Source organism: Pollachius pollachius (genome assembly GCF_949987615.1).
Source record: "Pollachius pollachius genome assembly, chromosome: 7".
Classification (NCBI taxonomy): domain Eukaryota; kingdom Metazoa; phylum Chordata; class Actinopteri; order Gadiformes; family Gadidae; genus Pollachius; species Pollachius pollachius.
In genome coordinates, this window is record NC_136940.1 from 19,784,754 (window position 1) to 20,037,253 (window position 252,500).

At 44.3% G+C, this 252,500-nt stretch overlaps 14 protein-coding genes across 15 annotated transcripts in view; 6 read left to right on the top strand and 8 right to left on the bottom strand.

The window, feature by feature from the left end:
• Positions 1–8,866: 8,866 nt before the first annotated feature.
• dohh (deoxyhypusine hydroxylase/monooxygenase) lies at positions 8,867–12,444 on the bottom strand. Its single transcript, XM_079739114.1, has 6 exons — positions 12,336–12,444; positions 11,773–11,879; positions 11,245–11,412; positions 11,004–11,080; positions 10,176–10,425; positions 8,867–9,801 (listed from the first exon to the last, which is right to left on the bottom strand). Exons 2-6 carry the CDS (start codon positions 11,876–11,878, stop codon positions 9,491–9,493), a joined length of 912 nt encoding a protein of 303 aa, XP_079595240.1. The 5' UTR covers position 11,879; positions 12,336–12,444; the 3' UTR covers positions 8,867–9,490.
• Positions 12,445–12,703: 259 nt separating this feature from the next.
• Positions 12,704–22,167, top strand: lrrc40 (leucine rich repeat containing 40). The gene is made up of 15 exons (XM_079740618.1): positions 12,704–12,931; positions 15,682–15,863; positions 15,994–16,067; positions 16,155–16,284; positions 17,119–17,242; positions 17,330–17,469; positions 17,793–17,965; positions 18,515–18,605; positions 19,007–19,052; positions 19,470–19,572; positions 19,762–19,869; positions 20,035–20,145; positions 20,822–20,899; positions 21,384–21,569; positions 21,784–22,167. The coding sequence occupies exons 1-15, from the start codon at positions 12,787–12,789 to the stop codon at positions 21,887–21,889; spliced, it is 1,797 nt and encodes a 598-aa protein (XP_079596744.1). The 5' UTR covers positions 12,704–12,786; the 3' UTR covers positions 21,890–22,167.
• A 3,209-nt stretch (positions 22,168–25,376) lies between these two features.
• On the bottom strand, positions 25,377–50,014 carry arhgap39 (Rho GTPase activating protein 39; the record flags this gene model as incomplete). Its single annotated transcript, XM_079740041.1, has 11 exons — positions 25,377–25,571; positions 26,815–26,984; positions 27,379–27,470; positions 27,992–28,191; positions 30,292–30,365; positions 31,302–31,515; positions 32,246–32,431; positions 33,490–33,654; positions 34,929–36,396; positions 42,194–42,643; positions 49,980–50,014. 11 exons carry the CDS (start codon positions 50,012–50,014, stop codon positions 25,377–25,379), a joined length of 3,249 nt encoding a protein of 1,082 aa, XP_079596167.1.
• A 19,799-nt stretch (positions 50,015–69,813) lies between these two features.
• mcm3l (MCM3 minichromosome maintenance deficient 3, like) lies at positions 69,814–77,255 on the top strand (the record flags this gene model as incomplete). The annotated part of the gene is made up of 17 exons (XM_079739513.1): positions 69,814–69,891; positions 69,978–70,090; positions 70,437–70,645; positions 70,935–71,065; positions 71,190–71,428; positions 72,240–72,348; positions 72,781–72,934; positions 73,026–73,157; positions 73,543–73,751; positions 74,315–74,489; positions 74,941–75,064; positions 75,232–75,382; positions 75,557–75,697; positions 75,823–75,941; positions 76,219–76,304; positions 76,538–76,604; positions 77,045–77,255. 17 exons carry the CDS (start codon positions 69,814–69,816, stop codon positions 77,253–77,255), a joined length of 2,448 nt encoding a protein of 815 aa, XP_079595639.1.
• A 145-nt stretch (positions 77,256–77,400) lies between these two features.
• On the bottom strand, positions 77,401–87,115 carry LOC307078524 (meprin A subunit beta-like). Its single transcript, XM_079740387.1, has 16 exons — positions 87,042–87,115; positions 86,456–86,687; positions 85,976–86,003; positions 85,761–85,811; positions 85,617–85,654; positions 85,176–85,254; positions 84,795–84,912; positions 84,223–84,401; positions 83,624–83,842; positions 81,894–82,040; positions 81,030–81,245; positions 80,255–80,511; positions 79,629–79,833; positions 78,912–79,085; positions 78,095–78,347; positions 77,401–77,754 (listed from the first exon to the last, which is right to left on the bottom strand). Exons 2-16 carry the CDS (start codon positions 86,501–86,503, stop codon positions 77,745–77,747), a joined length of 2,022 nt encoding a protein of 673 aa, XP_079596513.1. The 5' UTR covers positions 86,504–86,687; positions 87,042–87,115; the 3' UTR covers positions 77,401–77,744.
• A 6,425-nt stretch (positions 87,116–93,540) lies between these two features.
• LOC307078720 (meprin A subunit beta-like) lies at positions 93,541–102,061 on the bottom strand (the record flags this gene model as incomplete). The annotated part of the gene is made up of 15 exons (XM_079740665.1): positions 93,541–93,869; positions 94,213–94,467; positions 95,055–95,228; positions 95,796–96,000; positions 96,608–96,864; positions 97,108–97,323; positions 97,957–98,103; positions 98,880–99,098; positions 99,809–99,987; positions 100,367–100,484; positions 100,667–100,745; positions 101,137–101,174; positions 101,280–101,330; positions 101,503–101,530; positions 102,014–102,061. Coding segments are annotated over 15 exons (2,016 nt in total). The 3' UTR covers positions 93,541–93,867.
• An 880-nt stretch (positions 102,062–102,941) lies between these two features.
• On the top strand, positions 102,942–133,424 carry trappc8 (trafficking protein particle complex subunit 8). The gene is given in 31 exon segments (XM_079739163.1): positions 102,942–103,261; positions 105,220–105,429; positions 106,926–107,009; positions 108,918–109,007; positions 109,211–109,385; positions 109,519–109,672; positions 110,042–110,150; positions 110,565–110,818; positions 111,313–111,428; positions 111,670–111,820; positions 112,655–112,755; positions 113,359–113,464; positions 114,131–114,262; positions 114,856–115,080; positions 116,469–116,574; positions 117,066–117,260; positions 117,690–117,853; positions 118,589–118,663; positions 118,910–119,015; positions 119,912–120,069; positions 120,647–121,137; positions 122,440–122,614; positions 124,305–124,401; positions 125,516–125,584; positions 126,149–126,207; positions 126,787–126,854; positions 126,856–126,991; positions 127,597–127,698; positions 130,700–130,842; positions 131,819–131,908; positions 132,452–133,424. Coding segments are annotated over 31 exon segments (4,560 nt in total). The 5' UTR covers positions 102,942–103,104; the 3' UTR covers positions 132,714–133,424.
• Positions 133,425–134,044: 620 nt separating this feature from the next.
• opn7a (opsin 7, group member a) lies at positions 134,045–141,584 on the top strand (the record flags this gene model as incomplete). The annotated part of the gene is made up of 7 exons (XM_079740042.1): positions 134,045–134,057; positions 135,759–135,812; positions 136,665–136,805; positions 137,417–137,579; positions 138,040–138,167; positions 140,000–140,340; positions 140,955–141,584. 7 exons carry the CDS (start codon positions 134,045–134,047, stop codon positions 141,582–141,584), a joined length of 1,470 nt encoding a protein of 489 aa, XP_079596168.1.
• A 5,708-nt stretch (positions 141,585–147,292) lies between these two features.
• On the bottom strand, positions 147,293–157,533 carry b4galt6 (UDP-Gal:betaGlcNAc beta 1,4- galactosyltransferase, polypeptide 6). The gene is made up of 9 exons (XM_079740578.1): positions 156,860–157,533; positions 155,032–155,148; positions 153,214–153,327; positions 152,870–152,994; positions 152,182–152,298; positions 151,794–151,981; positions 149,733–149,855; positions 149,042–149,143; positions 147,293–147,922 (listed from the first exon to the last, which is right to left on the bottom strand). Exons 1-9 carry the CDS (start codon positions 156,972–156,974, stop codon positions 147,775–147,777), a joined length of 1,149 nt encoding a protein of 382 aa, XP_079596704.1. The 5' UTR covers positions 156,975–157,533; the 3' UTR covers positions 147,293–147,774.
• A 575-nt stretch (positions 157,534–158,108) lies between these two features.
• On the top strand, positions 158,109–167,385 carry LOC307078300 (transcription initiation factor TFIID subunit 4-like; the record flags this gene model as incomplete). Its single annotated transcript, XM_079740043.1, is given in 18 exon segments — positions 158,109–158,119; positions 158,842–158,912; positions 158,915–158,944; positions 159,290–159,769; positions 159,977–160,119; positions 160,322–160,438; positions 161,191–161,325; positions 161,588–161,710; positions 162,101–162,190; positions 162,780–162,959; positions 163,349–163,481; positions 163,710–163,788; positions 164,325–164,494; positions 164,863–164,993; positions 165,161–165,286; positions 165,687–165,743; positions 166,734–166,841; positions 167,266–167,385. Coding segments are annotated over 18 exon segments (2,304 nt in total).
• A 4,220-nt stretch (positions 167,386–171,605) lies between these two features.
• LOC307077960 (BTB/POZ domain-containing protein KCTD1-like) lies at positions 171,606–174,636 on the bottom strand (the record flags this gene model as incomplete). Its single annotated transcript, XM_079739480.1, has 4 exons — positions 171,606–171,752; positions 172,775–173,080; positions 173,465–173,609; positions 174,485–174,636. The coding sequence occupies 4 exons, from the start codon at positions 174,634–174,636 to the stop codon at positions 171,606–171,608; spliced, it is 750 nt and encodes a 249-aa protein (XP_079595606.1).
• Positions 174,637–180,281: 5,645 nt separating this feature from the next.
• LOC307078342 (aquaporin-4-like) lies at positions 180,282–182,743 on the bottom strand (the record flags this gene model as incomplete). Its single annotated transcript, XM_079740088.1, has 5 exons — positions 180,282–180,566; positions 180,901–180,981; positions 181,365–181,529; positions 181,673–182,129; positions 182,709–182,743. The coding sequence occupies 5 exons, from the start codon at positions 182,741–182,743 to the stop codon at positions 180,282–180,284; spliced, it is 1,023 nt and encodes a 340-aa protein (XP_079596214.1).
• A 1,504-nt stretch (positions 182,744–184,247) lies between these two features.
• LOC307078698 (uncharacterized protein) lies at positions 184,248–185,950 on the bottom strand (the record flags this gene model as incomplete). Its single annotated transcript, XM_079740641.1, has 3 exons — positions 184,248–184,604; positions 185,343–185,530; positions 185,851–185,950. 3 exons carry the CDS (start codon positions 185,948–185,950, stop codon positions 184,248–184,250), a joined length of 645 nt encoding a protein of 214 aa, XP_079596767.1.
• Positions 185,951–200,918: 14,968 nt separating this feature from the next.
• Positions 200,919–252,500, top strand: part of pde4ba (phosphodiesterase 4B, cAMP-specific a) — a 133,020-nt gene continuing 81,438 nt past the window's right edge. Inside the window, exons 1-3 of one of the 2 annotated variants that reach the window (XM_079739509.1) lie at positions 200,919–201,095; positions 217,441–217,537; positions 233,588–233,832. In XM_079739509.1, the coding sequence (XP_079595635.1) occupies positions 201,070–201,095; positions 217,441–217,537; positions 233,588–233,832 (368 nt within the window). In that variant the 5' untranslated portion in view covers positions 200,919–201,069. Of the gene's footprint in view, positions 201,096–217,440; positions 217,538–233,587; positions 233,833–239,224; positions 240,109–252,500 lie in introns of those variants that run through there. The other variant, XM_079739510.1, reaches the window with a different exon arrangement.

The window sequence follows — 252,500 nt, forward strand, 5'->3', positions numbered from 1 at the left end:
GTGGCAGTCTGGAGCAATGACTGGAGTTAGACATAGGAAATTACAGAGCATATGTACACTGTAGGGTTGAGCATGCACACTTGTACACACACACACACACACACACACACACACACACACACACACACACACACACACACACACACACACACACACACACACACACACACACACACAAACATTGCAGAAGACCCCCCAGCATACAGGAGGCAAATCACCCACCCATCACGCAAATGAAACGGTACAGCCAAGTAGGTTTCATTTGATTTATAAAAGGGAATACCAATCATGCATATACTGGTCAGACCTTCTCAGTGGCCACTGGGATCAAAGGCCACCTGTCAAACCCTGAAAGATTCAAGGTGGTTCACCTCAGTCTTTGTTTGTCCTCAAGGCTTTAAACAGACAGACTACCCTTTGGAACACATGAATAGAATACATTTGAGGATTTGATGCTAAGTTTTGCTTTCTTAAAGGATTTGCGGTTTTACTAAACTCAAGGTTAAAAAAAAGGTCAAACGATTGCATTCTTCTGGTTGGTTTTAGTGGGAAGTCTGACTAAAGCTCAACAATGCTTGTGTATATGTCCATGAGCTTTTTCAAATTCACAAAATATTGACATATCACATGCATTGGAACTATTAACCAATTAACTGTATGGAGATGGAATAATCAATACTGGCATGTATGTTTTAATATAACAGATTGGTGTTGTGGCTTCCTCTAGTGGTCAAATAAAGCAAAACAAGGTTGCAAGACAGGCCACTTTGTAAATTGATCATTGAACTATTATCATCACCTGGTGATTATCATCACCAGGTTATATCTCTATCCTTGCTGAGTACCCGTTCATCCGCTAACGTAATAACATCAACAACATTGACACAGTTCTGGTTATATAGTGAGAGATTTAGTTTGGTAGCTTGGGACGGCATTCACTGAGAGAAATCCAGATGATGTTTTCCCTCTGCTGTGAGCCTAAAAGCTGGTTTGTTTTTTGTCTTCATCCATGACTTCTTCAACCACTTCATGGATTTCTTCCTTCTCCTCTTCATCCTCTCCCCTGAGAAAAAGAGAGAACAACGTAGCAGTTGAGCGAGGTTTTACAAGCTGGAATACTGAAGATTAACATGAACGTCTCTGCTATGCAGGGACGATTTGGATTATAGTTAGTCATTGTATTTGAGTTGTATGTTGCATGTGACCCTTAGTTAGCCTATCCAATTGAAACCGCAAGTGGATGTTAATAATTATTAACCAAATGTATCTTGCCACTGCACTAGAACCCTATCTGATATTATTGCCCACTTATTAACACACACACACACACACACACACACACACACACACACACACACACACACACACAAGCATACACACCCATGTTTGCACGCACGCAAAGTGTGTTTGTGTGTGTGTGTGTGTGTGTGTGTGTGTGTGTGTGTGTGTGTGTGTGTGTGTTTGTGCGTGTGTGAGAACACTGACCTGTTTTTCTTCATCAGTCTTTTAGCGATAAGCATGATGAATACAATGAAGAGGAAGCCAGCCACTGCTGCCAGACCAACTAGCCAGGGTTGGAGAGTTCTAGTCTGTGACACAGGGGCTCTGGCACCTTAAAGAGTTGTTATATAATTACTAACTACATGGACTACATGGACCTGGGTCAGGGGCGTAGGAATGAGTTTAACATTGGGGGGGGACACATATCGGAAACCTGACAGATCCGTTAATGGTTTGAACAGAAATATGTCATAAATTAACTACACTGAAAAAATTCACAAATATATTTTATTCTACTAAAAAGATACATTTGTAAATGTAAAGGAAAACACATTTTGAATGGCAGTAATGAACTGATATCAAATAAATTCTTTAATTGCACGCTCAATCATCCAGTTTTTAAGAATAAGAAGTGGTGACAAGACGCTGTGTTGCGCTTTCAAAATAAAATAAAATATTTTTCTTCCCCCGGTATAATTTTTAGGTGGGAAAAATGTGCCTGTCTCCAATATTGGGGACAGGCACCGTCCCCCCCGGTTCTTACGCCATTGACCCGGGTTAAAAAAAACTAAACCAAACCAAATTGAACTAAATGCAACAGATCAGAAAAGAACACAAAGAGAACCGACAATAATACAATAGGAAAAAATACCATGAGAAACAATACCTTTATTAGCTGAGCAGCTGGCAACTGACAGTAGCAGACCGATAATTACTCCTGAAACATACATCCTTAATGTTGTCTCCCAGGCAGCCGACACTATAACCATAGATGACTGCACAAACACAAACACTAGGACCTTTGGCGACAACTTCTCAAACACAAACACTACAAAGGACCTGACTCCTCGCCAGCAGATATGGACAGGGCTGGACCTTTGCTCTCTACCTTAAGAAGCGTCAAGTCAGTCCTTCTTGTCCTTGACACATATTAACAAGCTATTAAATTAGTGTGCGTGTGTGTGTGTATGTGTCCTATAATTGAGATCAAAGTTTACCGTCCAGAGGGAGTGTATGCGGCTTTATGACTTAGGGTGTGTGTGTGTGTGTGTGGGTGGGTGGGTGGGTGTGTGTGTGTGTGTGCGCGTGTGTGTGTTGACATCCATTTCGTATATTGTTATCATGTCATCTCTCCGATAAGTGTATTAGTATTGATTGTTTGCAACATTATATTTGTAATCACTCTTTAACTCACACACATGCATGAAAAAAGGAAAATCTACTTTACTTGGTTTTCTCCCAAGCTATCAAAGGGGTTAAGATAAGGCCTGGGTTAATATCAGTTCTTCAGGCTGCTTCCCATGATCATGCTCCATTAAATCAAATAAATTGTTGTCAAGAAGTGTCCCGCAATGAATGACTTTTTGTCATATACTGTGAAGATATCGACTACAATTCCAGACATAGACGTGGAGTCAATATTAGCCATCAATAGAGTGAAAGCTTTAGGCAGCGTTGCCTGCTGTACCATCATGTTGGTAGAGTGAGGGGAGGGAGGCTTGGCCGGGGATATTAAGTATTGGTTTGAGCAGTTGGAACGGTCTTTCCCAAATTAAAATGATCAGAGATTCTGGCTCAGCGAACATAACCCAGCTTTGTGATTCTTCTGAAAATTATGGTCTGACTTTGTCTGGGAATGAGCTGCGAGCTCATGTTTGATTTGCTCTGGCATATGATGATACGCATTTGCGAAATGGGTCAGGAAAAATCAAGCTTCTTACTCACACAATTATTGAATGGCTCTGCCCATATTTTAAAAAAATATGAGCATAGCCAATTCAGCCATTTATTCCCATGCAAATTTGTACGCAACACCACTAATTTTGTCTTTGTAAACAGAATCAAAATAGTCTACCTCTGCCAAAGTGAGGTGGTTTTTGGAATCCCCAATAATGCCTGTAAAACAGAAAGGAAATAAAAACGCTCCATAATGTATAATTATTACATTTAATAAATGGAGAAAGATATCAAATCATACCTTTTCTGAGAAACTCAGATTTTCTCTGATCAGACAATCCCTCAGGAACCTTTGAGAAGTTAGACATGTCATTATTTTGCATGTTCTTGAACGCACACTGGTAAGCGATCTTCTCCATAACCTCTGAATCCTCAGCCCAAAATATTTTTTTTAAATCTCAGTGTTCGAGAAGAAATACTAATTAGTATTTTGTGAAATACTAATTATTTCACAAAAACACACAATGCAAAACTGAGACCCAGACCTGAAATCCTCATTGTGCATAGATATCTATGAATCACATGATTTTATATGAAAACCACAAAAATAACAATAATAAAAAGAGAGAAACTGAAACACATTAAAAGTTAAAAAGGAAAATTGTGAAAGGTGGAAGCGTGAAAAATACAGATGAGCTTATGGCAGTAAACCCTATTAAACTGGAAACAATTTAAAGTTATTTTTATTTGGGCATGTCATATTTCCCCTAAGCTCATCATGTTTAAAACCAGGTTCAACACAAACCAGTTCGGACACGGCTCTCCATTCATTATCATTATAGCCTAATAATAACTTCCTAATGCATTAAACCATCCAATGTTTATTTCAAGTTGGCTTGACCTACTTTCCTCTGACCCTAAATAGCCTTAATGACAGATCGATCTGACTGTACACCAGCCTAGCCGACTAACTAAATATAAACGTCCGGATTGAGCACACTGCTCTTCTAGGGTAGGCTATTTTATCAATATACCTACCTTATTTTATTTATTTTATATTTATTTTATATTTATTTTATGGCATATAACATTACAAAAACAGTAAACGCCATCCAGAAACACTCTGGTTTGTTATCATGGCTGATCACAAACTTTGTTATCAGCCATGAAGTTTAGGGCTTCTCAATGACTCTGTAGATGGCTCTGGTTCTATAGAACAATGATGTGAGTTGTTTTACTCAGATGGTTGAAAGGATCTTTGATGATATCTATTTGCAACATTCTATGGGAGACTTGTGTAGAACTACGCAAGTCTCCCATAGAATGTTGCAAATAAATACAGCAGGCCTATCTGTCCTCTGGAAGTACCTTACTGCTAAAACAGGGAATATGGTTAATGCCAATATTCAGGTTTGAGTCTGATACGTGACTGATAAGATCTACAATTTGGGCAGCTCAAGTGACTGATAACCGTGACCCTGTTTAAAGAAGCTTGATTTCTTGGTTAGCAGGATATGCAAAGTCAGAATTCAGGGAAAGAATTGTGGGTTCCATAAACAAAACATCCAGTAATTTCAGTTCAGTAACCATTATTCACAAAAGGGAATTGTCAAGCATTAACTTCGATATGTTATATTGACAATAAATTATAAGGCTACGTTTAATTATTCCAGTGATGTTTTTAATGTTGAAGGGCAAGGCCATTCGTTTCATTGTAATTATACAAAACACACAACAAACAAAAACGATTCCCCAGATGATATTCTTTCCGAGCTCTAGGGTTTAGTGAAAGTTTATAGGTCAAGCTTATTTGCAATTTTTTTATACTCATGCTGGTGACGATGACTCTGACAATGACTCATCAAATGTTGATTATATTAATGATATTTTTGGAGGGAGGGATTGTTACAATAGGGAACCTAGTTTAGCTTTAACATTAGCATCACCTATTAATGTCTCTTAAACAAGTGCCAAAGTATTACTACAACAAACACAATTTCAGCTTTGAAAACACAATATATATTTTTATTTTGTAACACACTGCATTTCCAACTATGTATGTTCTTTATAATATTATATGTGTCATACATCTTATATCTATATCATATCATATGAATGAAACCTAATTACAGTCATCTGTCTATCAATGGGGATGATTTTTCTGATATTAAAACATATCTATGGAGGATTGGAGGGGGTACTTGGACGATTTCAAAAGAGGTATATTTGTTGTTTAAAATTGGTTACGAAAGATTGCAGATTGCAACCAACTGAAAACTTATGAATATTATATTCCATTTTGGACAAGTCTGTTCTGCTGAATGCCCCTAAATTCTACACACTGTACCTTTTATAAAATGTGTTGGATCTGAAGAGCACACCTCACCTCAACTTCAAATGTTTTGTGCTGTTGAAAGGAGTACTAAGATGAAAAGATACCTGAAAGGGAGACATTTAGCGGAAAATTTAGTTCGCTCCAATTTTGCCTTGATTCTTTCATCTTTGTATACAAACCAACAAACTAGATGAACAACAACTGAACCGCGCTTCAAAACCATGAATGTAGGAACTATGAAAGTGTTCTGGAAATGATCCTCCCCTCTCTTCTCCACCTCTCTGCTCTATCTTGCTGTGGTTGGGTCCTTTTGACTTGAAGCAAGCCCCCTTCTGGAAGGAGCCATGTATGTGTACTGCAAAAAAAACAAAAACACAAATACAGTGTGTGAATTGATAGTGTGTGTGTATATGGAGGAAAGGATTCCTCATGGACAAGGAGGACCTTAGGCCACTATGTATTGTATTCATATATCTTTCATCACAGATAATCTATCTTCATCTATCTATCATCACATGTATGATGATAGATCGTCTATAATCATATATAATCTAAGGCCTTGCTGAAGAATGCTGGATGTTCAATGCATTAGGTTTTACTTCTAATGGCAAATGTGCTGGCTGTAAGGTGGCAAAAACGTAATGGAACATAATATTATAAATTTATTGATTAATATAATCTGATAACGGGGCCCCGTGGCGGAAACAACAGCCACCTTACAGATAGAAGCACAAAAGGTACGCACTGCAAATTAAAATAGTCTGTCAATTGAAAGTGTGCGTATGTGTGTGTGTGTGTTTGTGGTGGTAAATCCCAGGGTAAGCCGTCAAAGCGGGACTGGTGTGTAGAGGTTAAAGCGAGCCACAGGAGCTTGGGTTTTTCTAAAAAGCGTAAGCTGATTAAGGACAATAGCGCTAACATAGCGTTGTTGCACAGACTGCACCATGCTGTGGGACGCCATGCTGGTAAGCCTCGATGGAAAGCAGGCTTGGACATAAGATGATTCTTATTGGTGGCAGGATCCTAGGAACAGCATGGCCGACCCTAAGCATGACTTATATACTTATAAGGAAATAAATATCATTACTATTTCTATAATATGATACTACTGTTCAGTCATAGTCAAAGTACCTTATTCATGCTGTGATGGGGACCGCGGGTTCCGGGTCATCTTCCACTTTCTTGCAAAAGGCCTGCCGAAACAGGAAGTTCCACAGGAACAACGTCAAAGAGGTGTTGACAGTCAGTATCCAAGCCGACAGCGGATGCATATTACTGGATGGCTGGTAGAGGTGGAAAGACTGCTTAGTTCTGTTGAAGGTATGGTATGAAAGTGAGCTGGCTGCTGAGATTCCTTGCTTGTGCTGGACAGCTGTTCAGTTGAAAGGTTTGTTCTCCAGATTGCTAGTCAGTTGAAAGGCAGTTATGTTGGCGCAGGTAGATGAACACCTGCGGGTCTTATAGTCTGTGGGTCAATCACACAGCTTTGATGACATAACTCAAATGACTGGAGCTGCTCCAGTTGGTTAATCTCATCGTCTGGTTTTTTTCGGAGCAGGGTAGTTAGTCGGTATGGGTTGGCAGGTCAGTTGTGTTGCTCGTATCGTTGGAAGGATTCAACATTCCTATGTTGATTTTCTAATTGGACTGTCAGTGTAGCTCAGATTCAAAGAGGTTGTATAGTTGTTATTTTGCCAGCACACTGAATGACAGCTCTGTTCACCAATGACAACGGCCAGTTTAATTTACCCTGCGTATGTAGGGATTAGAATAATCTGTGACATGGCCTCTCTTTGTCCTTCACGAACCGACACACGCAGGACACCTGGATAATCCATTCACACCCAAGGTTAATGAATCTCTATAATTTGCAATGGACATTCCCGCACGGCATCGATCACTATGTGACATACATTTTTGATTTGCAGTTTTTGTTGCTCGTTGTACAATCCCTAGCACAACAAAATGTGTTTATGTTAGCTATTAGTTTATAATTCAAGTATTGTCACTTAGCTTAGTTCTAATTAGGTGGCAAAAATCTCCCTGAATATAGTCAATAGTGGTAGCAATGCACGGACATTTAATCTACAATTTGCAGCCAGCCACTTATCTCAGTTTTAAGGAGGACTCTATTGGAAGGTTATGATGGTCAAGAGACTACAGCAAGAACCCTAGAAACTGTAGAGAAAACGCATTCAACAATAAACACATCTGTATATTTTTCTAAAGACTAAAATGAAAGACTATCGCTAAACAAGATTAAAAGACAAAGATTGCAAAATACAACGTTTTGATCTACCTAATATAATCTGACCAACAATACAATTTTTCTTAGAAAAGGTTGTGCTATGTTCTTAAGGAAATGTGGGTAAATAGGTGTCATTCAGGCGGGTCAATGATCTTAAATCAAGATCCTACTGGACTTGACTAGCACTTTTTTCAGAAAAATGCATCTAGATTTCTAGTCATACGGGGCAGGCAGGGAACTACCGTCAATCCCATGTCCTCGTCACCTTAAAAAAATACAACCTCTACATCAAAAATATTAAAAGCCCATACAACATGCTACATAAAGTACCTTTTATGCAGGCTGTTGGTCCTCCGCTTTCCTCCCCTGGAAGGCCTCAGTCAGGATGAACAGCCAGTAGAAGACGGTGATGGACACGTTGAGGACCAGCACGAACACAGCCAGGGGATGGAGCATGGTGTCGCAGCGTCCCACTCTCTCCGTCAGCCCGTTGGGTAATGAAGGAAACTCGAAAGAACCACTCAGAGCCTCTCCAATCTTCTGTGGCACCCCCTGCTGCTACACGTTGCTTAAACCTCAGGTCCAGAAACCCCTTAGTCCTACTCATGAAGGCTGACTAGTTCCCCAATAACGAACGATGCTCATGTTTAGTACTGATATATAATGAACACATTATTGCAAACATCCCCCCTTTTTCAAACCAGACTGCAGGAACTGTCACAGTATTTAAAATATGGAATAGAATATATTGAGGAAATATAGTGGGGTACTTTTCATTTAGCCATCATTATCATTAAGCCAGATTATTCTAATAGATGGTATTAACATATTTTTGGAATGCAGTCTGATATGTTACATGAATACTCAATCTTGACCAGAGGTTTACAGATTAGAAAATAAACTATTTAAAAGCAGTACCTTGATAACAAACTTAAAGTATGCATAATCTATTAGTTTAAGTGTCACAGATCACGGACACTCAACAATTGGCTGATAAAAATTACATTATAAATAAACATGTATAATAAAGATCACTTTTTTTTGATAAGATTTAAAAAATGGTCTCGCTTGCATGTAGTTATGATATGAAGATATTGGGGCTTGGAAGAACGTTTATTGTGTTTTTGTTAGATGACAGATAGTTGTGTTGATAGATTGATTTAAATACAAGCCAAGGCTACGATCCATAATGTCAAACAAACCATAGCAATAACTAAAGACATCATCTCAGTGATGAAACCAGTTTAACAAATAATATAATAAGGGGAAAAAAAAAAACACAATCAGTACAACACAATTTAAAGCGGTCATTGAAGCTCATTAGTTGTATAAATTAAGTTTTATAATAAACCCTTCAAGGCACAACACATAAACCTCTCATTCCCCATCCTGGTCACACATATGCTACTCGTGGCTCTGTTGGACACAGTACACACCCCTTGTAAGCCCCATCTGCAGAACCATGGGCAGCCGGACTCTTGGCTGTGCTTCATCGAACAACCAACTCCACCAGTCCAGTGCCATCGTTTATGACGTACAACTCTGTTGACCTTTACGTTGACAGTTAAGCTCAGATTCTGTCCTTAGGATATCTTTCCTCGGCGATGAAGTACTTTCCGCCTCCCCCATCAGCAACTAAACATCCGTGAAAAATTCCCCGCCAAAATTCGGGGAGTGTAGTGACCCAACCCCACGTCTGTCCGTCCGTCCGTCCGTCCGTCCTTCCTGCGTCAACACTGCAGCCGGACCAGGCCGTCTGCGTACTGGAACTGCCCGCTGCTCTCGTACTCCAGCATGTCCAGCGCCACCTCGCAGCTCTCCTTCACCACGCGCTCGCCGTCGCTGCGGTGACGCTGCAGCACCTCCAGGCACTCCTCCTGGCCGATGGAGCCCAGGGCCTCGGCCGCCTCGTGCCGCACCATGGGGCTCTCGCCGCTGCGCTCCAGGGCGGCGCGCAGGGCCGGCACGGAGGCCGGGTGCTGCATCTGTCCCAGGACGTAGCCGATCTCGTGGCGGAACAGGGCGCTGGAGCACTGCAGGCCTGGTGGAGGGAGGGGGGACAGAGAGGGGGTCAATGGAGGCGGGTTCGTCGTCGTCAATGTCTTTACATTGTCATTCTTGATTGAGCTGTCTGCTCTTTATGTGGTCAAATAAAAGTAATGAAATCAATAAAAATCAACGAGTAACGCCTTATTTTATTAATCTACCAATAGCTTCATTACATTGTAGTAGAACCTCAGCACAAAGAAAGGTATCAACACTGACAGAAAGCAAAAAGCTATATGCGCTTTGAGTCTGCCTCGTGTATGAAGAGATATATATGAATAAAGTTGCCATGCCTAATAAAAAATTTGGATTGCCATGGCAAATGGCTTGACAGGACCCACACACATACACACACACACACAAACACACCATCTCCTAGTGCCAGCACAGCCTCTTCGCTGCCGTTGTTGCGGAGGGCAAACATGGCCCTGTAGCGCTCGAACAGCGGCAGGGCCTCGTCCAGTAGGCTGGTGCGCAGCTCCGGGATGCTTTTCTTGGCCGCGGGTGGGGCGGGGTCCACGGAGGAGTAGGGGTTTTTGTCCGCCGCGCCGTCCTCAGCGTTTCCCCCGCTCTGCAGCCACTCCAGCCGGTGCAGCGCCAGCTGGCACGTCTCTGCCACCTACAGGAGAGACAGGGAAACAGCGCTTTATGCCACCTCTTGGGGCTCCATGGATTGGCGTTTCCCCCGCCGCAGTGTGCTACAGCACACACAGTAACCCTCTGACCCATGTGTTGTGTTTCAAAGCAGAGTGCTGACACTAGCTTGGGCCCATGAAGGGTTAACCCAAGAACAAGTGGAACATGGACTATTTCAGTAATACTTTTTGTTTTATTAACGTGAAATGTTTCAGTGGTGGAGTCTGATCTACTGAATGTGAAGACAGTGGAAAATTGCGATAAGTACTGAGAGGACTGCTAATAAAGACTTGCTTGACAAAAGCAATGAGTTAACAAGTTAAAATATTGATAAAGGTAAATTCTTCTAATATATTTATTTTGCATCGTAATTCAAATTCATATTACTAAATATTTTTTAAAGAAATATTCAGTAACATTGTTTAAAGTAAGGAAAAACGACATTGATAACATAAATGTCCATAACTATCCAACAAATTATATTGGTATTGTTATCGTTGCAGATTGTACTTGCCGATTGAAAAATACTGATGTATAATAGATTAAAAAATTAATAATAACCTCAATGACAGGGTCCTTTGAATACTCTTCAAGTATTGGTAGAACTTCTGGGTCACCAATCGCACCTAAAGCCTCACCTAGAGATGCAAAATACGGACAGACGTCGCAGGACTTTTTCAGAACAATACATCAGTATTCGACCATGCAGCAACAAGAATGACAACATATACAAATGGGATTATGTATGGAGGTTGAAAGCGTTAAACAAGTTTATGTCTCTTAACATCTCTCCTTCCTCTACCTGCTTCGTGACGGACCATGGGGTCTTGCTTGGTGTCTTTCAGGACAGCTGTTAGTGTGGGTATAGCTTGTCTGTCCTGCATCTGTCCCAGGCAATAGGCAAGCTCGTGCTTCAGCAAGGCAGACTCATCAACAAACGTCTTGCTAATCCACTCTATGGCTTCTGAACCTAAATGTTTGGAGAGTATCGACATGCAGTTACAATACATGTACGTTAGATGTATAGAGGACAAGGTATAGATGAAACAAAAGCTTAGTTTTAAACTACCACTATTATTCATTACATTTTGAAGATGATATGAGAATACTTTATTTATCTGAGGAGTAGTAAAAAAAAACATATAACTGAAATGTATAAACACAATGACAGTAGTAGAAATGAAAATGCAAAAATAAATAGGAACATTATCAACATTGGAGGTGGACATTATTGGCAGTATTGCTGTATATGCTACATCATTGCAACTATACATTATTGACCATGATACACGAGTGGCCAAGAGACTCAAGGGTCCAGTAGGTGCATTACCTCCCAGGTTCCTTAGCGTGAACAGCGCCCTGAAGCGCTGGGACAGGTCCTTACTGGGATCCACCAGGACGCTGCCAATGGCCCTGATCTGATCGGGACTGGCCATACTGGTGAGGTGGGGAACAAGCAAATACGTGTAGTCAAGACAAGATAGTTGGTCATTGAAGCAGGGTCATCAAAGATAGTAATTATATTGCTGACTTATCTTGACCAATGTAGAACGTTTGTATGACAAATATAGTCTCAAGATAGAAAATATATAATATGTGTTTCAGGGGGTTGGGGGTAAATATTAAATATTTTTCTGAATAACTTTGCAAAACTTTAATAGTTAGCCCTAATACCCATCCAACAGAACACATCCTTAAACTGACAACAGTAATACTATAGTTATTATGGAACCATTCAAGCAAGCATGTCTATGACGCTGTGCTTATGAAAGCAAGTAGACGTGGTGGTAAGTATCAGCTTGGCCACATTTTGGATTGGTTACATTTGATACAGTCCTCATAGTGGACCGTCAAATGACAGGCAAATAGAAATCCATACTATAATATACTCACTTAATAAGACTTCCAAAGTCAGCTGTTTGGGTTAGTTGCTAGCCTGCTCTATTGCTTTTACGCAAGCGGTACACTGTCGCATGGGCCAAGCTCTGCTGAACTACTTCCGGATATGTGACAGTACTCGCTACCAAATAAAAGTACTCACCAGGCGAGTGAGGGCACAGTAGTACAGATCTAATGCAGACTTTGCTATCTGTATCCAAAACGTGGGTATGGGAATGTATCCTGAAGTCAAATTCAAACCGTGAAACAATTCCTTTGCGGAATGCCCTTTGAAGAGTATTTTGCTCCCGAAAACGCTGAGCGTGGCCTTAATTTGAAAGCGCTATGTAACCCGGAAGCTGTTATGAGGGCGTGGCAGCGCAGTAAAGATAAACACGCACTCGTTATGCCCATTACAGAAGTTAAAGGTGTGTATGCATGTATGTAGTTGAATACATTCTAAACAATGTCTCGTTTCAAAAGAGGAGGTAGAGTGGACTCCCTGGTCGGGTTTCAGACGGACAAGGCAGAACCAGCCGTTCCCAACGGACTGCTGAACGCTGCGAGAAAGAGCGGCCAGCTCAACTTATCGGGTCGTGGGCTAACTGAAGGTAACGCTGTACCCAAGCATACAGTAATGGGTACCTACCTGTTATAGTTATAACGGTAATAGGTACCTGTTATAGTAAATAACAGGTACCTGGTACCATCACGTCTTGTAGACAACCCAACCTAGTGTTTGAGTTATAAAGGATTGTTTGTTTTTAATATGTATACCAAGGAGGGCGGATAGAATATTGTTTTGAATCAATGCTGACTTGAGATCGGATCGATTAAAGCAAGCAAGTACAAAGTTGGAGACTAGTTTCACCTTATTATATATTTATACAATTGTGTGTCAAGTTGTCGTCATTGTCGTTGTCTATTGATATTCACATTTTGGATTATGTAATCAGGTAGTATTATTTTTTCATGTATGAGACAGTAGTTTATGAAATGCTGATCACCTTTTATTTTGGTCTCTTGACGTGACCTGAAACCTCGTGTTGGAGACCATCATGTCTTTGCGGAACTTGGTTCCTTACTGACAGGTCAGCGAAGGGTCAAAGTCTGAACTAATTAAGAGGATATTTTATTGTTGTTCTCCTTCATTACTGGTGTAGACGATAGTTCTTCCTTTAGCATAGGCCTGCTTATAATCAGACTACAGAATAGCAGGAGTTGTTAGGATTTAGCTGTCTTGCCCAAATCAAATCTGTTCCACAATATTATATAGAATAATATAATATTTTGTGTAGTTGAGAAACGTTGTGAAACAAAGCCAAGACCAGCAACCAGCAATGTTGGACATCATTGAGATACTCTATTATAAAGTCGTAGGTAACTAAACTTAGCACAACAAGTAAGGAAATTTGTGTTTGGTAGATTATTTCTCTGTGGTAAATAATAAATCTTATACCGTTGGAAAGCCTGTATAGTTTCCTTTTAAATGGTTTCCATTTATAAGGAACATGCCCTTGTGGGATGAGCAGCAGAGCTGTGTATGTGGGTTGCGCCCATGAAAAATTTGCCAAATCTTCTCTGCCAATGCCAAACAGCTTATTCTGCCATTGACTCGTTTGGTGTTTGGTGGATTGGATGATTGAAGTTTGAAGAAACAAGACATTGGCAATTTAACAATTTACTAATTTCACAAACAGGAGCCTCAGTAGCGTGTGGAAGAACCATACACAGCCACAACAGCCTGGCAACTCCTCCTCATGCTGGTCACCAGCCTGGTCACACACTGCTGTGGGATGGCATCCCATTCTTCAACCAGCATTTGTCGCAAGTCACTCCGGCATGAACAGCACGCCCAACTGGTCACTCTGGCATGAACAGCACGCCCAAGCTGATCCGACAAGCGTTCAATGGGGTTGAGGTCAGGACTGCTAGCAGGCCACTCCATCCTCTACACTCCCACATTCTGGAGGTAGTCTCTGATAAACCCCGCCCTGTTGGGGCGAGCGTTGTCATCTTGGAGGATAGAGTTCGGTTCCAGACTGTGAAGATATGGGATTGCCACTGATTGCAGAATCTCATCTCTATATCTCTCTGCATTGAGATTGCCTCCAATGATGACAAGCCTCGTTTTTGCAGTGAGGGAGATGCCGCCCCACAGCATCACACTGCCTCCACCAAAAGATGTTATTCTATTGGTGCAGCAATCAGCCTAGCGTTCTCCGCGTCTCCTCCACACTTTGACCCTATGATCCAACTGCCGTAGGCAAAATCTGGACTCATCACTGAACATAACGTTCCTCCACATGTTCAGGTTACAGTGTACGTGTTGCCGACACCAGGGCAAACGGGCCTGACGGTGAAGGGCAGTCATGGCAGGACTCCTGGCAGCCCTATGAGACCGGAGATTGGCTGCATGTAGTCTGTTACAGATTGTCTGGGCAGAGAGCCGTCGACCATATCGTCCTGCAAACCTTGACTGCAAATCTGTGGAAGACAGCCTACAGCACCAAAGTGCTGATAGGGTGATGAAATGGTCTTCTTGAGGTGTCGTCTCCTTGGATGCCCACTTCGCGGCCTGTCTTTTACATCCCCCGTTATATGGAACTTGGCCTTCAGTTTAGAGAGGCTACTTCGGCTCACTCCAAATAATGCCGCAACTTGGTTTTGCGGAACACCAGCTTGAAGTTGCCCTATCGCAAGGGCCCTATCCAGATCAGTCAAACGCGGCATGCAGATTCTTGGAGCAGACACTTACTGACTGTGGCTATACTTACACTAGTAGGGCCCATGCTCACTGGTGCTGCCAATCAGGTGCCAATCAGGCACCTGATTGGCAGCACCTGGGGGTACCAGAAGCTCAAAACAAGTGTCAATAGCAATAGCAAAATAACCTGTTTGGCAATGGCAGAAAAGATTTGGCAAATTTTTCATGGGCGCAACCCACATACTCAGCGCTGCTGCTCATCCCACAAATGCATGTTCCTTATAAATGGGGCACCATTTGAAAGGGAACTAAACAGGCTTTCCAACAGTATAAGATTTATTGCCAAAAAGCATTGTTACCACAGAGAAATAATCTACCAAACACAAATTTCCTTACTTTTTGTGCTAAGTTTAGTTGCATGGCATAAGAGCAATCAGCATTAAGGACACTGTTGCAGTGTCCTTGCAGATTTTTTTCAAAAGCCACACAACCCAAGACCTTACAAATGGAATCCTGCTGTGTTGTGTGCGTATTTATTATATGTGTATACCCCATTGTAGTGATCATCACACACCGGTCAAAGTGCCAATACACACATCTGGTCGCTAAACTAACAGTTACCAGTAATACTAACCACAGTGACGTCTGTTTCAGTCCCCCAGAATGTGTACCGCCTTAATGTGGACACGCCAGAGGAAGCCAATAAGAATCTGTCATTTGGGGCAGATGACCGCTGGTGGGAACAGACAGACCTCATCAAACTGCTGCTCTCGTCCAATCAGCTCACGACACTCTCAGATGACATCAGACTCCTCCCAGGGCTTACCACGCTGGACGTAAGTGAGGATAGAGTTAGTAATTAGTAACTGTATAAAGCCAGTGTAAATAATAATAAACTAATTAATTGCATCAAGCATAACAAAAAGTTATATTTATTCCTGCTTTGCGTACTGTTTTGATGGTCAGCTCCATGACAACAAGCTGACCAGTTTACCCGGTGCTCTGGGAGAATTGGAACAGTTACAGCAGCTCCGACTCAGGTATACACACACGCACTCGCACACATTTTCTGACCACTAGAGATGATTCAACAGCCAAATGAAGTGTGTGTTTCGTGTGTCCACCAGTAACAACCAGCTGAGCACCTTGCCCGTGGAAATGTGCAGATTGCACAACCTGCACAGCTTGACCCTCCAGAAGAACCTTCTAGAAATGCTGCCCGAAGAGCTTGGACAACTACACAATCTAACTGAGCTGGTAAGATAACCGATGCTAACTTAAAGAGTTTTGGACTACACACTGCTTTGCGTAGTACAGTACTACACAAAGCGGTGTTTAGTTTATTTACAGTTGATAAACATCAATACTTCATCACACAGTACCCCACCTACACTGAATTGACTGAAATTGGGTCACTCTACGTGTAGTTATTTTGTAATTAAATAAAGATGCTGATGTCTGACTCATTCTGATTTGGCACTCTTGTCAGTCTTATCAAACTATTATTTTATATATTGGATACTGCACTCTAGTACACTAATTCCCAACCTTTTACTTAATGTACTAAAGCACTTGAAGACACTTAATTGCCTTCAAGACCTTTCGTGCACCACCTCATAAGCAAACAGGATAAGTAGATAAATATCGATATAGTGGCTATGCAAAGTGCGCAAGTGCCCCATTTGTACACAACTATTACTGCAAGTCTATGGCCAGTAGGAAACAGTAGAAGAATAAGTCTGCAACGCTGCTTATGCTCCCATTGTGTTTACTTGGCAACTAAATAAATACATCAATCGATAACATAACAATGGAAAACATTGCAGTGAAATGTAAAAAAAGCTATTCTTTAAATAAAAACAAGCCATAATATATTTTCTGAACTATATTGATGATATATTGAATTTTTTATTGTTTATTTTAAAGTCTCTATACTTTTTTCTATCATTGAAAATTTGTCTATTTGAAGAAATGATTTCCCTTACCACCTGCAGTACCCTCGCATACCACCAGTGGTACCCACACCACAGGTTGGAAGCACTACTTTTTTCTTTACCTGGTTGACTAGGTGTTGCTTTCGCTTGTTTCTAGGTCCTTTCCAGCAACCGCTTAAAGTCCCTCCCCTCCGGTCTGGGGCATCTAGCCTGTCTCCAGAAACTAGACCTGTCCCACAACCTGCTCACCTCCTTGCCTGACAGTCTGGCCAAACTAGCAAGTGAGAACCCTTTTATGTGTCTAACCTCATGTGAGACGCGTTCTGTCTCTAGAGGGAACGTACTCAGACCTTGTTGTGCGTTTACAGGTCTGAAGCTGCTTGACTGCAGCAATAACCAGTTGACCTGCGTTCCTGCCAGCCTATCGGAAATGACCTGTCTGGAGCAGCTTTACCTCAGGCACAACAAGCTCCGCCTCCTGCCGCAACTTCCTGCCACCCATCTGAAGGTAACCGTGGTTATAAAATCTAGTCGTGGACTCTGTAGACGTTGGCCTTCAAAAGGAATCCTTTTTTGTGTTTAGACATCCCAAGGCTTAGACTAACTGGCCCATTCACATTATTGTTATTCCTATTGGGTATCATAGTGGTCCATCTTTTTCATTTATTTAGTATTTTCTTGTGGATATTTGGATACGGGCATGGAATTGCACTTTATTTCATTTTTTCTCCCGATCAATATCATTATGCCGCCAACATGAAATTCAGGCCGTAGCACGGTCAATGCAATCATATCACTTTTAGGTCTGTCTGCCTGCCTGTCTGTCTGTAGGAGCTGTACCTGGGCAACAACCAGATCGAGCGGCTGGAGGCGGAGCAGCTGGCGAGCCTGGCGGCCATCTCCCTCCTGGAGCTCCGGGACAACAAGATCCAGAGCGTCCCTGAGGAGGTCACCCTGCTGGGCACGCTCACACGCCTGGACCTCACCAACAACGACGTCGCCACGTAGGTCCCCGTCCGCCTGACGCCCGGCACGGCGCCTAGTGTATAGAAGTAGTGAGGTGACCTACGGGGAGAGCTGTCACACCTCATAGGGGTTTGACGGTCTGAGGCTGTTACCGCACAGGGCTCCTGATGGGCAGCTCCTAGAGGCCCCCTAGTGCACGGACCGGATTACAAACAAGGACTGTTGTGGGTTCTCTTCAAGGACGAGCCTTCAGTTGGTTTTACCGTTTAAAGTACCGTTCAAGTGAGATGGAAAGAACAGTCTGGCAAGCGGCGACAGTAGGTCTAAGTATGTGCACAGGGAGATTCGGGGGCAACGCTGGGTCGTTATCAGCCTGTGGCCGTGATGTGTGGTGCGCAGTTTCATAATCTATCAGGCCCGTTGTCTAAGGTTACGCTAACTCTGTGAGTGCAACTAGAGATGTGTGTGGCTAGTATGGTAGCAGGTATAATGTAGTGTGTGTGTGTGTGTGTGTGTGTGTGTGTGTGTGTGTGTGTGTGTGTGTGTGTGTGTGTGTGTGTGTGTGTGTGTGTGTGTCCATCCATTAGTCTTCCAGCCTCTCTCAGCCTGCTTCCCAATCTGAAGGTCTTAATGTTGGAAGGCAACCCGCTGAGAGGAATCCGAAGAGAACTGCTATCTGTAGGTCACACACACAGCTACATACACAGCTGCACGCACACAGACAGACATCAAACATCTCTTGCAATCAGAAAATCCTCCATCAAGCCCACTTTGATCATCTTCATAACAGATCCCTCCCTTGTGTCTTAAGGGCTTGTGGCATTTGTACCGACTGCTAGTTAATTAACCACTGTCTCAGTTGGCTCCATTCCCATTTTAAATCCCATGTCATTGTGAAAGAGTTTAGTGGTGGTTAAATACGCTGATACCGTAATTATCATTAATACACATATTAATGATTGGGATTAAAAAATGGTAGATACAACAATGGTCAGAATTTAGTTATTTCTGCTGTGGAGGTCTGTATTAGTGATCAGTCAAAACGCCATAATGATATTTATTCTGCTTCCTTCTGCCAGAAAGGAACCACTGAGCTGCTGAAATATTTACGGGGGAGAATTAAAGGTGATATAACGTGGTGTGACTGAATCATTTTTATTATCTACTTCTGTCTATTCAGCCCACTTGAATTACTACTATGACTTAGAAGAACACAGCATATATTTTAGCTGCTTGATGAGGGGTCCAAACACATTTTGGAAGTACGCCAGTGGTTTATGGGACTGCTTTAGGACGGTGCACATCCGGATTTATAGGGGAGACCTGGCAATTGAATTGCAAATATTTGTTTTAAAAGAATGAGTAGACCTTACTTGTTGCTTGCTCTTCTAATTATTTGTAATGCTACCCACAAGCTAGTAAATGCTAGTCAGCCAAGTACTGTACTAATGAATCATCCTTAATAACCCCCTGGCAACACACATTGATTAATATCATACTCGGTGTATGAGTGTTTGAGTTTGTGGTTGTTGTCGTTTTTAGAGGAGCCAGGTAAAGTCGATGAGACTCCCACTGCCATGACTCTACCCAGCCAGGCCAGGGTAAACATCCACAACCTCCAGACACTCAAGATCCTGGACTACAGGTACAAAGAGCCACAGAACCCCACCTGTCTGAGAATCAGACCCGCGGACATTGTTGTCCGTATATTCTAATTTGTGTTTCATTTGTGTATGTGCGATGAATTTGAAAGCTGCGTTCTTGGTGAGAAATGTAATGATCATTTCAATAAAACAGGAACCTAAGGTTAAGTCTGTCTGTGTGTGTGTGCCAGTGAAAAGCAATCAGAAAACATTCCAGATGAAGTGTTTGACGCTGCAGCAGGACAGATCGTGACCACCATGAACTTCAGCAAGAACCAGCTGACCGCACTGCCCCCTAGGTACACACACACACACACACACAGACACACACACACACACACACACACACACACACTCAGTGTGCTGCATGCATGCATAAAACAACACCATGACCATCCCTCTGGCTGGAGAGGTTCTGACATGGTGCTCATGTTAATTCCACTCCTATCCCCGTCATCCCCCAGGCTAGCAGAGTTCCAGGGGTCATTGACGGAGCTGAACCTGGGCTTCAACAAACTGCCCTGCCTCTCTCCTGCAGTCTCCACCCTGGTGCAGCTCACACACCTGGACCTCAGGTAGAGATGATGCATCATGGGACTTCTACTGTCCGAACCCCAGCATCGTCCACCACCAGATCCTAAGCAGTGTTAGAATGACAGCCGGTTGAGTTGCAGGCTCCTTCCCTTGAGGGTGAGCTTGAGCGCAGCAGACCTTTAGGTGGTCAGGTCGTCTTTCGTCACAGGATCTTCTTGGCTCTTGCTACAAAGTGCTTGCGGCTTTAGTCCTTTGGTGACCGCTCACCATTAAGTATGGGACAGGCCTTATGGGATGTTGGGAAATATCCAATCGTTCACCAATTTCCTTAGGAACATCCTGTTGCTCAGTTTTAGTGGTGGGGTCACACACGCTATGAGGGATTTTATGTTACAATTACACAGATGGTTCATGGTTGTCGATATCTTGAATTTCATTTCACCAAGAGCTGAGGATTGAAAGTTAAAGCTGCTATCATCAAGTATGGCTCCCCCATTTGTCGTGGTGAAATTGTGTTTTGATTGAGTCCCATGGTTCTCATGCATTCGGATCTTTGCTTGCTTTAAATACACAAGATTTCTGTTTGATAATGGTAACTTTTCACTTCTTAACCATATTGAAACTTCAAATAAGTCTGCAGGTGGCATCATACTTATCCCCAATGGCTCCGGCCTTACCAGGGTTTAGATTGTATCTGTTTGATTTGTATTTTGCCAGGAACAACCAGCTGAGCGACCTGCCCTCTGACCTTGGATCCTTGAAGAAGCTGCGCTCTGTGATTCTGAATTATAACAAGTGAGTGGCAGACGCGCTCACATCACCCTGCAAAGCTACTGCTACTTAGGTTAAGGTTGATGCTGCAGTTCCAGACCTGCCGTGTCGTTTCATGGCATCTAGTCCAACACATACAGGCCCTCAAGCTAGCATAATCGTCTTAAGCAGGGGAAAAGGTGAGGAGCTAGACTGTAAAGAGTTACTAAGTTATATAATATAATATACATTTGAATGTATTCAGTTGTACAAGTGTTTATAAAACGTAGTGTTTATACAATGCAGTTACAAGTTATTACCTTTTTTTATATTACTTAATGAATATTCCCCTAAAGCATTTATTGTGCAGTTTGATTCCAACCTCACACGATTCTTGAAAGACAGAGCGTACCGGATATACAGTGATGTCCTGGCTTGGGCTGATAGCCAGCGCAGTTGGCAGGTCATGCAACACCCGGAGAGTTACAATACATTTCTCTCCTGCCATCCCTTCCTTTTCCGGTAAAAGGTTCAAACGCTTTCCTGATGTCCTCTACGAGATTGTTTCCTTGGAGACTGTGTTGCTAGGCAACAACCAAGTGGGTGGCCTGGACGCAGAGCGTCTAAAGGCGCTGGTGGCTCTGTCTACTCTGGACCTGTCCAACAACGACTTGCTCAACGTAGCACCTGAACTGGGGCTCTGCACGTCGCTCAGGTAGGCCACGACGTGCACACACACTCAGATTGGTCAAATAAAACGTGACACACGCAACCCGATTTGCTAGTTCAGTTCAGGAAAATCTATGTTTGAACAAGGCAACTTCTGAACCCGATTTAACTTTGGTCCTCATTTCTATTTGAATGTGTTTTTAAATTAAATGTAAACGTAGATCACTCATGGTAGTCTCTCTCTCTCTCTCTCTCTCTAGGTGTCTCAGTTTGGACGGCAACCCCTTCAGGACACCAAGGGCAGCCATCGTTGCCAAGGGGACGGATGCAGTGATGGAGTATCTCCGCAGTCGCATCCCCACATAAATGCTTTCCTTTCAGGCTACACCCTGCTCTCTGCCCCCACCCACAAGATCATTGCTTAGCAGCGACCTCACTGCCCATTGGCCCGAGGTAAAATTCCCTACAGAAGCATGGGGCTGTTGGTCATGATAAACGTACAATCCATGAATTCTTTAAACACATCTTTACTATATCCAATGAGAAGCACTTATACATTCAATAAAGCGTTTACATTGTGGCTTCACAATCATGATTGCTTGGTGTGTGTGTATTGCAGGCATGATAAAGAAGATGCCATTTCACGGTCCGTAGTCTTGTCTTCACTGCCTACTACATAAGTGCTGCAGTTCATTATGCTATTGGTTAATTGAAGCACAACCATGAAGTGTGTAGTCTACTCATCATGAGTCAGGAGATGAGGTCTTTGTAGAAGCTCAGCAGTGTGGCTTATTAGGTTGTGACTCATGTCAATATGGTGGGATGTTTTGGGGGTGGGGGGGGGGGGGGGGGTGGGGGTTGCAATTTATCCCAAACTGCTGTATTTCCAACAAAGATTAAGAAGCAAAACTTATTTTGTTAAGAACATTTGAATCATTTATTTAAAACATCCATTTTTACTTCCAGAGTCGTCTCTCTTGAAAAGAATGTGGATGATGAAGGTGGACATTAGAAACCCAACATTTTGACAAAGGCGAGCGAGCAGATGGGCGCGAAGCAGAGCAGCAGTGAGCAACATGGTAGCTTCAGATCCCCATCCCTTGCAACATCGTCTTTAGAACATGAATCCTCTTAAAAGTCATAACAGACTCGGAACCATTGACATCCAACAAACAAAAATCGTAGTGAATTTACTTTAAAGCTTAATGTAGCAATACTGTCTTTTTAAATCTATTTTGAGTGTAAAAAATGGTATGCCTTTTATGCGTGAATGAACAGAACTTTTTTTCTGCATGCTGACTGGTTCATTTGCTGGATCGGCTCAATACACAACATTGCTACACGTTCTATTCTATCTAAAACCTTCTCTTGCATGGACACTCACTCACATATGCACACACACACATCCCCAACCCACAACTTAAGTCACACTCCAATCATTATGTATGTTTCACAACACGTGTTCTGTTTTACAGATCCTCACTTGAGAAGTGAGTGGTCACAGGGGCACAAATAAACAGTTCATCCCTTGTCAAGTCATAATGTCGTCCCCCCCCCCCCCCCTTCCATTGGCAGTATACCATAGCTATGTAAAAAGAAAGACCCTTACACACAGGGGGCGGAGCCTATTGTAGTGAACGATTAAAGTGGTGGTTAGAGAGGGGAGGGGTAAAGTGATAAACGTCACATTTAAGTTTAGTTACAAAAGTGTCAGCGCAGAGCTTCAAACCTTCCTCCCCTTCCCACAGACCTGTTACGGTATAAATGACAGCCGAGGGGCTGGGGTTTAGAGGTATGGGTTAAACGAGACAAAACAGAAAGAAACACCATCTGGTAGCTTTGCAGCTGGTTGGCAGGAGCCCTGCATGGTCTTCACGCTCTTACTTTGAAAGGGCGGAATGAAGGATAAAAATGGCGGCAAACTCACCTTCAGACATAGGAAACTCATTGGCTCCGCAGCTGTGGTCCCACCGACGCGTTTCACGCTTCACAATAGTTTGTAGGCCTATTTACTAGTTACTTTTTTACACAGTCTGTACATTGGTTTAATGTACATGATATATATATATATTTATATATGTATATTTGTGTGGTGGTGAGGGGGATAGGAATTCTGTGTGTGAGGGGAAGATGTAAGAACAACTACAGTCAAATACTAGTTTTTCTTTTTCAGTTGTGTGTGTGTGTGTGTGTGTGTGTGTGTGTGTGTGTGTGTGTGTGTGTGTGTGTGTGTGTGTGTGTGTGTGTGTGTGTGTGTGTGTGTGTTTCTGTGACTGAACACAGAAACGTATTCAAAACAAATGACAAAGTTCATCCCTTTTGCGTTAAGTAGATTGACAACAGTGCATCTGTACAGGCCGCAACATTCACACATACCCACATGTACATTAAAAGGGCCACACCTCAACATGTGTATAAACGTGTCATTTTGAAGAAAAAAAAAGTATAGCCACACAAACCTTTTTACTAGAAAGTGACAAATGGAGAGGAGCAATTATACATCTTTCAAAAAAGGCATTAAAATACAAATAAAATAAATAAAAATAAATTACTTTCGTAGAGCTCAGGTTAAAAACCAAAGGAACACCCCCGAAAAACCCTTAAACTCTAGACCATCGAGGACGGGCTGCTGTGAGGCAGATGTGTCGTGTAAACAATAGGATGGACATACGGCTTCTTTAAAACAGCTGGACGGACAAACCACACAGGACGGACACATTCGTAAATCAATCTTTGAGAGGAATGGGGGGGGGGTTAGAGGTTGTTGGGGGCATCAATGGTCCGGTACACTGAAGGCTGGGGGGGAGGTCAATGTCAATCACTCAATACTTACAATAGCCATTCCTTCATCCATGTAAATACCATTGTGTGTGTGGACATCGTTTACTCCTCTCCTTAGCTTCTTATTCGCGGTTCTGCAGTACTCCGACCCTCCTCAATCGTTGTATTGACTGTGTGCGTCAGTGTGTGTGTGTGTGTGTGTGTGTGTGTGTGTGTGCCAGTGAGAGGCAATCAGAAAACATTCCAGATGAAGTGTTTGACGCTGCAGCAGGACAGATCGTGACCACCATGAACTTCAGCAAGAACCGGGTGTGTGTGTGTGTGTGTGTGTGTGTCTGTGTCTGTGTCTGTCGGCCAGGACATTGCCTCGGCACCTTCATACTTGGGTGCCCTCGGGATACAGAGCCGAGGGCCCCGTCCCACTGGGCCCACCATACATCACCACCCTCCTCCTCCTGGCTCTGGTCCCAGCCCAGTTCACTTCACACTGGTTTGAAGTTCTTTTTTTTGTGTTCCTCCTGGGTGGGTTAAAAAAATGTGGTCAAAAGCACACCGGTGTTTTGTTGAAGAAGGCAGTGTGTTTGGTGGTCCAGACGGCTGTGTGTGTGTGTGTCTCTGTGAGTGTGTTAATGCGACCAGGGGGCATGCATGCGCTCGCGGATGTGTGTGTGTGTGTGTGTGTGTGTGTGTGTGTGCGCGCAATCATAAGGTGGTTAGTGGAGGTTATTGAGCTTTCAAAAAAAAATACAAACAAATCGGCAAAAGGCAAATGTTTCTTTTTACCCCCAGGTCATAACATTTGATGTTGTGAGCGCGTTGCTTATGTTTTTATATTTTTATATTTTTTATTTTTTCTAATCGTGACATCCCTGCCAATATATGTGTGTGTGTGTGCCGGTCTGTGTATCCTGTGACTTAATGGTGCACGCATAACGCATGGTGCACCACAGCGTCCCTGTACTAGGGGGGTAGGTGGTGGGGGCGGTGTTAGCGTTAGCGTTAGCGCGGGGCCATCATCAGGTAGCACAGGTTGAGTGTTTGTCCGGTACACTGTCGGTCACGGGTGGGGGGGCTATAGGATCCCGTCCATGAAGCTGGTGTCCAGCCGTTGGATGAGCACGCGCAGGAAGGACATCTCCTTGCGCGTGTTCTCGAAGATGATGCGCGGGTCGTCCGACTGGCACCGCAGGCAGTTGGGCGCCATCACCATGGCCAGGTTGTTGACGTCCATCTTGGTGTAGGACACGTTGGCCGCCTGGGCGAACACCTGCCGCGGCGACACACACGCACACAAGGACACGTTATGCGTTATGACGGCCTGCTCTATTTGTGTTGCCGTCCTTTGGGTTCCCTGTTACATCGATTGATTTGGTGAGTTGGGTCTTTGTGTGCGATTGGCCAGATGTGTGGGTGTCGTCCCTGCTGATTGGTGGGCCAGGTGGCCAGTTTGAAGTAGCAGCAGTGACACACACACAGAGACACACACACACACACACACAGATACACACACACCTCCATTTCAGCGGTGTTGTGCGTCTTTAGTTTAGTTGTCTTTGTCGACAGCTAAACTAAGAATTAAAAATATATATTATATTGTCAGTCTAATTTCCTTTTAATGGGCATTTGTTCGTTCTTCAAAGCTGAGGTGTAAGTGGCCACTATAAGAGGGCACTTTAAGGAATCCATGGAGATCCATCGACTTGGTTCCTGTTTGAATCTTTTCAGTTTTCATGGTGCAGAAAAGTACAATTTATTCATAGTAACCCTGCCGGACTCAAAATAAAACGACGGGGCCAGAACCCAAAACAGGACTCTTGCCAAACATGCCCTTTCTTGTTTCCATGTTGTTCAAGTTTGTAACTTCACCGAATGAAACGGCACTTAACATTCTAACCTGAAATGGTTCCTGCTCTCGCTGGATTTTAAGTGTTTGGTTACTGCTTTATTTTACTGCTTTATTTTGATTTTATTTTGTTATTTTGATGTTGTCATGGAAATATTAATCATAACTATAACATACAATTACAGATATTACATTAACTTTGATTATATAATTACTGGTCAATCTAAAAGGAACTGTTTACATTCTCCTTGGAACTAGATACCTCCCTTCGTCTCTCTAACTGAGAGATGTTAAGATAGTTGCATTCCCACTGTAGCCACGAGGTCTGATACCTTGCCAATCGGCTTCCTTTAACTGTGTTGCAGCCTTGCTTGCAGTCTTGCAGACATTTCCACTTCCCCAATAGTGTATTGCAGTTGAACTTAACAGCCTCTCCTGCCGATCCTAAACTCTCCACGATGGTCACTCCTACTCACCTTTGTGACCTCTGTTTTCACTACCCACAATGCAAACGTTTCCCTATAAGAATCTTGTTCACCCATTGTCTCACTGAATGTATCCGTGGTAACTGTGCTCCTTTCCCACGATCATGCTTTAAAATTAAATCAATGCAACGCAGCGCAGCACCGGCCGTGTGTGTGTGTGCGTGCGCCCGTGTGTGCGTTACCTGTAGGAAGCGGATGAGGTAGCAGAGCACCAGCTTGTTGATGTGTGGCAGGCCCAGCACCACGTTCACCGCCGCCTCGGGGTTGTCGTAGTGCGTAATGCAGTCCTCATAGAACTCATGAGGGATCAGCGGCTCCTCCAGCTCCCGGTACCACAGCTTCAGCAGAGAGGCTAGTGAGAGAGAGAGAGAGAGAGAGGGAGAATGAATAACAGATGTTATCAAATAAGAGATACTTCTGCTTAATCTGATTGATAATCACTTTTTCCACAGCATGTTTTTCTTTATTACCTTGTCTTTTTTAAATCATCTTAGTTATTTCCCGTTATTGCTTTGGCAATTTGTTCAAGTAGCTCAAATGCCAATAAAGCATTTTTATTTCAAATTCACGTTTGAGCGAGATGGAGACTGAGCGTGGGGAGAGCAGATACTCAACATAGCCGTGAATCACGGGGGTACTCGATGAGGAAAGAACACACTAACAACCACAGCAATGACCAAGGAACACCCGAGTAAATCCAACACCATGTGCTCCGGGCCACCTCTGGTCTCCAGAGAGCGACGTACCAGGGATGTGGGGGTCTTCCAGGCCCGTGGGGATCTTCCACTGGTCCACCTGCAGCTTCAGGGCGTTCACCTCGTCGATGTCCCCTGGAACCCTGGGGACGGGACACGGAGGACGGGTTAGGCTGAGGGGAGGCCTCCCACTACAGCAGGCCTGATACAGAGGAGCCTTACCGCAGACCTGTGTGCCCCCGACCATGGGAACACACATGGTCTGATGGAGGAGGAACATGGTTACACGGAACATGGAACGCATTGCATTCTTCCGCTGCAAATGGACATTTAAAGCATTAAAATGGGAAGCCTGCATAACTACTATGCTAATCATCACGTATACAAAAATTGTTGTTGTATGCAAAAATAATAATTGTTGCGCAGATGTATGATAGGACTATAGAAAACCCTAACCCTAAGCCATAGGACACACATTTTCAATAACAAATAATTGAAGGAATAAAAGTCGAATTATTTAGGAATCTCTCAATAAATTGGACACATTTATACCTCGACTATTTGGCACCAATTCATAAATGAATCAAGGATTCTGTCCGGTTTGGGGCGCCAGTTAAAACAGCCCCTGGAAGGAGGCTGGAGTATCCCCCGGTGGGCAGCGTACCTGAAGATGCCCTCTGTCTGGTCCCCGTTCAGCCCAAGCACCTCCTCAGAGAGCCGCGTCTGGACCCAGGGCAGCTGGCGCTCGGGGTAGCGCTCCGTCTGCAGCACCATCACCTCCTCCAGCGACGAGCCGAACATGGAGGGGCTGAAGATGGCGTTCTGCGCGTGCTTGATCTCCTCCAGACACGGCTTCTGCACGCCCTGCGGGCCGTCATGGAAAACAGGGAAATAGGTGGTGTGAGCAGCTGGGGCTCTGGGGGGGAAGGTCGGGTTTCAGGGTGGGCAATCGGGGCATCTTTCCTGTGATTGGTCTGGGGATTTCATCTGACCTGTCAATCAGAGGTGTGGGAAATGCAACACTTCTCAATGGCGGAGAAACGTAGGAAGAGAGGAGGCAGAGAGGGGGGAGTCTTTATTTTGGTTGTTTATTTTCAAAATGGTGCTCTCTCTCAAACTCTAATTTTCCACAATTTCCATTTCTTCACCTGAAAAGTTATTTTGGGCCAATGACAAGTTGATGGGAGCCCCTTGGCCCAGAATGCAACAGGGTGCTTCCTCCCCTGACAATAATTCAATGCGCAAAGCCACAGTTTCCCTGGTCACATGACAACCACACATCGACTATCGACCCGTTGGTGAGGCGAAGCATGTAACCCACTAACTAAGTAGCGCAGGAGATTGGCAGGTCAAACCCACGAGGAGCTACGGAACATTCGAGGAGGGAACGGGGGGAGAGAAAAGAGCCCACTTCTCCATTCCCCCCCATGGCCAGAAGGGGAGCTATATTTAGAGAAGGAGGTCGATGAGATAAGAGGAGCCATGGGCCCTCCTCCTCCCCAAGTCTGTCTTGGAGAGACCCCACTGACAGCACATTCGTCTGCTGTGAAAGGTTAGCAGGTTAATAGCAGTCAGACACCCGGAGCCCGTCAGGGACTGGGTTGGTGTTAGTGTGTTACTGTGTGTGGGTGTATGTAAAACCGCTGTGTGACAACCTGCCTCTATTAATACCCTGTGGGGACTGCTGGCACAGGCTGGGTAGACACTGTGCCAAAGCACCCCAGCACTGTTATCACTGCAGCTACATCCGTGATGCATCCATTAGCCATGCCACGCTTAGGCACACACGCACACACACTATTTTTGGATTGCATTCCCTTTGTATGATGTTGTCATGTTTGACAAGCGTTCTATTCCCCCTGGTGGAGCATTTGTATACTACACATACAACCTTGACAACTATTGTTGCAGGTGTTCATTGTGCATCACACATTGTGTAATTAAACTAATAAGTAATAATAAACACTTGACAGAAATCTGCTTGATTGTCCTGAAGTGCAGTGCTTTGCTGCAGGTCTTCCTATCATGTGGAATAGTAAGAGAGCACCGGAGGAAGGGGTGTCTCATGGGTTTGGTTCAGGGTCAGCTGCCCTCACATGAGCTGGGTCTTTAATCTACAAATGACAAACCTTGGATTGCACATTTAATCCCAAATGTTGAAGCCAGTGCCACAATCTTAAAGCGTGTCTCGCTGAAGGCTTTGCGTTGGCGTTTCCCCAACAACGCATCCCAGATGTGCCGATCGCCCTTAAGCCGCGGTGGATAGAACGAGCCTTTAAACCTCGGAGTCAGATGAATCGACTCATTACCATGCGAGACGGGTGCCCCGTGTGAGAGGGCATGTATCCACTAACAAGCCTTGTCACAACACATCACAGCGGGACAAAGACAACTTGATTAGGCTGCCCTCCGCACTTCATCAACCACACATGACCGGAATTGGCCCCGTTCTCGTGGTCCTCTGTCCAACAAGTTTCGGCGCTAGTCTCAGATCACTCATGAGACTTTATTTTAATACCTTCAATTGTGAAGACAGAGAAGCTCAATTCTATGCAAATGGGGCATTTCACTTTGTTTTGCATCATATTTTCTCTCAACCAATTATGCTAATTGAGGCCGGGCTCTGTGAGTGCATGGTTGGCTAACAGATTTCACCAACTCAGCCAGTAAACTATTCCCCGTGGGAAGACGAGCTACAACATCCTGTCCTGACTCCACCGTTCTGAGACAATGTGTCGGTAAAAGGAACCTCCTTCTGAATGCGTCATCCACTTGCTTGAATGAGTATCACCTCAACAGAATATCTGAGTCAAGAAACAGGAAACGAGGTGTAACTCTGCCCCTTTCAGATCTTGGTTTTGGGAACAAGCTCTGTGCCCTCTCCCCCCAGGAGTTCAGGTAACGTAATAGGACTGCTGAAGAGGATGCTGGTAATTTTGGAAACGCGTCATAGATCGTACTTACCTTCTTGGCCCCGGTTAGAGCAGCCTTGGTGAGTTTACGGTAGCAGTATTTGGCGTAACTGCTGATGGCCACTCCTGCAACAAAAGAAAAAACACATTTTAAAAGCCAACTCCTTGCTACCTCATTGATGAAGAAAGTCAGGATGATTAGAGAGGGAGGTTTTACAGTAAAAACCCTCCAGTAAATTAAGCCAGGAACGCTGGAGTCTGTAGTTCAAATATTTTAGGATTTACCCGCTCGTGTTTCTCTTCATAAATCCACATTAAATCATTGATTTGATTGATTAAATACGTAAAAAAAAAAATAATTATGCTGCCCCATGTTTTCAATGTGCTGGAAAATTAATCTATTCTGCAAGCTGTGCGACCCACACTTTTCTTTGCTGTGTAAAGGAGGTGACCCTTCTTTATCTTCGTTTCTTTCCTGATGGTCATGTGGCTGCAGTGACCCAGGCAGAATAGGATGAGAGAAACAGGGGATGAGGAGGGAGACAGAGACTCAAAGCCTATTGGCAGAGAGAACCAACTGTTGTTTTCCTTTGAGTGTGTGTCCTTTTGTTTGAAAGCCCTACAAACACCAGTACTCTGTCGGAGGAGCCAGTCAGTCAAGTTTGTGGAGCGTGGGCACGACAATGATACTAGTCCATACATAGTATTTTTTCCCTGCTCTCATACTCTCAGATATGCATTAACTTCATGGATGCCTGCGTGTGCGTGTGGTGAAAGGCTTCTCACTCAACGTTCTCCACAGTAGGGAGGCTTAAATTAAAGCCTCGTCTCTCTATCTAGGCAAGGCAACGCAATTTTATTTCTACAGCACTGTTCATACACGAACCAGACTCGAAATCATACAATAAAATGAAATAATAAAATAAAATGGATACGTAAAATAAATAAAGGCAAAGTAAAAAAAATGCATTGTAGATAGTGCAATGTATTTAGAGAGCAAAAGCAATCATAAAAGTCTTCAGTCTTGTTTTAAAATCTGTCCGTCGGTCCACACACACCCACCCTTGGTGTCGTTGAGGGGGTCCGTGTGGCGGCAGATGTAGCCCTCCAGGTAGGCGTGGAAGCGGGGCGTGGGGGGGAAGAAGGCCAGGCAGATGGCCATGAGCTCCCAGCCCCGCTCCAGGCTGTCGTAGCGGAAGTTCTCCGTGGTCTGGCGACACAGCTGGATGTAGAGCTCGTCGCGCAGGCCCTGGCTGCTCCAGCCGCGCACCACCACCTGGGCAGAGCCCCAGAGTTAAGGGTTACTCATCCAGGAAGCTCTCAGCGAGGCCCTCATCGGTGCACCGCGTGTCATTCATTACGCAACCGTGTGCATCATGGCAAGTGGTGGACGGGCTGTTACTGCAGCAGCACGGCGTAAGGATGTTTTAGGAGGATGTGTTTCAGAGCAATAGTTAAAGGTGACATATTGTACCACCAGGTGTGAGTGTGATTAGCCGTCACAAGCCGTTTTGAAAATCGGCCTCTTCTGAGACAGGTGGGAGTGTCCGCCTAGATGTGTGCTGGATAGATCAGACTACCAGCCTACCCAGTGGACTGTAGCAGAAGGTGCTCGTCTATCCGTCATACATCTCGGTGGACACGCCCACTTGTGATGTCAGAAGAGGCCGATTTTCAGAATGGCTTGTAACGGCTAATCACACTCACACCTGGTGGTATACTATGTTACCTTTAAAAATAAATCGTTTTTTTATAATTTAGCCTTAAAACCGTTGAACCTTGCTGGGAAATGATGCTTCCACAAGAAAACATGTGCTCCGCTATAAACAACAGGATTCCATTTTTTTGTAAGGAAGCTTAAATTTGCGCTTTGTGCTCTGGGCATCACCGAATTGTGCACACGATGCAGGATGGCCGGCCTGTCAGCTTTATACATGACGTCGGCAGTACTGCCTTCAGACTACACTCATCAAAAACACATCCAAAACGCCACGTCGACCACTGACCTCCAGTGCCACGACGAGGGGCTCGGTCTTGGAGCGGCGGTCCCCCATGAAGGTCTGGATGAGCTTGAAGATGTCCACCGCCTCCCGCTTCACGTTGCGGTCCGACGTGACGATCATGGGCTTCTTGATGGGCTCGCTGCTCCACGCCAGCATGTTGGCGATGGACACCTTCCTCCGGAACAGACCCTGGGAGGGGGGGAGGGGCCGAGAGGGAGGGACCAAGAGGGAGGGCCGAGAGGAAGGGCCGAGAGGAAGGGCCGAGAGGAAGGGCCGAGAGGAAGGGCCGAGAGGAAGGGCCGAGAGGAAGGGCCGAGAGGAAGGGACCAAGATGGAGGGCAGAGAGGGAGGTGCAGAGAGGGAGGAGCAGAGAGGGAGGGGCCGAGAGGGAGGGCCGAGAGGGAGGGGCCGAGAGGGAGGAGCAGAGAGGGAGGGGCCGAGAGGGAGGGCAGAGAGGGAGGAGCAGAGAGGGAGGAGCAGAGATGGAGGGGCCAAGGGGCAGGGGCCGAGAGGGAGGGATCAAGAGGGAGGGCCGAGAGGGAGGAGCAGAGAGGGAGGGGCCGAGAGGGAGGGGCCAAGAGGGAGGAGCAGAGAGGGAGGGGCCGAGAGGGAGGGCAGAGAGGGAGGAGCAGAGAGGGAGGAGCAGAGAGGGAGGGGCCGAGAGGGAGGGGCAGAGAGGGAGGGGCCGAGAGGGAGGGGCCAGAGAGGGAGGGGCCGAGAGGGAGGGGCCGAGAGGGAGGGGCCAGAGAGGGAGGGGCCGAGAGGGAGGGGCCGAGAGGGAGGGGCAGAGAGGGAGGAGCAGAGAGGGAGGGGCCGAGAGGGACATAACAGAGGTTAAGACAGCCGGATGTGTTGGCCTTATTCACCAAGCAGCCATCACGGTTTAAAAAGCTAGCATGTCGAACCAGGAGAACCACTCGGGTAAGAAGCCTATAGGGCAGAGGCATGTGTAGGCAGCGGAGAGGGAAGTGAGAGGGGAAAGACGTGGTCGTAGAGTATCGTGCTCGACAGGTAAAAAAGGATGATGCATTAAAAAGTGACGACATTCATTTTTATGATATCATTTTCTTTTAAGAATGAAAAATGTTCAATGATGTATGCAAGAAAACCATATGAAACCAATGTATGCAAGCATGAGAGGAAACATAAAGAGGATGTACACATTATACAGGCATGCACATAAGAAGGTGAGTGAGTGAGTGAGTCAGATTGTGCGGGTGAGTGAGTGAGTGAGTTCTCTGGAGCACCTGTGTGTGTTTGTTAAAGTGCTTGGAGGCCCAGTTCTCGATGTCCGTCTCGGAGGACGGCTTCCTCAGGGTGAACTCTGGGAAGACGCCACAGCTGGCACTGGGCATCATGTTGCGGGCGTTTCTGCTGGCCTCAAACTGGGCACACGCCCCCAGGTCCTCAGACTGGGGCGAGAGACAGAGAGGTACACAGCGAGGCAGAGATAGAGATGCAGAGAGAGAGTGGGGGAGAGGGAAAACAGATTATAAAACCAATTATTGCAGATCTACTGTTGTTCAGCATTTAAAAGCCAAATCTTGGTGTGCAGAAGCATACCAAGAAACATATCAATTCATGTATCAAAACAAACATTTACAAAAGGGCTTAATGGTGGAAAGGAAAATGGACGTCTGTTTAAGTTTTCCAAAGTATTTGTAAAAGTTATTCCTGAACTAGAGCTACTAGTACTAATTAATCAACTGCTGTGTTGCTCCCTGAAATCAATGGAGTCTTATCGCAGCCAATGTCCTGCTACTTCAGCATTTATGTGGACCAGTCTACGGCAATTACCCAGAAACCACCAGCACAGCAGGCCTGTGGGTGGTCGTGTGTGTGTGTGTCTTTGCGTGTGCGTGTGTTCGTATGTGTGTGTTTGTGTGCACGTGAATAACCATCATTAATTTGTCAATTCAAAAAATGTCTTAAAAGTAAGGACGCACAACCGCCTCAATGCATTTCTGCATTGTCAACATTTGCTAGAAATATACTGCTGCACAAAGGGTCACTTTCAAATCCCATTGCTGCATTGTGTTTTGAAAAATAAATAATAATAAATAACTAAAAATGACAAAGAACTGAGATACTACAGTGTTAAGGCCCCTTAGCTGATTGACAGTGGCTTTCACCGTTATATCAGCAAGTCAGTGTTCATCAAATATGGATGACATTCTAACGACAGGGTGTCGCTGTAGCTGTTTTATGAGCAGAGCCCCCACTTTGTGATGGATCCTGTCGCCATGTGAGGAGGAACAACGCATGAATTCACACCCGCCGGCCCACCCGCAAGCCTGTAGAGGGTGTTACCTGGGAGGGGTGGAGGACGGCTGGAGGACGGGTGGAGGAAGGGTGTTAGCTGTGAGGGGTGGAGGAAGGGTGGAGGAAGGGTGGAGGAAGGGTGTTAGCTGTGAGGGGTGGAGGAAGGGTGGAGGAAGGGTGGAGGAAGGGTGTTAGCTGTGAGGGGTGGAGGAAGGGTGGAGGAAGGGTGTTAGCTGTGAGGGGTGGAGGAGGGCTGGAGGAAGGGTGGAGGAAGGGTGGAGGAAGGGTGTTAGCTGTGAGGGGTGGAGGAGGGCTGGAGGAAGGCTGGAGGAAGGGTGGAGGAAGAGTGAAGGAAGGGTGGAGGAAGGGTGAAGGAAGGGTGTTAGCTGTGAGGGCTGGAGGAGGGCTGGAGGAAGGCTGTTACCTGTGAGGGGTGGAGGAAGGGCTCCGGGGAGGCCAGGCTGGTCTGCACCGACAGGCTCTTCTCCAGCAGCGCCTGGGGGAAGCCGAGGCGGTCGAAGGTGCTGCGCTTCCAGTGGTGGTGGTGGTGGTGGTGCAGGTGGCCGTCGCTCTGGGCCAGCGCCTCGTCCTCGCTCAGCGCCCGCACCACCGGCCCGGGCAGCGGGCCCGGCAGCGCGCCGTCGCTCTCGTAGCCGTCGCCCTTGCAGCCGCCCAGCGCCACGGTGGCGGCCGAGCCCCCCACCCCGGGGCCGGAGTCCCAGCTGCTGCGCTGCTTCAGCACCCGCTGCGCCTCCCAGGCCAGCCGCGCCTGGGCCAGCATGGCCTCCGACAGCGTGCCCGCCGTGCCGCGCTCCGCCTCCCCGCCGCAGCGCCCCAGCTCCTGGGGCAGCGACGGCTTGCGGCTCTTGCGCTTGCGGTTGCTGCCCGGCGAGAAGGGGCCTCCGCCACCTCCCCCTCCACCCGCCCCGGCCCCCGTGGAGGAGGAGGAGGAGGTGGTCATGGAGTGGTTGTGCGCCGAGGACGACCAGGAGATGGAGTCCTCGTAGAGCAGCCGGCCGCCGTCCCCCTCCCCGCCGTAGTCCAGCAGCAGCCGGGGGTCCCGGATGAGGGACTGGCTGTGCTGCAGCGTGTAGGACCCCCCGTAGGAGGAGCTGCTGTAGCCCCCGGGGACCGCACCGCCGCCGCCGCCGCCGCCGCCACCGCCGCCGGTGGTGCCGTAGCGCAGCAGGCGGTCGGCGGTGCGGAAGCGGGGGCTGCAGGAGGACTGCTCCACGTACACCAGCTGCTTGACGTACTCCTTGCCCGCCGGGCTGTACTCCAGGCTCTGGCTCTTCTCGGGACACTTCTGCCGGGTCAGCACCAGCTGGCCGTACGGCGAGGCGCCCTGCTTGGGCGAGTGGTACAGCGGGGACGGGGACTTGCGGGCGGGTGAGCGGCCCGCGGCGGTGCCGTAGTAGGCCGAGCCGGGGTCCGACGCCAGGTGCATGATGTCGGAGGGGGGCTCCTCGTAGATGGGCGGGGCCCCGTAGTCGGAGGGGGGCTCCTCGTAGAGCGGGGGGTCGTAGGCGTAGCGCGGCGACGCCGGCTGCGAGTCGGAGCCCGAGGGGCGGCGGTAGGTCCCGCCGCCGCCCAGCTCCGCCCGCTTGAGGAAGGGCGACTGCTGGCGCCGCTCGCCGTAGGGCGTGGGCGAGCCGGCGTCCGGGTCGCAGGAGGGGGTGGCATTGGCCGGGGGGTTGCCGCCGCCGGAGGAGCGGCGAGTGCGGGGGCCTGTCCCGCAGCCTCCGCCGCCTGCAGGGGCGTCGATGGGGTTAGGCGGGGGGTCGCAGGGGGAGTATCCGTTGCCCTGATGGGACAGGAAGCTGGGCTCGCGGTCCGTCACCTTGATCAGCATGCGCTCTTTGGTGCCGGTGTTCCATCGGAAGGGAGACGTCCTGCAGGAGAGGAGAGAAGGGAGAGGAGGGAGGAAGAGAGGAGAGAGGAGAGAGGGAGGAGAGAGAGAGAAGGGAGAGGAGAGAGAAGGGAGAGGAGAGAGAAGGGAGAGGAGAGAGGAGAGAAGGGAGAGGAGAGAGGAAGAGAGGAGAGAGGAGAGAGGGAGGAGAGAGAGAAAAGGGAGAGGAGAGAGAAGGGAGAGGAGAGAGAAGGGAGAGGAGAGAGGGGAGAAGGGAGAGGAGAAAGGGAGGGGAGAGGAAAGGAGAGAGAAGGGAGAGGAGAGGAGAGAGGAAGAGAGGAGAGAGGGAGGAGAGAGAGAGAAGGGAGAGGAGAGAGAAGGGAGAGGAGAGAGAAGGGAGAGGAGAGAGGAGAGAAGGGAGAGGAGAGAGGAAGAGAGGAGAGAGGCAGGAGAGAAGGGAGAGGAGAGAGGAGAAAAGGGGGAGGAGAGAGGAGAGGAGAGGAGAGAGGAGAGAAGGGAGAGGAGAGGAGAGAGGAAGAGTGGAGAGAGGGAGGGGAGAGAGAAGAGAGGAGAGGAGAGAGGAGAGAGGAGAGGGGGAGGAGAGGAGAGAGAGGAGAGGAGGAGTAAGGAGAGAGGACAAGAAGAATAAAAAGGAGAGGAGACAGAGACAAAGCAATTTAATTAATTAGATTCTCTACAAGACACAAAAAAACAAAAGACAAAGAGCTTTCCTGTCAAGATCGATAGTGCGGCAGCAGCTTTTATCTCTACAGGCGTGCCTTTGGGGAGATAGTGAGACCCAGTGATACCCAGGGACATACAGAGTGTTACAACTTAAAGCAGAGGAAAAAATACTGTATAAATCAACACGCCGATAATCTAGGAATAAGATGAACGCGACTCAATGTGCTTTCCGGATGCTGGTGCCGACTGCTTGGTGTGAACTCAATTTATAAATGGACTCAATAATGAAGAGCCGTCGGAAAAATAATGAACCCACCGCAATGAACTTAATGACAACTACAAAGCGAGAGTAGCGTGGAGTTGCATAGCAAGTAGCCACGTACATCCAGCATTAAAGAGGGCTGGTAATCGGCACTTCAAGGGAATGAGGTAACTGTAACACTGTGTCCACAAAACAAAAAGGGCTTTGAGGATGTATTATTCAGGTTAAAAGGTCATCCTCAATCAATCCTAAGGTGGGAATGTAACTACAGGTACAGTGATTGATAATGTTCCACGCTCAGTCCTTAAAATCTGGTGTAGTAGCAATTTGAAAAGCAACAGGGGATACAAAGCACTTCCTTAAACTTAAAACAATGGAGTGGCAGAGGCTTCATTCTTCCAAATAGATTCTCACGAGGAAGCCAGAATAAATTGTTTACCCAAAGAGTGAAGCCAATTCATTTCCCAAACGCTCTGTTCTCTGTCCATTGCAGTGAGATCTACGTTTTTTTAAATCACAGTTTGAGGTCAAACTATTGAATCGACAATGAAGGCGATCGGCATTCCAAAGTATCAGACAACCGCCAGGGATTACTGCAATTACTTAATCAACTCAAAGCCCTACATTCAGGAGGTAGTACTGCATGCTAGCCTGTTCCTGGAGAGAGTAATGTGTAAACAGCCTGAAACAATACAATGAATAGAGGTGGTCGGGTCTCCAAGCCCCAGTATTTCTGCTGACAGTGCCTGGCCCCTGGCAGAGGAGCCTGTTTAAAACCCTTGGCTCAGCTGCAGCCTTCACCAATAATATAGCCTCCAGTCTCGCTCTGCGCCTCACCACACAACCCCTTTTTGTACTCTTTAAATCCTTCCTCTTGGTGACACCAGGAGAAGAATAGGTGAGGAAGAGAGCCAGGGATGTAAAGGGCATTAGGAGAGGAAGAGGAGAAGAAAAGAAAAAAGAGGATGGAAGGTGTGAAATTGATTTCCAGATCCCCTGCGTTCCCCCGCTTTCTTAAAATGGTTTCACTGTTGGGCCCGGTGGTCTGAAGAGCTGTTCTCAACAGTGGGAAGAGAGAGCTAATGTCTGAGGGACAGAATGTGAAGTGTGCGTTTCAATTTCTCTCTCTCTCTCTAATCTTTCTCTCTCACACACACACACACACACACACACACACACACACACACACACACACACACACACACACACACACACACACACACACACACACACTTTAAAAAGGCACCCTGGCATGCACAGCACAATATGCCACAGATCCACCAGGCTGAGAGACATTTTTATATCTGCTCTTCACTTTCCATTTCCCTTTATTTTGAATTTCTCTCCCTCTGCATCTCCATTCCTTCCCTTTCATCAGGTCAGGATGAATTTATCGTTTAGTTTTGCCCTTCAAATGTACAATGTTTACTCTCTGACATCTACCTCCATCCATCACCTTCCTCCATTTTCTATTCGACTTCCACTGCTCACCTACACCATGTAACGATGTAGCTTGTGTCTCCCCTGCACACTCTCTCTCCGTCACTCTCTCTGACTCCCTACTCAATCAGTACTACTCAATCAGTACAATCCCAACCATTTACAGGCAAAGTGGACGTAGTGCGTGATCCAACGTGAATCTGTCTGTTCGGTAAACCCTTGGTTCAGTAAGCAAACCAGTGTGGGTGACATGATGCGCCTCCCGAACGTGACAGGAGGGATTGGGTGTGTGGGTGCATTAGAGGTTAGAATATAGGACAGTCATATGGAAATGTATGCAATAGCCCAGTCGGAAGTGACAGAGAACAGACATGAAGTTGTAGACCCAGCGAATGGCCTGCTTGAATGCAAATAGGGGTTGAAGCAGCATTCGGTATCCCTGGTGAGACAACCAAAAAGACGTCTGAACACGCATATACGATACACGGTTTGTTTTGACGGAGGCACGAGCAATGGGCAGTCTCTAAGAATCAGTGGTAAATGTTAACACCATGTTAATATCATATGTGGTGTTATGATGTATCGCATCGTATATTCTTCGTCTGCATCCAGCAGGTCTGACCTCTCGCGACCCGTCGGTCCTTCTGCAATAGATTCAATTATCCTTCCCCATCATTGAGAGCTCAAACTTGTTTATTCGCTCCCTTCCCGCGCCATAACTCCCCCACGATTAAACAGGATCCTCTGCGTGCGTGTTGTGACTATTTTGAGGAATCCAGAGATCAACTTGCTATCCGTGAGCAAGGGCCTGACAAACTGCCTGATAAACTGCCTGAACACACACACACATTAATAAAATGTGTGTTAATAAAAATAACCTTTAACAATTTATTATTGACAAGTGACATTAGTTTGTGCTTGTATTCATAATGCATATGGGATGTACCCTTGCATGTGACAGATGCATAATTAAGTGTTTAGGATGGTAAACAAATGCTGTTTGAGCCATCTCCATCACCCATAACAATGTTTGTAATAAGAGATTTAAAAACGTCTTGGCAGTGCCTTGATCGTAGAAAACATAAATCACATTTAAGCTGGTATTACTTGTTCATTTCTTACCCGACAAACCGTTATTCAGTGTGATTGGTGCTAAAGACGTGCAACGATGGGTTTCATTGAATTCCACACACTTGCATAACATGTTGCAGAGTGCCCTGCACAAAGCACCACAGGAGTGACTGTTTATCGAGTGTTTAATGTGTGTGGCGGGTCGGTGCGGGGGTGTGTACACGGCGTACAGGACACTGTGACCCCAGCCAGAGGTACCCACCAATCACTGCAGAATTACTGCGGCAGATTTCAGCAAAAAACGAGTTTGACGGTAGAGGGAGAGGGCGAGAGAGAGAGATGGAGAGGGAGATGGAGTGAGGGGGGGGGAGAGATGGAGATGGAGAGGGAGGGGGAGAGAGCTGTAGATGGAGAGGAAGAGGGAGGGGGAGAGAGGGAGACAGGAAGAGGGAGATCAGGAGAGGGGGGGAGAGAGAGAGGGGGAGGGGGGGGAGCAAGACGGGAAGCAGAGAAGAGACAAGAGACGAGAGGTGCCAATCAATACGAGACACATGGATAAAGTGGACAGAGTGATAAAGAGTGAGAGTGATTAAAGTGATAAGGAGAAATGGAGGATAGAACGCGATGAAAGAGCCCCCCCCCCCCCCCCACACACACACACACACACACACACACACACACAGTTCTTTATTTACCATGTTATTCTCACAATGTTTTATGTGAATTGATTTTATAATTATATGTGCCCTGCGGCAATGACTATCAAGCCTGCTGAGAGAGACGGAGAGTGAGCGAGATAACGAGAAGGAAAACGGGATAAAAGAGGGAATTGACTGGCATAGTGATAATGAAAATCCCACTTTGATGCTCACTCAGGACAGTAGGAAGAGAAGGGGAGGGGAAACAGGCAGTGTGCCGTTTCCTCCTTGTTTAGCACGCCAGAAAGACTGGCTCTTTGACTAGGAGACACGAACATGAACGCATTCATCAAATCATCCTTCGAGGAACGTTGAAAGGCCCATAGCGTTCCTTCGTGGCGCTAGCTGCCATCCTAGCCGTCCCCGGGAACCTCTCTCCGGTGAATTAAGTCGGGTTAGAAGCCTGTGACGATAAGGCAGCAGACGATGGAGGCTACGTTGAACCAATTAGGTGCAGCGCTTGAAGAGAACATTGCAGGCTCCGCCACGACCTTGCCGTTAAACAACGCCCTTGCGAAGCCAGCCGAGGATAGAGACAGAAATCAAAAGGTGGAGCGTGAGTCACGTTCAGCCCTGGCTTTTCCCCCGTTGTCTCTGCAGTGTCCTGTGTGACGAGACTGAACAGGGGGGAAATAAACCCTGTTTCATGCAGCCTTCACCCTAGGGCGGCAGTAGCTCAGGAGGTAGAGCGGGGTGGCTGGTAGAGGGTTGCTAGTTCGATCGCCAGCACTGTCGAGTTGTCCCTATGCAAAGCACCTGTGAATGTGTGTGTGTGAATGGGTGAATGCTAGGCAATAATGCAAAGCGCTTTGGGTGGCCACTGGTTACAAAAAGAGCTATATAAATGCAGTACATCCTTGGCCCCAGGTTGTACTTGATACGAGTAGTATTGTGCTTTATGGCAATTTGCAATTTTTCACACGCTATCAGTGATGCTTCTTCCTGATCCGCTGTGGCTACATTACCCAGAATAACTTCCCTCACATCTCACGTCTTTCTGAGCTGCCAGGGTGTTGGCGGATTTATCTCAGTACTGATTAAACTCTTTTTTATTATCCACCATTGCAGCGATTCACAGATCATAATCAAGTGATAAACTCTCTGCGTGGGCGATCTGCAGAACAACATTTTAAAGGATGAACCGATCACATGACATTAGCAAATGTATGAGTAAAAATAAAAACCTGGAACAGGTGAGCTTAGCTTAGCATATCACTGGGCAGCGAACACGTAGGCTCCCTACACAATCAATGGCCCACCAGCACTTCACTACACCATCAACCATCTGGTTGCCCTTTAAAATCGTTTTTTGAAAAGGGCATCCCCTTGGTGATTGGAAGAAACAACGTCGATCACCATCCATCACGTAGATCCTCACCGGACGCTGATGTGTCCGGGCTACAAGCGCACAACTTGCACATAATGATATTCTTCTTAATTTTGCACAATTTAGAATTTATTTATTGTAAATATTACTTATTTTAATTTGACCAAATCTTTTCTTTTCCCTTATTGGAGACAATCGCAATTTCGATTCCTGAGTTTGTCTGGAAGATATTTTGGAATTGAAAATAAAGCGGCCTTCGAGTTTCAACTTCAAGCCAGTCAGGATTGGATTCTCGCGTGATCCTGCTCTTGCATGCCCAGCAGCACAACGCAGCACTAGGAGAAAGACCCCCACTTACTTCTCCGGCTCATCGCCCCGGCTGCCCTGCTTGTCGGCCTCCTGATCCAGGGACGAGGAGGTGCTGCCTTCGCGGCTCACCCCGCTGTTGCGCCCGGGGCTGTTGTCTCCGGATGTCCTTCCCCCTCCGCTGCCACCACCTCCACCTCCTCCGCCGCTGGTGGGACGGGAGACGCATGTGGCGCCGGCGTCGGCGTGCTGCTTGAGCGTCTGCAGCTTGGCCAGCGGGATGATGTCGCAGGAGTGCGGCCGGTGCCACACGGTGCGCTGCGTGGCCGCGTTGTAGTAGTAGAAGCGCGAGGTGTTGGGGTCGTACAGCTCCCACCACTGGTTGTCGCCTGTGCGCTTGATGCGCACGCCGGCCGGCGGGTCCCACACGCACTCGCCCGTCAGCAGGTTGGCGTACATGCGCTCCCGCGTGCGCGGCTCAATGATCTCCACCCACTCCAGCCTGTATGGGGGAGAAGAGGGGGGGGGGGGGGGGGGGGTTACTGGTTTAGAGGTGGGTCAGGAAGTGGATGTGTAAAGACCCAGCAGGGATAAACGGATGCAGAGAGATGGAGGGGAACGAGAAGATGAGGCTTGGAGGAGTTAGTTAATCAGGGGGTTGGCCCACCAGCAAGCAGCAGTAATAACAGCGGCAGAAACCGTTGCTTTGGGCTAGATCTGATATCTATCAATATCTCTCTGCATATATACGTATATCTATGTCTACCAAAACATGACTCCCGTTCTCCCCCCAGCACTACGAACAACAACATCATCAAGAGGACGTTTTTTGGAATATCGAAAACATGTCATCTCCGTATTTTTTTAATTGGAGACGCTGCAGCGGCTTTGTCTGAAGAATTTACTGCAAGACCAGAATGCTCCAGAACGGTTTTCCCGTCCTCTCTCGCCGATACTGGCTCAATGGAGGCAGGTCGGGAGATTGTCCCATCATGAGAACCTCATCAGAACACCTGGAATGGGACTGGGTGATCTTTACTTTTAAATACAATGACAGATAGAGTGTGCCTTTTTTGGGGTTATGTTGACCTTGTATGAGGCCCTTGAAGCTGCTGTAGACAAGATCTGAGAGTGGCAAAGAGAGCAGAAAAGAGCAAGATTTTGAAAACATACAACCCAAAATGAACACGCCCTCCCTCTCAACTCCCTCTGCATGTTTCTCTGGCATTGAGAAGTTTTGTGGAGCTATGATAACGCTGTGTGTGTACATATTGACAGGCAAGATGAATTGCACACAAACCTATCAGGGAAGAGAGGACCTGATTGGTCAGAAATGGGCCGGGAGCTGTGTAAAATCGAAATAGTCTCATACAGAGGCAGGCGTAGTCAACCAGGTTAGATATTACTCACTGTATTTCACTCACTGTAGCTGACGAATGGTATTTCTAATAAACTGCACTCAAATTATAGTTCTTAAATCTTACCAACAGCACCTTTAAAGCCCTCAAGCCTAAGTAAATAAATAAGTAGCAATGGTTGCAAATGGGCTAAACATCTAAACATTTCTCTGGCGTGTGTGAGGGGTAAGCTTTGGAGGAGCGCCAGTTCCCATGATTCATTAGTCCTGCTGGGAGCTGCAGGGCTGGGTCACACAGCTCAACGCCATCACACACACACACACACACACACACACACACACACACACACACACACACACACACACACACACACACACCAAATGAGACTACATTCTCATGCATGTGCTACTAATAGAACACAGCAGTTTTGCGTGATTTAACACAATACAATCTGTGATGTTAATGCAGAGTAACACAACAGAAGCACTCCGACAACAATCTCATTGAGGTTCACAGCAAGAGCCATGTTAAAAATGATTTTCATCAAAACAAAGCTCTGCACCAAGATCATGCTCAACCTCAAAATACAATCGTTACAATAATACGTTCAATCCAAAGCGTACACTGTCTAATTAGGATTCTACTGGACAGGTGATTTTTGAATAAGAGAAGATGAATGAAATTAAGGATTTAAATTGCTTCAATAAGCACTCGAATGAATGAGGTAATAATTTATTAGGTCATTTCAGATAACAGCATGCATTTCTGCTGGTTGGAAATGACTCAGCCAAAGGTAATGCGGTAGGTCAAAGAACAGAATGTGTGTGTGTGTGTGTGTGTGTGTGTGTGTGTGTGTGTGTGTGTGTGTGTGTGTGTGTGTGTGTGTGTGTGTGTGTGTGTGTGTGTGTGTGTGTGTGTGTGTGTGTGTGTGGTAACGTTCAGCAGGTTGGTTTGATTAACTGGCCATCTGTCTCCCGCTCTCTCACCCCCTGTGAAAAGCTGGTTTTATGGTGTGTTTGTGTGTCCATTGTGTGGGGGGCTTAACGGAGCCTCGATCTCAGCCCTGCCAGTGATCCTACCATAACACTCTTAAGTGGCTGATTGAGTCTTAACAGGAGCGGATGGGATGGTTTGGACCCCTGAGCCTTCAGCACTGTTCCTGATGAGCACTGCAGCAGAGGAACACTAACACTGACTAATCAGACTCCAATTAGAACTGTGAATCTTACCCACAGCGCCTTCAAGAAAATATGGTAAAAAAGTGAATTGCAGATTTCTGTTGTATAATATTACGTGAATTATAGGTTTAAGAATATTGTAGCTCTCTTATTTATGATTATTTCTCTCCACTGGACATCGGATGATGTGCACTGTCTAAATATGCCGGTGAGTTTGTGAGCAGGCAAGTAGTTTTGTGTATGAGACAGTGGACTGTGTTGGGAGTGTGCGCATTCGGTTATGTCAACACATTATGATCAATGCACGAGGGCACATGTTGTATGAAGTCATCACACACACACACACACACACACACACACACACACACACACCTTTTAGCATATGAGGGAACACTTAAAACGTGTACTTCAATAGGTCTGCATTTATGTATATAGATCTGGATTCGACATACTGCTCATTTTGACTTTATTACTTTTGGCACATTGTGGCTACATGACTTGAGCCATAACTCATATATATAGTGAACAAGCTAATTTCCATACATTATAACATTATAGCCCTGCAAAAGAATACTCTTCTTCAATTTAAAAAGCAGAAGGCTGGTGGAAAATAGACTAGCAGCAGCAAGTACCCATCCTGGCCTAGCCTAAGGTTTGCAGAATGTGCCTTTTTACAGTAGACAGGGGATTTGTATTGGAGTACAGTAGCTCAACCAGTGTTGAACCTTAATTAATTATAAATGAGGCCATTAAAATATTAGCATTACAGATTGTTCATTGAAAAACAAAATGTACGACCAGCCCTACTTCAGCATCTTGTATGCAGGATGGGGAGCACATGTACTGCAGATTCAGATTAATAATAATAAGTCAAGTATTCTCATTGCATCTCACGACAAGAGCACACGGGTGGGCTCATTGTTGCCTTTCAGTGACATTTTCTGTTTATATTGCTTGATGAGCACAGTTGGAATCCCCAATTGCTTCATTGTATGATGTTAAAACAAGCTTGATTAATACTGACATGGTGATATTCCACCCAGCCCAGCAGGGTCCCCAATTCTGCCTTCAAGTATGGGGAAATGTGTCCTCATTACCGATTGGATTTACTTGCAATTCTCAATTGAAGTTATCAATTAATGAGGAACAAACTCTGTGTTAGTATTCATATCAGGATAAAGTTGTTTCAAAATCACATTCGATGATAATGCAACTGAAGAAACAGTATCTTTCACGATTTGGAAATTGCACTCCCTCATGTTGTGATAGTGATATGAAATCAATACAGTTTCCAGCCCTAGACGGCTCCAGAAGCAGACATCGCATGACATCACCTGGCACCATCTTAGGCCAATCACAGAGCATTGAAAACCAACCATCAACACATTGGAGCCAATGTCCATGAGGTTAAAATGCGCTATCTAATAATATAACTAGCATGATGAGAAGGAGAAAAGAGAAGTTATTAAGCAGGGTTGGATTGTACATTATCTAGTCTGGGAAATGTTGTCCTCTGTCTGGCAGAGTGCTGGGCGCATAAGGGTAGGGCCAGCCCCCTGTGGGGTACAGGGAGAGTGCAGGGAAGATTGGGTTTGGTTCGGGGGGGGCTTGGGATGTGTGTGTGTGTGTGTGTGTGTGTGTGTGTGTGTGTGTGTGTGTGTGTGTGTGTGTGTGTGTGTGTGTGTGTTCACTCCCTGTGGCTGGGAATACAAGGAGGAGGAGAAGGATGGAGGGGCGATTGGTGGTACACACCGCATTCCCTACTATGTGAGAGTGAGTGCCTGAAAGCAAACGGATGAAGACATGATTCCATTACATCCGCATAGTACAGTAAAGGTGGTGGACATGTGTTTATTATGCACTATACTACACAGGCCCCCGTCTGTCTATACAATAACAACACTCACAAGCTTAGGACTCATGCCTAGCGTACACTTCAAACATAGGCAGGTTTTTTCATTTGTGGATACAACGGATACATCTTGAGCATCTCTTGTCCAAAGTGCTAGAGCCAATTAGTGCCAAGCCTGTTTGTGTTCCCCGGGGTTCTTGGGGAGTAAGCAGATGGTTAAAGCTTTGTGCTTCAACATGGCTAATTAGAATGGTAAACTTACTTCCTAAGTGAACGGAAAAAACTAAAACCCTCAGGGTTGTTTGTTGGTAGATCTGTAGAAAATGCCTGAAGGGGTATTTTTAGACGGACAAAAATCATAAAACCCTCATTTTCGAGTGGCAAGGAAATGTAGGCTTGGATGAAATTGGTGAAATCATCCCCCCCTGTCAGCACCCTGGCCCGAGTCTTACCAACCCACTAATTAGTGGTAAACATGCAGTTATACCAACTGCACAAAAGGTTATCTTACGTGTTTGTTTCATTGTTATTGTCACTAACTTTATCCCTTTAACTACATTAAATACTTGGATTGGATTCATGTCCAAAAAAAACTAAATTTCGACTCTTTTTATACACAGTCAGACGATCAACCCATAATCAATTAGCGGTTTAAAATATGTGGTTGTGCCACACACAGCTGCAGGCCAGGCAGGGTGTGGGATCGTCCAGGGGAGAGGCGGATCAATCAGCAGCAGATGTCCCTACATTTGTTTCTGCGTTCTTCCTCTGAGCCCAACACCACCAGCGAATTCTTTCATCGGTTTGAAGAACAAACTGAATGAAGAACAAACTGTTCTTCATCTGGATAACTGCCTCACAGAGAGAGCCTCGCTGGGCTCCGCTCCTTTCTCGTTACACAGGGGTGTAAAAGAATAATAATGAAGAAATGCCAACACGTCGTCTCACAAAGCCTCTCCTGACATAACTGGTACAGCTGAGGCTAATCGCCGTCAGCATCAAGAGCCAACTCTGTGCTCTTCTTTTGGCAGAGCCGTGTGTGGGATAAGGGGGGGGGGGACAGACACACACACACACACACACACACACACACACACACACACACACACACACACACACACACACACACACACACACACACACACACACACAGTGTTTGGGCTTTACACAAGCCACCAAGGTAACTCCCATAAGAAAATCAAATGTTCCATAGGCTTCATTTCTGGGCCTTATGCTTTAGGGGCTGCAGTAGTAGAATGTACATCTGCAGACCTGGTATTGACATGCGTCAAAATAAAGTGCTGGGGCTGGTGGAACAACTGCTGTTCCTGGGTACTGCGATGGAACAACTGCTGTTCCTGGGTACTGCGTCCCAGGACGGCCGCTCACGGAAGACAAGCATTCCACTCAGATGACAGCTGCCTCCAGTCTGTCAAGAGGCCGTTGACAGAACTGTATTAAAGAAAAACCAAACCCTAAAACAGCGTACTTTTGATGAATAGTGGGATGGTGGATAACATGGAAGCAATATGGATAGAGCCTGGTCCAAATCCAGAGTTAAACCCACAAAAGGTTTTAAAAACATTGGACAAGATTTAAATAGACTCAAACTGCCTTTAATAGTAACTGGCAGTTTTGGGTTAGCAGGTAACGTTAATCAAACGTTAAGTGAAAAAAATGTGTCTGCCGGTCATGTCACAAAAACAGGCTTCTTTTTACCTTTGTGGATAGTGTGCAGGCCTAGCTTAAACAACGGTATTTCGTTTTCCTTTCACAGATTTCAGCCAGCCAAGCCAAATGATGGCAAGCCCCCATGTAGCGATGGTTAAGATTGTGCAGCAAAACAAAAGGCATTTAGTTAATGACAGACATTAATCAGTAGGCCGACAGATATCAATGTTGTTATCCTTTGTGTATAATGGCCCTTATGTCCATTTTTAGGGTTAGGCCTAATGGATGCACCCGCATGCATACTATAAAAGCTGAATCAATGATTTGACATTATAAATTATAGAAAATATAATACATCTATTACTGTAAGTGTTCTGTAGTGCTAATGTTAGATAGCCAACCAACTTAAATGCGTTTGTCAATCTTCATTTTGGTGGCGTTAGACACACAAGCAGCTTTTTATCCTGTGTAAGTCAATGCTGGTAGTAGTATTAATCAATCAAGCAACCATAATTAAGCCACCTTAATAAAGTATGTATCACAGGCCCTAGTCCTTCTAAGACACTTGAGATGTGTGAAATAGCAACTGCATAAACCTACAGAAGAAAAAAAAAACATTTTTACTTTGCCGTTAAGCTTTAATTTTAACAAAATGTGTTTGAAAAAAAAATTAATTACCATTAACACAAACATGAACTAATTTTTTTATGAAGCCTTTTTGTAGCGCGATACCCATCAAATGCACAATTGAATAAGCAGTTTCCCAACAGTGTGGGTGAGATAATCTTTTCTAAAATAATTTTCAATTCCCCATGCAGGCTGGCTGGCAGACTCATGCCCAGGCCTGGAGACAAGGTCTGATTACCGCAGCCCACAGCGTCCCTATCTCCGGGCTGGCTTTTTATTTGGAGTACTGGAGGTGGTTCTGGATCCTTGACCCGAGTGTACGAGTCCGGAGCAGAACTAGTCAACACTTCAGGTGTTTTGAATTCTCGAATCTCTTACAATTTGATTGGACAATTTTTAGAGATGCACTTATCAGGAGCAGTGTGCCTTCAAAGCATATTTAGAATTTCATAATAACAAAGGATTTGTGTGCCCAGGGTAGCAAAGAGGAGATAAATCCCCTCTTAAAACACAAATTCCCTAATAGAATTAGGGGGATTTTTACAATTTAAGCATAGGGTTAATATCAACATTTAAATCTAGATTGTGCATCATGTTCTGTTCAAAGCATCCAAATTGAAGGGGAACTGGGAATAGCTGCAACAAAATTTTATTTGGAGGATGGGTCATAAGGAATACATGTTCAAAATGTATGTTTTAATTGGGCACATTGAATTGGGCTTTTGGGGGTCAATGTTCAACAATCGATTACTGATATTGGTTGTTTCGAGTTCACTGTAGTGCAGATATTTATGAGATGAGGGGTTTGTTCTACTAATTAAAGTAGAATTGCCTACTTATCGAGAGCAAACAGACACAGGGCAGGTAGGTAGGCTTAGGTTCAGAAAGACAAGACACCTGTTCAAGTAGGTTAGTCTGATCACAACCTTTGAGAGACGTGTTGGACAGAATCTGGACAAAAGGATGGGCAAGCTGGACACACTTGTCTAGATAAGGGATGGGCATTTAAATTCATTTCTATATGAATTTGTGAGTACTCCATTCAATTATTATCAACCAAGAACTCCCCAAATACATCAAACAATGACAATAGGGTCCAACATGAATAGCGAAGCGAAGACGGGGGAAGGCGTTGGGGTACGCCCACCTTACTGTGCCTCACAGCACACCGTGCTTTCCTCATACATCTTCATCACCACAGCGGTTCTTGCTCGTCACCATAATCTTCTTCTAAGCAAACGGCCTCCGCCAACGGAAGCCGTCTCCTTACACAAAGCTTAGCGGGAGCCTATCTCCAGTCACCGTTTTCGTGATGAGCTTGCTAATCTTCTCTGAACTAGTGGAATTACAACGGCTTGTTTCTCACGCTGCTAGAAAATGAGGTGATGCAAGACTGCCCGTTATCTGTTTCCACCGTTTTCTCTTTTTGCTTAATGCGCAAATGGTTAAGCACCTAACTAGGGGTTCTATGCTAAGTTTACCATTGCATACTAGCTTGGCACATTCAGTTAGTTTATTTTGTTGTGATACTTTCATACATCACTCTTATGCCTGGGTGCCATTCTGCATGTAACCTTAGATTAAGTGATGTTTGACAGTTACAACACTGCAATTACTGATTTCCAAATCAAGGACTCATTCCTAGGACTCAGGGACCCCTAGTCTTGATTAGGACAAGGATGTATGAACTGCCTACGGAATTCTTGAAAGATTGGATTCTGTCACTGCATGCAATAATAATTGAAGCTTGTGAACTCGCGCCCGGTCGACCACTGCTAGGTTGGACGATGAAATGCAGGTGGCAGATCCTCTAAGGGCCGAACAAGTCTCTCAACTCTAGGGAGGCATTTGGAAACGACCACCCCATCAACATTCATTTCGGAATATGAAACTTTGGTAGCCCCTTCACTACATCTCCAACTTTTTCTGCTCCTCTAACCAACACGTTCTCTGATGAATGAATTTATGGTTGTGTGTGTATGATCTAGGAGAGGAGGTTTTCAGAAAGCGAGAGAAAGAGATGAGGCAAGGCAGATGAGATCGACGGAAGGCAGAGGTGACCAGTGATGCATGCGTCATTAGGTCAGGACAACAATGGGTCACGGTGAATATCGAGTGTACACTTACTGGTAAACGTTTTCTTTACAATGTGTAAGTGTTCTGAGCCACAGGGTTCTCTACTCAGGATGGGCTATTACCCTATAGCTTCAAATGATATACTGGGCTGTGGAACTGAGCTCCCTTGTGATACTTTAATGACGCTCATTAGCTTAGATAGCCCATACTGAGCAGGTAGCTCGGTTCGTCTGAACACTGTCATTAAATTATGTGACCTGCAATGTAGCCTTCTATTTCCAAAACCTGCGTGTGTCAACGACTACCATATAATATAATCTATCTAGAGGGATTTTTCATACAGAAGGGTCAATCACGCCATAGCTAGAATGAAAGGTCCTTCCGCAATAACATTGTCCTAAAATGTTGACAACCGGATGTGCATCATGTTCCAGTATGTTGTTCCCTATGGTGAGAATACTTCTGAGTACGCGTTTCCATAACTAAGGCCATGACATTACTTTTTTTATAGATTGATTTCTTATTCATATGCAACAATGAAATTCTGCGATGAAGTTAAAAAACAAAAAAAACATCCCATTGTTGTTATAAAACAATGGGATGCTGGTGAAACACACACACGTGAGGTTAATGCATATCTGGGAGTAAGACAGATGATACATGCTTAGTATTGTATATATCTAATGTGTATGTGATATCTCATTCTCATGCACACTCCACAGTGTACACAGAGAGGCTCATCCAACCCAGTACCGGCATTTGTAGGGCTTACAAACAAAAGGACACGCACTCAAAGGAAAAACAACAGGTGGCTCTCTCTGCCAATAGGCTTTGAGTCTCTGTCATCCCCCGTTTCTCTCATCATAGTCCTCATGGGTCACTGCAGCCACATGACCATTGGGAAAAAAAGAAAAAGTTAACGTGTGTGTGTGTGTGTGTGTGTGTGTGTGTGTGTGTGTGTGTGTGTGTGTGTGTGTGTGTGTGTGTGTGTGTGTGTGTGTGTGTGTGTGTGTGTGTGTGTGTGTGTGTCAAACAGAAAGAGAGATTAGCCATTGTTGAAAAAAGCAAGGAGATATGTCAGACTCCTAAGATATCACATAGAATACAAGTCAAAACTTGCAATCAATCGACTCAAAACATAGGTTCTGTGTGTTCTGCTCATTACGGGTTATAGTTGGATCAGGTCAGCGCCCTTTATGCATTGACCCGTACCAACTAAACAGATTAAAATACATACAAATATATTTTGCAAATGTATGCCACATACTGCGGCAGATTTTAATGAGGGGAAGTAAAGGATGGCAGAGGACGGGAAGCGCCATGCTACTACTTTGGCCAACAACAATACGAGCCCACTGGGCTGAGCTGGCGAGGAAACAGATCCTTGACGAGACGTCAGGCCCTCCTCAATCAAAGCTTTTTACAAGGCAGCCGGCTGGCCTGGACATCTGGTGCCCTATCATGTGTCCGTCCCCCATCCCCCAACGCCGACACCACACCCCTTGCTCTCTCCATCCCCCGGTCTGTCCGTGTCCCCTCTTTTTGGCTCTATACAGGATCCCACTCTGCTAGAAGCTTCTCTTTTCAACCAGGGAGGTTTTCTACATCAGTCTTTTTCTCCATAACTCCTCTGCACGCACACACACACACACACACACACACACACACACACCCCTTTCAATGTGTGTGTGTGTGGAGGATGAAGAGGCTGAAGCAGTAGGGTGTGGGGGTAGGGTGTGAGTAGGAGAAACAGGGGAGGGAATGCTATTCATCTAGTGGTGAAGGGAGCACCTGCACCCCTTAAAAAACACTGTCCGCCCCCTTCTGCACGGCCATAATAAACTCCATCAGTAAACCCGTTGCAGTGGATCCCACACGGCAGCCATTTCATGCCAGTCCATTGATTGGGAATAGGTGCTCTTTGTATGCCACAAGCTGAAGCTTTTTGGACACCAATAAGGTGCCACAACCACCAAGCCACCACAAAACCCACAAAAGTCAACAGACGTCAAGAAAGACATTTCCTACTAACTCACAGTAGGCGTTTTAATAGCTTTTTATTTTTTGCATTTTATGGCATTCTGTGATGCACACATTTTATTTAAACCTTTTGGAGGCAAAGGATCTAGGTCAACACAATGCCATCATAGAACTAATCCCATTCCTCCATCCCTATTTCAGGAAAGCAAGCAGAGGACATCCAGAGGAATTGAATGCACCAAGCAAACACAGCAAAGCACCCTCACCATCACCCACAAACCTCCTTGTGATTTGACCCCCAGCTCCCTGTCAAACAGCCATTATATCCCGGAACAAAAGATTGGTTTAACGCAGAGGTTTTTTCATGGCACTATTGATCCTAGAGACTAGCATACACATCGAACCAGCTATATTTGTCAACCAAGTGGTAAAGAATCACGTGTATTAATTTCTCATGACTCAATACCTGGTCTCTCTTATCAATATGAAATTATAGATTTTCACCAACTGATTATCAGTATTTGTAAAGATGGGGGGCTTGACATGGTCTAATCATGGAACATTACCTTCAGACCATGCAGCAGAAATGGTGCCAGTAGTCTTTCGTCTACTGGCACCATTCCTACTGCCAGGGGGAAATACTTTAAGTTTAAAGTACACTTCAGAAGATAAATGTTTGCTTTATTGCCATCTATTGTTTTTATGAAGTAGCTGTTCACCACCACCACTAAAAATAAAATATAATTTTATAATGGCACGGTGAAATTGCACACTGCAGACATGTTGGTCGATATTCATATTCATCAGCAGATCACAATTCCTATGGCGTTACATTATTTTACTGGAAGAGGGAAATCCACACTGCTCTGACTTGTTTCAGGCTATTTCAGTGACAGACATCAACAATGAATATAAAAGCAATTACACTTTAATCTTGACCGATTTTGTTAAGAGCAATGCTCTTTTCCAGAAGTAATCGCTTAAAGCTACAGCTGTGGATTATAAAAAGGCAGCAACAACAATAGCAAGTACTGGGCAGCAAAAATGGTCAGACTATTTAAATTCTTCCTTTCTCTTTTGACACATTCAGTCATAGAAATGAGTATAATGCACTTTGGTGGACCATTACAGTGCAGCAGCCTGCAGAGGGCTGGGCGTTATGCTCTGTATGACGGGTGGTACCTATGGGCCTACATTTCTCCTGCTCCCCTTAGTACTGGTCCCCTCTGCGCCGCCCCTCTCATTGCCTCCTTTCTCTCCATGCACTTGTGACCCTAACCAGATTCTAATAGGGGGGAAATTATTCCTTCTTGGCTGAGCAGCCCCAGTACAATGTAGGCCCTTTCCTTTCCTCCTTTCACCCACCATTCTGCTTTGTTTTGGAGGCCCATCTCTACTTAATTAGCTCTAATCGGCAAGGCTAGGGAAGCCCAACTCTGGCGGGAAGATGAGAAGGCGAAAGCAAGAGAGAAAGAAAGCAAGAGGAGAGGAGGAGGATGGCTGTCTGGCTGATCGGTACGTTGGCGTCGGTTAAGCGTGGCTAGTTGAGTGTAACACCGACGGATCTGCTTCCGGACAGAATGCCTAGGAGGCCCAAGATACCAACAATTTATTCAATTCTTTCAAAGTCTGTTTTGTTGGTGACCTTCCAAGTAGCGGTTGAAAATATTAGTTACACAGGCCTCTTACTTACCGGTAGGGTTTTGATTGCAATCATACTGATTCACTAATAGTTATTTCTCTCTCTCAAATATATGCTAGGGGAGGCAATTTGGAGAAACCAGCCAGAGTTAGATAGATTTTTAACCACAAGCAATCCCATCTCTCCAGGCCTCTCTCCAAAACCACTCCCCCCCCCAAAACAGGTGAGACGCTCGCTAGCTTTAGCAATAGTTCTGCCTAGCGCAGAGGAAGACTCCGGTCATGCCCGTTGAGTTCACAGGCAGGGCTCGTGGGTAGACAGGCAAGCCATCCAACCTTTAAATTTAGGGCGAATGAAAAGATTGGACAGGATTATTACAGGCTTGACAGCTACAGATACCAGATGTTTTCCCTTTTTTGACAGAGCTTTAGATTTATCAATTGCTGTCGGGATGTATACAGAATTTCATCAAATATGACACAAATAGGGGAAACATCTGGCATCTTAAAAAAAAATGGCCTACTCTAGTTTTAATAAATGAACAGATTAGGTTATATTTGCATTGTATAATAAATATTGCTTTTCATCAGTATTTGATCTCCACTGCTGATTTCTGAAGCTTTACCTTTGTTTCTCACCTCCCCTTGGAGATTGTAACCCTGCTAAACTGCCTCCGGAGTTTGACATGAGGTTTTCCCCTACCTGCTGTTCAAAATGCAGCACACTTGTTTGGCTAGAATCCAAACAATCACTGTATTACCTCATCTACACTGATGGTCCATTGTACAATTGATTTTAATATATTGTGTGTTACGACACGGGCTATCCCACATCATCTATCCCCTATGAAGTCATGGCCTTCCATCCCCTGGCAGGGCTCGGATTTCCCTCTGCCGTGGACTTAACACTAATGGAGACATTAGAGTCTTTTTTGTCAGGGCTCCAACCCTCTGGAGCAGTCCCCTAGTGGAGGCAAGGCTCATTCATTTTAATCACACATGAATGAAAGAAAATATCATTTTATAATGGCACCGTAAAAAATGCATTTCAACACTATAAAAATAGTAAGTAATCATCAGTAATCATTCAAACTCTCCATTGATTATCATTCACGATACCTTATACAGTATTATTTGATTAAATTGATCTCTATATCGATATCCTGTAAAAAAAAAAACATTCCTGTTAAACACCATCCTGCCCTGCCCTACTTCTAAAATAGCCCTAGGCCCATTAAGGCCAGCACAAAAACACGAACAAAACACATGGCATTGTTATAAAAATACATGGTCCCAAATGACCAGCACGCTGACCTTTAGCAGAGCAGAGGTTTTCCGATGGTTGGCAGGGGGCGAGGCAAAGCCTGTACCTCGGCATGTGCACTGCACGGGTTTGAAAAGACCCCGTTTCCAAGCAAGGACGTTCTGATTGACCTTAATACATGGCCCCCTATTAATTCAAACTGATGGGAAATTGATTCTGAATCTGGTATGCATTCATCTGCATTTACTGAGTGACTTGGATACCTTGGTTTTGTCCAAGCGGTTTCCTTGAGCTGCAGTCAACCAGTGTTTTTCTCTTGGGTTTGGGCCAGGACCGCAGTACCCACGTTGTCCACCGTAGCCAGTAGGTAACAAACACTCCCCTTGGACCTCGGGGCATGGTCCTTAGTCATGCAACCATACCAGACATTCCACCCATGCATTGTTCCCACCATACTTCACTAGCTGGAATCGTAGGAATCTACCCATTGAATCCCATTTGGTTCCCAGCTTGGGCTAGGGCATTATCCACCCCCACCCCACCATTATCCCCACACCACCCACACACACAACCCCCGACCTCCACAACCTCTTCCTTCTGCTCTTCCCCCTCTGCCCCCCTCCAAAACTGACCCAGTCACAAGCTACCAAGACATTCCCAAATAGCAAAATCCAAACATACTGCATTCAAGACATACTTAATCTATAAACACCATTCCGGGTTAGGGTTAAGTTGACGACATATTGTCGTCAACTGTTTAACATTTTTGTTAAAATAACTATATAGAAACTATATATAGCCTAGGCCTGAATTTATAAATAATTGAATCTTTCCTACTTTGGCCAATACAAAAGTTTGTTGCAGATTCATATGCAACAAATCAACAGTAAATGTAAGGTTCTTCGGCATCGCACACTATAGTAATAACTCAATTAGTGTGTTAAAATGGATGGATTTCTTGCCAAAAACAACAAGGTTGAAACAAGGTTAATTTTACTTGCGTTGTAAAACTGTATAGGGCTGGCCAGAAGACGTCACTAACACACACTCGGATAAAAACGAATTTAAGGATATTTTTTCCTAAAAAGAACCTGAGCATTTGAATACTGAATTTAGATTTGAATACATACCTAACGATCGAATGTCTGAAAATTCAGGCTCCGCACTAACTAAAAGTATTTGAATACAGATCCTTTTACAAACTCACACACACACACACGTCATCTGTGCAAGTGCTGGGAAAAAATGCTTCCATGTGCTAGCTGCAGATTTAAGACGCACAGCCAAGCCGTTATACAACACACCCTCTATAAAGAGATAGCCCTAGATAATAACAAGGCACCATTAGATGACACACACACACACACACACACACCAGATTCCCACTCACCACAGAACATCATGTGATAACCTCCATTGAGCTTAGAATTCATCAGTCTATACATCCACAAATATACAAAAGTGTAGAAATGGGATTAAAAGAAAGTTAAATAGGACAGGAAACTGGGGGGAGTGATCACATGAAACGTTGCTATGATGTGGTGAACTCCATTGTTCGTTATGCCTTAGTACCCATGGAACAACGCTGAATCAGCAGCCATCAACTACATTGATGCATTGTGTACCCCTCTCTCATTCTCCCTCTGATATACTAATAAACCCATGCATGATTCATTGTTGCTTTGTTTGACCTCAAGCAACCTCATAGCTATTCTAGCTTATTCACACCCCCACTCCCACCCAAACAAATAAACACCCCTCCTTCAATACTGACAGTGTTTGAACTCCCCTGTGTAAATTAATATTGACCGAAGAACTCACCGTTGAGTCCAGGGGAAGTACTTCAGCTCAGCACGGCTTTCGTGACGCATGCCATCTATCTGGGCTGGTGCCTAAGGAAAGGTTGCTGCCAGCAAGTCTTGTGATACATAATGTAGTGCGGGTTCTCACTAAAAATAGCCTTATAAACTATTCTCCTGGTGCACCAAGAGTCAAACGAAAGTAAGTTAACAAGTACCTGTTCAAGTACTTCAAGTGTGTTTAAGTGTTCAAGGCTTTGACTTAAATGGACCCAAAGGTAGTGCGATCGATCTCAAAGAATCCACGTATGGGAGATTTAGATGTGTTGTGATTTGAAAACACCGGCCTAGTTTCCAAATGACAAAAAACAGTTCTGCCTTTTAATTCCTTCCATAATATGAAGAGGTAGTACTCACGGAATCTTTTTTTTTTGTTGTTGTTCCGAATGTCATCAACATCTCAGCATTGATCTTTTCAAATCCCACACCTGTACTTCCGATTCACAGGTGGTGGTTGCGGGCTCCCTGGGAAGCTTTGGGAATGTGGTGGGATGATCTGGACCCATCTCAACACCCACAGACTATAAATAACAGTAGTAGCTGCAGCAGCCACAGCCCGCGGCAGTACCACAAGTAGCAAGGAGAACTGAAGCTACTGAATACATTTATTTGTATACATCGTATTTGGTGATGACTATTAGAGGCTGTTACAATTTCAATTAATACAATAATGAGTTTCTAATTATTTATTTGTTATCACCATTTAATTACAATCATCTACTTGGCTATCCGTCAATCTTCCACACAAACACAGGTTATTCTCAACGATGGGCTACTAAACCCAAAGCCATCTGACTGAAGGTCAGCCAAGGACTGAAGGTGCCTCTGTAGAACTCTCTGACTGTATGACAACATAATAAAAATACTGCATTGATGGAGCACCCCATTATAATTGCTGTGGCGCACAGCCCTCTTTCAGCTACACTAACAGCTGTCCGGTCTTCCTCTGCATATAAACATAAATATGCTCATCTTCTGTGTGGGTGTGTGGTGCATTTGAATGACATGTGTGGTGGTGGTGGTGAAGGGATTAGCTGCTCCCCTGAGGGACGATAGTCCTTGGCTCGGCTTTTACTTAAAACAAATTTTGGTGTATGCTCATTGCAATCGTTCCCCCCCGAAATAACCAAATGTGAGCCAAACCATTAGTCAAATGGCCTCCCCGAGACAAACATTTGGCTGAGGCTGCAACTCGGGATGATTTGAATAGTCCTTTAATAGTTTTGTCCATGCAATCACAAGTTATAATCGCCTAAAGTGACATTGGAAATGTGCTTGCTATGATGAGAAGTATTTATTTTATGATATTGAGGTCATCTTATAAATTCTTTGGTTTTCTTCCTGACCAACATCAACTCAAGTAACCAACTAGCCTTTTGGGTTTTATTTTCATGAGCTATAGGGACAAACTGTTGGTTCAAAGACATGAATTGAAGGCTGAAGGGAGAGAGCGTCTGTGTGTGCGCAGTCTGCGTTTGTGCAGATGATACAGGGCGGTAAATGATGGGGGATGAGATGTGGGTGAGATTGTCTCCTAGCAACAGTGTCCTGCTGCAAATTGTGTGACCCCTGGGGGCAGCACATCTGTGACGTGTCTGGAAAACCAAATACCTGCAGCAGACAAACAGCCACAACCAATGAGTTCAAATAGCATTACACAACAACAACGATATCCGCTACACGTCAACATTAAATTAGATCTATAAATGCAAGCAGGATCAATATGTCATTGCTTGGTGATACAGATAGATTTTTTTGTTCATTATGTCCTGACCTCATCATCAGTTGTAATTACCACGTGTAAAATCTGCCATTTTAAATTAAAGTGTTATTCATATCGGCCATTTTCCCGGAATCCCTTGATACCGATAGAAGAGGTACCTGATGACTATGGGTCACTGAGCCGCTCTCACCAGTGCGGTTATTCTCTTAAAAAAGTATTAATTATATAATTCAGTCAGGCAGACATTTAGTAGGAAGTCTGATTACTAGCCACTCTATATTTGACTATTTACTGCATTTGCCCGACAACCATATTGATTATGGGAAGAAGCGCTCAGTGTGTGTGTGTGTGTGTGTGTGTGTGTGTGTGTGTGTGTGTGTGTGTGTGTGTGTGTGTGTGTGTGTGTGTGTGTGTGTGTGTGTGTACCCTGTGACCTCCCTGCCTCAGGGACATTTTTGACAGTAAAGCGATAGAGGAGGAACAGCACACTACATCCTCCAGGGTAGCTCCCTCTCTCTGCCTCCATTTGCTGCCATCCTTGAACATGCCAGACCAATCAGGAAGAGGAGCATAAGAATGATGGATCCCTTGTGTTATGAAACAAAAATTATTAAATCTTCTGGGGCATGATATATTTTCAGCCACCAATTCAGAGTGCCAAGTGCAGCGGAAAGCGACGTGCTGCGTTGATAATAATCTCGGCTTCAGCAATACTATTGTGTTAGAACTGATGGCATAGTAAGTTGGATTTCATAGAGCATATATTAAACAGTTATATATATTCTCAGCTATATACATGGAGGCCAGCAGGCACAGATGGTGATAGACGTAAGAAATAAGAAAATAAGAAAAAAGCCTCCCAATTATTACTTTAATTATTAATATATACAATAACATTTGGAATAATAATAAAAAATGAAAGGTTACCACATTTCACCTGCCGTGATTGCTGTGGCTTGAAAGCTTGATATGTGCCTTTAGAATGACAGATATCACAGGACCATGAGGACCAATCAATGGTGGACAATGAGTGGAGGAGAGCTCAGTTCAGTGTCCGCATTGTCATATAAACGACTTCATTTCTGCAGCTGGCTTGCCCTTCCAAAAAGGTTCTCCCATCTCAAGCCACAAATCAAAGCCCCAAAGATTACTTTCAGCCATTACTGCTATCCTTTAATAGTTTATGTTTGACAAGCTGTTTTATATCCACGCAGTGTGAAGCTATGATAGCATTTCATCTTGGAACTAAGAGAAAGCTACAATTATTTAGCAAGGATGTCAACATTTACATTATGAAAACGTAAAGACTTTATTTAACAATAGAATATGTATTAGTGACCCATATTAGGATTGGCCCCTCCTTATACACAATCAACAGCCAATGGCAAGGAATTGCAGCATTTTAGCTGGTCAGAATGGTGCTGAACACATTCATGACTGCGACAGTTGCATTGTTCTGATACTGCAGATGCATGTTGGAATTGTCAAGTAGTGACAGAGCTCTCTAGGGATTCAAGTGATACTAGGCCGGTCCTGACATTATTCCTCGTAAATATAGGCCTATTGGATTGAATAATAGTGAAACATTTTGACAGCCACCTACTGATCATAAAGGCTGCATTGCAGTGAATCTATGCTATTCTGGCATTCAATTACATAACCGACTTATGTTCGACCTTCAGAACAAAACAATTGATATGTTGTAAGTCACATTGGTTTTAAAAAGAGAAGCCATCTTTCTAACACTGTACAAAGGGACATTATACGCCTCTTCCAATAACAATAATTTTCCTCAATCAACGCACTTCTATTCAGCAACATGAAAAAAGGAGGAAAGATATATATTCTAAATATCTTCCGCCAATGAATCTACCAACATCTTCCATTTAAAACCTGGCCCTACCCGTGCACTGGATGCACATTAATGAGAAGGTGACTTGCTGAGCCCATGAGGGAGGAGGCTACCCAAGTGGTAAAGGGAGGGAACAGGCTCAGCCGACTGCCACTAGCGTGGGGGATACATCTTGGCAGCGGGTCAGTCTGCAGGGGACGCAGCAGAGAGGACTGACACTGTTTACATTTCAGTTTTGTGCCTTAATAAGATAGGCACGTAGATGAAACACCTACGCCTGGCAACGTTTTGTTCCGCATAGTTGTGCCATGATGTGAAGTGACGGAACACATTAAATCACAAACCAAAGCCAGCCACAGCAGACGACGGTGAATCATGATGTTCCAGGGAGACTCAAGGCCTATTAATACTTTATTTTTTGCTTTATTTTAAAAGTACACACAGAGATCAAGGTTGGGCTTTGTTGCCCTTCCACCCACATGTCCACCGATCTGAAAACGAGACCAGAGGACTTTCAATGGAGTGGTTCTGAATGACTTGACCCACCCGGCCGACCTCAAGCCTGCACTGGCCATGAGGGGCCCCAGTGATGTCAGCCGCAAAGCAAAAGCACTTTGCTCCTCTTGCCTCTCCAAGCCTTCCACCGTCGCCACAGCTCCTTCCTCCACCAGCCCCCTTTTGTCCCTCTGCGGCTAGTAACCTTATGTCTCTTTTATTGTGGCAGAGGGTGAGCCCCATAGCTGCCAACTGTGAGCACACTTTAGAGTGCCTCATGACATCCCCCATGAGCAGCCAAAAACATGCCCTCATACACCGGAAATGCCCAGCTTTAGATATCAATCATTCACAGAGTCACAAAGCAACAGGAAAGCATGCAAAAGGCCACCAAAGACGGAAGATACTCAACAAGGCGAATCGAGCAACATCAGGAATCTTTCAAAACATCTTAACCACTACTATTTAAAAAAGATATCCATTGCTTTGTTCTAAATCTGTTCTTAAATCCTATGTATCTTTTAGCATGTTGACCAGGGATTTCTCCAACTCACACATAATAATTACCTGAAATGATTAAGTTGGTGTAATCAGTAGATCAGTTGGGTAGGCAGAGAAGAGTGCATTTACATTATTTGGGTGTTGACCTCCCTTTTCTGATCTGAAAGAACATGCGTGTAAGCAACAGGCTGGGGCCTGTACCTCACCCATTTATTGATGAAAAGTATATTGAAAATCAACAATTCCCATCAACAAAGCCACGTTTGTCACTTTCTTCAGAACAATTTTGCAATTTTTGACCCAAAATAATCTATAATGTGAGACAACATTTTCAGAATAGGATCATCAAAATGACTTATTATGTAATATAATGTCATGAAATCAATATTGTATTGATATACTACTCAGCTTCAGGAAAACAAGCGATCAGTGTGCTCTAGAGGACAAAGCCCTTCCAATTTCGCCTGCTGAGATAGTTCTGGCATTCGCCAGAATCACAGCTTGTCTGATGACAACGCAGACTCCAAAAAACGTGTAATTTTTCTTAATTTGAGTTTGTGTGTGAAAGAGCAATCCACTTATTACTTCAGCCATGTGGCTAATTAAAGCTGCATCCGAGAAGTCCCCTACAGCTTGTTATCAATTCCACCTACTTTCACCCCCAGCCTCCAAAGCGTGCTTTCGACAAAATAAATTCAACTAGCATCCTACGCAAATCCCCTCCAATTTCAGGCCTTGCTGAATGATGCCTGATTCAACCTGCTAAAAGGCTATAGGGCAGTCCATGAGTTTTTGTATACATATACAGAAGCAATCGTGAAGAAGTCAACGGCCAGTCTGCAGTACTCAAATACACACTGGACTGGTGGGGGATGCAACAATAAGTTGATATTTTGATAATCATTTAAAATCTGAATCAAGTCATTTATAAAGTATAAATTGTAAAATTGCCGTTAAATGTTGCAGTTTATTCAAATATTTGGTTCATGGAACCAAATAATGAATACATGAAAATAAAACTATTATTCTATGTTTTTCGGGCTGCTTATTATTTATGACATTTTAAAGACTAAATTATAAAAAATATATAATAGACTCATCGTCTGAAAACAATTGTTAGTTGCAGCGGTAGGAGTTGGTGTTACGCCAAAGGAACCATTGATGAAGATGTTGAGGTTAAAAAGGAGTGAAAGAGGAGGCAGTGAGGAGCAGAGGGTGGCTTGTCAGTTGGTTTGCGGTCAAACAAAAGGTGTTCTGGGGGCCTCTCACTGAAAGCTCATCAACGCGCGACACCGTCGACCATCAATCAATAGTGCAGAAATGACCTGTTTCAGCCCACGACAGCAGACAGCCGACTGATGAAAGAAATAAAGAAGGTAGGACCTGCCAACTGCCATCTCCCCACTTGGGGAAGTAGTTCAGTTATGGGAGCAGAGGGAATTAATTGTAAATTACCTGCAAGATCAATGCAATGCCATTTAAATGTATCAATACTCTTCTTGCTTTGATATGGAATCATATTTTCATAAAGACAGATGTATAAAAATTATCTTGCACATAGGACTATTAAATAAATGGTTCTGGGTGATTGGACCGTCAGTAACCCTAAATATCGTTGTTGAATGAGTCGGCTCCACAGGAAGAATAAGCAGCAGGAATATTTCTGGAGAGACTCAGGCTCATGACTCAGGCTTATGACGCTATATAACGCTATACTGCTATGCCATGTTTTGGATAATTATTTTAACTTGACAAATAAATGGTGGCTTGATCACACTTGATAAATATATCTAGTTATTATTTCAACAGCATTCAGTGGCAAAAGGTAAGGTATATGTTCTTAATTCAGATTTAAACAAATGTTGGTTTCCAGATCGTTTGAAAGCAATGTTTTGAACATGCAGTGCAATGTACTGCAGTGGTTATTGTTCTTTGGGTTGGTTTTGGTAGTTATTTCTATAAGTCCCATCAGCAAGCATTCAGCGTGCCTCCCAACATCCACCATCTGCCATGTACCTCTCAGTTCTTGCCCACTGCCGGTATTTACTCACCGGTAAAAACGCAGCATCAGCGAAAATTCATGATCCGCTTTTCATGTTTCGGATGATCCGCATGGAGCTAGCATATGCTGCGCGAGCACAAATGACGTGTTTGAAATGACAAACGTGTTTTAACAGGTTAATTGGCTTCACAGAGCCGGCATGGAATACTATAGCGTAGTTTATTTTTTCCTCTTGTTTTCTTCCTACTCCTCCTTTGCTTTGCTGGACAGGGTTGTTAGGTGGTGAACGGGACAGGCAGCCAGAGAGCTCAGACTGTGGGCAGCGGGTATTAGGTAAGCAGGCCAAGGGGATCATGAGAGATGGGGTGTGGAGTGATGGGGGTGGGGGGCGTAGGAGCTGGAATACATTTCAAGAACGATGCAAAATGGAATACACCTACTGCCCTTTGGCCTTCCTTATGGATGTGCTTTCAACCTCTACATTGCTTTAACACAACCATTTTCTAGACCTATTTTACTTTGGTATAGGCAAACAGATCAGATTTAAACAACTAAACCACACACACACACACACACACACACACACACACACACACACACACACACACACACACACACACACACACACACACACACACACACACACACAGCTTCTTCCAAGCCAGATGGATCCCAGGGCGTGAAGCTTATGAGGCAGCAACGAAACACGGAGCGAACCTGACAGATAGCGTGTAGCTGGAGCCAGCTCTCATCTTGCTCACAGGCAGTGTTGTACAAACTACCTTTGGACCCTAATGAGTACTATTTTCTATGTCAACAATAAAAGCACTATATACTGAGTTGAATTGCAACCATTTGATGAGGTTTACCGGTAACAATTTCATTGAGTGAGCAATGGAGGGTAGTGATAATTTTCAGTGATTTTACAGGCCCTCCTTTACATTTTCTCTTCATATTCCCTTCTCCCCTTTGGACGAGAAGGGACAAAAAATCTAAAATACATTACAAACACACAGAGTTGTAATCAGTTATTTCTTCATGTTCTATCTATCATTTTGATGAACTATGGCACTACAGTATTTGTCCTTTTTTAATTGATCAGTGATTATAGCCTCGGCAGACATCTGCAAGTCATATGTAGGCAATTTGTCAAATTAGATCAAAACCCTGAAATTAGGCATGCTTTCTATAAAAAAATAAAAACCTGAATCCAATATTTAGAATTTCATATTTGTCACATTTTCAGAAATGAAGCTAAACAAGTCGTATCATTTTAATGCATCACCACATGAAAGCATTGTATCTGATCTATTTGTCAACGTGACTAAAGAAGAATAACTTGGTAGACTAAATAAGTTGACTTAAAGGCCATATGGCTGTGCAGGAAGACAGATGAAAGTGTTGGCACATGAAAGGAAGCTATAAACCAGATAGGCCTGAATGTTGATAGATGATGGATGAAGGCGCAAAGGGGAGAGGACGAGGGAGTGAAACACGCAAGCAAAGGCGTGCATACCAGAAGCTTGATGTGTGTCCATTTATGCATACCCCCACAACCCAGGAATAATTGGGACCACCATGGTCAAGATTGAGAGCAAAACAAATTCAATCAATATAGTGTGCTACTACTACACTGTGCCTCGCCTTCCCGCTCTCCCTTACTCAACATCAAGCCCATTAATAAATAGATTCAGTCGCACAAACGTGCTGATGGAGTAATTTGCTAATTTCATGGAAAAAAATAAGAAGAAAATACCACACACTCTCAAAGAGTTTGAGCCTCTGGGGGAAGCCTTTCGGACCAACACATTTACACAGTAATCCTATTAGCAGCAGAGAGTACCACCCCACCCCCCTCCCCCCCCCACCAATCACACTTCATCTCTCCCTCCCAACCACTGTCCATGCCGGTCAATACTCAAACGCTGCTCGCTTTTTTAATTCAAAACGACTGCTGCAGGCGTGATAGGCTGATGGAACCCGGGTGCACTCAACAGCATCACATGGTGCCCGGGTCTATGCCCCGGCTACAAATAAATACCAAGAAACGCTAAACGCCTGTCCTCTCAGAACTGGTCTCTCCGCCCTGGCCGGGCATCATCATAAGGGTTGACAGTGGTCAGTTTACAGTCGCACTGGGAGAACGAAATCCGTCTGACACGTGATGCTAAAAGCACAGACACCGTCAACGTTGGCATCCTTCCGCTCAATGGATCCGGGCTAAAATGGAGCACAGATGTGTGGATGCAGGAGATATGGACAGAATCGACTGAATATCCCCATTGGTCGATTACACTGCTGTTGGAAACCATCACAGGACAATGCGTCATAGCAGCAGATGCACGATAATTATTCAGTGACATAATCACCTGTGTGATTTCAAACCACTGCGACTGACGTAACATCCAGTTGAGGAAAATGCTGTACGTTAAAAGAAAAGACGAAGACTAGTAAACATCTCAACCTCCCCTCTCATGAGGCTAATCATTGAACTTGCCACACACACACGACAATGGCGGCTATGGGTCACCAAAGCATGCAGTGCATCTGCACGTGTCGCACAGGAAGAGAGCATGTGTGACGGATACGGCAGGATCTGGAGCAGTCGCAACGTGGCCATATGTATATACGTTGTTGGGCCCACATGTGTCAGCGGGATCGTACCAGCTGACTCCCTCTCCCCGCCCAGCCGAGCTGCTATGATCGGATGTCAGCCAAGGCTTTGCTACTATGCGAGGCATGTGTTGTGGACAGAAGCCCTGAAAATATAGGCTCGGGCTCTGGGCCCAACTTGCCATTGCAGATCTGCCCACTTGTATATTAGCAAAGACCTGGCTACTTAACATAAGCCCCATGCAGTTTGAATACAATGAATGACATATAATGGGAGTTTATATGCAAAGCCTATTTGAAAGACGATTTGATGCAGGCTACATAGCCAGTAGTCATTCCAAATTGTTACATTAGGTATTTGGTTATATTGACTGCATTACCTTGAAAATGGTATATCGATTGTGGATGTTATGCTGGAGAATACATCGGATATGGTTAGGAATCAAGACAAACGAAATCTAGTAAAAAAATTGGCTTTTGGTAGGGGAAATACCAGTTTCACTGTAAGCTATATTGTTGCAAGAAAGCTAGTAATACCAGCGTTGGTCACTTAAGATTTCCAAGTTGCTAAAAAAAGGCATTCCAAAACCATGTTTAGCCCGAGTGGAACAAGTCAGACACCTTTCGAGAAATGCTTGAACAGAATGAGCAGCTCAGGGAAGCTCAGATGAAAGCTGTTGTCATATAGGCTGACCATTTTACAAAAGGTCATACAGACAGTGTGTTCAGCCAGGATCCCGATAAATCAAGCTATGAAGGGCATTTAATTTCAGTGCCCCAATAATCATGAGGTCACTGCATACTTCGTTTCTGAGCAAGCAAACCATGCATCTTCAGGAACAATCACGAATGCAGTGAATTGTTTGACGGATTTTTGTCAAACCTGCTATAACGTACATAACACTTTGTGTGCGTGTGTGTTACATACGTTCGAATGACCCCCAAGCAAAGCAAATTTAATCGGCATCAATTATTTACTCGTCCCTACTGAGTTTGCTGAACTGAAGTGGCGTTGTTCACGCACTGTGTCGAGGATCATGTCGCCATTGACAAGATAAATAATGGACTGAGCGAAGGAAGAAACATGTAGATAGGAGATATGCCTATATAGAGTATAACTAAGTAAAGCGGTAGTTTTGAGTGATAAGCGTACAGGCAGACTAGCCTTTTCCCGAAGGTTGCGATCGCGTAACCGCTGCTGGCGTGAGCGCGCAGCAGCATCATTGAAACAGGGATGCTGCGATGGAGAAGCTGAGGGACCAAGAGGCAGCCAAGCGTTTATGACACGTAGAGGACTACATGATAATGATACCAATGGTCCTAATCACTTCAAAATATGCTGTCCTAATCGCTGTCGTTCCAGCGGATCCCCGTCACAGGTGCACATCACCGGATGCAACAGCATCTTCCAGAGAACCCACACACGCAGCCTCCTGCCTGCACCCTAGTCCCTGGCCACCTTGATAAACGTCCTTTAAAATTCCGAAATAAAAAGAGCCGACGGCTAGGTTAGTGACGGAACTCCGCCAGAGACACATCTTCATTCAGCAAAACGTTGAGCGTTTTAAAAGGAAGGGCGAGGAGCTAGCCTTAGCCGAACCACAGCCGTCCATCGCTCACGTTAGCTCCGTGGCCGAGCTCGCCACCCTTTTAACCGGGATGAAGCCGTGAATAAAACTGCACCAGCCTCGGCTATAGGCTACATATCGTGAACTAGGGAAAATGCAGATGTACATTACCTCTCGGCCATTTTTCCAAAGCGGTTCTTTGTTAGTATCCGTAAATAATAATCCCCAGGACGTGATCCATGCTGCCGAAATCGCCGCCGTCGCCGCCGCAGTCCAGGAGACACTCCTTCCCGGCTCCTCCCGCGTGCTTTGAGAACTGAGGTCTTGCTACGCGCACTCCTGTCTGCTCGCGCTGCCTCCTCGTGCACGCAGTCACAAGCCAACTGTCGTCACCTCCCTGACGTCACTCCGTCCGCGAGCGTCATTTTTCTCTTGTGGAATTGATAGAAGGGATCATGTTTTGTAGTTCACTAAAACGTCCATGGAAAACGTTTATTGAGCGATTCACATTCACCGTCGCCAATTTCGAAATGAACAAGCTTAGTAACCAGAATTTTAATCAAGCAATGTAACCCACGGGTATATAAATCAATAAACATACTTTAAAAAGCCTTTTATTTCATTGAAATTATGATTTAACCCGGGCAAGTTGACTTTAGGTAGCCCCCCAACAGTTTAGGTTTCGTTGTGCGTTGCGGGATACACGTGTGCGTGCTTGACCCGTGTTCAGTTGATAGTGTGTCAACCATTCTCGGCATACCGGGGCGTTGCACCTGCTGCTGCATTGCGTAATCAATCACCATACTCTTTAAAACCTTTTAATTTATCAAAATGAGGTTTTCATAAAAGGGCAAATTGTACTAAGACAACCCCTTTTGTGTTAAGATAACAGTTTGGCTCATTGTGCGTGGCTGAACACACAGGGCATGCTTCGCCCGGGTTAATTGATAGGGTCAAACATTCTGGGCAAACCTGGGCGTCGCACCTGCTGCTTCGTTGCGTGTGACTAATTATAAACGTGGGGGTGATGCGCCCTCAAGTGGATTTTTGTTTCATTCGAGTCTTTTTAGCTTTCCCTAAAATAGGCTTACCACCAAAATGTCGGCTTCACATATCCATAAATAGGAGATATTCAAAGGATAATGAACTACGACTTGGACTATTACATTGCTGAACGTTTGGACTGTGCGAAGTAAGGTTGACAAATACACATTGACTAACGTAGCCTACGTCTCTCTAGTAGACCGGTATTGTCTTCATTTGTGTATCTATCACTAGCTGAAATGTCAAATGAAAAAAGCCCAACAACAGGCTATTATTGCCTGAGTTTCACCCGTGTGCACGTGGTAAGCTGATTGGCGCAGCTGTAAGCTGATAAGACGTCGCACCTGCCTGGTCCTCGGAGAGGAGCGATGGACGGGAGTGGAGGACTCGAGGACCTCGAGCTCAGAGAGGCGCAGAGGGAGTACCTGGACTTCCTAGACGATGACGTGAGCTAATTTAAAGTTGTGCATTATACATTTTCAAAATTAACTCAATATTTTAATCAATTGTGTTATTCTCATTTTCATTCAAGCAAGACCAGGGTGTCTACCATGAGAAGGTCAGGAATATGGTGTCTGATAACGCTTGTCGGCTCATCGTGAACATCAATGATTTGCGAAGGAGGAACGAAAAGAGAGCGAAGGCGTGAGTTGTGTTGCTAACATTTGGTGATTTGTATTAGGTGTCTGCTTAGATCAATTACCTTGCCCTAATGATGGCTTTTAAGATCTGTAGCCTTAGATAAGTCAATAGAGGTGGAAACAACCCTAATAATACATAGACCTCAACGAACTGTAAATTAGAAATGGTCAAGTCATTGTTCTTCAACAGGCCTATTATTTGTATTCTGAATTTTATTTAGAACCAGCAGTTTGTAAACAACATGACACCAGCTGAGTATTCAGGAATTATATATTAATATAAAATAAATTACTTTTGATTATTGCAGCGATGTGTTTCTGGATCTCTTGTTTATATTCTCCTTTTGCAGTATGCTGAAGGATTCGTTCGGTGAACTGATTGCGTTCCAGAAGGCCCTGAAAGATCTGGTGGCCTCCATTGATGCCACCTTTGCCAAACAGTTTGAGGACTTCCACGTTGGTTTCGAGGGCAGCTTCGGGACCAACCACGTCAGCCCCAGGACCCTCACTGCCCGCCACCTTGGAAGCCTGGTCTGTGTGGAAGGCATTGTTACCAAGTGTAGGTAGACGGCTTCTTCAAGAACCACACCATTTTGTCACATAATGTGATGATTGATGAAGTAGTCACTTGATGCTTGTGATCTAAAAATGTATTGCCTGCACATAAGTTGAGACCTTTTTAATGGAAAAACATTTTTTTAACATAAAAACGGATTTAATTAACTCTGTAAAATCTTCAATCTAACATTTACGGACCTGGGGAAAGTGTGAATGTGTTTGTGCGAGTTTGTCGCTGTGACGCACTGCATTGAGGTTGTCCCAGCCTTTCTATTCTTTTGACCTCTAAGGTTCTCTTGTGAGGCCAAAGATCATGCGGAGTGTACACTACTGCCCTGCTACCAAGAAGACCCTGGAGCGGAGGTACACAGACCTCACCTCTCTGGACGCCTTCCCCTCCAGTGCTGTATACCCTACCAAGGTTGGTACAGCCGTGCATTGGGGTTGATGATTGGTTGTTCCTGCAGCAATTTGTCTCCTCTCTACATGACCCTTCAATTCCAAGCTGCTCTGGTTTCTGATTGGCTGCCTGTGTGTGGTGCCAGGATGAGGAGAACAACCCTCTGGAGACGGAGTACGGGCTGTGCGCCTACCAGGACCACCAGACCCTGACCATCCAGGAGATGCCAGAGAAGGCTCCCGCCGGCCAGCTGCCCCGGTCGGTGGACATCATCACGGACGCTGACCTGGTGGACCAGGCAAAACCCGGGGACCGTGTGCAGTTGGTTGGCGTGTACCGCTGCCTGCCTGCTAAACAGGGGGGCTTCACCTCGGGCACCTTCAGGTCAGTGGGAGGGGAGGGGGGGGCATACTGGTGTTGAAGAGCATTGAGCACGAGTGCTACTGTTTTTGTTCATGGTGCGTTCGTGTATTGGTAAGGGATGTTTCAGTGAACTGAGATGAATTGATCACCCGGAGAGATGTGGTCCTTATATATTTTTTTTTATATGCTGTAAGGCTTTATCTGACGAGGTACATTAAAGCTGCCGGAGATTCCCTGATTTGTCAGAAATGAGTGGGGAGTGGTCTAAATCTATTTGAGGGAAATGGCTGAGGGATGGCATTCATAATGGAGTATTCAAATTATGGCTCTTAGATTTTGCATACAGCATCTCTATGTACGAAAGGGAATATGATCAAAGAGGAAATATAATTTGTGTTTCCTGGCATGTGTGCCAGCCGGAGGCAGCTGCATGTTGGATTGGCCTATTTGAGTTTCAGGTGGCTGCAAAGAATGACCTTGTGCAATGTGTAGTTTATGTGGCAGCCTGTAACAGATTGAATGGGCAAAGAGGGCTTTTGTCGGGTAAGGCTATTTAGATAAATGTGAGCCAGGTGGACATCTAAAGATAGCTATTTAATCGTAGAGTAGAGATGGCAGGGTAGTTTGCAATTGATACAAAGGACATTGGTAATGAAGATGTATTAAGGAGATCATAAGGCGTTCAGGCCTGCAAGGGCCAACGTGGGAGCAGTATGATAGATTGTGAGTGTATAGGGTTCCACTGAAGGGTGATCCGGGGAAGTTGAGACATTGCTTGTGTTGTCTTTCTGATGAAGCCAGTCTATTTATGTATTTAATTTTATCTCTGCAGGACAACGCTTCTGGTCAATAATGTCAAACTCATGAGCAAGGAAATTGTACCGACCTTCTCTGCTGATGATGTGCACAAGATCAAGAAGTTCTGCAAAGCCCACCCAAAAGTATGCTTGTTTGATGCCATTGCATACATTTTTTTGGGTGGTTATTTTCTTGGCAAACCTACAAACAATTTTAGCCATTGACTACTGTATTGTTTGAATTTGGAGGGAAGTTACTTGAAGACAATATTATAAGGGACACTAAAATGAATTTAAGAGCTTCTTTTTATTCGAAGGATCTCGATTAACATACGCCTTCATGACCGGCTAGCCTAACCCCTTCTGGGGTCAAAACATTAGATAATATATGTACAGTAAGTATCCAAACAATAATGGACATAAGGTATGACAAGACACAAATAAGACGTGATGTACGAAGCATCGAGAGGACAGAAAATTAGGAATAAAACATTGAAAGCAGAATAATGAGTGTTGGCGAAGGGCTAATTTAAGCCCATTTTTTTTTTAAAACGTGCCATTCCTTTTCCAATGCAGGATGTGTTTGAACACCTGGGCCGCTCGCTCGCCCCCAGTATCCACGGCCACTGCTACATAAAGAAGGCCATCCTTTGCCTGTTGCTGGGAGGGAATGAGACCATCCTGGAGAATGGCTCCCGCATCCGTGGGGACATCAACATACTCCTGATAGGTCGGTGGTTCTGAAGCGGTATGAATGGGTCCACCTCAAACCGAGGGTAATGATGCGGATCATGGTCGATCTGGTCCTCGTTGCTATGCAGGTGACCCCTCGGTGGCCAAGTCCCAGCTGCTGCGCTACGTGCTCTACACGGCCCCCCGGGCCATACCCACCACGGGGAGGGGCTCTACCGGCGTCGGCCTGACGGCGGCCGTTACCATGGATACGGAGACTGGTACGGTCACCTTCTTCCACACGCAGATTTTTTCGGGTCAACGTCTCCGTTGTCTGTATACGATGACAAATCCAATGTTGATGTCTTAACAAATCTGACGTTTGATTTGATCCCTGAATTATGTTTTCAAGTTGCATTTTATGTATGCAGATCTTTTAATTATGTTTTAAAAAAGAATTATGTGTGATTCTCAAGTTAAATATCGACGCTGTCTGACTTTAGTCTCTATATAACTAGGACATGCACTGTTTTCTCACAAATTAAACATTTTTAGTTTTCTTTGGGATGCTGATATGCATTGTATTACAGCATATTGTAGATGTTGGGTGACATGGTTAAGGGCTGTTTCTCCCTGCCTATTCGGTGATGTTTGTTTGGTGATCAGGCGAGAGGATCCTGGAGGCCGGAGCCATGGTGTTGGCCGACAGGGGGGTGGTGTGCATCGACGAGTTTGACAAGATGTCCGACATGGACCGAACGGCCATCCACGAGGTGATGGAGCAGGGCCGCGTCACCATCGCCAAGGCTGGCATCCAGGCCCGGCTCAACGCTCGCTGCAGCGTCCTGGCTGCCGCTAACCCCGTGTATGGCAGGGTGAGGGAAGCTTTTTGATATGTCACACATTCATTTTTCGACCAATTGCGACAGCGTTAAAGGCGACATATTATACCACCAGGTGTGAGTGGATTAGCTGTTACAATCTGTTTTTTCTAAATCTGCCTCTTCTGACATCACAAGTGGGCGTGTCCACCTAGATATGTTCTGGATAGATCAGTCTACCGATTTCCGCGGCTTTTAACGGCTAATCACACTCTCATCTGGTGGTATAATATGTCACCTTTTAGCAATGTGTTACAATCGTTTCCTTGTATGTTTCTGCTGGGTTATACTTTCATGAACGAGTGTGATGGTTGGTGGAAATAACGTTGCTCAAAAGGTGGCAACTACAGACTCGGGTGGCAACGGCCAGACCCGTCTGTCTTGGGCTACTATCCGTCTGTGCTAGACAGACTTCAAGGATTTCCCAAACGTATGTTGGTGAATGCATGTTGAGCCTGCACCTCAGGAGACATAGGTGTCTGTTAAGGTCGACCGTTTCTCTCCCCCCGGTACGACCAGGACAAGACCCCCGTCATCTTGTTTCTCTTCCCCCCCAGTATGACCAGTACAAGACCCCCATGGAGAACATCGGCCTGCAGGACTCCCTGCTGTCCCGCTTCGACCTCCTCTTCATCGTGCTGGACAACATGGACCCGGAGAGCGACCTGCAGATCTCTGAGCACGTGCTGCGCATGCACCGCTACCGGACCCCCGGGGAGCAGGAGGGGACGGGTGAGGAGAGGGACCCGGGGCTCACGGGGGGGGGGGGTCTTGTCACACCATGTGGGTGGGTGGTCAGACCACGATCAACCTCAAACCCGTTTTGAAGTGGGTCAAACCCATTCTGAGTACCCGATACATGGTTTAATAGACACACTGATGTATCCCATAAAATATCTTGCTCTACTCCCCCAGAAGGTGATTTGGCCCGAACCAGATTGTGGAAAGGATTTAGCATTGGAGGTGTTTGTCATCCTACCAATTTTCAACTCTTGGGTAGAGATTGGAAGAGGTGTGAAATGGCCCAATAAAACTGTGATGGTTGCAGTTAATGCCTTTTTAGTCACAAAACCTCAAATGCAAGGGGAATAGTGGTATTGGCAGGAGAACACTCTCCAAAATGACTGCTAAAATGAATCACTTGCTGAGTGCAGTAAATCATGGTGATTTTGTATTTATAAAGCGATGCCTCTCGGAAGCAATGTGGACATCTTTGCCACAGAGGACCCAAACATCACAGACACAGCAGAGCAGGAGCTCCAAATATACGAAAAGGACAGCATCCTACACAGCCACCGTAACAAGAAGTAAGCTTTCATCTCCGCAACTGAGGTTTCAAAGTCTTTGCGTAAAGTTTTTGAAACCAGTACAATACAAAATGTATGCATTCCTGTGCTTGACTCTACGATCTGTAAAAGATAGATGGACAGCTCAAAATACCGGCCAGCATAATGTTTTCTGCTCCTTTTTCTAGGGAGAAGTTGGTTACGATGGAGTTCATCAGAAAGTACATCCATGTGGCCAAGCTAGTGAAGCCCGTGCTCACCCAGGAGGCATCGGACTACATCTCAGAAGAGTACTCCAAGCTCCGCAGCCATGACCAGTTCAACTCCGAGTCCGCCAGGGTCTGTATTGCCCCATTTACCACCTTCACAGACTCTGCTCCTTGCAGAAGCTCCTGCCTGACTAAATAGATTTTGCATTGCAAGTCATTGTAATATTGATGAATGAATATGGATTTTGTGCACAAAATGTAAAGTAATTTGCAACCAAAAAAGATTGTTATTCTTTTGCCTCAGACTATCCCGGTAACTGCCCGTGCCCTGGAGACCATGATTCGATTGGGCACAGCGCACGCCAAAGCCCGAATGAGTAAAACAATTGACATGGAAGACGCAGAGGCTGCCCTTGAACTGATGCAGTTTGCCTACTTCAAAAAGGTCATTGCCAAAGCCATAAGATAAAAGGATAACATAGAAGTATTTCAAGCAGTTTTGATGCACAAGTTGTATTTTGGATTTCATTTATTTGAGTTGACTAATGAGCTCAGAATTTTGCACACTAGATACTGGAGAAGGAGAAGAAGCGTAAAGCTCCAGATGAAGACATGGACCTGAGCCAGTCCCAATCCCAGACGCAGTCCCAGTCTGAAAGTCATAGCCAGGATCCCAAGAGAAGTACCAGGTCCTCTTCTTTTTAACTCATCCCCTCTTTGTTGTTGTTGGTGAACACATTATTACTAGGTCAAGGTTTCCTCCAATTGATGCCACTAACTAAACTTACTATTTTTATCACCATATCTGGAGCAAACGTCCTTCAAACTTCAATGGTAATCTAAAGGTCACTAGATCTGTATCAAAGCTTTTTTTGTTTGATCACCAACTTGAATTAACCTGCTAGGCAAATCGATAGCTCGTAACTGAAGCCTAGAAACGATTTGCCTTCTTCTTTCTGGAACTAGGAAACGCACCCTGGCTACAAAAGGTGACCTGAACAAGATGGCAGGCTCCGAGGCTGAGCCTTGTGACTTTGCTGGGGAGGAGAATGGTATGATGCCCAACACTTGGCTCGTTTATAGTTTGGCCCAGAAAGCAGAATTTAACTTTTACTCTTACTTTACATTTTATCGATGCTCCCAATTAACATTGTTAACTTTTACTTCAATGTTAGTGTCAAGAAAGGGTAAGTGAAAGTTGCGTTAAATGTCAATACCCTTAAAAGTTGTCCAACATTTAAGTTTAAATGTAAATAATAGATGTTATGATTTTATTTTACTTCAGCCCAACCCAATCTAAGACCCAAGCCTTTATCGCAGACTCTACGGAAGAAGGAGATAAGTCAGGACAGGTATGGAGCACCTCCCAAAATAAGTGTCAAACACTGTCCTAGGCTATGCCACTATCAAAACTTGAACTATGCAAGATGATGCCCCATTTCTCTCCAAGGCACAGGGCACATGAATGGTCTCTATGCTTCACTAGCATGTGTATCCATGGTCTTGACTTAATGGCACATTCATGTACCCACATAGAACATTTGCTAATAAATGTTTTACCAAATGGTCATTGCAGTAGTAGGTTGCAACAAATAACCCAGTGTGCCCCATTATGAGTGCACAAAAACGTAAGCAGCAATTGGTTATATAAATGAAGCGTACAAAAATGGAAAGTGGGCCTTGGTAGTGGATGAGGTGGGACTATTCCTCCCCATGTGAAGCACTTTCAGTGCTTTGAAGAGGGGCTGTATAATTAAATTATTTTTTTTAATTGTTCCACTGTGTCCTCCAGACTCAAGGCGTTCAAGGGGGCTCTGCTGCAGGCCTTCAAGACCAAGCGCTCCCAGTCGGTGGCGGTGGGCGAGCTGCTGGGCCTGGTCAACAAGGACCCCACTCTGGCCCAGGGCGAAGGCTTCCAGGAGGGGGAGGTAGAGCAGCTGCTGGGCCGCATGCAGGACGACAACCAGGTCATGGTGTCGGAGGGCGTGGTCTTCCTCATCTGATGGCAGGCTCTTCCTCCTTCTGCCTCACAACGCTATCACTGAAGTCAAACTCCGCCAATCCCCCCCCCCAACCCCACCAAAAAAAAAATCATTTTCTAATTGATTTTTGATTAACAAAAATAAATTGTTTGAGCAGGGAGACTGGTGGGTTTTTATTAAAACATTTTTATTTATGCATTTTAATTGAGCGATTTCAGCATTGCAATAGCGTGGCACATGTATTATCCTCCCTTGTATTTTGACGTGGCGACTAGGGGAATGAAGGCAACACGAGTTATGTTATACTTTCATCTTTCAGGTCTTGCTTTAACAAAACCATGTTGTGGTTAATGTATCGGGTGAAATTATTAACCCACAGCTTCAATGGATTTATTCACCCTGCTTTAATTGTGATTTGCAGACATTTTAGCTTATTTTATGCATAGTAATTCAGTGGGCAGTCTTCTGGGTGTCCCACGGCTGGGTGATCAAAGACGGGTGGTGAATTCTTTAGGCCTTCCTGTTATGACAGATGCAAAGCATTGTTAATCCTTCCAACATTAAAGAGCCAAGGGAGAGGAGTCAATCATTAAATATGGCATATTTGGATTATACTTGGATTAAATTTATGGTTTAACTACTAATGTACTGCTGGCAAACAAGTCAATATGTATAACCCCTGTATTTCATTATTTAAATTTTTTAATTTAAAGTGATTCCTTTATTTTTTACAGTCTTGTTTTGCATTAGTAATTCAAAAGCGTTATATAATTACAAGGCATTGAGGAAGTGAAATAGTGTTGTTGCAGTGTCCCCTAGTGGTGGCTTCACATAACAAACGTCTCGGTGGTTAAACTCACTGTTCCAGAAATCCAGGCATGCCCTCTAAGAGGACCGCTTTGTCAATCTGCTGCCACTGTGTTCTCCTCCGCACGTACATGATGGTAACCAAGGCAACCAACAGCAGCGACGCTGACACCGTCAGCGTGAGCGCCATCACTAGGGTATTTTGGGCTTTGTTGGCCCCCAGGGGTACGTCTGGGGCCAGGGCCCTCTCCTTGGGGTGGGGTGCAGTGGGGGGTAGGGGCTGAGGGAGCAGCAACTGAGAAATATCTGAAGGAATAGTTTACGGGTATAAATCAGACTTGGATAATGCATTAAAAGTCTGATAGACAAGCTCACATCTGGGGTTAACGGGCCGTTTTGCGTTAAATTTTTTAAATATTTTTTTATATCAAGTTGCTGGAGATGTTTTGTGCCAAAACCGATACATTATTCATAGTGGGAAGACAAGCTTCAAAATGCTGTCGGCACTAACATTCTAAGAAAAAGTGTCTTAAGGTTTCAAATTAACATTGTTAATTTTGGCCACTTTAGAAATACATGTTAAAAGGTAAACATGAAAACTTCATCCACTCATGCAAATGAGTGGATGGACAATATAAAGTGGACAATATAAAGGTGAAATTGTCCTCCACAGAGGCAGGTATCGTCAACCAATCAAAAACATATTTTTAGAGCATTTCACTCCCAATGGCTTGGCCCTTTCTAACCAATGACAATCAAATTCTAGCTCTTAAATCTTAACTGCAGCATGAACAGCATACACTAAATTAAGAAATAACCCAATGTCCTAATAACTCTGTCACTATCACATTCAACAGTAATGTCCCACACCTTGCAGACTCAGGAGGAAGTAGGCGTCGTCTCCTTTAATGTACTTCCTGTTGTGCAGTCGGCTGTGGGTGAGGAATCTGCTTGTCCCAGTGCCAGGGCCACGGTAGTAGCTCCCATCAGGGCCGCTCACCAGGGACCCAACCTTACTGGGCCGGTCCCAGAAGAACTTGAGACCTGTCAGAGGAAGGAAAGGAGACCTTACTTTCTTTCACTCTCCTTTATTCTCTTCTGCTCACTACCCAACTGCTGCCTTTCCAGAGCCCTAGTGATTGGTTGTTTTTAGGACGTTGTTCATTGCTTCTGGGTCAATGTAGATACCGTTATCTGCTCTGCACACTCTCTCCTCTCTCTTGTTGCTGCATGCATATGCAGACACTCGATTTTGTGCTCAAATTTAAATAGTTTGCTTTGGAGGGCTAAATGATTGAACCTAAGGGAAACTGGACAACCGGAGTGGGATGAAAGGCATAGATGCACACACATAACTGAACCTAAATGGAACTAAACTACTGGAATGGGACAGTCACAAACACACACACACACAAACAAAGTAAAGTAAGGTGACATAACCTTATAGCAATATAAAATGATATGGATCTGCCCTGAACTTTGATACACCAAGTTAGGTTCTGTGACAAGAAGGTTTTCCACAAAGCACTGCAAACAGTGTTGACCTGTTCCAACAGCGACCTCCCAGGGCTCGGCCGCCGGGCTTACCTTCCATCTTGTTTGGGTCAGTGGTGACCATGCGCTGCATATTCATACGGGTCCTGACGTCCGACTGCTGGTCCATCAGAGACATGGTGGCCTGGTGCCAGGGACAAGGCCACTTCAGGCTGTCGTCGTTGGGGCCGGAGGTCAGGTGCAGGTAGAGCGCCATGGTGTCAGGACGGGTGTCGATTCCATTGAGATACAAACTTACCTGCACAGCAGGGCAACACGCAGGATGAAACTACCACCCTCCTTTGTGGAGAACGTTTGCCCTAATAACCTGGAACTTTAACACCTGGTTGTTGACGTGGATATTTTAATGAATTATAAGTAGATTGATAACCTATGGCCATTAAAGGGTTATGTTAATTGTGTATTTGCCATTTTTTTTGTCTCATGTATCCACATAGCTCAAACAGTATGGATCAACTTTTGTAAATGTATATTGTTATAATTTAGCGTCATGATTCATATTGTAGTGGCTGAGGCGTTTAACAAGAAAGCAGTTGAGGCATACTTCTTTCTGTCCATGGTCTATGAATGGAGGTGTTCAAAGCCTGAAAATGAATATCAGTGTGCGGTTTATTCACTGGGGAGTGGAAATCAAGAGCAAGGTGTTGGTTAGGACTCACCTGGAAAGAATAGCCAGTCGGTGACAGGAAAGAGGGACTGAACACCTTGGTGCCTACTGGCGTGGTTTCCAGGAGACGGGTGATGTTGCGTATTTTCCACACATGCTGGGGGCATTGGCCGGACCAAATGTTGACGTCATCGAGCGAGAGACCCCCCAACGTGGCAGACGCACCTCCCTTCACCCCCTCGAACACCACTCTGGACTTTTTGGTGATGCAGAGTGTCACGTGATGCAGCTCCCATGATCCGCTTGAACCTTTGATATATTTGAGAGATAAACGGACATGGTCAACACGAACAACAATCAAAGATATTTCTTTGTTCTTTTCACAAATAACACACAGATGGCAGCGAGACACATTCATTATTAATTTATTTATTGCATTTTAAAGCGCTCTTTCTAGGTTCCCAAAGTGCTCGCCATAGTAAGTGTGTGTGTGTGTGTGTGTGTGTGTGTGTGTGTGTGTGTGTGTGTGTGTGTGTGTGTGTGTGTGTGGGGGGGGGGGGGGGGGGGGGGGGGGGTACACCTCATCAACTACCAGTGTGAAGCACCCACTTGGGGAATTCACAGTGGACAGGTGTGGAATGAGGAAACGATCCAATCAGAGACTGGGAGATCACTTTGTGGCCATGGTGATATAATAATCCAGATTAGGAATTGGGCCAGGATAGGAGGAGGCACAGGGAGCCAGGCCCTCGGTTTAGCGTCTCATCCGAAAGACGCTGATCTTAGTGTTGATTTTAACAGTGACCTTAGTGTTGATTTGAACACACCTGTTATGGTCTCAAAAAGTTTCATTCGCCGTTTAGGGTTGAGTTCGTCATACTCCCGCACCCAAATTTTGAGGGAATCGTTAGCGCCCCCGCTGCTGTAGAGGAAGAACTGCAGGCACTGGACCCCAGGCTTAGGATACAGGAACCGGCTCTCAAGAAATCCACTGTCCCCAGCGGACCCAGATGCAGTGCTGAAATGCATGAAGTAGCCCTTTCCTGTGGGCAACAGTGTCCATTACTGCACATTAAAAGTATAAAGCCACAATACATTATGTAGTTTACAGTATTTCTATTTCCATTCAAATGTTCAATACATTCAGTTGCAATATGTAAAACGTTTGTTTTAGAAAAAAATAACGATAAAGTTAAATTCAATAGTAGTGTTTTGACTTATTGTACAGGCCTGACATTAGTGTAATCAGTATTGACCTGTCCTACTTCAGAGGAAGTATTTGCAACTGCAAATACTTCCTCTTTATACTTGAACCGACGAATACTTTTAGCAGTGGGTTTTTGGGGATTATCCTGTACTTTGTTCTGGCTTCGGGTTGGTTTTTGACAACTTTCAAAACAAAAACACTTAGGCCTATGACCCAATACCTTTATAGCCAGATAAGGTGATGAGCTGTGATAGGAATCTACTGTATTTTATAGAACCAGGTGGTTGCATAACTAACAAATACAAAACAAAATATATTGTGCATTCCAGAATTTTTAAAGCCAAACTATATCGAAATAATTAAATAAAACATATTTTATTCCTATATTGAATGCAGTGTATATCTGAAAGTAAAACCAATATAATAAAATGACTAGAATGACATAGTTATGAATAACAAGTATAGGTATACAAGTTATCGCTACCTTTGCATTGTCCCATTGAGGTGAAGTCTGTTTGAGGTCCTGCACTCACAGCCATACGCTGTTCCCACTTGTTGTTCCGACCCTGGATCATCCCACAGATGTTCAGCTCCTCAAAGTCGCAGCTTTCCACAAAGGTGGAAGAGGTGGCTGGGGAAGGGATTCGTGTGATGGGTAAGTAATGGTGGATGCTGTTCTGCTAAAAAGACAGATAAGTGCCACATGCAAAAACAGAGTCTGTTTCTAAAGGGAAGCTTTTTTTTAATCTAATTCAGGGGGAAGGTTCTCATACAAAACACATTTGGTATGAACTTACCTTTGACTTATTGCCTAGGAAGGTGTATTTATCAGTTAAGTAAACAACTATTAAACATTAATATAATAAAAAATAAAATAATAAAAAATCTAGAACAACAATCAATAACTCAATTGATAACAATTGAGAGCGAACAGCTGCAAATGCTGTTTGGACTTTGACAATTTTAATATCTGCTGGGTTAAGCCTTTATAATGCAAAAAATCACACAGGGGAATTAATTTATTGCAATGGATTACACATTATGTGAAGATAGCAGATATAAGTATCATTTGGTATTCTACTGTATTCGGCTTTTAGAACAACAAATACATGATACATCATATCATTGAACTATTTGAATAAATCGGTACTCAGTGGCCCAATCCCAAAGTGAGCCCTAATGACTGAGGACTAAGGATTCATGGACTTTATTGATCTGAGGTGCTAAGTGAGCCAGTGTGTGAGGCCACATGGGCTCAGATAGTTATATATGGGATTGGGACAGCACTTCACGAGAGCACATGTTACCTTGGCAACGTTTAATGACAAAGATGCTGCTGACACTTGCCAGTTTGGGAATTCTCTTTTTTTTTCTTTTTCTTTTTTTGTAAATGCAATGAAAACAATTCATTCATTCTACAACAATTTATAGATATTAGAAAATATAATTTTTACTTTTGAATACTTCAGTATAAAGGTTGTATTGCACTAGGTGATTATTGGCCTACACACACTAATCATAAGTCAGATCGGGCTACATTTGGCTGAATTATAAAAGGTATAATTAGTAATATGAAGAGCAGTTTGGGAGCCAAAAGAGCCGGCTCTTGTTGGTGAGCTGATCCGAATGATCCGGCTCACTAAAAAAAGGCCGAAATTCCCATCTGGTCGCGCATTGATAGAAGCGTCATCTTGTTGTGCCTTCCTAATTTCCGGATTTCCCTATGGTCTCCGTGGTAAATGTCACAACGCTTTGAACTGTGGTTAATTACCTTAGGTGAAGTCTGCACTGATGCAGACTCACGGAAAGGGCTAGGTAAGTTTGGACTCAAACCCTCACGCCCTTTGGAATTCGACATTGTGACAGCCCTAAAGCCTTAATTATTTTGCGAGAACGCGCACCAAAGTCCGTGAGTCTATGAGTCCGGACATTGGGATTGGGCCACTTACGTCAAGTTTTACACTCGTTTGAGCCCATCATTCATAATGCAGCATGCAATCACCACTGTTTAATGGTTTCCAGTTGTTTCATTTACAGTATGTGTGTCAAAGCACCAGCAGTGGTCAGCAATGTGTTATCTCCATTAGGCCATTCTACCACCCTTGCCCTGGTATAAAACAAGCAGACCCATGATTAGCGTCATGATGAGCGACACCTGTGTGTGCTCTGATGACGCCTCTGTACATAGGGGTCTATTGGTATAACTTAACTCACTGCAGTTGTAGAGGCGGTTCAGCTTGAGGAGGTCGCTGTCGCTGAACTCCATCCGTTGGCCGACCACGTCCATGAACTCTGGGATCTTGGTGACGATGGTCGGCTTCGAGGCGATGCTGAACGACGTCTTGCTGTAGTGCATCACTGAGCCGTAGTCATAGGGCACGCCTAGGGAGCTGGACACCTTGTCGTCGTACTTTTTGAAGTTGTGATCCTTGCCTGTGTTTGAACACGTAGAGTTTGCATGTTGGGGATGGAGAAGTTAGAATATAATACAATAGAATACAACAGAACATGTCTTTATTTGCTCCAAGGGGGATTTGCCCTTCACATGCAGAGGGGCGGCAAAACAAAAACTATTTCCTTTACAACTCAAACCTCATACACCCATCATACATAATACCTGAATGCATACAGTATACCTATCACCACCAGGTACTACAACAAATACACCATTTATGCATTATAATGCAGAAATATATTAAATATTTAAATACTGTGTGTAAATACTGACTATATAATGTATGGGTCAGGTTGTTAGAGAATTAGTTTGTAAGAGAGAGACATTGGCCCTCTTCACCACTGACATGACACCATACCCGGCTCAATCTGATCCCACATGATGTTGACGTAGTCGTCGCGGTCCGCCCGGGACTGCTCGTGCCAGAAGCCCAGCGCGTGCAGGAACTCGTGCTCCACGGTGCCCAGGCGGTCGCAGTTCCTTCCAATGGACAGCCTCTGCTTCCCCTCGCGCCGGTTCCCCACGGAGGAAGAGCAACTGTCCACAGACCACAGACAGAGAGGAAAAGTTTCTTCACGCTGACTGGGTCCTCAATGTCCTTGTCAGAACTACGTTTCATGTCATTGCACCTGTTCATCGTTCATTTGTGATCTTGGCTATTGATTATGATGAAAAGCTATGATGTAATTATTACTAATAATTAACCGAAAATGATGTTGAAGCATAATTGTATGCACCTCAGTTGGATTTTTTTCGTTGTGGATTATTAAGTTATTAACAGATATAGTGATGTATTTGAAAACAGGCTATAGAATATTCAATGAAATCATGATCATTCCAGTTTTGAACTTTGAGGCCAGCATCAAGCCTGTCATGTATATGAACGTATAAAGCAAGATAGAGCTGCATAATGTGCAGATTTTTTCTCACCCGCTGCCCTTGAACACAGAGATGTAGTTCTCCTCCCCTTTCCATGGTGCGAAGTCAATGCATGTCTTCAGTCTGTACTGCTCAAAGGCCTTCAGAATCACCCCTTTGGCATTCATCTCTACAGGTACCAAGGATAGGAATGTACCAGGACACATACCGACCCACATACAAACACACACACACACACACAAACACACACACACACACACACACGTGCGCACATACACACACACCCCCACCCCCCCCCCCCCCCACCCCCCCCCCCCCCCCCCCCCCCCCCACACACACACACACACACAAATTTGGTCCATTTGGTGTATGCACTTTCAATATTTCAATATTCTGATGCTTTTGAGGTTCCATATGAGAGCATCAACTCACCAACGCTTTCTTCTATATAGTAAGGAATGGTTTTCGGCCAACGGTATTGGTCTCCGATGATGGAGTTTCTCTCGTCAATCTTATTGTAATGAAGAATGGGACAGGTTAACATTTAGAGAGCCATGATACCTTTGAGGACCTGTATTCAATGTTGGTTTGCTGCTAGTTCCTAACTGGCTTTACAATTCAACAATGTTTTCTAAAAAAACTGGCACAGGTTGTTTCTGATTTACAATCAAAAAATTACTGCATTAGATGTTAGCGTGTGGATTTTGATGTGAGGTCTCATCATCACAAATTTACAATCATCTGAATCACAGATTCAGTATAATCACAATCAAGAAGGCTCTTCATATTATGACTAGTGAAACTGCGACGGCAGCTTGGAGGATGAAACTTCCACTTAATCAGGTAAAGGTATCTCAGGAAACACTGACTCACCTCGACATTTTCGATATCACCCTCCAGCAAGTCAAGTCCTGCCATAAAAATGTGTTGGTTTTTTTTTACATCCATGAGGAGGTATATTCAGAATAATGATATCAATGTATAGTCAGAGCATAGAAACCAGAGAAATATACAAACCCTTATTGACATCCAAGATATCCCAGTCCTGGCCCTCATCCACATCAATTTCTACGGAATAGAATAGATGTATGTTTACTAAAATTCACAAGTGGAAATAGCAGAGCAATTTGAGAGACTTTTAGAAACACGTATTCACTCATACTAATAATTACTTGAGTTCAAGTAATCTTTCAGTGAAACTCTTGAAAGTAATGGCATAGTGAATCACTTACCTGTTTCTCCCGACAGTTTGGCCACCGTCTGTAGAAAAATGTTATTAGAATGCATTTATGCCAGTAGCACTCTTCTCACGCCTTGCACGACTTAGGCTGACCAAGCTTGCCAGGCTATTCTATTGACTCCCTTTTCATTTATGCACAAGGGATATGGTTGTTTTCACTGGCTCACTTTTGCAGAGTAGAATAAAGAACTTGTACCATTGACTGATGAATAAAATAGTGTGTTTGATTTTTGGTTTGGAAGAATGCCTTAACCTACATATGCACAATTATGATAACTTATCAGTTTGGCATTCGTCGGTTCATTGTTTTATAATACGAATAGTGCAATTTAAATGACACTCTCATGGTGTATATTTTCCTACCCAAAGTTATAACGCAGTAATTTACTTTGTACCAACTAAACAACTAAAACAACATATTTTTTAAATTAATTAGAAAATCCATGTCACAAAAATGAATGCATATACTCACTCGGTACCAGGTCAGTGCAACGACCAGGATTAGCCTTCTGGAAAGCATTGCTCAAATCAAACTAGCCAGAGCGAGAGAGCAAACACTATCACTCCATCCTCTGAGTGACTGCTTGCGCCAGAAGCCCAGCAGGTGCAGGAACTTATGCTCCACGGTGCACAGGAAGTTGCAGCTACTGCCGATGGACAGCCTCTTCTTCCCCTCGCGCCGGTTACCCACGGAGGAGAAGCAACTGTCCACAGACCACAGACAAAGAGGAAACGTTTCTTCAAACTGTCAATGTCCTCATCAGAACTATGTTTCATCATGTCATTGCACATTTGGGGTCTTGGCTATTGATTATCACGAAAAGCTATGATGTAATTGTTACTAATAATTATCCGAAATGATGTCAAAGCATAATGTAAACCGACTCAGTTCGATTTTTTTCGTTGTGGATTATTAAGTTAACAGATATAGTGATGTATTTGAAAACAGGCTATAGAATATTCAATGAAATCATGATCATTCCAGTTTTGAACTTTGAGTCATGTATATGAACATATAGAGCAAGTTAGAGGTGCATAATGTGCAGATTTTTTCTCACCCGCTGCCCTTGAACACAGAGATGTAGTTCTCCTCCCCTTTCCATGGTGTGAAGTCAATGCATGTCTTCAGTCTGTACTGCTCAAAGGCCTTCAGAATCACCCCTTTGGCATTCATCTCTACAGCTCCCATGGATATGTATGTACCAGGGCACGTACAGGCCCACACAAACACGCACACACACACACACACACAGACACGCACACGCACACAACACAAATTTGGTCCATTTTGTGTATGCAGTTTCAATATTTCAAAGTGTAAGTTACAAAGATATCCTTGAATAGGACACGTGGCAGAGGACCCAAACTATCAATCAAAGCGGTACCTTTCATTTATTTTTCTTATTTTCATCAACTAGAAAAGTAGGGTACGTAGGCTAATAGATCGGACAACATTTAAAAATTCCACATCTGCAATTTCTCTGCAAAGTATGATAGAAGATATTACAATGTGGAGAAATTCTATGAAAGGCAACACACTTTTGGGATATTGGCAAAACATAATGTTTGATCCAACCCAGTGATTAAAGGAGTCTAAAAAAAAGCATCCCACTTTATTGATGTTCCTAATAGAAAACAATGAATACTATTCCGGTAAAAATGTATGTTATAAAAACGTATGTTGCGTACAAGCATTAAAAAAAAACAACTTCCACGTCCCATCCAGTGAGGTTCTGCACGGTGGCATCACACCGGCATCACGTGACTCTCTTCTGGTCGCACTCAGGAAGCAGCGCAGAAGATCAGCAGGCTACGGGAGGATCCAACATGGCTGCTGTCTACTGACAGAAGGGGAGTTGTTTTCAACTCACAAGTGGACAGTTCAATTGATCAACCTGAATAAAGAGAATTCAAGGATGCTTTAATTGTCATTTAACATTTACATGAAAAACAAAATACAGTACTCAGGTCTCAGTGTGCTACCTAAAACCCTAGAATTTGTTTAAACTTAAAATAAACTATTAATATAAATAAAGACATACTAAGATACAAAAATAAATATTAAAAGAAGATATTTAAAGAAGGTTAGCAGCGTATTAATGAGTACAAGTGCAGCAGTAGGTTCCTTGTAAGTAAGTTGATAAAGTCAAAGTGCAAATGCAAATCAGGTCAGCAGTCGGGGTCCTAGACATTAAAGTGCATAAGTGCAGTTAATCAGTGCATAATCAGGAGGTGTTTAGCAGTTCAACAGTCTTATAGCATCCAGGTAGAAGGTGTTCCTCAGCCTAGTTGTCCTTTCCCGGATAATACGCAACCCCCTGCCTGAGGGAAGGAGGGTAAACAGTCCATGTGCTGGATGGGTGGAGTCCTTCATGATGGAGGCTGCTCTGTCCTTGAATCTGGTGATGTAGATGGTTGACAGAGATGGCAAACTGCAGCCGATGATTCGCTGGGTGGAGTTGACCACCCGCTGTAGTGCCTGCTTCTCTGCCACTGTGCAGCTTCAATACCACACAGTGATACAGGAAGTGAGGATCCTCTCCACCACACACCTATAGAAGGATTCGAGTATGGCTGTGGACATGCCTGCCCCCTTCAACTTCCTTAGGAAGTAGAGCCGTTGATGGGCCTTCTTAATGGTGTGCATGGTGTTCTCCCGCCAGGTGAGCGTGTTGGTAAGGTGCAGGCCAAGGTATTTGAATGTGTGAACCCTCTCCACAGCTGCGTTGTCAATTATTGTAGAGGGGGGGAGGGATAGGGCCCTTCCTGCGGAAGTCCACAATCAACTCCTTCGTCTTCTTTGTGTTCAGGATCAGGTTGTTTTCCCCGCACGACAGTTCCAGTCCCCTCACTTCCTGCCTGTAAGCCGTCTCATCCCCATTGCTGATAAGTCCTATCACGGCTGTGTCATCTGCAAACTTAACTATGACATTACTGTCGAGTGTGCTCTGCAGTCGTGAGTAAGCAGCGTGTACAGTAGAGGGATGAGCACACAGCCCTGAGGACTGCCAGTGTTGAGGATGGTGGTTGAGGATGTGAGGTTATTAATCCTTACAGACTGAGGTCTGTGGGTCAGGAAATCCAGTATCCAATTGCAGAGTGATGGAGCTAGACCGAGTGCTGACCGCTTGTTGACCAGTGTCTGTGGGATGATTGTATTGAAAGCAGAACTAAAATCAAGAAAAAGTAGTCGAACATAGGAATTGCTAGTCTCCAGATGTGTGAAGGCTGAGAGTTGGCATGCACAGTACTTTAGGAAACGACCCGGAATACCGTCAGGTCCAGCTGCTTTGCGTGGATTTATTTCCTGTAGCAGGAGTGCAACCTCCCTCTCTGATACACTCAGTGTGTAGTACCCGGGCGAGGATATAAGCTTGGTGGTAGGGGAGTTATTGGAGGCCTCGAAACAGGCATAAAAGTGGTTCAGAGCACCAGGCAAGGAGTGGTCGGTGGGGCATTGTGCATTCTTCTTGTTGTAATTGGTAACACGCTTAATGCCCTTCCACATGCTACGTGGGTCATTAGAGATTAAATGCTCTTGTATCTTAAAAGCAAAGTCAGATTTTGCTGTCTTTATGCCGGTTGTCAGGCTTCGCCGTGCATCCCTGAGTGCGACCGAGTCCCCGGACCTGAACGCTGTGTCTCGTGCTCTCAGCAGCGAATGCACCTCGGCATTCAGCCAGGGTTTTTGGTTAGGGATAATCCTGAGGGTTTTCCTGAAGGTGACGTCATCCATACACTTATTAATGTATGCCAGGACTGATGTTGTATATTCTTCCAGGTTCACATCATCATCCACCATTTCTGCCTCTTTAAACATCTGTTTAAACGTCTGTTCTTTCAAAACAGTCCTGGAGCATAGAGACCGCTCCACTTGGCCACACTGTGATGTCTTTCTCAGTGGCTTTCTTGCTCTTCAGCACAGGGTAGTATGCAGGGACCAGCATGATTGAGATGTGATCTGAAGAGCCAAGATTGGGGCGGGGGAAAGCCTGGTAAGTCCCACGTCTGTTGGTATACACTTTGTTGAGTGTATTGTTACCTCGGGTGGCGATGTTGACATGGTGTTGTAACGTTGGGAGTGTTTCCCTCAGACATACGTGATTGAAATCCCCTGCAACCACATACAACGCCTCAGGGTATTTGTTCTGCAGAGTTTTAATTGTGTCGTGCAGCTCTTCTAGAGCAGCATTGGCATTTGCGTGTGGCAGGACGTAGACGGCGATTATGAAAACAGCGGTGAATTCGCGAAGCAAGTAGTGTGGGCGGCATTTAATAACTAAATGTTCAACTGCTTCAGAGCAGTGGCTGCTAACTATTGAACAGTTTGTGCACCAACCTTTGTTTACGTAGATGCCAATTCCCCCTCCTCTCATCTTCCCTGACAGATTGCTTCTGTCGGAACGGAAGAAAATCCTCTCATCCAGCTGGAAAGTGGAGTCCGGCATGTTATCCTTTAGCCACGTTTCCACCAGCACCATAACACAGCAGTTCCTCAATTCCTCCTGGCCCAGACGCAGTCGCAACAGGTCCATCTTATTGTCCAGTGCACAAACATTTGACAGTAAGAGGGAAGGAATTGGTGGTCTGCGTGCTCCAGCTTTCATCATCAGACCAGCCCTCTTGCCCCGCACGCCACTTCCTCTTGCCTCCGCAGCCGTGCGATCCGTATTTCCATGCCGTTGTCCTTAGTATTTGCAGTCTCCCAAGTTCCGATTTTAGTTTTGGTGTAAGTGAAAGCGAAGCTGCTGCCTTCTTAAGTGCTAAAAGTTTGCCGTTACAATATCTAAGATTCTCACTGAGAGCTAGAGAAGCCGCTGCACTGACGGGCACCGCCATCATCATCATCCTGTCTCACTTTGGTGCCTTTGCAGCAAAGTTTAGTCTACCTGCAGCAATTTGTTTGCCGTTCAAATCATAGTGTCAAGAAAGGTACGTTCCACACGATGCGTCTGATGTGAATGAAGACATTGCCCTGCTGTGCCTCCATGTCTCGCCGACTGGGGACTCACATGTACATGTATTTGTCAAGCTTGGCGGCAAAGTGACGCGGCATCTGCCCGCAGCCGTAGTAGTTGCGGTCGTTCTCGGGGATGTGGTCCACGTCGTGGAACACCAGGCAGTCCCAGGCCAGGTCCTTCATGGCTTCCAGGAAGCTCACGTTGAACAGCATGGCCCGGTTGAAGGGATGGCTCCCCGTCTGGATGGGACACACACAGGGTGGTGGGTTCACGGAGCACCACCAGCAGGCTACGAGAGGATCCAACATGGCTGCTGTCTACTGACAGAAGGGGAGTTGTTTTCAACTCACAAGTGGACAGTTCAATAGATCAATTCCCCATTCCATTCCGTCACGTTATCACCAAGACCATGAACGCGCCTTTAAGCACTGTTCACGTTGCTTCCGAGCTTGTGAGTTGAGTTCTATATAAAGTGTAAGCTACACAAAGCCAGATGAGGATTCACGCCAAGCTGATGGCTTGAGTGTGTACAGTTAGTGCTGGGCGATAAATAGATTTTTAATCGCAATTCAAATGTATGGCTTAGGACGATGTTTACATATGGAAATCGATTTTAATCGAGTATTTACGTCAGAGCCACCACTTCCACTCCTCTGAGGTCCCGTAGTCATAGTAACGCCCCCTTCTCTTCAAAAAAATTAAATATCAACATGACAACAAAAAAGTGACGGATTCGTTGCCATAAAAAGCAACAAAACCCTGTCTCCTCATTCTTGAGAACTGTCTTCTCAGTCTTGTAGAAGTGGTTCGGGTTAAGAGATTGCCTAAAGTCTTTGGCAAACCAATTGCAACATCATAAACTGAGGCACCCAGCCGAAAAAGATTTATAGTCCTTTATAGTCTGCTTTAAAGAGGAAAGAGAACATCAGTTTCCTCTTAAAAGAGGAAACTGATATTATATTTTTGGGCCAAATAGGCGTAGCACAGCCTTATGCACAGTGCAGCGTTGTAATACGTCATCTGCACCTGCAGAGTTGGCCTCACTGAGGTTTAACACGGCAACCGAACAGCGTTCCGACCTACCTGTTCCACAGGTCGTCGTCCTTTCCTCCCCAACCTCTAGAATGCAATGGAGAAGCCAGTGACCTTGCGAAACTGCTCCACCGTGAGTCCACTTACGCCACCGAAGAACTCGCTATAAGGGATTCTGTGAAACAAAGCACACACAAAACGCAAAAAAAAATAATAATAAAATAAACAGAGTCAGAAAATACCTGGCTACTCTTTTTTTACCGTGGAGCTTGCAAATTTAACCTGAATGTTTAATTATGCCTTTTCCGGTTTCTCAAGTTGGCCGGATGTTTACTTTTCAGACGCAGTGATACACCTGAGACAACTGTAAAGAATGAAAGGCCGCAAGACCCTGGAAAGACATAGCACACCAAAATGGACTCAATGTCTACAAAACTAGATGGTTCAGTTTTAATCAAATCGAATTGATGTGAATTTGTATTGTATTGGATGTTGTGAAGAGAAGCTAGATAGTGCCATCAGCTACTTCATTTTCTCTGCATTACCAACTTGATGGATTGAGACGTTTGGAAGAGAGTCAAGAGGCTGAAGAGAAACACTAAGAACTGGGCCTCCTTTCATTCGCAGTGCGGTAGAAAAAAATGAGCTAGATAGCCCCCACCGCCCCCCAAAAACCAACAACTTTACCCTTTGTGATGTGATAAGGAGGACCAGAAATTTGTTTGCCGTTCAAGTCGTAATGTCAAGAAAGGTACATTCCACACGATGCGTCTGATGTGAATGAAGGCATTGGCCTGCTGTGCCTCCATGTCTCGCCGGCTGGGGACTCACATGTCAGTCCCTCCAGAAAAACGCGATTATGCGATCGCATAATTCAACGCATAATCAGCCAAAGTCTGCATATTCATGCGGGGGGCGCATTTTTTCAAATATGCCGCACTTTCAACGCATAAATTGCCAATTTCCACGCAAAATATGCGGGGCTTGCATGATTTCATAATCCCCGCATTTTCATTGCAAAACAGTCACATATATCTTAGCAGAAAGTTGAAAAATGTTGCGTTTACTTCACACAACAGCAGCCATTTCCCCTGTTGCCATGGTAACGTTATGAAGTGACGTAATTACGCGACGTGAACGTCATCGAAAAGCTGCATTTTTCTGAGGTTCCCGCAATTTCATCGCTTAAAATTGCATAAATATGCCGCATATTTCATCGCATTTTTTAAGAAAACGTGCCGCATAATCAAGGATTTTTGGCCGCAACAATCACAAAAAAAAGCCGCATTTTTCTGGAGGGACTGACATGTACATGTATTTGTCGAGCATGCAGGACGACAACCAGGTCATGGTGTCTGAGGGCGTGGTCTTCCTCATCTAATGGCAGACTCCTCCTCCTTCTGCCTCACAACGCTAGCACTTAAATCAAACTTTGACCCATTTAATTGCTTGATTTTTGATTAACGAAAATAAATTATTTCAGCAGGGAGACTGGTGTGTTTTTATTAAAGCATTTTTATTTATTCATTTAAATTGAGCGATTTCAGCATTGCAATAGCGTGGCACAAATATAATCTTATGCCACAGGATTCTATTGTATAGATATAGTTATATAGTAGATTATATCAAATAAGTAAGCGACTAGTGGAATGAAGGCAACACGAGTTATGTTATACTTTTATCTTTCAGGTCTTGCTTTAACAAAATCATGTTGTGGGTGATGGATAGGGTACAATTATTAACCCACAGCTTCAATGGCTTTATTCACCCGGATTTAATTGTGATTTGTAGACATTTTTAGTTTCTTTCATGCATAGCAATTCAGTAGACAGTCTTCTGGGTGTCCCACGGCTGGGTGATCAAAGAGACGGGTGGTGAATCCTTTAGGCCTTCCTGTTATGACAGATGCAAAGCATTGTTAATCCTTCCAACATTAAAGAGCCGAGGGAGAGGGGTCAAATCATTAAATATTTGGATTATACTTATGGTTTAACCGCTAATGTACTGCTGGCGAACACAAGTCAAAATGTATGATAACCCTTGTATTTCATTACCTGCATTTTTGTGATTTAAAGTGATGTTCCCTTTATTTCTATTTTTTAACTGTCTGGTTTTGCATTAGTAATAAAAAAAAGCGTTATATAATTAAAAGGCATTAAGGAAGTGAAATAGTGTTCTTGCAGTGCCACCTAGTGGTGGCTTCACATAACTGAAACGTCTCGGTGGTTAAACTCACACTGTTCCATAAATCCAGGCATGCCCTCTAAGATGACCGCTGTGTCAGTCTGCTGTGTCCTCATTCTCCTCCGCACGTACATGCTGGTAACCAAGGCAACCAACAGCAGCGACGCTGACACCGTCAGCGTGAGCGCCATCGCTAGGGTATTTTGGCCTTTGTTGGCCCCCAGGGGTACGTCCGGGGCCAGGGCCCTCGCCTTGGGGTGGGGTGCAGTGGGGGGTAGGGATTGAGGGAGCAACAACTGAGAAATATCTGTGAAGGAGGGACAACGGTTTATGGGGTCTCACAAATCAGGCTTGGATAATGCATTAAAAGTCTGAGAGACAAGCTCACATCTTGGTTAACGGGCCGTTTTGCTTTATAGATTTTTTTTTTGATTTTTTTTTTGATTTTGCTGGTGTTGCTTTGTAAGCTGTAAGCGTTTAATTGGCTAACAGCGAACACAAACTTTGCCAGAATCAATACATTATTCACCGTGGGGAGACAAGCTTCAACATGCTGTCAGGCACCAACATTCAAAGGAAAATTGTCTAAAGGTTTCAAATGAACATATGTCCCTTTAGAAATACACGTATAATAGTAAACTTGAAAACTTCATCCACTAATGCAAATGAGGGAGCAATCTAGGCAGGTACAGTCAACCAATCAAAAACTGATATTCTCACAGAGCATTTCACTCCCTTATAGCAGACGGATTGCTTTCCCTTTTCTAACAAATTACAATAAAATTCTTGCTCTTAAATCTTAACTGCAGCATAAACAGCATACACTGAATTAAAAAATAACCCAATATCCTCATAGAATCCTTCAATATCACATTCAACAGTAATGTCCCACACCTTGCAGACTCAGAAGGAAGTAGGCGTCGTCTCCTTTAATGTACTTCCTGCTGTGCAGTCGGCTGTGGGTGAGGAAGCTGCTCGTCCCAGTGCCAGGGCCGCGGTAGTAGCTCCCATCAGGGCCGCTCACCAGGGACCCAACCTTACTGGGCCGGTCCCAGAAGAACTTGAGACCTGTCAGAGGAAGGAAAGGAGACCTTACTTTCTTTCACTCTCCTTTATTCTCTTCTGCTCACTACCCAACTGCTGCCTTTCCAGAGCCCTAGTGATTGGTTGTTTTTAGGACGTTGTTTATTGCTTCTGGGTCAATGTAGATACCGTTATCTATTCTGCACACTCTACTCTCTCCAGTTGTTGCATGCATATGCTTGCATGTGCAGACACTTGATTTTGTGCTCAAATTTAAAAAGTTTGCTTTGATTGTTTAGAGTCTGCTAAATGATTGAACCTAAGGGAAACTGAACAACCACAATGGGATGAAAGGCATAGATGCACAAACATGACTGAACCTAAATGGAACTAAACTACTGGACTGGGTCAACAGTCAGACGCACATGCACGCAAACAGACACAAACAAAGTAATTGTCGTATCCTAATAGCAAAAGAAAATGATACGGATCTGTCCCTGAACTTTGATACACCAGGTTAGGATCCGTGACAAGAAGGTTTTCCACAAAGCACTGCAAACAGTGTTGACCTGTTCCACCAGCGACCTCCCTGGATTCGGCCGTTGGGCTTACCGTCCATCTTGTTTGGGTCAGTGGTGACCATGCGCTGCATGTTCATACGGGTCCTGACGTCCGACTGCTGGTCCATCAGAGACATGGTGGCCTGGTGCCAGGGACAAGGCCACTTCAGGCTGTCGTCGTTGGGGCCGGAGGTCAGGTGCAGGTAGAGTGCCATGGTGTCAGGACGGGTGTCGATTCCATTGAGGTACGAACCTACCTGCACAGCAGGGCAACACGCAGGATGAAACTACCACCCTCCTTTGTGGAGAACGTTTGCCCTAATAACTCTGGTATCTGTGACGACCGCATTCATGACTGAAACAGAGGAACTTTAACACCTGGTTGTTAACGTGGATATTCTAATGAATTCATATGCTTGTAAGTAGACTGATAGACTGGCATCAAAGTTCAAAGTTATGTAAATTGTGTGTTTGCCAACTTTTTTGTCTCATGTATCCACACAGCCCAAACAGTAGATCAACTTTTGTAAATGTATATTGTCATAATTCAGCGTCATGATTCAGATTGTAGTGGCTGAGGTGTTTAACAAGAAAGCAGTTGAGGCCTACTTTCTATCCATGGTCTAAATCTACCACTGTATTAATTGATAGCACTCCATTGCAGACAATAGGGTTAGTCTCTTCATAATTGACGGCAACAGTTGAGTTACTGTGGTATTGTGCCATATTGGCGAACATGAAGACTCAGAGAATAGTGTGAATATAAATAAAAATAGAGGCATTCAAAGCCTGAATATGAATATCAGTGTGCGGTTTATTCACTGGGGAGTGGAAATCAAGAGCAAGGTGTTGGTTAGGACTCACCTGGAAAGAATAGCCAGTCGGTGACAGGAAAGAGGGACTGTACACTTTGGTGCCTACTGGCGTGGTTGCCAGGAGACGGGTGATGTTGCGTATTTTCCACACATGCTGGGGGCATTGGCCGGTCCAAATGTTGACGTCATCAAGCGAGAGACCCCCCAACGTGGCAGACGCGCCTCCCTTCACCCCCTCGAACACCACTCTGGACTTTTTGGTGATGCTGAGTGTCACGTGATGCAGCTCCCATGATCCGCTTGAACCTTTGATATATTTGAGAGATAAACGGACATGGTCAACACGAACAACAATCAAAGAGATTTCTTTGTTCTTTTCACAAATAACACACAGATGGCAGCGAGACACATTCATTATTAATTAATTTATTGCATTTTAAAGCGCTCTATCTAGATTCCCTAAGTGCTCGCCATGGTGTGTGTGTGTGTGTGTGTGTGTGTGTGGGTGGGTGGGGGGGGTGGGTGGGGGGGGGGGGGGGTTGAACACACCTGCTATTGTCTCAAAAAGCGTCAATCGCCCTTCAGGGTTGAGTTCGTCATACTCCCGCAGCCAAATTTTGAGGGAATCGCTAGCGCCCCCGCTGCTGTAGAGGAAGAACTGCAGGCACTGGACCCCAGGCTTAGGATACAGGAACCGGCTCTCAAGAAATCCACTGTCCCCAGCGGACCCAGATGCAGTGCTGAAATGCATGAAGTAGCCCTTTCCTGTGGGCAACAGTGTCCATTACTGCACATTAAGTGTATAAAGTCACAATACATTATGAAGTCTACAGTATTTCTCCCTAAATCTATAATCATTCAAATGTTCAATACATTCGGTGACAAGATGACAGACATTTGTTTCCAAGATAATGTGTATCGCGATAAAGTTAAATTCAATAGTAGTTTTTTGACTTATTGTACCGGTCGGACAGTATTGTAAACAGTATTGACCTGCCCTACTTCAAGTATTTGCAACTGCAAACTGTTAGCTGTATGTTGCTGGGGATTATCCTGTACTTTGATCTCCCTTCGTGTTGGTAGCATATCACTTTCAAAACAACAACACTTAGGCCTATATGACCCAATACATTTATGGCCGGATAAGCTGATGAGTTGTGATTGGGATCTATTTTATAAAACTAGGTGGTTGAATAACTCAGAAATACAAAACTAGATATATTGTGCATTCCAGAATTGGCCAAACTGTATTTCGTTAACAATCAAATATCGAAAGAAGTAAATGAAACATTGTTAATTCCTATTTTGAAGCAATTATATATCTGAAAGTAAAACCAAAATAATGACTTGAATAACAGTGCTATGACCAACAAGTATAGGTATACAAGTTATCGCTACCTTTGCATTGTCCCAGTGAGGAGAAGTCTGTTTGAGGTCCTGCACTCACAGCCATACGCTGTTCCCACTTGTTGTTCCGACCCTGGATCATCCCACAGATGTTCAGCTCCTCAAAGTCGCAGCTCTCCACAAAGGTGGAAGAGGTGGCTGTGGAAGGGATTCGTGTGATGGGTTAGTAATGGTGGATGCTGTTCTGCTAAAAAGACAGATGAGTGCCATATGCTAAAAACAGTCTGTCTCTAGGAAAAAAAAAGGGAAGCTTTTTATCTGAATCAGGGGGATGGCAATCATACAAAACACATTTGGCATGAACTTACCTTTGCCTTATTGGCTAGGAAGGTGTATTTATCTGTTTTTTGTTTGAGGTACACAACTATTAAACATGAATGTAATAAAATAATAACAACAAAAATGTATAACTCAATTGATAACAAATTAGTTAACAGCTGTAAATGCTGTTTGGACTTTGACCATTTTAATATCTGCTTGGTTAAGCCTTTGTAATGCCAAACATCACTCTGGGGAATTAATTTATTGTAATTGATAAAACATATAAGTGAAGATAGCAGATATTAGTATCATTTGGTACAGTACTGCATTCGGCTTTTAGAACAACAAAAACATTTTATAGATATATAGTAGATATAAATTGGTACTCAGTTAGGTCAAGTCCTATCACTTGAGCCCATGCATAATTCAGCATGCAATCACCACTGTTTAATGGTTTCCAGTTGTTTCATTTACAGTATGTGCGTCAAAGCACCAGCAGTGGTCAGCAATGTGTTATCTCCATTAGCCCATTCTACCACCCTTGCCCTGGTATAAAACAAGCAGACCCATGATTAGCGTCATGATGAGCGACACCTGTGTGTGCTCTGATGACGCCTCTGTACATAGGGGTCTATTGGTATAACTTAACTCACTGCAGTCGTAGAGGCGGTTCAGCTTGAGGAGGTCGCTGTCGCTGAACTCCATCCGTTGGCCGACCACGTCCATGAACTCTGGGATCTTGGTGACGATGGTCGGCTCCGAGGCAATGTTGAATGACGTCTTGCTGTAGTGCATCACTGAGCCGTAGTCATAGGGCACGCCTAGGGAGCTGGACACCTTGTCGTTGTACTTGTTGAAGTTGTGATCCTTGCCTGTGTTTGAACACGTAGAGTTTGCATGTTGGGGATGGAGAAGTTAGAATATAATACAATAGAACATGTCTTTATTTGTTCCAAGGCGGATTTGCCCTTCACATGCAGAGGGGCGGGCAAAACAAACTATTTTCTAACTAAAACCAGGCCCGGCGCTATATAATATGACGCCCTAGGCGAGTGTTCCGAGCGCGGAACACTCGCCTAGGGCGGGGGTGCTTCAGCGAGCTTCAGTGATGGTTTCAATAACAATTCAATAGCTGTTCCCCCCATTCTCCGTTCCACTTCGAAACGTGTTTTGAAAGGATGTTTTACTTCGCTTGTTTCATTACAATTAATTAATTAAGGCCGCCACCAGGGGGCGCCCCCAACGCATTTGCCGCCCTAGGCGACCGCCTAGTTCGCATATGCCAAGCGCCGGTGTTACACCGAATTCTGCGACCCACCGAAAAGTGTGACCCCAGGAGGCGACCCCACCGGCCCTGCATACACCCATCATATATCATACCTGAATATATACGATATACCTATCTATCACCACCAGGTATCACAATGATACACACATTTTTGCAATTGTAATGTAAAAATATATTAAATATATAAATACTGTGTGTAAATACTGACTATATAATGTATGGGTCAGGTTGTTAGAGAATTAGTTTGTAAGAGAGAGACATTGGCCGTCTTCACCACTGCCACCGACACCATACCCGGCTCAATCTGATCCCACATGATGTTGACGTAGTCGTCGCGGTCCGCCCGGGACTGCTCGTGCCAGAAGCCCAGCGCGTGCAGGAACTCGTGCTCCACGGTGCCCAGGCGGTCGCAGTTACTTCCAATGGACAGCCTCTGCTTCCCCTCGCGCCGGTTCCCCACGGAGGAGAAGCAACTGTCCACAGACCACAGACAACAGGGAAAGTTTCTTCAAGCTGTCAATGTCAATGTCTATGTTTCATCATGTCATTGCACTTCTTCATTAATTTGTGGTCTCGGCTATTGATTATGATGAAAAGCTATGATGTGATATTATCACTAATAATTATCCCAAAATTATGTTGAAGCATAATTTAATGCACCTCAGTTGGATTTTTTTTGTGAGGATTATTAAGTTATTGACAGACATGGAGATGTATTTGAATAAAGGCTATATAATATTAAATTCAATCATAATAATAACAGTTTAGAACTTTGAGGTCTGCCTCAAGCCTGTCATGTATATGAAAGTATATAACAAGATAGAGGTGCATAATATGCAGATTTTTTCTCACCCGCTGCCCTTGAACACAGAGATGTAGTTCTCCTCCCCTTTCCATGGTGTGAAGTCAATGCATGTCTTCAGTCTGTACTGCTCAAAGGCCTTCAGAATCACCCCTTTGGCATTCATCTCTACAGGTACCATGGATAGGAATGTACCAGGACACACACACATACACACACACACACACACACACACACACACACACACACACACACACACACACACACAAATTTGGTCCATTTGGTTTATGCACTTTCTAAATTTCAATATTCTGATGCTTTTGAGGTTCCATATGAGAGCATCAACTCACCAACACTTTCTTCTATATAGTAAGGAATGGTTTTCGGCCAACGGTACTGGTCTCCGATGATGGAGTTTCTCTCGTCAATCTTATTGGAATGAAGAATGGGACGGGTTAACATTTAGAGAGCCATGATACCTTTGAGGACCTGTATTTAATGTTGGTTTGCTGCTAGTTCCTAACTCTGTTCCTAAATCTAACTCTGTGTGAACTTACTTTACAATTAAACAATGTTTTCAAAAAAACTGGCACAGGTTGTTTCTGATTTACCATAAAACATTGCTGCGTTAGATGTTAGCCTTTTGATTTTGATGTGAGATCTCATTAGCACACATTTACAATCATCTGAATCACAGCTTAAGTTTAAACACAGTCAAGAAGGCTCTTCATAATATGACTTTAGTGAAACAGTGACGGAAGCCTGGAGGATAAAACTTCAACTTGATCAGGTAAAGGCATCTCAGGAAACACTAACTCACCTCGACATTTTCAATATCACCCTCCAACAAGTCAAGTCCTGCCATAACAAAGTGTTGTTTTATTTATATCCACAAAGAGGTATGATCAGAATATTGATGTAAATGTATAGTCAGAGCATAGAAACCAAGAGAAATATACAAACCCGTATTGACATCCAAGATATCCCAGTCCTGGCCCTCATCCACATCAATTTCTACGGAATAGAATAGATATATGTTTACTAAAATGCACAAGTAGAAATAGCAGAGCACTTTGAGAGACTTTTAGAAACACGTATTCACTCATACTAATAATTACTTGAGTTCAAGTAATCTTTCAGTGAAACAGTGAAACTCTTGAAAGTAATGGCATAGTGAATCACTTACCTGTTTCTCCCGACAGTTTGGCCACCGTCTGTAGAAAAATGTTATTAGAATGCATTTATTCCAGCTCCACTCTTCAGATGCCTTGCAAGACTTAGGCTGACCTTGCTTGCGAGGGTACTCTAACTCTATTCTATTGTAACTCCCTTTTCATTCATGCTATAGGGATATGATTGTGTTCACTTGCTCACAATTGCAGAGTAGAATAAAGAACTTAGTTTAGTTTTGGGAGTACCATTGACTGATGAATAAAAGAGTGCGTTTGAATTTTGGTTTGGCAAGAGTGCCGCAACCTACAGATGCACAATTATGATAACCTATAGTTTCGGCATTCGTCAATTCATTGTTTTATCATGCTTAATAGTGCAATTTAAATACCACTCTCATTGTGCATATTTTCCTACCTAAAATGGAAACACAGTAATTTACTTGTGTACCAACTACACAGCTAAAACCACATTCTAGTTTAATTAATAAGAAAATCCATGTCACAAAAGTGCATCCATATACTCACTCGGTACCAGGTCAGTGCAACGACCAGGATTAGCCTTCTGGAAAGCATGGCTCAAATTGAACTAGCCAGAGCGAGAGAGCAAAGACTACCTCTCAATCCTCTCTGAAGATGCTCTATAACAGCTGAAGCTTGCTGCAGTTGCTTGTGTTCTTTAAAATGTGTTCTTTGAACTGGTATTTTTATGGCTTAGTTGGATAAAGGTTTACAGAGCCAAGTTATTCATCTACTTTATTAGTGTTGCTTATGTTATGGCATGATTAATCACCTATTTATCCAAGTTTTCCATTGTGTCAGATACAGAGATATCCTTGAATAAGACACCCGACCGAGGACCCAAACTATCAATCAAAGTGGTACCTTTAATTTATTTTTGTTATTTTTTATCAACTGAAAAAGTAGGGTACGTAGGCTAATATATTTTCTTGGACAACATTAAAAAATTCCACACCTGCAATGTTACTGCAAAATATGATATGATATATTACAATGTGGAGTAAATCTACGAAAGGCAACAGAATATTGGGATATTGGCCAAAACCGATACCGTTTGATCCACCTCAGTGATTAAAGGAGTTAAAAAAAGTATACCACTTTATTGATGTTCCTAATTGAAAACGCTGAATACTACTCCGGTACAAATAACGGGCGCTCCATCAAGTTTAAACGTAAGTATACCTATATGATATATGGAGCTATGTGCGAAAGGTTTAATCGATAAAAACAGGACCGATCAAGAAAGACAAGTGACACAGGTTTTACACTGAACTAAAAACACAAAGTGGTACTATTTAACGTTTAGTTTAACGTTTATTGTAACATATGTTGTGTACAAGCGTAAAAAAAAACAAAAAACGTCCACGTCCCATCCAGTGAGTTTCTGCACGGTGGCATCACACCGGCATCACGTGACTCTCTTCTGGTCGCACTCAGGAAGCAGCGCAGAAGATCAGCAGGCTACGGGAGGATCCAACATGGCTGCTGTCTACTGACAGAAGGGGAGTTGTTTTCAACTCACAAGTGGACAGTTCTACAGATAAACCCGAATCAAGACAATTATAGATATTCCTTAGGTGTTCCAAACCTGGTCTGCCATGGCCCAGTGCGTTCAGTCCGTGCAGGAGTTCATCCAGGACTCGTTTGTCCCGATGGTAGCCGTTCTATGCAGCGAAGATGCGGAGAAAGTGACTCGCAAAAACAACCTGAATTTCGCCGAGCTGCTCAGGCCCTTCTGCCGTCTGACATCCGAGGGTGAGTGATGCCTGACCACCTATCTCCGTGTGTATGCATCCAGAGAGGTGTCACACGCCCGACACTCTGGTTAATCCTGTTATTGAGTCTGGGTTTTGGCTATCTTAAGCTAGCTAGTTCCTCAGCATTGAGTTAGCTTGCAGCCAACATGCTAGGCTAGTAGTCACTACTAGAATGTGAAGCTATTGCTGTCAGTCACAGTGAAACAGGGAGGCGAGGCTGAACCAGGTGGATTCAGGGCCATTCTTGAACCTTCCTATCCATCAACTGTAATGCGAGACGAACGGTTCACACCTAAGCCGCGAGCCTTCATCTCACGACGGCTGTCCTGTTGAACATTAGCCAGCTCCTCCGCTAACACCCTGCTCCAGTAAGGATGGCTAACGAGACGGCTAGTCAGCTAGTGGACATCTCTGTCAGGCCCTGTCCTTCCACTTAGGGCTTGTGACGGAGACTATCCCCAGCTAGTTCAGCTCAGTGTGCTGGAGATGTGGTCAATGATTGTTTGCTAGGTCTTTTACCCTGCTGCTTGGTCTGTCATTTTTCAGAAATAGTCTCCGTTCACTTCTTCATATAGACAGAAATTTCTTTGGAAGGAGCAGTTCCTCTTTTTTTTTTTGCTGAAGGCTATTCAAAGGAACAACCATATGAAATACGCTCTAGGTGAAATTGATATGCATTCACTACACACTAGTTCTTGGCACAAAGTCATTATTCTTGTTTACTTATTATTCATAATGATGAGTCCAACATGGGGCTAATTTCATAATAACACGAAATGTCATTATGTAAGGTATGCATTTGGTTGGCTATATTATGTCGTTAGGTAAGGTATTTTATAAGCAAAAGACGAGAATAGAATAGTGTTCACAATGTCTACGAGACACTAAAAGCAAGATACCTTAGTAGTATGTTGCTTCTGGTATCTTAAACAATGTGAATAATATTATGCACTTTGATTGAATAGTGTATCTGCATTACAGACTACAAGACTAAAGTCTTAGAAAATGGCCTGTTCTTCTCATCTTGGGATAAGATGACTTGTGCCACAAACATACATGTTCCAAGTGAACTGCTCAATTTCTGTGCCAATATGCTCATTATCTAAACTAAATGATCACAATCCCACACGTGTTTACGTGGAAGGGACATTTGAATGGCTATTAGAAACTTGAGCCTTCCCTGGACAAAGAAAACTCGAGTCACCACAGACCACTAATCAGGATTAAGACTGAAGGACTGCTACCTAAAGTAAAACACATGTTTTCAATGGAATCCAAAGTATGTTTCTTAATATCTTATCACTAGTACTCAATAACCCTGTAGTAATTATTCGATCAAGACATCTTTTTGATATATTTTTAAAGATCATCATTTATCATTAATTTAAAGAGAAACACAAATGAATGCCTAATTTAAATTGAGGTTGGCAAAAAGTTCCACGTGGTAATAATGATCATGTATTTACCATATCGCTTATTCTTGATACATGTTTTGATACACTCATATCGGCGTCTAATTCTTATTAGCTTGAGGAAATCCTGGCAATTGTTTATGAACAATGCAGAGACTTACATGTGGGCCCGTACAATGCAGAACATTATCCAAGTCACACCTCTGTGAGTTAACAAAACTACATTTGTCATTTGTTTTTAGTGATTCCATACAACAATGCTGCTCGGAACTAAGTTAATTATTATCAGCAACTTGTTATTTTCACTTACTTTTATTTAATATTATTTTATTGTATTACTACTTCGTACCTGTTGAGGAGAGCTTGGAACACTCACATTTCATTGCCAGCAACGACTGCTACTGCATGTTTGTGCATTTGAATTAATAAAGATCTTGAACTTGAACTTTTTGCCCTTTCTTCAAACCAGTTAATTATATAACCTTTTTCTGGTGTGTTAATTGTTACAATTCTGCTTGTTATCTCCCCCCCTCCCTCCCTCCAGGCCACATACGTGACCCCAATAATCAGGTGCAGCCAGTGAAGAACCTGCGCATCAGCGTGAACAACGTGTGCACGCGGCCCGCGCCAGCCACCGGTTCCCTTAGCCCCGCCCAGCGCCGGCTCCTCGGCGAAGTGGTATCGTCCATCCAGCCACCAGAGGGGGTCACTGCAAACATCATCACAGCTGGAGACCATGACCTCAGCTTTAACGGTGAGTAAAGGGTGGACCCCGGTGGTGATCTGTATGCATATTTGCGAGCATGAGTCAAAACGCGTTGTCAACAGATCCCTGGCGGTGTGAGGTGTTCATCGAAACGCTCTTTAGCACAGAGGGGTTTATCGAAATAATTGACTTTTTAGTATTCAGACATTCAGTCCATTTCAGGGTCGTTTGACATTCATCCCAAAAGGAAATGGAAGTCTCACAAATTTCTCCATTTATATTTTGCTATTCTGTACTTTCTGTATGGATGTCTGTCTTATTTCCAGTAGGGGGTAATAGAGAGTCTTTTGACTCATTAAAAGGAATTTGACTTGAATGTTATTTATCCGTACGGCATGCACTTCTAAGCTTTGATGGTTCTTTACAAACCCGTATTAGGGGTTAATTAAAAATCAAATACCAGGACCCTAAGTAAAGTAGTAAATTCAGAAAGGGATTCATGAATGATGCAAACAGTTTTGCGAATTAGGAGAGGGTTGAATATCTTGTTTGTAGAGAGTATTGCTGAACTAGACGTCTTTTATCTATTCAAATATAAATATAAATCTATTGCAAGAAGTTATATCCGTATGCTGTCTACAAAATCCAGCGCTGCAATTTTCCAAAACTTGTAGTGTTCTATATTGTATAGGAGCTCAATTCGTATAGGACCAAAACAAACTGATAAAATGTGTTTTTTATTATTATTCCTTATTATCTCTACATTTTACAAGGGAATGCTTTTGTTAATGTTTTTCACTCAAAATGCATCCTTAATGCAACGTTTTTTTTATGACTAGGTTAGGCTAGGCTAGGTTACTGACCCAACCACTCATCTGCAAACAGCGTCAGAGAGAATAAGCTGGTTTCTATAGATAACCTTCCAGCATTTACAGAATATAAACCACTCACTGAGTCCTTCAGGTTCCTCACTTTTCCTCATCACATACTGACGGCTCTCTTTCTCCCTTCTTGTTCCTTTTTAATACACATCTCTGGATGCACCTGCGGTAAGAGACATTTTCCCACACACCGAACCCAGTAGAAACCATCATACCATGCAGTCGAAGTGCTGATCAGAGTGTGAAGCAGTCACACACACACACACACACACACACACACACACACACACACACACACACACACACACACACACACACACACACACACACACAGAGCACTGTGGAAATTAGCTGCACTCACTGGGTCCAGTATTCCTAAGGGCAAACATAGCGCTAGCGTGTTCTCTACGTTGTGTGTGGTCAAACACGGGCCTCCAACATGTCTCCTCCTTCCCCTCTAGAATTGACCTCCCTCCTGGAATCTCATAACACCTTCCTCATGGAAAATGCAATTTAATAATTTTTCCTCACTAAATTCTATGCTATAACGTATTAACTGACAGGAATGGGACTGTCGCTAATGCTAACAGGCCCTGTGTCTCTTGTCTCTCTCTCTCTCGCTCTTGCTCTCTCTCGCTCTCTCCCCCCTCTTCCACCTATCAGATCGCTCTCTTAAAGCGAGCGCCCCATGGTACAGTGCCTGGAGACAGACACTCTCAGAACTCTCCAGCTCCCAGCACTACACAGGTACCCTTGTCTCACAACCGCTGCTGGGGATGGTGGTGGTGGTAGTAGTAGTGACTAGAATAGTGTACGATTCTCCCTTCCTTTGACTCTAGTAGCTGAGAAATTGTTCCGCCTCCTTCTCTATGAGCATTTACACTGGACTAGACACTCGCCTGCATTACACAGTGTCAAGATTAGACATCCGTATGAAAGGAAAATATTAACTTCAAAGACCATGGTCTTCTGTAGACATTGGTGAAGGTGTGTCTAATGTGTAGTTACTCTTTAACTTCCTCTCAATTTCTCCAGCTGTACATGGGTGTAGGCTGTAGCATTGTGCCTCACAAATACTGGTTTTGGATATTAGCATCATACATGAGGGTACTGCAGGAAACTCTGTTATATTCCAGGTATTTTAAATAAATCTAAATCTAAATCCATTGTGTTCAGTCAAATCAAGTAATCGATGAGATTGAAATACTGTGTTGTTAGTCCTGGACCATGAATTTATGCCAGTGAAGTGTTCTCTCCTTATCACATACCAATCATCCTTATCACTTACCAATCACCCTTTCTGTATTATTTTGAGTGGCCCAATACTGGTAGGAGTATACCATTCCTCCTTGCACAGTATTTATTCCATCCTCCAAGCTACACCCATGTCTCTCTGCAGGCCTTGCCCACATACAATAAGGCTCTTCCTTCCAGGCGTAGACCTCTGATGTGGGCCTTGCTTCCTTTTTGATCTTCCAACATTTTGTTATCTTTCTTAATTAGGTTCTGGGGCTGCCTTCAAACTAGAATCAGGATTAAATATGGATCTAATAAAAACGTGCTTGGGGCTGTATTTCAGTGTGTTTTAATTGTTTCATCATACCTGTACGTGACACACTACTTATGTTCTGTTTGGCTATAGGGGACATTTTAAATTGGTGCTGTAGTTGGCCTTGTTTCGAATCTGTTGGACATGTCTGTCTGTTTTAAGGCGGAATACGGACCAGAGATCCATTGCTTTATGTATTTTTTGTAATGATAAGTGTAAATGCAGTTCTTAATGGGAGTTGAAGCCCACTTTAGCATTCAGTGAATAAGCCCAATATAAATATGTGTGTCAGCCCAAGCTTCAACTGAATTTATTTGGGCTTTAAAACGTTGTTGTTATTAAATACAGAGTGAAGTAGATATAAAAGGTTTGTCCGTTGGCTTGCTGTTCTAATACTTGTGGGTGTAGAAATTCTGATATCGTTGTCCTTCATGGGTCCTCTCTTCCAAATCACCCTGTCAATCAACTGTGCTCTTGGCAGCTCCTGCCAACTGTTTAATGTGTGTCCTTTTGCTAATACTATGAAGCTCTTACAATGACCCACATGAGTGCCTTCCTCTTGATTGAATGTAGCTAAAAGATGGGAAAGACTTCCCACTTTAACGGGTCCATTTGACAACCCGCTGAATCCAAAGTAGTGGGGTATGCAGATGTTGTCTTTGGGGTCACCCTTTTGTAAGTAGCAAACTGAAGTGTATCCAATGATGCAATGATGATGCAGGTTTGTGTGTGTGTCTGTGTCTTTAATCATTTTAGGGCTTTTGTAGGGACACAGGCATTTCAGGGCTGTTATTTCAAATTTTCAATTAAAACCTTTGTTTTAAGGCCTTTTCAAGAAAGAGAAAAAAATGAAAAAACTTTCAAACACTGAGTTTTATATTAATGATAGCTGTAAATTGCTGCACTGACTTATACATGGAATGGTACATTGACTTAAGTTTCAGGCTAGCTAACTATTTCAGCTCATTTCAAAGATGGAGGCTCGCTGATGGAGGGTGGTAAAGTTGCCATCCAATCAAAACACCGTTTTGATTGGGATGTTGTATTGTATCACTGTCCCCTCCTTATCTGCTTCATGTGGCTTGATCTGCTCTGTATGTCTGCAGCCACCACGCCCTGGTTCGAAGCCTACAGGGAAAGCTTCCTGCAGTCCATGCCGGCCTCCGATCACGAGTTTCTCAACCACTACCTCGCCTGTATCCTTCTGGTTCTAACCAAACTTCGTCCATATCAAAATGTGATGGTGTGAACTGCTTGTCTCAACATTTCAGGCCTTTTGTAAAGTCGACGACTATATTGTATAATCTCAACGCACACACACACACACACACACACACACAGGGAACCTGCTGCGATAGTTGTTGAGTCCTTGATGAAACCACGCCCCCTGCGTCTTAAGGCCTGTTGGTGGTATCTTCCAGTGAAGCCGTCCCAGTGGAACAGTTCCTCAAGCTGTCTCAGGAGCAGCATCGCATCCAGCACAGCGGTGACTACACCAACCCCAGGTGGTTCATCCCCAACACGCTCAAGTACTACGTCCTACTGCACGACACCAGCCAGGGCGACGAGCAGAGGTGCCAAAGCTCAGTTTCATTTGAAGTGGGCCCAACGCGTAATTCGTGCTACCAGAAACTTCAGCATCTCGTGCCCATTATGACAATATTTCTGTTTCTTTTCCCCCGACCGTCCTCCCCTGGACTGCTTCAGGGCTGATGCCGTGTACGAGGATATGAAACAACGCTACGGCTCCCAGGGTTGCTACCTTCTCAAAATCAACTCTCGAACTTCCCCAACGGGCGCCAATGAGCAGATCCCTGACCCCTGGAGTCAGTACCTGCACAAGAACAACCCTCTGAGCCAGGTCAGCACCGGCATTACTCTTAAGAAATGACCTCATTATTTACCCCATTCGGGTCGGAATAGCCACAGAATTCAATAATATAATCATAATAATATCGATAATAATTTGTTTTGCAAGCATTAAGCGTTGTAGCTGTCAATCACCACAATTGGAATAACCGTGGATTCTCTTTTTGTCTGAAACCTCGTTGCGTTAGCGTGCTGTATGAATGAATAAAGGTGAAGAAGTGAATCTGTATTACTTACTGGGATTTGCAGGTTAATCAGCCTTAGGACCTTGTAGAAACAGTAGTTTGGTTAGGCGTACTGTGATGTAATGTTAACATGCTTTCATTGTGAATGCCATGTTTCATGCCCTCTCGTTCCTCAGGAGTCTTGTGAGGAGCCTGCCCCGCCACCGGTGACAGAAGCAAACAGTGTTGTAGCGGAGAACGATGTCGGGAGCTCTGAGGTGAATTCCCAGGATTCCGCTGATAAAGGTGAGTTGACACATTTTCAGTGTGAATCTCTGGTGGTCTTTTTCTGAATCAAAGCACTGCCTTCTGGTCTGAACGTTATGAGGCAAGCAATACTCCTACAAGTGGATATGTTGCATGGTTCTTGATTATTGAACATGCAACATGCATTTCTGTGTTGTGGTTTGAAAGGTCAAAAGAGTTGATTTGATCGGTTAAACATATAAAGATGTGGTACGACAGATACGGTCGTCTCCTGACCTCACGGTATCAGAACAGCGCGCTCGCGACTACGCAACTACGGAAATCGATCAAGATCGATGGAACGACCCCTTAGTGTCGTACCTTATGCATGCTGGAGGATGTGGCTACCACTGCCAGCTATAACTTAGTCCAAGTAAGAGTCGGTGTTGAGCTCCGCTTGGTGTGTCCCCTCAGGCGAAATGCCCGACAGCATGCAGAGTCACCCTCTCCAACTGGACTGCCCTCCCAGCGGGGGTCTGGACACCCTCGGGGTCCTGCCCCCCGGGGGCCCCACAGCAGCTAGGGCCGCGGCCGTGGCCGCCGCGGGGACCCACGGGGACTGTCTCACGCTGAACGACCATGACCACATCAGGCAGTTCCTGCAGGAGTTCACCTTCAGGGGCCTCCTCCCCCACATAGAGAAGAACATCAGGCAGCTCAATGACCAGGTACAGAACGTTACACACTCTCAGAACGTTACTCTCACTCTCACTCTCACTCTGTCTTTGTCTCTCTCTCTCTCTCTCTCTCCCCCTCTCTCTGTCTCTTCACTCTGTCTTTGTCTCACTCTGTCTCTCTCTCTCTCTCTCTCTCTCTCTCTCTCTCTCTCTCTCTCTCTCTCTCTCTCTCTCTCTCTCTCTCTCTCTCTCTCTCTCTCTCTCTCTCTCTCTCTCTCTCTCTCTCTCTCTCTCTCTCTCATATAATATAATATTTATTTATATAAGAAACACCACACTTTGCTGCCAAAGATGAAATTGTTGTATTTGATTAATTCATTAATTCAAGCTAATAGTGAATCATACAAAATGCACATGCATATAGGTTAACTAGAATATAGACGTTTTCTTAATATGTATCTGAATGAGCATTGGGTTCTTACCCCATCGTGTCTTCATTGTGTTCCTCATGTCTCTTGTTTTCATTACTAAACCCTCTGTGGTAGCTGGTCTCGCGGAAAGGTCTCAGTCGATCTCTGTTTTCGGCTACTAAGAAGTGGTTCGGTGGAGGCAAGGCTCCGGAGAAGAGCATCGCTGAACTAAAGAGCACTTCTGGACTGCTGTAAGTTTCTCTGACAATACGCCGTTGGTTGGTTGAAGGGATGGTTGTTTTCTGAATTCCTAATATGTTACTAATATGTCTGATTTTAATTTACTATTTATTCAAACAAATTGAGCTATACTGTCTGAGCTTTATTACTGACTTTATAACAGATTAGAGACAGTAATTGAGACTGAGTTTAGAGTTGAATGGAATAAGGAGTTGTCAGTATTATTGACCTTTTGACCTTTGGTCTTTGAAGCTACCCACCAGAAGCCCCCGAGCTGCAGATCAGGAAGATGGCTGACCTGTGCTTCCTGGTCCAGCACTACGAGCTGGCCTACAGTTGCTACCACACGGCCAAGAAGGACTTCCTGTCCGACCAGGCCCTGCTGTACGCTGCAGGGGCATTGGTAAGGACGCACATGAGTGCTAGATACAAAGAACACTTGAACATTTTGTACTCTTGGTGCCGTAGTCCAAGTAGGTTGAGTGTGTTCTAAACATTAAAGCGGGTGTAGGTACGTTTTTATTCACTGCAAACGGGGAGAATCGAATGGAGAAGAAGAGAGCAATCATTTTAAACTTACTAACTAATTTAACAACCCAAAACCATTCCTGTACCTCTCTGCTCCCTCCAGTGACTCCCTACCCCAATCAGCAAAGAGATTCCGTGATTGGTGAAAGGTTTCATACAGGATAAAAAGAGCAATCAACCAGATCCGATTAGTACTATAGTCAATGCAATCAAGCCGTCAATAAAATCGTGATGTTGCTCATTCACAATGTTAACTGTTATTTATTGTTAATTATACCTGGATGAATGATGCCAAGGATAGTTGCAGCCAAACACCATCACTTATCCCTTTAAGTGTAAGGAGGGGGGGAGCTAACCTTGGGAAAGCTTATAGGTCCCTTTCCTCCATATCTCTTTACTGACGCACATGAAGATCAAAGGCCTTATTTAAAGTAAAAACACACACACTCACAATCACACCCACTCTCTCATTTGTCCTCTCTGGCCCTGTTCCATCCACTTTACTGCAAGCTATGCATTGTGGCTAAGCTGGCCATCGATATAGGAAAAATAAATTAGATAGGAGGTATAGCCTTGGATCTACCGCTCTTGCCTGACAGATACCTCCTCTTCACTGCCATCCTATTAGGCAATCCCCTTTGCCTGGCTTCACCTCAGTTGAATCACCCTGAACTCATTGGCCTACCCCCCGCCTCTTCTTGTGCTTCAGGAGATGGCTGCCGTGTCTGCGTTCCTGCAGGCCGGGGCTCCCAGGCCGTACCCGGCACACTACATGGACACGGCCATACAGACCTACCGAGACGGCTGCAAGTACGAGCTGTTTGCATGGTTTTAGAGAGCGACCACATGCTACACCACATTCACTTGTTAGTGGCCCTCCAGAGGTTTACAGAAGTGTGTAATAAAGGCTTGAATGCTATTCTTGATAATGGGCCGTTTATAGACGTATTAAAGTGATGGACAACAGAAATCTGAAGTGTACTTCTAATTGAGGTCTATTATTCCTCCTGGTTACTAAGCCAAGCGGGGGACCAATTAAGGAGGCCACTTAAAAGCAAGGCGGCACTTTTTGAAGCGTTGCCGTTTCAGACTTGGAAACCAAAACAGTGATGGGGGGCCAGAGCATTCAGACCACACGCCTGAAATGTGCAGTGGATACATCCCTCTGTAATATTTGAGTTAATTTTAAAATGCATAGGCATTACATTGCCAAGAGCAATCAATACCGGGAAGATAACCCGACGGATATAGATCCAGGTGGTGTACATTTCCCTTTTCAATCGGCTAATAATTGTAGTTGTCTGAACACAAATCAAGACTTTGCCGTCTTTTTTTTCTGATCAAAATGTGGTCATTTTTTGTATCAAAAAATGTTTTGAATGTATACATTTCTGCTTTTACGGTAACCTTCAGGAACATGGTGCTGGCGGAGCGCTGTGCGTTGCTCAGCGCCGAGGTGCTGAAGAGCCAGGGCAAATACTCTGACGCGGCCACGCTCCTCATCAAGATGACCAGCGAGGTGGGCCCCCCCACTGGCCTTCAGCGCTTTCCTTTGCTGAGGAGGAGCCCTTGTGGTCGATGTGTTCAATAGACCCTTTTCACATCGTAGGACAAACACGGGGTGACGCTCATAACGCTAATTGTGGGCCTGCTGGTTTGGTGCACCAGGGCCCGGTAGTGGACCAGGTGGTCAGGGCGGCAGTAGCTCAGGAGGTAGAGCGGGTTGGCTGGTAACCGCAAGGTTGCTAGTTGATCCTCCTAGCTGAGTTTCGAGGTGTCCCTGAGCAAGGCACAAAGCCCTAACTCTTCCTGACGAGCTGGCTGTCGTCTTGCATGGTTGAAGCCGTTTTTGGTGTGTGAATATGTGCATGAATGGGGGAATGTCAGGCAATATTGTAAAGCACTTTGGATAAAAGCTATATAAATGCAGTCCATTTGGACTAAACTAGTGAAGATAAGTCTACTACCCGTTTAACCTACGATACTAGGTTGGTACTATAACTAAAATAATATGTGTGTATATCTAAGGCGGCTGTATACCCTGTGCGTATGTGAGTGAAAATGTATATTCAAAACTTTTTTTCCTTGCGTTTTGATTGGCACCTGTACAAGTAAATGCATGACAGCTGTCCCTTAGTTTTTCAGGTTAAAAAGTCCTAACCCCCTCATGTTTCCGCCCCCCCAGGATTCAGACCTGCGCAGTGCGCTGCTGTTGGAGCAGGCCGCTCACTGCTTTATAAATATGCGCAACCCTATGGTCCGCAAGTTTGCCTTCCATATGATCCTGGCTGGTCACCGCTTCAGCAAGGCTGGACAGGTAAACCCTTTCATACATGCATTCGTATGCTTGTTATATGTTGTATGTACAGCTGGAAGCTCTCTTTTGTGTGTGTTTGTATGTGTGTGTGAGATCTTTATTGGTTTAGCAACCTTCAGAACTGCTGTAACATGCATAATTAAAACCTAAGGCGGGGATACATTAACAAAAGGAGCACATGTGTAGAGGGAGAGTGGCATTCAATAAGTACTGAACATTTATAATTAGATAACATGAATTAGGAAGGTGCTCAACTGGTAGAGCGCGTACCATTAAGACTCGGTCCTTATGGCAAGAAGAAGAATTAAAGCATAAATGCAAAAATATATCGAACCCTTAGGAAATAAATGTAACTTAAACATGAAAAAATACACAGTACACATCAGGATAGGAACATATAGGAAGTGTGCAATGACTCTCTTTCTGCGTCTGTCAAATAAATATTAGAAGAAATTAATAATGAATGAATTAGGAAATAGATTTACCTTAAACATGAGAAAATACACAGTACACATCATACATGGACAAGAAGAATATACAGAATAGAGGAACTGTGCAGTGACTCTCTTTCTCTGTCTGTGTCCGTCCTCCAGAAGAGGCACGCGCTGCGCTGCTACTGTCAGGCCATGCAGGTGTACCGGGCGCGGGGCTGGTCGCTGGCCGAGGACCACATCAACTTCACCATCGGCCGCCAGTCGTTCACGCTGCGGCAGCCCGACAACGCCGTGGAGGCCTTCCGCCACATCCTGACCAACGACAGCCAGCAGACCGCCACACAGCAGGGCGCCTTCCTCCGAGAGTACCTCTACGTCTACAAGGTGTCCGTCTCTCTCTGTCTCTGTCTCTCTCTCTCTGACTCTGTATCTGTCTCTGGCATTAATTATTTGTCTTGCTGTTTGTCACCACTGACCTCTTCCTCCATTTTCATTATCTCACTCTGTGAAAATATGAACACCAAACATGAGACGCCAACACTTAAGGTACGGCCACACTGAACGCGTTACGCGCATTAGAGGCGTTGAAAATCGGCATTTTTGCATAGGGAACCATTGGTTTAGGCGCGTAGATGCGTTACACGCACTAAAGCAGCGCGTTAGGTGGGTTGGACTCGTTTTACGCACCTAAATAACGTGCCCAACGCAGCAACGCGCAGAGTTCAAAAAATTGAACTTTTGACGCGCCTACGTGTGACGCTTAGCCGCGATAGCCAATAAGCGTTGAGCTTGACCCGATGTCACTGGCAGAGAGACTGAGCAGAGAGAACATGGACGACCAAGTCATCGTTTCAGTGTGTGCTGAAATGATGAGGAGATGGTGAAACTCACCCAGCTGTGAGCGCCTACGGAGGATGTCATGCACTAGAGTTTAGATTCTCTGCCCGAGCCCGAGCCAATATTACCCACCACTATCCTCGGAGCCGGGTTGGGCCGGGCCTTTGATCGAGCGTTTGTGGGTTTTTTTTTTAATCATTGCTTTATTGGCCTAATCTGAGGAGAAATCTATGCCATAAACAGAAATATTATAGGCCTTTATTACACGGGTCTTCTCAATGCCGTGGAACGCTCCGTTCACTTGCATGGGTAGTAGTCCGGTAACTTGTCAACCCCAGCGTCTTCGGTTGCTAAGCGACGTCAACGTCTTTGGCAGACTATTTCTCTGCTAATCAACACTAAGAATGCTGGTAACGAATAAATTGTAAAAAGACACACCATCTGAAGTTATTTCTTCGTTTTGGCAAGTAGCCGTGTAATAAGTGGATGTGGATAATGCATAGAACGTCGCCGGTCATTATCGAAAATAAGCCCCTTCAGGGCGAAGCAAGACACCTCCGCTGGGCGGGCTCATCTAGCTGCGTAGGCGCGTTGGGCGCGTTGAACCATTTTTGTGACACACATTAATGATCAATCGTCAGGTTAGGCGTGTTACGCGCGTTCAGTGCGGCCGTACCTTAAAACATGTGGGTTACATATTAAAACAGTTGCTTGGCCACTAGAAGAGGTTTCCAGTATGGCAGGTAAAAAGACAACATCCTAAGAGCTAATCCAGGGCTCTCTCTCTATATTAATTATTGTCTCTTATTCTCCATTGATGCACCGATGGAGATCTGTCTATCTGAGCCGGTTAACCGTCGGTGGACATGGTATGGGGGATCGGGGGGCTGTCGACAGCAATGTGAATGTGACCGGGCGTGTCTTGGGTGTTTCAGAGTGTGACTGCAGAGAGCGAGGCGAGCCTGCCCAAGCTGCCGCTGCCCTGCATCCACGCCGCTGCCACGCGCGTCTACTTTGGCCACGAGCGCCGCCTGGCCGAGGGTAAGACACATTAGCGCACACAAACAGTTCACAGATGGGAGCTGAATAATATTAACATTAGCGTCAACTTTGCTGTTTGGACATGCCATTTGCTGATTCGTATTAGACTGTTGAAGTTGAATGGTGAATGTCTTCACTAGTTCTTCGGATCAGCACGTATTTTTTGCACATGCATGTGGGGAATATTTCAATGCGGAAATCCTAATACCGGTGTTATATATTGGCCCTCATATGCATTCATACTTGATACGTGCGAAGTGCATTTAATTGGCTCAGTTCATGGCTGAACTTGTGTAGTCGTCTCCATCACGTTCCGGGTTAATAGAACGGATGTTTGAGTTCAACAGCGGCGTTCCATATAACACACAACAATACAGCGATGGCGTAAATGATCCTTTTTGCCCCCGTAATGACGGAGCATTAGAGCTAGTATAGACTGGATGATATTTCTGCAGTCCTAACGATGGGATGTCCTGGCTTTGCGGTGTCAGGGGAGAAGCAGGCGGCCACCAACGTGTCTCTGGACCAGGAGTACGACCAGGAGCAGGCGGTCATGTGGTGCCAGCTGGAGGAGCAGGCGGTGGCCTCTGCCCACCGGGGAGTGGTCCCGGCAGCCTTCCAGCCCAGCCAGTGCTGCCTCAACAGCCAGACCGACAACCTCCGGACCCCCCTGGCTGTGGTGGAAGGTACGCAGAGTCGTTGGTTGGACTTTGCTGGAAATGTATACCACCAGGTGTGAGTGTGATTAGCTTTTACAAGCCGTTTTGAAAATCTGCCTCTTCTGGCAGCACAAGTGGGCCTGTCAGCCTAGATGTGTGCTGGGCATATCCTTCTAGAAGCCTACCCAGTGGACTGTAGCAAACGTTGCTCATCTATCCGTCATACATCTAGGTGGACACGCCCACTTGTGACATTAGAAGAGGCCGATTTTAAAAAAACGGCTTGTAACAGCTAATCACACTCACACCTGGTGGTATAATATGTCACCCTTTGAATGGTCATACGTATCCTTAATGAAACAAACGTAAGGAATTCTGCTTTATTTCTGCTATTTCTAAAGAAAACGGTATGGTGTCCACTCTCCCTGACCTACTCTGTCTCTCTCTCTCACGCAGAGCCCATCATAGTGGAGGTGACCTTCCAGAACCCCCTGAAAGTGTCCCTGCTCCTGTCCGATCTGTCCCTGCAGTGGAGCTTCACCCCCAGGGACCTCTCCAGTCCCCAGCAAGGGGACCTGCCCTCGGACGAGGCCTCGGGGGAGCCCATCACCAACGACAAGGTGGGCGTCTTTGGTCCAACTTTACATTACACTAACAGCAAGAAGGCATCAACACTTTTTTTATCCTTTTTAGGACTATTTTTTTTGCTTTGTTTAAACATTTTCTTTCTTGTATTTCTTGGATTTATTTTTTGATGATGTAATCAGTCTATGTTTGATTGTTTTTGACAGTGTAGTAACACAGAATTACACAGGTTACAACCCGTAGCCGCGGTTACGTAGGGAACCACAGCGCAGCCGCGGTAACGCAGGGACCCGAAGCGTAGCTATGGAAACGTAGGGACCCACAGCGTTACCACGGTTTGGTAGGACCCCACAGCGTAACCGCAGTAATTTGGCTAAGCATTCCTTTTCCTGCATCCAACGTGTGAAGCACCTGCAATCTTATAACGTCTTCAATTATGAGTTCTGTGTTTATATAACGTATACCCGATGTATAAACACAGTGTATTTTTTTTAAGTTATGTTGTTAGGAGGATGGAGCCAGATTCTGTGTGCAATAAGGGAACATTACTGTGGTGCTCTAACAGCAGTACTGTGAACAACACCCCCTGCCACATTCGGTTCCGTGGGTTCTTCCTCAGTCTGTGCACTCATTAGTGTCTGTTTACCTGCCAGCAACGAGCATCTCCCCTCACACTGACAGTTTCCGCCGGTTAAGAGCGGCGAAGAACATAGAGAGGAGCAAGGCTTCATTCATTATACTCCATCTCTGTTCTCTGCTCTTCCCCACAGTCGGAAAACAAAGACGACGTCATATCCAGTGAAATTATTCCAGAGTTCAACTTTGGCCCGAAGGAGACCAAAGTGGTGAGCTACTTTTATTAAAGATTATTACTAATTGTTCAGTGATCTTCAGTTTCGTATGCCTATTTATATTTCTGTATGATGTGCGTGTTTATAGAACTGGGCAGTATTGAATTAATCAGCTATCAGAATATCTTTGACCTAAAATCAATATTGACTTTTATTGCACTTAAGGAATGATGAAAATCAATTGCCCAAGCATTAATTGGAGTTGAGTATATAATGACAAAGCAAACACCTCTGTCATAGGCCCGTCTGAAACTGCTGCCTCACATGATTGGTCAGCTCAACATTCTGGGTGTGGCCTACAACCTTGCTTCTGTGCCTTCTGAAGAAGTGGCTCACTGTGCAGAAGGTAACACACACACACACACACACACACACACACACACACACACACACACACACACACACACACACACACACACACACACACACACACACACACACACACCTTAGCGTCAGCACTCACTGTCATCCATACCAAATATTGACCAAGTTTCACAAACTCCCCCTATGTGAAATCATGCTATGGCAAAGTACTTCAAAAACTTTGTCTCTTTGTCTCTCCCTCTCTCTGTCTCTCCCTCTCTATGTCTCTCTCTCTTTGACTCTCTGTCTCTCTCTCTTTGTCTCTCTCTCTCCCTCTCCCTCTCTCTGTCTCTCCCTCTCTCTGTCTCTCCCTCTCTATGTCTCTCTCTCTTTGACTCTCTGTCTCTCTCTCTTTGTCTCTCTCTCTTTGTCTCTCTGTCTCTCTCTCTTTGTCTCTTTGTCTCTCTGTCTCCCCCTCTCTCTGTCTCTCCCTCTCTTTGTCTCTCTCTCTTTGACTCTCTGTCTCTCTCTCTTTGTCTCTCTCTGTCCCTCTCTCTGTCTCTACCTCTCTCCCTCTCTCTGTTTCTCCCTCTCTATGTCTCTCTCTTTGACTCTCTGTCTCTCTCTCTTTGTCTCTCTCTCTTTGTCTCTCTGTCTCTCTCTCTTTGTCTCTTTGTCTCTCTGTCTCCCCCTCTCTCTGTCTCTCCCTCTCTTTGTCTCTCTCTCTTTGACTCTCTGTCTCTCTCTCTTTGTCTCTCTCTCTCCCTCTCTCTGTCTCTCCCTCTCTCTGTCTCTCTCTCTCTCTCCCTCTCTGGCTCCCTCTCTGTCTGATCCCCTCCCATCAGTATCCGCATAGGAAAACAACAAGCATAGACACAAACAGCCATGTGAGCTGCTCCCCTTGGAGGAGACCTGTCTAACCCTCCTCTTCCCCCCCAGGGCAGCAGAGCCCCCAGCCCCTGGTGGTGCGCGGCCAGCAGGACCTGGAGATCAGGGGCCCGCGCCTCAACTCCACCAAAGAGGACAAGACGTCTGTGAGCCACGGCCAGGACCAGCGCCTTCATCCCCTGATCACACCCCCCATGCCCCTGATGGAGGTACCTACGGCCTCCGAAGCACATGAAGCACACCAACACAAGCACCACTAAGGGTGTCCTGCCTCCTAAAGGGGCGGCGTAATCACTTGCATGTGAATCTAAAACAATAATCCGATTTTGTGGGCCCGTTACGTTGTTATCAAGTCATAACAACTAAATAATAATTGCTCTGAGGAATCCCAGGCTTGAACCTGGTGTGTCCGTGAGGGCCCACTGCAGCTATATGACACCAAACCGTGTTGCATGTTTACAAAGGGAATGGATTTTGTTAATCGCAGTGAATTATCGCAATGACAATGTTGGGGAAAAAGGATCGCAATCACAATTTATTGTTTTACTGGTGCAGCCCTACCAGCTTACAGCCCCTGATGCGTTGTGTGTGTGTGTGTGTCTGTGTCCCTCTGGGGGTGTGTGTGTGTGTCTGTGTCCCTCTGGGGGTGTGTGTGTGTGTGTGTGTGTCTCTGTGTGTGTGTGTCTCTCTCTGTGTGTGTGTGTGGGTGTGTGTGTGTGTCTCTGGGTGTGTGTGTCCCTCCGGGTGTGTGTGTGTGTGTGTGTGTGTGTGTGTGTGCGCTCGCAGGTGTTCTTCCTGCAGTTCCCCACGGCGCTGCTGTGCGGCGAGATCACCAAGGCCTACGTGGAGTTCTGCAACGTCAGCGGCGTGGCGCTGCGGGGCCTGCGCGTGGCCTCCACCCACCCGCACTTCTTCACCTTCGGCGGCGGCTCCTCCTCCTCCTCCTCCTCCTCCTCCTCCGCCGCCTCCACACCCCTCAGCCCCACCAGCGCCGAGGTCTGCTCCGCCTACCACACGCTGGCCACGCCCCCCGGGGACCCCCACCACCACCTCCACCCGGGCCACCCGCCGCCCCCCGTGTACATGGTGTCCTCCCCGGTGGAGGGCCTGGTGCGGGCCAAGGCGGTCGCCGTGGAGATCCCACTGGAGGGGGGCGTGCTGCGGCCCGGCCAGTCGGCCCAGCTGCCCCTCTGGCTGCGCGGGCCGGACCAGGAGGGCGTGCACGAGATCAACTTCCTGTTCTACTACGAGAGCGCCGAGAAGGGCGGGAGGATCAGGTGAGCGCAGAGTAAAAAATAAATAAACAGTAGTGCTCTTTACCTCATCTATTTTTCTTCGTTTTTGCGTTATATGAAGCCTAAAATGCTTTATTTACGTTCGGATTCTGCACGTTGGGTGTTACTCTTTGGCTTGAAGGTGGCATTTAACTGTGCCAGAGCATTTCCCGTTTTCCTATTTTCCCTTCTTACGTGAATTGGTGGCTTTTTTTTAATTCCAACCCCCCACGCTTATTTTGCAGTTCATTACTGCAGCGCGCGCGGTTGGATCGCGGCAGCTCAATAAATTATTCTATTTTATTGTTCACCTCGTTCCCGCTTACTGCCGGCCCCCGCAGCAATATGCTCAAATTCCCCCCGTCCCCGTCACCCAGGAACGCACTGAGCCTGCAGTCTAGCAGGGGAGGGAGGGGGGGCACTTCTTTCATCCCTGTCACACACACTGACACGCCAACAATGCATACAAATCCCCCACTATTCTCTTTCAGAGAAAATCTCTATCTTCAGTCAGACCCTCCTCTCAAGTCCTCTCAGGCCTTCTCCTCACTTTGTTTTTTGACAGCCTATAGCTGTCACTCTTGCTCCATCTTTCTGACTCTCTCTTGCTATCTCTCTCTACCTCTCTCTTTGCCCCTCTCTACCACTTTCTTCCTCATTCTCTCTCTCTCTCTCTCTACCCCTCTCTTTGCCTCTTTCTTCCTCATTCTCTACCCCTCTCTCTCTCCACCCCTCTCTCTCTCTACCCCTCTCTCTGCCTCTTTCTTCCTCATTCTCTACCCCGCTCTCTCTCTACCCCTCTCTCTGCCTCTTTCTTCCTCATTCTCTACCCCTCTCTCTCTCTACCCCTCTCTCTGCCTCTTTCTTCCTCATTCTCCACCCCTCTCTCTCTCTACCCCTCTCTCTGCCTCTTTCTTCCTCATTCTCCACCCCTCTCTCTCTCTACCCCTCTCTCTGCCTCTTTCTTCCTCATTCTCCACCCCTCTCTCTCTCTACCCCTCTCTCTGCCTCTTTCTTCCTCATTCTCTACCCCTCTCTCTCTACCCCTCTCTCTGCCTCTTTCTTCCTCATTCTCTACCCCTCTCTCTCTCTACCCCTCTCTCTGCCTCTTTCTTCCTCATTCTCTCTCTCTCTCTCCACCCCTCTCTCTGCTTTTTTCTTCCTCATTCCTTACCCCTCTCTCTCTCTACCCCTCTCTCTGCCTTTTTCTTCCTCATTCTCTTCCCCTCTGGCTCTCTACCTCTACCATCCCCACCTTAGTTCCAGAGCATTGAGTTCAAACCCGTCCGTCTCCCCCCTCCCCAGTCACCGGGTGCTGCGCCACAACGTGTTCATCTGCGCCAGCCGCTCCCTCAGCGTGTGCGCCACGGCCTGCCCGAGCAGCGTGCCCTCCGTGGACCACCGCGGGCGGGACGCCGAGGACGGGGACCACCTCAACGACGGCATGCTGGTGTTTGTGGACGTGGAGAACGTCAACATGGTGAGCCTGACACGTCGCGTCTTCAGCATCACATGACGAGCGCTCAGCCTGTTATTGGTTCAATTGTGATCGCTATACTGCCCCCTATCTTACATGTTAATGTGACGCGTATAGTGAAAATGCACGTTCTCAGGATGTATGCAGAACTGTAAATACAGGGATGAGTTCCTGTGGGGGTTGAGCGTGGAAGCCTACCCACCTAGTGCTGACAACACCCTGGGTCTAGTGCACTGCTCACATGTTTTACCATGCTGCCGCACTCGGGACAACACTTTTAAACTTTGACCCTTGTTGACTCTCTGTCCTCTCGAAGCGCGCATTATATTAACATTATGTTAATTTAGCTAAAGCTGTTGTTCAAAGCGACTTGCATTGAGTGCATTCGACCATGAGAATGCAACCCTAACGAACGCGAGGACAATGCGAGTGCATACAATTGATAAATACGAGAACTTCTTCAGGTGCTACATTATAGAAAGAAGAGATTAACTTTTCATGGACCAAGATGCAGTCTGAACAGCCAGGCCAGCAGAAGCATTGTCTGTAGTTCTGAAACCAGTGGAATCTAAATCATTCCAATCATCCAAACTAATTGTATAGAGTCTTATTTAAATGTGAGATTCCTGAGCTTTCCATCATCCGTTCTTGCGTACCAATGGCCAACCTAGCATCCTGCCCTTTTGCTGAAAGCTCATTGTGTGGTCACACCTGAAGCTATACAGATAATTATTTTACTGGCACACACAACATGACGAGACGTTGGCCTACTCCTATCTCCAAACACCCAAGCACTAGTGAATTAACCTTGCGTTTTGCGAGGTTAAGTCAGTTACAACACAGGCTGAGCTGCAGATTGGATTGGCTCAATCTGAATGCTGGCCCTTATTAGAGAACATATAAATGAGGACCCATCCGAAAGGGCATTCGATGTGTTCCAAATAGTCGCTTGTACATAGCGAATGCCAGTTACCTACCTCCACTATTAAAACTAGGGAGGTAATTCGGAGAAACCAACCAGAGTAAGAATCCAATCTACAAAATCCCCTCCTCCCTTCAGGCCACCTTCCAGAGTCACCCTATTAGCTTTAGCAAAGACTCTGATCATGTCCAATGAGTGCAAAGGCAGAGCGCAGATAGGGTTGCTAGATGGTAGGTGTATAAAGCAACAGGTAAATTCAATCGGACAGGTAAATTCAAATTTTGGACAGGCTTGTCACAAAGCAGCCACCGATACAAAATGATTTTTTATATTTGTCAGAGCAATTTATTATGTTGACCTATGTCAGGATTTAGAGGATTTCAACAAAAAAAAAAATCCCCTAGTTTTAAAGGGGACATATTATACCAACAGGTGTGAGTCTGATTAGCCATTACAAGCCACGTTTGCTATAGTCCACTGGGTAGGCTGGTAGACGGATTTATCCAGCACACATCTAGGTGGACACACCCACCTGTGATGTCAGAAGCTGCACATTTTCAAAACGGCTTGTAATGGCTAATCACACTCACACCAGGTGGCATAATATGTCCCCTTTAAATTCTCAGACCTGGTGTCCTGTTATTCCATAATCTTCACTGACGTCAGTGGATGACAAATGACAATGATCAGTCAGGCACACAAAGATGTCTTTTGTTACGTCCTGTTAACCAATTGAAGTTTCTGTCTCTCTCTCTCCTGTCTCTCGGACAGAGTGAAGCAGGTGTGCGTGAGTTCCACATCATCCAGGTGTCGAGCTGCAGTCGACAGTGGAGGTTACACAAGTGCATCAACCCCTACAAGGACAAAGGTACGCACGTAGGTGTGTGTACATGTACACACACCTAAACACACCTAAACACACCTACACACACACACACACACAGTATTAACTGTGGATGTCTGATTGGATCTCTGGGTGACACTTTTTCCCCTTTGCTTTTATGCAACCGACAGGGGTGAGCAATCAAGCTGTTTTCCGTTCTTGATGTAATGACTATCATTTGACTGTGACCACCCTCTGGGGCTGAATTGTTTATTACTCCACCACAGTCAACCATTCGGTTTTATTTTAGAAAAGCTGGAGAATTTCAAAGGTTTCGTAAAATGCGGTGCTGCTCTCCCATCAGATACAGTAATCAGTAATGTTCCAACCAAATGCTTTATACAAGCAATTCAAGTAACCAAGTATATTAAAAACAATTGAGGTTTTTGGGATGGCTGGGAAAAATTTGGCTGCCAAATTTAAGCAATTTCTAAAATAGAAATATATGTCTCTTTAAGGATAGTGGTGCTATCTAGATCAAAATTACCTTAATTTGCCTTTGCTGTCAAAGTTTGGCCATTCCACCTAACACAGCCTCGCTGTAGATGAGAGGAACTGCTTACTAATGGTGTGTTTGTGTGTGTGTGTGTGTGTGTGTGTGTGTGTGTGTGTGTGTGTGTGTGTGTGTGTGTGTGTGTGTGTGAGAGTTCTGGATGCGGCTTTGGCTGTTGGCCAAATTTATTCCCTGCAGTACTGCGAGTGTGACAATCACTGTACTCATTGAATGCTCATTTGTTTGTATTTGTTTAACATAGAATTCAAACAGGAATAAAGTTGTCTTCAGCATTTTAGATTTATGAACAAATACTCTTAGTTTGATGGATTAATTTGCATCAAATCGTGGTGAAACTGGAAATGATACGATGCTGTTGCGTGGGTTTTCCTAAAGTAAAGTCATATTGTTGCAAGTGTCTTCCAAAGGGCATTTAAAATAGCGACGCCAATTTCCTTAATATGAGGATATGAAAAGCTGACCCTCCAATATTGTACAGGAAGTGTGTTAGGGCGGGGCGTGCTGAATGTCACCGGAGCGCTTCCCTGGCCAAGCATACCAGCTTAGCTAATTGCTTCGTCTGCTTTCTCTTGTGATATCTCCCAGACTGTAAGCTCACCAGCAGGGAACGGGCCAAATTGTGTTTCCGGGCGGCCAGGTGTAAACCCCTCAAAGGTAACCATTGACGCATTGCATGTGTGAGATTCCGAAGTATAAATATGAATGGTTGTTGTGAAAACGTTAATCCTAACTATGTTATAAAATTATATACAAAATATCACAAATATAAACCTTGTTTATATAATTTTTTGTCAATTGAAAAATAATTTCTATACATTCTCCTTGGACCTAGAAATACCTCCCTCACTGAAAGGTGCAAGGTGTTGAGATAGTTTGCATTCACAGTGCCACGAAGCCTCTTACTAAGGCCATGCCAATCTACTGACTTCTTTGTTGTGAGGATTCCTTTAACCGTCTTGCAGCCTTGCTTGCAGCCTTGTAGACATATCCACTCCCCCCATAGTGTATTGCAAATTAACTTGGTCTCTCCCACCTTGGCTGTACACCCATTGTGTCATAGAATATATGCTTGGTAAATTGCTGCCTGTATCTTCCCATGGTCATGCTCTACATGTGAACCATTTGAACCGTTTCGCTGTCAGGAAGAGTGCTAAAATATGAGTTATTCTTCAACGGTCAGAACACCTTCCAAAGTCTATGTATTTCTCTTCCCCTCAGCTACCTCGACCACAGATGATAAATTCACTTTTGCAGACCTGAACCTTGGAAATGAACGAGTGAGTATCAGGAAGGACTAATTGATCCTTTTCGCAGCTGTCCATGTTAGACAAACACAGGTCGCTCACATCATGAATCATGGGTCTGCTACCCCTAAGTACCTGGACACCGGTAGTGGACTCCACTAGGCATGCGAAGAGCGACACCCTTGTTGGTCCTACGATGACGGCTCTGTCGAAAGGGTCTATTGGGCAGAGCGCAGGATAAACACACCATGGTTATCAGCTGGCTGCTCTAAAATGCAGAGGTTCATGCTTGCACTTTTAGATTTGGATGAAAGATAAGACGACACCAAACACTGAGAGTTAAGTTACATTACTGAGTATTACCAGCTTGTCCATGTCTCACATGGGATAACTGGGTGTCGAAAAAATGGGATGAATTTATTATTATTTTTTTTCTTTTCTTCTTGCCTCTAAAAGTATTTTGTGTGCAAAAATATAATATATGACACAAATCAGATTTCCACAGGGAAAAATACACAAGTGTAGGTTTGACTTTAATTGAGCTATGTGTCCTATACCGAAATGGCTACACCATCGTATTAGACCCTATTCCTCATTCCCCTCCTCCGTCAGATCGTCAGCTCCACCACGCCGTGTGCAGACTTCTTCTTCCGCTGTTGCCCGGGCGACCCGGTGAAGAAAGAAGGTCGGGCTGGGGGCCTCTCGCACCCCTCCAGCAGAACCACTGGTGGACACTGGACCTGGGGGGGGGGGTCCGATCGAGGCGGTGGTCCGGACGTGCAACGAGCTGGACCTGAATATCATCGTCCTCTGGAAGGTACAGTCATGGTACCACTCACAATCGTTTGGATTATGTGTGAGTGTGTTACCACTCATAGATGGGGTGTGAGTGTGTTACCACTCATAGATGGGGTGTGAGTGTGTTACCACTCATAGATGGGGTGTGAGTGTGTTACCACTCATAGATGGGGTGTGAGTGTGTTACCACTCATAGATGGGGTGTGAGTGTGTTACCACTCATAGATGAGATGTGAGTGTATTACCACTCAGAGATGGGCTGTGAGTGTGTTACCACTCATTCTGGTTTAGATGAGATGTGAGTGTGTTACCACTCATAGATGAGGTGTGAGTGTGTTACCACTCATAGATGAGGTGTGAGTGTGTTACCACTCATTCGGGTTTAGATGAGGTGTGAGTGTGTTACCACTCATAGATGAGGTGTGAGTGTGTTACCTCTTATGATCGTTGAGAGTGTGTTACCACTCATGTTAGTTTAGATGAGGTTTGAGAGTGTTACCACTAATGCTAGTTTAGATAAGGTTTGAGTGTGTTACCTCTCATGATAGTTTAAATGAGGTGCGAGTGTGTTACCACTCATGATAAGATTTGAGTGTGTTAAAGCATTTATTTGTGTATGTGCAGGCATACGTAGTTGAGGACAACAAGCAGCTCATTCTGGAAGGCCAACTCCACGTGACTCTTCAAACGGTGGGCAAGGAAGCCTTCTCCCTCCCCCAGAAAGAGGTATGCACTGTCCGCACAAACACCCACAGACACAAAGCATTTGTACCAGACTTGGACTTTATGGTTTCCTGACGGTGTCGTCATTTACTGAGTCATCCTATACACTGTAGTATATTACTGTTTAGTGTTTGGCTCGGGCCCCAGTATGCACCCTTCAGGTAACCGCCAGCCCTTCGAAATCATCACATAAACAAGACACGCATGCCAACATTGTTATGCAAACTAAATTTGAAAGTCACATTCATTAATGACAAGTGTTTTTTTTGTGGATTATGGCGGCATATCACTGCCAAAAATCTTGAGCAAATATAAGAGCCAATCAACCAACAAATCCGTGCCCGCGGATCATTATTGCGAGCACGTTCACAGGACGCAGTATATCTCTGCTCGCGAGATGCGATTATAAAGCCTGTGAGGAAAAGGAGATTAATTGAGCGCACACAAAAGGTGAAGCCGCTGGCAACTGACGCCCCCGTGCGCACAAGGCGGTCTTTGCTCGTGCACGCAACCTGTTTTCATGCTCACTCGGATTATGTATATACAATATGTATATGTATATATGTAAATGTAGTGATCTCCCAGAGCACTTCCTCCTTGTTTCTGCCAGCACCAGAAGAGCTCTTCAGGCCTTTGTATCCAAAAGCATTTTGTACAATTGTATGTAATGTAAACCACTTAAAGACTTGTGTGAAACACTGTGTATCCATTTGCTCCCCTTTCAAACCATTTGCAGCCAGACAGCAAAGAGACCCTTCTCCCCTCCCCCCTAACCGTACCCCACAAACCGCCCCCTCTCCTCCACATCATCACTCCTCTTTCTTCTTTTAATCAGCCGGTCTTCAAACTCTTCTGAAGCTGTGATCGAGCAGGGTTTACATCTGGTGGGTGCTAGCAGCTAGCTAGCTGTCGATTGTTCTTCATAAAGAGCCAGTGAAATCAGCCTCTTCTGAGATCACAAGTGGGCGTGTACACCTAGATGTGTGCTGGATAGATCAGTCCAGCACACATCTAGTTTGAAAAGCCCACTTGGGTTGTCAGAAGAGGCAGATTTTCAAAACGGCTTATAACGGCTCATGACACTCAAACCTTGTGGTATAATATGTCACCTTTTTAAATGTGTGCTTGTGTGATGTTACCCAAGAAATCTTCCAAGCACTTGGAGAGGTGTTTGGACTTGGCTAACGTTACCAATCACGTTCAGGGATATTGTGGTCATGGCGCCGCCCTGTCGGCCCACCACCGCACGCAGAGAAAGGATATCGGAGCGAGCAGGAAAACACTTTGCAAGCACGAGAACAAAGACAGCATTTGTGCACATAGGAGTGTCAGTTTCGTGCTGCTTCACGTTAACTTTTTCGAGGCTGTATTAATTCTCTCGGGTGCAGTAAAACCGCTCGCAATAAAATCTTTTGTGCATGGATGTGTGAGTTGTGCGCGTGCCAAGTCCTTTTCCAATCAGGATTTCTGGCTGTGATATCCCACCGTAGCAGTTTGCTGGCCAGAGATTTTGTTTCATGTGTTTTTCTTGAATGAATTAAACGTCCATACATACAGTTAATTGAATCGTAGCTTTAATTCTGCTTTTGATGGAAATGAATATAAGGCATATAGAATACTTTGCTCAAGTGTGTATCGCATGTGTCTGAGAGCACCAGAGGGAACTTCATGGAGACATGACGGATTGAAGAGTGCCTTCGCTGAATAAAATCCCAACCTCCTCACCTCAGTGGTGGGATGCTCGCACTAGTCTAAAATTAGCTCTTCTTCGATCCAGAGGAGGAACAAGATGTACTTCTCTCAAGAAAGGGCCTGATCCCTTCGCCATATACTGTATGTATTGTATATATTTACTAGGGCTGATAAAATTAGAGGGATAATAACGCGTTCCCAAATGAATATAATATAATATATTCAATATAACTCCCTCAAGATCACTTGGTCTAGTTTTTGCTTATTAAGTACATTTGGTATGAATGATTGTGTCATTCCATTTGATAATCTCATTTAACTTCAATTGGAGGGGTTTTAAAAAAACATAAAAAAAATGTGATTGTCAGTTCACTCACCAATACTATGCGATTAATCGCGATTAAAATTGTTAATCGTTTGACAGCCCTTATAGTTACACATGTGCAGCCATTTCCACCACCACCTGTGGAACACAGCCGTCCATCTGTTGCCAAGCAACTGCTCCTGTGGCTCGATGTTCATTCATGTTCAGGGTGAGGGAAGAGTACGTGCTTTTTATAGCTCCACGTTCCGTATTTCCCCCCCTTTTTGCACCCCCTTTCCTTTCCCACTCACGTTCTTCCCCTTTTGCTCCAACATGTGTTCTTCTCCATTTATCCAGCTAGAAATTGAAAGTATCAGCAGCTATGGTAGAGGCTACGAATGTTGACTTCTTTTACTAAATACTTATTACTTTTAGCCAATACTGACTAACCCTGAACCTGCTAGGCTGGGTACCGCCAGCAACTTAGCATGTTGTTCTGACAATCTGAGCAGCATACTTCCACACCGCTAGCCCTTAATATTTTTAAGTCAAACAAATAAAGGGAAGTTCCCTCCTAAAAATGTGAGACGATGTTGGATAGTGGCTACCCAGCAAGTTGGTGCAAGGATGTATTAGTCGCCAGGGAACCAGACCAATCTGCAGGGTTTTATTCGCTCTACATATGCGTCTGGCCCCCCTCCCTTTAAGGCAGATTTCAAGTAGACCTTTTTAGACTTTGTTTGGCCAATCACATGTTTAATAAAATAGAGGGTGTATTTAGTATGATGACTATGAAAGAGTGCACCATGGGAGTGATTTTTTTCATAAACAACCAAGATGCCAAACAACCATTTCGGGTCTGCAACCGTTGATGACGTTCCTTGAAAAACAAAATTGAAAAGGGGGTTTCCAGACTAATCTGTATTTGAGAATTGGTCTGGCGATGTTCTGCTTGTGTATTGGTACGATGAGGGATGAATTCATTGGTGGGGTTTGTCATGTCCACAGGAGGCTCAGGAAATGGTGCTGCTGAAGTTCAAGCCAGATTTACCTCCCCCTGTGATCCAGCCCTCTGTGGAGCAACTGTCCAACCTCATCAAGACCAACCTGCACTACCCCGAAACGTACAGCCACCAGTTTGTCCACGAAAGGTGGGATCTCTCGCTCTCTTACACATACACAAACACACAAACACACACCCGGAGAGGCAGAAATCGAGGCTGATCCAGCTTTGTACCGACTTATGCTTCTAAGGTTGGCCTGAATGCCATGTGGGTTGGCCAAGGCCCACTTTTGCCTGACATAACCAAATGTTTTCTCTTTTTGTTTGTACAATTATGCACATCATGTGAAATCATACAACTGCCTAAAGCAACTGTTCTTTTTAATCAATAAGTATTATTTGTAATATAGTAAGTTAAAACTCAGCTGCTATTTCTGATCATTCCATTCTCAATGTTAGAATGGACACAGCTTCTCATGAAATTAATTTGAATGGTGTAGATGCCGCTAGGGAACCTACGTAGGCCTATGGTTTACTGATGCTAAGGGTCCTATGCTAGGTGTTACATGTCTCTAGTTCAAGCAACGTTGTTCCTTAAACTTCCTTTGTTAATTAAAATTACCTTAATTTTACAAATAATACCAACTTAAAAATAGTAGCCCATCTTAGATCTGTGGCTCAACTTAACACAAATATCTCTCTCTCTGACTCTCTCTTTCTGACTCTCTCTTTCTGTCTGTCTGTCTGTCTGTCTGTCTGTCTGTCTGTCTGTCTGTCTGTCTGTCTGTCTGTCTGTCTGTCTGTCTGTCTGTCTGTCTGTCTGTCTGTCTGTCTGTCTGTCTGTCTGTCTGTCTGTCTGTCTGTCTGTCTGTCTGTCTGTCTGTCTGTCTGTCTGTCTGTCTCTCTCTCTCTCTCTCTCTCTCTCTCTCTCTCTCTCTCTCTCTCTCTCTCTCTCTCTCTCTCTCTCTCTCTCTCTCTCTCTCTCTCTCTCTCTCTCTCTCTCTCTCTCTCTCTCTCTCTCTCTCTCTCTCTCTCTCTCTCTCTCTCTCTCTCTCTCTCTCTCTCTCTCTCTCTCTCTCTCTCTCTCTCTCTCTCTCTCTCTCTCCCTCCCTCCCTCCCTCCAGGCTCTGTGTTGTACCAGTCACCCTCACCATGTCCAACTGCGCCTTGGCTGAGGTGGAGGTCCTCATAGATCTGCGACACAAAACCATCAGGTCAGTCTCCAGACAAAGGATGTCTGTGTGTGTCACTCTTTACAGATCACTACATTCGGCCCTTAACGTAGAGTACAACTAGAAAAGGTTAGGTATGTAAATGCATGTAACTGCTATAGGTAAAGCGAATCTCCCTTTTTTCTTTGAAATCATTTATTCAATCATTTACTCTTGATCTGTGTCTCCGCTCATTGTAGGGGAGAATCATCCAACTATTATAATCGAGTTGGAACGTTTTTTTTAAAGTATATTTATTATATTCATTAAATGTTTTAAAGAAATCGGATCAGCTGGATAAATATTTGTACATTATTTTCGAACATTTCATGTAGTTCTTTCAGGCAAAATTCAAAAGTACTCAGTTACAAAGTGTTTTTTGGGAGAAAAATGCTGAATAAATGCATCATGTTTTCAAACTCTGAAAATAATTGTTTTAATAATCGTGATTTCAATATTGGCCCAAATGATCTAATTATATATTTTCCCATAATGGAGCAGCCCCAGCCCATTGTAACCCGCCTGTATCCCCACTCCCCCCTCCAGCCCCGACTCCACGGAGGTGCACGGCACGTTCACCTGGCTGGGCCAGACGCAGTACCGCCGGCGGCTGCGGCCGCAGGAAGTGGCGCCGCTACCGCTGCGCGCCTGCTTCCTGCACGCCGGCGTCTACAACCTGAGCACGCCGCGCGTCTTCGCCAAGTTCACGACCCCGACGAGGAAGGAGGAAGAGGAGGGGGGCGTGGCGGTGGAGACCAGCCAGCAGGCGGCCAGTCCGGCCCTGATCATCATCACCAGCCAGGCCTGAGTCCCTCAGCCTCTCCCCCCTAAGCACCTCGTCCCCCACACTCCCCCCGGCGGCAGGGGGCCGGCGAGGCAGGATGATGACATGTGTGGCTCGTTGACGGAGGGCTCGCCAGCCACAATGTTTCATCCAGAGCATGCCCCCTGGGTACCCCTTTACACACAGACACACACAGACACAGACAGACACACACACAGACAGACACACACACACAGACACACACACACACACACACACACACACACACACACACACACACACACACACACACACACACACACACACACACACACACACACACAGCGCTTGCCCCCCCCCCAACAATGCATTTAAAGTAACACTCGTTACTACACCAAAAACGAGAGACGCGACACGGATGGACAAACTGGACCAGAAGAAACCATACTGGCCATGCAACCGCCCCGACCCCATTAAGAATCACTACCCCCTCACTCTCCATGGGGAGTCGATGACTCACGATCCGAGCTGAGCCACTTCACGGTTTCCCTTTTTCCAACCAACAAACTGAGAGCTCAGCTTACCCCCTCAGAAAGCCCCCCTCTCCTCCTCCTCTCCAGTTGTTGTGATCAGGCTGTTGTGTATTTTACTCGATTGTTGTCGTTTTTCTTTGTTTTTTTTTTGAAATTATGTATTATATTTATATAACAAATTAAGTGTAAATAGAAAAGAAATAAAATGTAACCAATGACCAAATTGGTGTTCGTCGTCCGTCTTGCATGCACAGAAGCAGGTGCATAAGGCCGCATTACAAATATGGAGGGTTGAAATGTGCACAGAAAACGCTAAAAGATCAGGAAAGAAAGCCCAATCCATTGCACTGTTCTAAAGTGCTGCTTATGGTTCCACGTCGACACAACGTGACGACGTGGGATATGGACCCATAACCTCCTTGTGGATCCTCCTTGCGTCAACCACAAGGGCCTGACTTGCGCCTCCCAAAAAAATGTACCCTGCATCGAGGCGACACAGCAGTGAGGGCTGTGATGGTCCTCTGGACGCTCACTAAAACCCAATGCTGAACCAAAACAGGCTGACGACCGCGTTGAAGCGTCTATGTGGTCATTGCGTTGTGTCGATGTGGAAGCATATAACAGACAGATGAGTAGAGAGATCTGAGTGATCCGAGGGATGACTCTTTGTACTCCAGGCTCATTTTCATTCAGCTTGTGAGCCTCAGAGGTTGGTGCGCTTGTTAACATTCTCAGATTTAGATTTCAAAATAACGAGGAATCAAGAAGTTATGTATGTAGCTTATGTACTAAAGATGGGGTTGAAGTTCTTAATTGACTACGGACTACATGTTAAAGACCGCTATGGATCCCAGAGGTAAGTATACCTCTGCAGAGGGTCATTGTTGTTGCCTGGGTTGAACGAGCAGGATAAAGGTTATTTTTGTTTACTAAAGGGGTGACCAACTACAATGACGTGTTTGCTACCCAACCATACAGTATGACCTCTCTCTCACCTGTACTGGCATTGCAAAATAAGCTCTCTGAAAACAATATAATATAATTTAATTCTTTATCGTCATTGCACAGGATACAATGAAATTGGATCGCAGTCCTCTTTCACAGTTCTCTGCCAGAGCACTTCACATCACACAATTGCCAATGTCATATATTGGCAGTTTAATTTACATGGATTTATACTTATACTACATTCATTTCGTTATAACACATCTTTATTAAATAATGGTTTCTGATTGGACAATACCGGAGGTCTGATATTTCTGTGCAGCAGACCGCTTCTATGAATTCAAGACGGGTGCTATGGACGCTAATCCCAGTCATACCAGATAATCTTTTTAGCGGAAGCAATAAAATAACTTTTTCTTTATCAATAAAATATTGATTTTTTTTTTGTTATATATTTTTCAAATATTTCATTTCGTTATTAAATCACCTTGTGGGAAGGTTAAGGCAGAACCCAGACGAGAAGCATAGTTGTCTTGAAACACCACAGTGCGGTCTATTCCTCAATGACGGCTCGACGTTATCCCCCTCCTTGAATCCTGCGTCCTCCCTCCAACATTTAAGAGGTGCTTAATTAATGTGGACATCTATAGGTGACACAAATTTATTCACTTGGAGACCGCCGATTATTTTAATTTAATGAAAGGATGGGTGAGGGTGGGGGGACAGCGTCCACTCGGGCGGGGCTGCAGCGGACAGCTGCCACAACCCAAATCTGAAATCTGCTGTTGATTGTCAAAAAGTACATGAATGAATTTCAGAATTGGAATATAAAGGTCTCTGATATTCGAAAGCTTTAATAATTCAACTTAAAGCAATGTAATTAGAATTAAATCACCCAAAAGTTTACATTATTGATTTTGCAATGGGCTACGTCATCATCTAAGCATAAACAAGGTTTCAAACTACGTTATTTAACACTTCTGTTTAATCTGTAATTTACTACATTTATAAAAAATGTATTGATGTATTGATCTAAAACAAAATAAGTCTACCTCACATGGTCATGCTTCGTAGTCTCTCATAGGATGAGAAGTAGGAGACGCAGGTTTGAAGGAAGAAAGTAGCCTGTATATTAAACATCTCAAAACATCAGATCAAAGGATCGAGTGTAACGGTTGTTAATTTGCCGTCATAACACTACGAACCTTATTGTCGCGAGCGTTACGTCGCGCGTGAGCGTCTGGTCTCCGCAGCTGGCACCAGACCGCGGGAAGAACCAGCTGTGCGCGTCAAAGACGCTCGAGCGAGACGACTTCGAAGAGCTCTGCTACCTTTTTTGTTGCCGTGTTCCTAAGAATCGCTTTCCAGTTGTCGAAATGGGGTAGATTTGTGTTTGCTGTAAAGCACAAAAGACGCGCAAACCAGATTTCTTATTTTGTATACGTATTGCTACCTGTTTCGCTATCGTGTGTCCCAAAGAATTTATGTCCAATTTTTTTAAAATAATGACGATTTCGTGTTTTCCAAAGCGACGGATAGCCTACAACGTGAACTTTGGGCAACATGCGCTCCGGCGTGGCAGTGGACCTCATCTTCACTGCCGGCACGTGAGGTGGTAGTGCGCGGGAGTCGCTGGACGGGCGCTGTCTGAAGAAGCGTTCACACGGTGAGGCCACAACGCAAAGTGAAGACTGCTCGGGTAGAAATAGCTGCATATTAGTGTCGCTAATGTGTGAATAGTTGTTAAATGTTTCTTATGAAGCTTGCTTGGAACATTTTAATAATACGAAGTATTCATTAGGGGGTTAGAATCATAGGATTTAAACTAAGGTTGTACGAGTGGTGGTTCTCCTCCATCGCTCATTTTGACCTGACTCTTTCTAGGATCGTTGATCATCTGAGATGTGACTCATTCAAACTTGTAGCCTATTTTTTCCCCATAAGCATATGCAAATATTATCGTGCTATTGTTTATAGCCCTTAAAATCTGTGATAAAAATCTTGTTCCATTAATAATTAAGCAGTATTCATGCCCTATTTTCTAACTGTTAATGTTTAAAATATTGAAGATATATTTATATATCACAAATAGCCATTGTGATATGCCTATTTTGATGAATGCGGATCCCATAACCAATCAGTAGACCAACAGTAGTATTCTTATTAGTACTAAAATGAAAACCAAAAAAGCTGAAGAGTTTGCTGAGGGCTAATGAGCATCACATGACTACAACCGAGTCTAGTTGCTTAGGAACCAGCAAAGTTTTAGAGCAACCCAATCAGGAGGTCACCTAGGCTGTCCACACCAATAATGCCAATAATGGCCATAGTCTACATGAAAAAAATACATGTTACTTTGATCAAACTGTGTGTGTGTGTGTGTGTGCATGCGTGCGTGTGCGAGCGTGCATGTGTACGTGTGTGGGCGTGTGCAAGCGTGCATGTGTGTGTGTGTGCAAGCGTGCATGTTTATGTGTGTGTGTGCAAGCGTGCATGTGTTTGTGTGTGTGTGTGTTAGTATGTGTGTCGCCGTGTGCGAGTGTGTGTGTGTGTGTATCAGTCATAATGTGGATTCAGTGGGTTGAAGACAACAGCACCTTCCACTCCACCATCCCAGAAGCAGCAGACCTGGTGGTGGCCAGCATCTACACCATCTTTGGTGAGATGTTTTGTGTCTCAAAGCGCACTTATAATTACAGTAATGTAAAGCAATTTCTTATATATTGATATATGTTATACATTGTGGGGTTATGGCAGGCTAGGGTTAGTAAATACTCCAACAAACAAACCGATCAAAGGATTTATCAGCCCCAATAATGTGTTTATGCAATTTTGGTGGCCCAATATTGTAGGTCCAGTACATATGGCTGAAAGTCTGAAAACATTGAACAGTAATACAGTTACACAAATAGAGGGACAATACCAGTGTCCTACACAAGTGAAGGCAGCAAACTCAGGAAAATGTATGATGAATAAAATCAAAGGAACTTCCACTGACTACATGTGTATTCTTATTGATTGAAGCTTTTTTTCTCAAACCTGCCACTAGTAAATAGAAAAAATGAAAAACATAAAGTTATTCACTTTTTACACATGCATACACCCAGAGGGCCAGCTATTAATTTACTTTATTGTGTTTTAAAGTAGATATCTCTTTTATATTATATAGCCCTGCTATTTAAAGTGAAATAGTAGAAAGCAAATAGAAATATTAAATATGTATGTGTGTGTGTGTGTGTGTGTGTGTGAATGCGTGCTTGTCTCTCTTAGGTGTTTGTTCTTTACTAGGCAACGGCATGCTACTGTACGTGTCCTACGAGAAGAGGTCGGTGCTGAAGCCGGCCGAGTTCTTCATCATCAACCTGGCGGTCAGCGACCTGGGCATGACCCTGAGTCTGTACCCTCTGGCCGTCACCTCCAGTATCTACCACAGGTATATGCACACACACACACGCACGCACATACACACATACACACACACGCTCGCCCGCACGCACACACACACACGCACACACGCTCGCCTGCACGCACACACACACGCCATGCACACACACACACACACACGCACGCATGCACATGCACACACACACTTAAAATGACCATTGAGTCGCTTTCCTCCTGTGTCACTCCATATTCAGGCTCGGTCAGACATCTTTAACCAGCTACCACAGACGTGGTCATAAAGAAACAAGGGCACTAACTTGGGAATGGTTGATACTAATATAAACTATCCAAGCAATATGGTAAGCCATTATAACAATATTATACAAAAATGTAAAATAACCGTCATCTTGCTCTCCTTTTCCCCTGTGTGTATTTGCTTGTGCATATGTGTGTGTGTGTGTGTGTGTGTGTGTGTGTGTGCATGCGCCCACGTGTGCGTTTCCTTTCAGGTGGCTGTACGGTGAGGCCGTGTGTCTCCTGTATGCGTTCTGCGGTGTGCTGTTTGGCATCTGCAGCCTGAGCACCCTGACCGTGCTCAGCACCGTGTGCTGCCTGAAGGTCTGCTACCCGCTGTACGGTGAGGCTCACACACACCCCGGCACCGCCCGCGGACCACAAGAGGGCCCCTGTGGCTCTGGTGCGGCCTTATAGGGGACGTCTTATACCACCAGGTGTGAGGAGCAGTTACCAGCCGTTTTGAAAATCGGCCTCTTGTGACATCACTAGTGGGCGTGTCCACCTAGATGCGTGCTGGATAGATCAGTCTACCAGCCTACCCAGCGGACTGTAGCTAACCTTGCTCATCTTTCCGTCACATATCTAGATGGACACGCCTAATTGTGATGTCAGAAAAGGGAGATTTTCAAAACTATAATATAATTATTATAAATATAATATGTCACCTTTAAGAACACTGTCTATCATTGTGAGAAGGATTCATGTCATGAGAGTAACTACACAATAGACCACACATGGGAACAAATTGGCATGTTAGGTATGGCAAAGATAAGTCCTTGTACTACTATTTATGGGATACTATTTGGGCAGTGTAGGCTGATCTAATAATAATATATTATTGACCATATTAAATTGGTAATGACTGCTCAACTCGGTGAAAAATATATTTTGAATGTAAAGGTATGACCACACTGAACGCGTAACCTGACGCTTGATCATTAATGTGTGTCACAAAAATGGTTCAACGCGCCTAACGCGCCTACGCAGCTAGATGAGCCCGCCCAGCGGAAGTATCTTGCTTCGCCCTGAAGGGGCTTATTTTCGATAATGACCGGCGACGTTCTATACATTATCCCGTTAATTACACGGCTACTTGCCAAAACGAAAAAATAACTTCACATGGTGTGTCTTTTTACAATTTATTCGTTACCAGCATTCGTAGTGTTGATTAGCAGAGAAATAGACAGCCAGCCAAAGACGTTGACGTCGCTTAGCAACCGAAGACGCTGGGGTTGACTAGTTACCGGACTACTACCCATGCAAGTGAACGGAGCGTTCCACGGCATTGAGAAGACCCGTGTAATAAATGCCTATAATATTTCTGTTTATGGCATAGATTTTTCCCCAGATTAGGCCAATAAAGCAATGATTAAAAAAACAACAAACGCTCGATCAAAGGCCCGGCCCAACCCGGCCCGAGGATATTGGTGGGTAATATTGGCCTGACCCGGCCTGCGGGTCGGGTCGGGTCGGGCTCAGGCTCGGTCTGAGAATATAAACTAGTGCATGACATCCTCCGTAGGCGCTCACAGCTGGGTGAGTTTCACCACCTCCTCATCGTTTCAGCACACACTGAAACGATGGCATGGTCGTCTATGTTCTTTCTGCTCCGTCTCTCTGCCAGTGACGTCGGGTCAAGCTAAACGCTTATTGGCTATCGCGGCTAAGCGTCACGCGTAGGCGCGTCAAAAGTTCAAATATTGAACCCTGCGCGTTGCTGCGTTATTTAGGTGCGTCAAATGCGTCTAACGCGCCTAACGCGCTGCTTTAGCGCGTGTAACGCATCTACACGCCTAAACCAATGGTTCCCTATGCAAAAATGCAGATTTTCAACGCCTCTAACGCGCATAACGCGTTCAGTGTGGCCGGACCTTAAGATATTAAACATAGTTTTAAAAACCTTAAAGGGAACTCATCACACTGGCTATTTTCATCTGTAAGGGAGTACTCATACGTGTGGTGAAACACTTGTGATCTTCAGCATTGAGTCAAACGTTTTATATCATTGGTACCGAGATTTCTGTTCGATGTTGGAGCATTTTGGAAAAAGCACGTAAACGTTCCAACTCCACAGGCAACTCTCCACACACACATATGAATCAGTACCACCTTATACTTGAAAACAGTAGAGCATGACGACTCCCCCTTTAACCACCAAATCAACCGTCACAGGCAAGCGCCTGAGCCCCGCCCACAGCCGCCTCCTGATTGGCTGCTGCTGGGCGTACGCGCTGCTCTTCGCCTGCTCCCCGCTCCTCCACTGGGGGGCGTACGCGCCCGAGCCCTACGGCACGGCGTGCTGCATCGACTGGCGGCGGTCGCGGCGCGAGGCCTGGGCGCGCTCCTACACGCTGGCGCTGTTTGTGCTGTGCTACGCGGCACCCTGCTGCGTCATGCTGCTCTCCTACGGCCACATCCTGCTGACGGTGCGGGAGTCGCGCCGCGCCGTGGAGCAGCACGCCTTCTCGGCCGCCAAGCGGCGTACCGGGAGCCTGCAGGCCGTCATCCTTAAGGTGGGTGTCGATACACACCGTACACCCCCCCCCCAACACACACACACACACACACACACACACACACCCTGGCCCGGCCCTTAACCACGCCATCCGTTAGCCGCTGTTGGACCCAAGGCTGATAAGGCCTTCGGTCTTGACGAATGGCTTAGTTATGGTTCGACGTCGATCCAACGCAAGGCGGTTTACGGACCCATTAAAAATGTTAACCCTGCGTCGAGGCGACGCAGCAGCATGGGCTGTGATTGGTCCGCTCACTAAAACCCGACGCAGAACCAAAACAGGTTCACGACTGCGTCGAAGCGTCTGCGTGGTGGTCATTGCGTTGTGTCGACTTGGAACCATAACTGATCCTTTAAAGTCGCAATATGTAATAATTCAACTAGCTTGTAGCTTAAACTGGCACGGACATAAAAAACACCACAAGCCAATGTAGCGTCCAAAAGTCAAACATTATGCAAATTCAAAGATCCTCGGTGCATTTGATTAATTCCTCCCCTGAGGGGGGGACTGATGAGGGCTTTCTTCATGTCAACCTTGTTTTCTGGATCTCTTTCCCTCTACCTCACCTCTTACATCTCCCCTCCGTCCTGTGTCCCCCTCGGCACCACCAGCTCAGTGTGGCCGTCTGTATCGGCTTCCTCTTGGCCTGGAGTCCCTATGCCCTGGTGTCCATGCTGGCTACCTACGGACATGTCGAGTCCCTTCCCCCCATGGCGTTCGCCGTGCCGGCGGTCTTCGCGAAGTCCTCCACACTCTACAACCCTCTGATCTACCTCCTCCTCAAACCCAACTACCGCCACCTCCTGAGCCAACGCCTTCTGGCGCAGCGAAAGAAATGCCCGCGTCTGCCCTGGCCGCCCGGCCTCTCCCTCTGCTCCTTCCTGGGCTCCTTCTCTGACCCCGCCCCCCCGTGTTCTGACTCCGCCCCCCAAGCCCAGGCAACACTGGGCCCCTCCCACTGTGACTGCGGGCAGTGCGCGGACACCTTCGAGTGTTTCAAACACTATCCTCGCTGCTGTCACGGCAACGTCAAGACCTCGCAGCCCGTACCGGGTGGGGGGTGGGGGGACCCCGGGGGCTCCCGGGGGCCTGGGCCGGGTGGGGGGTGGGTGCCTGGAGCCGGCCTGGCTCCTGTTCAGGCTGGCCTCTCGACCAATAGGAAGAGAGTAGGAGTGACGTTCTGCGATCAGAAGAACATTCGACAGGAGAGTGAGCTCCCCCTGGAAACTGTTTCCAAATAGGTCAAGACTCTCCAGAAGTCTTTCCCCGTGTACACACATAAAGGGAGAGGATACTGCTTGGTAGATTATGGTTTAAAAACAACAGTTTAAGAATCATGATTGTGAGCAAAGCATATTGCCAATGTCTATTGTTTTCTATCTTTTTTTTATGATATAGTTTAAAAAAGGCTTTGCCTACTACACTGTTTTGCTGTTGGGAGTGAATAAATCCCTTCCACTGCTGCATTGTAGGAGCATGTTTCAAAGGATTGGGGTTCAGGTTTAGCCTGGTCCTACCAGACTCTCGTACTTCATTTCATTTGTACAGAGAGTCTGGGCCTGCTCAATTGACAAACGTTAACTCACTTGAAGGCGGGTGTCTGTTGAAGTTTAAAACTATTGGATCTGCCCAGTGCCACTCTGGATCTGCCATAACCAATCGCTAACTTTTGGCCGGGAATCACGTTGCGCGCAGGCTGTAAACAAACCAAACACCGTGCGTGAAGATGTCCGTCAACGAGAGCTGACTTTATCGTCATTGATCTCAGCCACTCCCTCTGTTCGCTGATTGGACGCAGAGAATTTGGACGGAGAAAACCCAATACCGCAGGCCTAGACGTAGTACTGAAGGGAAATTTGAATTGAGCGGAAGTACTTTGGCGGGCGGAGCCAGGCTAGTTCAGTTTCAGATCCAGCGAAAAACTTAAAAAAAACTTTCGACTTGATCAATGGAAGCAGCAGATTGAGACCAAAATAGTAGAAGCAAACTGGACGACAGCCCTAGAGTTGAGGGCTGTCCACTGGGTGTCTAGGGGAGGATGAACAATATGGCTCTTCATTCAGGTCCATTTGAAAACATTGAGCTAATCCATCGAGATCACTAGTTACCTCAGCTGTGAAGAAACAACCTTGTATCTGCAACCTGCAGTCCTCTTGCTCCATTAACACCGGCATCTTGGGAACCCGCAAATCAGGGACACACAAAAACACGTGCAACAGCAACAACAGTTAAGGTTGAACCAGCAATAGCTCAGTGAGCTTGTAAAGCCACCACACACACTTAAATCCCTGTCAACGAATTAACCTCACAATAACTATAATGCATACTACGTTTTGGTGCTCTAGCTAATCTTATTTGTTTAACTTTGAGATCGCTGGTTTTTGCCGTAAGCGTACATGGGTAAATAATATATACTGTATTATGTTCATTTTAGTGTGTTATCTTTTATAGGTTTTGTTTGTGTATTTAGTGTGATGTGATGCACATTTAGAGGTTATGGTATTTATACCAATTTCCTTTTTAGAAGGTTTAATTTCCTTGAATTGGCCTGCACCTATCAAAAGGTATACTTTTACCAGTGCTCTGAACATTTCTCTTACCTTATTTCTTAACTCCGAACTAAACCTTTCAATGTGAATACAGCTTTACTGGTGTAGGCTTACATTCTAAAGAGTGTACTATCCAAACAGATTTTTCAGATAAAGCTGCATAAATCCATGGTCCGAGAGTGGAGTTGATTCAATGCTCGCGGCATTCAGTGTGAACCCATGAAGTGAGATTGTGGTTTTTGCTGATGCAGCGCTTTTCCACTAAAAAAGGTATCGGTAGTCTCCATAATCCTAATATAACTTTGAATATATTTGGGTTTATAATATTTCTATTGTGTATTTTTGATTTATTTTATGATTCATATCCACTGCAAAATAATTATATTTGAATAACATCTATTTTCCATCCATTTAATTCCTTAAACATTTGATCCCTGAAAGAAACCTAAACTGAACACGTCTGAAAAACATGTTAAAATGTAAAAAGTAAATAAAACCATCTGACCCAACACTCGAGACAGATAAATAAAAGTAATTCATTTTAGAAAGGAATTATTCATACCATCCATGGAAATTGCATTCTCGTGCTTGATCATATTTGTATTTTATGCGTTATATTATCCGTGGTAATTAAAGGAAAAGTGATATTGGCATGTCACACATGTATAATCTATTTGTTTATTCAAGATTATATTTAGGTAATTTACATGAACCAAACAAGTTTTGTTTGCCTCTTACATTTTGAGTATGTAGCGACCAAAGTGATGTGATGTGGACATGTAATAACATTCAACCTGGCATGAAGGACAGACACAATAGGTGGTTTTCAAGAACATGGCAATGAAGTGTTTATTTTCAGTTAACCAAAAAATGTACAAAAACAAACAGTTAAACAGCAGACTTAACTTCTTCCTGGATGTTTCCCCAAGACTGTAAGAGCTTGACGTCATCGCCAATGGGTCAACCTTGGCACGTAAAAAGTAAAATGTACCGTTTCGGAAGAATTAAGGAACATTCCTCTGGCCAAAAAAAAAAGGTGCTACAACTACAGCCGCATTTCATGAGCATGTGCAGAATAGTCATTCTATCTTTAGTAGATGACCATATTTTCTAATCGAAAAACGTGATCTAAAAAGAAAACAACCTGTCCGATAAAGTTGATGTGCAATACTCTTACCAGTTTATATACTCCCATTGGTCATGAGAACTAGGGTCTTGCGGAGTCTAGTGATGCCAAATAGCACCACCTACAGGTCATGTCTAATCTGCGGTGATGGTGCAGAGGACGAGGAGACACATGCAGTGTCGGTACTGATTGGTAGAACGTGGATGGATACTGCTGTATTTTTAATTTCCTACATACTTTAAGACATTTAAGGGCCAGTTAAGAATACTGTTAGCCACAAGCCAATTATCAACTTGCACCTTGTGGTCGCATTTGGTTTCACAGAAGCAAAAGTAAAAGGGCCATGATAAATAGTTGTTTTTTGTAATGCCACTTGTTGAATAAAAACAAGACAAACAAAACATTTGAAATTATTTTTTCTCTGTTGAACATACTCATCCAGTTGGCAAGAATATTTAACACTGTAAGACTTCCACTGTAAAACTTAATCAGAACAAATATTTTAAGCAGAGCATGTGCACTTAATTCAGTTTCAAAACAAACCAAATCACTTTTGATATATAATTTAAGAATACAAATTGAAAAAAAGGCCTGGAAAAAAAATCAAGGCACAAATATGAATACTGCAAAATGTAACATTGACGTTGCGCACTGGTGAACGGTGAAATTCTGAAATGTTTCGAACTTTGTATCAAATAAAAAAAATAAAAAGACCAGACAAGCTGAACAGGATCATGTGGGATCTAAAAACAGAGATCCCACCAACACCTCTCTACCAAGGACAGAGGGAGAGAGAGAGAGATAGTTGGCCGGCACCCCAGGACATTACCACCACTACTTCTGAAGATGGATCTTTACCACAAGGGACACATTGGGGCTTAACCTTTGAATGTGCCTGCGCACAGTCAAAAGTGATGAGCCACATCTTTTTATGTGTTTTTTTCCTTATTGATTTTGAGTCGTGGTCATTAGCCTGCACAGAGCACAAATCCTTGGAGTAGCAAAGCGCTACAATGTAGCACTAACTGGACAAATCCTATTTTTGACATTAGGCCTCCCAAAATATTTTGTGACATGTTATCTTTATTTTTTTACTGCTTTTGAGAGGGGTGATCATAATAACAGAATAAGTGGGCGAGAAAACCCCCATCACTTTCTCAACTTTTACTGGGCGCCGCGACCATTTGGTTTATTCTTAATCATCCCGTTTCCATCCAGTAGTGCTAGCTTTCTAGGTGTCGATCCCTGGTTATGCCAACTGCAGTGGATGTCCCAGAACTAAAGCATAGTAACCCATAAGCACCGGCAGGAAGAACACCAACAGAGTTCTGACCCAAACGGACACGTTTACCATGAGGTCAGAAACAGGTGGGGGGGGGGTAGAGAGTTTTTATAACAATGAGGCAAAAAACACAACACACAAAAATACTTTGGCACCGCTCACTTCTAAAACGAATGTCGGTCAATTAAGAACCACAGTTGCCTACCAACCAGATGGGCTGCAAACAATAAAACTGCTCTATTTGTTGTTGTGTTCCTGAACCCAGATTTATTTGGTTCAGCAGTCGCTACTTCTTCTAAGGGAACATGTGTGTAAACATCTGCGGGCTGCTCCTAAACTCAGCATTGAGAACACATTCCAAATGATAATGAGGAGGATGGAGGTTCAAATCACTTGGCTTAGAGACTCTGCGTCACCAGCACAAAAAGGCAATGGCCGCCGCGTCGTGTTTGAGATGCAGACGTCCAAATAAAACGAAATATAAAACAAACACGGTTACTATATCAAAAAACACATTGGTAAGGTCATAGCATGAATGCAAGGGTAAACATAAGGGGATAACGTGTGAAAAGGGGTTCACCATTGCCAACAAGTTTCCTTCTTTTATAGCACTCAAAGCTTTAACAAATTAAAGTTTTCATGGCCAAAGACTCACACAATGCCATTCAAGAAACACCACACATTGAAGCTAGGGTTCTCTCATTCTGGCCCATCTTATAGCCTTGTCAGCCTCAGAAAATAAGGACCACAACAAAGAATACCAACCAATATAAACACTGTCTAGACAAAGCCATGACGATCCTACTTTTGACACTTCAGTAAGGGATTGCTGTGCACCAGGGCTTAAAGTACAGCATGGCAAGGGGTTGACTTCTGTCTCATGGTTCTGGTAGCCACAAATACTGACACTCATGCACACACATTCTATCATACACACACACACACACACACATTCTCTCTCTCACACACAGACACATATTCTCTCTCTCACACACAGACACACATTCTCTCTCTCACACACACAAACACACAGCTTTGTCCACCAATTGTGACACATCCCATGTCCAGTTCCCGACCTCGCCATACGTGTGAAGGGAAAAGGCATGGTGTAGTCACACGTCTGCTACTACTGTGAAACGACTTGCTCTTTAGGTTTCCACACAGTGCACCTCAAAAGAAATAAAATGAAAAGTACCTCAACAAAAAAAAGCTCAATAGAAATATACACATCTAGAAAATTATATCATAAATTATGTTTGGGGGGAGGGGGAGGAAAAGGACCATCTGTTGAAACGAAAAATTAAGGCATGCAAACGATAACTTGAAATCTAGGGATTTGTTTTATCTTTTTTTTTTTCTATGCCAAACATCCTATACATATTTTCTTCCTGTAGGGGCTTCCTCCTAGATCTGGAAGAAGCCACTCACTCATATGTTCAGTTCCTAAGAGAGAAAAGTAGCTGCCAAAAAAAATAAATCTAAAACCCACTGGAATAACGCTTGTGCGTTAAAAATGCCGATATATACATACTAGTGTTCACACACTTGGGCCGATATTCACAATACATGTTCTGTGCATGCAGATCTCAGCGGTAGTGCAGCGAAAAACGAAACGACAAAAACAAAAAACACACAAAACGTTCGCGGCGCAGACAAGGAGTGCTTCTGCAAGAGGACAAATAAATACAAAAGAAAAACCTAAAAAAATACACAATTTTGTCACAGACACGTATGTCGACTCTTCTCGTTTCCTGAACCTGTTTTTAAGGAATATTTTCATCTCTCAGAAGAACGAGAAGATATGCTTTGGCAGAAAAATAAATTGAAAAAAACAAAACGAAAGTGAAGCGATACAGACCGGTTGGCATTGGAGGGTGAAGACGTGTGAAGCGCTGCGCCGGGGTCAGGCCAGGACGCTACCGGGCCAACCCACATTTAAGGCGCCACAGCACAACATTAGCGGGGGGGGGGGGGGGGGGGGGGGGGGGGGGGGTAAGAAGCTCCAGTGGTCCCAGGACACGCTTCGACATGCGGTTCATTCCTTCACACGTCTCTCCGTTGCACTTCACGGCGCCACAAACACACACACACACACACACACACACACACACACACACACACACACACACACACACACACTTCCTCCATGTTCTTTCTTTTTTTCCTTCATCTTCCTCCATTTGGATTCCTCTTCAGAGCAAAGTCGTAACAATGTTAACACCTGGCGTGTTAATGCCTAACCCTGTAAATCCCCCCCACCCAACCCGGCCCCCACTCTCTTACCCTGCTCCTGCTAAACAGCAGGTCTGTCCCTGGGGGAGGAGAGAGCGGGGGGCGGTACAGGGGGAGGGACAGGGTATAACGATGGGGGGATGGGTGAAATGGAAGAAGCTGTGTGTGTGTGTGTGTGTGTGTGTGTGTGTGTGTGTGTGTGTGTGTGTGTGTGTGTGTGTGTGTGTGTGTGTGGGGGGGGGTCAGTAGTCGGCGATGGGCGCCAGCTCCGGCTGCAGGTCCACCGTGATGTTCTTGTAGAGGCCGTGCAGCGAGACGCGGGCCGCGTAGCGCAGGTTGTTCAGCCCATCCAGGTGCTGCCGCTCCTTGGAGTACCTCAGCAGCTTGTACCTGTGAGGTAGGGGGGGGGGGGGGGGGGGGGGGGGGGAGAGGTAGGGGTAAGGTGGGGGGTCGGGGTGGAGGGAGGGCCGATGTGATGGCGGGTGATGGAAGGAGGGAAGCGGGAGGCGGGGTGGGCAGCGTCCATAGAGCTGCTCTCATCTGCCCTGCAGCTCTGACTAGCTGGGATTACAGAGGGCCACCCCTCAACAGAGAGCTACTCAAAATCAAAGAAGAGGGGATCTGAGTGACCTCAATGTAAGTGGATGGTGTAAAAAAGGATATATATCTTGTATATATTGTGTACATTAACACGGTTTGGCTCACAATAGAGGAGCACGGCCAGTCTACACTACAGTCTACTTGGTCCATAACATGAAAATAAAACTGACAGACAGACTGACAGCCATAGTCCCATCCTTGATGTCGCGAGACCATCATAATCCTATCCACGCAAAGCGCAGAGCAGTATGTTCTGGTGCTACTGACTTTCAATTTGTCATCTGCACTTGCTTTTGCGTCTTCAATTACCAGCGACATCTATAACCTTGTCCAATTAGTTATTTGCATTTTGATGCCGAGGAGCACATCGACATGCTAGAGAATGTTAACATTAATGTTTTATGAAGCCTACAAAAACACAACGCCTATTAGGTTTGGGTATGCTGTCTTTAGGCCTCGCTTGGATGACCCAGAACAGTGCTTCCCATGGCTCAACCCAGCTGATTGACAGCTCTCATCGTCCAACACCCATGGAGACACGCCCCCTTCTGACAATCTGGGATCATAAAACAATGACGGTGATCCATGATCTTGCTCATCAAATTCGAAAGCCACATGCAAAGATTTCACTGATAATGAAAAAGGGCAAATGTGTTTTATTGCTTCTCCCTCATTCCACACCGGTGACCTGAGTTGAACTACCCCCGTTGCAATGCATTGTTGACATTAGCCGAGATCCAATAGCACAAGGGAGGACGGAACAGGGGTGAGGCTACACAGAAGTTCAAATATAAAGTCTCCACACAGATGACACCAAAAAATGTTGACCTTTGACTCTGATGTGCAATGGAGACCCTTTTTCCAAACTGTTCACGACCTCATGCGTCACTCGTGGCGTCTGCGACTCACCTCCCGAGAAACTGCACTTCTCCTCGGTGGTGGTGTGGTATGGACTTGTACTTGCCCATCTCGCCCTCTGGCCGCGTGACGTTGAGGCCGGCGTAGTGCACCCTGTTGGAGGCCCACAAGCACGTACACGGTCATACATAGAGTCCTTTTCAGACACACGTCTCGGTCGTCAGCGTGCAAATGTATGGCTTTTGATCGTGTATTTACAGCAGCGCCACCACTTCCCCTTCTCTGAGGTGCCGTAGTTCATAGTAACAGAAAAGGATAAATATCAACATGAAAGAAAAATCATCAACAAAAAGGTGAGGGCTTCATTGCCAAAAATGGCAACGAAATTGTCTCCTCAGTCGTGAGCACTGTCTCCTCAATCGTGAGGAAGTGGTTCGGGTTGGCAGCATCTGACCTTGAACAAACATTGGTTTGTTCGACCACTGTTTGTTCGCACGGTTTAGAGATTGCCTAAAGTCTGTGGCAACCAAAAGCTGCAGCAAAACAAATGTATTACAACATCTTAAATTGAGCCTAAAAATGACAATTTACATTTGTCATTTATAGTCTGCTTTTTAGAGATTTTATTTTTATTATTAAGGCGAAATCGCCCAGCCCTATGTACAGTGCGGGGTCGTAATACGACAGAGTTGGCCTCACTGAGGTTTAACACGGGAATGAAACGAACGGCGTTCTGACCAACCTGTTCCACAGGTCATCGTCCTCTCCTCCCCAGCCCCAGAATGCATTGGGGAAGCCGTTGATCTTGCGAAACTGCTCCACTGTGAGTCCACTTACGCCACCGAAGAACTCGCTATAAGGGAGTCTATGAAACAAAGCACACACAAAACGCAAAAATAAATAAATATGTAAACAGAAAAGTCCGAAAATATCTGAGAACTTTTTTCCCGTGGAGCAATGGTGATAGTTTTAAGACTGCAAGGGAAGCTCGGCTTCCCCTAAAATTAAAAAAATTAAATGTTCAAATAGTCATTTCATTGACAAAAAATTACTAAATTTCCTCCTCAAACATTCCCGTAGCGTCACAGTGCATTTGCCTGTTGAAGCTCAGCGTCGAATGAATTCAATGGGGCTGCATAGAACAGCTTTTTTTACTGCGTTGAAAGTCAACGGTATTTGGATAATGCTTTACATTTACATTTTACATTTAGGGCATTTAGCAGACGCTTTTATCCAAAGCGACTTACAATAAGTGCATTTGTTACCATAAGTACATTTGTCATAAGAAGTGAAACAATATATCGCTGTCGGTACAGTAAAGATGTTTATAGAACCAAGTGCAAGTATTACAATCGCTAATTTAACCCATTCCTAATCCTGCAATTATGTCCCTCCCACGGACGCTCAGCGTCTCTGGGGGTGAATGGAGGAGGCGGCTGGCCTGGACGCTGGGCTTCTGCTTGATGATTGGAGGGTCTGCAAAACTGACTTGCCGTTTGATTGACAATTGGCGATTTTGAACCTTAAAACGTTGCCGGAGCTCCCTTTAGTCCTCGGTCCCATCGCGGATTTTGCAAGCGAGTTGTAAGACAAACTGCAACCTATTTCTTGATATTTGCTTGGCGAAATTGCTAGACAATATTCATCGCACATTTCATTCACTTATACACAGTTTGTTTGTTTCAGTTTAACAGAATTCCCACATTTCCTTGTTCAAGTTGAATATTGTTATGGTAGTTGGCCATCACTTTTATTCAGGGAGACTGAGTTTCTGAACTTCAAGTCCTGTATTCAGACCAGGACTTGCAGATTGACAGGGGAAAGCTGTGTGATTTCTTGGTTTTCCTTATAGACATGGAGTTGGACAGCTTTACAAACTGTTCTCACTAGTGGCAACAATTGGCGCTACATCTGCAGGTGTAGAAAGGAGCTTCTCCTGTTTAAAGCAGCTCAAGTCCTACAACCGACACACAAAGGGCCAAGGCCGGCCATTGAGAGGACACTGGTCAAGTCACTGGAAAAGACAGCTAGTTGGTATGACAGGGTCACAGAGCATTTCTTTGAAAAGGAACTGAGTGCAGAATAGACTTATGTTAGAATAAAATAATGTTGGCCGAAAATTAGCTTCCCCTATTTGAAAGACAAGCAGCCACTTCTGCTATGGAGCTACCAAATTGAACCTGACTAATTATGCCTTTTTTGGTTCCTCCCTTTCAGAAGCAGTGAAACACATAAGACAACCATATAGAATAAAAGAACGCAGGACACTGGAAAAGAAATAGCATACCGAAATGGACCCAATGTCTACCAAGCTAGATCGGTTCAGTTTTAATCAAATCGACCTGATGCGAATTTGTATCGGAAAACATTGCGCTGAGAGAAGCTAGGAAGCGTCATCCGCAACTTCATTCTCTCTGCATAACCAACTTGATGGACTGAGACGTTTGGAAGAGAGTCAAGAGGCTGAAGAGAAAAGCTTGTTCATTGTTCATGGGAAGTGCCGGGCACAAAGCCGAACTGTGCCGACTGAAGAGCAGACAAAATAGACAACAAACATTACTGGCCTTAGAACACTTTTACCCAAGCCTCCTTTCATTCGCAGTGCGTTAGCAGTCAAGGGGCTGCTACCCCGCCCCCCTCCAAAAAAACAAAAAACAAACAAGTAATGCAATTATGCAGAGGACCAGAAATATGTTTGCCGTAAAATCGTAATGTCAAGAAAGGTACGTTCCACACGATGCGTCTGATGTGAATGAAGACATTGCCCTGCTGTGCCTCCATGTCTCGCCGGCTGGGGACTCACATGTACATGTATTTGTCGAGCTTGGCGGCAAAGTGGCGCGGCATCTGCCCGCAGCCGTAGTAGTTGCGGTCGTTCTCGGGGATGTGGTCCACGTCGTGGAACACCAGGCAGTCCCAGGCCAGGTCCTTCATGGCCTCCAGGAAGCCCACGTTGAACAGCATGGCCCGGTTGAAGGGATGGCTCCCTGTCTGGACGGGACACACACAGGGTGGTGGGTTCACGGACCGCCCCCCAAGCGCGCCACTTTCTGATCATTGTTCATTATTCTTCTTATTCCAATATGATCAGCGTTTAGATATTTTAAAAGGCAACAGGAAAAACATATACATTTACCAATTTATAAAGTGGAAATTGGGGTTTTCTCCTTTAAGTGTCACACACACACTACCTGCTCGATGACGTAGTAGGAGAACTGCAGGCGCTGCCTCTGCAGCATGGGGGTGAGGTGCTGGAAGAGGATGGGCAGGTGCTCATGACGGTTCCGGAACGGGATCAGGACGGCCACCTACAGCGTGGAGGGAACAATGGCTTTATGCTCTCCCTAAAGCAGCAGTGCAGTGTGTGTGTGTGTGTGTGTGTGTGTGTGTGTGTGTGTGTGTGTGTGTGTGGTGATGACAAGCTCTTACAAATATGTGGCTCAAGGGAAACACAAAGAAGAAAAATATCCTTCTATATTTGATCCCTGATTGTTGATATATTCGCCGTTCTCTTTTGATTCAGCTCAAGAATATATTAAATAACTGCAAATTAAAATGGAAAATATAACACAAAAATTAATTTTTTGATGGAACATCAACAATCAATCAGGAAAATCATTATACTTGGATGTTGGACAGTGGTATTATTAATCAAATAAGGTGCTTATTATAAGGGAATTAATATTCTCTGGCATGTATTCATGTAGTCACTGACTCTAAGCAGACAGTACTACAACAAGTACAAAGAAAATCGGTTAATTCCAGCCATTTTCGTTACAAGTTATTATTGTCATTATTACAATAATGTCATAATAATGTCATTATTACTCAACACACACAAACACGCACTAACAAACACACACGCACAAACACACACACCTTCCAGCGTGGTTTGCAGTCTTTTGGTTTCCAATGGCCCCCAAATTTAATGTCAAAAAACGTTGAGAACTTGATCTCCATCTCTTCAATAGGGATCTCAGTCATGTTGACTTCTACTGGGCCCTCTGCAGACACAAGATGCAAAAAACACAGCAGCATTGATCATCAGCTACAGTGTTTCAAAATCACAGCTGGACCACACAATCATGCTACTTTTCTCATTTATTTTACAATTACATTTTCCAAGCTTCTATCAAATAGTATACTTTTTAAAAATGACAAAATAGACACACACTTGACGATTATTTGACCATTAGATTAAACGTGTTTTCAACTCTACTCACTCATAGAAGGTAATCGCTCGGGGCAGGGGAGGTTCTGGGCGTAGGTGAAGTTTTCTGGGAGAAAGGTGGTGGGCTGGATCAGGAGTTCACTGGAATTGCTGCCGTCTGGGTAGTCTGTAACACACAATGTAGTTCAGGGAAGGGTGGATATAAAACCAGTAGGCCAAACACTGGCTAGTTATCAGGAGTGCCATTTATACAGAGCTATGTATCAGGCATATTTTCAGGGTAGCTGCAGGTTTCAACCAGTTAAATTTAAGACTTTAATATCTTTTAAATACCAATTACATCCAAAAAGTAGGGTGAATAACATTCCTCAACCTGTTATGCTATTACATAACATTTGACAAATCATCCTCCGCCATCTTCCAATCTCTCCCGCTCTCTTAATGTGTTGCCTATTGTTGTGGTGTTGTTTATTTATTTATTTTTTTCCCTTTTGGTTGATTGTTTGTACTGTCTGTATGTATTCCTTTCTTATTTGTAAAGCGTCTTTGAGTACTTAAAAAAGCTATAAAAAACTGATCAATTATTACTATTATTATTATTACATGTTGTTGTCTTTGCTGTAATACAAAGCTGAAGACAGCGATTTTTTAATGAATTCATATGCTAAATATAGTGCTTATACATTGCGCCATCAAATCCCAATGACTGCTACAATTTTTGGAACATAGGAGCACTGGAATGATAAGTTATGATGTTAGCAGGAGTAATTCATCTTAAAAGGGTAGAACTGGTAGAAATTGCTATGTTTGAATGTGACACAGCGTTATTCCCACAAGATGTGGAGAAACAAACACTTGCTAAAATAGCTGCTTAAATCCACATATTGATAAATAAAAGTGAAATATAAACAATCCAAAACACATAATGCATAATTGCACATGAATTATGTATTCAAACGTCAACAACTACATTTTTATAATAATATCATTCCATTTTAGGATGTTGTTACCGACATTAAGTCGGACAAGCAATTCAGAGCACTGAATTGATACCTGACCCTCTGACCTGTAATTCAGAGTTAGAAAACTGTAGTATCGCAAACAAAAATAAAACATGATTACAAGCCTTATAGCTTGGAAATATATATCAAGTAAAATGCGGGGCGCTTCCCCTTTAAGTACAGTGAGCAGCAGACCCGACCCTCCTCCCCCTTTTATCAACTTTGTTTAGGGTCGTTCAGTCAATAGCTTGCAATTTCTAAAGGGGCAGTTTACAATTTCACCTCACAAAGGGGCCTCATCACTAGCCATAGCTCTGAGCCGTTGACCCTTTTTAATACGTTCCCTAAGCAACATTAAAAGCAAAATCAGCTCAAAGAAAAAGGCTTTGTTCCAAACAAGAACAATGAACCTATCAAACTGCACCACAAAGAGACAGTTTTTTATAGCGTTCTTAAAAGGTGCGGATATATGGGATTTCCAATTTTCTAAATAGATAAGCTCCTTTGAGGGTAAAGAGTGGTAGGTGGTCATTTACAAGTACAGTCGCTTTTTTGTTCAAAGCTACTAGGCTAACTATGTATTCATGTATGCACGCAGGCTATCAATTTTTCTCAGCACTGCTGCTTGACTGATAAGTATCCTGTGTGAGTATGTAGTTATCGTGCCAGTGCAGCAGTCCAGACAGCTTCACGACAGTCCATAAAAACATTCAAGACTCTTTAATGCCTTTTATTGAAAATCTCTAATTTAAAAAGAGAAAACACACATTCTAAAAGCAACAAAGGTTTCTATGGACGATTCCATGTCAGCAAATTTCCATGCAGTAAGTAATGCAAGCTCATGTAAGTCATGATCAGGTGTCTCATACCTGTGCCGTTAAGTGTGCTGTTCTTATTGGTGTACAATCGGATCATGTGTCCAATGGTCCTCACATTGTCTCTCAACATGATGCCCTGGGCCTGCACCATGAAGAAGTACGTGTTGGCTGCGGGAGAAAGCAAAAAACGAAATTGAATAAAATAGGTAAAGAATAGTGTACAACTACGTAAGAGAAGCAGTGTATTGTAGTGAAGTTCAAAAAAGAAAGAAACAGTCAGGTTTAGGTTTGGCTAAGCAAAGGACTACCCCGACTAGTCATGATCAAGGGTCAGAAAAGTTGTACTGGACAGTTGGTTTGGGGTCACTGCCAGACACATAGCCTCTGGCAAAACACAAACGTGGTTTAATAAGTAGCCCAGTTAGGACAGAATATTATCATGCACCTTCAGACTTTCTGCAGTCAGAAGTAGAGTTTAAGGTTCATAATTACAATAGTGGACATGAAGCACATTTGTACTTCTCATGCTGCCATTACAGCTGAATAATTTTCAATACACTATTATTCAAAATATCAAATTTAATACAGCCGTATTGTTTTGAGAAATGTTTGAGCTGGTTGAATCAAATTACAAAACACTCATCAGCAAGCTACCAGCAAGGCAAACTGCTTAACTAATTTCAAAAAGGTATCCTAAAAGGGTCACCATAGTTGTATCTGTTATCTGTACAGGTTCTCTGTCATCTCAAAATGTTTCAGAATTCTTAGGGGCATTTCATTGGTAAAAAAAAATAATCTAATCTGAAAAGGATTCATTGGAAGTTCATTGTGGGTGGAGAATGTCGGTTTTTATATTGAATACCCATGCTGTACAGTAGTGAGTATGATAGTGACCGGAACATGTGATGCAGGCAGAGATGACGTCAGGCTTCTATAAGACAACAGAATTGTGACCTTTTTTCCAATAAAATGACTCCACTTGAATGCTGCATTAAAGCCAGTCACATCTGCAGTTTTAAATCCCATGACTTGATACAAAATTGAAAGAGTTCAACCATTACTTTTTTCCAAGTATTTTTTAATTACTCAGGGAGGGAATGGGACTTTTCCTCGCAATTCCTTACTTGGGCAGAGAATTTACGTCACATTTCTGTTGTCTTTGGCAACGTAAATTGGCATATTAAAAACAAAAGTTTGAAAAAAAACATGAAAATCCATGTTGGTCAAAGAGTAATGGTACAATAAATCAAATTGCACTAGCAGCTTATATATTAAATCATATTAAACTGTTCAACGTCAAACGTTATTTCAAGGAAGGGTAGACCAAACGTTACACCACTACCTGTCAATGTCGTCAAACTATTGTCCAAAATTGCCTCTTGTCAGCACATCGGCTGCAGATAAACACTTCAATGCGTTTCAATGTGTCATTGGAATAACGTGTCATTATTCAAAATGTGCTTTCAAAACGATTATGCATGATCAATAATACGGTTAGTAGGAGTAACGTTAACCTAATGATGAGGGACATGCCCATACATTTGGATTGGAATGGTAGATCAACTCCAGACACCATGGGGCATGTTGTGTGTTGTAAACCTGAGTGTCCTATTTATAGACCACCTAAATGATACATACAGTACCTTATTCCCCTCCCAATACAAATGCTGAACAGGAAGAGACCTAAACACCAGAGGTAGACCAGCTTCAGGTTAGCTTGCACCTCGCTACATTAGCCGCCGGTGTTAGCATTGGATCTGACACCGGCTGGAGCATCTTTAACGGCATGCCGCTAGGAGATAATCCACACGTAATCGCGGTCAGAGATACGTTTAACCCGCTTAAGATAATTGCTCACTTAAGACTCAGATGAACTAACCTATGCCCGGCGCCGCATAGATGAAGTACAGGCAGGTAGTGAACATTGAGAAGAAGAAAATGAAGGCCAAAAACGAGCGGTTGGACACTCGCAGCAGCCGCCTCCAGGTCACCATGTTGGCTCAGGCCCGCTTCTCCGCCGCCGAGAGGAATCCCATACAACACCTTTGGGTTCAAATGTTCTGATGCTGTACGGTGCCTGCTGCGCTCATGGGCAGGTTTAATCCGTCGTCATAGCCCAGAGGTGCAGTGGAGGGAAGCCTAAAGCTTGCGGTGTTAGCTCGTCAGGTTATCACCTAGCGGGTTTCCTCCTGCCAGAAAATGTCCCGATGGAGAAACGCAGGCCCGGAACATCAGGTGCTGACAAACCTCAAATACCATCGTCGATTGGGCATATTGCACCCGTAGCAAGACGGACAAACAGCTTGCTAATACTGTTCAAGAATACTCATGGCAGCAGTCCATGGCTGGTTCAGTCGCCGGTAATGAAGGTTAATCATGGGGAGAGACTGTGTGCCTCCTCCCACACAAGTCTCCTCTCGGCCGGAGCGGCTTCAACACACCCGTCAAGCTACTTCTGGCAACCGGTTGCCTCCAAACTCGTTTTAGGGAACGGTGGCCGAAAATAGACATCTGTGCACGGCGGAGAACGAAAAGAAAATCACATATGTTGGTTGTTCTCCCCTTTCCCTTTTCTACTGGTGCTGAAACGGTTTCCGGTGGGTGTTCACCCCGTCCGTCGAATTTCGTCACCAAGGCAACCCCCTTTTTTGTGGGAGTGTAAATTAAACGGGGTTTGGTTGCAGGTTGCAAGAATCGCTGCAGTTAATTGAAAACAAAAGTCACAAAAAATGAAGTAAAAGTAAAGATCCTTGTCACAACAGGCACAGTGGCACATGTTTTATCTAAGCACACTTTAATGAAAATGCACGCCTATTAAATGGGGTTTCTAAAGGACCATCATATGACTACAAATTTATATCTTTATGACGAGGGGCAAGGCCTTCCATATCAACAAAACATTTCTTGAAATTACTTCACCACATGATTCAATATTTTAGCACATTAAGTGCTATTATATTAATTAGAAAAAAAATTAAAAAGAAAACTAAAGAAAATTCAGATATAACTCTAGCTCAATTAATTAATTAATTAATTGTCAAATGTTTCTGTAAGTACAGGCTCCTAGATTTCAATTGTCACTTATGTGTTGTGTTGCTTTATCATCTAATGGATGATGTGATAGCGGCATGGTTTTATAGTAGGAAAAGTTGATTCTACCTAGACCTCCAACCCCAGCAAGGGCCCGGATTGGTCATGACCAAATCCCAGACCAGTACGGCACCCTGTCTCCGATCGTGGTCGTTCTTAATTTCTCACTGAAGCGCCTCTTTTCGCAGCTGCTTCTCCAGGTGAATAAACGGCTCCCTCTCGTGGCCACTTGACCTCATTTACGCCTACCTTTTAATAACGCAACCAATTTCCAATTACTATCTGGCTTTTGGGGGTCTCCAAATAATAATTTCGATCACTTCTCTCCCAGTTGCCCACCCAAAACAACCCAAACTATTCTAGGGTAATTGTACACATTTGGAATAAGATAACTAGACCATTAAAATCTAAGATGGGGTTGTCCCTATTTGAACTACAAGTATGCAAATCTCTGCCTATGTTATGGTTATAGAAGAAGTATAAACATGTTACCTCTTCACATTTGAAGCGGAAGCCTTGGTTTTCCTGAGGGCCCCTGATCTCTTTCTGGACGCCCAGGGCGTCCAGGCGTTTATGATCATTAGCCTCCAGAGGGTCCATTTACTTCCTGAATTAAATCCTAATGTCTTAAAATGTCTTGATAATGGATTACAAAATAGTAATTACAGTAGGCAAAGGTTAACTAATTTTGCAGGGGAAAGAATGTTGAAACACCAGTGGTAAACACGCCTGCTATATTAAACAGACTTTTTAAAACTGCTGTAATACCAGTGGTAGCCACTGCGTTCAGCCTGCCGGCTTAATTAACCACACCTGGTGGCGCGTTGACGGCTGGGCTCCCCGCAGACAGCCAACGGCCCGATTCAAGTTGAACGTAAATAGCAAACCACCTCAAATTCACTCCAGATTAATTTAAGTAATTGATAACTAATTTAATTTACTCAGGCAATGTAGGTGACCAACCAATTATCTTATTCACGTCAACTGTTTTAAGTACGCCTATAGCTGCTGATACATCCTAAAGTGATCATAGCGAAGATTGTAAGTAGCACACTTACGGAGTAGAATGCTAGTCATGTTTTATAGATTAAATGTTTTATAGATTAAATGTACCATAGTGCGTTAGTTAGCATTTTGTTTTACTTCAGGTGAGTCAGGTTTGGTCCGCCTTAGTGACTTTTACCATACTTACATCGATGTCTCTGTTTTCTCGGTCTAGATAGAATAACAACAACAATGTCGACCGAGACTTCAGAGGAAGCTAAAGTTCAGGATGCTCAAACCCAAAGAGTTGTGGCGGCGGCGGCAGCAGCAGCAAGTGACGCCGTCCGTATCCAGATCTGCACCACCGGACAAACGAGCGTCCACCAACCTACCGTATTTACGACTGCACGACCCACACCTGTTCACCATACCATTGTCGGCAGCACAGGTCAAAGGTTGGTTAGTGTTGTCCCACAGGCATCCTCCTCGTCAGTACTGGTGGTAGCTAAAGTGCCAACCCCAGGGTTATGTGCAACTGGGCAACCTTTGCATTTGACCAGACCATCCTCTGCAACTGCTGTAAGTGTTAAGACTCCTGCCCCTGGAAGGACAGTGGTGATGGCTGTTCCAAAGGCAACAGTTCCCCAACCTCTAGCTCCCCGTCCACCACAGACATCCTCCACACAGCTTCCAGCCAATTTTCAGATCCCACCAGGTGAGGAATAATAGTCTGCACTTATTAAAACGGTATATGGTTATGATTCGGTGTCACACTTGTATTCATGCCACAATCACGCTTCTGTCTGTTTTTGTTGACTTTAATGTTTTCACACTAAAACTTTTTGACCAAGGTCAATACAGGCTCTAATCTATGAAGGAAATGTGAGTTCTGTGTTTGCGCATGACTTTGTCTTGGGACCAGGCATGGTGCTGATCCGTAGCGACAGCGGTCAGCTCATGTTGGTATCACAGCAGACACTGGCCCAGGCTCAGGGCCAGCAGGCGCAGAAAGCCATCAGTGTCCCAGTACCCAGATTACCAGCATCCAGATTACCGTCACCAACGGTATTTGTCTTTCTCTTTCTTTCACTTTTGGACACTGAACCACATTTGTTGATCCAAAGCATGGAAGAGGAATTGTATAAAAACTTAATACAACAGCCAGCAAGATGCAGAAAATGTATACATTACACCAACATAACATTGGTGTTATGACTGCATTTATGTTTTCATAAACATTCTGGAGCCTACGTTGATGTCCAACCAGGTCACGACAGCACAAGCTAAAAAGCCTGATAAGCTAATGGTGATCAGAGTTTCGGCTCCACCGACTGCCGGAACCTCAACATCAGCAGCCGTAGCAGGCATGATGAAGACAACTGTGGTAAAATAATTCACGCTTACAAATGAAGTTGATGTGCACTTTAATGTCAGTCAAATTTGTGTTGTGGCCCCTGTCCATGTGGTTTGGATTTTTATCCAAGTGAGCTGTCCAGTACAGTGACACAATGATTATTGTGTCAATGTTATGGTGCAATAAAAAATTGTAATCAACAAGACGGTACACACACTACATTGGAGTGTTAAATATTTTTTTATTATCATTATTTGCAATCTACATAAATATAAAATTTAAACAAGCATCAGTCTTACTGTCATTGTTTAATATTGTAAAACAGTGCTTCATTTGCATCCTATTTCATACAGTCAGTGTTTGTAGCACAATTGCACTTAATTCATAAAGAGATCCTGGCTTGAACTGCCCAACCAGGCTCATTCAATCTGCCCCCCTAATCATCCCCCTGTAGATTTGGCTTATTCATTAATTCCCTCACTCTCCACCTCAAGCTGGTGTGTGGTGAGCATTCTGGCGCTGATTGGCTGCCGTGCATCACCCAAGAGGGTGCTACACATTGCTGGTGGTTAGTGAGGTCCCCCCCTTCACTGTAAGCACTTTGAGTTTCCAGGAAGAAATAAAAGCGCTATATAAATTCAATGAATTATTAAAGATTGAAGTTATTTGTTTTCTACACAAGATGGTGTGATCATTAGTTGTGATCAATAAATTACTATTAAAGATGGTTCAAACAAGGTTTTAGATGACTCTAAACTGAATTTAGATTTCTTTATTTCTAGCTGAACAGGGAAGTTCCCAAACCGGTGGCAGTCCAGACACTCAACACTGTGATCGGTCAGGGTGTTCAGCGTCGCAGCCAGGCAGGGATCAAACAAGCCACCAGCAACATCCAGCCAATGTTCACCATTACACAGGTGGGAAACCGCTTTCCTGCTGTAATCAGCTGCCACTGGATTCTGGGTGCAGACGCCAAGCATGGCCTAGTTTGGGCATGGATGCTGCACTGTCAGATGTTTATTATAAGATATATGTATTTTGTGTATTTTTTTATTTTAAATACATGAGTGTGTTGAAGTAGCACCACACTTCGTCTCAACATGAGAATTGTCTCAACATTAGAAATTGTAGTATTCATTTACCCGAATACTGATTGAATTTTCCTCTCCTCCCTTACAGGAGACCCTGGAGAATGTGAAAAAGTGCAAGAACTTCCTGGTGACTCTGATTAAGCTTGCGTCCAGCGGCAGCCAGTCCCCTGACATGGCCACCAACGTCAAGGCCCTTGTACGCTCCCTGCTCGTGAGTCGTTCTCTTCTGTCTTGGTTTAATATGTACGGATATATGTTGAAGGTAAGCCAAACATGATGAACATATCTGAAGCAAATATTATTGCGTTGAAAGTTCGCTGCACACGACTATCAAACGACGATCGGCAGAATGTTTGTTTAGTCTTTTTGTTAATAAAATAAAGCGCTGTTCAAGCTATTGTGAACATTAACTCTCAAACCACTTAGAAAATAAGTATTCGTTCAAGAAAAGGTGACTGAAGTTAAGTGTTTGTTTGGTACAAAATCGTATTTTTTGATATTGCAGCATTTGATAAAGAGTAGATATCGACTGAATGCATTTGATTTAATTGTTGCCAAATGCAGCTGGTTTGAACATTTTTTGCAACTTGTCTCCAAACAGGATGGAAGCCTTGAACCCGAGGAGTTCACAAATAAGCTGTATGTGCAGCTGAAGTCTACTCCCCAGCCATACCTGGTGCCTTTCCTCCAGGTTATCTCCCATGCCTTCCCCTAGCTACTAACTCGTGTTGCTGGACCGCCTCTGGATGTACTCTCATACTAATGGGCTTGGATGTCCACATTAATGATTAAGGCATGTGCAAGCCTGTTTGGATTATATAGGGAGAGCTGTGGTCTGAAGTGACAACGATTTATAGGCAATGATTGAATTTATCGTTGGATCGTTAGACATCGTTAGAGTGAAACGGTTGACTGGTGCATGTTGTTCTCCGTATCTCATGAAGTGAGCATTCTATTGGAACCATAACTTGAATGTCACCTTAAGGATGGGCATACTCAGAATAACAAAACAAAGCAGCTGGGCGGAGGCCTCATGCCTCAACAAAGCAAGAACAAAAAAAAATACAGAAAGTTTTCCATTGTAATCAATGGACTTCTCTGGTTAAACCAAGTACCCTCACAAGTTGCATCAGTCATCCATGATCGAGAACAATCCGTGGGTCCATTTTCAAGCCAACTGCTATTTTTTTATTATTTTGTCCACAAAGTCAACTTGCGGAATGCAGGCCTGTCTTTGTTTGATGTGTTGTTCAATACTAAATTTATAAAGGTTTCCCCAGAAAAGTCTCCCGGCAGTCCGTCACCTGACCGCAGACCCCCAGCACTTCATCCAGCAGGCGGGCCAGCCCAAGCCACAGCTAGCCACCCCCTCCAAGCCAACTCTGGCTCCTCCCTCAGCCGGTCCCAAGCCATCTGGTACCCTCCCAGGAATCAGGCCCACCCAGAAACAGGTGGTGCCGGTAAACTTTATACCATTTTTTATTTTTTAGCTGACTGTAATGTAATGATCAACCACAATATAACAATAGTGCATTTTATTTGTTTACAATATAGGGTTAGCATGCATCAATGGAGTGTCTTTTAAATTGTTCAAGTTGGCTTAGAGTATTTATTCTCTTTTTTATGAGCTTTCTCTTTTGCTGGCTTGAATTGTGTCTTTTTGAGTTTAAAAGCTGTTATAATCTCAATAACTGCCCACCCCATTAGACATAATGACTTACATACATGCATATGGAACCAACTGACGGAGTACAATCTCGAATATTTCAGATCCGTGGCAATAGATAATGTTTGCCATGGACGAGCACATACCAGAACGTGATGCAGCGTTTCTATTGTATTGATTCAGAACAAATATCCCACCGGAGGAGTTCCACCTGGACCTACAGCAACCGGCCTCAGCACCCTGCTGAGGACGGGTTCTTCTGAGGGCAGTAGGACCACACAAAGAGGCGTGGTTGTTCTTTCAGGACAACATCAAGGTAGCTGGACAGAAACTGTTTGTACTTTTATTTTGTAAAGTTCACACACCCTCTTTCTCTTTTATCATTTTAATAAAAATAAATAGATATAGATGTAGATATATTCATTCATTCACTATTTTGGGGGGGAATCTAAAGCATGCCAATTCAAAGCTCTAATGTAATAGTGATAATAAACGTGTTTTACTTCAACTTTATTTTCTGCTGTCTTCTTGTTTGTCTTCCCAGGCGCCTTTTCTATTAAAAGGGCTTCAGTTCCACTGCAACAACCCACCTCTAAATATGCTTTCAAGGACACTTCTTACAAGTAATGCATGGAACCACAATCCTGGGTTTTTACAATGTTTAGATTTGGGATGCACCGATTCCACCGTATAAAAGGGTTAAGATAAAAAGCTGCTCAGACAGGACTTCACCATCTACCCACATTGTAGTATTTTCCAAAAAGCGAAACTCTCTGAACCGCCGGAGTCAGCCAGAGCTCCAAACGTCCACACAGACCACGCCGCCAGTGCCCCTTTCTTTCTCTCATTTGGGGACTCATTTCACTAACAGTGATAACAGCTTTGATTGCTATGTTGATGATCGTATAGGAGCAATTGCCATGTAAAAAAATAAAATAATAGAAACATTTGGGTCTTCAGCATTACATTGCGTAAACTTGTGTCGGGTGGTTGTATTGAAGAGGTTTTACGAGTATATGAGCACAGCATCGAGTACTGGTATCGGTGCATCCCTAATTTTGATAAAGAATCTCAGTCGTTCACTAATCCCGTCCAAACCTACAACAACAATGTAAGCCAATGTACAGAAGCTCAGGGGCCGCACGTCTCTCTCCTCCAGGGAAGACGACGACATCAACGACGTGGCCTCCATGGCCGGGGTCAACCTGAAGGAGGAGAGTGTGAGGATCCTTGCGGGAGGCGACATCATGATTGGCTCCATGGTGCGGTCCTGCCAGGACACGCCCTTCCTGTACACCGGGGCGCTGCACGCCCGCATCCTCTGCACAGGTACACCTCTCCCAAAGCCGTTGGCTGTGGACAGCATGGTCGTCTAGGGCCGGCAGCAATCCCAGCCCGCTGTAAACCATTCATTCTTATTGGTGTAAGGGTTCATTACTTGAATGTTCCGGTTCCATGTTCCCACTTGTTGCTATCTGGGTAGCAATTATAATAGTCACCAATAGGCAGCAATATTTCATTAAACAATCTTTCTGTATGATGTGTGAATTTGGTCAATTTGAACATAGTTTCTAAATGCACAGTGTAGTGCCTCCTGTCTCTAGTTACTATCTGTATCTAAAGTTACAGTATGCAGGAGCATCCATTTCAAGATAGCTCCAGTCTAAATGGATTAGGTGCTACGTTGTCCTGCCCAGGAGAACCACTGGGGGTCAGCGAGACCAGGCCGGAGGTGGTCACTCTGGTGTCCAACGCCACTCAGGAGTTCCTGCGGGACCTGCTTGAGAAGCTTTCCTTGGTGGCAGGGCACCGCAAGACTTCAGTTAAGGTGCAGTGCTTTGACTTGACACACACAGCCGCCCAGAGACTAATCACGTTTCACACAAGGTGTGTGTGTGTGTGTGTGTGTGTGTGTGTGTGTGTGTGTGTGTGTGTGTGTGTGTGTGTGTGTGTGTGTGTGTGTGTGTGTGTGTGTGTGTGTGTGTGCGCGTGCAGGAGGATCACCGCTATACACAGGTGACGGACGTCCGTGCTCAGCTCCACTTTCTGGAACAAGTGGATCTCTTAAAGAGGCGACGACAGGAAGAGGAGCTGAGGGAGAATCTGCTGCGTCTGGCTCGGGTCAGTTCACAGATTTCATCAAAACGGACCGCTCGACTTCATCTCTTTTGGGCCTTTGCTAATTTTCATTAATAGGATACTCTTCACAAACATGATTACCGTCATTATCTGGCAACTATTTTTTTTTCAGAGTTGACACACTGAAAATAGTGCCTTTTATTTGATGCCATTCATTTTAAATATGGTGACCCAAATGATTTGGTCATTACTCCTCCTAACGTGCACTCAAACCAATGACAAGGTAGCCACGGCATTCGGATGTCCTCTGGAGCTGTTCATCTGGTGGCCTCAAGGCCCTGGTTCAGTGAGGGCCCACTCCCTCACTCTACGACTGACACCTCGTTCGATCCGACCTGCCTGATGTTGTGCTCCACGTGATCCTGTTCATTTGGTCTTCCAGCGGCGCTCCAACTGTGAGGATCCAGAGCAGCAGCAACTGCGGCAGAGGGCCAAAGAGGTTTGTTTGGGGTCCTGAAGACGCTTAAGAACCGTCATTCTGGGAGACGCTATGACAAGTCCAGTGGCCAATGGGGTATAGAGTGTCCCCTACATGCCAATTAGTGAGATTAACTCGACCAATCAGATAAATACAACGCTGAGTCGTATACTTTAAGTATGGCACGGTTTATTCTTTAGAACAGGAGAAAAAGAGCATTCACGAAAATGAGATGTCATTCTGCCGCGATACTCTCATGGGCTTCAATATGTGTTTATTTTATTACAACAACCCCTGTGACTACCAAGGACGAGCCGGTCTGCTCTCATGCCTCCGGTTGTAACAGCGATTTACGATAAGGGCTAAGTAACCTCGTTCTCTCACGATACCGCTCTGTGAGAAAGGGAGTTTCACACTCTCCCAGACTGCTACCAGATAAGCATTGAATATGTAGCCTCCACGGCATACTTCAGGGCTGCATGAACTATTCTGAACCGACTCCACATTTTGCAACCCTGTTACAAGGTATGGTTAACGTATTTGTGATTTTGTCTAGCCTGAATGGCACCTTTTTTGCTCATAGTAAGCATAGATTACCCGTGGATCAGCGTTATCGAAGAGATCCGTTAATCCCTCTACTCTTCCTTGGTAGAACATGGTACCCAAAGCTTTTTCTTTCGTTAAACATCTGCTACCAAAAGCCATTTGTTTTCATATCGGTGTACCCCATTCATTAGGGATCATCGTTTCACATTATAACATCTCGTAAGTATACCCTGGATGGTTACAACATTATGGCTAACAATCAAAACCTCATATGGAGAAAATGAATGGGAGTTTTATTTCCGGAACCAAACTGTTGCGCTCTATGGCAAGAAAATGGTTACTTGGGGTTGGGACAGCGCCTCTAAACCCCGATACACTGAACCAATCTCCAGGTTTAGCACCCTTTAAGCACCCAGCTTCCACGTGTTTTGTCATGGGTCGACTTGTGTCTGCCTCCATCAACAGATGCAGCAGGCCGAACAGGCTCTGCTGCAGCACAGAGAGGCTAACCTCACGGCCCTGGCTGCCATCGGGCCCCGCAAGAGAAGGCCCCTGGACTCTACAGCAAGTGTGGTACATAATTCTACATTATATATATTTATAATATTTGTAAAAAAATAATGACTTTCTGTACCAGATAACAACTTTATTAATCACCCCGAAGGGAAATTCCGTTATAACAAAGGAATTTCCGATTAATAAACTTATCTATCTATCAATCTAGACATTATTTTCTACAATTTTTACATCACGAAATAATGCCTAAATTGAATAATCTGCAATAAACTATACAATAGTAAAGTACCAGGCAATGCTATCCTGAGTATTTCACTAGGCAACTTGATATTTGATAAATCAGCCTTAGTCACTTACTTTAGTTACATGTGCATTCATTGGGGTATTCCAATGCTGGCTCCTCTTGCTCTCCTTTCAACACACTGTTCTGACACGGTTCTGTCGCTCTCATTTCCACACACTGGTTCTTTCCCTCTCTCAGGTGTCAGTATTGGCCAAGAGTGTGGTGACAAGGGTGACCATGAGGGACTTGCTGTTGGTCATGGAGGAAGATCGCCGAATGCGACACTCTTTGACCCTGTACAAGGCTCTTTTGCGATAATCCTTTCTGCAACTAGTTACTTTTGCTGAAGTTTGGTTTTCCACTTTTTTTTACCTTAATTTATCTTTTCTTTGCTTTAATGCAGTGTGCACTGCAATATTTATTTATATCTTAACTTTATTTCAAATTTTATTTTATGGCAAAAAAATACCGTTTGTGTGTTTAACTGTTTTTATTGTGCCAAAAGAAGGCGGTGATTTATGTTTGGATGATACCCTTGTCTGTTGATTGACATGTGGTAGTTATTAAGTTAGAGGAGATATTAACCTGCACATTCATTAAAGAAAAAAATAGGAGCTGTGTGTCTGATGTGGGGGGGAAGGCTTGAGGTCTATAACAGGAACTAAACATGGACAAACTTAACTGATCTCACAAACTGCTCTTAAGCATAGGCATCACTATGGGATAAAAAATCAGATCATTTGTGTCATCAAAATGGCTTATGGGGCTAAATGCTGGAGTCAATTTGAATTGAGAATACTATCCTGGCTGCCTCCTGGGTTCGTTCGATGACCAAAATACCCTGTTTCTAGCAAGTGCTTGGATACGGCTAAACAACAGCACTTTAGCTTTATTTATATGAATGACTTCTACATATACAGTGGGGCAAAAAAGTATTTAGTCAGCCACCAATTGTGCAAGTTCTCCCACTTTAAAAGACGAGAGAGGCCTGTAATTTTCATCATAGGTAAACCTCAGCTATGAGAGACAAAATGAAAAAAATAAATCCAGAAAATCACTGTCTGATTTTTTAAGAATTTATTTGCAAATTATGGTGGAAAATAAGTATTTGGTCACCTACAAACCAGCAAGATTTCTGGCTGTCACAGACCTGTAACTTCTTCTTTAAGAGGCTCCTCTGTCCTCCACTCGTTACCTGTATTAATGGCACCTGTTTGAACTCCTTATCAGTATAAAAGACACCGGTCCACAACCTCAAACAGTCACACTCCAAACTCCACTATGGCCAAGACCAAAGAGCTGTCAAAGGACACCAGAAGCACAATTGTAGACCTGCACCAGGCTGGGAAGTCTGAATCTGCAATAGGTAAGCAGCTTGGTGTGAAGAAATCAACTGGGAGTAATTATTAGGAAATGGAATACATACAAGACCACTGATAATCTCCCTCGATCTGGGGCTCCACGCAAGATCTCACCCTGTGGGGTCAAAATGATCACAAGAACGGTGAACAAAAATCCCAGAACCACACGGGGGGACCTAGTGAATGACCTCCAGAGAGCTGGGACCAAAGTAACAAAGGCTACCATCACTACCACACTACGCCGCCAGGGACTCAAATCCTGCAGTGCCAGACGTGTCCCCCTGCTAAAGCCAGTGCATGTCCGGGCCCGTTTGAAGTTTGCTAGAGAGCATTTGGATGATCCAGAACAGGATTGGGAGAATGTCATATGGTCAGATGAAACCAAAATATAACTTTTTGGTAAAAACTCAACTCGTCGTGTTTGGAGGAGAAAGAATGCTGAGTTGCATCCAAAGAACACCATACCTACAGTGAAGCATGGGGGTGGAAACATCATGCTTTTTCTGCCAAGGGACCAGGACGTCTGATCCGTGTGACGGAAAGAATGAATGGGGCCATGTATCGTGAGATTTTGAGTGAAAACCTCCTTCCATCAGCAAGGGCACTGAAGATGAAACGTGGCTGGGTCTTTCAGCATGACAATGACCCCAAACACACCGCCCAGGCAACGAAGGAGTGGCTTCGTAAGAAGCATTTCAAGGTCCTGGAGTGGCCTAGCCAGTCTCCAGATCTCAACCCCATAGAAAATCTTTGGAGGGAGTTGAAAGTCTGTGTTGCCCAGCAAAGGCCCAAAAACATCACTGCTCTAGAGGAGATCTGCATGGAGGAATGGGCCAAAATACCAGCAGCAGTGTGTGAAAACCTTGTAAAGACTTACAGAAAACGTTTGACCTCTGTCATTGCCAACAAACGGCATGTAACAAAGTATTGAGATGACCTTTTATTATTGACCAAATACTTATTTTCCACCATAATTTGCAAATAAATTCTTTAAAAATCAGACATCGGATTTTCTAGATTTTTTTTTTCATTTTGTCTCTCATAGCTGAGGTATACCTATGATGAATATTACAGGCCTCTCTCATCTTTTTAAGTGGGAGAACTTGCACAATTGGTGGCTGACTAAATACTTTTTTGCCCCACTGTATGTTTATGTTCCCATTTGCTCTGAAGAACTGAGGGCATGGGAAAAGCAGTAAGGTTCATGTCTTGCATGTTAATGAGTATTTTATTATTCCACTTTGCTGGCAGACAGACACAAGCTTATTTTGCTGAAACGTATTTCTAAAAACTGAAAGATGGCCAAAACACATTTGTTCAATGTATTTTTTACAAATACAGGCCAGATCTGAAGTTACTTGCCTAATAGGGTTCAACATTCACTTTGATTCAATAAAGCAGGGTGGATGCACATCATTCTCTATGATGTGCACTAAAAATGGTTTGTATTAAAGTAGTCTTACAAATTTCCGTGGCAAAAAAAACCCCATTACTGTGGGTTGAATATTGAAAATATTCAACCGACATGCCTCATTAATTCTCATTGAGAGCAATCCTGCAGTTTTAATCTGGGAGAAAACCCAACTGTGGGGTTGGTGTGATTTCAGTCAACTGACTGGCTTGTGTGTTCAAATGTCTGCTGTTGATAACAATTTAAAGTAATTGTTTGTCCGCATGGAGTGTCAAACCCACATGAATATTCAGTTCCCTCCACTTATTTACAGTATTATTTCTACAGATTTTAAGAGCCTGAGTGACAATATTCTGTTTGAATCCTAATTTAAAGCATGCATGACTTATGGGTTCAGAACGGCAAATGAGGCGCTGAAGTTTGAAGAGAAAAAATATACCACCTGGTCAAACCTGAAAATCAGTCCTGATCCTGGAGTTATGATCCTGATCAAACAAGAGTTATGTGAGAAGATAAGCAAGTGCAGTTTCACTTTTATACAAAGAAAACGGAAAGCACAATTATTGACAATATTCTTAAAATGTGACTTGTTGAGAGTATCTTTGTTAATTAATTGCAAATGCTTCAATCAAGGTGTTGTCCATTTTTGCTATGGAAGCTGCCTACTAGCTAATGAGCTTGGCTCCTTATGTGTATTTCATATACTCATTGGGGCTGCTTCCATTGATGAACTGGAATGATGCATATTAACCCAGGGTAAAAAAAAACCTGGGCACAATCTCTTGGAACATGTCTATTTTTCAAACTGCTAAAATAATCATGACCTGGCAAAAATCTGTTTCCATCCTCATCAGACAAAATATATGAGGTTAAGCATTATTCACTAATGATATGCTACAATCATTTGTGATTTTGTGTTGGGCTCACAACATGGCACCATTACTTTTCATTATTGTAAAATACATAACTTATATAAAGGAAATGAAACCACTATAAATAGACCATTAAAAAAAAGCAGCAATTTATGTTTTACCTGGTGCAACATAGAGGGGAGCTTGCTCACAGTATTTATTGTTTTGCTCTTTTAGCTTTGCAGTCTATTTAATTGTGAATATTCTACTCCCTCAAATGTCAATTAAATATTCATTCATCCACATTTGGGGAAAATAGAATAATTCAAATTCTAAGGATGTGCTTTGTGAGTAACCAACCCATATGAAATACATTTGTTACACCAATCCCAAATACAATCCAACTATGCATTTTTGTTTGCGGTAGAAAAATACTATTTGCCAAGTGAAGTGGATGTCATCATTATGGCTTAGTTGCAGCAGAACTAAAAGCTAGCAGTTAAGTCTCTTCTACATCAGCTGCTATTATAATGAGAGCCACTGGTTTCATAACAACCCGTCCTGACTTTAAATCCCTGGTGACAATGTGTCCCATATAAAACCATGGCAAGGCCCTCTTCTTTGAACTTAATTTAGGAATAACAATAATTTTTGGAGCAAGATCCACGCCCCCCTCCCCCCCAATTTATTGAAATGTTTTATGTAAGAAAATTAGATGTGCCCTTACATGAAACATTGCTTCTGTAATTTGACTGATCGTCAACTCAAAAGAGTCGGGACAAAACATTAATATTATAATTGGGTCGTCATGCGGCCAATGTCCATTGCTTGACTTTTACAGGGTTGGAAATAAATAGGAAGAGTGGATTTCTGATCGGAAGCCATAGCGTCCTCTGGTTTCCGTGGTGAAACAGCTCATTCCAGTGGCTCCTGTTTGACGGGCTGTGGGTCGCCTCCTCCTTTGCCCCTGAGCAGAACGTACTCTCTGAACTGCGACGCGTCAGCCCCCCCGCCGCACGCCGCCGCTATCTGGAAGCCCTTCTGCTGCAACCGCTCCAGCACCTGGGGATCACGCCAGAAATGTCAAAACGTGTGCCGCTGTTTTTATTCCCCCACTCAGCCTTATCGCTCATTAAGAGCGATATTTTGAATTGTTATGTCATAAGACAGAAAATGTTGTCAATACATGTTTTTTTTTTTATTACAGAGTTGAATAATGGTTAAAATGTTAATCATTCAGTTCAACTCTCCAAGTCCCCTCTCTGCAGCATCCTAAGAATGTGTTCTCTTCTCCTTCCCATTCGTCCTCTCACTCTCGTCTCTCAGTCCCTTTCTGAGATGCATAATTATCCAGAGACAAAGAACCAGGAAGCCGTGGGGACTGTCGGTAAACGAGACAGGAAGAAGGCAGCGAGAAGTAGGTCAGAGAGGTAGCCAAAGAGCCACAGGCGGGATGGGTGGAACTTGAAGGGAACGGGCAGCCTAATTTCATACGCATAATAGAGGGCAATCTTTATGTGTTATGCGTTATGAATAGTAATTGATGCGATGGCGGAGGTTGTGGGTGTGTTATCAAAGACAAGCGTTGTCTTTGCGAAAAAGTTACTCGTGCACCAATTTCATTATTGAGGCTACCTGACATACCACCAGGTGTGAGTGTGATTAGCCGTTACAAGCCGCTTTGAAAATCTGCCTCTTCTGACATTACAAGTGGGCGTGTCCACCTAGATGTATGCTGGATAGATCATTCTACCAGCCTACCCAGTGGACTGTAGCAAATGTTGCTCATCTATCCAGCATAAATCTAGGTGGACACGCCCACGTGTGATGTCTGAAGAGGCAGATTTTCAAAACGGCTTGTAACGGCCCATCACACTCACACTTGGTGCTATAATGTGTCACCTTTAAATTAGTTTGGCAATCCCATTCATGCATTAATAGATGAATATATATCTTGATACATAGGTTTTGTCAACATCAATGAACAAAAACAAGACGGAACAAACAATCGAATGGTGTTTTATTTGCAGCTACATACCACGTACAGCACGGTAGCGCCGATATAGCATGCTAGCGTAGCTTACCTGTACAGAGTGGAGGCGGCAGTGCGCGGGCAGCGGGAGGCGGACGGCGTGCGTGGTCGGTTGCCCCCCAGAGCCGGAGCCCCGCACAGCGTCCCGCAGCTCAGGGAACACCTCGTGGATGACGCTGCGGTCGGCGCTCAGGGACACCCGGTCCCCCGGCTCAGGGGCCACGTGGACCACGACGCACCGGCTGCACGCGTGTCCATCGAGCTCCTCGGACCGCCTCTCGCTCCTCAAGCGCCGCAGCTCCTCCTGCAGGGGCTCCAGCTGGAAGAACTGGGCCTCCTCGTACAGCGCGCAGTACTCCTGCACGCACACACGCACGCAAACACACACACACACACACACACACACACACACACTTCTTAACTATATGCGCCTCGTCAGAATTCAGAACAGTCAGCTTTTTCAAATCCGAGCAGTGAAACAGGAATCCTTGACCTAAAACTCATTACTGTTATATTCTGTGCGGTTACAATATTAGCTGTTTTTAAGTCCTGTGGGTGTCTTTAAATATCTATGAATACACATAAATCTGTAGCTGTCTTATGTGGGTTGACAAAATTTGAAATAGTGTGTGTGTTACCTCAATCTTTCTGTCGAACGCATAGCTAGCACCAGGTCCCAGCAGGATACTCCAGCGTATACACTGACACTAATACTACCCACACAATGAAAAGAGACACTCACACTGAAGTTATCTGGTATAAGGAGCTTTGAAGTCCGCAAGAAGTTGAGTACGTAGCGGAACATGAGACCATCACGATCAATGAAGTAGTGCTGCTTCAGGCTATCCAGCACTATGGGCTCTGTCCCGTCAAACAGACGACCGATACTGAGAGAGAGAGAGAGAGAGAGAGAGAGAGAGAGAGAGAGAGAGAGAGTGAGAGAGATAATTGTCTTGTCTCGTCATAGCAGTGAAGGGCCATAGCAGTGAAGGCCCATAGCAGTGAAGGACCATAGCAGTGAAGGACCATAGCAATGTAGGGCCATAGCGGTGAAGGGCCATAGCAGTGAAGGGCCATAGCAGTGTAGGGTCACAGCAGTGTAGGGTCACAGCAGTGTAGGGCCATAGCAGTGAAGGGCCATAGCAGTGAAGGGCCATAGCAGTGAAGGGCCATAGCAGTGTAGGGCCATAGCAGTGTAGGACCATAGCAGTGAAGGGCCATAGCGGTGAAGGGCCATAGCGGTGAAGGCCCATAGCAATGTAGGGCCATGGCAGTGAAGGGCCATAGCAGTGTAGGGCCATAGCAGTGTAGGGCCATAGCAGTGAAGGGCCATAGCAGTGAAGGGCCATAGCAGTGAAGGGCCATAGCAGTGTAGGGCCATAGCAGTGAAGGGCCATACCAGTGAAGGGCCATAGCAGTGAAGGGCCATAGCAGTGAAGGGCCATAGCAGTGAAGGGCCATAGCAGTGAAGGGCCATAGCAGTGAAGGGTCATAGCAGTGTAGGGCCATAGCAGTGAAGGGCCATAGCAGTGAAGGGCCATAGCAGTGAAGGGTCATAGCAGTGTAGGGCCATAGCAGTGAAGGGCCATAGCAGTGAAGGGCCATAGCAGTGAAGGGTCATAGCAGTGTAGGGCCATAGCAGTGAAGGGCCATAGCAGTGAAGGGCCATAGCAGTGAAGGGCCATAGCAGTGAAGGGTCATAGCAGTGTAGGGCCATAGCAGTGAAGGGCCACAGCAGTTTTCAGACTTGAACCTGACTCACCGTGAGTTTGGGAACTTAGTGAGCGTTGCCAAGCTGCTGGTGTACATATGGCCCCCAACATCAATATGGACGGGTGCGTTTGATTTGGTGAGCCGGGCCAAGGTGGGGATGCCAGCCGAGGGGGGTGGAGGTGCAGGGGAGGCGGAGCTCATACTGCTGATGGTGCCACTGCCCCGCCTGTCCTGGGACAGACAAAGAAACACAACCATGGCTGGCTCATTCTAAAGTCATTTGTTGACGACTGACTATGCATCGGATACAACTGATAAAGTCTTTGTTTCTGTGTGTATGTGTGCGTGTGTGTGCGTGTGTTTGTGTGCATGTGTGTGTTTGTCTATGTTTATGTCTGTGTGTGTGTGTGTGTGTGTGTGTGTGTGTGTGTGTGTGTGTGTGTGTGTGTGTGTGTGTGTTCATAACACACACAATTATGAATTCCACAAAAAGTCGTGTGAAATACAGCACCCATTTACATATCTTTGTAGCTGTAAAAAAGGGCCGGAGAATGTTGTCTGGCAAATGTCCGCGTGTACTTGAGCACGGAGCACCAAACTCCGACCGCTCCTGAGCTGCTCATGGTGAACTTCCATGCTTGATATATTGCCGTTGATGTGATACGTCTGTGTGTTTGGCGTGCGGATTAGCCGATTCAAATGTTACTTTACCTAAATTTAGGACGAACCTTGAAAGTTATGTCCAATCATTGTTTATCAATGTGTATAAATTGCCCTGGCTCTACATTGTATCGGCCAGCTCCAGCAGGCATATGTTACCTGTGACGGGACCGTGGCCAGGGTGGTGGAATCGTTTAAAAGTCTCTCTGACGCACCGGTGGTCTCCTCCTTCAAGTTCCCGCGGGACTCTTCCAAGCCGTCGCAGAGTTTCTTGGAGAGGGGGGCTTCAATGTCCTCAGCGGGACGCCGTGTCAGGACCCTCTTCAGGGCTCTCATCGACCGGAGATCCACAGAGTCGGCCACCTGCCGGAGGTACGGGATGACCAGCTGGATCTGGGACTGCCCGGCTCCGCGGATCGCCTCGGTAGAGACGTAGACCGCGGCAACCTCGGACCCGACGCCCACGATGCCGTTGAGCGTCGCTATGGAGACGGCGCCGATGCAGTGATTGGTGTAGGTCTTTGAAAGCTTCGCGGCGCGCGACAGCATCTGCATCCTCGTCCCAAGCAGGTTTTTACCGATGGCTTTGTTCTCGTACCACGTCGCGTCGCCGGGGCAGCAGTGGTCCCGGGGGCGCTGGAAAAAAGCACGGCAGAGGGGATTTCGTCTGGAGACATACCTCACGAAGCTGGCGTAGGGGCAGAACTCGGTTCCGGTCTCGTACATCCGCGGCAGCGTGTCCTCGTCCGACTCGGGGCGCTTCTTAGCCCAGGACGCGGAGCGGGACTTGTGGTAAGGCCCGAAGGCTTTAAAGTAGACGAACTTTCTCCCGTCGTCGTCCACAGCCAAGCCAAACGAGTCCTCCTCCAACTCGCGCTGGTTTTCCCTCCCCCTGGTGCAGAAGTACATGCAGGTCTCGAACCACACTTTGTTCAGCAGTCCGAAGGGCGTCTGGCCGTCGAAGCTGCTGCAGGTGTACAGGGTGCGCAGGTCGCAGCGGGTGATGGCCTGCTTCTGGACCACGGGTCCGGCGCCCTGCTCCTCCAGTTTGCGTATGACAGCCGCCAGGGTCAAGTTGGCACCGCGCAACTCGGGGTCCTTGGTGAGGTCCAAAGTGCGGCAGTACGGCGGCTCGTTCAGGTAGCGGTTCAGCGAGCTGCGGATGCTGATGAGAGAGGACTTGCTGTACAGCTGGCCGCTTTTGGAGCGCGCCTCTGCGTAAAAGGAGCGCAGCACAGCGCACAGCGCCTCCTTTCCCAGAGTTTCGAAGTCGGGACTTTGCGCTTTGTCGCTTAGATACTCCCTGAAGATCCGGACCGCGTACCGGGTTGCCAGGCGCGTGTTCTCGCTCAGCCTGTTCCGGTCCGAGCGAAGGGACTCCTCGTCTGTCTCAGACTCGAGCTCAGGGGTCCTGCCACACGGTTCCGCCCCCTCGTCTCCCGCCAGCCCGCCACGGCACCGGTCTATACTCCGCACAACGACCACTTCCCGATCTGCAGCATAGGAACCCCTGGGGTCCGCCAGCGACTCAGACTCCCACTCTAGCTCGGCATCTTCCTCTTCCTCGTCTCCGGTGATCCGGACCTCTCGGATGTCCTCCTCTCCCTCCCCCTCCCCCTCCTCCTCCTCCTCCACCTCATCACCTGCTCTGCCGCTTTTCTCCCGGCCGTTCATGTTCTCTGGCTCTGACTTCCACTGCGTGTACTCTGAGCGGACTGCCCTGCCAGGCATTCTCGCCATATTGCAGTCTGGTCTGCAAAGCGGTCCTCGGGCAACGGCGCATGCGCCGTATTGGACCGCAGAGCTGAACGCTTTAGTGTTAAGTGACCTTCAGCTCAGCAAGCGCTGTTTTTTTAAGGTGCAGGGAACTCGAGAGAGAGGATTCATTCTCCTCCCTCTAAAGAAAAGCTGCAGTACACGACTGCATATTGGACCAGACATAACGACAATTCACAATTGAGGCTGAGCACATTGATTTGGTATATTCTGATTGCAACTTGCAAAAACCAAAGATTGAAAGTGCTAATAATAAGCTGCCTTTTATATATGCTTAAAACAACAACGCCACCGAATGCATGTCTTGGATCATGGCTTACATTTTATATGAATCAGGTATCACTTCTCTGATAGAGTAATTAATAGCATCCAAATATCTGCTTGAGAGGTTTTCCCCCCTGGGAAACCAAGACAATGAACTTCTGTCTCATTTTACATTCCCAATATAGTCAGATGTTGAATGCCTCCATTCGTTTTCAATTCCCTATAACATGGTGAAGTAATACCTGATGATAAATCACCCTGTATGGTTGAACGCTACACCAGAGGCCGGCTGCTGTTTACGGAGAGCGTCAGTAGTTGAAACCATGCTTCTGTGATTCTAGCAACTGGAGGTTTGCGGTTCATGGACTTCTTTCACGTCCAGTATGCAGTCTGCATTTACCAATGAAGATATGGGTCAGTTTCATGAGCTCTTTAGTGTAAAGGGCAATTTGATCCAAATATATTCATTGTTTTAATCTAAAATGTAACCCAAAACATGCATATATCTTAAGTGTACAGTGAAAAAACATTCACTTTGAATTGGGTTATCAAAAAATGGGAATTATGATTGACCAACCAAAGATCAAAGTGAAGAAATTCTTCAATCTAGATTCACTAAACCATTAATCAAACACTCACTTTTCTGTGGGTTACAGGTAACATTTTGCATTAGCAGATCCAGCTTCTTTGCATGCTGGCCAATTAGCCCTCAATCTTTTGAATGGAGACGAAGGCTTGGATTGTTATGTGCTTCATGCTGATAAGGAAACCTGGGTTAAATGTAGAGTTCTTTTAGAGTTACGTCTATAATGATTTCCATGCAAGGATAGCTTCAGGAGGGAAAAGGCAGTCTTTCTTCTTCAAAAGGGTAACCCAGTTTGCCCAGCAAAGCAGAATGTGTAGGATGGTGGCTTTCATGTCGTGCAGGTAATTGGCTCCTTAACTAATCTTCAAATATAGAGAGTTCTGAAAAAAAGTAAAGCTTTTGGTTTGGAGGCTTTTCGTAAAAGGAATGGAAATGCCAAATTTTACCAGCTGGGACTCTCACATACTTCGTATAACATGAGAGGCTATAGCGATGTGTGGATGGGGCGAAGAGCAAGCACATGACTTTGTGTGTGGCAGTGTTTCTTCTTACAAGCATGTTTAACATTGCAGGCCTTGTTTCCAGTCTGGGGCCATAATGCATGTGTTGTTATAAAAAGGATAAATACCAAATAATATTCACTTATCACCAAAACGAAAGACAATATTCTATAAAAGAATGAAAAAATAACAATCCCTCCTTTCTGGGCTGCTTTTTCAGAGCTCAAAAGATTTCATCATGATCGCGCACCATGAGGGAGAATGCAGAATATCCTCCAAGATGAATAAGCCGGATTGACTATAGAGGTTTTATTGTCCAGTGGGCTACACTGCATGAATGCTGGTGGAAGGACACGAGGACCAGAGTTTGAGGTCCGTGGCTTGGGACTCGGGAGGAAGCAACGCAGGGTACTTTGGCAGCTTTAGGGCCGCCTTTCCCACGACCGGTTACACAACATCTATCCTCAGAAGCAGGAAAATACGATGAATTGAACTGTTATGTATGACACAGAGCCCACCTGGCTTGACGAGTGAGGGCTCTTGGTTCTTGATAAATCAAGGTTTTTGTACTGCCGCTTCCTCAAGCCAATGCCCACACCCGCCCATGCTACCATTCCACCAACCACCTCCCGCCGCCCGTGTCACTTGTTCATAGCTGAGGACAAAGGGAGGGATGGAGAAGGAGGACCACAGTGATAGAACCACTGGGAATGAACCATGGGTGCATTTCAGTCGGGTAGCTAGCTGCCATTACTAGCATCTCACACCTTTCAGATAATACATTAGTCTAGATCTGTTGTTGTTTAGTATTTCTCAGAGGGCTGCATTTTCCCCACTCACCATCACCCTCCGGTGTTTTGGGGGCTTAAAACATAAAACGTGAGGCATTATGCTGTTCATTTATTCTATTCCCTCCTCCACTCTGTGGACGAGTGCACGAGGTCAAAAACTGTTACAAAGTTGGTCTTGTTTATTATATTTTTACTAAATGGTAGTCCTTGTGGGAGTATCTTAATTTGAAATGTGAACCATGGCAATAAAAGACCCCACATGGCCAAGGAGTGTCATTGCTGTTATATATATATATATATATATATATATGACACTCCCCAAGCCCTAGCTACACCCCACCCCTTAGAAACACTGTTATACCCCATATGGGATTACAGCCATTAACTGCCCAACACAACAGGCTGTGTATTGTCAGCATTATGCAATTGCACACATTGAAAACAAATGTGTTGACTTTGTTCTGCATATTGCTATGGTGTAGTGTTCTACCAATAACACTGAAAAAGTGTGTGTTTTGAGTGATTTTATTGAAAAAACAACAACAACAACAACAACAACAACAACAACGTAGTATCTGTAAAAGGCGCTCTTGAGAACTCCATTCGCAGACTAGGGGAAGGGTAGAGCTTGTAGTCTTGCAGATTGAGATGGCTGTTTTGAATGTAGGTATTTAGCACCACCTGCTGGTGAACAGAAGTGGTTTCATAAACCTTAACCTAAATGAGTTAAAGTTAAAGTAAAAGAAGAATCAATAAGAAATCTACCATCAAACTTAAATTACATAGTAAAAACTACTGTTCAAGTATTTTTTAGTGGTGGACTGCAAATATGGCAACTTTTGTCTAACACTAGACTGTAACATGTGATATATTATATATATTATGAAAGCCATTGTTTGTGTTAACAAAGCCCACTGTACATATTTATAAATCTATATTTATATCCAAGACTTATTATTTAGCATTTTAAATAATTCCTGATAATAACCTGGTCTCTTTAATGTATAATTGGCCATGGTTATTATATTTTAAGTACTACGGCCAGCTTTGCCCCAACAACTCAAACCAGTTTTAAACAGTGAGCTGATCAAACTCAAACACCGATCCTGATCTTCAAATTGCTATACGTGTGCCACTATAGACCACTCAGGTCTGCATATACATGCACTGCATAGGTTTGCATAAGAGGGGGGCTCACAGAAGGTCGGTCTCTTTCAGCGGGGGCGGGTGACTGCTGTCTGCAGGGGGGTCCTGGTGGCCCCTGACTAGTCATACAGAAGACAGGACCTCCCCTGAAACCTCAATCTCCTTCCCCTTCTCCTGCTCCCACTGCTTCCTCTCGGCTGCATCCATGTCCATGACGGTGAAGAGGGGCTGCTTGCCCAGCATGTCCACGCTCAGCCTCCTCTGGACCTCCCGGTACTTGGTGGAGGAGAAGGGAACCCTGGAGCGGGCGTGTGAGTAGGCTTTCTTCAGCTCGGGGTTGGGGCAGAACAGGAACGTGTAGAAAGAGGCCGCTAGGATTCCTCCCAGAACTGGGGCGACCCAGTACACCTAAAAACACACAATCTCTCTTTCAGACCCACGCATGCAGCACCAGACGCTTCTCTGAAAGTATCAGCTGCTTTTCTATCAAGTATAGTACATTGGTGTGTGCATATTGCGTAAAGAGGAACAAATCAAATTGGGACCTGAAAATGTTACTTCAAAACTTGTAATATCCGAATTTATATGCTGAACCCTGCTGAGAAAAAAGATTTGGAACGAACCTTATTATAAATTGTTCAGCACTTGCAGCTAAGTGATTCGTTTTGAATGAGTAATAATAACTGAGGGGGGGGGGGAGTGAGTGAGTTGGATTGTGTGTCAGTTAGTTATCTTTTGTCACCCAGTGATTTTCCCAGCTCCAGGAGACCAGGGCAGGACCGAAGGACCGGGCTGGGTTCATGCTGGCTCCAGTGTAGGGGATCTTAGGGTCACCATCACACATGAAATGAAAATCATTTGGCACATGATCGTCACATTTTACAGTACTCTGTATAAAGCATACTGCAGGGCAACGTTTTTTAAACCCTCTACTATTAATGAGTGCTACAAAATGTAGCTAAACGTGAAATCTGTGTGTCCGTTCAAAACGTTCACACTGATTTGAGGTTTCATACATAAAAGTTACCAAATGTGTTACCAACAGCCTTTGGAAATTATAAATATTCTCTTTCTCGTCATCTCTATTGTGTCCGATAATTGATTTGACACCGAGGAGGATTTGCTTTCTTATGCTCACAACAAGTAAATAAAAAGCACTGCTGGCCTGTAACACAATGGTATCATCATAACGTTGTTTGTACTTACAGCAAAAAGGTGTCCAATGCATACAGAAAGGCCAATGGGTAGAGAGGGGGAGCCACTGAGGTCACTGCGTTTAGGGTCGCAACTTGCAAACACAGTGAAGACCAGCTGGAAAGTAATGAAGAGTTCGACTACCAGGGCGTGGCCCGCCGATATACTGGCTTGGACCTGTCACGTAAACACACATCACAGTTTTGGTAAAAGTATGCATTTCAGATGGACTCGATGCAAAGGTATTCAGAACCGCCCATACATACAACATGTTGCTTTAGTGTCGCTCTACAGTACTACAACGTCATCCTTGTTATCACCATGGTGACCCCAAGGCCTCCCCTCACAGACTCGGGCGTGACACCATACAGGACGGCGGCCCCAACAACAGAGCCCAGACACTGGGCAAGCAGGTAGAACACGGCTTTGGCCACGCTCAGGTTCCTGGTCACCACCATGGCAACCGTGACGGCCGGATTCAGGTGGGCTCCGCTAACGTGCCCGAAGCATTGCACCATGGTGGCAATGCTCAGGCCGAAGCACAGCGAGATGAGCACCAGGTCCGGGGCGGGGGCGCGCTGCGCGTCCTCCGCTGACCAGTTGACGCACGAGCCGACGCTGAGCAGCACGAAGACAAACGTTGCGGTGAACTCGGCTGCCACGCAGCGCCAGAACTCCTGGGTCCACACGCCTTTGAAAGCGGTCATGATTCTGGTTGTAGACCTAAAGCGACAGTGTTTCGAGCGGCTGTGGCAAATGCACTTCGACCAACACGTCCTGCAGGGAAGGGAGATCACTCGTTTAAAGTCTGCGTTGTAATCGTTGTAAAATGGATCCATATGATGCATGGATATATGTTTAGAAGTAGGCAGACATATGTTAATAACATCTACATGTTCGTGGTGTTAAGGGATCGACCATAAACCACTAGAAAATACATTTGTACCATCTCAACAAGATCCCTGTCCTAGTAGAAGGCCCAATTAGGTCATGGGGGAATACAATAGCTTTATACAACTTTCTCTTTGGATTACAAAGGCCGATAATAGAGTGTTATATTACTATTATTATTTTATACCAATACAATAACTAATGGCAAATACAGTGGTGGTCAAATTGCGATTCGTAAAAAAACGAATTAACTGCACCACAACTAATTAGCCCATGGTTGTGTAAGCAACAGAAAGAACGTTTCCAACAAACCCGAACCATCTGAACTTAAAAGAAAAGAGGCATTGATGGCTCCAAAGTCGACCAGATCAGTTTGGTCCAATAACACTCAAAGGTAATTAAATACTACGAAAGACAGCGCGCAAAATCGATATTTTATCGAGCAGCACACCGCATCGTACTCACCTCAGACGCGCCAACGCGTTGCTGGACTCGCTCATGTCTCACGGCGCTGTCCCAGCTCGCGACGTGTGCGTGATTTATGCGAGTGGAAGCGTGCGCGCGTGTTTATGGTTCCCACTTTCATTGGGATCGGGGGTCGCGCGCGCGGTCACCCTCCTCCCGCTCAGCCGGATTGTTCGGGGCGGACAGAATGTTCAAAGTATAACGAACTCACGAAACGAACCCAAGTTACCTTCAGTTTTCTTACTTATTAAGGATGTAGGCCTATTAAAAGAAAGGGCGCGAAATAGCCCTACATTTAATATAACACAAATGAAGATGTCAAACCAGTCTAATGTTTGAAATTGTATGTCACGACTCGAGGTTACACGGCACACTGTTTATCAAACACAAATGTTGTTTTGGTCATTAGCGGTGTCCCAAATTCACTGCGTTCCGAGTAGATGCATAGCCTCCAGGCCAGGAAAAGACAAAGATGTCAGTGTTGTTGGTGCGGGGCGCCCCATTCTCTTCCCCAACGCCAAACACACGCGTGCACACACACACGCACGTAATTATCTACCGCTACAGTTTTGTTTGTATAAAAACCATGCCAAGCATTGTAGGCCTTCATGAATGTAGCTATCAGTAGGCCTACAGTGCGCCATTCGTACTTCTTTTTTTTTTTTTTTTTAATTAAGTATACTTTTTTAAAAATGTATAATTATATTATTATTTGATATATTATATTATTATTGAAATCAACCACTCCAAACCTGAACACCTGAGTTATCAAATTAAATAGGCATATGTAAAGCGGAAGTAAAGAGGTCTATTTGTATTATTTATTTCTTATTTCTTATTTTTTTATAATATTTGCTAGCAATCGGGACCTTGTCATGCATAAAATCAAAAACATTTACGCGCACGTAAAGCCACATCAGTGTGCTAGCCTACGGTTTGGAGTAAAAGCAGAATGAATCATTTATCTTTAAATTTGTAAATGACTGAAGTGCGCTTTTTGCAATAAATCCTCATCTGTCTTTGTGTAAATGACACTTCACATTGGATTCCTGCAAGAAATGAGTGGCAGGCACATTTCTCTCGCTCGTATTGTCCCCTTCAAGGTTTAAACTAAAGACACAATTTTCTTTTACAGCTTCACTAAATCACAAACACTCAAAATTGATTTATTATTGTTTCATTTGCCAAGTTATCAAGCCTGTCTTTTTCTTGCCATCACAACTGAATCTTTTTGCACTGCTATTGGTGAATTTCTACAAATAGGCCTATTGCACTATAGCACTTTTTTGCACACAGCAATTTGCTCATATTTGTCTTCACATGAAGTGATCTTCCACTATTGTGCAAGATCACTTGCACAATAGTGATCAATTGCATTGTTCTGTCCTGATTGCTATGTTGCCTTTCATGTTGTATTCATGATGGATTGAATTTGTTTGAATGAAAGCAACCACATTTCCCAGAGTGGGATAATAAATTAGACTTGACTTAACATTGACAAAGGCATTGGGAAATGTACAATTTTATTAGAAGAGAAAACTAGAGGAAATCGCTCTGAAAGGGGTAACCAGGAAGCGTGTAGGCCCCGCCTGCAGGGGCGGAGGTTGGGCATGTTTCAGCCGTCCAGGTGGTGAAGTAAACTGGCGCCACTGGCCCAGGAGCCGGCACTACGGGCCCATAACCATGTGAGGGAGTGATAAAGCTTGGCTGATGAACCAGTTGAACCTGTGGGCTTGTTAGTGTGGAGGGGGGCGGCTGCATGTTGACCACACCCGCTTGAGATGGCCCATAGCAGACCCCAGGAACCCTGTTGCGTAGCTTCATCTCGCGAGCCAGCTGACACCAGGAGCACCAGCCACAGAAACAGGATGCCATGATGTCCTTGCACAGTGTGCCCTGTTACAGAGTGAAACACAACCAGGGACCCTCAATTAGCGGTCCGTGGGCCAAACACGGCACATGACAACAAACTTTTATATAGTTGTAAATATTTTGTCTGATGGGTGTGTTTTTTTTGTTAGTGATTACACAAAATGTGTTCCTGTTGTTGTCATAAATTGTGGAACGCAGCTTGTTTTTTTTCTAAATGGCCGACATCCACTTTCTATTCTTACAGTGTATCTTGATTGTGCCCTGTATGTTCTGTGTGTTATTCAAGAGTATTCTCTTTTCAAAATGCTGCTTAAAAGTTGACATATTATACCACCAGGTGTGAGTGTGACTAGTCGTTACAAGCTCTAACAAAATGGCTTGAAACGACTCATCACACTCACACCTGGTGGTATAATATGTTTCCTTTAAAGTGAGCTTATCAGTTTTCGCTTGAATTCGAACACCAAAATGAATCAAATGTATTTTAGGATGGGAGTTCTAGGAAAGAGGGGCGTGTTATCTCCAAGATCGCGATCCATGGCAACATTGAGAAGCCCTTTTTAAGCTAGTAACATCAACCGCTCCTTGCGCCACACATCCGCACACACGTTGGCGTTCGTGTAACCCTCTCGATGTGGAGGTACCTTCGTCTAGTCATCAAACTGCCTTTTTGGAGGCACTTCGACGTCAAGATGAACGTAGTAAGTATCCAATCTTAGGTGGATATGAAGGACGCTATGTGACGCTATAGCAGCAACAGACCTTGATCCCATATCTGTGGCGGATGGCGACGCGGAGGGCCAGGCCTGCAGGGGGCACACACAGAGGTATCCCAACGGCCGCCGCCACGGCCGGGGTGAGTATGTCCAGTAATGGGAGGCATCTCCTCTCTCCAAACTTCTTGGTTGTGGTGCAGGCAAAGCAGGGCCAGCACCAGAATGCATAGCAACCTGCAAAAAGTATTTTTAAAAGGATGGAAATTGTCTTTGACATGATTTATGCGATTTTTTCACTCAAAGTGCCCCCATATTGAATATAGATACATTAAGGAGCAGATATGGATTAGGTATCACTCACAAGTTTGCCTACAAGTAGGCTGCTGTCATTGAGGATCGATCCCAGAACCTTTTGTCTGTGAGCTGAATATGCCTAGCTGCTACACTATCCTGATGTGGCCCTTCATGATATGACTACTGAACAGTGGATGTTCCATGAGGCGTTATATTTTGATAATGCAGATATCACAGAGTCATGGAACTGATATACGTACAGGAATTCATATCATCACAGCAGTCGAGCAGTTCAGTGCTCCACCCGGTCAGCTCCGGAGGAGAGGGCGGGAGATGTTGGACCACCACTGTGTTGGCCATGGTCGGCTAAAAGGCTGCAACACCTTAAAAACACACAGAGAGCTGAACACAGCAGCGCAGCTGGGCAACCAACACGGAGGATTTTGGTTATTATTGTGCATGCAAATCACGTCTTTATATTGCTTCATAGTGTCTCTCCTAGGTTAACTTACAGACAAAATAAAAAGTAATATTTGTGATATACTTAAAGTGTCCTTTTAGTCTCCGAGCAGTAATATTATCTGAGATCTCTTGTTCAGCCCACTGGTATGTGTTGTTCGCCATCCCTCATTGATTTACATTTGAGTTCTATGCTGCTGTCTGCAGCCTCACAAATATGCTTTTAAATTCGGAAATAAGGTATCAGATGTTATTTAAGTGATTATTGTTTTTAACATTCCCACACTACAATTAAAAATATGAATGTACCCTCATGCTATATACTGTAGAGCGTCTTTTTCTTTTCAGCAAATTCTGAATGCAAAGAATGAAAATGTAAGGCAGTTCATCCTACCTTTTCACCGGTGGGGTGGATCTTGACTGTCAGAGAGCGCAGAGCAGCCAGCAGCCTGTGGTGGATGACTACACATCTGCCCCATACAGGTATATATGTCAGTTAGTGAACAAGTATAAGTATATGTATCTGTGTTGGAGAAAAACAAACAATCACACACAGGTATGACGGTGACTTACTGCATACACATGGTGTTGAAAAGTAGGGTGCGTTGTCACAAGCTGGAATCCCAGATTTGTTTGAATAGTATTTGTTGACAGGACTGGTAGGAACCCGGGTGGTGACGTTGCCTTTCTTTCACGATGTCAGCTTTCAAAAGAATAAAGAGTTCATGTGACTGAGAAGTGATGTAAGGACCAGACGTCAAGGTACTTTGGACGTATTCTTTTTGGAGGATGTCATGGACTGTTCATCATTATTATAAGTCCTGTTTTAAGAGCATCACAGAATATCATTCTGTTTATTAGTATAGTCAATCTTTGGATATTGTTATATCAAATATAGATTTGTAGATATTGAGGTGCGTAAACGGGAGGTTTATGGACAGAGTTCATCCTGCCCACAGTACAGGTTGCTGACTACTCTTCAATGACTCAGGTAAAAAGGCCACAGGGTCAAAAAGGGTTAAAAGGTTGGGAAAGGGTTGTGTTCGTGCAAACATAGTGTTGTTATGACTGTAAATCAGTAGTTAATGCTATTCGTCACAACTTGATGACAGGGAGAAACCAGAAAGTCTGTCGTCCACCAACCCCATCAATGGCCCCATCCTGACAGATCTGTAAGGCTTATGCTGAGTTCACCTTTAGTTCTTCATCTTCCAGCTCCCTGTGTTCCCACGAGGAGTTCACCAGACCCATGCTGCCATTACAACATGCTTTATGTTCAGTGAGCATCTTTAACATCTTTTACTTGATATTACAGAACATACTCAGTTGGACGGACTAAGACTATGTGCCTGCCACTCACTATTCCTGACAAGGAAGTCTCTTAACTGTTTGCCTGGTTCCTTAAGGAGTTGGGAATGACTTTATGTTCCATGTACTTCATGGCTATCCTCTGTGAACAATAGGTCATACAAATACAATCAGATGAAAGGTATCGAAAGTTTCAACTGGATTTGCTATTTCAAAGACTCCAAACACTTCATCCAAAGTGTATTGATGATGAAATAATAAAGCTGGCCAGTAATGCCCCCGGTTCACAAATGGTCCGCAATGTATGGCTGGAATTTAATTTACCTAATACCCATACCCAGAATCTCTAACTATTAGTGAGGATATAATGCATTTTAGGATCTTAAAGCTAGGGTAGGCCACTTATTTAAGAATCATTCTTTGATATATTTATTGAAATTCTCTTCCCGGCATCCTGACATAAATCCAATGTTGATAAAACAATTAAGAAATCCTAGGCTCTGGGCAAATAGTGAGTACAATTTCTTTCCTTGACCTCTGAAAAGAATTGTGGAGGCATTCATAAGGACCGAAGAAAAGACAACTGCATTGCTAAGATAATCTGACTGCACTTCCACTAGGCTACTTAATTATGCGACAGAAGATGTTGTCATGTTGATAGTTTGTTTTCGTGAACGGCCGAAAGGTGCGTCACTTTCAATGTGGCTCATGCAAGGAGGAATTGTGAGATTGTGAGATTCCTTGCATAAAGTATGGCCCAGTATGGTCCTATAATAAAGGTGAGTTGAAGAGAAGAATTGAAACACCTTTCCTTAGCACTTAGAGAATTCAATCAGCTCTTATCAAGGCTGCCACTCATGGGCACAGATCCAGGGGTTACGAAGGGTCTCTTCCAACTTCTGAAATACATGAAGTGGTCCCCCCCACCCAATATAAATTATTTCCAAAAAAAATGATGTGATTGAAAAGATATATTTCATAGAAGCTGAAATAATTCACACATAAACTGTACAAACTTAACCGTTTGTTACAGCAGATCCTATTTTCTAGTTGGGGATATTATTGATGTCCCCTTAAGAAAATACAAAAAAGGGTGGTTCCAATGAGATCTTCCCCTGGAATCACAACTGTGTGTCTGTCTTTCCTGCCAGTTCTGCAGGTGTCTATCCCTGAAGGTGACTCTGCACTTCAATCAGGAACAAATGCCTTACCCCCCAAGTATCTGTGTGATTACCGACTGAAAGACTGACTACCTGACTGATTAAACTGACCGCCTTCTTTACTTGATTGCTGATGGCCAGCCTGATTGCCAGCTTGGGATAAAACAAGACTGTTTTAACGACACACCTGTTCACAAGCGACTCCTGTTCAGCCTGCTTTCCAAGGGACCCGTGTGTCTGTTCTCCGTCCGTTCGACCCAGTTACTCACTGACCAGCGGATGTTTTGCTCACTCACATTGGAATCCACTTTGTATTTTCCCTTTGTCTGACTGCTTCAGGCAACTTTTTTATTGTTGTTCAACAAAGTGGCCAACCCAGATCCAGTTTTTGACATTGATCTAACAATGACCGTTGATAAATGCCAAACGAGTTTCTGCCAGCAGAGAGCGCTAGATGTAAATGCATCATCTACCTTTATACCTCATGGAGAAAACAAGAGGCTATTTTGAAGCTTTTCAACTACAATTTTTAGGTCACCTCCCTCACCAAATAATATTTAGGCAATTTATTATCAGTCACCATTAATGAACGCAGTGCCCTTGCTTAAGAGCACTAAAGCAGGGCCAGATTGCCCCTCCAAGAACAGTTATCCTAATATCGCAAATCAGCTACAGTCTTCGCAAGTTCATGTGATAACTCCAATACTGGCGTAAATTTAGCATACAGGATTGATTAAGAAAGACCATTTAAAGAGGGATTAAGGAAAGTGGGGTTGGAAGAGAGATGATCCCGCGAGAAGAAGGAAGGGTGGGAATCAGATTGGGAAACAGGCTTCGTAAATGATATGCAAGCATTTGTTGGGGTAGGATTATAGTGGGGATGAAGCGCGGGGTGGGCTCTGAGAATCAAGCAGAAGAGATGTAGGGCTACTATAAATGTCAAGCTTAACTTCCTTGAACGCCAGCCAAAGGTTTTTTAACCAGTTCCCTTCTAATGCTATCAACATGGAAATGGTGATTTAACGCCAATTTTACTGCTATCAGACGTTTGGCCCCATAACATAACCCCAACTATTTTAGTTTATCTCTTCATGGTATGACTGGGGACTCTCCTCTGGTTGAAGGATTCCCAGATGAGGTCCGCCAGCCCAGCAGCTCAGATTAGGTAGCCCTGCTGGCACGGTCCATCTTGAGGGAGGCCTGAAACACAAGGAGAACAATGGATCCTTCACACATCAGTTTACACAGAACTTAATTAATGCACTTCAACAATGCACTTTATATGATCATACTGCATTCTATTTATGGTCTATGGGCTGTCTGATTCCTCAAAACTCTATGCACTTCAACAATGGACTTATTGATGATAAACTGCAATCTGTGTGTTATGTATTCTTTTTAAACACTGCTATAAAGAAAAGCCCTTATTAATGAGTGCACTACTGGTTCGATGTTAAACGGCATTTCGTTGTACTGCTTGTCCTTACTCCTACTTGACTCCACTACTGCACCGCTAGCACCACTGTGATACACTGATTCATCTGGTGACGCTGCGCAGAAAGGTTTTCCTGGACACCTCCCTCTAGCAGCTGAGCCAGCAGGGGGTCACAGAGCTGGTGCTTCTGCCGTGGGTCTGAGGAGGAAGCAGGGCGCAGGCACCTGGACTCTGGGGTACTTCCTGAGGAATCCCTAGTGCTGCTGGGCGGTCAGCTGTCCTATAGCGAACGAAATTCTATAGCAAAAAGAAAATAAATAAAATGAAAGATATCCTTGAAACAATAACCAATGCAATAGAAAAACAAAATGTGTTTGAATCACTATGACAGTCAGTCATAGTGATATCAGTCTTTATCACAACAACGACAATAATCACCATCACCATCATAACAATAGTAATGAACACGCATTTAAAAAAAAGGGCGCCTTAGTAAATCGGCTTGAGAATGGGCAGTTCATAGGGAAGGCTGTGGACTGGGTCAGGGGCAGGATTGTGCACCCAGTGGCCAACCACATCACAAGACCTAAAACAAAGTTAAGCCGATGGTACTAGACAGCGTTGGCATGCCCCACTAGGCCAGTGCCCAGGTCCAACGCTGCCTTGGGGCATCGGAATCGTTCACTGAACTAGACAGTTCAAAGAGACGGATGAACACATTAATAACTTAGGCTGATGAATTAAGGAATAAAAACAACGAGAACTAAAGAAAGATTTTATTTTTATCCAAAAACAAAAATCGGTTAGTAGGTTTGGTTTCAGAAACATGAAGGTATCAAGAAAGAGATGGAGGGAGCATGAGGTGAGACAGGTAATAAGTGGAGGAAAAAGACCACACTGGGCAGGAATGCGATAGCGTTCAGTATAGAAACATAGCAACTGTTGGCTTATCACCAGCCCATAAATCCATGAAGGCCTGCTAATTTGGGGGTGCTCCTCAGAAAGAAGAACAAAGCATCTCTATGACGCAGTGGGGGGGATTACTGCATATCGCCATGGAGACGAGAACAGGCCACCATGATGGCTAGTGTGTGGATCTCTGATGGCTGCTTTACGGTTTGCTGTTGGAAAAAAGTACCACAGCTTCGTAATGATCTTATACTAATCACTTGTTGAAAAAAATAAAGCTAAATGGTTTGTTGTCAGAAATTGACGATGTGATCCAACCGACTGACTGGGGTGTGTGTTGGTAAAAAAAAGTGCTTTGACTAAATTACCATTATGACTTACAGGTTATTTATTTAATCGTGTATTTTCTATAATGTCTGGAGAGACTAACCTCACTAACAAACTCACTCACTAACTCACTCACTAACATTGATCACTGACTCCCAATGTGACTCCCACTTCTGGGACAGTAGTGTGCCATTCATACGAACGGCACACTAAACGAGTGTTGGTGACAAAACATGGCAAAGTGTGTGAAAACAAACTAAAATGCAGTGTGGAGCTGGATTGGAGGATATCAAACGGCTGTCCTAGCCATTTTATACCCGCCATGTGCCATAGCTGCTGGCCCCCATCTGCTTCTCCAGAGCTCCTTTATTGTATTTACATTCTCCAAACAGAGTCACGTCACGCCTGTCACGTGTTTCGCCTGATGTTTGCTTGACATAATCATCTCAGCCCAATCTTGCAGCTGTAATGACCCCCATTCACTGCTGGATCTATGCAAATGTGTGTCATCTGTTGATGACTAATTTGGTTCACTGTTTTTTCATGTAATTAAGTTCCCTACAGCGTTGGCCCTCTGCTTTTTTGCCTCAGTAGCGGCACTGATGTACCCAATGTACAATTCAGTGTTGCCTTGACAATTTTGTTTTCTCCCTCTGATTAGGATCACCTTCCGTTCCAAGCCTGACACTGAACTCAAATTTCAAGCAAAAATGACAATTTAACGACGGGCAGTCATTGTTCACTCCTTACTTGCTTCAAAGGTCATACAATACAACATATAGTTAGTTTAAAAGAATGGAAAAACCCTGACCCTGAACCATGTGGAATCAGTACACGCGGCCTTCCTTGTTCCCATGAGTCAATGCTGGCCCGCCCTAACAATCCTGTTCAACTCTCTAAGCCGGTGAGGATGACTGCACTGAAACCCCTGCATAGGGAAAGCACAGCGACCTCTCTCCTTGCATCCTCTATTTATTTACTTCAGATCCTGCCATCTGGCAGAAGATTAAGATCATTGACATTCACATGGAGATCAGCCCCCCCCCCCCGACCCCTGAACAGCTTTACATGTCATGTCTACAGCTGTTGGGCAGCGCTATGGAACTGCGCTCATGCCTCCACGACCCCCACCTCTTCCCCAGCCGTGCTCAGATACTTCTGTTAATTTCCGCAACAGTCCGCATGAAGTGTTTTGGTGAGGCTCTACCACTGTCTGTTTCGATGACTTCATGTCGGACTCTCCAATCAAGAAAAAAAAAAGAAAAAGTATACTATAAAACATATCACACATCGAGTCGACACATTGTCGCCCACACACATTGTTGACCTCGGTAAGATTCAAACACAATGATGAGACGAAGCCATGTGAGGTAATCCCAATCTGGAAATTAGCACTGACACTGGGTCCATTGGTCCAGTGCTTGTCTATGAAATGGAAGAGACCTATTTTGATAGAGGTCTCTCCCCCACCCCCGCCCCCCAAAACACACACACACACACACACACACACACACACTCACACACACACACACACATATCCCTGAAGCCACTACAGAGCTTTGTCATTGCTATAGCGATGAACTTTTGGCAACTCAAAAGCATGACGGTGAAGTCAAATTGACGGCAATTAGCTTCTTTGTTTCTGTACAAACATATAATGAGACTAAACAAGCTTACGTCCCTAACACTATTTATATGACAATATGTTGACCTGCCTTATAATAAACATGTTATGTGGCGGTCATATAACTTCAGATGAAGATGATGTGTTGTTGGACCCTAATAACTTTGCATTAATCTCATACAAATGAGATGCCCAAACCTACCCCTTTAAATACAAGTGTGTGTGTGTGTGTGTGTGTGTGTGTGTGTGTGTGTGTGTGTGTGTGTGTGTGTGTGAGTGTGCATGTGTGTATATGTTGTTTATTTGTACACATTATCTGTTTACACCGCTTACCAAGAGCTGTTTTTCCCCCCATTTCCAGGAATCAAGCCAAACAACCATACACTAAAATATTGCATGTAAATAGTTCTTTAGACGGAGATCCATGAGATGTTTATCAGATTAAAGGCTTATGCATTGAATCATCTTTATTCAGTTTCAGATCACGAGAGGCCCTTCACGATTCAGCCGTCATGGAGAGATGGAGATAAAAGCCGGCACTGCCACCCCGGCTCGATGAAGCATCAGGCGTCAAATCGCTTCAAACATCTGCACGCCATAATTGTAACAGATGCGCAAAAGGTCAGAGTCGTTAAACCAGAACCATGCGTGGCCAAATCTATTAAATATATCTCAATATGTTCTACTTCCCATTGAAGTACACATGATCATATTCATTACAGTAGTAAAAAGGTCACTGTTAATCCAGTTGTGTGTGTAAAGTACCAGAAGGCCAAAAGGTTCCTACTCCACCAACGTTCTCTTTGTCTGTGTCGCACTACGCAGTCAGTGTTCTGAAATACACATTTGCCCTTGGTCTCTTTGGCTCTCCCTTCTCTGGAACCTAATGAATGCCCTGTAGAGGGTAAACACAGAGACAGTCTGCTTTAACTATTGAATCATTGTGGGTGTGTGTGTGTGTGTGTGTGTGTGTGTGTGTGTTTGTTTGTGCTACATTTTATTATGAGGGGCAGTGGCTCAAGCTTATTAAGTGGACCGTCTCCTCCCCCGCTCACGCACCAGTGGGATTTCCTGACGTGTCACAGAGTAAGAACTCTGTTATAATGACGACCGCTTGCTCTGATGTTTTTAGAATGATATTTATAACAACAGCATATGCAGCAGTTAAAGCGAAAACAATAAATATGAGGGGACACAAGGGGACAGTGCCGCCCTTGTGTGTGTGTGTTTGTGTGTGTGTGTGTGTGTGTGTGTGTGTGTATGTGTGTGTGTGTGCGTATGTTCGCACCATTGCCCACTAGGGCAACCAGTCTCCGTTATAATGTGTTGTTGTACTTCCATTCTCTATAATGTGCTGACATAGTGAGCATATACTTGCAAACGACTGCATGGTAAAGATGAATATTCACTACATGTATTCAGATACAGATTTTGTGAGCGTGTGTGTAATGTAAGTGGGCATGGGCCACACACTTTAATCTGCTGAGTACTCACTATGCCAGGCCTCACTCCTACCAGATGAGTAAAGACCGTAGGTGTGGGTTGATAGGACAGGGACCGGCCTCACGTGTGAGGCAGAGCGTGCATGTTGACGTCATTATGTAACTATCAAATATACTTTATTATTAGGTAGTATTATTATTACTACCTTATAGTATTATTCAGTTTGTAGAAAGTCATTACATACTTGGTTATGTAGGCCATACTTTTAATGCTAGTATACAGTTGTGTTGGCGATTCTCAGCATATATATATAGATACAGTTATACAAATAACATAAATATGTTTTTAAATATTTTTTGTATACATTTATATGCAGAAAAAAATTGGATGTCCTACCTATGGAATCTAACCTTTTTTTTGCTGTTTGTTCTCAAATTGCAGCTAAAACCAGTAATTTGTGAAAAAACATGATTTTTAATGTGCCAAAGAAATATAACATTACTATGATTTATCAAATTGACAAAGGTTAAAAAAATATAGATCCTAAAAGTATAACACAGTAAAACCTGTACCTATACCTATAACAAACGGCCTCACTCCTGTCTCTGTGACAGGGCTGCTGCCCTGAACCCTATGCCCCCAAATGGAACAGATGAGGGGCAGTAGGAAGGTTCTAGCACAGCTTTCCTGCCTGACAACATACTCTACTGTTATACATGCTATGCAGCGTTCAATCGAGGCACCTCATAATAATGTGTGTTACCGCATCAGCGATCACGATTGGACACCTGCCTGAGTACAGTTGTCCCCCGTTAGAGCGCTTGACCCTTAAGTGGCTGAGAAAACGCAGCCCATGGAGAGGCTGAGTGACACTGATTGTTATTATAATCCCGCAGGATCGCACAATTAGACACTTGGATCCCAGCCAGCCATTAGCCTCCGACGCAACACTCAAGGTTCAAACTGTGTGTGTGTGTGTGTGTGTGTGTGAGAGTGTGTGTCTCGCTCTAAAGAATAGGAATGTAGAAGAGACAAAGAAAGAGTTTGGCATCATTTTGTCATGCTTTTTTTTATCACAAGGTGTGTGTGTCCGTCTGGACACATACAGTATGTGATTGGATTTTCACATGATTGAGTGTGTGTGTGTGTGTGTGTGTGTGTGTGTGTGTGTGTGTGTGCGTGTGTGTGTGTGTGTGTGTGTGTGTTTCAGCACCTCATACTGACTACCAGATGGCAGTGCTTCCTAATCATGCCTGTGTTACTTAAGAAGTAAATCCCCTGTTGGAAAACCAACACAAATACAGACGCACACACACACTCTGCAAACAAAAACACACACGCAGATACACACACACACACACACACACACACACACACACACACACACACACACACACAAACACAAACATTGTAGATGGATAAATGGAGTCTGGTACCCAAATGAAAACAAAGAATTAGGGCATGGTCTGATTTGAAGGGCCAGCAACACATCAAGTTGTTCTTCACACAGCTTCCCATTACTATATTTTTTCGATTCAAACGCTTCCAGGCTGAGGTTATTCAACCCTCTCTGAGCTGTGCAACTTAACACTTTGATGTTGACACGCAATACCCTGGGTTTACATCATTGATCGTTTACCCCAATATGAATGAATACATTTTTATCCACAATCATGTTAGTGTTGACAAAAAAAGAAATCTTGGTGTTCCAGGGTTTCCTCATCCAACCTACAAAGATCTCGATTAGATTAGCTTGTTTTAAATTCCTTCCTTGTCAAATTAGCAAATCAACGGATCATGTCAACGGAAATGTCTGTGGTTCATAACAAGATACGAAATGTGCTTCGATGCCCTCTCCTCTTCTTGTATACCTTTTCTCTGGCTGAAAATAGACCAACAGTTGGTTAATTCTCCTAGGCTTTTACAGAGACCATGCAGACTAGACCAGACCCCTTACCGCCCCCCCTTACCCCAGCCTTCACCAGGGACTTGTGGAGGGTGGGGTGTGTTTTGTGTTATTGCATTGTATATTCAATTTATTGCATGGAATATAACTGGTCAATGTTCAACTCCTGAGAGAGGAACAAATGTTTTTTTGATCTGTTTACAGCCATGGGGTTTCTAGGTTCAAGCGTGACTCTGGTGAGGGGAGACGTTTGAAGCGAGTGCTACATAAAGGTGTCCAGATATGCTGTGCTCATAAAAGGCAGCATTTGCTGTTCAATGAGCATGTTTATGTATGAGGTAGCTCTACCCTCTGCAACACGACATCGACAACGTTAACCTTGAGTCTCGTCGATTTTAGTGAGCTATGAAGAAACATGGTCACAGCTGCTGTGTTTAGTTCTGCAAATCTGCGCATGTTGACAACTTTGGAGCAGCACACGGCAAAATAGCATCTGTTCCTCAAAAAAGGAAGGAAAGCATCAAGCTTTGTTTCACTGAGTGTATACAACAGACCAGTGTCCTCAAATGCTTTACCTACAAGCTTTTTCATCAAAACACAAGTCTTCACACTCAAGGACGATGTGTGTGTGCACTGCCTAACAGATCTGCTCTCAATCTATTTGGATTAAAATGGAACCATTTCCTTCTATAAAGATGTATACAACATTATACAATATAGCATAAACTTTAATTCCTCCCCGTAACAAGAAGTCGTCGAAAAGTACTCAGCCCAGTGCCCTTTGCTAACAAACCCAGTGTCAACGACGTGGACAAACAATGTAAGAGCCAATGTCCCCTCCCTAACCACATATGTCTATGAATCACAGCGAGAATGGGCTGTTGGTGACTCATATGCTCATACGCATGCACGCACACCCTCCCCTTGGACATCTAACTGCTTAACAAACAGACCAAAGGATTACATCCAAAAGGTCTATCCCCCATGGGCTTCTTGCAGTTTTATTTAGGGCGGTGCTAAACCATTTGATAAAATGGTTTAATATTACGTCTACCCGCAAGAATTACCACATCTGCCGTACTTCTCTTTCCTGCTTTGAACTGAAATGGGTTTTCAGTTCAAAGCAGGAAGAGTCAAAGCAATAGGGTAGATGGAGTGGTTCTATGGAATTAAATACATATTGTTGTGAGTGATGAGGCTGAAGATATCATTTTGTTTTTATATAATCTGGAACCTGCTTTTGGGTTCACAGGATTCAACTTGGTCATGGTTGATAAGAGATCGGGGATTCAGAGGGAATACAGTTAGGGGCAGAAAATCTTTTCCCCTAACCCCTCCCCCTCATGAAGAGAAGAGAAGAGAAAATCTATTATTGTAGAAATGACCATTAATCCTCTTTATTGTTAACTTAATAATAAAAAGTTAGATGGTCACTTTTACAATTATGAATTGCGATGAAAATATAATTCTGTAGGTAATATTGTACATTACATTTTGTTATACTTCTATTGTTGGTGTTTTGTGAGGATTAACAGAAAATTGTTCTACACATTTTAAATCTGTAGGTCTAGGTGTAAATTTCGTAAAATAGTTTTTTCCAATGTGTTCCGTTCTTTGCTGCTTGTGCAATTCTATTATCAGCTGCTTCTGGCTGGATGGTCAATGTGGAGGGTAATCACAGTGCTGTAAATAGTGGCTAATTATCTGTTAGTTTGTAGAAAAAGTACTATCTTGTGGTTTTGTTACTGGCACTTGTTTTGAATTAGCCACTACTCATAACATACTGAATTTAAAGCTAGGCTACTATAGCTTTAAAAGTCAATGGAAGTGGCAAACAGAGATGAATGCCTACCTCATGGACGTACAACAAGCAATCTTGTCTGAATCTTGGTAGGACAGGCCACCGCCAATGAACAGACATCTCGGTGTATTCTTTTAAGTTTCCTCACTTGGTGCACAGTATGAGGGGAAACAAACAAACTGTGTTTGTGTGCAAAGAGAGAGGTGATATACCCAGAGGACATCAACCTCAATGGTGTTCTTATCCCCTGGAATGCAACAGGATCCACACAGCTCACAACATCACAGAGTCAGTTGCTCCCAAGCGTGCCAGAAGCGTGCCAGATATTTAGAAGATTTTATCATGGGTGTTTCTAGGTTTCATAAACATCTGGGGCTTAGCCCAGAGGGAAAACGACAACATTTTGTATGCTTTATTGTGCATGCAAATTATTTTATAATGCTTTACATAAATAAACAAAATACACAGTTTATTATAGCTTTAAATAGCTACCTGACTGCTGTGCTGCTCCTCCCCAAACACCTAAAGTTCCATTCATGTTATTTCAGAGTAAAATGAATACAAGTGAGACAGACCTTACATATATTATATTCACTTGAGGTGGTAAACAGTCTGGTTATGTTTATAAACTGTTTATTCTCTTGCCAGAAGGACTATCTAGAAGGAATTGGCTACTTAGAAATATCGATTTTTTTAAATATATATTTGGGGCTAATTAAATAATATCCGGGGCTTTAGCCCCTATAAAACAGCCTAGTGACGTCACTGGATGTTATACTCTTCATGTTCACTGCCATATGTACCAGTGTTAAGAGTACAGCCAGACCCATACTGGATTTTAGGGGCCAATTCCAATACCAATCTTAGAGAGGAAAACATACTGTTGACGATATATCGGCCGATATTCAATATATTAAATATTATATATATATATATATATATATATATATATATATATATATATATACATACATATATAATAAACTGTGGTATCCTGGGGGTGGAGCAGCTCGTTGGGATTTGCTGCTCACCCTCCAGCAATGCTTCAGGCCACAACATCGCATTAAAATCCTGATCTCAAAGAACCAATGAACAGTATGGGAAGGAGCTACTAACTTTCACAAAAAACATGACGTAAAACTCTTAGTGTTGGGAATGTTTATGCGGATGTGTTCGAAGGTTCATCCACCACAGTAGAGGATTTATAAAGAGGTTATAATATTCATACATCAAACCATTTCTAAAGTTTTCCAACCCTATCTGAAATATGCCAATATCGGCTGGTAAAATATCAACATATATAAATATATATATCGGTCGTGCTCTAGCTAAGAGCAATTTTTGTATTCGCACACTTCTTTTTATTTCTATGTTTTTTTTATAATTCACATATTTATTACATTTTCACAGACGGTACTTACATGGTTACAAGGTCATATACAAAAACACATAACACAAAATTCATGAATTTCATAACGTCAATTACATGGATTTCATGGTGGCATTTCCAACCCTCAAGAAAAAAATAAATGTTAAATAAATAAATTCATCAACCATTCAAAAAGCTAAAGGTTAGTTAGTGACAAAAAAAAAAGAAGTATTTGCACACTTCTTTGACATTTAAACGTGGTGCCAAAAACGGGGTTCACCGTGACAGACTCAAAGGTCTGCTGCTAAACTGGAATAGATTATTCACCCAAGAAGATGACCTAGTGCTACAGTCCCACGCACACGGTAGTCACAGACTTGGATGTGCAAAACATGTATGCCAAGGAAGCACCACAAGTCATTTGGGACCATATGAGTTGGTCTCTTCAAATTAACTTTATTCACCATGGTTCAGAACCACTAGGATCTCTGAAAGGGGAGGTGAATTGAAGGTGCTGGAGTCAGTACCTGGCTGAAGATCGGGTTTTCAGAATTTCAGAATTTCAGTTGGCCAGCATCTTTTGACACCTCAATTCCACCAGCTCTGACGACATCAGCCTCTGCCCTGGAGATACACGGTGAGGAGCAAGCCTGCGTGTGACAGCCCATTATCCAACATTCACTAGACACACACAGTTTGTGTGTGTGTGTGTGTGTGTGTGTGTGTGTGTGTGTGTGTGTGTGTGTGTGTGTCTAGTGAATGTCCCAACAGGCTGGAAGACTTCACACATCATCCCACTACCTAAGAAACCCTGCCCCACTCTCCCAAACACACAGGCCGTGATCACACATACACTCTCACATGGATTCGGCTATCACACACACAGATTGGGATAAACGGTATGTGTACATGTATGTGTTTATGTATGTATGTATGAAAAACAAATGATCTTTTATGTCAGATGTTTTGTTTTGGTTGTTGGAGCATGTGAAGCAAGAACATTTGGTTCTTGTTTGTCTGAATGGGCAAAGTATTATTATTGGTATCATTATTAAACACACACATGCGTAATACATTATAACTGATAAACATCATGTAAACAGTGATACTACAATATGTGCAATATCTGAAAATAATGAACGAGTATATAAAGACCAAACTTGGTTGTCCTTAACTGTGCAAATGCCTTCGATAGCTATACTCCAACTCTTCAGCAGACGTGAATGTAGATCAAATATTCACCGTCGGGCGAGGATATTCGGCCGCTCGCTATCCCCCGCTCCCTATTGGTCCGTACGCGCTGACAGGAGAGGAGGGAGGGGGACACCGACTTCAAATACATTGGATCTGAACAGAGTAGGCTGGTTCTCGCCTCGGCTTAAACTAGGTTACACACGCTACAGTTTTTTTTTTTTTTTTTCATAATACGCACTGAAAGGCATATCGAGCGAGTGCGCACAGGACGAAAGTGCCGTAGGCGCAACGGCAAAGTAAAGAGTCAACATCCCCGAAAGAGGGCGAGCAGCATAAACGCACACTGAATAAAAAGACACGGACCGCGACCGTAACACTTATCGGGGTGCAGAGTCAGACCTGCCTGTCCGAAGAGAACAGAGGAATTCACCCATCAGCCAGAGGATCTCCCACTGTTCGTACAACATGGGGAGCTTTTAATTTGTGGTCGCTGGAAACACGCAGGGCGGCGGGACTTCCCTTTGTTCCCACGTGAGGACGGTGGATGCGCTGTGGAGGAGATTTTGGAGGGTAATTAAGCAATCTGTTTTACTAGTTTTTTATATGCTTATTTCTCACCGGACGTTTCTGCGTATCTGTATGTTCATCGTTTTCTTTAAGATACCAGAGTAAAAAGAATAATGGCTCAAATGCAGCACCATCAGAACATAAAGATGGCTTTAAAATATATATTATGTAGAGGTTGTATGGAGAGACTTTGGCTGATGGATTTCCCCGTACAAGTTGGGACAATGTTTTACTTTGATTTCTTCCCATTTTACTTGCATTGGAACAACATGATAGCATGTATATTATTCTTTAATGTAATGTTTATTTTTTGTCTACCTACGTTTCCAAGGGGTAAAACAATCCAACTTATGTGAACAATGAACTTTTCATATAGTAATATGAATTTGTTATTTCGTTGATTCAAAATATTTGCCATTGAGCTACAACATGGCTGTTATTTATATATATTATAAAACAATATATATGGTACCTAACAAAAAGTTATCCACAGTCTGTGAATACCTAATCACAATAACAAAATACATCAAAGAGCAGAACACAGAAGAGCTCCAAATTGACTGATAACCACTGAGTGAATACAAAGTATCTCTCTCCTTCACCCATCTTTTTGAAATCCCTAACAACAACACTTTAATTTTATTGTTTCCCCATTATATGTCAAAAGAGCTAATGTTGAGTCTTTTCCACCACAAACCAGTCTGATCTTAGCTGTGTGTGGGCCATAGCACTCTTCTTTTTGGCAGTTTGGCACTCAACCTGCCTCTCTCTCTCTACCATCTCTCACTTTACCATCCTAGCCTACGCACAGCAGTAGCACTGAGCCATAACCCATCTGTATTTTGTATTTTCACATATATCAGGGCCGGAACATGCTTCTTGATGCAACTTATTTATAAATGTCTTGCTTCTCTAGACCAGCTCTCGAAAAGCAAGTAGCTGAGAAAACTTTGTGCTTTGATGATATATTTATAACTTGATATGAAATGGACATTTCTTGGCTCATTCGTCAACTTGACAAGCTGAGAATTCATTAATGGTGTGGTGGTAGTTTGAAGACTGGGGCCGAACAACAGTGAATACATCAATTCATTAATAAATAATGCAATTGCATTATTGTAAGATCACTGTAAAATCCAACCAAATTTAAACTTTAAAATCTGTTTAAAGTCAACTTTAAAATCTGCAATGAGGGATTTTTTTTTGTGGTTGTAATGCTCACAAAAATGAAAATAACAGGGAAACACTGGTTCCTAGAACACCGTTTTGGACAGGTAGAGTTTAAGAGGTAGGGCTACCATTATTCTTTCATTATTTAAAAATAAATCTTGTTTTGATGAATCATCCGAGTTTTATGTAGGCTGAAGCATATAAATAGTAGGTGGTTCCTGCCAAGATATTTTTTAGAAAACTTGGCAGTGATGTGCTCAAAAGGCAGTGCTCCACTCAGAATGCAGCATTGGAGCCAAATGCCTATTCCTCACCTGCACTAGATGGACATTGTCTGTGTTTATTTTCTGTTTTTATATAATTGTAATAAATTATAGCCTACAGTTAAAAAAAATATGATGTTTGCTGGCTTTTATGTATTTTGTGGCGTTAAGCAATTCCATTCTTAAGCTATTTCTCTTCAAACAACAATAACAAAATGTCAGGCTTTGTGCAAGCTAGTGACGATGCGTTCAGGTTGTGGTGTGTTTATGTATTATGTAAGTACAATTCTTTATATATTCTTTGTCATGGAGTGTGTGGGATGTTGTGGATGAATGAACCGTAAGCCTCAAGGTTTCAATAGGCTGTGTGTGTGTGTTTGTCTGTCTGTGTGTGTGAGTTTGTGCGCTCAACCATCACAGTAGGAGTCCCTGCACTGTCTGCCACAAAACAACACGTCTCAAGACATGCCAGCGACATACTGCTTTTTTGGATAATCATTTTAGCTTTTATCGATTTTGGACGCCGGAGCTACCTACTATGTATTCATTAAAACTTTGTTCATATTTTCCTTCAGGATACATTGGATTCTTCAGTACATTGATTTGGCTGTAATGTCCCCATAAATGAACACACCAGTTTCCCAGATGAACACACCAGTTATACACCGGCCAGAGCCGTGAGAGATGTTATTATCTTAACCTACAGGATTAGAGGAACTACACAAACACTTGGGCAGTAATCTCTATGATTTAATCCTTGCCTGTACATCAGAGACCAGATAATGGGTTAGGTCATCATTTTAACACACATGTTGCATGTACCAAGCTATCTAATACATATGTGGTTTGTCATATTATATCATACGTTAGTCATATTGATTGGTTGATATATACTTTAATGGGCAATTTTTCTTGGACTCAGCTGCATACAAAGCACAATAATAAACCAAGCACAGTGCAGACATACAGCATAAATATAGTGTGTGTGTGTGTGTGTGTGTGTGTGTGTGTGTGTGTGTGTGTGTGTGTGTGTGTGTGTGTGTGTGTGTGTGTGTGTGTGTGTGTGTGTGTGTACGGTCATAGTGTTTTGTTTGTGTTTATCTGTGTTCTCTCCCAAGATTGCCACCCTTCCCCCCTCCTCCTTGAACTCTAGCAATCAGTTAGTTGAGTGCACCTGTGCTCAGCAGAGTGGGATGAATACAAGATGGGAGCATAGGGCCAGTGGGCTGTTCTGTAGTCGACACACTGCGTATGTGCATACTAGTGATGTTATGTTTCATGGAACTGATAAAGTGAGCTACTTTGGTTAGATAGTATTTAGTTGTAGTTTGGTGATGATTTGTTGTTTTTGTTTTGTGCTTTCCCCTTTTTGGAAAGTGATTCTTATCTTATCTTATCTCATTTAATAAACCTGTTGTTTACCGTCTGAGTCTTCTGCTCCACTGGAAAAAAACATTATTTGTTACTCCCCTTGTCCCCTGGACAGTACCTGGGGTTGTAACAAGAATGCTTCATAATTTTACCAATGTTCAAAAATTCACCATTATTGGTTTTAGTGTTGCTGAGGTAAAGAATTAGGTATTTAACATTGAGTTTAGTGTTACTTTAGGTAAAGAATTAGGTTTAGACATGCCAGGCATGGATGTTATCAAGACTCCTTAATTTCCATTCCAACATTTCAAGGGTCAGAAACTATTTTGTAGATAATTAAAAATAGTTTTTGCACAGATGTACTTAAGTGGATATTTGGTTTTAACTGTTTGGTGGAAGTAGTAGTAGACGTAGTAGTATAAAAAATTGTGTCGGAAAGAGGCTTGTTTGAAAGTGTGTGAATGCAACCAATTATGCTGCTTATTGGAAAACAAAAATTCAATAATCACAACTGTGCCTTGAATATAGCTGCTGCAATTACAGTTGTCTGACAGCACTAAATGACTCTCTGCGTCTCTTTCCCTTTTTCACGCACACATACTCACACATACACACACTTTTCTACTCTCCAGTGCCTAATCACCATCCAACATAATATAGAAATTACGCTTGTTTTTTGGGTTCTGGGCATTTGCCGGACATGTGATATTGATCACTCCCTTGAAAGCCCACTCAAACTGCACGGATGACATAGACTCGGGTATGTACTGAATGTACCAAAGATTAAATGTGTGAAGGTGTGGGAGAGGCGAGTGATCAGTATACCAACTAGAGAATGGATTGAATGTCTAGAGTTGGCGTCAATTAGGTGTAGATGTAAAAATGATAATGTAGGGATCGGCCCTTTTTCTGGAGAAATGATTTATGTCTCAACCTGTATGAAAATCGAAAGCGCTATAAATCATATTCATTTATTTTTCTGAATTCTACATTTTGGGACTAAAGACTAGTGGGAAGTCAAGGACATCATAGCTATCAGAACATGCTGCATACATGATAGGATACACAGCCAAAGATTCAGTTTTCAAATCTCATTACTTTCATGGTCTGTCTGTTTCCTTGTCTTGTTTTAGTGTGTTTCCTGTTTTACTTTGGTATCTGTCTTGTTTCTCCCCATGTCCTGTCAAGTTTCCCTCCGGTGTGATTACTCCTCCCTCCCCTAATGTGTTTCAGCTGTTACTCGTTGCGTGTCCTGTGTTTGGTTTTTAAGCCCTTGTCTTTCCTTTGTTCCTTGTCGGATCATTGTGGTTGGTGGTGAGTTGTGTCCTGTGTGTTACCTGTGTTACCCGCGTCATCTGTGTTCTCAGTGTTCCTTGCCTTTTGCGTTAATAAATTATCCTTTGCCTGAACTGTCTGCTATTCGGTCCTACCTGCCTGCCTGCCACCCGCCAACCGTGACAGAATGATCCGACCGTCATTGGACCCAGCGGACGCTCTTTTTGTTGGAGGCTGTGTTGGGGCGTACGTGCAGCGCTGTTGCTTCAAGGCCCGGGTTGGAGGGTGCCTTACGGACTATCAGAGTGGGGGTGATCTTCCAGACCTTCCAGAAGGGGCCCGCCCTCTACCTTGCCTTCCAGAGGGGTCCCGCCTTCTAAACCTTCCAGAAGGGGCCCGCCCTCTACCTTGCCTTCCAGAGGGGTCCAGCCTTCCAAACCTTCCAGACCTTCCAGAAGGGGCCCGCCCTCTACCTTCCCTTCCAGAGGGGTCCCGCCTTCTGAACCTTCCAGAAGGGGCCCGCCCTCTATCTTCCCTTCCAGAGGGGTCCCGCCCTCTACCTGACCTTCGTCTTCCCCGATGCCGGCCACCTGTGGGTCTTCGCCGTTGCAGGCCTCCAGAATTGCAGGCCTCCAGAATTTTTTCTGGGTTCTTTCCTCCTGGCTCCCCCCCACCCACCCTATTTGAGTTAGAATTTCTTTTTTTTTGCATGTCTTAGTGTCGCCTGGTAGTCGACCCTTAAGTGGGGGGTACTGTCATGGTCTGTCTGTTTCCTTGTCTTGTTTTAGTGTGTTTCCTGTTTTACTTTGGTATCTGTCTTGTTTCTCCCCATGTCCTGTCAAGTTTCCCTCCTGTGTGATTACTCCTCCCTCCCCTAATGTGTTTCAGCTGTTACTCGTTGCGTGTCCTGTGTTTGGTTTTTAAGCCCTTGTCTTTCCTTTATTCCTTGTCGGATCATTGTGGTTGGTGGTGAGTTGTGTCCTGTGTGTTACCTGTGTTCTCTGTGTTACCCGCGTCACCTGTGTTCTCAGTGTTCCTTGCCTTTTGCGTTAATAAATTATCCATTGCCTGAACTGTCTGCTATTCGGTCCTGCCTGCCACCCTCCAACCGTGACAATTACATTTTCTTCTTAGCTGCAACAATGTTGTTCCGTGAATTATCTTCCCCCCCTGTTCTGTAATGACCTCTCTGAATGCAAAGGCAAAATAAGGATTTTTGATTATGACAAAAGGTGTAATGTTGTAAAAAGCCTAAACTCAGTTGGAGGAAATTCACCACATCTTAATCATGGACCAATGGCCACAGCTGTAGAGGCCATTTGTTCTGTGGCTTACTTGATAAACTAGCTGATTAATTTGTGTTCAACTGTTAGCAGCTTCATTCATGGAAAATGAACAGGAACTTGATTTCCCCAAACGCGGATCCAGCAGTCCTCTGTTATAGCAGAACTTCAGAGTTGATACGGCACAGAGCCTGGGGCGGAAACTAAGAACAGCAAGGGCCGCAGTTACTTCCCTCGCACATTGTTACCGAGATATTCTACTGAAGAAAACCAATTTGCACGTGTGGAACAGTCTACACTGTGTTGTTTGAAAACCTCCAAAAACTTTTTTCTATGTTTACTACTGGTTACAAAGTTTTTGTTTGACAATTTCAGATCACCCACAACCTCAAACAACACAAGACAGCAATTGGTAAAAACTAGAGCTGTCAAGCGATTAAAATATTTAATCATGATTAATCGCATTTATGTCATAGTTAACTCTGATTAATCGCGATTAATCACAAATTCTTTCCTATGCTAAATATCCCTTGATTTCTTTCTCATTTTAATGCTCTTATCAACATGGAGAAGTGCATCAGCTTGCCTTGTGCAAATGTTTCTTTATTGAAAACAACATTGGCATACTGATCAAAAATACAAAAAAAATTACAAAGTGCAAAGGTAAACTAGGACTCAGCCTATAGTGCAATCAAACAAACATACTGCCTTGAACATTGCAGTCAGGCTACTGCTTCTTTCGTGTGCTTGGCCATTAAGTGGTATTTCAGACTGGACGTGCTGCGATGATAGCTCAGTTCACAATGGCAAATCACACATATTACATTGTTCTTGTCAATGGAACCATTTGGCAACTTTTTAAATATAAACTTTCCATTAAGAATCGTTTTGGCGTCCATGTCTGACTTTACATTAGCTTTTGGCCGTGGCTTGCCCCAACCGGTTTGTGTGCGGCGTGCTTGATGTTTTGTTTCCGGTGTAGCTAGATCCGGTATGGTGTAGTTTTTCTAACGTGACTAGTTATTGCTAGAAAGCAGGTGAATAATCTACGTTTGCCAAGGCAAAAAAAAAATATATATAAATATATATTTTGCGTTAATCGTGCGTTAAAAAATTTAACGCCGTTAATATTGGTTTGAGTTAACGCCGTTAATAACGCATTTAACGCACAGCTCTAGTAAAAACCAAGTTAAATGTCCCATTCAACCAGATTTGAGCTTGTTTTCTACCTAGATATTGGATGAATTGTCCTGATACATTTGAACATGTCACACTAAGAACTGGATAAATGTGCACAAAGATCTCAAACGGATGTAATAGAAGCACTACGCCACTTTGCTCCTGTCCAGCTACACCATACAATTCTGAACAGGGCAGCCATGACGCAGACTTGTTGTTCAGACAATATCTTGAATAAACTAATACTTCAACTTCTAAAATGGTTGATTTGCTTTACACACACTAATTTGCACATGTATGTTTAAAAAAAACAAAAACAAAAAATTTCATGGCTATAGGATCCACTCATTGGGCGAGTCCGACTCGGTTACGGCAGAGCTTGAATGTAAGTTCCAATCAAGACACACAGCTTTGGACTTATGAGGGTTGGCTACTTAAGATTACCATAAAACAAAAACATTGATTTGAACATTGTGCCAAGTGTCAAGGAAATGTCACAGCAGCACCAGCGTTAATCATTATCATGCAAAGAATAAACGCACGCACTGAACTGCAGATCATCAGTGAGTGGGAGTGCCATCAGGTAAAGTCCTGGGGAGAACACGAGGAACAAATGTACACGAACAAATGCAATGACGTAAAACCAACAAAATGTGTTCATTATGGAAACACTGGTGGAAAGTTGTAATTATTTTAGAGTAAATAGCTTTCAAATGAAAATAGCAGGCAGAATAAGCAATGATTTCAAACGTCTTCTTTAGCCTTGGATGTCCTCCCCCAGGTTTCTCTGTTGGACCTCCTCAGACTTTATGCAACAGGAACATTCAACATTCAGGGCTCCAAGTTGAAACACTATTTTCTGTAATCGTAGGAAGATGGCTCTCATTTCCCAAACATATTCACCCAGAGATTGAACAACAAATTGAAGCTGTCAAAAATAAACATTTTGAGTGTTTAACCGCTGCATTATTTTTCTGTCCTCAATAAACTCAAATAAATCGACCGCATATAGCCAGTCCTGATGCGAATTGTTGAGTGCACGATTCATACAAGTTTGATATGTTGCTATTTGACAAAGGTCTTTTAGGTTTTTTAATTAACATGGTAGAGAGGTATTTTAATTGCGCTGTTGAGTCATCCAACTGGTTCTCTCTTCTTCTTTCTAGCATGGTCGTGAAAGTAGAATAACAGAGTAGAAATGGTAGCAACTGCAGAGGAAATATACTTTAAGCAATGACTAGTCAGTAATGAATTATGAAATGTTCCATCTCCTCAATGATAACGGCATCCAATATTCAAGTTTATCCCTGCCAAACATTTACTTTAGTCAAATCGGATTTGCCGTCACCTCAATCGCAGAAATGCCTTAATGTTCTTGACAATCTCTGGCCTGAATATCTTGTCTTGTCTATTTTGGCAGAAATTTTAGGAGCACCTCTTAAACAACAATTTAGGTACTATGGCAACTGAAATAAACATGTAAAACAACAGCAGTACCCCTGGGAGATTAGGAATTTCAATGGAAATCTTGTCGCTTTTGCTCAATTTGGTTTTGAACGACAAAATGAGAAGCGATTGAATCGTACTTGAGTCCAACCAGACGGCACTGAAAGATATTGACAAACTGCTCTCTCGGAATAGGATGCCTACCTAAAAGAAAAAATATAGAAGATATTGCAACAATATAAAAGTCAAATTTGTGGAATATGGCCTATTTATCCTGGTGGATTATATATAACTGGACCGTATGAATGGACAGGGAAGAATGTAAATATTAAAATGGTCAGTGACATTGACTTTTGAAATATCACTGACCTTTCTTTTTGCTCAATACGATATCACAGAAATTATTTCTGTAACATCGTATTAGGCTTAGATAGCTTACCTACGTACAAGTGGAATGCTGAATCAATGCATTATCAATATTTGATCATTTATTAATGTTTACTATGCTGGTAATGCATTGATGAGAGGTTTTGTAGCGTGGACCGCACTCGGTGTGGAACGTGTGTGTAATATAACACAGTCTCAAGGACTCTGTTCAAATATACAGAAAAACATGAAAGGTTCGATACATTCACTTGTATCATCTCGAAGGAACCGATGCTGTGCAAAGAATCTGTATGTCCATCACTATTCCAACATTCTGGTATACTTGGTCCTGAGTTCACACCTTAAGATGCATCCCTGCTCAAATGGGCGGAGCAAGAAGGCCTTTGGAGTGTACTTGGTCAGATGCAGACTTTTGAACAGAACGGTACTTGGGCTGCGACTGATGCTGTTTCACAAGTCCACAACCACAGATGAGAACTGAGTGGATTAAGAAAGGGCTAGTGTGTGTGAAAGGGGCTTATGAGTGCACAGTGTTGGACCCATTGTGAGCCTTCTGAGCCCGTGATGAACTATAGTTGTATTCTGATGAACAATTAACCTTTTGTGCTGCTCCTTTTGTGCTCACTCCATTACATTTATATTACATTTCAGGCAATTAGCGGACGCTTTTATCCAAAGCGACTTAGAATAAGTTCCCTTGTCAGAAGAAATAGAAACATTATATTGCTGTCGGTACAGTAAGACAGCTATGATAAGATGCTAAACAATGTTAAGTTCTATTTTTAGGACGTACAACATATACTCCACATACACGCACTCCATGCCTCTGCTCCCCTTGATGTTTGGAGCAAGGCCGCGTCCCCCCAAACATTCTCATTCAATCAGAATCCTTAGGAATCAAAGAGGGATGGTTAATCTGCATGAAGCCGACAGCATCCCGAATTTCGGTTCATATTTGTAGCGCAACCCACTAAATATAATCATATTACTGGAAGGGAGCAAAGCACACGGAGCACGGATGTAGTTGGGCTGTATTTCTTTGCTCGCTTCACTTAGGACTCGTCTATTTTGGCCGCATAAATCCCCCAAAAATGTCACGTCTGTCACAACCTTTAAGAGATAACCAGAGCATGCTTTTGTAACAGATATGTCTGATGTTATTCCTCTATCTCTCTCTCTCTTATGCATTACTCTCCCTCTTATGCAGAGGATTGAACTGAAAACATTGTTGCTTAGTTTAGTCCATTAAGAGTTCTCCCTAAGAGTGTAACGTTGTTTTCACCAGCCTCCTTTTCCTTTTTAAAGCTTCTGAGAGCGGTAATGGATACTTGGCGTTAGGGCACCTATTAGCATCGAGTTACTCGATGTAGTCTTCACCTGCCACTGTCCGCTCTGTAGGGATAGAGGTGCCTCCTTGGCCCTGCCTCGACACAGAGAGCGGACCAGAGGACACAAGCTGTGCGACCGGCTGAAATGTTGCTGACATTCATTCTTAAGGTCCTTGCTTCGGTTACGTAACGAATAAATTACCAACCATGTCAACCATTTTTGGTGTCATATTTGGGCCAATTTCGAAAAAGAATCGTGCCAGTGAAACAGACATTCAGCGCTCGAGCTCTTACAAGTTGGCCTAGTGAAGAAGAGCTTATGCTCGGTCCTTTCACCAAAATATAATGTCTTTAGAGGATTCGATTATAATGAGAATCATGAGTTTAACTATTTAACTCAAGCAACGATTGTGATATTAGGGTGCATTTTTCGTCATGAGAAATAAATATAATTGTGAAATAACCCACACCTTTATTGACTGTTCCTTAGAAACTCCCTGAAACACATCCTAGAGTTGAATAAACACACATCGATGAGGATGGATCTTTACATTGGCACACAAGCACCCTTAGAGCTAGTGTTTGTATACTCTCAACAAACAGCTAGCTGCCTGCCCATCCAGCCAGGCCACAGAGCTGTGTGTGTGTGTGTGGGTGCACGGCTATTACTGGTGTTTAACTGGTGTGTTCAGTTAAACACCTTTCATTTATCCACGGAAATAAACACAATCAAACACTGTGTCCATGTGTGAATTGAACACATGAGGCCCACTCCTGTGGCAGGTGTGATGATGGTTGTAGTGGGTGGATGGTTGACTCTCTCTCTCTCTCTCTCTCTCTCTCTCTCTCTCTCTCTCTCTGTTTCTCTGAATCTCTCTCTCATATTACTTAAACAAATATATTATGTAATTGCTTCTTGGAGAGTGAAAACAGTTAAGGGCAGAACATTTGGTTCACTTTTTCTAGTGTAGACTAAACACAGAACACTATCTGGTTATGAAGAAAATGTTCTCCAGGAAAGAGTGGAGTGGAATTGTGTGAAAACCTTTTTCCTTTTCCCCTATGCGGTCTACAGTCTGTCCGTTCTCAACCAGAGCTCTTTCCAGATTCTGTTCTCAAGTTCTCACATTTGTACAACTTTAGCGGTCCAGTGTGTCTAATTTTGTAGAAACTAGCATTGAGGCAGCGGATTTGAATAATCTCCCTCACTCCCTCCCTCATCTTCCTTTCCAGTGACAATGGTGGCCTGAGCTGGCCTATATTATGTAAGGTGACAGTAGTTATTGCCGTTTGAATTTTAATCACACCAAGAACGATCTTTATCCGTTTAACCAATGACAATCAAGTAATTTGTTGTCGTCGCCATGGTCGCTGATGTTACAGGCCATGGCGGAGGATACGTTTCTCAACATGGTCCTTCTATTGCATCCATGTGGTAAACTTATAGACATATTGTGGCGAGCAGCATGGGAAGGACAAGACGGGAGCCCAGGTTAAGCGGCTACGCAACTCTCGTGCCCCATACACCGCACGACTCCGAGAGTTGCCTTTATTGAACGACACCAAACATAACAGAAACACGGCACACCTGACCAACACACACACACAACTCTCTCACTAATGGTCCCGATCACACTACGAGTCACACAACAATGGAACAACACACAACTAACACACAACCAATAAAGACCCCAAACCCGTTAACCCCACTTAACCTAACAACAAAACAAGTTGACAAAAGCCCCTTTTGTCAACTGACAACCCCAATTCCCAGGATCCCCTGCGCGACCCCGGAGGAGTCGCCACAATATGTTTATCTCCAGCTGTTAAATGTATTTATCATTCCTTTTGACAGCAGTCGGAGCTACAGGCACATGCACTGTGGTAGTGGGCTGTGTGGATGTGGGGAGCTCCGTCTAAACCGGCCGTTGGTTTTTAAGTCTACATATGAGAGCGGGTTAAGTTTCTCGGACCCATGGTATAACGCCATTGTGTGTGTGCAATGTGTGGAGCTCCTTCTGAACCGGTGGTCGGTTTTGCTGTTCACGTCCGAGAGAGGGTTGAGCTTCAAGGGCACCTATAGTATAAGTATTTTATAGTCATGAATATTATACTACATTTCTACCAAGTCTGTTCGCTAGAAAGAGTAACAACACATTAAAACGGCCCACAATTGAAACTGAGGGACGGTGCATCTCCGATTAAAACTTGTGACAGCATCACTTGTGACAGCTGAGGTCTGTGGTGCTCCATGCTGTCAAAGCATCTCTACTTATTGGCCAACAGTCAGCAAGACTCCACACTTATGTCTGGAGGCACTGGGTGTGAAGCTCATGAGATTTGGGACGGCTATGTGAGATTAAAATGCGGCTTAACGGCAGACTATTTCAATGTCGTTTGTTAGGGACCGTACATGGAACAGATCCAGTTATTGATCCGCATTCACACTGCTACAAAACCGACGTACAATGTGTTCCATTTCTTTTGTTTCCCGAAGAGAAGCTGCAAAATTCACGTACAGTGTTCAACCCATTTCACCACCGCTTCCACAATGCTTATTAACGAGGGGCGTCTGTCTTGCGATTTATTTCCTGTTTGAATGAGTCATTAAAAAAACAGGCCTGTTACATGGACAGTGCCTCATATGTAGACAAGACCAATGAGATCCTTAGATGATGTGTCACGAGTGTCCTGCTGTGCTCTTCTAGTGATTGGTCCGGGCACTGGATCACTCTCAGCTCACAAGCTTGTCTTTTCAATTTCTAAAAACATGAAGCAGTAATGGAACCCTCTTCTGATGTGATATCCTAGTTCTTTCCCAGGCACTCTGCACAAAGACTGCCTGTCAAACATCAACAACATGAACATCAAGTTCAACATCAAGATCAAGTCACATAAACAGGGAGGGGAGTGTGAGGGATTTATTAACGCACAAAGATTTGGTGATCCTGAATCGAAAAAACTCTGAATGTGATCAAACACAGAGATGACAGGACAGATGGACACAGTGGACAGCAAGGAGACGGAAACCGATTTGATAACATTGGCGGAATGAAGTCACCCTGACCTAGAAACAGAGCTGGAGATATAAGAGATGAATGAAGATACAGCTATTAATAGGAAAAGAGATGCTTGAACACAGACAGTTAATGATTTAAGCAGAGATGATTGAAGATCCATCTAGAGCCATGAGAGGACATACGTCACACAACGCTAAAGATATAATAGATGAATTAAGATGCATCTAGAGAAATGAGAAGCGATAAATGAAGATGCATCTAGGGACATGAAAAGAGATACTTCACACACATAAGAAGAGCTGAATAAAGATGAATATAGAGATATGAGCAGAGATGAATGGACGCACACAACTAGATATATATTAAGAACACTCCGATAGATTGAGAAAGGGAGAGACATTCACGGACAGTCAGGCGGTTGCCAAGATGTCTTATTAGATGTAACCAGACAGATAGTGGAGACCCATGGGACACGTCATACCGCTTGAGCATCTGTTCTTGCCAGCAGGCCGTCTGACTGACTGGCTGGGCGCCTTGACTCAGTCAGTTGGGCCATACAAGTCGGGCAGCAGCTTGTTATCTGGGAATCTGTCAAGCAGATGGAGAAAACGTGCATGGTGAAAGCCAGGGCCCTCGTCAGGTGGGCTCAAGTGCTATGGCAGCAACCGGAGACATGACAGAATACGCCCGGGCTTTGGCTACAAGGACAAAGCCAGCCCGCATTAAACCAAACGCCCACACCTTCCACACAGTGTGAAACGGTGGGCCTTCGGTTGAAGGAATTCTGGGATGTTTTCAGGTGGGTAATTGACTATCGGGCGAGTGTTGTAATAAAGGAAAGTAAAACCTTTGTCCTTGCCTCCCACACACCGTTTTCGCCTTTTTTGTTGCATCTAGGCGACACCGGATTTTCTCAGACTTCATTCACACTGGATTGACGTGGGTGATGCATTCTGTCTATATAAGGATCTATGACTGCCTTTTTTTAATCAGCTTTTGGATATTTTACCTGTTGACAAGACGGGAATTCTCTCTGCTAGTTATAGTACATGCTGCTCTAACCGACCCCCCCCACACACACACATGCACACCCCCATGGTTTGTTTTCATATGGATTCGCTGTGCGTCCATATTTTCCTACTTACTGCTTTAATCTGGCAAACATCAAGGCAACAAAAAAGGCAAAATGTCTGGATGTCCATCCGTACTTAAAACAATTATTTTGGCCGTCTGTCTTACTCTGCTTCTTTGAAATTGAGTTCATGAGCAGTAGCAATCTTTTTTGCTCTCCATAGACAGGCAGAATTAGCTCCTCAGATGTACTCGGCTGTTAAGTCAAGTCTTCCCTGCTCCTTTTTGAATGATTAGAAAAGGGAGAATTAAACCGTGCCAAGCTATTAAGCCCTGCTTTTAGCTTCATTAGGTGGATTTGCTAAATGTGTCTATGTGATTTGCATGAAAAGAGCTGTTGGAATAGGGAATGGTCTGGGCTGGAGGGAGAGGAGGGAAGCAGAACTAAAGATTAGCTTCATAGGAAAGATGCGACACGAAATTCAAGCCAAGCTAATGCAGATATCAAGACCATTGGTGCACGCAGGGGCGTAGGAATGAGTTTAACATTGGGGGGGACACATATCGGAAACCTGACAGATCCGGTATAATTTTTAGGTGGGACAAATGCGCCTGTCTCCGATATTGGAGGGGACACGTCCCCTCCGTCCCCCCCGGTTCCTACGCCCTTGGGTGCACGTATGTTTGTATTTGGGTGAACCTTTATGTAGAATTCCTTTATTTTAAATTAGTTTTTTATGGCTGCAGTTGTGGTTGGGGGATATTCTTATTATACATTGCATGACATAACCTACATTAGTACCGAGTCATTATTTGTTTATATCCCCTATTGGTAATTTCCCCAACTGGTTTTTAGATTGAAATAAAAATGTATCCTCGTGGTCGATTTATTATTATTATTTTTGTTCCTCTTCAACCGACAGGGTAGCAACACTGCAGGGAGATAGCTCCCTATTTCCCATTCTGACTCCTCCATCGCTACCATATCACTGATGGGACTTTGAGGTTTATCTTCTTACCCATGATAACGCAAGCAGACGGGTGACTTTAACTGGTGGAATGCCTGTAAGTCTAGGCCTTACTTAACCTTGTATTTGACCCTTTAATATTTTGATCTCCTAAGAAAATTCCTCAGAAGTCTCTCTTCCACGACCTGTCCTTTGATCAAGGCTCATCACTTTGGCGATATTACCTGTGGTCGTCTAAATACTCTCTGTCGCACTGAAGACCTGAGATGCGTCATTTCCCCGCCGACGCCAGAGGCAGTGAGCGGCACAATCATCTCCGCCTCATTGTGTGGCTTACACTGGTGCTCTGACAGGCGGGCCTGCCAGCGCGCTGAGAACAAAGGCCCGCGGAGGAGGTCGCAGCTCTCCATGGCTGTCGTCAAGCCGATGCGTTGAATGGCAAACAAAACACATTTTTAAGAACCCAACGGATGGTTCTGTTTTTGGTCATGCACTCTATTTTTTTTATTGTGTTATTATCTTGGAGTTCTTTTACGATGCCTTCAGGAGGTGTTGTGCTGCGCATTCAGGAGCAGAACCATACTTCGGGGAAGAGTCTGTTTTCATCCTGTATTTCTAGTTGTTTTCAAAGGAACATCACAGTGAAATCCCATAATACTATGTCCCATGTATGGCTATATCTCACAATGCACCTGTGTGTGCGTGTGTGTGTGTGTGTATGTCTGTGTGTATTGCTGCCCTAGGAAGAATACAGTGGAGATATTCCTTCATATCTAATCTCTCAGTAGTATTATCAGTAGTACATTGGGTGTGTCATTTGATTTGTTTTAATGTTACAGTAAAGGTACGTTGTCTTGGCACACATGCATGCCGTTTTTATCTTTCGAAATCTTTTATTTGCATTACAATACCAGAGCATAGACTGGAGCACTACGAGCCCTGACAGTGTGTCCTCAAGCTCCACAGTTGACCGTTCTATTTGGATCATTGAATGCACATTGTCAGTTATTATTTTTTTTAAGGGCTTCCTTGAATGGCCTGAGCCAATATTTGGTGTGTTTCTGTGTGTTTGTGTGTGTGTGTGTGTGTGTGTGTGTGTGTGTGTGTGTGTGTGTGTGTGCAAGCGCGTCAGGTGTGCGTCAGTTGTGTGTGTGTGTGTGTGTGTGTGTGTGTGTGTGTGAGTGTGTGTGCAAGAGTGTCAGGTGTGCGTCAGTTGTGTTTGTGTTTACGCAAGTGCGTCACTTTGTGTGTGTGTGTGTGCAAGTGCGTCGGTTTGTGTGTGCGTGCAAGTGCGTCAGTTTGTGTGTGCGTGCAAGTGCGTCAGTTTGTGTGTGTGTGTGCAAGTGCATCAGTGTGTGTGCGTGTGCGCAGGTGCGTCAGTTGTTTGTGCGCCACGGTGTGCGGTGGATGCCGGGCCTCAATGCATGCAGCCAGCTCTTTGTCTCTCCATTGTTCTCGTCCATGCCAGTGTGCCCAGCCCTGGTGAGCACACTGTACACCACGCCTATAATGACGGGGGGTTCTGACTTGCCCCAGCGTGCACAGTCTCCGTCTCCGCCGCTAAACCTGTTTCCGGTTGTGTTTCAGGTGTGCAGCCGAGGGCCCAGCTGCCGGACTCAGTGACGGAGATCCGCCCGGAGGGATGAGGAAGAGCAAGAGTGTGCTCTCGGTGTCTCCTAATCATGTGAGTGCAGTCCGCCTGGGAACGGGGAACTCAGGTGAACCGTGTGCTTAGTTTTTGTCAGAGGCCTAGCAATAAGACTGTATTATAATGGAACAGAAACAGTTCAATACAATAAATTATATTAGATTATAAATATACCAATTACGTTATAAGTCAAATGTACCAGTGATGTAACATTGACTCCAACATGCGTGCCAGTTGTGCTGGTGGGCCAATCGTTATAAAGGAGCTGCAGGTGAAAGATAGCGGCTATATTTTGAGTGTAATTTGTTAGAAATGTCACAATCCTCTGTCCATTATTAGTAAGTTAAATGCTCTGTGTGAATATCTCTTCTGGTTGACACTGAGCCTGCCTCTGTATGGGACTTGACACTGTTTGTGTTATTTTGGTACATGTGCTAACCAAGAAACCTAGCCCCTCTAGCATTTACATAGCTTTACCATTCTTAGCATATTAATGGACCTGCGTCTTTAATCCATACAAAGTGATTATATAATAATTATAATGAAATAGCACCTTTTATTTACGGTTCCTTGGAAACTCCCTGAAATACATCCTAGAGCTTAAGAAACAAACTCAATGAGTTATGAGGAGGGACCTTTACATTGGCACGCAAGCACCCTAAGAGAAAGCGTTTCCACAAACAGCTGGCTGCCTGCCCATCCGGCCAGGCCACAGAGGTGTGTGTGTGTGTGTGTCCTCACGTGCAAATAACACGCATACACACACACAGTGCGTGTGCGATTTGCACGTGAGGCCAACTCCTGTGGACTGTGGCAGGTGCAAAGAATGACGGTGGTGGTGGGTGTTCGCTGCTGCTTGTTAGAAGATTATTTCTGGGTGGGCATTACTCTCTCCCAGTGTCCATCTGTCTCCTTCTCTCTCTGTCTCTCTGTCTCCTATTCTGTCTCTCTGTCTTGTTCTCTCTCTGTCTTTCTCTTCATCCGTCCCTCTTCCTCGCTGTCTCTCTCCGTCTCTCTCTGCCTTTCTCTGCCTATCTTCGCGTCTCCATTTCCTGTCTCTGGTAAGGAATTTATAAAATCTGTCTCCGGCAGTTTTTTATTTTCATTGGTGCTATGCAACAACAAGGCAGGCTTGCTAGGAAGGGAGAACGGCTGGTTCTCTGAACATCGCACAGCCTCCTTCAGGTATCCCAAATTAGGCTGATGGGATCCCAGCTTGTGTCCAGACAGCTACCTAGCTGCACGGCCCCCATGGTTCTACATGTCTGAGTCGCTGTCTGCGGCTTTCCTCACATACTTCCTCCTCCTCCTCCTCCTCCTCTTCCTCACCCCCCTGATGCCCAACACATGGCTACGCCTAAAGGCTATGGCCCAAGGATTGTGCTGGAAAGCCCCTGCATCAGACTACTAGCACTTAGTTTTTCGACTGTTTGTCGACCGAGTCCCAGACCAGCTCGTCATACATGGCAAGCTCTGATGAAAACGTGGGTGGGGGGTGGGGGACCACCCCGGTTGGGTCTCAAGTTCTACCAATACAGGCCAGTCCTTAGCAGTCCCCCCCTCCCTCCCCCCGGCTGCCTCCCAGCTCCGCTGACGCATATTTACGGTGCGTCTGCGTGCTCGACAGCAATGACCTTCAGGACCGTCGCGCTGTTGCCCCAGATGTGCAGGTTAAACGGATTAGGCAGCACATCATACACTGCTCGAAGGAGGATAATCCAGTGGAGCTCAGCCAGGGTCACCTTTTTCTTCCCACCGAGAGCCAGAGACGCTGTGTTTCCCCTCCTGCAGGATCTCTCCTCCCCTGCAGCTTGATGCTCAACGGAGTGGAATGCCGCTCAGGGAGACCCAGGGTGGGACACAGGATTCTGGGCTGAACGCCATGCTGACACAGCCATGCAGTAAACTTCATTAAAGTGGCTGAGGCTGAAGCAGTGAGAGGCCTGAACTGACGTTCCTCTGGTGTCTGGATACTAAGGAGTAGGTGTTTGAAAGGGAATAGAGAGGGAGGGTGAGGCTTCATCTGTATGTGTGGGTTCTTAAACCTAACTAGGTGTTATTTACATGGCCTCAAGCCAACTGTTAACCATTAGTTGGCTCAACTATTTCAAAGATGAAGAATTTAGCGTTTAAAGTTTGCTGCAGTCAACAGATTGCGCCATGGCATTCAGAATTATCATGACAACATCATGTGTTAAATTTTGGTTAAAAGATGTGCTATGCAAACCATGGCTGTAAAATAAACCCCACTTAATCCTTTGACCCAGTTAAATCGTGTTCACTTATGCTATTTGGGTGATGCTTTGCGCTGATTATTTATCCCTTTTATCGGTTTAATTTTCGTACAATTTCTAACACAAAGTGTCCCAAATAAATCTGTACTATCATTTCCAAAATAAAGTACATTTTCGAACCTGTATGGTTATAACTTTAGATTCATTAATTTAAGGTTTTGTGCAATTTCAATTGCATCATTCTTCAAGAAAAGAATAGCATTTCATTACTGCCATCCCCGTCACCATAGCAGTATAATATTGGCTATAATTATAGGATGACTTAAACGGTTAAACTGTAGAAAACTAACTGGAAGTATAAACTTATTCAGACAGAATAAAAAAACATCATGCATCTCCAAACAGTAATTCAAACAATAAATGCTTATGTGTGGGAAAACTAGGCGTTAACTAAAATAAATTTATATCATGTTCAAACATGTTGCAATTCAAAACAACAGCCGGTAAGACAGCAAGAAAAAATCGTAATTGGAGACCTTCCTGGAAATATGTACTAATCAAAATGAAAACCGTTGCAACTCCAAACAGTAAACAAGACCACACTGTTTATGTATAATACTCTTACCTAGAAGTCGTCCTGTATATAGAGACTGAATTATAAACATATTGCAACTGGAAATAACAGTAGTTGAGACAACAAGAAAAATGTAAAAAAAAACTAAATGAAACCGAACCATATTCCGACTTGTCAGGACAGTAAATCAAGGAAAGAATTCAATATCACAAGGAACCTTATTTTTGTTCATTTTGCCCTTTCAAATCTGACATGGAAATTCCTGGGTTTTGTTTTTTTTAAAAACAAAGGTGAGGGTGGTGGCCATCCTGGAATATACAAAATAAAGAAGCTAGTGTTCGGCATGGCTTCAGCATCAGTCTTCGTGGCTACAGTTCTAGTGGGAATTCTATCTCACTGAACACTTTTCTATTCGAAATAGAAAGGGAGCCATGTGTTTCTGCAAGAGGAATTGATACTTTGAAACCTAAACCGTTGAACCGGGAAATGGGGACTATAGCGGTATTAATATTTGGGTGATGCGCAGGTCGTGGTGTGCGTGGGCACTCCAGCCACGGCCGTGTCTCTTAGGCCTGACGCTGCCTGGGACATGCAGTGTGCACACTCTGCCCGCTGAGCTTCAAAATACCACAAACCGCCCTATGAATCGTGCTCTAGGGCTGTGATTATGTCATTTTTGGTTAGCATTGGCTCACGCAGTTCGTTAAAAGGTCAAAAGTAATTGCTGATATAATGGTTACAGATTGATGTTGGGTGATTTTGTCATGCGTTATAGGGAGATGGGGATTTTATTGTCTGCCAAGAAGGTGGTATTAATGTGGTTAAAACAATGCTTGAAAGATATTGGAGGTAATTGAATCTCTGAACTCGTAATGCTCCATACTCAGTAGGCCCCTTTGCTCCCACAGCCGACGTTGTTGTTATGTTTCTGAGCACATATGCCAGAGAGCCTCCCCTCCTTAATGGAAAAGGGTGATATCATTCTTTGTATTTCTTTATAACTTATATCCTTGATGTCTCAACCAAAGTCAGCCATGCTTTTCTCTTTACAGTCTAGTTTGTCCCCTTCATAGGTCACTTCCTGCTGGTCTAGCCAGTGTCAGCAAAAAAAGACAAACACAAAATCAAAATGTAATTGTACTTCATTTGAATGAGGCGTGGAACTGAAAGCAGGATCTGATCAAGTGTTGTAAATTTCACATACATACATGCATCTTTGGGAACCAAGTAGTGTATGGCCTTTGATTTCAGCAGCTGTACAAAGTAGGCAGACGTGTGTGTGATTTCTGTTCGTGGATGAGGCCTTGATGAGTGTGTTTCTGCATGAGCTTTTGCATGAAAGGATTTCCAGCTCATCGTATTATTACTACATAAAAGTGTGGTAATAATGTTACTTAGCATTTTGGTTAAGGTTTGAGGGGGGTGCAATGTTATTGGATTTTGGCTTAGGCTTGGGGAAGTTTGTCTTGCTTGCGGTAAACATTTGAGTAGGATTAGCTTAAAGTGGCGTGTGTGTGTGTGTGTGTGTGTGTGTGTGTGTGTGTGTGTGTGTGCGCTTTAGCCCTGAGTGTTTGATTAAATTAGAGGTGTGTGTGTGTGTGTGTGCGTGTGTGTGTGTGTGTGTGTGTGTGTGTGTGTATTTAAAGGGAGGCAAGTTGTGAAACTGATGGATGGGCCTTAAATAAGGACACAGTACATTGCACCAAATCAGACGGTACACGTACAAACAGATATCCTCCAGCTGTGCGAAAAACGAAATGCAAGAAAATGGACGCGAGCCCCCCATGTGCCAGGGATGAAGCAGGCGTGAGAAGAAATGCCCTCACAAGCGTGTGCCTGGTGACGGCAAAGCCTGAGGCCTGCAGAACCGCCATCCAAACCAAGCTCTGCCAGATGGAAGCACTTTGCTTGGAGCGAGGGAGATTAGCGATGAGAGCACCAATGGAATCAGAACTGTGTTCTGTCTGTATGTATTATAAAGCTTACACTGTGTTAAGTATTCCTATACTAAATAAGATCAATGTCGCTCAAACAAATGTGTCTCTCAAATTGATTATTGAACGCCGTTTATTCATCATTTAACATACAATTGTTGATAATTGTATGTAAGACGTCTGTCTAGAACAAACCAAATTTGTGTTGTTGCGTTGTTGACACCCATCACCATATTTACAGAGTGGTTCAGAGTTCTCAACTGTTTGATTTCATTATTATTTCGTTAATATTTTTATTATATTGTTTGTTCACATAATAGCACATGCAGGACATCATGTGGCAAGCTGGGAAAATGTGTTAAACGTTGTCCAATGTATTATCAAGACTAATGTGAAATACATTGTCTCTCCGTTATTAAGATTAGGAAGCAAAAATGAGGGAATGTTGAACATAAATCATCACGGATATAATTGTGTGTCTGAAAAAAAACAAATATATAAAATGTCTCTTAATCAAATCCAACAGTTTACAATAATAGGCTATAGTAGGAGACGGAATACACTAAATGTGTTTTCTTCTATTATTCATATATTCAACCGTATGTCGGGGTCGGCCCTCACGGGCATCCAAACATATAGTCACACGGTAGTAGCATGCTCGCACGTTTTAGCCATCGCACATGTTACATTTACATTTAGAGCATTTAGCCGACGCATCAATATATCGATGTCGGTACAGTTAAGATATTCATAGTAACAGGTGCTAAGCATTTACAATTGTTAGGTTAACCCATTTCCTGTACAACAACATAGCTAGGATAAGATGCTACACAATGCCAAGTACTATTTTTAAGTGACAGAGGAACAACATACAATAAGTGAGAACAAACAGCAATCGCGTGTGTGTGTATTGCATGCAGCCAACTCTTCATCTCTTTACTAGCCCAGTGTACAGTCCAATTCCTTCTTGTTACCTCACATTGCAGATAGACGTGTCCGTCCACATGCTGCACTCATTAGCCTCAACACCCAGCACTTTTGAACACAAATGTTGACAAAATGTGGACTTGTTTATTAGCTGGGATTCAAGATGAGTATAATTTTAATTGGGGATAAAATGTGACAAATTATATTATATTATTTGACAAATGGGAGTAAATTGAGAAGTTGCTATGGGGTTGCATTCCCTGTTCTGAAAGCCTGGCTATTTACTCAAATGTCTCACTTTTTTCTCACACATGCTTCTTGACATGTCACTCTGACAATCTAACAACAACAATCCTAATGTGCTGTCTGGCTCTCTCTCGCTCGCTCTCTCTCTCTCTCTCTCTCTCTCTCTCTCTCTCTCTCTCTCTCTCTCCTTTCCATCTTTCTCTGGCCTTGACCGACTCCTTCCCTTCTCACGTTAAGCACCACTAGTTGACATTACCACTAGTTGTCATCAACACTAGTTGACAATACCAGTCCAAAGGCTGCTTGACTTTCGGCTTTGTCACAATGTTTTTCGAATCTTCGCCTCATTCTAGTGGTTTTTAATTGCACCAACCTCTGAAGCGCCACACAATGTTCACTCACTTTTCCTCTTTCTCTCTCTCTTTATTTCAGTCTTTTTCTCTTCCATGTGGGCACTGTTGTTACTCTGTTGTGAACTGGCAGGAAACGCCCCACTAGGCGTTCAAACCTAACCCAACACTCCTCTGGATCACCATAAGTCAGAGTTTAACTAACCTGAAGCCTGAGGAAACAGCATTTGTGCTTCACATTTTGGGACTTTATAGACTTCTCTGCTTTTCCCAGACACAGTAAGATGCACGCATGAATATAAATATAATGCATACATTTTATACATGCATAAATGCATGTATAAAATAATGAAATTATTATTATTTTTTATTACAAATCAAACCTTCAATTGTTCATCCACATTATAACACTATATGAATAGATACTATACAACAGAGTTTCAATATGGGATATAATTTTCCATTTTACTACTGGTTAATCACTCTAAAGTAAGCAGGTGAGTGGACAGATTGGTGACTAAATGATAATGTATTTTCTCTCCCCCAACTGAAACATGAGGGTGAGGCTACTGTTGAGAACCTAAACACAACCACAACCCGCGAGTTCATCCACACCTCTCTGGAGGGTCTCAGGGCGTGGGGATTAGACCGAGATAAAGACCTTGATGATGGAAAACACATAAAAACTCTCGCCATCCTTTTAACAAGCGGCAATATATTGAAGCTAGTTGATAAAGCTATTTATATATATGTTCACCTGAAGAGTAATTAAAATGAGCTATCTTACTCTATCTACTGATCTGAGGTTGGGTCCTCAGCAGGTCGTCTGGGTGGATTGGCGGTTCATCCTCAGCTGACAAGCTGGCTTGATTACAGATTGCTCGTTGAAATCAGGCAGACATGCAGGCAGAAATATGCAAGTTTATTGTTTGATAGATCGTAGTTGAGATGGTCCCTAACCGAAGATGACGAATAAAAAACATAACGGAAGTAATAACACTTCACCGTTTTTATTAATATCCTGTGTATCTGTCAGCCTAATGGGAAATGCTATCATTTCCCTCTCCAATAAAGGTGGAGGGAAATATTAAGGTTAAAATTGGTTATTATGTGAAGGGCACAGGCTGCTGTTTCCTCCTGCAATAGTGATAATAATGTTTTCCTTGTTTTCTAACATGTCTTCTGAATAATATGCATCATGCTCTGTGTTCAAACCATGACGCCTGACTAAAGTGCACCTTACTTTCATCGATCATTGTAGGTCACCATTGATTACATGCTCTGATCACATGTTATGTTTTGGTTTACACAGACAGGGTGGATCAATGGGGTTTTGTGGTTGTCCATTTCTTTCCAAAAAAACTTTACATGCACATTTATTCATTGATGCAAACGCCCATTCCAACAAAAGGCCTTTTAGACATCTGCCAGTAGGCTGTGTAGATGCAGTTGATACAAGGGTGTGTTTGTATGCAGATTCTACTTTCTTTTTGACATGATTGTCAACATGGCTTAGAAACATTTATTTTCCAAAGAACAAATTAGAGTGCGTGCTGACTCAAGGGATGACATGTTTTGGAAATGATTTGTTCTGAATAAATTATAAAGACAAAGAGGAAACAAGCATTCATACCCATGCCTTTAAAAGATATTTCCATTTCAAATCAATAGGTTAACAGTATCCCAATGAACTTAAAATATGCTGTTATATTTTATAGAATGCTATTTCATCAATTATATATGAGGCTATTGAGAGTGCTCATTCTATATTGGTCTATTATCCAATTCTTATCATAACCATTTTAAAACAATGTTATTGTTGTTTGCACAAAAATAACATTCACAATAGGCTATATTCTCACTCAACCATCGTTGTATAGAGGCAACTTATCACAACCAGTTTAGTGCTTGGTTGCTTTGGCAATGGTAAACCACAGTGCAAATCAGGTTTTCGGCCTCTGGCTCCAATAATCACCATAACCGTTACGACAAAACAAATACATTTGTGAGGAGAAAGGAAAAAAAAGATCAACAAAACACTTGAACATTCAATCGTGCACATACATGCATCAGAGGTTTCATGAAAACTTTAATTAGATACTTTTGACATGTCGTCTAATTGGTCAACAACTACTGGTAAATAGCAAGCTATTGCCAACTCGTCTACGTTTAGAATAATATGCAAGCGCAAACACTGCTAACAAACTACAAACAACAAATCCACGATGCAAAACGGCAAACTAAATAGAAAGACTGTATTAGTTACAAATTGTATGAACGTGAACTGTATTTACCAACCTGAATGTCACATCTCACCCCTTCATCATTATTTCAATCCCTGTCCTTATGTTTCTCTTATCTCTGAATGTCCTCGCTCACCTTAATGGCTTTCACCTGTCCCTCATTAACATTCCCCACCTTGTGTATTTAGTCAGCGTATGTCCCTTCCTCTGTGCATGTTGATCTTTGTTCTTTGTATCAAGTCAAGTTTATTTTGTCTAACCCATTTGATACACATAAAGGCAACTCAATGTGCTTAACAAATATAAAAGGAAGTGCAAACTGTAGTTATAAAAAAAACATTAGATTTATGTAAAAAACAAGAAAAAACAAAAGAAGTGCAAAACCAAATGCGTACACAAATATACAGTAAATAAATTTAAATAGATAAATAGTTAAAAGGGCGTAAAACATAAAGCACAAAACATAAAACATGAAACAGGAATTGGCTTTACTGGTCAAGGAGCTGCAAGCTGAAAAGCACAACACAAGCCCACAGCTTATAAACCGGCAGGTGATCTTGTGCCTATTACACTCAAAATTGAAATACTTGGAATTGAAAGGGGGGGTGTCTACAAAAATGCAAGATAGACTGCATACGTTAAATAGCATATTTAAGTAAGTGGGCATTTACATGTAAGTATTCTATATGCCAAAAACACACACCCATTCTCTGTTCCATGTCTATTTTCTTCAGAGCCGTATATTGTCTTTCATCTTGTTCAGATGATAGTTCAATATAAGCATGTTTTATTTTGTTTGGCATTCAGGGAAGGACTGACCATCTGGCATTTGGTCAAATGCCAAAAGGTCCGTTCTGATTGTTGGACGGTCTGGCCTGCCCCAAAAAATCTTAATAGAATAACCTTTGACAACATTTTTTTTTTGTTGAGGCATCATGTTTTGTGTGTTTGTGTGTGTGTGTGTGTGTGTGTGTGTGTGTGTGTGAAATACGTAACACATGCATATTTGCATGTGCAATGATATAAGATGCAAATGGAGTTTGTTGAGCAAGCTTAAACTTTTTTATTTTTCATGAGCAAACTCTGGCCAAAGGTCACTTGTACTCATGCATTCATTTGTAACATTCAAACTACCTCACCCTACTGTTTATCTCTGAAGCTTTGCAACATCTGATCCAATCTACGCAACGATGTGCCATTTTACAAAGATGCAATCACTATTTCCTTTGTTGCTTTCCTATCGTATTGCAGCGACAAATGATTGAACGCCAGACAAACATGTCTGTAGAACATTGTAAACGTGTTTCACAATACAAAGAAACACTCTATGGATAAGTCTCCTTAGTAATACATTGTTGAGACTTACATTCTAAACAGGCATGCTCATCACCTAGGACACATCCATTAAGGACAGGGCTTCATCCACTCTAGCTGTCACTTTCACTTAAAAGCTGGGAGCCACAACACCATGCCACAGGCGGAGCTGCAAATGTGTTAAAAAGAAAACACAGAACAGTACGCAGAGACACAAAATATGGTTCTCACTGGGATGAAGCCATGCGAGAGAACTTCCAAGTCTCATTGAGTGTGCTGCGATGCAATATCTAGTTGGTCTCTTTATTTTAGTCAAGAAAGTACTTTTCTTTATGTTTCAATTTAACGAGTGAGTATGTGTGACTGAAACCAGTGGTGGCTTTGCAGGTGTCGGGTTAGCTAGTAGTTAGATAACCGTGAGCTTCCAACAGGCTGTTCTAGAGATGGAATTGTATTTCAGGGCAATTGATCAAGTTTCAGCATTCACATCAGCTTCCACAACCTACTGAGTCGAGAGGTAGAAAAGTGTGATCAATTGCATATTGTGTGTGTGTGTGTGTGTGTGTGTGTGTGTGTGTGTGTGTGTGTGTGTTTGCACATGTGCATGCAGTGTGTCTAAGAGAGGGACGTATAGCACTTTGCTGTTGATGGGCTAGTGGCGTGATCGGAGCTTAAAGCACCACCTATAGCCATCAACAACAACTCTTTAGTGAAGCCAGAGAGATGCTTTGACCGCGCCATCTTTCATTCCTTTGAGTACACTATCACTCCCACCTAAGAGGTAAATACAATTGGCTCAAAAAAAGTAGGGTTCTTGTTTTTTCATTGATGAGCACATATATAAGCAGCCTCCCTTGATAACAGCCATAGCCCCCCCACTTAAGGTTTTGTGTGTGTGCGTACCATACCAGTGTGTTACAGAATTACATTGATCCTGTTCCCATTTAAGCACAACCAAGCGATCCGAGTCATACATCAGACAGGATCAGTGCTTCGTGTCTGACGATGCATCGGGGCACTTAGATCCGTGACCCATCGGTTTTCTTTTTTTTTGTACAGCCTTACTTCCTTTGCACAGTCCTTCACTCATCTCCCAACACTGTCACTGGCACATTAGTCATTTGGTAAGTTGTTTACCTATCCTGACTCATCGCCGCTTTCCATGGGTGTTTATCAACCTCAAGCAGTGATTGCTGGGGGGGGGGGGAGAAAGGCATTAACCTCTACAGCTGGCTGTGAGGTAATGCATGCAAGGAGGAAGCTGTAACCGGTAATCCTCTGTTTCCACATTCACGCTCCATACGTGGGATGGAATGACTCACCACTGATGGGGGGGCGGTCATCATTTGGCTCGGTTGCTCTGTGTTAATCATCAAAGTTATGATAAATGGTTTCTGACCACTAGAGGGCGGCAGAAAGACTGTATACACGTCTATGGTTAGCGACCCATATTCTGCTAATGCAGAAGTCAAATTTGGGCTTCAGTCAAGAAAAAATGGGTCTGAGTTAAGTGTGCTGAGTCATCACATAAATTCAATTATATTCTATTTGTATAGCCCTTAGTCACCATTACAGTCTCAAAAGACTTAACAGGCCAAATATTTATGACTAGGGCTGGGTACAATTCAATTCAATTTGATTCTATAGGTCTTGATTCGATATCGATTCGATTCGATATTGATCCAATTGCTTCGATATCGATTCAATAATACGTGCAGATGACAAAAATACCGAAATATTATTTAGAATTAACCATTTCAAAATGAATCAACAATTTCATTGTGCTTTAACTAGCAAAAAGGGAAGGCACCATTGTATAGTATTGTTCCTGAGCTAAACTTGCAGCATAAAAGTAATAATCATAACATGGACAAATGTAAAAGGGCATGTACATTTAGGCATTTTTTTTAAATTATTTTTTTTAATGGAAATAATCAATTTCAAAATAATTCTGAATCGAAATTGAATCGACAACAAATAAATTGCAGTGCATTGAAAAAATCGATATTTTTACCCAGCCCTATTTATGACATATGCTTGACATGAGCTTTCAATGAGAGTCTGGTTTTAAAGGCAAAAAAACATTCAAAGGTTAATCAGAAGCATATTCTATGAGGTTTGAAAAGACTTGATATTCTCTGTGCATGCTAACATTTAGGAAATGGGTGCCTCACTACTACTCAGTCCTCATGAAAAATGGCACCACAGATGGCTGCTGTGTCTCAAGCTCCTCCTCAACATTGTTGAAGGAGCCTGAGATTCAACAATTTCATTGCCAGTGACTGCTGCTGTAATTGTTGTGCAAATGACAAATAAACCATCTTGAATCTTGAATCATGGGTTATATTCTGATAGCAAATTTCTCTGGTTATTTTCATGTAAGAGGGTTATGACTCTTCAGTGAGCACAGTGTGTGTGTGTGTGTGTGTGTGTGTGTGTGTGTGTGTGTGTGTGTGTGTGTGTGTGTGTGTTTGCATGGGACGTGTTTCAATACTGTCCCCTGAACGCCCTGAACTGCTGTGTTCAGGGCGTGAGCTCTGTTCAGGGGTTGAACTGTGTTCAGGGCGTGAGCTCTGTTCAGGAGTTGAGCACTCTTCAGGGAGTGAGCTCTGCGTCTCTGCTCCTCGGTGCCTCTCTGACAGGTTGCTTCTGGCACGTTGACGCTTGTGTTCACTCCACAGAGCAGCATGAGCTGTTTTGGTGATTCCAATCTATTTTGTCTTTCTCCAGAGCTGGCACTAGAGGAGGACATGTTGTGTTTGGCGCTAAACCACATTTCTCCTTGTGATCACTAAAATATTGAAACAAGGGTTAAGGTCTCTGACATATACTGAGTAGCACATTGTTTAGTTTGTGTTCATGGGTCAAGTAATTGGATGGTCTCCATCGACCTTGATTACTCTCTGTCTGTCGCTCTCTTTCTCTCCCCTCCTTCTCTCTTCCTCTCTGTCTTTGCCTCTGACTCTCTTATTCTCTCTATCTCTCTCTCCCCACTATCCATCAGCTCCTCTCACACCTTCATTCCAGCTTGGCCATTGGCCCTTTATGAATGAGTCAACAAGGGGGTGTCATACACATTGTTAGATATGGGGTGAGATGGGCGCACACTAACAACACATGGGCGCACACTAACAATACAAATTAAGCCGTAAACTCGTCATCGCTCTCTCTCTCTCTCTCTCTAGCTCTCGCTATCTCGCTCTGTGTATGTGTGTCTGCCTCTCTGTGTGTGTCTGCCTCTCTGTGTCTAAGTCTGTCTCATTGAGTACGCTGGCACTTTATGAATTAATCAATAGGGCACACAATAATGACACAAATTAAGCCGTAATTGAGGCAGAAGAAATTATTTGTGACATCGGTGGATGCTTGGCACAGATAATGAAAAGTGTTCTTCTGTATCTGATTATGGTTCTCAGAGCCAAACAATACTACACATATTGGGATATTTAGTGAAACTATTATGATATTAACAATATCCCTGTTCAAGGCAGTTGACTTGTTTGAATCATCAGTAACTTATTGGTGTTTTTATTAATTGAACTGTCAGACATCTTTGTAAACACGTTTAGAGCAAATCATAGTTTTTATTAATTTGTATAGAGTTTTATATACGTTGTATTATTTTACTATCTCTCATTTGTATTTTCTTGCCTGTTTGCATGCATGGTGAGTTTATCCCTGCCAGGACAACCTGCCTTTTCTAACCTCCTCTCCACTTCAGCAGGGCTTTAGAAATAAAGATCTGGCGCCCCTTGGTGGATGTGTTTATGTAGCACATTCAGTAAATCAGGCACAGTACTATTGTACACCCATCTGAGACGTTATTCTTCTTCTTTCGTATTTTCCTGGAAAATAGCATTTCGTTGCAATACAATGGCAGAATAGAGCCTTTTGCAGGATGCATGGTTATAGTCATAGTCCTGTTTATTGTGACTGGAGATGGCTTTAAACATGCAGATCTGTTAAGTATTTTCTCTTCCTGTCTTTGCTCTCAGACAGGAAAATATCCATGGGGATTTCATGACTATGTTGGTGTGGCAATCTAGAATATCAATTTCTTTCTCTTTGGACACACAAGTGGGTTGACCAGCGAGTCTGTTGTGGTAGCGCCGCCTAATCTCTCCGGCGGAACCACCGCTGCTAGGAGATGGAAAATGCATTGTGAACAGTGCGCTGCTTGTGATTTGATGCATAGTGGGAATGTCGCCACAGACACCCGGTTCGTGACATTCATCAATACTGGTCAATTACCCATCCCACGTACAGAGCATGACTATGGAATTGGGAGGCTTTCTGGGGACGGTTTCATCCTTGCATGAATTGCCCCACCACCAGCAGTGGGGTAATTCCTTGCTCTACCCAGCAATCACTGCCTGAAGTTGATGAACAGCTATGGACAGCTGCGATGGACACCAGGATGGTTTAACACCTTACCAAGTGACCAAAAACAACAACAAGGGCTTTCCTCAGTGGACCATAGTATCATCCCCATTGTGTTTCCTCACTCGGTGATGGAGAGTGATTTAACATACATTATTACAATTTCAATCTTTGGCCCTCTTTGCGGTTGCCCCTTTAAAACCTTATTCATTTATTTGAGTACTAGAGGTCAGATAAAGCGTTTGAAAACATATTTTATACAATTGCAAGTCGCAGCTTCCTTGCCTGTCCCCAGCGGTCTCTATGAGTGACAGTAAGGGCTGCTGCACTAAATCAGCCTCATTAGGTGAACATATCTCTCTAATTGCATCACAAACAAAGAGGGAGTAGCGATCACCGGACCGGCAAATCGAGTCAGAATGAGAATACGTTTTACTGCCTAGTTTTACATATAAGGATTGTTTTTCTGGTATGTTGGCAAGAATAAAGAGTACCAAGTACACTAATGCAAAACAAAACAGTGAATGGATTTCAAATTAAATAAACAAGAAAATTCCACATGCAAAATACAATATGGAAATCGAAGACATAGTAATATCGTCTCAAACCTCAGTTTGAAATCAGAATGACCCTTGTGGATTGGGATTGTGTGAGCAGAAACCTGAACTCCATTTGAGAACCTTTTGGATCATCCCAAGCTTTATGGAAGTCTTGGTCAGGAAGCTGGTGGTCCTGGACAGGGGGAGTAAGGGAAACCTCCAACGCTAGGACATCCAGCTAGCACCGTGGTCTGCCCAAGCTGTGAAAGACAACACTTCAGGGCTCCCAACACAAATGGATCAGAGTGCTTTGAGCCCTGGTCCACCAGAGAAAATAGGGAGGAACCGGTTCATGCAGCTTAACCGGCTGCCAATCCAGAGTCATAGTCAAAACGCTCAGCCTCTCAAAATTGTAAATAGTGTAGCTCCAGATTACTTATAATTTAATTTATCGGCAGGTCAGAGAGGCTCACTGGTTTTAGCCCAGGTCTAGTGATTCATATCTGACACTGGGAAGGATGCGTAACCCCGATAAAGACTCATCTATAAACATGTTCAAATCTTTATTAAAACAAAAAACTAATTTCATACTAACATACTAGGTGGTCAGGAGATCCGGCAAGCAAAGCATGAACAGGAGAGACAGGGAACCGGACCGTTCGATGGGCCCCAGGATTCAGTGGATCTCCTAAACTATCGGAACCAAACACAAATCTAACCTGAGACAGAAAGCGGTGATAACAGGACTCTCCGGACCTGCGTCCGGCAACAATGTAACAGAAAGAACAATCAACAACTCAGGGTCAACCTGAGCTATCGACCTAATGCGCTTTCCCTCACTTGGCCTCATAGGCCCGCCCAGATCACATGATCTGCAGATGAGCTGCAGCTGGGCAGAGAGAGAGAGAGAGAGTGAGAGAGAGAGAGAGAGTGAGAGAGAGAGAGAGAGAGAGAGGGAGAGAGAGAGAGAGAGAGAGAGGGAGAGAGAGAGAGAGACAGGTATAGAGAGAGACAGGTAGAGGGAGACAAAGCAAAGGGAACACATAACTGTATGGACACGTTTTTAGCCTATTAATACCAAATGTGACGAGTTTCTCTATATTGATGTGTTTTTCTTCTTCTATAAGCAGAATAATTCTATAATCCTGTCACCAAGGTGTTGGACCCATGTCATAGTAGAAAGATGGTGGTCAATTATTAAAGTAATCAGTCCCGATGAGGTGGGTGTGTGTGTGTGTGTGTGTGTGTGTGTGTGTGTGTGCGTGTGTCAGTATCCTTTTCAAGTGAATTGTCAAATAACCCAAAAGCCTATCAAGTATAAAGACAGTGTATTGGCTGTCCCCAGGACACCAAGGAGCCCCCGGACTGCGTGCTCAGCGAGTCCTTCACCGCGCCCTACTTCACGCTGGGCTCCGACCTGCGCCGCCGCCGCCGCCGCTTCTCGGGCAACCTGCAGCTGCCCCCGTTGTCATGGCGACAGGGGGAGCGGGAGCGATCACGGACGCCCGACGCCGACTTCATGGCCAGGCCCACCTCCCTGCCCTTCGGCGCCCCGCCCCGCATCGACATCACGCCCGTGGACCCAGACTGGTGAGTGGGGAACCACCCCCCCCCACACACACACACACACACACACACACACACACACACACACACACACACACACACACACACACACACACACACACACTGAGACAACGCACACAGACAGACAACACACACACACACACACACACATACACAGACAACACAGACAACACACAACACACGCACGCACACACCCACACACAACACACAAAACACACAACACACGCACGAACGCACGCACGCGCGCACACGCACACACACACACACACACACACACACACAGACACACACACACACACACACAGATAACACACACAGAAAGACAACACACAGACAGACAACACACACACGCACACACAGACAACGCACATACATAGACAACACACACACACATACAACACACATACACGCACTCGGACACAGAGCCAGACAGACGGATGGCCGGACAGATGGACAGATGAATAGATGGACAGCCGGACAGACACATCGACGGACAGACACACCGACGGGGCCCAACATTCACACGGGTGTTTTTTTGAGTGGCTGTCTGCAACCATTTAAAATGGGTTTGGTTCAGGGTGATGGAGTTGGTCAGGATATTAACACACCTCTCTAATAACTGGCTTACTAATAAGCTACGTCACATGACAATGTGCGCCAGCGGGCGTCGTCAGGTCTGCGCTGCCTGACAACCGTCGTCGGGGGGGGGGGGGGGGGGGGTCTCGTTGAGAGTCCCCACCTGTGTCAACCAGTGTACCACCCGTCATGTCACATCCATCCACTCGAGACCACCGGCTCGGTCTCTTCATTTCTTTACCTTTTCTAGTGGCTAACGCCATTTTGGTTACCCTTCCCAACCCCCCACACCCTCCACTGTAGCAGGCGCTTTTAATCGCACAGCACACCCAGTCCCTAACGAGCTACAGAGCTGCTGCCTGGCACGCAGCCAGAAGTGTCAAATTCAGATAAGCTTTCGGTTATTAAAGTAATTAGTCCTGATGAGCTCTGGGCTCTGTGTGTGTGGTGTGTGTGAAGTGTGTGTGCGTGTGTGTGTGTGCGTGTGCGTGTGCGTGTGTGTGTGTGTGTGTGTGTGTGTGTGTGTGTGTGTGTGTGTGCGATTGCTTTGTTCTGTCAATCTGAGCTTTTCAATGACGTACACTTTGTATTATGATAGGGTTATTAAACCGCGTCGCAACACAATCGCAACAAACACCAACAAACAAATCAAGACTCTTATATACGCTGTTCGGTCATAATAATAAGTTGGGAAAGGAGAGCTGGTGGTATCTGTGTCACAGTGCTATTAGGTGTGTGTGTGTGCATTATACCAGACATTGTGTGGAACCGTGTTGTCGTGATATTGTGACTAAGCTTCTTCGTTGGCTCTTCTTGGTGGTGAAGGCTGCAGGACAGTAACATGATCCATTAATAGCTAATGGATTATGTCCCTATACAGAACACGAACAATAGACTGGTGCTCCGTCATCACGGCTCACAGTTGTACTGACGCAACTCTTAAGCCATTGTGTGCTTCGGGTGTCATGTGACATTGGCAGCCCCATCTAGTGATGTCACCGACGACATGGACAATGACACGACGTAACAACAACATGCAACTTCCCCGATCGCCACGCTAACCTATGGATTTCCATCATCACTAGCTGCAGAGTGTGATGTTGGGGCTGTGTAGCACGTGGTGGAAACCTTCTACTCTCTAGAATTGTACTCAAAACAAGCCTTTTGAATGAAATTATGAAATGAAATCCATGTTGTTTTCAGTCCATAAGGTGGCAGTATTAACATCGTTGTCTGCTAGGCTTTTCAGATTGTGTCATCTAGCACAAACATGCACACGCATGGACATCATACACACACGTGCGTGCACACACACACACACACACATACACACACACATACACACTCACACACACGTATAATTGTGTTCTCAGGATCCAGTGAGTAATTTCCTGCTAGCCTGCTGGCTGTATCCAATCAGAAAGTGTGTTCGTACTTTGGCGGTTTGGCTGTGACAGCAATGTCAGTATAAATGGAGGTGGAAGCAAGCATCTTTCTGTCCACTCCTTTATCATCTTTTCAGCCTGTCTGCTTCTCTCACCCATCACTCTTAACACACACACACCACAGGTGTACGCACACGCATACACACACTGTGTGTGTCACTGTCACAAGTCTCAACTTATGTTTGTGATTATGTGTGGTTATTTGTTTTTTTTATATGTGTGTCGTTTTCACGTGTGTGTGTGTGTGTGTGTGTGTGTCTGTGTGTGTGTGTGTGTGTGTGTGTGTGTGTGTGTGTAATAGCATGCCATAACCCATATCATCAAATTTGATGATATGGGTTTTGGCGTTGAAAGGGTTAAATGCTGCGCTGTGGAGGTAGAGGGGTGGCAGGCTCAAGAAGTTATTTTGGGATTTAATAATTTTTTCCTGCTGACGCACATAATTGTTTCGGAGCTTCAGGTCCCATGCATAATATTATTCACTTTTAATTTGAGGTGTTAGTGCGCAGGAATGGTTGTGCACAAAACATGACACGCAAGGTTGCTTGTTGGATTCCCCTGCACTGTCTACTGTCTTGATCCAAGCATCCAAACGTTGCTCGAGCAACATACGGAGTCATGCATCATGTAACACAATGCATTAGCAGACAAACTCAGCGTTCTGAGAAGTGCTCTAAGGAAAAATACTAAAGAAATCGATCTAGAAAGAGAAGTGTAAAAATTGATATAGAAAATCCCTGTGGCTGAAAGAGAATTCAGGTTCACTTAAGAGCTATTATATAGAGCATTAGGAATGTACCACTTTTCATTTAGATCATGCTAAGAGCTATCATATAGAGCAGTAGGAATGTACCACTTTTCATTTAGATCATGCTAAGAGCTATTATATGGATCATTAGGAATGTACCACATTTAATTTAGATCATTCTAAGAGCTATTATATAGATCATTAGGAATGTATCAATTTCATTTAGATCATGCTAAGAGCTATTATATAGAGCATTAGGAATGTACCACATTTCATTTAGATCATGCTAAGAGCTATTATATAGATCATTAGGAATGTATCAATTTCATTTAGATCATGCTAAGAGCTATTATATAGAGCATTAGGAATGTACCACTTTTCATATAGATCACGCTTGGGGCGGTAGGTCGATCCATGGAATGAGATCTGGCTTCGCTCACCACTTCAAACGGGACAGGAAAAGTCTGGTTTTGAAATGTGTGTGTGTGTGGTGGGTTACAACATCAGTCTGGTTACCGTCTGCGTGTCTCAGTGGGTGGGGCTGGGGAGGTAGTCTAATTGGAATGTGATACTGTGGTCAGTATCCACAGAGACGGCCAATGGGGAGACAAAGGACGCACATAATTATGTGTCGTACGTACGCAAACGTGTGCTCATTCTTATGCAGATGATCATCTGAATGCATGCTTTCATTGGCTGCTCACAGCATTGACACCGTCACTTGCATTGAGTAGATGCTAAAGCGTATGCAAAAATGAACTAGCCACCTACATATTTTGTTTGTTTTTGTTGACACCTGCGTCACTATCCTTTATTTGCATTTTAAGCAAGTGCTTTTAAGCAAGATAAAAAAGCGAGGGTGTAAAGCAAAGTGTCAAATAAACAGGGACACATCCTTGAAATAGCCGACTAATCATAATCTCAGGTCATTATTAATTCATGATCATATGAAGATCTATTACACATCCTGCTTTGCTGCAAAGCTGTGCGTGGTCGCGTCGGCATTCCCTACAGCTTTGAATGTGTTATATAGTCAAGCGAAAGCTGCATTTATTATTTTGACTTTGATTTAGTGGTTTGAAGCAATTATAGCAACAGAGGAGAGCAGAAAGCGATAGAGATGGCAGAGCAACCGAAAGTCGGACATAACGTGATAGAGAGAGAGACACTGCATATATTGGTGACTCACTGCCCAAACACAACACCCTGCGGAGCAGACGAGAGAGCGAACGCTCACACGTTCTGTCCTCCTCATCCTGTTATTTTTCTGCCTCTTCTCATCTTCCTCTTGGATTATTCTCTCATGTCATCTCTCCCTTTCTGCAGGGCAGTCCTAATCTCTTCCATTATCTCCCCTCCCTTGTGTGTGTGTAAGTGTGTGTCAGTGTGTGTGTGTGTGTGTGTGTGTGTGTGTGTGTGTGTGTGTGTGTGTGTGTGTGTGTTTGTGTGTGTGTTTTTGTGTGTCAGTCTGTATCTATGTTATTCTGTCTGACTCTTAAAATAGCAATCTCATGGTTGGATTACTCCCTTAGTTTCTCATGCCAGATATAATTTGTGTGTATTTGTGCGTCGGAGGAATTCAGATTAGATATTCGAAGGAGCACTTTGTCAATGTAGAGCTCTGTACGACAAGGGCAGATGATATAGTCTCTGTGTTGTGTGTTTTGTGTATGTTTGTATATGTTTGCATAAGTGTGTGTACCTGCTTGCTGTTCGCAGTGTCAGTGGGACTATTGTCTACCTTTCAGCGACAAAGGGTTGATCCGTTTTTATTTTGTTTCTACACATTATTCATACCCAACATTCCTAGAAAAACATGCCTGCTAAGAAAAGAAACACAAATATACGAAATAAATAATAAAACCAGTAATAACAACAACGTATCAAACCCCCTGTTAAAGCACCCTGTCACCAAGCCTGCACGGCTCCCTATTGCCACAACTGCACGAGCGGCAGCCAATCAGACGCCAGGGGAGGCGCGGCCTAGCGCCTGCTGCCTGCCTGCGCTGAGCTGCTCGGGTATTTTCTGAATGAGCCCGCCGGTGAAGCCTCTGTCCGCGTCTGCGCCCCGCCGTGCTGCGCTGCCCCCAGAGTGTGTGAATGAAGGAGGCTTGGCCGTGCCGCGCACCAGAGGTGGAAGTGGACCTATGTGAGTCGCCGGGAGCGCCTCTCCAGATAGCCAGAGGCGGCTGCTTCTTGGTTGTGTTATCAGTGCCGGGAGAGGGAGAGAGGGAGAGTTGGTGCCAGGCCTGGGGTGGGGGGGTGGGTCTGGTCGACTGACAGCGGTGGGGGTGCGGAGGTGTGACGCCGGGGTCAAGGAGAAGAGAGTTTGTTTTCCGGGGGGGGGGGGGGGGGGGTGGATGTTGGGTCGGAGACGGTTGAAATAAGAGGAGGAAGGAGGAAGGAGGACAGAGCAGCAGCAGCAGCAGCAGCTGAGCAGGAGACGCTGATCTCAGCTCCCACTGAATCATTCATAGGGGAGTTCCTCCGGTCGCACGCAGACCGACCTGGGCCGAGAGACGCGGAGAGGGCAGGAAGGAGAGAGCGAGAGAGAGAGAGAGAGAGAGGGAGGGAGGGAGAGAGAGGGAGGGAGGAGCAGCAGAAGAGGAGCTGTCTTCCAGAGGGTGCTGTGACCCTGTTCCAGGCAGTGCTCCTCCATGAAGCCTGAGCCCAGCACCGGAGCAGTAGGCAGGAGACGCCTCAGCTAAGAGCCAGAGAGGCTGCTGAACCCCCTCCCCCACAGCTGGGCTGAACCCCCCAGCACGGAAGACCTTGACGGGAACAACGGGAATACCAGGAAGACAAGACCCCTCAAAGGGAAATCGAGACAATAACAGGCTACAAGTGAGCTGGACTTTTGCGTTGCGCTTACTTTTGTGTGCTGCTTTGTCGTGCGTGTGTGTGTGTGTTTGTGGGGGGGGGAATTCTGCCGTGTCTTGGCCCCACATCTCTGCTGGCCGCAGCAGCATTCCAGCCCGGGGTAAAGCTCTTGGTGGCTGGATCAAAGCTCTCCCCAGACCACCACCACACCTTTACCACCACCACCACCACCACCACCACCACCACCACCACCACTCTGCCTGCCTGCCAAGAAGCCTCAAAGGGGGAGGCGGAGGAAAGACAACATCCTAGCATGAGGGGCCGACGCTTCAAGTTCAGCACCTGAACGCGGACCCCCCCACCTCGGCTGGCCGAATCCTCTCGCCTGCCTCATGTTTCTGCTTTAGACCCAAAGTACTGTAAGCTCTGCTTCCCCCCCCCCCCCCCCCCCCCAAAGAGAAGGATGTCGTCCAACGAGCTGAGCGTGTCCGACACGGACCCGTGCATCCGCACCTTCAAGGAGCACATGCACCTGGAGCTGGAGCCGCCCAAGCTGGCGGGCGGGGTGGCGGGAAAGCGCGGCGCCACCTCCCCCAAGCTGTCCCCGCGGAGCTCGCCGCGGCTTTTCCGCAAGCTGATGGTCAACAAGAGCATCCGCCAGCGCCGCCGCTTCACCGTGGCCCACACCTGGTAAGCCGGGGGTTAACGGGTTCAGGGTGCTCTAAGTGGGAGTCAACACCACCCTTCCCCCCCCCCCCCCCCCCCGAGGAGATAAGATAAGCAGGAGGATGGGGGAGGGGGGGGGTGGGAGGATGGACATCAGGCAGCACTTAAAGCCAGGAGGGTATGGAATGAGCACTGAAAATTGCTAATGGAAGCAGAGTGGGTAAACATGAAGATGTGGAAAGTAGAAGTGGGGGTGGGGGGGGTAGGAGGTGGATGTGGTCCATTAAAGAGGTGGTATGCGTGTGTTACATAAAGGGAGGGGTCAGCCAACACTGGGCTTGGGTTTCGTTAACCGGTAAGATGTGTCCAGTTTCAAGATCAGTCTGCAGAATTACAGTAAAATGAGTTTTACCATGAGCAGAAACCGATGTTCTCTGTTGTATACTTCTCTGTGTCTATGTGTGTTTATGTGTTTGTGTTTATCTTTGTGTGGGTTTGTTTGTTTGTGTTTGGTTGTGTGCATCAGTCTGTCGTCTGTATTTCCGACAGCTCAGAGATAGGTTGGTTGTGTACACTATAGAGCAACAACTTTGTGTTTAGAGATCTCTCGTCTCGAAACACCGACCAACCAAATTTGGATCCAGAAAACCACAGAAAGCCGGACAGCGCAACACCAAACATTTGAAAGATTAATCTCCCGTGAAATGGATTGAGTAGGAAGATCCATTTCCGTAAACATTTCCCAGGAATTACTTCTATCCCTTAGGGCTCTCGGCGTTACACAACGCATCTTGGGTTCTGATTGGCTGCGTGCGTGTGGCTCCGGGGGAATGTCGGGGGAAGGGGCTGGTTACCGGGGTCACAGGAGTATGTTGTACACTTGTTAGGGTAACATTTATCAAACCGCCGTCGCCCTATTAGCCAGAGGAACGCACCACAGAGTCGAGAGAGAGAGAGAGAGAGAGAGAGAGAGAGAGCGACAGAGAGAGAGAGAGAGAGAGAGAGAGAGAGACAGAGAGAGAGCGAGAGAGAGAGAGAGAGAGAGAGAGAGAGAGAGAGAGAGAGAGAGAGAGAGAGAGACAGAGAGAGAGAGAGAGAGAGAGAGAGACAGAGAGACAGAGAGAGAGCGAATAGTCTGCAGTGTGGCGGCTCTGTAGGGCTTGATTAAACACAATAGGGAGGTGATTAAGAGGCTGACTCACAGATTAGCCAGCAGGTGCCAACGCTCGACCCGCAACCAAATCCAGATCCTCTCTCAGATCAGACATAGGAAAATAGGGGAGAGCCTGGTTGCATTTTTTTTATCATTCCCTAACCCTTTCAAAGGTCTGTCATTATAAAGCCCTCATGCACTCTGGTCGGAGCGTGGATGTCGGTGTAGGTGCTGAAAAGGTGGGCCGTGCCAATGGCACCGGGCTGATTCTGAATGGATAAGCTTTGCTTTTCAGCCGGCTGCGTATTTATTTGTTATTTCCTTTGGATGTGGGTTCAGTAGGAGCCTGCACCGCTCGCCTCTGTGGACGCCTGGCTTCATAGACGCCTTTAATCCGTCCATACAAATCCCCTTTTGATTGGCTAATGCTGGAGGAAAAATGGCAGGCAAATATGTGCTCACTCTTACACTAAAATGCACACGCACACGTACACATGAATGTGGACACACGTACGCGCGCACACACACACATGCCCACGCACACACACACGCACGCACGCATGCACGCACGCACGCACGCACACACACACATGAATGTGGATGTGCGCACGCGCGTACACACAGACACACACACACACACACACACACACACACACACACACTGTAGAAGGCTCGCACTCGTGTGGAGGCGATATGAGCCGTGTCCCACATGACACAAAGAACCTTGCGTTCACCGGCGAATGACAAAACAGCGTCTGTGTTTGTGAGTTTCTGCAGTATAGACAGTGAGTCGTCCACCAGCGTTCGCTCACCACCATGTCCTTGTCAGAGAATCTCCAGGAAGCTGTCACTTTTATTTTTTCTTCTTCACACTTATCGCCCTCAGCCCCACGGGGGACTGAGCGGCAACCCAGATGGAAAGCTCCACAGCTCCCCGTGTCATGCTGTCACCGCCCCGTGGAAGAGGCTTGTTGTCTCCCTTGTTGAAGCTTGACACCACAACGCTGAGCATTAGCGTTTACAATATGTTTATGTTCCTACACGTTTTTTTTTTTTTTTCTATATGGCGGAGACGAGTGAAGAGCGAAACAAAAGCCACGTTGAGCGCGAGGATGTGTGCTGTGGTCCGTGTGTGTGTGTGTGTGTGTTACATATTGATGAGCTGGATCTATGTTTGGGAGTCAACGCTAGCTCTGTTGTTGCGCTCTGTCGACTGGTGAGCTGATGAACGATCTGACCTTTATTCATACAGAGACAACAGTTCTTCTGGGTTGTGTTCTGGCCTGAGGCTGGTTCGTGTCTCCTGCTCTCTTTCTCTCTCTCTGTCTGCCTTTGTCATTGATGTATTTAGTAACCCCCCCCTCCACCAAAGGCCTAGGTTATGTCCTGATGCCCCCCCCAAATTGTCGTCCCTGCTCTTGATGTTGCTCTATCAAAGATAGTTTGAATTGGATAATGTCAACATTCAACTTTCAACACCAGAAAAGTGTATTGTCAAGGTTGTAGGATATAAGTTGTTTTGAACGCGTTCATATACAATACAATTTACACATAAACTAATTTAAAGGACAAACAGTAAGATCAGTAACCACAGGCCACTATAGCGAGGTTTGACAACCATTGTGAACTTGAGCTTGATTTACTGGTTAAAAAAAGCACAGGAGGAGCATTTATGCAATGCACAAAAAAAGACTGTGTAGACGTTCCAGATCAAACACTGACATAACACGTCAGTATCACAAAGCAATGCGTAATTCAGCTACACATATTGACATAGTGTCTATGACATTGACATGGCTTTGCTCAGTGTTGATATGTTTGATTTGCACTATGGCTCTGCCCGTGTGGGAGGAGCAGGCGTAGCGGTGGAAGCCACGCAGGATTGGAATACATATAGCCGGGCCAGTGAGGCAGATCGGAGAGATTGAACAACAATGGAGACGCAAATACGGACGGACAAGGAAATGTCAGTCGGCACAGCAGGGCCACATACATATGTGGGAATTAATTTAGGTTGGTGTGCTTGGAGGCTGGTTTGGGGGGGGGAGGAAGATAGGGGGTGGCGGGGGACAACAACAGAGGGAGAGAGCTATTCACCTTAGCTTAAATGTCAGCCCAAATATCCATCAAGACTGCCTTAATCCATCGGGCGAGCCAGCCTGCTATTGATGTGCTGCTCTGTCTCTGGGCTCTCTGGGCAGCTGTGACTCACACACACACTGCTCTTCATGTGTACGTCTGGCTCTGCTTAGCGCTGTCACCGCTGCGGCGGCTCAATCTGTACCCTCTCCTCAGGATCAGATGCAGAGAGACACACAGAGAAAGTGAATCTCTTTGGTTACGGTTTTTGACCTTTTTTATCGTCGGCTTGTTTGTTATGTTTCCCCCTCGCTCAGTTTTTGGAACTGCTTTGGGAATGTCAATGTTGGTTTTCATGCCGATCAAGGTCTTTTGAAATTAATTGAGAGAGAGAAAGAGAGGGAGGAAGAAAGAGAGAGCGAGAGAGAGAGAGAGAGAGAGAGAGAGAGAGAGAGAGAGAGAGAGAGAGAGCGGGAGGGAGGGAGAGAGAGAGAGAGAGAGAGAGAGAGAGAGAGAGAGAGAGCGGGAGGGAGAGGTAAAGCCGGTGACTCACACTCACACACACATACAAAAATATGTATGAGTGTGTTTCGGTGTTGGTGTGGGCGTTCATGTAAATTTTGTGTGTGAATGCAAATGTGTGTCTTTGTATGGGTGTGTGTCTATTGAGCATACCGGCTATTGTTTGCATTGAGGCCTTGTGCGATGATGTAATGTTGACCAACTCCCAGGGGCAGCCAGCCCCAAAAGGCCCTGTTAGCAGCCTGCTGCACTGGTTCTCTGCTTCATTCTGTCAACCCCCCCCCCCCAGCCATTTCCACCAATGATGGGGACAACAAGATAATTCTAAATGTTTTGACTCTTCCGATCCAACACAATGTCTGCGTGGTCAGGGCAGTCTGGCACCGCTGAAAGAGAAACAAACAAACTGGGCGGGGGAAATTTGTTTTAAAGGCTCACGTTCACCCTTCAAGGAGTGTTCCGGCTACTTCTTCTTCTTCATCATCCTCCTCCCTCCTCTTCTTCCATCCCCTTGTTTTCCTAACACTGTGTGTGTGTGTGTTGTTCTTCTGAACCTCTCTCTGCCTCCCCCTTACCATTCCAGTCGGAGGGATTAAACGCATGTGTATATAAAAGCTTGTTTGTTTGTGTGCGTACGTTCGCGTGTATTAGGGGATACACGCAACAGGCCAATACCCTTTGACTTGATTTTCCTACATTTGTTTATTTGGTGTGTGTGTGTGTGTGTGTGTGTGTGAGACGTATTTCCTGCGAAATGCGCCCAGCTGTGGTTTTTTCACCACACATTGCATGTGGTTTCTATTCATCACACACAAAGACACTCTTTGCATGTTGCTAGCATCGCCCAAGATTTTTCCTTTCTGTATGGCTGAAGCTGTATCCATACCTTACCTCAAAAAACCAATGTACAAGTTCAAGTTTGAATTGACGTTAGGTTAGCCTCAGCGTTAAACTCCAGTATTTATCTAAAGTAGGGGAGTAACATTTCAGCCAGAAGCCGCATTAAGGCTCCTTGCCCCATCTAGGGGGAAAGGTGCACTTGTCTCTTGTCCGTGCTGCTTCATATTTGCTCATTTATCTCGGTCGGCTAGCCTTGGGCTGCTGCTACTGGAGCTTAGCGCTGCAAGGACGTCAACCCCCCCCCCACCATGTTAAACGTGCAACCTTCTGCGTCGGTCTGTCGGCCACCTCTGCCCACCCATTTGTCTTCATTATGTTCCATACCTCACTGGTTTCCTTCGTCACCCTATCTCTGCCTCTCTCCTCTCATCCCCCTCCCCTCCCCATGCACACTGTCATCCCTCTACCCTTCCTAAAGCTATTGGGCCATTGCTACTAACAGCCTGCTACACACACAGCTCATGCACACCCACTCACACTCTCACACACACATAAGCACCGGCACTCACACGCTCACGCGTAAACTGCATCTGAAGCATGGTAGTGTTTAACCTATTGATCTTCTCATGTACTGCCACAACGTTCTCTTTTTTTGCCTCTATAGGTGAATAACATTAGGATATAAAGCAGAGGCTAAACTGCATTTGATCTGATTTTCATCGTCTAGGTAAATTAATGGAAGCACATTTCTTATGAACAGTCAGTTCTACTGTACATGACACTCTACCTCGGTGAAGGCGGAAGCAGGAAATGGGAGATGCTATTGCGTTACAGCAGGGAGCTTTTTCCGGTGCGGCATTGGAGAGACGAGCACTATTGAACCCGTCTGGAGGAGAACAGCATACTGACTGGCGCTGGCCTGCTTGAGGGAATGGGCAGTGGTCAGATATGCTTATGGCTCCAGACAGTCCTTAATGTTCAGGGTAATGTAAGGCCATCCGTCTTATTTCCCTTTCCTCTCCATCACACAATGACGCACAGCCTCGTGCACACACTCAGTCACTTAGATAGAGGAAAGCCCAGTGGCTAATTCACAACACAACCTTTATGCTGTGCTTATCACCGCAGGTGACCCAGAGGGGGAGGAAAAGTGGTCTTAAAATACTAAAAAGAATTCAAAAGTGTGAAAGAGCCGGAGACGGAGAGTGACAAGAAAGAAAGAAAGAAAGACAGAAAGAAAGAAAAAGATAGAAAGAAAGCAATTAGTCCCATATTCCGTTTGGAGAGAGAAGGGTCTGTGTGCATTTCCTCCTATTCATATTTAGATGAACTAACTGACTCTATTTGTACAAAGAATTGTGTGATTCAACTTTTTGTCATGGTGTGTGTGTGTGTGTTTGTATGTGTGTGTGTGTGTGCATGCAGCATGTGCATGCGTGTATGTGCTGCCATCTGTATATTATATTCATAACATTCAGTTTGAATACTCAGTACTCATCAACCTCAACACTTGTTGTTCTCTTGACACTGAGGCTCCGTTCGACAATCTAAGCTGAGATGAGGCAAACAGGTGTATGTTCTGTTCGCATTTCTCCCGTTTGAATTTCATCTGACTGGCTGATTAAATACTGTCAGGTCCTTTTTTGGGCTTGAGATCTTCTGGAAGGGAAAGCGACGCAGAAGGCAGGATGAACTATAGTGATTTCAGCTTATGATTGGAGACATTCGGGGCAATCATTCAAACCATGAAATCATTGTTGCCGATTCATGAGGACGAACATTTAGCTGAACATCACTCACAGGGAGAGCGGTTTGGACGAACCGAATGCAGCATCGCAGCTCACTTCAAAGAGGAAATGGAATTAGACGTGAACGAGGATGAATTATGTTTATATGTGTCGGCCCATTCACCATTATATACATAGAAAGCAGGCTAAGTACATTTAATATTATTAAACTGAAAGTGCATTCGTTATTTGATTGCATCATTAAATCTTGATAGGTGCGGCGGGAAATTTGAATCAATAATAAAATAACACAGAGTATTCCTGATTAAACCCTAAAGGATCCAATCATCAGGCATGTTGTCTCTAAAGGTATGCTTTAACAGCTATTATCGAAGTAGCCCTCCATTATTGGTCCAAAAGTAGAACCAACATTGACCATGTATGTTTACAAAGGGAAGATGGTGATGGCTGCCTGAAAGAAAGGCAGGATGTAAATTGTGTCCCAATACATATCTGAAGGACATTTTCTGTGGCCATGAAAGAGTGATGCTGCCCTCAATCACATGAATTTCATGAATTTCATGTGAAACGCTATGGACAGGTTTACCGACTACAAACTTGTAAAAAAACAAAAATGTGTTAAAAATAACAAGCAGAATATGGTAAAATATACTTAAGCATATATGTTTGAACTATGTGTCCTCGGCAGCCAAAGTAAATGTGGACAAATTGTTTGAAGTGGGGGGGGGATCCAGGTGGCAAAATGGCCTGTGACTGACTGCTTAGAGATTCAACAGAGGGACAAACAGCCTGTGTTTACCTCCTGGCTCAAAAGCACACAGAATGACTAATAGACAGGAGATGAGTTTCAGCCACGTCCCACGCGGGGTCAATGAGGGTTGGGCAATTTTTCGGATAGAATTGTAGATCCCGGTTGTGTAAACTAATGATGGTGTCGCTATCTGTACCAAGTCAAAACACGACTCACGTTAGAAGACGCATTCCACGCTTGTTTTTCACACCTATAAATGGATCTAACTGCCATTGATCTGCGGTTCCGCCGACTGTCCACTGCTGTCGTTTGATGCTAAATGTGATCTAGCGTTAGCTCGCTATCAGTGGGACGTGCTTGAGCATGAGGTACGAGCATATGATAATGAAGACGCTAAAATGGCAGCTAGCGCTAACACCGCGACTGAGCTAGGAGAAAAAAAGGAAAGCGGCTGCCCCCTGTCTGGGAACGACTTACATCTGATTGCAGACAGTCAGAGAAGAAGAATATTTATGTTGGAAAACTCGCTTTAATCTCCAACATGCGGAACAGACTGCATGTTGCGTGTGTCGGAGAATAGAGGAAGAAATTAACGAATGACCTTTAGCATACATGACATTTAACCTGTCGCCTTAAATCCTAAATTTAATGCCAGATCGAAACCCCATGGAATGAGTAAGGTGAAATGCCTGGCCTGATTTTAGGTTGAGTTTCTTTTTATCAATGGTTGAAATGTAAACCATAATGTTTCGGGTAGAGGTTTCACATTGTTTTTTTTATTAATAGCCCCAAACCCTAGGGGCAATACTATTTTGTAAAGCTATCTTCTTCCGATAGCATTTGTTCTTGGTTCCTTGATTTAGAGGGTAAATAATGTTAGACCTTCCATAGATAAGCAGGTGTTTGTCTTCATACATTTTCTCTTTTGAAGAAACTCTCAAACCTAGTATCAAACCTTTCGAATCAATATAAATGAAAATATAGTCCATTTCTGTTTAGCTGTCGCTTTCGTCTTCAACATAATGCTTTAATTATTGCAGGCTTGCTAAGCAACATCTATTTAATGATGAACGGCAGGGAAACAAAGATGATCTCAACAAATAACATTCAGTGGATAGACGGTGTGTGATAACCAGACCTGTAAGAGATAGGATTATGCTCTGCAGGGTTGTGGGTTGAAAGGAATATCAACAATGCGTATTTATTCAGATAGTCATCATCTTCATCACCATCATCTCCACCACACACTCCCTGGTGATATTTTCCGGTTTGCTGTAGTCATGAATTCATCCTGCCTGTACACACATGACTACGTGTTCCCATTGTGGGCAGGGGAGAAAAACAAATAGACAGAGCTCAGACAGAATTTTTTTTCCAATAATAGGTCTTGTTATGCTTGTCGATTACCGCGCCCATTGCCCTTCTCACCATCCTTGGATAGAAGGATACCCCGCTCTGCGTTCCTTCTCCGGGTTTCTTCTTTGATAATAAAGTTGTGTCTTGCCCTTTTGGGTGGCTAGGGTTAGGCGTGGTCTTAACTATATGGCCTGTTAAACCCCTTGAGACTGTAAGGGCTATACAAATACAATCAACCCCTTTTTTGTTCCTGTGTGTCCTGATGATGTCAAGGGTCATTTAACGCAATGAAAAAAACTCATGTACCGCTCTCTCTCTTTTCTTCACTACTCGTATTCATTCGTTCCCCCTCTTCACCCGGAATGTTCCTCTCAAGATTTGCGTACATGGCGGGTCGCCCTCACAGCCTATCCCTGTTCATTAGGGCACAACTCCCCAGTGCTGCTTATTTAGTTAATGTCACATTGATTTACACACACGCATGCACGCACACACGTGCACGCGTATGCACACGCACACGCACACACAGAGACCTGTGTGTCTTTATTGATACATACACACTGCAAGGCCCTCTTCATTAGGCCAGTGACCTACTCCGACATCCTTATTTTTAGCTGTACAACGGACAAACCGTAGAGGGGATAACGCATCATTCCCGTTCCCATTAGTACAGCATCAGTGATGGATGGGTCCCCCTGAGATGATAGATAACAGTGAGCAAGGCTCAGGTGACTACGGAGATACAGCGCCTGAATTGACCATAGCTGGCGACAGTGAGTGGAGCCTTTAAACTGACACCTTTCTTGTAGCTTATGAGGGACAGTTTCAGTGTTACATGTGCATGTCAATAGAATTTGGTTGGTGAGTGGGATCTCTGCCATGTCATTTTGTCAGCAGTGGATCAGAGGGAGTTGCAGGGTAGTTCATTCATAGAAGAGCTGGAAAGAACGAAGCCAATTGGTAGCTCTGGAAACACACTCGGGCATACACAGCACCACACACAGGGCTGTGTACATACATAGAGGTATTGCATAACAGCACTTGGGGATCAGCGTCTCAGAGACTGAACAGAGAGCCGTCCAGAGGTGTTAACGGCTGGGAACATTCCCTGTGGTTTCTGTATGTACGTGCATGTCATTAAAAGCCTCACACACGGTTATGTACTGTATGTGCACATACAGTACACACTATCAAGTACAACACACATACACACAAACACACACACACACTGACACCAACGCTGCCAACATAAACCTTCTTATGTGTGCACATGCGTCCCTACCCTGTTAGACGGATGGGTTTTTACATCCCACACACACACACAAGCACAAAGGCACGCGCGCGCATTCACTTAACATACACACGCACGCACCCATGCATTCACACGCATTCACGCGCATTAACTTGACATACACAAGTGTGTCTACAGAATGAGACACTCATGTAAATGTACAGTGTCACATGTCCATCCGTCCTTTAGGGTAATCACATCCATCACTTGACATGGTTAAAAAGCAGGGTTTTAATTGGTTGGAGGACTTCCTCAACACAGGGGCAAGCCGACAGTGCCTGGCTTCCAATTTTCTCCAACCCAACCCCTGGTTTCTCTCTGAGAAGTTCTGCCCAGGAGTCCAGTTAACCCCCCCTTAACCTTTCTCTGACCTCTGACATCTGGCCTCTCTCTATTTATACATACGCTGTTATGAGTATCAGCACAACGACAGGACAAAGCCAAATTCTCTCTCTCTCTGTGTCTCTCTTTCATTCTCTCTCTCTCTCTCTTTCTCTCTCTCTCTCTCTCTCAATCTCTCTCTCTCTCTCTCTCTCTCTCTCTCTCTCTCTCTCTCTCTCTCTCTCTCTCTCTCTCTCTCCCTTTCTTCTCTCTCATGTAACCTTTTAGTCGATTCTCCCAGGTCCTCTTAGCACAGGGTGATGGTTTGGAGGCATCCTGCTCCCAGCCAGCAAGTCTGGCATTTGAAGGTCACAGAGGGAGGGAGAGAGAGGGAGGGGAAGGGAGAGGGATACTTTTTACTTCCACATTTTTTTTATTACTTTTTTTCTGGTGTTATAAAATCGAATTGATGGCAATGTCAGCAAAGTAATTCCGAAAAAGCCTCTTCCAACCATAACGATGTTGTGACCTAGTGTGTGTTAGCCCTCCACAGACAGAACAGGGCCTAAATGCCACAATTGTCTAGTTAGTAAACATTACGAAACAAAACATATGTTTTGTGTGTTTAAACGTGCAAATTTGTGTGGGTCTGCTTTTCACAAAAAACGTTGTTGTTAATCAAAAGCTCTTGTCAGGCTCCCTTATGGTTTCAAGGCTTGAAACAAAGAAGAAGTGCCGATAGATTATGGATATAGAGGCAGGAGAAATGAATCGTTCCCCTGTTTTTACACAGCAGCATTGGAATAGGAACCACATTTGACAACTAATGAATCGCAAAGCGTTTAGTCTTAGGTTACATCGATGACTATTAGTTTGGCTGGTGAGAGGAACATGCAATACCTAAGGTATGCTAGCTGATGTCAGTCTGAAGAAAACGTTTATAGAGCCTGGCCTGGATCAGGACCGAAGCTTTAGTTCACAGTACAATGTCTAGCCAACGTTTCATTCACTAATGCGGTTATAGCTTTAAGTGTACATGTGATTTTTAAATATACTTTTAATGCATCAATGCCTTGTCGCCCATTCCTCTCCTCAACTCTTTTTTTGACATTATCATTACCTCACCATCATCCAACGCCTCTTGCTAATTTTCTTCCTCAACCCTGCTTTGAAGTCATTGCATGGCAGTTTTATTTTAAACTGCTGCTTTTACGGGTGTGTGTGTGTGTGTGTGTGTGTGTGTGTGTGTGTGTGTGTGTGTGTGTGTGTGTGTGTGTGTGTGTGTGTGTGTGTGTGTGTGTGTGTGTGTGTGGGGGTGTGTGTGTGTGTGTGTGTATCTCTCAAAGTGTGCATGGGTAAAAGGAGTCCATCACTCAAACAAATGTCGGTGCACCTTTGCAGTCTGTATTTACATGTGCACTCTCGTGTGTAGGTCAGCATAGAAAGCAATCCTTGACATCCAGCACTTCTGGTTTGATGCCGGCACTGCTGTTCCTGTAATGGCCTCTCACAGTTGCCAGCAATTTCAGCCCCTGCCTTTCTCCTCCTCCATTATGTCCTGATTTCCTCTGACAGCCTTTCTTTGCTCCTGTCACTTGTCACAGTTCGGTCCGTGTTGACCACCACCTTGCAATATAAGATTTGCTCTGCTGGATCCTCACCTCGCCACCACTTAAATGTTATACACAAACGGGTCCCCGTTTATCTCAATATCCCTTCCACGAAAACAATCCAGCAAGCCAAACACCCAGCACATACCGACCAAAATAAGCCGTAATAAGAGTGTGTCGAAAGAACCACAGCGGATGGGCTTCTGTGTGTTGTGCAACCAGAAGCAACTAATGGCACAGGACCTTCTAGCAGGTATTTATAGAACGTTTAGAACAAAGTATCCGTCAACCTTTAACAGAGGGGTACTTTGTGAGCGTTGTCTCTTGAAAGGAGAACCAAAACCCACCACCACTTGTACACTGGTTTGCAAACCCAAAATCAATGTACGGTGGTGCTGGGTTTTGGATCTCCGCTCAGGAGACGACAATAGAGAGAGACGATGCTTTGTTCCAAACGCATTGGTTTTGCGTTTGATGCAAACCAGTGTTCAACCTCTATGAGTTTTACCATGCTGTTTCATGCAGAGCTTCTTATTGGCTGAAGTGGTTACTGGGCAAACCTGCCGATGCTACACACTTTTCTTACGCTTTTGAAACTGGACATTGCTTACAGAGGTTGCCGGCAGCCCTGCCCCGCAATAAACAGAACCCTCAGCGCATTCTTACAAAAGGCCGGGTCAAAAGGATTTTGTTCTTCTTAAAAAAGAATGACATGTGCAGTACCCAAGCAGGCCACCACGCCATC

Excerpts from the sequence above, each read along its gene's own strand:
- lrrc40 (XM_079740618.1), top strand. The coding sequence starts at position 12,787 with ATGTCTCGTTTCAAAAGAGGAGGTAGAGTGGACTCCCTGGTCGGGTTT. Across the intron at positions 19,573-19,761 it reads CTCAAGATCCTGGACTACAG|TGAAAAGCAATCAGAAAACA; the intron begins GTACAAAGAGCC and ends TGTGTGTGCCAG. Across the intron at positions 20,146-20,821 it reads CTCACACACCTGGACCTCAG|GAACAACCAGCTGAGCGACC; the intron begins GTAGAGATGATG and ends GTATTTTGCCAG.
- dohh (XM_079739114.1), bottom strand. The coding sequence starts at position 11,878 with ATGGCCAGTCCCGATCAGATCAGGGCCATTGGCAGCGTCCTGGTGGAT. Across the intron at positions 10,426-11,003 it reads CAAAGGACCCTGTCATTGAG|GTGGCAGAGACGTGCCAGCT; the intron begins GTTATTATTAAT and ends TCTCTCCTGTAG. Across the intron at positions 9,802-10,175 it reads TGTGCTGGCACTAGGAGATG|GCCTGCAGTGCTCCAGCGCC; the intron begins GTGTGTTTGTGT and ends TCCCTCCACCAG.
- b4galt6 (XM_079740578.1), bottom strand. The coding sequence starts at position 156,974 with ATGGTGACCTGGAGGCGGCTGCTGCGAGTGTCCAACCGCTCGTTTTTG. Across the intron at positions 153,328-155,031 it reads CAGCACACTTAACGGCACAG|ACTACCCAGACGGCAGCAAT; the intron begins GTATGAGACACC and ends TGTGTGTTACAG. Across the intron at positions 147,923-149,041 it reads GAAGTGCAGTTTCTCGGGAG|GTACAAGCTGCTGAGGTACT; the intron begins GTGAGTCGCAGA and ends CCTACCTCACAG.
- LOC307078524 (XM_079740387.1), bottom strand. The coding sequence starts at position 86,503 with ATGCTTTCCAGAAGGCTAATCCTGGTCGTTGCACTGACCTGGTACCGA. Across the intron at positions 79,834-80,254 it reads CGACTGGCTATTCTTTCCAG|GTAAGTTTGTATCTCAATGG; the intron begins GTGAGTCCTAAC and ends CCTGCTGTGCAG. Across the intron at positions 79,086-79,628 it reads TGACCCAAACAAGATGGAAG|GTCTCAAGTTCTTCTGGGAC; the intron begins GTAAGCCCGGCG and ends TTCCTCTGACAG.